Source organism: Microcebus murinus, chromosome 32 (assembly GCF_040939455.1).
Source record: "Microcebus murinus isolate Inina chromosome 32, M.murinus_Inina_mat1.0, whole genome shotgun sequence".
Classification (NCBI taxonomy): domain Eukaryota; kingdom Metazoa; phylum Chordata; class Mammalia; order Primates; family Cheirogaleidae; genus Microcebus; species Microcebus murinus.
This window is the reverse complement of record NC_134135.1, coordinates 3,241,868-3,526,826: the sequence shown is the minus strand read 5'-3', so window position 1 is coordinate 3,526,826 and position 284,959 is coordinate 3,241,868. Positions and strand designations below refer to the sequence as shown.

General features: G+C 40.5%; 4 protein-coding genes, 2 long non-coding RNA genes and 2 pseudogenes across 11 annotated transcripts; 4 read left to right on the top strand and 4 right to left on the bottom strand.

Annotated features, from left to right (window-relative positions):
* Positions 1 to 9,230: 9,230 nt before the first annotated feature.
* On the bottom strand, positions 9,231 to 37,231 carry LOC105859971 (uncharacterized). Of its 2 annotated transcripts, none has more exons than XM_075998940.1 (5): positions 37,180 to 37,231; positions 30,137 to 30,227; positions 20,836 to 20,962; positions 20,223 to 20,354; positions 9,231 to 16,557 (listed from the first exon to the last, which is right to left on the bottom strand). In XM_075998940.1, exons 2-5 carry the CDS (start codon positions 30,206 to 30,208, stop codon positions 15,095 to 15,097), a joined length of 1,794 nt encoding a protein of 597 aa, XP_075855055.1. In that variant the 5' UTR covers positions 30,209 to 30,227; positions 37,180 to 37,231; the 3' UTR covers positions 9,231 to 15,094. The 2 variants fall into 2 exon arrangements, with proteins under 2 accessions (XP_075855055.1, XP_075855056.1); XM_075998941.1 differs by having other exon boundaries at positions 20,223 to 20,351.
* A 1,924-nt stretch (positions 37,232 to 39,155) lies between these two features.
* On the top strand, positions 39,156 to 45,208 carry LOC142865751 (uncharacterized). Its single transcript, XR_012915881.1, has 2 exons — positions 39,156 to 39,200; positions 44,869 to 45,208. It is a non-coding gene; the product is annotated as an uncharacterized LOC142865751 (long non-coding RNA).
* A 9,949-nt stretch (positions 45,209 to 55,157) lies between these two features.
* Positions 55,158 to 89,931, top strand: LOC105874734 (uncharacterized). The gene is made up of 5 exons (XM_012770859.2): positions 55,158 to 55,214; positions 60,566 to 60,656; positions 68,184 to 68,310; positions 69,181 to 69,309; positions 79,773 to 89,931. Exons 2-5 carry the CDS (start codon positions 60,585 to 60,587, stop codon positions 81,290 to 81,292), a joined length of 1,848 nt encoding a protein of 615 aa, XP_012626313.1. The 5' UTR covers positions 55,158 to 55,214; positions 60,566 to 60,584; the 3' UTR covers positions 81,293 to 89,931.
* Positions 89,932 to 90,076: 145 nt separating this feature from the next.
* Positions 90,077 to 128,703, top strand: LOC105874735 (uncharacterized). 5 transcript variants are annotated; one of them, XM_020283413.2, is made up of 5 exons: positions 90,078 to 90,285; positions 94,896 to 94,986; positions 104,115 to 104,241; positions 104,723 to 104,854; positions 108,914 to 128,703. In XM_020283413.2, the coding sequence occupies exons 2-5, from the start codon at positions 94,915 to 94,917 to the stop codon at positions 110,206 to 110,208; spliced, it is 1,626 nt and encodes a 541-aa protein (XP_020139002.1). In that variant the 5' UTR covers positions 90,078 to 90,285; positions 94,896 to 94,914; the 3' UTR covers positions 110,209 to 128,703. The 5 variants fall into 5 exon arrangements, with proteins under 5 accessions (XP_012626316.2, XP_020139002.1, XP_012626315.2 ...); XM_012770861.3 differs by having other exon boundaries at positions 90,086 to 90,285; positions 104,726 to 104,854; XM_020283414.2 differs by having other exon boundaries at positions 90,093 to 90,163.
* A 21,945-nt stretch (positions 128,704 to 150,648) lies between these two features.
* LOC105874736 (uncharacterized) lies at positions 150,649 to 173,168 on the top strand. The gene is made up of 6 exons (XM_075998919.1): positions 150,649 to 150,784; positions 152,328 to 152,418; positions 157,811 to 157,901; positions 167,260 to 167,386; positions 167,799 to 167,927; positions 171,584 to 173,168. Exons 3-6 carry the CDS (start codon positions 157,830 to 157,832, stop codon positions 172,867 to 172,869), a joined length of 1,614 nt encoding a protein of 537 aa, XP_075855034.1. The 5' UTR covers positions 150,649 to 150,784; positions 152,328 to 152,418; positions 157,811 to 157,829; the 3' UTR covers positions 172,870 to 173,168.
* On the bottom strand, positions 154,287 to 239,025 carry LOC105874738 (uncharacterized). Its single transcript, XR_012915872.1, has 5 exons — positions 236,144 to 239,025; positions 235,850 to 235,940; positions 234,164 to 234,253; positions 217,800 to 217,918; positions 154,287 to 154,407 (listed from the first exon to the last, which is right to left on the bottom strand). It is a non-coding gene; the product is annotated as an uncharacterized LOC105874738 (long non-coding RNA).
* Positions 195,075 to 198,560, bottom strand: LOC109729207 (mortality factor 4-like protein 1 pseudogene; annotated as a pseudogene).
* A 42,861-nt stretch (positions 239,026 to 281,886) lies between the features above and the next one.
* LOC105874733 (small ribosomal subunit protein uS3 pseudogene) lies at positions 281,887 to 282,699 on the bottom strand (annotated as a pseudogene).
* Positions 282,700 to 284,959: the final 2,260 nt, after the last annotated feature.

Sequence of the window (284,959 nt, the reverse complement as noted above, 5' to 3'; positions counted from 1 at the left end):
CTTAATTACAATGTACTATATGAAAAATCAAATAAATACATGGCATAAAGATAAGAAGTGTTTATGTTCAGTCTTTTCACTTTCTTCGCAGGATCAGTTACCTCTTCAAGAAAAATTCACCAAGGCAAGACCAGCCCTTCAAGAAGTACTCAAAACAGTGTTACGCACGGATCAGCACAATAAACACTCAGGAAGGTCAATCTACTCAAAGCTAAAGATCAAAGCCCAGATACCACAATGGCTAAAGAGAGAAAACATAGCAACAAAGTTCAACCCAACATAATGAACAGAAATCTGCCCTACCTATCAGTTATCTCAATAAATGTGAATGGCTTGAACTCCCCACTCAAGAGACATAGGATGGACAAATGGATAAAATACACAAGCCAAGTATCTTCTGCCTTCAGGGAACACATCTAACCTGCAAGGATGCAGACAGACAAAAGGTAAAGGGGTGTAAAACAATATTTGAAGCAAACAGAAGCCAAAAGAAAGCTGGCATGGCAGTGCTGATTACAGATAACTTAGTTTTTAAGTCAACAAAAGTAATAAAAGACAAAGAAGGTCACTATATAATAGTGAAGGGTACAGTTCAACAAAAAGACATAACAATTCTAAATATATATGCACCCAACCTTGGTGCACCTAGATTCATAAATCAAACTCTTCTTGATCTAAACATATAGATAAACAACTACACCATAATAGTCGGAGACTTTAACATCCACTGAAAGCACAAGACAGATCCTCCAAACAAAAAATTAACAAAGAAATAAAGGACTTAAACAGAATGCTATAACAAATGGGCCTGATGAACATTTACAGGACATTCTACCCCAAAACCGCTGAATATACGTTCTTCTCATCAGCTCATGGGTCATTCTCTAAGATTGACCATCTCCTAGGACACAAAGCATGTCTCAAACTACTTAAAAAAATAGAAATTATACCATGTGTCTTTTCAGGCCACAAAGGAATAAATGTAGAAGTCAATCCTAACAGGAGTTCTCATTTCTACACAAAGTCATGGAAACTAAACAACCTTCTGCTGAATGATCACTTCATAAACGAGGAAATCAAGATGGAAATCAAAAGATTCTTTGAACTAAATGACAAAGCTGACACAAGTTACCAAAACCTGTGGGACACAGCTAAAGCAGTCCTGGGAGGAAGGTTTATTTCCATAAATGCCTATATCCAAAAGCCGAAAAGATCACAAATAGACAACCTAATCAATGATCTCAAAGAGCTGGAAAAAGAAGAACAGACCAACACCAAACCCAGCAGAAGAAGTGAAATCATTAAGATCGAATCAGAACTAAATGAAATTGACAATAGTGAAATTATACGGAAGATTAATAAAACAAAAAGTTGGTTCTTTGAAAAAATAAACAAACTTGACACCCCTTTGGCTAGACTAACGAAAAACTCCAATAAGCCCCATCAGGAACAATAAAGGAGAAATTACAACTGATGCCACAGAGATACAAAATATAATTTATGAATACTACAAAAATCTCTATGTGCACAAACTGGAAAATGTGGAGGAAATAGACAATTTCTTAGAAACACACCGCCTCCCTAGGCTCAACCAGGAAGAAATAGAATTCCTGAACAGACCAATATCAAGTACTGAAATTGAAACAGCAATAAAAAACCTTCCTAAAAAGAAAAGTCCTGGACCAGATGGTTTCACACCCGAATTTTACCACACCCACAAAGAAGAACTGGTGCCTATCCTGCAGAAATTATTCCACAACATCCAGAAGAATGAAAACCTCCCCAACACATTTTATGAAGCGAACATAACCTTGATACCAAAACCAGGAAAGGATGAAACAAAAAGAAATAAATAAATTAAAAAAAAGAAAACTACAGACCAATATCGCTTATGAACATAGGTGAAAAATTCTCAACAAAATCCTAGCCAATCAAATCCAGGTGCTTGTCAAGAAAATAATCCTTCACAATCAAGTGGGCTTCATCCCAGGGATGCAGGGATGGTTCAACATATGCAAATATATAAATGTAACTCACCATATAAACCAAGCAAAAACAAAGACCATATGATCCTCTCAATAGATGCAGAAAAAGCAGTTGACAAAATTAAACACCCTTTTATGATAAGAACACTGAACAAAATAGGCACAGATGGGGCTTACCTAAAAATGATACAAGCCATATATGACAAACCCACAGCCAATATCATACTGGGAAAAATTGAAAGCATTCCAACTTAGAACTGGAACTAGACAAGGTTGCCTACTATCTCCACTTCTGTTTAACATAGTGCTGGAAGTCCTTGCTACAGCAATCAGACAAGAGAGTGTAATTAAGGGTGTAAAAGGGAACAGAAGATATCAAACTCTTACTATTTGCTGATGACCTGATAGTATACCTAGAAAACCCCAAGGATTCAACCAAGAGACTCCTTAAATTGGTAAATGAATTTGGTAAAGTCTCAGGATACAAAATCAATACACAGAAACCAGAGGCATTCATATACGCCAACAACAGTACAAGTGAGAACCAAATCAAAGACTCAATTCCCTTCCAAATAGCAACAAATAAAATAAAGTACCTAGGAATATATTTAACTAAGGAGGTAAAAGACCTGTACAGGGAGAACTATGAAACACTGAAGAAGGAAATGGCAGAGGAAGTAAACAGATGGAAGAATGCACCATGCTCATGGGTTGGCAGAATCAACATTGTTAAAATGTCTATGCTACCCAAAGTGACCTACAGAGTCAATGCAATCCCTATCAAAATAGCATCATCATTTTTCACAGATATAGAAAATATAATTTTACGCTTCGTATGGAACCAGAGAAGACCCTGTATAGCAAAATCAATCCTAGGCAATAAAAACAAAATAGGAAGTATCAATTTACCAGACTTCAAACTATACTACAATGCTATAGTAATTAAAACAGCTTGGGACTGGCACAAGAACAGGGACATTGACCAGTGGAACAGAACAGAGAACCCAAATATAAAACCATCCTCCTATAGCCAACTTATCTTCAACAAAGCAGACAAAAACATACACTGGGCAAAAAGAATCCTTATTCAATAAATGGTGCTGGGAAAACTGGATAGCCACATGTAGAAAACTGAAACAAGACCCACACCTTTCACCTCTCACAGAAATGAACTCACGCTGGGTAACACACTTGAACCTTAGGTGTGAAACTATTAGAATCCTAGAGGAAAATGTTGGAAATACTCTTCTAGACATTGGCCTAGGCAAAGAATTCATGAAGAAGACCCCAAAAGCAATCTCAACAGCAACAAAAATAAACAAATGGGACCTGATCAAATTAAAAAGCTTCTGCACAGCCAAAGAAACTGTCAAGAGAGCAAACAGACAACCTACTAAATGGAAGAAAATTTTTGCAAGCTACACATCTCATAAGGGGCTGATGACAAGAATCTATTTAGAAGTCAGAAAAATCAGAAAGGAAAAATCAAACAACCCTATCAAAAAGTGGGCAAAGGTCATGAACAGAAACTTTCTAAAAGTAGACAGAATAATGGCAACAAATATGAAAAAATGCTCAACATCTCTAATCACCAGGGAAATGCAAATCAAAACCACAGTGAGATATCACTTATCTCCAGTGAGAATGGCCTTTATCTCAAAGTCCCCAAACAATAAATGCTGGTGTGGATGCAGAGAGAGGGGAACACTCCTACACTGCTGGTGGGACTGCAAACTAGTTCAACCTCTGTGGAAACAATAAGGAGATACCTCAAAGCGATACAAGTAGATCTACCATTTGATCCAGCAATTCCACTACTTGGCATCTATCCAAAAGATCGAAAGTCACTTTATGAAAAAGACACCTGCACTCGAATGTTTATAGCAGCACAATTCACGATTGCAAAGCTGTGGAAACAACCCAAGTGCCCATCAATTCATGAGTGGATTAATACATGGAGTCCTACTCAGCTTTAAGAAACAATAGTGATATAGCACCTCTTGTATATTCCTGGATAGACCTGAAACCGATTCTACAAAGTGAAGTATCTCAAGAATGGAAAATCAAGTACCACATGTACTCACCAGCAAATTGGTGTTAATGGATCAACACCTAAGTGGACATATAGGAGTAACATTTATCGGGTGTTGGGAGGGTGGAGGAAGGGATGGGTATATACAACTACAATGAGTAGTTGTGCAACATTTGGAGGACGGACACGCTTGAAGCTCTTACTTGAGGGGGTAGGGGAGCATGGGCAATATATGTAACCTTAACACTTGTACTCCCATTATATGCTAAAATAAAAAAAAAAGGAAAAAGAAAAGAAAAAAAGAAGAAAGCAGAAATAAAAAATCCAAACCTTAAAAAAAAAAGGTCATCTACTGAGAGCTCAGTCAATTCCATCTGTAGTTGTTTAGGTGCATTGGTGACACCAATTTGAGTGTGATGTCATGATCTTAAAAGTCAGTGAAGCTTTCATTGTATTCTATGATTAATAGGTCTATAACAGCTGTGTATTCTTCTAATGATTAACACACATCATCCTGCTCATCGATGACTTTTCCTAACTGGGGAAAATGTTCATCCGATATTTCCTTTGGAAGAAAAGCTTTCTATTTTCCAAAATGCTTGCATATTTTTGCCACATATCATATGTACACTTAGTTTTGCCTTGCAAAAAAAATATGCAAGTCATTTTTATTTGACATATCACACAGAAATGGTGCATTCCTGTAGAAATCTTCCTTCAATAATCCACAGTGCTGATTCCGTTCTTCATAAAATTTATCTGTTCTCACTGAGATAAAATTTTGGCTAACACCTGTCCCTCCAATAGCCAATGCACTTAAGAATGATATGGAAAATCCACACTGAATAGTTCATCCTTCAAACTTCAGCATGTTACAAAATTGACCATGCCATGCTGATTTACATGAATAATTTAAAAATACTTATAACTTATTCCAAAATGTCACTTAAAGTAGTAGATTTAGCACAGGGATTTTGTTGATACAACATACAAGTAAAAGAAATGAGAGAATCTGGATCTGTTAACACTTTTTAAAGTCTGTGCAATAAACCCGTCATGTTTTCCTGTTATTGGAGGTACACTGTCTATATATAAACTCACTAAATTTTCCAAATGCAATCCCACTTCACGACATTTATCTTGAAATTAGAAGATATCCATTTCCTGTGTTCTGTTCACAGGGGTGCTCAAAGCAAGTAACACTTTATAGCAAAGAAATTCTTCTATTATGATCCAAATGAATATAAAACCTGTGCAGAGCCAATAGTATCAGTTGATTCATCCAAAGAGATTGAATAATATATTTTTTCTTTTTGAATTGGTGCATGACATTGTTCTGTTAAGTGAAAGCCTAATACATGCTGCCAGTCAGTTATGGTTCTCCTTCAAAGAGACAGTTTGTACTTTGAAATACTAACAGTTTCTAATCATCTTAAAACTTTGACAATGCATTCTTTCAAGATTTCTACATCACTGATTGGCTTCCCTTTTTTCCTGAGTATATAAGCTACTTTATAAGTTGCTTCCGCGGCATTATTTCCAGGTCTTATTGCTGCTTGAAAGAATTGTCTTTGCTTTCATTTTTCGTCTGTTAATTTCTGCAATACAACCTTTGGCAAATCTTCAATTTCTTTAATGTTGATATTGCAGTAACGCAAAGCAAGAAAATCATCTTATCTTTAGCAGAAATAAGATAATATTGCAATTCCCAATCTTCATTTAAAATTCTTTCTTACTTCAGCAGTTTCTTGCTCTTCTTTAACATGATGAGCTAGTAAGCAGACAGACTTAAAAATACTGTCAAGATGTGCAACTATTCATAAATTCCACTCAGACAGAAATATAGTACTCATTGTCAAAGCTGGTAACAGGCTGGTTTACTGGACCTCCATAAACTCTCACCAACCAGCCTCCTTCAGTAGTGGCACCAGTAAGGCAGGGGAAGTTAGAACTAAATCATGAGATTGGCAGCTGTCAATTTAGCCCTTATCGCTTATTAATGTTGTAATTGTGCCAGTCAATCTGGGAAGATTATTTTGTTGAAACTTATTTTATTCTTGGGTATTTTAAATACGTTCATTTTAAAAATAAAATGAAGATATAAAAGGTGATCAAAAATGTATTAATAAAAATGAAAAGATTTGTTCTGTAAATTCTGGATTCAGTCAAAAGGACCTAGAAGGCCACATTTGATCTTAAGGCTAAAGGTTCCCCAGTCCTGGTCTTAGTTGGTGTGCATATGTCCTAAATTCAGGAAGAACACTGGGGTCCCTAATTGCCTCAATTACAGAATACTTTCTTGGAGGTGTTAATAAATGTAATTCACCAGGACACTAAGGAATAACATCACATTAACTCAATTTTTCGATTACATGAAAAAATATGGATGAGGGCTGTTCAAAAAGTATCCAGCCATGTAATATGTTCTCATTATATTAACAATGGCTGGATACCTTTGGGGCAGCCTTTGAGTGTATGTGTATTGTGAATATATATGTATATGTGTATACATATACATATATATGCACAAAGCAAGGTGCACCTAGGGACAGACTGCAGAGAGACCTCAGATCCACCAAATTAGAGAGAAGCAGTTTTTATGCAGAAACCACCTCCACCCCAATGCCACCTCCTGGAATTAAATTTTGCAAATTTAAATGTGAATATCAGCACATTTGCTTACTCAAAAGGCAAAACACTTTTTAGTTATTGCAAGGTGTGTTCATCATTTTATCCAAATTCAGAGGTGATGCATCTGTAGTTACAATTTACCCACAAATTCAGCTGAGTGTCTGAGACATGGACTGAATTCTTAAGAAGATAGTCACAATCATCAATAAGACTAATACATTTCACCACACTCAATACATACGAAGGCCTGTGTAGAACAGAGGAGTTAGAGAGTTTCTGCAAGAGAACATGTGGAGTGCTGATTTCCGATCTTAACATAGGGCGGGCTGTGTTGTTTTCCCTTCAAATCATACAGGGGCCACTTCAGTGAGACAGGAAAAGAGTTGAATATATATCCCCTACATTTGGGGGAGATATAACGGAGGTGTCTTATTCCCCTGACAAATCTATAGGGAAGAAGCTACCCTGATCTACATCTTTCTTCCCCCTATTTAGATCCTCTGCTATTTCCTTCTTCAGTGTTTCATAGTTCTCCCTGTAGAGGTCTTTTACCATGTAAAATATATTCCTACATACTTTATTTTCTTTGTTGCTATTGTGAATGATCTTGAGTCTTTGATTTGGCTCTCACTTTGACTGTTCTTGGCGTATATGAATGCCTCTGGTTTGTGTGTATTGATTTTGTATCCCGAGACTTTACTGAATTCATTTATCAATTAAGGGAGTCTCTTGGTTGAATCCTTGGGGTTTTCTACATATAATATCATATCATCAGCAAAGACTGAGAGTTTGATTTTTTCTGCTCCCATTTGGAAGCCCTTAATTCTGCTCCCTTATCTCATCGTTATAGCAAGGACTTCCAGCACTATGTTGAATAGAAGTGGACATAGTGGGCAACCTTCCCTTATTCCAATTCTAAGTGCAATGCTTTCAATTCTTCTCCATTCAATAAGATGATGGCTGTGGGTTTATCATATATGGCTTGTATCATTTTAGGTAAGCCCTGTCTACACGTATTTTGTCATCCATTCTTATCATAAAAGGGTGTTTAATTTTGTCAACTGCTTTTTCTGCGTCTATTGAGAGGATCATATGTTCTTTGTTTTGCCTTTTGTTTATATGGTGAATTACACTTATAAATTTGTGTATGTCGGCCGGGCGCTGTGGCTCACGCCTGTAATCCTAGCTCTTGGGAGGCCGAGGCGGGCGGATTGCTCAAGGTCAGGAGTTCAAAACCAGCCTGAGCAAGAGCGAGACCCCGTCTCTACTATAAATAGAAAGAAATTAATTGGCCAACTGATATATATATAAAAAAATTAGCCGGGCATGGTGGCGCATGCCTGTAGTCCCAGCTACCCGGGAGGCTGAGGCAGAAGGATCACTCGAGCCCAGGAGTTTGAGGTTGCTGTGAGCTAGGCTGACGCCACGGCACTCACTCTAGCCTGGGCAACAAAGCGAGACTCTGTCTCAAAAAAAAAAAAAAAAAAAAAAAAATTTGTGTATGTTGAACCTTCCTTGCATCCCTGGCGTGAAGCTCATTTGGTTGTGATGGATTACTTTCTTGATAACCAACTGGATTCGATTACCTAGAATTTTATTGAGAATTTTGGAATCCGTATTCATAAGAGATATTGGTCTGTAGTTTTGTTGTTGTTGTTGCATCCTTTCTTTGTTTTCGTATCAGAATTATGTTCACTTGATAAAATGTGTTGGGGAGGATTCCATCCTTCCTGATGTTGTGGAATAACTTCTGCAGGATAGGCACCAGTTCTTCTTTGTAGGTGTGGTAAAATTCAGGTGTGAAACCATTTGTTCCTGACTTTTCTTTTCAGGAAGGATTTTTATTGCTGTTTCAACTTCAGTAGTTGGTATTGGTCTGTTCAGGAATTCTATTTCTTCCTGGTTTAGCCTAGGGAGGCTGTGTGTTTCTAAGAAATTGTCCATTTCCTCCACATTTTCCAGTTTGTGTGCATAAAGTTTTTTGTAGTATTCATAAATTATATTTTGTATCTCTGTGGCATCAGTTGTACTTTCTCCTTTATTATTCCTGATGGAGCTTATTGGAGATTTTTCTTTTCTGCTTTTCATTAGTCTAACCAAAGGTGCATCAATTTTGTTTATTTTTTCAAAGAACCAACTTTTTGTTTTATTAATCTTCCGTGTGGTTTCCCTGTTGTCAATTTCATTTAGTTCTGATTCTATCTTAATGATTTGACTTCTTCTGCTGGGTTTGGGGTTGGTCTGTTCTTCTTTTTCCAGCTCTTTGAGACAATTCATTAGGTTGTCTATTTGTGATCTTTTCAACTTTTGAATATAGGCATTTATGGAAATAAACTTTCCTCCCAGGACTCCTTTAGCTGTGTCCCACAGGTTTTGATAACTTGTGTCAGCTTTGTCATTTAGTTCAAAGAATCTTTTGATTTCCATCTTGATTTCCTCATTTATGAAGTGATCATTCAGCAAAAGGTTGTTTAGTTTCCATGACTTTGTATATAAATGAGAGTTCCTGGTAGGGTTGATTTCTACTTTTATTCCACTGTGATCTGAAAAGACACATGGTATAATTTCTATTTTTTTAAATTGTTTGAGACATGCGTTGTGTCCTAGGAGATGGTCAATCTTAGAGAATGACCCATGAGCTGATGAGAAGAATGTATATTCAGTGGTCTTGGAGAAGAAAGTCCTGTCAACATCAGTTGGGCCCAATTATTCTAGAATTTTGTTTAAGTCCTTTATTTGTTGATTTTCTGTTTGGAGGATCTGTCCTATGCTGTTAGTGGGGTATTAAAGTCTCCAACCATTTTGGTGGTATTGTTGTGCCAAATGGCAAAGCTGTAACAATTTGAACATAAATATACATATTATCATAGTTTCTATTACAATACACAATACAAAATCAACATACATGATTTTATATGGACATGATAAATCATTGAGTAAATACATGAGAAGAGACAAATCTTTCAGATAGAAGAATGTCACATAGAACATGAATATACTTCCCTTTCCAGTAGGCAGAGATTAATTTAGCTACCCTGTATCCTTTGTGTGTGGGCTGGACTTCGTGATTCCCATCCAAACAAGGGAGGATGAAAATGGACACATCGTAACTTTATAATGGAGACCTGAAAAACATCTCAACAAATGATCAAGTATAACATCACCGGTGATGTTAATTGCATATGATCTGTGATGTGACGGAAGATGATGAGATGAGATATTCTAAAGACCCATAAACCCAGGCTAATCATGAGAAAAACATCAGACAACCCTAACTGCAGAGATAGTATAAAAACTATGGACCACTTCTCTTCAAATCTTCCAAAGTCATACAAAACTAGAAAAGACTGATAAATTTTAACAGAGAGGAGAAGAGGGAGATATGATGACTAAGTATAATGTGGTATTCTGGATTGGATCCTGGAATAGAAAAAAGACATTTGTGTTAAAACTGGCAAAATGCAAATAGTCTCAAGTTTAGCTCATAGTAACATATGCCAATGTTGGTTTCCTAGTTTTCTAAAACATACCATAGTAATGTAAGATGTTAACATCAAGAGAAACAATAATAGATATTAGATGTATGAGGACTCTTTGTTCTATCTTTGCCACATTTCTGCAGGCATAAATTTATTCCAAAATAAAAAATTGACCTTAAGAATTGCCACTATTGATAACTTAATTACATAGCGGTACCTGACATTATTCACTATGTTTGAGTTAATATGAACATTTTTCTTTACAATGTGTCCATCTGGCTCCTTTTGTGATTCTAAAAGCAATACAACTCCTCAATAAACAACAAATTCATGTCTCTGGCCTGCAAATTACTACTACTATATAGATCTAAGATTGACAAAAGATTCTCCCATAAAAATTGCTTCTTATAATTGGAAATGCAAGATAATATTCTAAAACCTATGTTTTCTGTTTTGTTTTATCAACAGAGCCAATTGGCATCAAGGTTTAATGAGAACAACCTACTTTTAAACATCACCAAAATCCATTCAATTTGATTTCAGAAAGGAAATGTCTATTTAACGCTGGATCCATACCTACCCTCTTTCTAAATATCAACTGACACATTTTTTGTTTTCCTTTGTCTCTTGCAGTTCATTATTTCAGTGTTTAATGGAAAATATTGTAATATGCTAATTCTTTCTCCATAAGCATTATTACATCTCAAATTATCATATTAGTCCTAGGATGCAAGGTATATTCCATGTTAACAACATGGCCTCAAATGTTTGTAATAAATAAAACCGTTTTCCTTCTAGCTTCACCTCCAGGTGACTCTACATTCCACCTCAGTTTTTTGAAGGGCCATATGAAATGCTATGCCATTTTTATTGAACTGTCCTTAAGACCCTGGGTATAGTTAAATCCTAGGAAACTTTAATGTTTTATATTAAATGATACAAACTAAAAGCCATTTTCAGTATTTCTACACTCCTTCAGGAATTACTTAGTGGACTCTGATTTTCTCCACAATGACTCTTATTAAGTACTATTATAAGAGTACTTATGAAAATTACATAAGATTTCCTTACTGTGGCTTTTGTTTTAATATTAGAGCAAAGTCTCTGTGTAACTCAGAACTTTATGTGCAGTGAGACTGGCTTACAAATGTGTTTAAGAATCTGAGAAGCATCAGTACATCAATCTGTGAACACAGTGAAAAATACACAATTTATATTTTTCTAATGGGATGAGGAAATTGTACATTTCTTCGAGTGCACACAAACAAGACCTTGCATACACAGGGGTCACTTCTAGAGAGAATAAAGGGACGGACAGTTGGGAAACACGCACTGATTAAGGCAGATGTCTTCACCAGCAACTTAGTAGTCTTATCAAAAAAATAAAATTAAAAGTAAATTATGGCACAGATGGTATAAAAAGAAACAAAAGTGCTACCAGGATGAGGACGCTGTCAGTGGCTCTAATCTCAGGAGAGGTGCTGGGAGTTCGTGACTCTCCCAACAAAATAGGTCTCCGACAGGAACATTGTAAGAGATTTGGAAATAATAGAGACAGACACAAAGTATAGTTTAAAGTGATGGGGAAGTCAGGGGTCCTCCAGCATTCCCATGAGCCAGGGGACACTGAGTGAAGTCCAGCATCAGTATTTATTGGTATAGCAATTAGTTGTCAGTGATTATAGATTTATGTGTACAGATCATTCATTTAGGTTTCAAGGTTTCCCAAAGGCTTCAAGAGATCCATTACCTAATTCTATTTACAAGAGGAAACGGTTACAAAACTTTTTCAAGATAAGCATTTTAAGCCCCAAATAATATACATAGCTGTGCATACAAGTCATTAATTAAACAGTAGTATAAAACAGGAGTACCGAGCCTGCATACATCTCTAATCTATTTCTCTATATAATGAGACATGTAGTCAGGTGTTAAACAGGAACTGTCCTTGAGGCTAATTGGTTTTTGCTGCAGGTGTCTCCTGGGTGGACATCCTTTGATTAGTCTCTTAGCCTTTCGCCCCATGCCAAGCTCTGCCTTGCTTAAGCTCCAGGCGCTGGCTGACAGGCCTTGAGACTGGCAACACCTTGCAGTCATCCCTAATTGGTGGAATATCTCCCTTGTTGCTAAGCAGCTTCTGGTCTGTGAACTAACATGCCCACAGATTCTTTCAAGACAGAATTCCAGAAAAACTCCAGAAAGTTTCCACGTCTCTTAACCCAATTTCCCAGCATCTACCCCTTTCTTAATAAAAGTTGATGAAGCTGGATAGGCATCACTGCAAGGCAATGGACTCCGGACTCTTGTCTTCTTTGGAGTTTTTTCCAGACTATAAGTACAAGCAAATGATTAAAATAATTCCAAAATTTATTATATCAGAACTCTCATAGATCTTAAGAGAAAGTGGGTTACCTGACTCCATTCCAGATGAAATACTATTAACAATGTGAGCCTCAGAGATTAGATCAAGTTTGTGACTAAAGATACTTAGTATTTCTTGATATAAATTTCCAATCTCTTCAGTCAGATTTCCTTGATTAAGAAGATGTTTCTTAATGTTTTCCCAAGGAAACTGAATCTCATTACATATGTGAGGTGTAACACAAAATTGATATTCGATTTGCGAGAGTCTAATTTACTTTTACAGCTTCCAACCACTTGTTGGAAGTCAACCACTTGAGTAGCCAATTTATTGATCTGCTCTAAATTATGGTCACTTGATTAATCTCTGTCTCCCTTAACCTACACTGCCCTCCTGTCAGAAGAGAACCTTGAACACAATGAGCAATATAAGTGACATCATACTTTTACATTATTCTCTGCCCCTCCCCAATACTAATTCAGATAGTATTTAATATTCAATGGCAGCATCCTTCTTCTTACAGGAACATAGATACAAGTGATCCTCACCCCTAAAGCAGGCCCTGCCATGCAATGGATTCTTTCCCACGGGTCACAATTAAAGGCTTTTGAAAAAGGCGTAATAGCAAAATTTCAAAGTTCAAGTTGAAAGTTATGAGTAGTTAAGTAGCCTTTTCAAGAATCCTCAAATAAATGACTACAATATTTTGTAACTTTGAGGTAATTGGCCATCTCTAAATGTCCTGACACTGTGATATATATCATGCCATAAGTTTTAACACATTTGGACTTAGAATTATTTTACAGTATGTAATATCAAAGGTTAACCATGGAGAATTAGAGATTGAATCATTCCTCATACAAATCCTCATTACATTTATGGCCACTGGGTAATAGCCACAACATGCATGTTACATTTGTGTGGCTTCATCAAAGATGTGTATTTTGATGCCCAGTGGGTTATGAGGAATGAAAAAAGCCTCTTCCATGTACGATTAAATGATTATACTTTAGCATAAGTTCTCCAATGTTAATACTTGAATTCATGAGGTGTCTGCCATCGTCTGCATTTGTAAGGATTCTCTTGAGAATGAATTATCCAATGTCATGCAAGGAGTGAATTGTGACTGAAGACCTAGCCACACTCATTTGTATGGTTTCTTTGAAGTATGAATTCTGTGATGCCTTGCCAGCTTTGATTATTCACTGAGGAGCCCGCCAGTCATTGCATCTATAAGGTTTCTCACCAGTACGAATTCTTTGATGATTTGCAAGTTGTGAACGTTGAGTCAAAACCTTACCATGTTCATTACATTTTTAAGGTTTCACTCCAGTATGGATTGCCCTGATTGGTAGTTAGGCCTGAAAACAATCTAAAGGCTTTTCTACATTCATTACACTTATAAGTTTTCTCTCCATAATGAACTCCTTGATGACTTGAAAGGCGTCTATTTTAAGTGAAGACCTTGCCACACTCATTACATAAGGTATTTCTCTAGTATGGTGCCGGGAGTTAGCTACTCTCCCAACAAATGGGTCCCAGGCAGGATTGTCAGAAGAGATTTTGAAATAATAGAGACAGAGACAAAGTATAGTTTAAAGTCATGGGGAACTCAGGGGCCCTCCAGCATCTCCGGTAGCCAGGAGACACTGGTTGAAGTCTCACATTAGTATCAATTGGTAGGGCAAGCAGTTGTCCTTGGTCATAGAATTATGTGTACAGATTATTCGTTTAGGTTTCAAGGCCCCCCAAAGGTATCAAGAGATAAAAGAGTAATTGGTTACAACATTTTCCCGAGATAAACATTTTAAGCCCTAAGTTTAGAATAGACATGGTTCTGTATACAAGTTAAAGTTAAATTGTTAATTAAGCAGTAACACATAAAACAGTAACACTGAGCCTGCATAGTTATCTAATCCATTTCTCTAAATAACGAGTCAGGAGTCAAGCAGCAACAGCCTTCAAGTTTATGATAGTTCCAGTGGCAGGTTGTTTGTTTTGTTGACATCCCTTGATCACATTTCTTAACTTTTAGCTCCACGCCAAGCTCTGCCTTGCACAAGCTGCAAGCACCACCTTGCAGTTTCCCCTGATCAGTGAAATTACCCCTTAATGCTAAGCAGCTTCTGTTTGTGAACTAATTCACCAACAGATTTCAAGTCAAAGCGTTGCTCAACTCCTGAAACTTTCCATGTCTCTCAACTCTACTTCCCAACAGTATCGACTGTCTGATGCACAGTGAGCAATGAATGCAGTCTAAAGGCTTTCCCACCCTCATTACGTTTGTAAGGTGTCTCTCCACTGTGAATACTTTGATTTACAAGCTGTGAATTTTGAATGAAGGCCTTGTTTCATTTATTACATTTGTAAGGTTTATCTCAAATATCCATTATCTGATGGATTTTAAGGGCTGATTTCCGTCTGAAAGCCTTGCTACACTCATCACATTTGTAAGGTTTCTCTCCAGTATGGATTACCTGATGGATTTTAAGGGCTGATTTCTGACTAAAGGCCTTGCCACACTCATTACATTTGTAAGGTTTCTCTCCAGTATGGATTGCCTGATGGATAGTCTTGAATGTACACTAAAGGCTTTGCCACACTCTTAACACTTGTAAGGTTTTTCTCTATTGTGAATACTTTGATGCCTAACAAGGTGCCCATTTTGAGTGAAGGCCTTGCCACACTCATTACATTTCAAAGGTTTTTCCCCAGTATGTGTTCTCTTGTGACATCTAAGGTGTCCACTTCGAATGAAGGCCTTGCCACACTCATGGCATCTGTAAGGTTTTTCTCCAGTGTGCCATCTCCTGTGACATGTAAGCTGTGAATTTTGAGTGAAGGCCTTGCCACACTCATTACATCTGTAAGGTTTCTCTCCAGTATGGATCATCTGATGGGTAGTTAGGCTTGAATGAAGACGAAAGGCTTTGCCACACTCATAACACTTGTACGGTTTCTCTCCATTGTGAATACTTTTATGCCTAACAAGGTGCCAACTTCCACTGAAGGTCCTGCCACACTCATTACATCTGTAAAGTGTTTCTCCAGTATGCCTTCTCCTGTGACGTGCAAGGTATTTATTTCGAGAGAAGACCTTGCCACACTCACTACATTTGTTAGGTTCTCCTCCAGTATGGATTACCTGATGGTTAGTTAGGATTGTACGAGCCCTAAAGGCTTTCCCACATTCATAACACTTGTAAGGTTTCTCACCAGTATGAATTCTTCTATGGATGACAAGGGAGCCATTACACGTGAAAGCCTTCCCACATTCGTAACATTTGTAAGGTCTTTCTCCAGTGTGCCCTCTCCTGTGACGTACAAGCTGTGAATTTGCAGCGAAGGCCTTGCCACATTCATTACATTTGTAAGGTTTTTCTCCAGTATGCCTTCTCCTGTGAAGTGTAAGGTCTACATTTCGAGTAAAGGCCTTGCCACACTCATTACATTTGTAAGGTTTTTCTCCAGTATGTGTTCTCCTGTGAACTACAAGGTCTGCATTTCGAGTAAAGGCCTTGCCACACTCATTACATTTGTAAGGTTTTTCTCCAGTATGTGTTCTCCTGTGAACTACAAGGTCTACATTTCGAGTAAAGGCCTTGCCACACTCATTACATTTGTTAGAGTTCTCTCCAGTATGGGTTGCCTGATGGACAGTTAGTCTTGAATGTACACTAAAGGTTTTGCCACACTCATAACACTTGTAAGGTATCTCTATACCGTGAATACTTTGATGGCTAACAAGTTTTGAATTTTGAGCAAAGGCCTTGCCACATTCATTACATTTGTGAGGTTTTTCTCCAGTATGTGTTCTCCTGTGACGTTCAAGGTCTACGTTTCTACCAAAGGCCCTGCCACATTCATTACATTTGTAAGGTTTTTCTCCAGTATGTGTTCTCTTGTGACGTTCAAGGTCTACATTTCTACCAAAGGCCCTGCCACACTCATTACATTTGTAAGATTTTTCTCCAGTATGCATTCTCCTGTGAAGTGCAAGGACTTCTTCTCCTGCACTGGTCTTCCCTTTTGGTGGTACATTTTGTATTACAAATTCAGGAGAGAGATCTACAAGATATAAACAACCATAAGTTTCCAATTAATTACAGCATGTAAACAAACATTCCACATTAATAAACTTAATAATACACCAAAAGTAATACTGATATTAAACATATCTATGAAACTTCAGAAAGATAAAATTCAATTTTTAGGAACACACAAGGAATAGGATTGTTTCATAAGGAAAAGATGATTTCATGTGATCCAAATTAATATTGTGGAAGTCTAGTTTCAAACAATCTATAACTAAAACACAATGTGGAAACCAATGTTTCCCTTGAAAGATGTGACCCCAAGATATATTGCATAATGCATATAGTTATATAGCATATAGCATAGTCCAACAAGTCATATGGCATAATGCATACTTAAAAACTATAATCTAAACATAGTAAAAAAAAGTAATTAGTAAAACATCCTAATAATCCATTAAAAACAAGCAGACATGGAATCAGTAACTACAAGTATAAAAAGTTATAGTTTGTGGAAAAGGGAACAATTTTCTCCTCAGAAAAATACAGGGACATCCATTTTAAACCAGTAGAGTACAAGAAGTGGAATTTGAGTTTTTAAAATTTTTATTATATATAAACAAATTATAATTTTACATATTTGTAGGGAACAAAGTAATATCATGATATACCTATATAATGTGGAATGATTAAATGAAGCTTATAACTGTAGCCATCACCATCAAAACATTACTTACTCCTGCTGTTGAACTGAAACCTTGTAACCACTGACCAACTTATTCCTCATCCTCCAGCCTCTGATAACCAACACTCTACTCCAACTGCATTCCACATATAAATGAAAATATCCAACATTTGTATTTCTGTGACTGGTTCCTTCTGTTAGCAAAATGCTCTCCATGCTCATCTACATGCAGGAAACTGAACTTCCTTCTTTCAAAAGCTAAGTAGTATTCCACTCTGTATTATACACCACATTTTCTGTATCTATTCATCTGCTAATGGACACTTATGACTATATAACTTGGCTGTGTCAATAATGCCACAGTAAACATACAGATTCCATATCTTTAGATTTAAAACCAGCAATGAGACTGTTGGATCATATAATAATACTATTTTTAGTTTTTAGAGGAAACACCATACAGGTTTCCATAATGCCTATATTAATTTACATTCCCACCACCAGTATAGAAGAGTTTCCTTTTTTTCCTATCCTCATCAACAATTCTCAGCAGTAGCTATTATTGCAGGTGTACAGTGGCATCTCATTGTGGTTAAAAGCTGTATTTTCATAATAATTACTAATGTTGAGTCTTTTTAATATATTGATTGTTCATATGCATGTATTCTTTCAAGAAATATCTTTTGAGGTCCTTTGACCATTTTTTAATTGGGTTATTTCTTTTCATGCCATTGAGTTCAGTTTCTTACACATTTTGGATACTAATTTCCTACCAGATGTACAGCTTGTAAATATTTTCTCACGATGCCAAGTTTCCCTTAATTGTTTCCTTTGTTGTGAAGAAACAGTTTTGTGTGGTGCAATCCCATTCATCTATATTTCCTTCTGTTTCCTGAGTTTTTGGGGTCAAAACTAAATAAATGATTATTGAAACCAATGTCAAGTATGTTTTTCTCTGCAATTTCTTCTAGTGGTTGATTTTTATACAAGGGCTATTGGAAACTATCCATAATACTATTTTTCAATATTACATGGCTGGATACATTATGGATCGCACTTGTACATGATCTGAGATAAGGATCCAGTTTCAATCTTCTGCATGTGGAATCATTTTTGCAGCACTATGTACTGAGCGACCGTCGTGTTTCACTTGGGTGTTCTTGGCACCTTTGTCAAAAATCCATTCACCATATGTGTATTGGTTCATTTCTCTTCTTTATTCTGCTTCACTAATTAATCTGTCTATTTTTAGGCTACTACAATCCTGTTATAAATACTACACTTTTGCAATATAGTTTGAAATCAGGTAGTATGGTACCTTTAATTTTGTTCTTTATAATAAAAATTGCCTTGAATATATGAACTGCTGATTAAATAAATTTTTTAAAAGTTCACATGTAATACATAAAAATATACAAGAGGAAAGCTGCACTGGCTTAAACAAATTATGTAGAATTAAAATATGGAGACATCATTTAACTTAATAAATTTCCTACAGAAGACGTTTCAAAACCATGCCTGTTAGAGCTGTGATTGAATGACAAAATGACAAAGTTTTTGTTGTTGAAAGAGAATAGTGACACATACAGGGGATGAAAAATGTCACATGAACAACAGATTACACATGAGGGAGTGGCCTTAAATAATATTTTCCCTAGAAGAAATTTCTACAACATTGACTGCTGGCTCAAGGGAGATGACCATTAGCATATGTGATCAGCATTGTCACAGTGACACTTTTGTGATGTTTCTCAAAAACTAGAAAAATAGGAAATACTTATCAGGCTGATTTGATACTTTTTATCTCAGGATCATGGCCCACCTATACTCAGTGGCTTCAAAGGGTATCTTCACATGTGGCAGGATGATATTCAATCACATTAGTTAGAGTGTTCTCATTCTCCTTCATCAATTTTATGTTATACACTAAACCCACTCCAAGGGATACCCCACAACAAGTTATGCATATACTAAAGGTGGATTATCCCAACAAGGCAGCCCTGAGGCTATCATCTCAGTGAAGCAATGCAGGGGTTAACTAGAGACTCAGAAGAGAAACTGCAAAGATACCTGAGCACAGATCCAGACTTCCACAGGAAATGGAAGTGTGTATGTTGTGTATGCGTATGTTGAAAGCCAGTTTCTGAAAGAAAATCATACAAATTAAGAAGAGTCAAAATCAGGCAGAGCCAAGGCTCCCTACATTCAGAGTAGTAACAGCAATGGAAAAGAGAAAAATACAATGCATGGGCATCAGATTTTGTGGTATCTTGAGAATGAATTCCATGTTCTGCCAACAGAACCCACACAAAGAGACTGAAAGAATAGGATCTGTACCCATGTAGGACAGGAGATCAAAGACAGGATGTTTCTATTGACTACATTTTCTGCTGAGTGACAATCTCAGAAGATCCAACTCACTTGCCTGTCATACACACCCATGAAGTGTGGCAAAAATGGCTTAGGGACCTGACCAGGCAGAAAGAGACTGAGAAAGCCCCAGGAAGTTTCTGGAGTCACCAATGCAAAGGAAGACCAGACAATGTTTTCCATCTCTGGACTGGGTCTTCCAAGCACATCAAATGGAATGAAACATGGAGAGGTCCAGTCATCAGGACTATGAAGACCACAGATCTGATCAATATATCTGCGAACTTAGCATGAGATGGACTCATCTACAGAAATAAAGGGCAAGGGAGAAAGCAACCCTTCTGAAACAGCCTTTCCTGTGCTACTCAGTGTCAACAACAAAAGGGTCCATGAGGTCAGATAACACAGTGTTGTCCACCATGACAGGGACTTTCCATTTGTTTTTGTTTGAGCACCACTGAAGGGTACAAGGATAAAGTGTTACATATCTGAGGAACAGAGTGAGAAGTGGAGGAAAAGAAAAATTTCCTTTCAGAGCTCACAGGACATAAACTTTTGTTTTCCCATAGAACTGTCAGATTTGCATAGAGTTTCCCAAGCACTATTTAAAGAGCAGCTTTCTCTCTATCCATCTGAGCACTTACCTGCCATCACACCTTTGATCAGTTTCCATTCATCTGATTTTCTTGCTATTTGCACTTGGCTCTCTACAGTCCAGGGCTCTTTCCCTTGCTCCAACATGGAGAAGATACTCAGGTCAAAATGAGAAATCCCTGCTTATAGAAACAAAGGAATATAAGGTACCATGGCTTTTCCAGAATCCCAGCCCTATGTTTAAGTAAGGAGAAAGGATATTGCAGATGGATATATCAAGATATATCAGAAATCAATCATCTGAATGCCTCTTCTTGAATGCTACGGGAATATTGTAACATGTAGACATTTAGTCGTCTTTGAAGAACCAAAGAATCAAAGCCCAGGGGTAAAAAACAGGAAATTGGATATTTTAAACATCTGCCACAAGGTTTTACACATATATAAGCTCTGGAACCATCCAATGATATATCATGAAATGGGAGAACATCTGAAGAAAGGGGACAGTTAAAGTCCAGATACCCCATTATAACGCTTTTCATTTCTGAATCCAGAGGGCTTTAATCTCAGTCAAGCAATGCAGGGGCTCATAGGAGACTCACAAAAGAAAATGCAAAGACACACAAGAGGACATTCTGACTTCTAAAAGAAAGTTATTCTTACCCAAGAAGACCAGGTTCCTGTAGTTCTCCAACATCACATCCCTGTATAAAGCCCTGTGACTTGGATCTAAGCATTTCCACTCTTCCGGAGAGAATTCTATGGCCACATCCCTGAATGTCAACCGTCCCTAAAATGAAAAACACATTTCACCAAGTGGCTATTAGGAGAGATCTAATGTTCATATAATATGAGGAGAGAACTCTAAGAATAGATTTGATTTAAGTGAATGGGCTCACAGATCCACGCTGTGATACTATGAAATATTGATATATGTTATCATCTATTCCCTCCTGACATACAACTCACCTGAAATCTCTGGAGGGACAGTATCGCGTCATATGTTAATGAGGTAAGTGGTAGCCTAAGGCCCCTACATACCTTCAGACTGGGGACTGGTTACTGGAAATACCCAGGCTGGATTACAGGGTCAGAACTCTTAGCTCCCACCCCCAACGTCCAATGGGAGGACACGGGCTGAAAACTCACTTGATCACCAATATCTAGTGATATATACAATCATGCTTATACAGTGATGTCTCCACAAAATCCAAAAGGATAGGGTTCAAAGGACCTTGCAGACAAGTGAAAAGGGAAAGGTTCCCAGAGGGTGATGCTTGCAAAGATGGCATGAAAGCTCTGAGCCACTTCCTTCCACACTTTGCGCAATACATCCCTTCCATCTGGCTGTTCTTCTGTGTAGTTTGGAATATCTTTTATAATTTTTTTTCAGACTCCAGTGAAACCTCTTATATTAATATAAGGATATGGAGTTCTGCTTCTTAAACTCATAAATTGTGATAACAACTAGATAAGGATGTTGACTGCAAAAAGAATATTATTTGTAAAGAGAAATAAATAAAACACTCTTTTGTGATATCATTTTCCCTGCATCCTACTATCTCTACTAGGTTGAAAACCTTTGTTCTAAAAGCAGTATGTTGATCAGATTATAGTAGTTCCCTGTTTTAACAGGGAACCTTCAATGTAATCTCTTAACTCTTTCAAAATGGATGCACGCAGTGGCATTTTCTACTAGACCCAAAGCTGAGTACTTTTACATAATTTTAATACTATTTTAGGCAACTCTTATGACAATTATACTAGCAAGTTTCCTCAAACAACCCAAGCTCATCAACTGCTGCTTCTCTAAGGTGGTGTGCACTTCACGCTAAGGTCATCACAGAGAGCGAGGCCCACACTTCTTCCCTTAGGGACTTGTGAGGGAACAGAGGAGCACAATTTGGGAGCTACCTGTGAGCTGGTGTCTCAAAACTAGAACAAGACAAGGATGCCCACTGTAACCACTTTTATTCCACATAGTGCTGCAAGTCCTACCCAGGCAAGTGAAGGAGAAGAATGGTGACCAAATGGGGAAAAAAGAGGTCAAACTATCACTCCTACTCATGATATGATCTTATATCTAGAAAACCCCAAAGATTCTGCCAAGAGACTCCAGGAATTGATAAATAAATTCATCAAAGTCTCAGGTTACAAAATAAATGTACACATATCAGTAGTATCTCTATATAGTAACATCAAGCTGAGAATCAAATAAAAAACTCAATAACTTTCACAATAAAAACAGAGAAAATGACATACCCAGGAAAATATCCAACCAAGAAGGTGAAAGATCTGTATAAGGTGAACTATGAAGGAAGGAAACTGCAGAGGATGAAAGGAAGGAAAGGAAGTTTCCTTCACTTTCCTTCACTTCCTTCACTAAGGAAGGAAACTGCAGAGGATGAAAACAACTGGAAAAACAAATCATGGTCATGGATTGGCAAAATCAACATTGTTAAAATGCCCATACTACCCAAAGTGATGTACAGATTCAATGCAACCTCCACCAATATACAAAGGTCATTTTTTTGAAGATCTAGAAAAAAATACTTCTACACTTTGTATGGAACTAGAAAAGAGCTTCAATAGCCAAATCAACCTTAAGCAAAAGGAACAAATCAGGAGGAATCACTTCACCAGACTTCAAGCTATACTACAAGGCTATAGTAAATAAAACAGCATACGACTGGCACAAAATCTGGACATAAACCAATGTAACAGAACAGAGAACGCAGATATAAAACCCTCCACACAGCCCAATGTAACAGAACAGAAGACCCAAATATAAAACCCCCCACATATAGCCATCTGATCTTTGACAAAGCAGACAAATATGCGGTGAAAAATCAGTATTCAATAAATGGTGCTGGAAAATTAGACAGCCACATGTAGAAGATTGAAACAGGATCCTTATCTCTCACCACTGACATAAATAAATTCCTGATGGATAACAGACTTAAATGTAAGACATGAAACTATAAGAAACCTAGGAGAAAATGTTGGAAAAACTCTTCTAGATGTTGGCCTAGGCAAAGAATTTAGAAGACGACCCCAATTACAATCACAACAAGAATAAAAATTAATAAATGGGACTTGGTTAAATTAAAAACCTCCTACACAGCCAATGAAACAGTAGAGGGAATAGAAAACCTACAGAATGGGAGAAAATATTTGCATGATATCCAATTGATAAAGGGCTAATCACTAGAAATTGCAAAGAACTGAAACAACCAGCAAGAAAAAAATCAAACAACCTCATTAAAAACAGGGCAAAAGACATGAACAGAGCTTTCACATAGAAAACAGACTAATGGCCAATCCACATGAAAAAATGCTCAACATCTCCAATTATTAGGGAAAGGCACATAAAAACCACTATGACATATCAACTAACTCCAGTGAGAATGGCTTTTATCAAAAAGTCTCCAAACAATAGATGCTGGTGTGGATGCAGAGAGAAACAAACACTTATACACTGTTGATGGGATTGCAAACTAGTACAGCCTCTATGGAAATTATTATGGAGATACCTCAAGGAACTAAAAGTAGACTTTCCATTTGATCCTTCAATTCCACTACTGGGTATTCACCCAAAGAAAAAAATGTCCTTTTATAAAGAAGACACTTGCACTAAGATGTTCATTGCAGCCCAATTTACATTTGCAAAAATGTGGAATCGACCCAAAACACACATTAATTCATAAGTGGATTAATAAAATGTGGTATATGTGTACCATGGAGTACTACAGAGCCATAAGAAAAAAAAAGAGGAGTTATTACCCATTGTAACACCTGGAACAACATTTTCCTAAGTGAAAGAGCACAAGAATGAAAAAACAAACACCACACATACTCATCGTTACATTAAAACTAACCGATCAGCACTCCAGTGCACATATGGAAGTAAAACTCAAAGGAAATCAAGCAGGTGAAAGGGGGAAGAAGGGGATGGGTGAAATGAAACCTAATGGATACAATGTACACTACGTGAGTCATGGACACACTTATAACCTCGACTCAAGCTGTAAAAAAAGCAATCCACGTAACCAAAACAACAGTACCCCTGTAATATTATGAAATAATAATTTAAAAAAACTTGAAAATAGTACAACATAAAAAAGTGTAGAAACATGAATTCTTTTATTTTTCCCAGCATATTATGAGGGTATAAATGTTGATGTTACGTATATTTCCCTTGTTCCCCTCCCCCGAGTCAAAGCTTCAAGCGTGTCCATCCCCCAGTTGGCGTGCATCACACTCATTACGTATGTATATATCCATTCCCTCCCCACCCCATCTGCCCGACAAGTCCCAAAACAATAAATGTTGGCGTGGGTGTGGAGAGACAGGAACTCTCCTACATTGTTGGTGGGACTGCAACCTAGTTCTATCTCTGTGGAAAGCAATATGGAGATACCTTAAAGCGAAATAAGTAGATTTATCATTTGACCCAGCAATCGCATTACTGGGCATCTACCCAAAAGAACAAATGTCACTCTGTGAAAAAGACACCTACACTCGAATGTTTAAAGCAGCACAATTCACAATTGCAAAGACGTGGAAACAACTCAAACTTGAATTCTAATGCCTATTAAATACACACATTCAAAAACATGGATACAACTTTATGCAGTTAAGTTTAGATACACAGGCATTATCAAAAAACCCATTGGAATGTATTAAAATAGATTATTCCTGTAATAAAATCATTACACAAGAAATGAAAAGTTTCAATATCATACATTACTTTAACAAATTTAGATTAGGACAGTGCACTGGCTCACATCTATAATCCCACCACTTTGGGAGGCCAAGGTGGGAGGACGGCTTAAGGCCAGGAGGTCAAGCCCAGACTGGGCTACATAATGAGAACCTGCCTCTACCAGAAAATTAAATATTAGCCAGCTGTGGAGGTGTGCACCTGTAGTCCCAGCTATTTGGGAGGCTGAGGTAGGAGGATTACTTAAACCCAGGAGTTGCAGGCTGAAGTGAGCTCTGATCATGGCTCTGTACCCTACCATGGGCAACAAAATGAGACCCTGTCTCTTAGAAATAGAAAAAAACAAAAAAACAGATATAGATTTATAAAAAATGAATCACAATACTACATACCTGAAATAATCATTAGATAGTTAAAAATCAGGCCAAAAAATAAATATGGGAAAAAACTCCCTAATAAGCAAGGATACCTCACCAAATATCATGATCCCAGTAAGCACAGGATGCATCTCATTTAATTAAGATGGAGAAAAGTGGGGTGGCCAGGGCTCCACCCCAACACCACTGCCCAGGATATCAGAACAGGGACCAATAAAGAGGAAAATAGTGGGGAAAAAAAGGGAGCGGGGAAGGAAATAAAGAGCCAGATTTGTTAAAATTAACAGACATGACTGTAACCTAGAAAAAGAATGCTGTTTAAGTATAAAAACTACTACCAATATACTGACAACCATATTCTTTCCTTAGCAGCTCTCATTAAACAGACACATACACATGGTACATCTGACATTTCCACTAGCAAATATATCATGGCACCTAATTAAAAGAAATTTCCAGGCTTATGTAAGGAAATTATAAAAGTATATTCATGAGGTGGTATCAGTAAGAGAGAGGAACAGCAAATCCCAGACACGGAGACACACACAGATAACAACACACAGAGCAACTCCCTGTGTGAAGTTTAGGAATCACTTAAGAGGTTGGAACCCCTAATGGATGCCTAATGGGAACTATTGAGACACCTTGCCAGAGGCACTACCCTGCGGTGATGTGACAACATTTTGAAGAAACCCCTAAGTCCTGATTTCTTGCAGGGGACGAAAAGTATGGGAACATCCGTCCCACATGCTGATTTTCAGGGGACTACTGGAGGGACAAGTTTCTATCTTGGGTGAACATAATCACTGAAAGTAAAAGCACACTGGGCCTGGGAGCTACTGAAAATAAAGGCCATCATTATAAACAAGTACCGCAGAAGCACGGGTAGGACACTAGGGGGAGACCCAGACCACAGTTTGCTAGAGCACCAACAAGGCTGCAGACTACCAGGCAGACAACAGAAGAGCTTCTGAGTAGAAAATGGTTGCAATGGAAAAATCTGTTCAGTTAGATTATAACCAAAAGCCTAGCGAGGACACATCCTCAGAAAGTCTTGAGAGGTCTCCAGAATGTCTAGTCGGGCTACATAAGCAGTGTCCTCTCTAAATGAAGGAAGACAAAAACAGGACACAAGTGCCTAATTTGTGAAAAGCTGAAGTCCCAACAGTAGATAATGACATATGTAAAATACAAAGGAAGGCCGGGCGTGGTGGCTCACGCCTGTAATCCTAGCACTTTGGGAGGCCGAGGCGGGTGGATTGCTCAAGGTCAGGAGTTCGAAACCAGCCTGAGCGAGACCCCGTCTCTACCAAAAATAGAAATAAATTAATTGGCCAACTAATATATATAATACAAAAAATTAGCCGGGCATGGTGGTGCATGCCTGTAGTCCCAGCTACTCGGGAGGCTGAGGCAGTAGGATCGCTGAGCCCCGGAGATTGAGGTTGCTGTGAGCCAGGCTGACGCCACGGCACTCACTCTAGCCTGGGCAACAAAGTGAGACTCTGTCTCAAAAAAAAAAATACAAAGGAAATAAAACCCATACATAGGACCAAATAAATCACCACAAACTGACACTAAAGAAATGAAGATTTTTTGAATTACCATGCAAAGAATTCAAAGTAAGCGTTACAAGGATATTCAACAAATTAAGAGAGCACATATGGACTTCACCACATCGGAAAAACAATGTATAATATGAACAAAATGAGATTATCATCAGAACTAGAACTATACAAAACAGAAGAGAAATTCTGGAACTGAAAAGTACAGTAATAACTGAATTGAAAAACATACTAGTGCGCCTTGAAAGTTGACGTGACCAGGTAGAAGAAATAAACAGGAAACAGAAAAAGGAGCAAAAGAAAAAGCAGAATGAAGAAAAATAAAGACAGCCTAAGGGAATTAGGCATTGCACGCACCACCTGCATGTCACAGTAAGAAGAAAGAGTGTAAAAGACAAGTACAGTCAAGCATATGCCAACAAATTACATAAGCTAGAAGAAATTGATCCATCTTGTAAAAATACACACAACCTATTGAGTCAAAAAGAAATAAAAAATCTATACACACCTATAAATACTATGGATATTAATCAAAATCTCCCATCCAAGAGTCTAGAACCAGATGCAAAATTCATAATCACTGCACAATTCTATCAAACTTTTAATGATAAATTAACACCAATCCTTCTCATTTCCAAATGATGGTAGAAAGGGAACACAAAAAAATTTCATTCTGTGACACCACCATGGCTCTGATACAAGCCAGGCACACATATTACAAGAAAACAAAACTACACAATGTTTCTGATGAATACTGATGAAAAAGTCCTCAAGAGGCTGAGTGTAGTGGTTCATGCCTGTACTCCCAGCATTTTAGGAGGCAGAGGAGGAAGGATGTCTTGAGCTGAGGAGTTTCAAACAACCAGGGTAACATAGCAAGACCCCATATCTCAACAAAATATTTTAAAAATTAGCTGGATGTGGTGGCATGTACTTGTAGTCCTAGCAACTTAAGAGGATGAGGCAGGATGATCACTACAGCCCAGGAATTCAAGGTTATGGTAAGCTATGATCGTGCCACTGTACTCCAGCTTGGTTGACACAATAGACAATGTCTCTAAAAAATACGAAAAAGTTTTCAAAAAAATACTAGGAAACCAAATTGTACAGTACATTAAAAGAGTCATAGGCCATGAACAAGTGTGATACACACTAGGAATGCAAGGGTGGTTCAGGAGAAGAAAGTCAGTCAATATAATACATGACATTGACACAGTGAAAGATGGACTAGGAACAGAAGGAAATTTCAGAGCATTAAATTTGGCAACGATTTCTTGCATATAACACCAAAAGCATAGGCAGAACAGCAAAAATAGAAAAAGGGGACTATCTCCAACTGGAAAACTTTTGTCCTTCAAAAGATGCAACCAAAAGAGTGAAATGGTAGGCCTGTGTTCTCTCAAAGCAGAAGCAAAGTAATTCTGAACAACAACAAAAACTCGAATCCTTTGATAAACTGCATAGAAACTTACGATATATATTATTTGAAACCTTAAATCAATTAAAGTATGTACAATATATACACAAAAATCCAAATTAATAAGACACACAAACAAAATACTAAACTACTAGATCTAAATGAATCATACCATTTTGTATCCATGTACTAAATGAGGTCTTCCAAAGCAAGATAAAACGGACACACAACAAAATTAGGGACTTGAATCACAGAAGGATTTTGTTTCATGCAAAAAAAATCTACAACTTACAGAAGGATAACAAATCATATACATTGAATTAAACCACGGGCTATAAAATAGCTCTTAATATACAAGAAAAGAAAATGGAGCAACATATAAAATCCATCCTATATATACATACCCACAGGTCATGAAAGGTCATCATAATCGTGAGTAATCAGAAAATGTAGGAGAGAAAGGGGATTGTCATTTGCCCAGAATTCAAAAATGTAAAAGGAACACAGTGGCAAGTTTTGTTTAACGAAGGGGAAATATGTTGTGTTGTTGGTGGGAGAGGGTAAACCTTTGCAGCTGAGGTGGGGATGGAATGTTGCCAGACGTAGCAAGGTAGGAAATGCACCATCCTAGAAGCAGCAATCACTCTTTCAAATGCCCAATCTGGAGGAATCCTCTGATATCTGGAGTGCATTTGACTTCTTCAGAGGCAGCCACTCTGTCATTCTTTGTAACATGGGGAGAGTTAAACCATCCACCTGTCTTCATTAGCACAATGCTCCAAAAAGAGCATAGAATCCCAGAGCAAGCTCTTCATCAATGTTTTCTAACAATAAACACATACATTTTTGAAGCTTGCAGGTGAAAATGTCATAACAAAGCATTCCCTGAAGAACTTTACCTTTTAATCTCACAATGAAGCCGACGTTTCCACAGGACTTGTGCTCTCTCCACAAAACTGACAACACTGATTCCCCACTAGCACGGGAGGGAGGGTGGAAGGCTAGACAGGATGGGTGGTGCACTATGCCTTAGCACCTAAGCTCAGCATGTTTGTTTGGAGTTTTACTATAAAATAAATATATGTCGTGGGATGTTTCAAATAAAATGGAATATTTAATAATAATTGGCAAAACAAAAATAAAGTTCCATCTTCTCTAATGGCAAAGAAGTTCTATTCCTCGGTCTGAGCAAAATTATAACCACTCTTAGCTAAAACGCCTGTCGCACAAGAGTCCCTGCAGGAACACCACGGTATCTGTGGTATGGATTGTCTGAGAATATTTAATGAAGCTCCTGCCATTTCACATCTATGTTATAGTAAAAACAGATGATGGAATGAAAGAATCCTCCATCACTGATGTCTGTGTCTAACTTTCCATTCCACTCTGTCACTAGGAGTTTGAGTCAGTGACTCACTGATTTAGATACAAATATAATATAAATGAATCAGAAAGAATTTCTCCTGATTATTCTCTTTTTAGAGCATTCAGCAGGTGTTTGTGCGCATTACCCATGACTCAAGGGCAGTTTCTCTAATCCCAGTCTATAGAGAGCTGACAGTGCATCCAGCCGTGGCCCCTAAACAGGCCCTGCTGCCCAACAGCACTGACACCACAGGGCCACACCCGTCCCCAACCCCTGCCTGGGTGAGAAGCCCTTCCCAGGACCGTGTCCAATGGAGCCTCTCCACAGGGTCCTGTCACTGGGTCACAGTGAGATGGAATCTGAGTGCAGGTGACAGGGACTGAGGGAAGGCACGGGTGAGTGTGAGCAAACACAACAGGCAGGATGCTGCAGAGTCACAGAAGATCAGCAACTCCAGTGCCCGGCATGTCAGAAAGGAGGGAGACACAGAGCCACCCACTGAGAACATCACCTTACCTGAGCCAGAGCCATTCCTGACTCCTTTCCTTTCCTCCTGCCCCGCTTCCAGGCTTCTTCCTCACCCAACATGAGTCGTTAGCAGTCAATCCTGAATGTGAAAAATAGGAGGATTAAACGTAAGAAACCACACACCCCCTTCCTGTGCTACAGCACACACAAAGACAGACCTCACCCTGCAGAGAGAGGGTCCTCTGCGACCCACTGCACCAGGAGGGATGCAAGGATAAAAACCTCCCACAGGAAGCCCAAAGAGTGAGTTTTTGACCCCTTTGTGCAGAACTTGCCCCCCTTGTGGAAGCCCACACTCACGCTGCAGCAGGGGGGAGCTGGGCTGGGCTGGGCTCCCCTCCAGAGCACAGGTGTGGCCCTGACCAAACCTGATGCAGAGCACAGCCCCCTCACCCCTGCATGGACCGCAGGCTGGTCTCTGCCCATAGAAATAAAAGAAACTGAGCCTTGACACTCGATGCTGGATAGGCACTGGAGCCACGTGGGGCACTGTAAAGATATTGAAGGAGCGTCCCAACTTGACTATGGGAGCGGGAATCTCTGCAAAGGGGGCACAGGGATGTGTCTGCAAAGCCTTAGCACCCTAACGTGCAGCCAGGCGTGAGCCTGGGGAACAAGCCCAGCACACTTCCCTCTGTTCTTGTCCCCTTGGGGACTTGGTGCCACCAGTATCCAGACAGTGAACGGCAAAGGAACAAAAGAAACACACAGAACAGGCAATATGGACCAGTGTGGGGGGTGACGGTGTGACTGGAATCTTAAATTGGGGGAAGTCGGAGAAGCTGCCACTGAGAAGGGGCTACCAGGACAATTACCTGGGGAAGGAAGGATGTTTCCACCTCCAGGAGGGAGGCCAGAGAGTTCTAGGCAGACAGACTGCCCACGTGGAAGCCCTGAGGCAGGAGCCACCTCGTGCCCAGGAAAAGGGAAGAGGCCTGCGAGGCTGGAGCAGAGCGAGGACGACACAAGCAGGAGATGAGGCCAGAGAGGTCCTGGGGGAGCAGAGCAGGGAGGGCCAGGTCTGCACACGTTTCTCTCCCACACCTCAAGAGAAGTTTGCAAACTACAGATACCCTCACCCACATCAAGTGAATGTGTGATTTTTCTTTATATTACAAACTACGACCCTTAGAAATAAGGTAATTATAAGAAATATTTAAAATACAAGCTGATAGGTTCAGACAAGCCCCAGGAAGTACAGGGTCAGTCTCACCTGAGATGTGGGGACGAAAGGGGAACACGTTTGGGGGAGTTCAGAATGTCCCTTTTGGACATGCGAAGGGGAGATGCCTGTTAGCCCAGCAGAGAGTGGAGGACACAGCTGGACGCAGGATTCTGCAGTTCGGGGCAGAGGTGTGCAAGGGAAATGCTGACATGTCAGTGGGGCTTAAACCACGAGAAGAGACGACTAGGAAAGGCAGTGCGTGTGGACTGAGATGAGAAGAGGCTCAAGGACTAGGCTGTGGGTCACGCGCACATTCAGAGAACGGCGAGTTCAGGACACACCAGAAGAGGAAAGTGTAAAGTCATCAGGAAGGTGACAAGAAAATTAAATCAAATAGACTTCTGAAGGGTCGTGGGACATCCTTATACCCAGGAAAAAAAAAAAAAACAGAGAGAGAGAGACCAGCTGTGCAATGTGTTGTGGATAGGAGAGAAAGAAAAAAGGACAGAAAATTAAATACTGGTTTAGAAATGTGGAGATCACTGGTTACTCTGAAAAAGAAACTATGAGTGGAATAGTGGAAGTAAAGCTTGATTGGATGGAGTCGAGGGAACTGAAGGCAAGAATTCAAGACAGAATACAAGCAAGTTTTTATCTTTTAAATAGAACATAGAAGAAGGGTGTTTACTAAAGATAAATATGTATTTCATAGACAATTTATGTATCAGAGACGGAAGAATGGAGAGGAAAAAAGCTTCACTGTGTGTGTGTCTCTGTGTGTGTGTGTGTGTGTGAGAGTGTGTGTGTGTGTGTTTGAGTGTGTGTGTGTGTCTTAACAGACATTACCACCATCTGGGTACTTTGATCAAAATAATTCCCTTCAAGTAAATATTGATGACACCATGGAGGGTGGCAAGCGGGGCACAATCGCAGGGCCAACAAGAGCCAGGAGCAGGGACAGACCATTCCCAGTCACCATGGAGCAGAGACCACAGGCCCTAAGGCAGGGGGCTGGGCCCATAGCAGATCTCTTTTCTGGCCTCTAAGGGCTCAAAGCAGGAAAAACAAAGGTCTTGTAGAAAACAGATAAAAGAGGAGTTGGGCTGCTGAGGGGATCAAGAGAAAACGTGTGGAACAGACAAATAGGGAAATGCAAGCAGAGGCAAGCAGGAAAGCGCAGTGAGATAGGTCAATCTGGGTGAATGTTTTCTCCAGGCTGTGATCAGCCACAGGGACAGAAACAGAGTAGGCAGAGCTGGATGGGGTGCTGATGTCAGGAGGAAGCAAGGAAGTCAGGAGTCCCAGGGGAATGATTACCTCAGTCCTTTGCATTGGGGCATTTGTCTCAGATGACTATTAGTAATTCAATAGCCCAGCCTGGGCATGATATAGTAAGACCCCATCGCTTAAAAAAAAAAATCTCTGTATCTATCTGTGTGTATGTGTGTGTGTGTGTGTGTGTAAAAACAAACAAAATAAAGTAGAGCCGTATATTTTGTTGGTTTACCATATTTATCTGTGTTGCAGGCAAAAAAGCCAGGCTCCAATGTAGTGAGTAAATGAACGAAAGGGAATGACATATAGGCACAGTGGTCCTCCCTCTGGCACAGCCTTCACTTTGAGGAGCCTGGACGTTGTCCTGAGGAAAATGGGAAGCCAGTGGAGGGTTCAGTGCCACAGATGGACGTGACCTGCGTTTAGATGTAGCTATGATAACTCTAAAGCTGAGAGGGATCTCTGAAGATGGTGTGTCTGTCTCTAAGTCAAAGCTCCTGTTTATTCCATTCTAGTGCCTTTGTTTTTAATTTGTTTTTCATTTTTGAAGGACTGGGTCCCACTTAAAGTTCTAATTGAAACTAGGGACTGCTCCCTCCCAAAAGAAAAGCCACACACAGACTCTACTCTATTTGGCCAATGACTTCAGGGGTCAATGTCAAGCACACTGAGGTTTTCTGGGATAGTCCCTCATCTCCATGTTGCAGGTGGGCTCACTGAGGCTCAGAGAAGTTTCACAAAGTTATGCTAAAAAGGTCTGGGTTGAGTGAGAAGATGTACCTGCATCCTGATACAGTGGCCTGGAAGGGCCAATGTATGGGTTTCTCTCTATCACACCTCCTCTAGAAAATTCCAGTCCATCTTTCACATGTCTCAGCAAAGAAACTTCTCTGACATCGTTCTGATGTCATTGATCCCAAACATTTAATTACTCTCCACCAGAAGATCACAGTAATATACTGAAAAAATACACAACTGTGAACACAAAGCTATGTGTGTTTAAAACAGTCAGGCCTGAGCAAATTATTTCTTCATCAATACATGGGCTCTGTTGGAAGAAGCTTCCAAGTCAATCCAAACATCCTTCTACCTTTGCAGAGAACATGATGGACCAGAGGGACTTGACGGGAACATTTATATAGGAGCTCACAGCTCACTATTTTTAATAGATGACATGAGGGAAGAAAACTGAATACCAGACTAGCTACTTCAACTAAGTTTTGATGTTAAGGTGAAAAATGGGTCATTGATATCTTTAAGAAGTACACATTGAAACATCTAAAATTACATATTAGGTCCAAAAAAATGTTTCTAATATATGATAAAGACTACCCAGATGTAGTGGCTAACACTTATAATTTCAGAGACTCTAGAGGCTAAGAGACAGCACAATAATTTGAGCTCAGGAGTTAGAGGCTGCAGTGAGCTATGATTATGTCACTTTCCAGCCTGGGGAAAAGACCCAGACCCTATGTCTTAAAAAAATAAAAATGTGGGCTTGGTGTGGTAGCTCATGCCGGTGATCATGACACTCTGAGAAGCCAAGGTGGGAGGATCACTCAAGGTCAGGAGTTGAAGACCAGCCTGAGCAAGAGTGAGACTCTATCTCTACTAAAAATAGAAAGAAATTAGCTGAACAACTAAAAATATATAGAAAAAGTTAGCCGGGCATGGTGGCGCATGCCTGTAATCCCAGCTACTCAGGAGGCTGAGGCAGGAGGATTGATTGAGCCCAGGAGTTTGAGGTTGCTGTGAGCTAGGCTGACACCACGGCACTCTAGTCCGAGACTCTGTCCTTCAAAAAAAAAAATTATATATAGATAAAAAAAAAAATGTCATCATGGAAAGAATAGAAGGAAAAAATAAATAAATAAACTGGACAAAATTTATTTCAAAGAGAAGCAATTTAGAAATTCTTAAAAAAAAACTGATGAATTCTGGGGTCAAAGAAGAAAATATGAAAATATGTAACTTTCAAAATAATGATGTAAGCTGATTATAGGATACTACCAACCCTATATCAGAAGTAATCATACGTAGAAAAATACAAATTGAATAAAGTAAAAATCATGTCAAGCTTCAAAAAACAATTAATGAAATGAAAAAGACGAAGAAAAGAAAGGAAATCCATTACAAAAAGAGCACAAAACTATTTTCAACGTTCCTTTTGAAAGGCACCATGTAGGCCATGCCTGTAATCCCAGAACTTTCAGAGGCTAATGGGGGAGAACTGCTTGAGGCCAGGAGTTCAGTCCAGCCTGGGCAACACAGCAAGATCCCTACTGCTACCCCAAAAAAATCTTTTTTCAAAGGAACATTTGTATTATATAGAAAGAAATCAACAGGTCACAACTTAACCATCATATGCAATCACCTTAACACTCATTGGTCCCAGTGTCCCCCCATTTTTCACATTACTGTGTGCATCCCTCCCTCATTCTGTCCATATGTGTCAATCTCACCTTCTTCCTCTAGCTCTTTTTTTTTCTTTTTTGTGTTTCCCCCCTGAGTTTCAGCCCCTCTCCTCTTCTGCTCTTTCTCCCCTTCTTCCCTCTCTCTATTCCTTTTCTTCTGCCTGTCCTGCTCCATTCTGCAAACTTGCTTCACCTCTGCCAGGGGAGAGTTGAGGCAGGGCCCTGAGGAGATCAGCTGCTTCTCCCCAGGGAGCCAAGTCCCTAAGACAGGGTCACCACAGAGGAGACGGAAATTGATAGGCAACAGAGAGATAAGGTATAGTTTATAGTTTTATATATATAAAAAGATCAGATATAACACAGGAGAGGGCACCTAGGAGACTGGCATATCACCATAAAAGCCAGCAAGGTTAGATTCATAGAGGTTTTTATAATCACAGACATCAATTACCAGTTGTCAGAGTAACATATTTGCATATCAGGGAATGCAGTTGCTAGGGGATACAGGTAGTGGGCTAGGGTCAAAAGTCCTCTCAAGGGGCTTCTGATCTATCTAGGTGAACAAACAGGTACAAAGTCTTTCAGGGGCTAGCTTCTAAGAGGTAGTTGTCAATTAACAAAGGTAAAACAAAAGAGGTATAGTGACTCTCTGTTTCTTTGATTAGGTATGGTGGAATTAAAAGGTAGACAGGAGAGAGCAGGAAGCCCATCTCTAATAAACAGGTTGTTTGGGGGGGGGGCGCTTCTCTGGGCAAAGTGCACTCTTTGTCTCCGGCTCCCATCTGAGGGCCATATTTGCCTTGTCTTGTTTTTCAAAACACAGGGAAGCTCACAGATTTTGAGATACCTGGAAGCCTTCCTGGAAAACATCGCTACCTGAGATTTGAGAGCTCTCCCATGAGAGCAGCCTCCAATAAGTGAACCATTGAGTCCACACATTCCTTCAGGGCAAAAACCTGCAAACTCCTGTTTCTGTCTTTAATATAGTAATATAGGGTTACACAATAAAATAATGATCTTATGGGCCACATTTCATTAATTCCTCAATCATATTTTCCCAACACACTTCTTGTTCCTTTTTCCCAAGTCTTTTCACTGTCCCCACTCTCCATATATTTCTGCCTCTTTCTTCCCTGTCTCTGCTCCCCCTCTGTTCTCCTTGGTAAAATCCCTATTCCCTGTCACGGCCCCTTGATTCCACTCTCTGCCACCCCAGGTCCCTACACTTCCTCCCTCCTGTGGTTCCCCCTATGCTCTCCTTGTCACCAGGTGGCCCCTCTTGTTGTCCCAGCACCATGCTGCTGTCTCCCCCAACTCTGTCTGCCTGTGTCTCCCCCTTGGCTGCCCCTGTCCTTCTTTTGCTGAAATTCAAGCTCTTCTCTGCATTTCTCCAGTCGCTTTTCTCCCCCTGCTACTTTCCCAGATCCTTCTTTCACTCTTACTGTCTCTTTGCAAATCCTTCACCCATCCTCGACTTTGCATTCTGTTTTGCGCATTCTCAGTTTTTCTGTTTCCTCCCAGTCTGTCTCTCCTGATCCCCTGTGCCCACAGTCAAAGGGAGGGGAACACGGTGAGATGTCCGACTCCAAGAAGGGCGGCATTTCCCAGTGGGCGTCATTTGGGACCAACAACACTGGCTGTCTCCAGAAGGGACCATGGTCACCTCCCCCAACGCGGAATCGCAGGAAGGGGTGACTGCTAAGAGTCCTGGGGAGCAGAAGGGCCCGGCCCAAGGAGGAAGGGGGGGTGAGGGGGGTCTGCAGAATCCCTGGACCAGGGAGAGGACAGGGCTCCCCAGGACTGGGCTGCGGCGCCGCCCCGCAGGGGCCCAGAAGGGCGAGGCTTGGGGACCCGAAGGGCCTGAATCCACCTGAGGGTGAGGACTTTACATGGCTCAGGGGGGAGGAGAGGTAGGAACCTGTTTCAAGCAGGAAAACGGCGCCAAAGGAGGCGTCTCGCGGCCTGAAGGCAGAAAGACTGGGGACAGGAAAAGCCTCTCAGTGATTTTCTCCAACCCAGGCGACCCCGCACCCGGGGCGACGCCTGACTTCCTTGGGGAGAAGGGAATGCTGTGAGGATTTAAGGTCTGTAAGACACTCCAGATCCCAGGTATGGAAGCGCGGGAAGTCTGAGAAGCCGAGGTTCAATCTTAACACGTTAAGATTAAGGAAACTCACGCGCAGCCACGCCACACTCCCTCCACGCGATCTGCTTCCGGGTCCACAGAATGCTGCGCGCGCAGGAGACCCAGGCCTGGGCGGGGCCGGCGAGGGTGTGGGCGGGGCCGGCGAGGGTGTGGGCGGTGGCCGGCGAGGGTGTGGGTGGGGCCTAAGTGTTGGTGGGCGGGGCCTGGAGGGCTGTGGGCGGGGCCTGAGCTTCCCTCCGCCTTGCTTTTGGACTGTCTCTGCAAGGCTTTGGAGGGGTTGGGGGACCCAACACAGGCGGAAGAAGCTCAGGGGACTGAGAGTTGGGATCACTCTGGCGGGATCCGCGTGGGTTGTTATTGCATCCAGGGAAGTTCCTTCCATTCAAATTCTTGTTAGCAATTTAATTAAACAGCCCCAGAATTGAGTGCGAAGGGGATACAATCTAGAATGTGAAATACAAATCTCTGGGTGGACAGAAGGTGCAATTTCATGCTGATGCCCTACAGAACACAATGGAAATCCTTTCCATTTCTATTCCCCATTTACTGCGGAGGCAGTCAACCCTGTGCTCAGTTCCAGAGACTTTCATAGGGACAACACCTGAGGTGCAAGGCATGGAAACCTAAATCCAGTAATAAGTTAGGTCGCCAATTGTTGCTTTTAAAAAAGCAATAACTTTTTAAAGTAGATATTAATTAGTTTTTCCTTACACTTGGTACACTTCTTATGTTATTCCACTGAAGATAAGTTAACCTGAAATACTTTAGAGGTAAACTTTGTTGACATCACAATGTTGTTATGTCAGTAATTTCCAAATACAGTGTAATTTAAAATTGACTTTATGTGCATTCTGAAAACCTTCTTTTTATTTGAAAATGGTAATGTATTTTAGGTCTTTGTTTTATCTTTCTGAATGTTTTGTTACGTATGGACAACAGAGGTATTTGCATTTATTTTCCCTAAAGAATAATTTTGCAAAAGTTTTAAGAGTATATGGCAGGTAGACTATTCTCCTTCATAAGAACCCTGGTAAAAGGAAAATTTGATTATCAAATTTTAAATACCTTCATTTCTACCGGCGTTAATGTTATGGCAGCATCTGTGAGTTAACATGTACTAAGAGTATGTTTTTCTCTAACATCAATGTGGAAAATTTCATTCATGGAGAAATGGTAATAAATTTAAATATGATCATGCACACGAGGAAACTTAGCATATTTAACATTTTATCAGCATGAAATGAGCAGAATGTCCTGGCATGGCACACAGATGAATACAAGAATCTGCATGTTTTTAATAGTTGCACTGTCCAGACTAGAATTTGGATCTTTACAAGGTAGATGGATTCTGTATTATGCAATAATGCTAAGTAACTATGTTGTCAGGAAGGAACTTTTAACCTAGACTTCCCCGATCCCAATAAAATTAATGTGTTGATTCTGAAATTTTTGGTTGAACTCAAAATAGTAGACAAGAAGCTGAGTATACCCAAAAGTCTTGAATTTATTTTGCATATGGGGAATTTTGCTGCTTCTAAAAATTTCAAGGAAGCAACATGAGCATTCTTATTAATGAGAAATAAAAAAAGGATATTTTCTCAGCCACAGAAATATTTTCACATATGGTCTCTGTAATAGCATTATAAGACAGACACAAATTACTAAGGATTTAAAATTTTTTTCTAACTAGGAACTACTTTCACCTATTGAGTATATATTATACCCTATACCATAAAAAAGAGAATGAGCAATTTTTGTTATATTTGTCTTTTCAAAGTTTAAGATTTTCTGAAGTCTAGATGGGACAAAAGACAGAATGTACATATCCTAACACAGATGGAACAATAAAATATTCATTATTGTCAAAAAATAAATTTAGACGTAGGAGAGATTTTATACAAAAGGATTATTGCAATAGGGAGAATGTGTCAACCACAGGCTCCACAAATGTCTGAGAGTCACAAAGAAAAGAACTTTTGTTTTATATGAAGTAGTACACAAGTCTACAAAGCACCAGGTGTCGGGCAGTGGATGAGCCCCTGGGACATACAGGTACTCTGGGAATATTTTGGCCTAAAATCAGCCTATTTGGGGAGGGGTTGTCCAGGAGGAGAGCTTGTTCTGATTTCCAATGACCTAGGACAGTCCAAAGTTTGGGGGCCTGGAAGGAGTGAAACTTAACTAAGGTCTCATTAAGTTAAGTAGCACTGGCCAGGTGTGGTGGCTCATGCCTATAAACTCAGCACTTTGGAAGCCAAAGGTGGAAGGATTCCTTGAGGCCAGGAGTTTGAGATCAGCCTGAGCAAGAACAAGACCTGGCCTCTACAAAAAAAAAATAATAATAATAATACAAAAATTAGCCAGCGTTCCAGTGTGAGCCTGTAGTCCTGGCTATTCTGGAGGCTGAGGCAGGCAGATTGCTTGAGCCCAGGAGTTGGAGGTTGCAGTGAGCTATGATGATGGCACTGCACTCTAGCCAGGGTGACAGAGCAAGACCCTGGCTCAAAAAACAAACAAACAAAAAACCCCAGCATTGTTCTTATTGATCAGTGGGGACAATTAGAGAATTATAAGACAAAGGGTAGGAATTTGGTTAGCCTTTGTCTAGCTTTCTCCTATATAAATAAGGGACTTAATAAAGTGCTATGGGGCAGGTGTGGCTCACGCCTGTAATCCTGGCACTCTGGGAGACCAAGGTGGGAGGATCACTCAAGGTCAGGAGTTGAAGACCAGCCTGAGCAACTAACATGAATCACCTGAGAACTAACGTGATTTCACAGGTTCAGAGCTGGAGGGTAATTTGCCTCAGGATGAATTGTTCCTTGAGTCTTAACCTATATCTGATTTACATGAGACTCTGGACATTGCACTTTTGAGTTGATCCTGGAATTAGTGAAGACATTTGGTCTAGTGAGATGGAATAAATGTATTTTGCATTTCAGAAAAACGTGAATTTGGGGGGCCAGGGATAGAATACTAGGTTGGAATTAGTTCTCCAAAGTTAATGTGTTGGAAACTTAATCCACAATGCAACAATATTGAGAGGTGGGATCTTTGAAAAATGATTCAAAGCTCTCATGAGCTAATTAATGCCATTATGATGAGTACAGGTTAATTATCATGGAATTGTGTTCCTAATAAATACATGAAGTCAGTCCCCCTCCTTTCAAGCATGCTCTTTTGCCCTACTACCTCCTGTCCTGAAATGAGGTAGCAAGAGGGGACCCTACCAGATGTTGGCACCTTCATATTGGACTTCCCAGCCTTTATATGAACCAAATGAATTTCTGTTCATTATAAATTACTCAGTCTGCAGTATTCTGTTATAGCAACATAAAATGGACAAAGACAAGCTATATTGAAAGGGAAGATGCAAATAAAAAATAATAAACTAAAATAGAAGTAAATAGCAAGAAATGTGAAATTCCCGTATGAGGAAAGCTGTTATGTTTACATATATAGATAAAATAGATTTAAAGAAATGGACATTTTAAATTATTTTCTTTGATAGAAAGATTAATCAGAATTTTTCTGGGAATATATTTTGTTACAATGTTTATATACATATATGCTCATATATTCACATATGTAATGTTTATATATATTCACATAAATAAAAGTTTACATATGTATTATCAAAATATGAAAAAAACCCTGATTCTGTATAGCCCCACCAGTAATTAAATCATATTACAAAGCCTGTGTAAGAAACACAGTGCATAGTTATGTAAATAGACTGAGTGACCATGGAAATAGAAAGTTCATAAATTAAAAAATGTAAATTGTATGATAATAACATAAAGCTTAGGAAATATATTATTATAATATGCTTATATTACATATAAAATAAGGTCACTTTAAGGTATAAAGAGATATTACATATATGAAATAAATATAATAAATATATAATAATAAGATGTTTTATGTAAACCCTTACCAAAACCTAAAATAACCAAAGAGTTATAGCTAATAATCCAACAAACAAGTTCAATAAAAGTTCACATTATTAGTTCTAAGGAGAAATATATATTGATAGTGTTAAAAGCTTAACAATAAAAAGAGGAAGGTTCCAAATGAATACTATAAGTTCTTTCCTCAAAAAACTAGGGAAAAAAACAAACAAAATAAATCCAAAGCAAGATATTAATAGTACAGATTAGGTAGCACAGAAATTGGGAACATTCAAAATAAGAAAATAACTATACATATAATATATGTATAATATATATAAAGTGCAATTTGTCATTTATTTATTTATTTAGTCTCCAAGAACATAAGCAATTGTATCTATGAGTTTCTAGTAAGGGAAAGACACAGCTGCTAATATAACTGATGAAGTGTATAAATGGAAGATCTTAAAGAACTCACCAAATTATGTATATTTCTACTACTTTAAACAGAAAAGACAAAACTGGCTTTGAGTCAGAATTTATAGTACATATTTTTCTCAGAAATTTTGTATATTTTATAATTGCATTTACTTATTTTTGAGTGCTTTTTAATGTTACAGTTTAAAATAAATTGTAAATACTTTAAGTTGACGAGATATTTTTATCTACATGTACCTAGTGAAATAATTACTACATTCAACAAAATTAATATATCCATCTCTTCATATAGGTACTTTTTTATTTGATGATAAGAAGACATCAAATCTCTCTTAGCCAAGTAGAATACAACATTATTAACTGTAGTCATTAAGCTCTATATTAGATCTCTAGAATTATTTCTCCAATATGACAATAACTGAATCTTTGTATGCTCTGTTGCATTTCTCCCCACTTCCCCCCATCCTGCCCCTGGTAACCACCATTGTTTTCTGTTTCTACGTATTTAATTTCTTTTGGATTTCACATGTGAGATAATGCAGTATTTTTCTTTCTGTGTCTAGTTTATTTTACTTAACATAATACCCTCTAGTTTCATCCAGGTTTTGGTAAAGGGCAGGATCTTCTTTTTTAAGGCTGAATAATATTCCACTGTGTACATACACCACAATTGCTCTAGCCATTCCTTCATTTATGGGCACTTTGGCTGGTTCCATATCTTAGCTACTGTGAAGACTGCTGCAGTGAACATGAGATGGAAATATCTACACAAGATGCTGATTTCATTTCCTTTTGATATATACTTAGAAGGATAATTGCAAGATCATACGGTAGATCTATTTGTAATTTTTTGAGAAACTTCCACATCATTTTCCATAATTGCTGTACTACTTCACATTGCCACTAATAGTATACAAGGGATCCCTTTACTCCACACCTTTGATGACACTTGTTATCTCTTGTCTTTTTTTATAAAAAAAGACATTATAATAGCCATTCAAGAAGTCAGCTGGGCACGGTGGCTCACGCCTGTAATCCTAGCACTCCAGGAGGCCGAGGCAGGAGGATCGCTCAATGTCAGGAGTTCAACACCAGCCTCAGCAAGAGTGAGACTCTGTCTCTACTAAATATAGAAAGGGATTAGCTGGACAACTAAAAACATATAGAAAAAATTAGCTGGAATATGGTGGCGCATGCCTGTAATCCCAGCTACTCGGGAGGCTGAGGCAGAAGGACTGCTTGAGCCCAGGAGTTTGAGGTTGCTGTGAGCTAGGCTGACGCCACGGCACTCTAGCCCAGGCAACTGAGCAAGATTCTGTCTCAATGAATAAATAAATAAATAAAAGAATTCTGATCTCCAAGCCTCAGATTCCTGCCCAAAACTGTATCTCAGGGGCAAAATCGCATCGCCTGGGATAAGCCTGACTACATCTGAGAGATAACCAAGTCTCCAGGAGCAGAGAAAACAAGGACAACAACTTGATGAAGCTGCCTGCTAATTACTCCCCAACTTCTTCGGTTTCAACTGACAATGATCACTGTTTTTTTTCTCTTTCTCTTTGTCTCTATAAAATCAGCAAGCCACTTGGCCTCACTGCTGGCATCTCCCTTGTCTTCCTTGGACCATGCCACCCCCCTGCTCTCTTTCCCCACTCTCTTTCTCTCTCTCTCTCCTCTAAGAAGATAAAATAAACTTTTTGTACCTTTATATCCTAATCTCTGCATGAGAAATCTTTCTCCACCCATGCTATGAGCACCTACTAGGCTTTCCACCCTAACACTAGCACTCTGGGAGGCTCTGGGAGGAGGATTGCTTGAGGTCAAGAGCTCTAGAACAGGTGGAGTGAGAGTCAGAGACTCCATCTCTACTAAAAATAGAAAACAAATTAACCAGGTGTGATGGTGCATGCCTATAGTCCCAGCTACTTGGGAGGTTGAGACAGGAGGATTCCTTGTGCCCAGGAGTATAAATTCAAAGAATTTGAAATCAGTATGTCTAAGATATCTGAACTTTGTGTTTACTGTGCTATTATTGAACAGCCAAGTTATAGAGTAAGACTAAGTGTCCATTAGCAGATGAATAGATACAGAAAATGTGGTGTACAATACAGAGTGGAATCTACTCAGCCTTCAAAAGAAGGAAGTTCAGTTTCCCACGTGTGGATGAACATGGAGGACATTTTGCTAACTGAAGGAACCAGGCATAAAAATACAAGTATTTGATGTTTTCACTTATATGTGGAATGCAATTGGAGTAGAGTATTGGTTATCACAGGCTGAAAGATGAGAAATAGGTTTGTCAATAGGTACAAAGTTTCAATTCAACAGCAGGAGTAAATAAGTTTTGGTGGTGATGGATACAGATATAAGCTTGAATCCATTATTCCTCATTATATAGGTATCTCATGATATTTCTTTGTTCCCCACAAATATATACAATTATAATTTGTTGATATATAATAAAAATTTTAGAAACTCATATTCCAGTTCTTGTACTCTGTACTGGTTCTAAAATGGATATCCTTGCTTTTTTCTTAAGAGAAAACTGTTCCCATATCCACAAACTATAACTTTTCATAGATGTGGTTACTAATTCTTTGACTGCTTGTTTCATAATAGGTTACTAGAATGTTTTATTAATTACTTTTTGTTTTGATTTATAGTTGATGGTTTTTAAGCATCTATTATGCAATATAACTTGTTTTCCTTTCAATTGTGAGATAGCCATATGTTTTTTGTCAATTGGTGTATATCTTAGGATTCCTCCTTTCAAGGCTAACATAGGTTTTCCTATTGTGTTTTAGTCATAGGTGGTTTCAAACTAGACTTCCACAATATTAATTGGGATCACATGTAATCACCTTTTGTTTATTAAACAATATTATTGCTTGTGTGTTTCTAAAAATTGAATTTTATCTTTGTCAAGTTTCATAGATATGTTTAATATCAGTATTACTTTTTTTTTTTTTTTTTTTTGAGACAGAGTCTCGCTTTGTTGCCCAGGCTAGAGTGAGTGCCGTGGCGTCAGCCTAGCTCACAGCAACCTCAAACTCCTGGGCTCGAGTGATCCTTCTGCCTCAGCCTCCCGAGTAGCTGGGACTACAGGCATGCGCCACCATGCCCGGCTAATTTTTTTTATATATATATCAGTTGGCCAATTAATTTCTTTCTATTTATAGTAGAGATGGAGTCTCGCTCTTGCTCAGGCTGGTTTTGAACTCCTGACCTTGAGCAATCCGCCCGCCTCGGCCTCCCAAGAGCTAGGATTACAGGCGTGAGCCACAGCGCCCGGCCTCAGTATTACTTTTGATGTAATATCAAATTTATCAATGTGAAATGTTTGTTTACATGCTGTAATTAATTGGTAACTTATATTTCTTTATATCATGTAGATCTCTCTCCTGAATTTGTAATAAAAATTGTACCACCAAAAGGGAAGACCAATGCAGGAGAAGTATTCCAAACAGTAACATTGGAAAGCCATGACATTGAAGACTTTTCCTTTCTGGATGTCCAGAAAAAGATACATGACTTTGAGTGTCAATGGGGAGATGATGAAGGAAGTTACAAAGCATTGCATATGACCCAGAAAGGAAATCTCACTGGTAGACGAGATCAATATGATAGAAGGGATGCATAGGAAGCAAGCTTATTACAAATAGGTGTGAATGAATCTTTATGTCACATGTACCTCAACTGCAGCTATTGCAAAGTAAAAGGAAAGTTGACGAATGTAATCAAGTCAGTCTATCAACAACCGTTCCTCACTTTCACCACTTCAACAAATTCCTTCCTATGTCAAAACCCATATTTCTAAAAAATATGAGAATGATGTAATGTTTTCTTCATCACTGACACAAGGACAAACAGTAAACAACGGTGGAAAACCTTACAGATGTACTGAATGTGGCAAGGTGTTCACTGAAAATTTACATGTTGCATGTCATCAGAGAATTCATACCAGAGAGAAGCCTTACAAATGTAATGAATGTGGCAAAGCCTTTAGTGTACTTCCAAATTAACTATCCACTAGGCAATCCATATTGGATGGAATCCTTACAAATGTAAGGATTTCAGTGTGGCAAGGCCTTCACTCAAAATTCACACCTTGTTAGGCATCAAAGTTTTCACAGTATAGAGAAACCTTACAAGTGTTATGAGTGTCACAAAGCCTTTAGTCTTCCTTCAATCCTAACTACACATCAGATAATCCACACTGGAGAAAAACCTTACAAAATTAATGAATGTGGCAAGGCCTCCACTCAAACTTGACACCTTGCATGTCACAGGAGAAGGCATGCTAAAGAAAAACCTTATAAATGTTACAAGTATGGTAAGGTCTTCAGGCATAATGACTCCCTGGCAATCAATAGAAGAGTTCCTCCTCGTGAGAATCTTACAAGCGTTATGTGTGTGGCAAAGCCTTCAGTGTCCGTTGACCCCTAACGACCCATAGATAATCCATACTGGAGGGAAACCTTACAAATGTAGTGAGTGTGGCAAGGCCTTCACTGAAAATTCACACCTTGTATGTCACAGGAGAAGGCATACTGGAGAGGAACCTTACGAGTGTAATGAATGTGGGAAAGCCTTTAGATTACGTTTGGGCCTCACTACCCATCAGACAATCCATACTAGAGTAAAACTTCACAAATGTAAGGCATGTGGCAAGGTTTTCACTCAATGTTCACAACTTACAAATCATCGAAGAATTCATACTGAAGAGAAACCTTACAGATGTAATGATTGTGGCAAACTCTTCAGTGAACAATCAAAGCTTGCAAGGCATCCCATAATCGACACTTGAAAGAAACCATACGAATGATTGTGGCAAGGTCTTTAGTCACAACTCACTCCTTGCATGACGTTAGAAAATTCATTCTCAAGAGAATCTTTACAAATGCAGACTATAGCAAACCCCTCATGAGTTCAAGGGTTAACACTGGAGAGCCCATGCTAAAGAAAAATCATAATTTTATGTGGAAGAGGCTTTTTTTCGTGCCTCACAACCCACTGAACATCAAAATACACATCTTTGATGAAAGCAAACAAATGTGTAAGTTGAGGCTATTGCCCAGGGGCTATAAATGTGGGTGAGGATTTGTATGAGGAACGACTCAATCTCTAATTCTCCATGATTAACCTTTGATATTACACACTGTAAAATAATTATAGATCCAAATATGTTCAAACTTATGGCATGATATATATCAAAGGTTCCAGGGCATTTGCAGATGGCCAATTACTTTGAAGTCACAAAATATTTTATTCATTTATTTGAGGATTCTTGAAAAGACTACTTTACTTCTCATAACTTTCAACTTGAACTTTGAAAACGTACTGTTATGCCTCTTTCACTGCCTTTCATTGTGGTCTGTGGGAAAGAATCCATTGCATGGCAGGGCCTGCTTTAAGGGTGAGGATCACTTCTGTCCATGTTTCTATAAGAAGAAGGATGCTGCCCTTGAATATTAAGTACCGTCTGAATTAGCATTTCGGAGGTGCAGAGAATAATGTGAAAGTATGATGTCACTCATCTTGCTCAATGTGTTCAGAATTCTCTTCTCCTGACAGGAGGGCACTGTAGGTAAAAGGAGACAAAGCTCAATCAAGTGACCATAATACAGAGCACATCAAGACCTTAAAACACTAGGGTTTCTATAGGAAGAGAAGTAGGTTATTGAGGACTGATTATATGCCAGAAATAATGCTGAGAAAACGCTAGCCACCTGTGCCATTGAATGGCAATAGCTACTGCATAGCAAAGATTGATGAAAAATTAGTCTTATTTTTGAAAATTAAGATAGAACAGTTATCAGGGTGGAAAGTTTAATCAAAAGAACCAGAGTAGCGTTCTCTGAGTAGGATTCACATCTAACTGCTGAGATTAGAACTTGCTGCTGCTTTTTTCAGAATGTATTGTAGATCTAATGTTTTATATAATGTATTCTTATTTCATACCTATGAATTCATCACATTCTTTTCCAACATAGTTTTATCCTACCTCAGTAGGGCACATCATAATAGAAAATAACAATGTACCATTAGGTTGTTAAAGTTGAATGATGCAGAACAATTTTTTTCTTGGTGGAATCAATCATGTATAATTTTTAAAACCTAGAATCATACATTGCAGTTGTTATTCTCTCCAAATGATGTCTTAAGATACTGACGCAGGTATAATGAAAATCCCATAGATATGCAATTTCAGACTCTTAAACCCCCAAAGCTTCATCACTGTTGGTGAACATGTACTGTATTGTATTTCCACTTGCCTCTTTTTGTGTGCCAAATAAGATCCATGGTATGCATCTGGATTTACATAAAGTGAAAATACAAATATAGTAAGAATATGAAAAATGTAACGAAATAAAAGAAAGTGTAGTGTATAAGGGTAAAAATACGTCTTTTTTGTCCTAGGAATGATCAGTGATGTCATTTGGAAAGATTAATGTTCATTAAATTCCTTTTAAGAATGAACATACACGACGAGAATATTCTTTCATTTTGATAAACTAGAGATTTATATATTCACCCTTGTAATATTTTGGTAATTTTAACTTGTGACAACTCCCCTGGAACTAGATTGAACCCTACCTAGCATTTGGTTTGAATAATGAGAATGATGACGCCAAACAGTGAAGTCTTACGAGAATGTTTATTACATAACGTGGCTTCCTGGGGAAAGATGGGTAGACTTCCGAGACTGGTCCAAAAATAGATTGAGAAAACAGGAATAAGTAATTAGCTTGGAATGTTATGATCACTAAATGGTGGGGTTGGGTGTGAGTCCCCCCCACCCCTGTGTTTTGAACTTCCATCTGCTGCCAAAGGAATGCACACCCAGGAACTATCAGCTGGACAGGTTGGAAAGGACAGGAAGAGGGAGTGCAGAGGTCAGTAGGGGTCAGTGGTCTAACTTCACAACTGCCAGAGCCAGCCGGCGACGTGCGGCACCTGGAGTTAGGGGGCGAGGCTGAGAAATGAAGGGACAACAAACACATGGGGACAGGAGGACGGAGTCCTTGGTGACTGCCATGCCGCGTTTATTTCAGTTGCTGTATTTATACAGATAAGAACAAAGGAGAAGTGAAATGCAATGGAACAGGTGGTCCATGTCTTCATTAAACCAGAAAACAAAACAGTTCTTGTTTCTTTCACCCTTAAGTCATTTTGATAGCCCTTTCCCTCGCTTAAGCAGTTTTCTAATCTACAACTTAACTTTCTTCTGATATCAATAAAGCTACAAATTCTCAACTATGATCACTCAGACAGTTCAAGGAAAAGAGCACCCGAGCGTGATTGACAGTCCTGGGAAAGGAGTGTGCAGGGCTTCGGGGGGCTATAAGCTACGGGGGCTGTGTGCACAGGATGACTTCAGTGACCTTCTCTAATTATCTGCGACTGCTATCTCCAGCACCCTCCGCCAGCTGGAAGACAGGCCAAGAATGTCAGAGCTCTGAGTTAAGGCGCCAGGTGCTATGTCTCAAGGACCCCAGTTTTCCAGGCAGCAACCGCACTTTAACTCTGCCGTGTCGGGGACACAATGGACACCGACTTTGCAATACAACACCGAATGTTTACGCTTGAAACTCCTGAATTCTTGGTTCAGAAGACCCCAATTTTCTTCACAGTAATCGTGTATACATTTCTTTTTCTGCTGCGCCGACACGTCTCATTATACAACATTCTTGTAGAAATGTTCCTGAATCCCATTTAGCTAAATTGCCTAAGATATTGTTACACCACTTCAATTAAAATTAATGTGTTGAAAAAGTAAATCTCAAGAAATTAAAAAAAATACAAATCATAACATGTACCTTCTCAGATCACAGTGGAATAAAAGTAGAAATCAACCCTAACAGAAACTCACATTTCTACACAAAAACGTGGAAATTAAACAACCTCCTACTAAATGATTACTTCATAAATGAAGAAATCAAGATGGAAATCAAAAAATTCTATACTCCTACACTGCTGGTGGGACTGCAAATTAGTTCAACCCCTGTGGAAAGCAATATGGAGATACCTTAAAGCGATACAAGTGAATCTACCATTTGATCCAGCAATCCCATTGCTGGGCATCTACCCAAAAGATCCAATGACACTCTACAAAAAAGACCCCTGCACTCGAATGTTTATAGCAGCACAATTCATAATTGCAAGGCTGTGGAAACAGCCCAAGTGCCCATCAATCCAAGAATGGATTAATAAAATGTGGTATATGTATATCATGGAGTACTATTCAGCTCTAAGAAACAACGGTGATATAGCACATCTTATATTTTCCTGGTTAGAGCTGGAACCCATACTATTAAGTGAAGTTTCCCAAGAATGGAAAAACAAGCACCACATATACTCACCAGCAAATTGGTATTAACTGAACAGCACCTAAGTGGTCACATAGGTACTGCAGTAATAGGGTATTGGGCAGGGGGGAGGGGGCGGGCATATACATACATAATGAGTCAGATGTGCACCATCTGGGGGATGGTCATGCTGGAGACTCAGACTTGTGGGGGGAGGGGGGGAAATGGGCATTTACTGAAACCTTAAAATCTGTGCCCCCATAATATGCCAAAATAAAAAAAATTAATGTGTTGAAAAGTTTCTTATATAATAAAGAGTACTAAGCAATTTTACTAGAAGAGTTGTTTAAAAAAAGAAAGAAACATGGGGCCTTACTTTGTTTCCCAGGCTGCAGTGCAGGGCTGTGATCATACCTCACGGAAGCCTCAAACTCCTGGGCTCAGCCAATCCTTCTGCCTCAGGCTCCCGATTAGCTTCGGATTATGGGCACCCACCACCATGTGAGTGTTTTTCCAAAGGCAATAACATGTTGTTTTCAGTTTATGATACTGAGCAATATATTCTATGGTCTATTTTTAATTGCAGTAAAATTACTTTTTGTTTTCATATATGACTTTTACTGGAGATTTTTCCCTCCTTGAATTGTAATACAGACTATAAATTTAATACATTTCTTCCTTGTGCTACTCCAGTGAAAAATATGTGGGGGGCATAAATTAGTGTGTTGTTTGGAGTTGAAATTTCGTTTAATGAAACAGCACATAAAACAATGGCAGGTACAAATTAGGTTCTGTGTAAATATAAAAATAGAATTGTCCCTGTGAGTCCTTAGTTCAGTGAAAGTACTAAGGAGATACAATATAGCAAAATGAAGTCTCTTAATACGGAACTTATGTAGGATTAGTTGTTTGGAAATCAAGTGTGTGGAGGCCTGTCAGCATGTGGACAGATATCTTAAAATATAGTTAAGGAAGGATGTAGTTCCCAAGTTTTCAACTATAGTTTGTGAGAAAAAGAGAATCTCCATTGGCAAATACCTGGAGGCCATTCTACCACTTCCTGCTGCCTGGTATTGCTATTCCCAGCCAGAGGATCTTGCAGGAAAACATGATGTTTGTGTGAATTTTACCAAGGAAACTGATACCGCGTATTTTCCCCTTAGATTTGTTCCCTGCCTAAAATGCTTAGTAAATATATTTTCATTATAGGTGATTTCTTATGTTTGCATGTGTATTTTCCTTTACCTTAATCACAGAGTAAGAATCACTGTTATTAATGTTTTATGTCTAAAAACTGCTAAAATCTTATTTCTGAAATAGGTATTGATAATGTTCTTATTTCAGCAATGAGGAAACCTAGGACATTAGTAGGCTAAAGACTCACTCAAATCTGGGCAACATAGTGAAACCTTGTCTCTACAAAAAATAAAAACACTAGCCTGTAGTCCTAGCTAATTGGGAGGCTGAGGCAGGATCACTTGAGCCCAAGAGTCAGAGGCTACAGTCAGCTCTGATCATGCTGCTGCACTACAGCCTGGGCAACAGAGTGACACTCTGTCTCTTAAAAACAAGACTCACCTAGTCACATCCCAGTGACTGAGTCAGGATTTGAATTCATGTCTGGCTGCAAAGACCAGTCTCAATTGTGATATCAAAATAACAGTGCTAGTAATTTATGTCCTTCAACTACTCAACATCTATACTTATTTGGTTAGTATCTGTTGCATTTTTAAGGGGGTTATCTTTATACATTATTGTGATTCTGATTACTTTCTGTTCCATATACACTACAATCTTTAAAATTTTTTTTTAGACAGGGTCTCACTCTGTTAGCCAGGCTGAAGTGCAGTGGCCTAATAATAGCTCACTGCCACCTTAAATGCCTCAGCTCAAGTGATCGTTTCACCTCAGCCTCCCAGGTGGCTGGGACTACAGGTGTATACCACCTTGCCTGACTCTTGTACTTTTATTTTATAGGTCAGTAGTTTCCATGAATTATGCTTAAAATAATTGGAAAAACACTCATTACCACATAATCATGCAAGAAAGACAATCCAATCTTTCAGGAGAGGTATCCAGTCCTTGACCTATTTGTGATTCTTAAATATCAGCTCATTGAAGTGCAAGGAATAATTTACCAATAGTGGCAAAGAGAATGTATATTTCCTGAACTGAGACTGTTTTGAAAATCTGTGTTCCCATTGCAATTATCAAAAACAATTACAGGTTCCTAATATGCACCAGCAAACACACCTTGGAGCATTGGTGGGAGTTCTTCCTTTTCCATCATCTCCAAAGGCAACCAGGGCTTCACATGGAGAAAGCAAAAAATGCTGAGGTCTCACACTTGGGTAGTGATGTTGGAAGTCTTTACATGTGACTCTTTGCTGTCTGTATATCTGCTTCAATAACAAGTCTCTTAATATTTTTGTCCATTTTTTAATTTGATTAATTTGGTTTTTGTAAAGTCATTCTAGAATTCTGTATGTATTACACATATCAGTTTTTTCCAGGTATATGGTAGGCAAATATTTTGTATTTGGTGGCTTTTTGTTTATCACCTTAACAAATTATTTCACATACCAAAGTTATAAATTTGATAAAATCCAGTTTATAGACTTTTTTTCTATAAGGTCTCATACTTTTGGTGCCATGTCGACTTTTGTTTTCCAGACAGTGTGTTACTCTGTCCCCTGGACTAGAGTGCAGGGCATCAGCACAGCTCACTGCAGACTGAAGCTCCTGGGGGCAGGTGATCCTCCTGCATTAGGCTCCCTAGTAGCTAGGACCACAGGTGCACGCCACCATTCCCAGCTAATTTTTCCACTTTTTTAGATACTGGGTCTCGCCCTTGCTCACGCTGCTGTCAAACTCCTGAACTCAAGCAATCATCCTGCCTCAGCCTCCTAGAGGTCTAGGATTACAGGTGTGATCCACACCTGCCCCATAGCACTTTATTAAGTCTCTTATTTACATAGGAGAAAGCTAGATAAAGGCCCTCCATATTCTCATTCTTTGTCTTATTAAGGATTCCTTAATTGTTTGTCCCGAATGATCAATAAGAACAATGCTGGGGTGTTTGTTTGTTTTTTGACCCAGTGTCTTGCTCTGTCACCCTGGCTAGAGTGCAGTGTCATCACCATAGCTCACTGCATCCTCCACCTCCTGTGCTCAAGCAATCTTCCTGCCTCAGCGTCCGGAATAGCTGCGACTACAGGCTCACACTACCACACTAGGTAATTTTTGTATTTTTTTGTAGAGGCCAGGTGTTGTTCTAGCCTAGGCTGGTCTCAAACTCCTGGCCTCTGGGAATCCTTCCACCATTTGCTTCCAAAGTGCTGAGTTTATAGGCCTGGGGGGCTCCTCCCAGGCCCCCAAACTTTGGACTGTCCCAGGTCATTGGAAATCAGTACAAGCTCTCCTCCTGGACAACCCCTCCCCCAAATAGGCTGATCTTAGGCTAAAATATTCCCAAAGTACCTGTAGGTCCCAGGGGCTCATCCATTGTCCCACACCTGGTGCCTTCTAGACTTGTTTACACTTTCATATAAAAGGAAAGCTCTTTTGTTTGTGACTCTTAGACATTTGCAGAATCTGTGGTTGACACATTCTCCCTATTGCAATTATCCTTTTAAATAAAATCTCTCCTATGTCTAAATTTATTTTTTGACAATAATGAATATTTTATTGTTCCATCTGTGTTAGGATATGTACATTCTGTCTTTTGTCCCATCTAGACTTCAGAAAATGTTAAACTTTGAAAAGACAAATATAACAAAAATTGCTCATTCTCTTTTTTATAGTATAGGGTATAATATATACACAATAGGTAAAAGTAGTTCCTAGTTAGAAAAAAAAATTAAATCCTTAGTAATTTGTGTCTCTCTTATAATATTATTACAGGGACCATATCTCAAAATTTTTCTGTGGCTGAGAAAATATCCCTGTTTTTTCCTTAAGAATAAGAATGTCCATGTTGTTTCCTTGAAATGTTTAGAAGCAGCAAAATTCCACATATGCAAAATAGATTCAAGACTTTGTGCTATACTCAGCTTCTTATCGACTGTTTTGAGTTTAACCCAAATCTCCACAATCAACACATTAATTTTTTTTGGATATTGAAGTCTAGGTTAAAAGTTCCTTCCTGGCAACATAGTTACTTAATAATATTCAATAGTACAGAAAGATCCCAAATCCTAGCGTCAACAGTGCAACTTTAAAAACATGCAGATATATCTTCTTGTATTCATCTGTGTGCCATGCCAGGACATTCTGCTCATTTCACGCCAATAAAATGTTAAATATGCTAAGTTTCCATGTGAGTATAAGCATGTTTAAATTTATTACCATTTCATGAATGAAACTTAAACAAATAATGATATTAGAGAAAAACATACTTCTCAGTACATGTTAACTCACAGATGCTGCCATAAAATTATTGCTGGTAGAAATGAAGATACTTAAAATGTAATAATCAAGTTTTCTTTTGTTCAGGGTTCTTATGAAGGAGAATAGCCTACCTGCTACATACTCTTCAAACTATTCCAAAATTATTCTCTAGGGAAAAATAAATGCAAATGCCCATGTTCTCCATACATAACAGAATATTCAGAAAGATAAAACAAAGACCTAAAATACATTACCATTTTAAAATAAAAGTAGGTTTTCAGTATACACATAAAGTCTATTTGAAATTACAGTATATTTAGAAATTACTGACATAACAATATTGTGATGTCAACAAAGACTATCTCTAAAATATTTCAGGTTAACTTATCTTCAGTGGAATAACATAATAAGTATACCAAGTGTAAGGAACAATTAACTAATATCTATTTTAAAAAGTTATTGCTTTTTTAAAAGCAACAATTGGCGACCTAACTTATTACTGGATTTAGGTTTCCATGCCTTGCACCTCAGGTGTTGTCCCTATGAAAGTCTCTGGAACTGAGCACAGGGTTGACTCCCTCCATAGTATATGGGGAATATAAACGGAAAGGATTTCCATTGTGTTCTGTTGGGCGTCAGCATGAAGTTGCACATTCTGCCCACCCAGAGATTTGCATTTCACATTCTAGCTTGTATCCCCTTCGCACTCAATTCTGGGGCTGTTTAATTAATTTGCTAACATCAATTTGAATGGAAGGAACTTCCCTGGATGCAATCACAACCCACGTGGATTCCGCCAGAGCAATCCCAGCTCTCAGTCCCCAGACCTGCTTCAGCCTCAGTGTTGAGTCCTTCAAGCCCACCAAAGCCTTGCAAAAAGAAGCGCTGAGAGCTAGGCGAGGGAAGCTCAGGCCCCGCCCACAGCCCACCAGGCCCCGCCCACAGCCCGCCAGGCCCCGCCCAGGCCTGGGTCTCCTGCGCGCGCAGCATTCCGTGGACCAGGAAGCGGATCGCGTGGAGGGAGTGTGGCGTGGCTGCGCGTGAGTTTCCTTTTATCTACGTTAAGTTTGAACCTGGGCTTCTCAGACTTCCCGGACTTCCATATCTGGGATCAGGGGGTTCGTAGAGATCTTAAATCCTCACAGCATTCCCTTCTCCCCAAGTAAATCAGGCGTCGCCCCGGGTGCGGGGTCGCCTCGGTTGGAGAAAATCACTGAGAGGCTTTTCCTGTCCCCAGTCTTTCTGCCTTCAGGCCGCGAGACGCCTCCTTTGGCGCCGTTTTCCTGCTTGAAACAGGTTCTACCTCTCCTCCCCCCTGAGCCATGTAAAGTCCTCACCCTCAGGTGGATTCAGGCCCTTCCGGTCCCCAAGCCTCGCCCTTCTGGGCCCCTGCGGGGCGGCGCCGCAGCCCAGTCCTGGGGAAGCCTTGTCCTCTCCCTGGTCCGGGGATTCTGCACACCCCCCTCATCCCCCCTTCCACCTTGGGCCGGGCCCTTCTGCCCCCCAGGACTCTTAGCAGTCACCCCTTCCTGCGATTCCGCGTTGAGGGAGGTGACCATGGTCCCTTCTGGAGACAGCCAGTGTCGTTGGTCCCAAATGACGCCCACTGGGAAATGCCGCCCTTCTTGGAGTCGGACATCTCACCGCGTTCCCCTCCCTTTGACTGTGGGCACAGGGGATCAGGAGAGACAGACTGGGAGGAAACAGAAGAACCGAGAATGGGAAGAAAAGAATGCAAAGTCGAGGATGGGTGAAGGATTTGCAAAGAGACAGTAAGAGTGAAAGAAGGATCTGGGAAAGTAGCAGGGGTAGAAAAGCGACTGGAGAAATGCAGAGAAGGGCTTGATCTCGCGAGAGATGAATTTCAGCAAAATAAGGACAGGGGCAGCCAAGGGGCAGGCACCTCAGAGAGTGGGGGGAGACAGCAGCACGGTGCTGGGACAGTAAGAGGGGCCACCTGGTGACCAGGAGAGCAGAGGGGGAACCAAGGAGGGAGGGAGTGTAGGGACCTGGGGGTGGCAGAGCCTGGGACTGAGGGATTGTGCAGGGAAGAGGCAGTTTACCAGGGAGAGCAGAGGGGGAGCAGAGACGGGGAAGAAAGAGACAGAAATACATGGAGAGTGGGGACATGAAAAGACTGGGGAGAAAGAAATAAGAGATGAAGCAAGTTTCCAGAGTGGAGCAGGACAGGCAGAAGAGAAGGAACAGAGAGAGGGAAGAAGAGGAGAAAGAGCAGAAGAGGAGAGGGTCTGAAACTCAGGGTGGAAAACACAGAAAGAAAAAAAAGAGCTAGAAGAAGAAGGTGAGATTGAGAGATAGGGGATGAATGAGGGAGGGATGCACACAGTAATGAGAAAAGTGGGGGGACACTGGGAACAGTCAAGTGGTAAGATGATTGAATATGATGATTAAGTTATGACCTGTTGATTTCACTCTATATAATTAATTTTTGTTTAAATTGTTCAGATGAGAATGAGAATTGTCAAATTCCTGTTTATAAGGTTGGTGCATTTGATATTTATGACATCAGAGGTTTGCTTCCACTTGTAATCCGTATTCAGCCAGAGGAAAGTGACTTAACTTACTCAGTTGTGGGTAATCTCTTCCCTTTTCCTGTGATGGGGTAGAGTATGGGAAGTGAAGTGGGCAAGAATGATGGGTTCCATTATCGCAGGGTGCCTTTTAAAAAAGAAATTTTTTTGATAGAGGTAGGGGTCTTGCTATGTTGTCCAAGCTGGTCTTGAACTCCTGGCTTCATGCAGTTCTTTCCCCTTAGCCTCTGAAAGTGCTGGGATTACAGGCATGAGCCTATATGGTGCCTTTCAAAAGGAACATTGAAAATGGTTTTGTGCTTTTTTTGTAACGAATTTCCTTTCTTTTCTAGTTCTTTTTCATTTTATTCATTGTTTTTTGAAGCTTGACATGATTTTTAGTTTATTCAATTTGTATTTTTCTATATATAATTACTTCTGAAATGGGGTTTGTAATATCCTATAATCAGCTTACATCATTGCTTTCAAAATTACATATTTTTTCTTTGACCACCAGAATTTAAATTTTTTAAAAAGAATTTCAAATTTATTACTCTTTAAAATAAATTGTATTCAGTTTATTTATTTAGTTTTTCTGTCTATTCTTTCATGATGACATTTTATTTTTTTAAAGACATAGGGTCTGGTTCTGTTGCTCAGGGTGGAAAGTGACATAATCATAGCTCACTGCAGCCTCCAACTTCTGCACTCACATGATGTTGCTATCTCCTAGCCTCTGAAGACTCTGAGATAATAGGTGTTAGCCACCACACCTGGCTGGTCTTTATTATATATTAGAAACATTCTTTGGGACCTAATATATAATTTTAGGTTGTTTCAATGTGTACTTCTTAAAGATACCAATGACCCATTTTTTTTTACCTTAGCATCAAAACCTAGTTGAAGTAGCTAGTCTGGTATTCAAATTTCTTCCCTCATGTTATCTGTTAAAAATAGAGAGATTTAAACTCCTAAATAGATATTCCCCTTAAGTCCCTCTGGTCCATCATGTTCTAGCAAAGGTAGAAGGAAGGGTTGGATTGACTTGGAAGCTTCTCCCAACAGAGCCCATGTATTGATGAAGAAAAAATTTGCTCACACCTGACTGTATTAAACAACCATAGCTAAGTGTTCAGAGTTGTGTATTTTTTCAGTATATTACTGTGATCTTCTGGTAGAAGAGCAATTAAATGTTTGGGATCAATGACATAGAAGTTTGACAGAGAAGTTTCTTTGCTGAGACATGTCAGTGATGGTCTGGAATTTTCTAGAGGAGGTGTGATAGAGAGAAACCCATACATTGGCCCTTCCAGGCCACCATATCAGGATCCAGGTACATGTTCTTCTGACTGAACCCAGACCTTCTCAGGATACCTTGGTGAAACTTCTCTGAGCCTCAGTGAGCCCACCTGCAACATGGAGATGAGGGACTATCCCAGAAAACCTCAGTGTGCTTGACATTGACCCCTGAAGTGATTGGCCTAATAGAGAAGTGTCTGTATGTGGCTTTTGTTTTGGGAGGGAGGAGTTCCTAGTTTTAATTAGAACTTTAAGTGGGACCCAGTCCTTCAAAAACGAAAAAACAAATTACAAACAAAGGCAGTAGAATGGAAGAAACAGGAGCTTTGACTTAGAGACAGACACACCATCTTCAGAGATCTCTCTCTGCTTTAGAGTTATCCTAGCTCCATCTAAAAAGCAGGTCAGTCCATCTGTGGCATTGAACCCTCCACTGGCTTCCCATATTCCTCAGACAACATCCAGGCTCCCCAAAGTGAAGTTTGTGTCAGAGGGTGGACCACTGTGACTATATGTCATTCCCATTCATTCATTTACATGTGGAGCCTGGCTTTTTGTCTGCAACAGGGATTAAAATGGCAAACCAACAGAAAATACTCCTGTATTTTGTTTTGGTTGTTTATACACATACACACACTCTCTCTTTCTCTCTCTCTCTCTCTCTCTCTCTGAGGCTTTTTCCCCCTTCTATTCTTTGATCTTTAAAATACCATTTCTCCACGAAATATGTATTTCTCTTTAGTAAACACCCTTCTTGTATGTTCTATTTAAGAGCTAAAAACTTGCTTGTATTCTGTCTTCAGTTCTTGGCTTCAGTTTTCTCGACTCCATCCAATCAAGCTTCCACATCCACTATTCCACTGATAGTATCTTTTTCAGAGTCACCCGTGATCTCCACATTTCTAAACCAGTATTTAATTTTCTGTCCTTTTTGCTTTTTCTCCTGTCCACAACACATTGCACAGCTGATCTCTCTGTCTCTCTCTCTCTCTCTCTCTCTCTCTCTCTCTCTCTCTCTCTCTCTCTCTCTTTCTCTCTCTCTCTCTCTCTCTTTTTCCTTGGTTTAAGGATGTCCCACGAACCTTCAGAAGTCTATTTGATTTAGTTTTCTTGTCACCTCACACTTTCCTCTTCTGGTGTGTCCTGAACTCGCCATTCTCTGAATGTGCGTGTGACCCACAGCCTAGTCCTTGAGCCTCTTCTCATCTCAGTCCACACGCACTGCCTTTCCTAGTCGTCTCTTCTCGTGGTTTAGCCCCACTGACATGTCAGCATTTCCCTTGCACACCTCTGCCCCGAACTGCAGACTCCTGCGTCCAGCTGTGTCCTCCACTCTCTGCTGGGCTAACAGGCATCTGCCCCTTCGCATGTCCAAAGGGACATTCTGAACTCCCCCAAACGTGTTCCCCTTTCGTCCCCACATACCAGGTGAGAGTGACCCTGTACTTCCCGGGGCTTGGCTGAACTGATTGGCTTGTACTTTAATATTTAAGATAATTACATTATTTGTAAAGGCTGTAGTTTGTAATATAAAGAAAAATCACACATTCACTTGATGTGGGTGAGGGTATCTGTAGTTTGCAAACTTCTCTTGAGGTGTGGGAGAGAAACGTGTGCAGACCTGGCCCTCCCTGCTCTGCTCCCCCAGGACCTCTCTGGCCTCATCTCCTGCTTGTGTCGTCCTCGCTCTGCTCCAGCCTCCCAGGCCTCTTCCCTTTTCCTGGGCACGAGGTGGCTCCTGCCTCAGGGCTTCCACGTTGGCAGTCTGTCTGCCTAGAACTCTCTGGCCTCCCTTCTGGAGGTGGAAACATCCTTCCTTGCCCAGGTCATTGTCCTGGTATCCCCTTCTCAGTGGAGGCTTCTCCAACTTCCCCCAATTTAAGATTCCAGCCACACCCTCACCCCCCACACTAGTCCATATTGCCTGTTCTGTGTGTTTCCTTTTGTTCCTTTGCCATTCACTGTCTGGATACTGGTGGCACCAAGTCCCCAAGGGGACAAGAGCAGAGGGAAGTGTGCTGGGCTTGTCCCCGAGCTCACGCCAGGCTGCACGTTAGGGTGCTAAGGCTTTGCAGATACATCCCTGTGCCCCCTTTGCAGAGATTCCCGCTCCCATAGTCACGTTGGGACCCTCCTTCAATATATTTACAGTGCCCCGCGTGGCTCCAGTGCGTATCCAGCATCGAGTGTCAAGGGTCAGTTTCTTTTATTTCTATGGGCAGAGACCAGCCTGCGGTCCATGCAGGGGTGAGGGGGCTGTGCTCTGCATCAGGTTTGGTCAGGGCCACACCTGTGCCCTGGAGGGGAGCCCAGCCCAGCCCAGCTCCCCCCTGCTGCAGCGTGAGTGTGGGCTTCCACAAGGGGGGCGAGTTCTGCACAAAGGGGTCAAAAACTTACTTGTTGGGCTTCCTGTGGGAGGTTTTTATCCTTGCATCCCTCCTGGTGCAGTGGGTCGCAGAGGACCCTCTCTCTGCAGGGTGAGGTCTGTCTTTGTGTGTGCTGTAGCACAGGAAGGGGGTGTGTGGTTTCTTATGTTTAATCCTCCTGTTTATCACATTCAGGATTGACTGCCAAAGACTCATGTTGGGTGAGGAAGAAGCCTGGAAGCGGGGCAGGAGGAAAGGAAAGGAGTCAGGAATGGCTCTGGCTCAGGTAAGGTGATGTTCTCAGTGGGTGGCTCTGTGTCTCCCTCCTTTCTGACATGCCGGGCACTGGAGTTGCTGATCTTCTGTGACTCTGCAGCGTCCTGCCTGTTGTGTTTGCTCACACTCACCCGTGCCCTCCCTCAGTCCCTTTCACCTCCACTCAGATTCCATCTCACTGTGACCCAGTGACAGGACCCTGTGGAGAGGCTCCATTGGACACGGTCCTGGGAAGGGCTTCTCACCCAGGCAGGGGTTGGAGATGGGTGTGGCCCTGTGGCGTCAGTGCTGTTGGGCAGCAGGGCCTGTTCAGGGGCCACGGCCGGATGCACTGTCAGCTCTCTGTAGACTGGGATTAGAGAAGCTGCCCTTGAGTCATGGGTAATGCGCACAGACACCTGCTGAATGCTCTAAAAAGAGAATAATCAGGAGAAATTCTTTCTGAATCATTATATTACATTTGTAGCTAAATCAGTGAGTCACTGACTCAAACTCTTAGTGACAGAGTGGAATGGAAAGTTAGACACAGACACCAATGATGGAGGATTCTTTCATTCCATCATCTGTTTTACTATAACATAGATGTCAAATGGCAGGAGCTTCATTAAACTATTCTCAGACAATCCATACCACAGATACCGTGGTGTTCCTGCAGGGACTCTTGTGCGACAGGCGTTTTAGCTAACAGTGGTTATAATTTTGCTCAGACCGAGGAATAGAACTTCTTTGCCATTAGAGAAGATGGAACTGTATTTTTGTTTTGCCAATTATTATTAAATATTCCATTTTTCTTGAAACATCCCACGGCATATATTTATTTTATAGTAAAACTCCAAACAAACATGCTGAGCTTAGGTGCTAAGGCATAGAGCACCGCCCGTCCTGTCTGGCCTTCCACCCTCCTCACGTGCTAGTGGGGAATCAGTGTTGTCAGTTTTGTGGAGAGAGCACAGGTCCTGTGGAAACGTCGGCTTCATTGTGAGATTAAAAAGCAAAGTTCTTCAGTGAATGCTTTGTTATGACATTTTAACTTCAAAAACATATATGTTTTTTGTTAGGAAACATTGACAGATAGCCTGCCCTGGAATTCTACATCCTTGTTGGAGCATTCTGCTAGTGAAGACAGGTGGATATTTTAACGTTTCCAGTGTTACAAAGCATGCCACCATGGCTGCCTCCAAACAAGCCAACTTCACTATAGATATCAGAGGATTCCTCCAGATTGGGCATTTGAAAGAGTGATTGCTGCTTCTAGGACGGTGCATTTCCTACCTTGCTACGTCTGGCAACATCCCATCTCCATCAGAGCTGCAAAGGTTTAGCTTCTCCCACCTACAACACAGGAGATTGCCCGTTTATGAAACAAAACTTGCTAGTGTGTTCCTTTTACATTTTAAAAATCTGGGCAAAATGAGAATTCCTTTTTTCTCCTACAGTTTCTGATTCCTCACGAGTCTCACAAGCTTTCATTACTTGGTGGATATGTATACATAAGTTGGATTTTGTATGTTGCTCCATTTTCTTTTCTTGTATATGAAGAGTCCGTGGTTTATTTCTTTATGTATATGACCTGTTGTCTTTCTGTAAGTTCTAGATTTTTTAGTGTGAAACAAAATCCTTCTCTGCTTCAAGGCCCCATCTTTTGTTGTATGTGTGTTTTATCTTGCTTTGGAAGACCTCACTTAGTGCATGGATACAAAATGGTATGATTCATTTAGATCTAGTAGTTTAATATTTTGTTTGTATGTCTTATTAATTTGGATTTTTTGGGTATACATTGTAGATACTTTATGATTTAAACTTTCATATAATATATATCATACATTTCTTCTCTGTAGTTCTTCAAAAGATTCTATTTTTTGGCCGGGCGCGGTGGCTCAAGCCTGTAATCCTAGCACTCTGGGAGGCCGAGGCCGGCGGATTACTCGAGGTCAGGAGTTCGAAACCAGCCTGAGCAAGAGCAAGACCCCGTCTCTACTATAAATAGAAAGAAATTAATTGGCCAACTAATATATATATATAAAATTAGCCGGGCGTGGTGGCGCATGCCTGTAGTCCCAGCTACTCGGGAGGCTGAGGCAGCAGGATTGCTTGAGCCCAGGAGTTTGAGGTTGCTGTGAGCTAGGCTGACGCCACGGCACTCACTCTAGCCTGTGCAACAAAGCGAGACTCTGTCTCAAAAAAAAAAAGATTCTATTTTTTTAATTTTTGTTCAGGATTACATTGATTCTGCTTTGAGAGAACACAGGCCTACCATTTTACTCTTTTAGTTGTATGTTTTGAAGGACAGAAATTTCCCAGTTGGAGATAGTCCCATTTGTCTATTTTTGCTGTTCTCTGCCTATGCTTTTGGTGTTATACCCAAGAAATCATTGCCAAATGTAATGTTCTGAAATTTCCTTCTGTTCCTAGTCTGTCTTTCACTGTGTCCATGTGGTGTATTACTTTGACTGAGTATCTTGTGGTGAACTACCCTTGTATTCCTTGTGTGTATCACACTTGGTTATCGTCTATAATTCTTTTAATATGCTGTGCAGTTTCTTTCCTAGCATTTTTCTGAAGACTTTTTCTTTTCTTTTTTTTTGAGACACTGTTTTTTCTGTCGCACAGGCTGGAGTAGAGTGGCACATTCATAGCTTACCATATCCTTGAATTCCTGGGCTGTAGTGATCCTCTTGCCTGATCCTCTTATGTAGCTAGGACTACAGGTATGCGCCATCACACCCAGCTAATTTTTAAAATTTTTTGTTGACATGGGGTCTTGTATATTGCCCAGGCTGTCCTCAAACTCCTGAGCTCAAGAGATCCTTCCTCCTTGGCCTCCCAAAGTGCTGGGACTACAGGCTCGAAGCACTACACTCAGCCTGTTGAGGACTTCTTCATCAGTATTCATCAGGAACATTGTATAGTTTTGTTTTCTTGTAATATGAGTGTCTGGATTGTATCAGAGTCATCATGGTGTCACAGAATGAAATTTTTTTGTGTTCCCTTTCTTCCGTTATTCATAAATGAGAAGGATTGGTGTTAATTTTTCATTAAAAGTTTGATAGAATTATGCAGTGATTATGAATTTTGCATGTAGTTCTAGACTCTTGGATGAGAGATTTTGATTACTCTCCTTACTACTTATATGCGTGTGTAGATTTTTTATTTCTTTTTGACTTAATAGGTTGTGTGTATTTCTACAGATTGATCAGTTTCTTCTAGCTTATGTAATTTGTTGGCGTATGCTTGACCACAGTTATCTTTTACACTCTTCTTACTGTGACATGCAGGTGATGCATGTGATGGTGTTCCTTAATTCCCTTAGGCTGTCTTCATTTTTCTTCCTTCTGTTTTTCTTTTTTTGCTCCTTTTTCTGTTTGCTGTTCATTTCTTCTACTTGGTCACATCAGCTTTTGAGGCCCACTAGTGTGTTTTTTGATTCAGTTATTATTGTATTTTTCAGCTCAAGAATTTTCTTCTGTTTTGTATAGTTCTAGTTCTGATGATAATCTCATTTTGTTCATATTATACATTGTTTTTCCGATGTGGTGAAGTCTGTATGTGCTCTCTTAATTCGTTGAATATCCTTGTGACTATTACTTTGATTTCTTTGCATGGTAATTCAAAAAATCTTCATTTCTTTAGTGTCAGTTTGTGGTGATTTAATTTGGTCCTATGTATGGGTTATGTTTCCTTTGTATTTTATATATGTCGTTATCTTCTGTTGGGACTTCAGCATTTCTCAAATCAGGGACTTATTTCTGGTTTTTGTTTCCCTTCATTCAGGGAGGACACTCTTCATGTAGCCTGACTAGAGGTTCTGGAGAACTGTCATTTTGAGGATGTGTCCTCTGTAGGCTTTTGGTTATCATCTAAGGATTAAAGGATTTTGCCATTGGAGCCATTTTCTACTCAGAAGCTCTCCTGTTGTCTGCCTGGTAGTCTGCAGCCTTGTTGGTGCTCTAGCAAACTGTGGTCTGGGTCTCCCCCTAGTGTCCTACCCCTGCTCCTGCAGTAATTGATTATGTCGATGGGTGTCATTTTCAGTGGCTCCCAGGCCCAGTGTGTTTTTACTTTAAGTGATTATGTTCGCCCAAGATAGAAACTTGTCTCTCCAGTAGTCCCCTGAAAATCAGAATGTTGGATGGATTTTCCCATACTTTTCCTCCCCCATAGGAAACCAGGAGTTAGGGCTTTCTTCAAAATGTTGTCATATCTAGGCACGGTAGTGCCTCAGGCAAGGTGTCTCAGGTGTTCTTGTTAGGCATCCATTAGGGTTTCCAACCTCTTAAGTGATTCCTCAACTTCTCACACAGGCAGTTGCTCTGTGTGTTGTTATCTGTGTGTGTCTCTGTGTCTGGGATTTGGGATTCCTCTCTCTTACTGATGTCACCACGTGAATACAGTTTAATAATTTCCTTACCTAAGAGTGCAGATGTCTTTTAGTTAGGTGCTGTGATGTATTTGCTAGTGGAAATGTCAAATGTACCATGTGTATGTGTCTGTTTAATGAGAGCAGCTAAGGAAAGAATATGGTTGTCAGTATATTGGTAGTAGTTTTTATACTTAAACAGCATTCTTTTTCTAGGTTGCAGTCATGTCATGTGTTAATTTGAACAATTCTAGCTCTTTACTCTCTTCCCCACTCCTTTTTTTTTTCCAATATTTTCCTCGTTATTAGTCTCTGCTCAGATATCCTGGGCAGTGGTGTTTGGCTGGAGTCCTGGCCAGCCCACTTTTCTCCATCATAATTAAAGGAGATGCATCCACTGCTTACTGGTGATCATGATATATGGTGAAGTATCTGTGCTTAACATTAGGGTTTTTTTCCCATATTTATTTTTTGGCCCGATTTTTATCTATCTAATAATTATTTCAGGTACATAGTGTTGTGATGCAGTTTTTATAAATTTACATCTGCTTTTTTTTCTCATTTTGTTAATAGACAGGGTCTCACTTTGTCACCAGGGCTAGAGTACAGAGGCATGAGCAGAGCTCACTGTAGCCTCCCAATTCTCAGCTTAAGTAATCCTCGTGCCTTATCCTCCCAAGTAGGTGGGACTGCAGGTGCGCACAACCACAGCTGGCTAATTTTTAGTTTTCTGGTAGAGGCAGGTTCTCACTATGTAGCCCAGTCTGGGCTCGACCTCTTGGCCTTAAGCCGTCCTCCCACCTTGGCCTCCCAAAGTGCTGGGATTACAGGTGTGAGCCAGCGCACTGGCCTAACCTAAATTTGTTAAAATAATGTATGATACTGAAAATTTCCATTTTTCATGTTATGAATTTATTACAGGTATAATCTATATTCATAAACTCCATTGTGCTGTTTGTTTATGCCTACACATCTAAATTTAACTGCATAAAATTGTATGTATGTTTTTGAATATATGTGTTTAATAGGCATTAGAATTCATGTTCCTACTTTTTTTATGCTGTACCATTTTTTATTTTATTTTTTAAATTATTATTTCAGAATATTATAGGGGTATAAGTATTTTGGTTACAACAGCTTGAGTCAACGTTATAAGTGTGTCCATCACTCAGAGAGTGTACATTGTAGCCATTAGGTGTGCTTTCACCCATCCCCTATCCTCCCTTTGACCTGCTTGGTTTCCTTTGAGTTTTACTTCCATATGTACACTTGAGGGCTGATCGGTTAGTTCCAATGTAACAGTGAGTACCTGTGGTGTTTGTTTTTTCATTCTTGTGCTGTTTCTCTTAGGGGAATGGTCTCCGATTCACCCAGGTTGTTACAAAGGGTATTAACTCCTCTTTTCTTCATGGCTCAGTAGTACTCCATGATATACATATACCACATTTTATTAATCCACTCATGAATTAACGTGCACTTGGGTTGATTCCACATCTTTGTGAATGTGAATTGTGCTATAATACACAGCTGAGTGCAAGTGGCTTTTTATCAAAGGACATTTTTTCCTTTGGGTAAATACCCAGTAGTGGAACTGGTGGATAAAATGGTAAGTCTATTTTTAGTTTGTTGACGTATCTTTATACTAATTTCCATAGAGGCTGGACTAGTTTGCAGTCCCACCAAGAGTGTGTAAGTGTTCCTTGCTCCGTGCGTCCACACCAGCATGTATTGTTTTGGGACTTTTTGATAAAAGCCATTCTCACTGGAGTTAGGTGATATCTCATTGTGGTTTTGATGTGCATTTCCCTGGTAATTAGAGATGCTGCGCATGTTTTCCTATGTGTATTGGCCATTAGTCTAGTGTCTATTAAAAAGCTGTGTACATGTGTTTTGCCCTCATTGTAATGGAATTATTTGATTTTTTTCTTGCTGGTTTGCTTCCAGTTTTTTGTAATTTCTAATGATTAGCCGTTTGTTAGAGGGTTAGCATGCAGATATTTTCTCCCATTCTTTAGGGTGTCTGTTTGCTCTATTGATTGTTTCCTTGACTGTGCAGAAGGTTTTTAATTTAATGAAGTCCTATTTATTAATTTTTTTCTTGTTGTGATTGCAGTTGGGGTCGTCTTCTAAATTCTTTGCCTAAGCCAATATCCAGAAGAGTTTTTCCAACATTTTCTTCTAGCATTCTTATAGTTTTATGTCTTAGTTTTAAGTCTGATATCCATCAGAAATCGATTGATATGAGTGGTAAGAGGTAAGGATCCTGTTTCAATCTTCTACATGTGGCTGTCCAATTTTCCCAGCACTAGTTATTGAATAGGAATTCTTTTCCCCATTATATTATTGTCTGCTTTGTCAAAGATCAGATAGCTATATGTGGAGGGTTTTATATGTGGGTTCTCTGTTCTATTACATTGGTCTGTGTGGAGGGTTTAATATCTGGGTTCTCTGTTCTATTACATTGGTCTGTGTCCCTATTTTGTAGCAATAGCATGCTGTTTTGGTTACTATAGCCTTGTAGTATTGCTTTAAGTCTGGTAAAGTGATGCCTCCTGATTAGTTCCTTTTGCTTAATGTTGGTTTGGCTACTGAAGCTCTTTTCCAGTTCCATAGGAAGCATAGAAGTATGTTTTCTAGATCTGCGAAAAATGACCTTGGTATATTGATGGAGATTGCATTGAATGTATACATCACTTTGGGTAGTATGGGCATTTTAACAGTGTTGATTCTGCCAATCCATGAGCATGGCATGTTTTTCCATTTGTTTCCATCCTCTGCAGTTTCCTTTCTCAGTGATTCATAGTTTTCCTGGTAGAGATGTTTCACCTCCTTTGTTTAACATGTTCCTCAGTATTTCATTTTCTTTGTTGCTATTGTGAAAGGTATTGAGTATTTTATTTGATTTTCAGCTTGATTGTTGTTGCTGATACTACCGACTTGTGTACATTGATTTTGTAACCTGAGACTTTGGTGAATTTATTTATCAATTCCTAGAGTCTGTTGGCAGACTCTGGCAGGAGGGAGCGGATTTCCACATATATCAATATTTCACAGTATCACAACGTGGATCTGTCATCCTATTCACTTCAATCAAATCTATTCTTAGAGTTCTTGCCTCATATTATATGAACATTAGAACTTTCCTAATAACCCCTTGGTGAAATGTGTTTTTCATTTTAGGGACGTTTGACATTCAGGGATGTGGCCATAGAATTCTCTCAGGAAGAGTGGAAGTGCCTGGAACCTGCTCAGAGGGCTTTATACAGGGCCGTGATGTTGGAGAACTACAGGAACCTGGTCTCCCTGGGTGAGGATAACTTTCTTTTAGAAGTCAGGATGTCCTCTTGTGTATCTTTGCATTTTCTCTTGTGAGTCTCTTGTTAGCCCCTGCATTGCTTGACTGAGATCGAAGCCCTGTTGATTCAGAAATGAAAAGCTTTATAATGTGGTGTCTGGATTTTAACTGCCCCCTTTCTTCAGATGTTATCCCCTTTGATAATATATCATTAGATGGTTCCAGAGCTTATGTGTACGTAAAACCTTGTGGCAGATGTTTAAACTATCCAATTTCGGCCGGGTGCGGTGGCTCACGCCTGGAATCCTAGCACTCTGGGAGGCTGAGGCTAGCGGATTGCTCGAGGTCAGGAGTTCGAAACCAGCCTGAGCAAGAGTGAGACCCCATCTCTACTATAAATAGAAAGAAATTAATTGGCCAACTAATATATATAGAAAAGAATTAGCCAGGCATGGTGGTGCATGCCTGTAGTCCCAGCTACTCGGGAGGCTGAGGCAGGAGGATCGCTTGAGCCTAGAAGTTTGAGGTTGCTGTGAGCTAGGCTGACGTCATGACACTCACTCTAGCCTGTGCAACAAAGCGAGACTCTGTCTCAGAAACATATAAAATAAAATAAAAAAATAAACTATCCAATTTCCCATTTTTCACTCCTGTGCTTTGATCCATTGGTTCTTCAAAGACAGCTAAATGTCTACATGTTATAATATTACCTGTTATGTTCCCTACATGTTATAATACTCCCTTCAATGGGAGGCATTCAGAGGATGGATTTCTGATATATATTTATGTATCCATCTGCAATATCCTTTCTCCTTACCTAAACATAGGGCTGGGATTCTGGAAAAGCCATGGTACCTTATATTCCTTTCTGTCTATAAGCAGGAATTTCTCATTTTGACCTGAGTATTATCTCCATGTTGGAGCAAGGAAAAGAGCCCTGGACTGTGGAGAGCCAAGTGCAAATAGCTAGAAAATCGGATGGATGGAAATGGATGAAAGGTGTGACCACAGGTAAGCGCTCAGATGGATAGAGAGAAAGCTGCTCATTAAATATTGTTTGGGAAACTCTATGCAAATATCAGGGTTCTATGGGAAAACAGAAGTTTATGTCCTGTGAGCTCTGAAAGGAAATTTTTCTTTTCCTTCACTTCTCACTCTGTTCCTCAGATATGTAACACTTTATCCTTGTACTCTCCAGTGGTGCTTCAGCTCAAACAGAAACATGGAAAGTCCTTCTCATGGTGGACAATACTGTGTTATCTGACCTCATGAACTCTTTTCTTTCAGAAGCATTGGTTTTCCCCTTGGTCTTTTTTTTGTATTTAATTCCATCTAATGCTATCTCTTCAGTCCATACTGATCAGAGCTGTGGCCTTCATAGTCCTGATGACTGGACCTCTCCATGTTCCATCCCATTTTATGTGTTCGGAAGACCCAGTCAGGAGATGGGAAACATTGTCTAGTCTTACTTTGCATCTGGGTCTCCAGACACTTCCTGGAGTTTTCTCAAGCCCTGTCTGCCTGGCGAGGTACCTCAGCCATTTTTGCCACACTTTACGGCTGTGTATGACAAGGCAGTGAGTTGGGTTCTCTGAGATTGTCACTCAGCAGAATAAAAAGTGAATAGAAAGCTGGGCGGGGTGGCTCACGCCTGTAATCCTAGCACTCTGGGAGGCCGAGGCGGGCGGATTGCTCAAGTCGGGAGTTCGAAACCAGCCTGAGCAAGACCCCGTCTCTACTATAAATAGAAAGAAATTAATTGGCCAACTAATATATATATATATATATATATATATATACAAAAAATTAGCCGGACATGGTGGTGCATGCCTATAGTCCAGGCTACTCGGGAGGCTGAGGCAGGAGGATCGCTTGAGCCCAGGAGTTGGAGGTTGCTGTGAGCTAGGCTGATGCCACGGCACTCACTCTCGCCTGGGCAACAAAAGTGAGAGTCTGTCTCAAAAAAAAAAAAAAAAAAAGTCAATAGAAACCTCTTCTCTTTGATCTCCAGTCCTACATGGATGTAGATCCTGTCTTTGAGACTCTTCGTGTGGGTTCTCTTGGCAGAACATTGAGTCCATTCTCAAGATGCCACAAAATCTGTTGCTCATGCATTGTATTTTTCTCTTTCCCATTGCTGTGACTACTCAGTGAACATAGGGAGCCTTGGCTCTGCCTGCTTTTGTATTCTCTTTGTTTGTATGATGTTCTTTCTTAACTTGGCTTTTAACATACACGATCCTGTAGAAGTCAGGATCTGCCCTCGTGTATCTTTGCAGTTTCTCTTGTGAGTCTCTTGTTAACCCCTGCATTTCTTGACTGAGATGATAGCCTGTCATGGCTGACTTGTTGTGATTATCTACCGTTAGGTTATGTATAACTTCTTGTGGAGTGTCCCATGAAGTGGGTTTAGTGTATAACATAAAATTCATGAAGGAGAACACTTTCACTAATGTGATTGAATATCATCCTGCTACATGCGAAGGTGCTGTTTAAAGCCACTGAGTAGAGCTGGCCCATGATCCTAAGATACAAATATCAAGAGAGCCTGACTGATAAGTATTTCCTATTGTTTTTCTAGCTTTTGAGGAGCATCACAAAGGTGTCACTGTGACAATGCTGATCACATATACTAATGATCATCTCCCTTGAGCCAGCAGTCAGTGATGTCATAATTTCTTCCAGGGAGAAGATTGTTTAAGGATACTGTTATTTATGTCACATTTTCATCCCCTGTATGTGTCACTATTCATTTTCAACAACAGAATCATTGTCATTTTGTCATTGGTTTATACCTATAACAGGGATGGTTTTGATACACCTTCTTTTTTTTTTATTATTATTATTATTTTTTTATTTCGGCATATTATGGGGGTACAGATTTTAAGGTTTCAATAAATGCCCATTTCCCCCCCTTCCCCCACAAGTCTGAGTCTCCATCATGACCATCCCCCAGATGGTGCACATCTCACTCATTATGTATGTATATACCCGCCCCCCTCCCCCCTCCCACCTGCCCAATATCCTATTACTGTAGTACCTATGTGACCGCTTAGGTGCTGTTCAGTTAATACCAATTTGCTGGTGAGTATATGTGGTGCTTGTTTTTCCATTCTTGGGAAACTTCACTTAATAGTATGGGTTCCAGCTCTAACCAGGAAAATATAAGATGTGCTATGTCACCATTGTTTCTTAGAGCTGAATAGTACTCCATGGTATACATATACCACATTTTATTAATCCATTCTTGGATTGATGGACACTTGGGCTGTTTCCACAGCCTTGCAATTATGAATTGTGCTGCTATAAACTTTCGAGTGCAGGTGTCTTTTTTGTAGAGTGTCATTGGATCTTTTGGGTAGATGCCTAGCAATGGGATTGCTGGATCAAATGGTAGAATCACTTGTATCACTTTAAGATATCTCCATATTGCTTTCCACAGAGGTTGAATTAGTTTGCAGTCCCACCAGCAGTGTTCCTCTCTCTCCGCAACCACGCCAGCATTTATTGTTTGGAGATTTTTTGATAAAGGCCATTCTCACTGGGGTTAAGTGGTATCTCATTGTGGTTTTGATTTGCATTTCCCTGATGATTAGAGATGTTGAGCATTTTTTCATATGTTTGTTGGCCATTCCTCTGTCTTCTTTAGAAAAGTTCCTGTTCAAGTCCTTTGCCCACTTTTTAATGGGGTTATTTGATTTTTTTCTTCCTGATTTTCGTGAGTTCTAAGTATATTCTAGTTATCAGCCCCTTATCGGATGCATTGAATGCAAAAATTTTCTCCCATTCTGTAGGTTGTCTGTTTACTTTCATGACTATTTCTTTGGCTGTGCAGAAGCTTTGTAGTTTGATCATGTCCCATTTATTTATTTTTGTTGCTTCTTTGATTGCCTTTGGGGACTTCTTCATAAACTCTTTGCCCAGGCCGATGTCTAGGAGAGTGTTTCCAACTTTTTCCTCTAGAGTTCTAATAGTTTCATATGTCAGGTTTAAGTCTGTTATCCAGCGTGAGTTGATTTTTGTGAGAGGTGAAAGGTGTGGGTCCTGTTTTAGCCTTCTACAGGTGGCTATCCAGTTTTCCCAGCACCATTTATTGAAAAGGGATTCTTTTCCCCAGCGTATGTTTTTGTCTGCTTTGTCAAAGATTAGATGGCTATATGAGGATGGTTTTATATCAGGATTCTCGCATCTGTTCCACCGGTCAATATTCCTATTTTTGTGCCAATACCATATTGATTTAATTACTACAGCTTTGTAGTATAGTTTGATATCTGGCATATTAATGCCTCCCATTTTGTTTTTGTTGCCTAGAATTGCTCTTGATATTCGGGGTCTTCTTTGGTTCCATACGAAGCGTAAAATTATTTTTTCTATATCTGTGAAGAATGCTGATGGGATTTTAATAGGTATTGCATTGAATCTGTAGATCAGTTTTGGTAGTATAGACATTTTGATGATATTGAGTCTACTGATCCACGAGCATGGTATGGATTTCCATCTGTTCACATCCTCTGCTATTTCCTTCCTCAGTGTTTCATAGTTCTCCCTGTAGAGGTCTTTTACGTCCTTGGTTAAGTATATTCCTAGGTACTTTAATTTCTTTGTTGCTATTGTGAAGGGAATTGAGTCTTTGATTTGGTTCTCAATTAGATTGTTGTTGGCGTATATGAATGCCTCTGATTTCTGTGTATTGATTTTGTATCCTGAGACTTTACTAAATTCATTGATCAGTTCCAGGAGTTTCTTGTTTGAATCTTTGGGGTTTTCTAGATACAATATCATATCATCAGCAAACAGTGAAAGTTTGATCTCTTCTGCCCCTATTTGGATACCTTTGATTCCATTTTGCTGTCTGATTGCTGTAGCCAAGACTTCCAGCACTATGTTGAACAGAAGTGGAGATAGCGGGCAGCCTTGTCTGGTTCCAGTTTTAAGTGGGAATGATTTCAGTTTTTCCCCATTCTGTATGATGTTGGCTATGGGTCTGTCACATATGGCTTGTATCATTTTTAGGTATGTCCATTCTATGCCTATTTTCTTAAGTGTTCGTATCATGAAAGGGTGTTGAATTTTGTCAAAAGCTTTTTCTGCATCTATTGAAAGAATCATGTGGTCTTTGTTTTTGCTTCTGTTTTTGTGGTGAATTGCATTTATAGATTTACGTATGTTGATCCATCCCTGCATCCCTGGGATGAAGCCCACTTGGTCGTGATGGATTATTTTTTTGATAAGCGTCTGGATTCGGTTAGCTAAGATTTTGTTGAAAATTTTTGCATCTATATTCATTAGGGATATTGGTCTGTAGTTTTCTTTTTTTGTTGCATCCTTTCCTGGTTTTGGTATCAGAGTAATATTCGCTTCATAAAAGGTGTTGGGGAGGTTTCCGGTCTTCTCGATGTTGTGGAATAGTTTCTGCAAGATATGTACTAGTTCTTCTTTGTAAGTGTGGTAAAATTCAGGTGTGAGGCCATCTGGACCGGGACTTTTCTTTTTAGGGAGATTTTTAATTGCTGTTTCTATTTCAGCTGTTGAGATTGGTCTGTTCAGGGAACCTATTTCTTCCTGGCTGAGCCTAGGGAGGCTGTGTGTTTCTAGAAATTTGTCCATTTCCTCCACATTTTCCAGTTTGTGTGCATAAAGATTTTTGTAGTATTCATAAATTGTATGTTGTATCTATTTGGGATCAGTTGTGATATCTCCTTTTTTATTCCTGATGGAGCTTATTAGAGATTTCTCTCTTCTGCTTTTCGTTAGCTTAGCCAATGGTGTGTCAATTTAGTTTATTTTTTCAAAGAACCAACTTTTTGTTTTATTAATCTCCTGAATAGCTTCCCTGTTTTCAATTTCGTTTAGTTCTGATTTGATCTTGTTGATTTCACTTCTTCTGCTGGGTTTGGGGTTGGTCTGTTCTTCTTTTTCCAGCTCTTTGAGTCGTTTCGTTAGATTGTCTATTTGTGATCTTTTTGTCTTTTGGTTATAGGCATTTATGGAGATAAACTTTCCTCTGAGAACTGCTTTAGCTATGTCCCCCCAGAGGAGTTGATAACTTGTCTCTCCATTGTCGTTTTCTTCATAGAATTTTTTTACTTCCGTGTTGATTTCTTCATTTATGAAGTAATCATTTAATAGGAGGTTGTTTAATTTCCACGTTTTTGTGTAGAAATGTGAGTTTCTGTTATGGTTGATTTCTCGTTTTATTCCACTGTGATCTCAGATGGTACATGGTACGATTTCTATTTTTTTAAATTTCTTGAGATTTACTTTGTGTCCTACGATATGGTCAATCTTAGAGAATGTCCCGTGAGCTGATGAGAAGAACGTATATTCGGTGGATTTTGGGTAGAGTGTTCTGTAAATGTCAGTCAGACCCAATTGTTCTACAGTTTTGTTTAAGTCCATTATTTCTTTATTAATTTTCTGTTTGGAGGATCTGTCTCATGCCGTCAATGGGGTGTTGAAATCTCTGGTGATTATGGAGTTGCTATTAATCCATTTGCTTAGATCCAGTAAGATTTGGTTTATGAAGCTGGGTGCACCTAAGTTGGGTGCATATATATTTAAAATTGTTATCTCTTCTTGTTGAACTGTGCCCTTCACCATTATATAATGACCCTCTTTGTCTTTCACTACTTTTGTTGATTTAAAAACTAAATCATCTGATATTAGAACTGCCACACCAGCCTTCTTTTGGCTTCTATTTGCTTGGAATATTGATCTCCACCCTTTTATTTTTAGTCTATATGCATCCTTGCAGGTTAGATGTGTTTCCTGAAGACAGCATATACTTGGCCTGTATTTTCTTATCCATTCAGCCAGCCTATGTCTCTTGAGTGGAGAGTTTAAGCCATTCACATTTATTGAGAGAACTGATAGGTAAGGTAGATTACTGTTCATTCTGTTGGGTTGGATTTTGTTGCTATGATTTCTGTCTTGAGCCATTGTAATATCTGGCCTTTAATATCTTTGGGTTTTGGTTGTTTTTATATCCGTGGGTTATTATTATCATGTTCCCTGTATAACGCTGTTTTAAGTACTTCTTGTAGGGCTGGTCTTGTCTTGGTGAATTCTCTGAGCCTTTGCTTGTCTGAGAATGTTTTATTTCTCCTTCAAAAACGAAGCTTAGTTTTGCAGGGAATAATATTCTAGGCTGGGCATTGTTTTGTTTCAAAACAGTGAGAATGGGGCCCCAGTCTCTCCTTACTTGTAAAGTCTCATTAGAGAAGTCTGATGTTATTCGAATTGGCTTTCCCTTGTATGTTACTTGCTTCTTTTGTCTTACCGCTCTTATAAGGGCCTCTTTAGTTTATACTTTTGTCAGTGTGATGACTGCATGTCGTGATGTCTTCCTGTTTGCATTGACTCTCCCAGGGGTCCTCTGAACTTCTTGAACTTGTATATCAATATTTTGAGCAAGGCCTGGGAAATTTTCCTGTATTATATCTTCAAACAGCTTGTGCAACCCTTGACTGTTGTCTTCTTCCCCTTCTGGTAACCCTATGACCCTCACATTAGGTTTCTTCACATAATCCCACAGCTCTTGTAGGCTTTGCTCTTTTCTCTTGTTTCTCTGCTCTATTTCTGTGACTGATTTATTTAATTGGAGTGTGTTATCTTCAAGCTCTGAGATTCTTTCTTCTGTTTGATCTACCCTGTTCTTGAGACTTTCCACCGTATTTTGTAGTTCCTTGAATTGATTCTTCATTATCAGGAGTTTGTTTAAATTTTCTTCATTGTGTCTATTTCTTTTTCCATATCCTGGAGGCTTTTTGTGGTTTCTCTGTGTTGGTTATCGAGTTGTTGTTGCAGCTCGGTGAGTGTTCTTATGATCCACATACGAAATTCCTCTTCCGTCATATTGGTTGCCTGGTTTTGGTTGGTGTCTGTTTCTAGGGGGCTGGTGCTCCTCTTTGGGGGTGTGTTTTCCGTTTGGTTCTTCTTATTTTCTGAGTTCTTTCGCTGATTTCTTCCCATGTCGATCAGTTGTTGTTTCTTTTCTTTAGGTTATTGTTTGGGTATTCACACACCTTGTTTAGTTTCTGAGGCGTGAGGTGGTGTCTGTGGGTGAGATTGGACCACTTCCTGTATATTGAGTCAGTGGGTGCCGTGGAAAGGCTGTGCAAGATGCCGTCCCTGTCAGTAGGTGGCGTTTGCTTGGAGGAACAGGCTATGCTGTTGATTTTGTGTCCTGTTATCAGCTGTTGTTCTGGGCGGAGCTGGGTTGGGTAAGCCTGCCCTCAGGCACCACCAATGCCGTTAGCAGGTGTCAAAGTTCTGTTCTCTTTCCAGGAAAAGCTGTCAGGGCGGGGCTGGAATGGTCCAGCTCAGCGAAGAAGTCTGAGTGTGGGGGTGGGGCTGTCTGAGACCCGCAGTCTGGAGTGGGCCTCCCTTCTTTCCATCCTTGCCAACTCCGCAGCTACTCCTGGGCCTCTGCCAGCAGGCCAGACCACAAGCCACCAGGCCTTCCCGGACTGTGATGCTGGCAGGGAGGTTCCCTGCACAGGAACGCCATCTGGGTTGGGCGCACGGCCTCCTTCTGGGAGGAGGGTTGGCCTCTAGAATGCTGATCCGCCCCTGGAGTCATACACACCTCAGTAGGCTGTTCACGTATATCCCTTCTGTGCCCCGGGCAATGCTAGCCCTTGGTGCAGGGGATCTGGTCTGCAGGTCCGACCTCTGGGTCCCAGAGTTCAAACTGTATCCCCACCAGGGAGAGGAGTTCCGGTCCTAATTCACCCACAGGGAGCCCAAGCTGGGTCTATGTCTCTCAGCCTCTGAGTAGGCACCGTTCCCCTGGGAACACCGTGCCAGCAGCGCCTGGGAGAACTGGCGGGTAGGGAGCTCACAGTCTGAGTTCCCCTGAGTCAGCTGTAGGGTCCCAAAAGAGAAGGTCCTGTTCCCTGGAGGTGCCTCTGGCTGGTGGCTGTATTGTCTCTCTGGGCAGCTGCGGGTAGGGTCGGCGGAGGGGAGGAGGAGATAATATGGTGCCTGCCATGCGGCTCGGATCTGTGCACACGTAGGTGCCCGGAGGAAGTTGGGGACCTGGTGCCACGTCTGCTACAGGCTCACCGCTGGCTGGCGGCAGCCGTCTCTGGGCTGGTGTCCGCAGGTCTCTCCACCCTCTGGGGAGCCCACCAGCAGTCCCAAATGCAGGGGAGGGGAATTAGCAAATCCACCTACCCTTGCCGCTGATCTCCGGGCTGCTCCAGTGGTCTCAGCCTCCAGTTCTCCTCCGCAGCCTCCTCCTGTGGAGTCTCCTGGGGTCTGAGGTGATATACCTTTTTGAGGGAGCTTATGAAGTTACTTGCTGTCTCCTTATTTTAATCCTACCATAATTTATTTAAGCCAGTGCAGCTTTCATCTTGTACAGGTTTATATATTATAAATGAACTTTTCAGAAATTTATTGAATCAGCAATTCATGTATCGAAGGCAATTTTGATCATAAAGAACAAACTTAGAGTTATCATACTACCTAATTTCAAACTATATTAGAAATGTGTAGTCATTAAAACAGGATTATAGTAGCCTAAAAATAGACACATTGATTATTGAAGTAGAATAGAGAAATGAACCAATACATATATGGTCAATTATTTTTGACAAAAGAGCCAAGAACACACAAGGGAAAAAGGACAGTCTCTCAGTACATAATACTACAAAAATGATTCCACATGCAGAAGAATGAAACAGATCCCTTATCTCACATCATGTACAAAGGCTGTTCAGAAAGTACCCAGCCATGTCATATGAAACATAGTATTAACAATAGCTGGATACTTTCCCACAGCCCTTGTGTAAAAATCAATTACTAGAAGAAATCGCAGGGCAAAACCTATCTGATAGTGGACTGAGCAATCATTTTGTTTTTTAGATTTGACCCCAAAAGCTCAGGAATCAGAAACAAATATACACGAATAGGATTGCACCAAACAAAACTGTTTCTTCACAGCAAAGGAAACAATTAAGAGAAACTTTGCATCATGAGAAAGTATTTCCAGGCCGTACATCTGGTAGGAAATTAATATCCAAAATGTGTAAGAAACTGAAACAAGCCATTGGGATGAAAAGAAATAACCCCCACTTAAAAAATGGTCAAAGGACCTCAATAGACATTTCTTCAAAGACTACATGCATTTGAAGAATAGATACATTAAAAAGACTCAACATTAGTAATCATTACAAAAATACAAATTTAGACCAAAATGAGATACTGCTGCACACCTGTCATAATGGCTATTGCTGATAAGTGTTGGTGAGGATATGGAGAAAAGGGAACCCTTCTATACTCTTGGTAGGAATGTAAATTAGTATAGGCATTATGGAAAACTGGAGTTTCCTCTAAAAGGTAAAAATAGTATTACTGTATGATCCAACAGTCTCACTTCTGGATAAAAATCCAAAGAATTTGGAATTCATATGTCTAAGATATCTGTACGTAGTATTTACTGTGGCATTATTCACACAGCCAACTTATATAGTCAAACAAAATGTCCATTACCAGATGGATAGATTTAGAAAATGTGGTGTAATGTACAGAGTGGAAAATTCAGCCTTCAAAAGAAGGAAGTTCAGTTTCCCACATGTGGATGAATGTGGAGGGCTTTTTGCTAACTGAAGGAACCAGGCACAGAAATATAAGTATTGGATGTTTTCATTTATATGTGGAATGCAATTGGAGTAGAACGTTGGTTATTACAGGCTGGAGGATGAGGAATAGGTTTGTCAATGGATACAAAGTTTCAATTCAACAGCAGGAGTAAGTAAGTTTTGGTGGTGATGGATACAGTTATAAGCTTGATTCCATCATTCCACATTATATAGGTATATTATGATATTACTTTGTTCCCTACAAACATATACAATTATAATTTGTTGATATATAATAAAAATTTTAGAAACTCATATTCCAGTTCTTATACTCTGTACTGGTTCTAAAATGGATGTCCTTACTTTTTTCTTAAGACAAAATTGTTCCCATTTCCACAGACTGTAACTTTTTAAACATGTGGTTGCTAATCCTTTGTCTGCTTGATTTATAGTGGATTACTAGAATGTTTTACTAATTACTTTTTGTTATGATTTATAGTTGATAGTTTTTAAGTTGTATTATGTAATATAACTTGTTTTCCTTTCAGTTGTGAGATAGCCATATGCTTTTTGTCAGTTGGTATATATCTTGGGGTCACTCCTTTCAGCGCTAACATAGGTTTGCCTATTGTGTTTTAGTTATAGGTGGTTTGAAACTAGACTTCCACAGTATTAATTTGATCACATGTGATCACATGTAATCACCTTTTATTTATTAAACAATACTATTCCTTTTGTGTTCCTAAAAATTGAATTTTATCTTTCTAAAGTTTCCTAAGTATGTTTAATATCAGTATTACTTTTGGTGTAATATTAAGTTTATCAATGTGAAATGTTTGTTTATATGCTGTAATTAATTGGAAACTTAAAGTTATTTATATCTCGTAGATCTCTCTCCTGAATTTGCAATAAAAAATATACCACCAAAAGGGAAGACCAGTGCAGGAGAAATATTCCAAACAGTGACCTTGGAAGGAACTGAAAGCCATGACATTGAAGATTTTTCCTTTAGAGAAGTCCAGAAAAATATACATGAGTTTGAGTGTCAATGGGGAGATGATGATAGAAGTTACAAAGCATTGCATATGACCCAGAAAGAAAACCTCACAGGTAGAAGAGATCAACATGATAGAAGGGATGCAGGAAACAAGCTTATTGAAAATCAGCGTGGATTAGTCTTTAAGTCATATGTGCCTCAACTGCAGATACTTCAAAATAAAAGGAAAGTTGATGAATGTAATCAAGTGAAGTCTACCATCCATGGTTCCTCAGCTTCACCACTTCCACAAATCCCTTCTAGTGTCAAATCCCACATTTCTAAAAAATATGAGAATGATTTCATGATCTCTTCATCACTCACACAAGGACAAACAGTAAATAATGGTGGAAAACCTTACAAATGTAATGAATGTGGCAAGATGTTCACTGAAAATTTACATGTTGCATGTCATCAGAGAATTCTTACTGGAGAGAAGCCTTACAAATGTAATGAGTGTAGTGAGATCTTCACTCGAAATGCACACCTTGCACGTCACAGGAGAATGCAGCCTGGAGAAAAACCTTACACATGTAGTGCATGTGGCATGACCTTCATTCGAAATGCAAACCTTGTACGTCATAGGAGAAGGCATCCTGCAGAGAAACCTTACCGATGTAAGGAGTGTGGCAAAGCCTTTAGTGTAGGTTCAAGACTGGCTATCCATCAGGCAATCCATACTGGAGAGAAACCTTACAAATGTAAAGAGTGTGGCAAAGTCTTCACTCAAATTGCATACCTTGCACGTCACACGAGGAGGCATACTGGAGAGAAACCTTACAAATGTAATGAGTGTGGGAAGTCCTTCGCTCAAAATGCACAGCTTTCAAGTCACAGGAGAGGGCATACTGGAGAGAAACCTTATAAATGTATCGAATGCGGGAAGTTCTTCAGGGAAAATGGCTCCCTTAAAATCCATCGAAGAATTCATACTGGTGAGAAACCTTACAAGTGTTGTCAGTGTGGCAAAGCCTTTAGAGTTTGTTCAAACCTAACTACTCATCAGGCAATCCATACTGGAGAGAAACCTTACAAATGTGATGAGTGTGGCAAGGTCTTCACTCAAAGTGCACACCTTGCACGTCACAGGAGAAGTCATACTGGAGAGAGACCTTACCAGTGTAATGAGTGTGGCAAAGCCTTTAGTACACGTTATAGACTAACTGTGCATCAGGCAATCCATACTGGAGAAAAACCTTACACATGTAATGAGTGTGGGAAGTCCTTTACTCAAAATTCACATCTTGTTAATCATCAGAGTATTCACAGTGGAGAGAAACCTTACAAGTGTAATGAGTGTGGGAAAGCCTTTAGACTGCGTTCATTCCTCAGTGTGCATGAGGCAATCCATACTGTTGGGAAATACAGTTAAGAGTCATGGAAAGTTTCAGGAGTTTTGCAGGGCTTTGACTTGGAAAAGTCTGTGGGCTTATTAGTTCACAAACCAGAAGCTGCTTAGAATTAAGGGGAGCATTCCACTGATCATGGGTGACTTCAAGGTGGTGCTGATCTTGAGGTCTGCAAGCCAGAACCTGGAGCTTGTGCAAGGCAGATCTCGGCATGGGGTGAAAGGGTAAGAGACTGATCAAAGAATGTCTGCCCAGCAGACTACTATAGCAAAAACCAATTACTCTCAAAGATAGTTCCTGTTTCACTCGTGACCAAATGTCTCATTATATGAAGTGATAGATTAGAGAACTATGCAGGCTCAGGGTTCCTGTTTTATGCGTTACTGCTTAAGTAACAATTTTATCTTTAACTTGTGTACTAAGCCAGGTGTATTCTTAACTTAGAGCTTAAAATGTTTATGTTGGAAAAATTTTGTAGCGAATTTACTCTTGGAGATACAATTAGGTAAGGGATCTCTTGAAACCTTTGGTGGGCCTTGAAACCTAAATGAATAATCTGTGCACATAATTCAATGACCAGGGACAACTTATTCCTGTACCAGTTAATACTGATGTGGGACTTCATTCAGTGCCTCCTGGCTCATGGGAATGCTGGAGGATCCCTGTCTTTCCCATGACTGTAAACTACACTTTGTCTATCTATAATATTCAAATCTCTTCAGAGGATCCTGTCTGGCACCCATTTGTTGGGAGAGTAGCTAACTCCTGGCACCATACTAGAGAAAAACCTTACAAATGTAATGAGTGTGGCAAGGCCTTCACTCGAAATACACACCTTGCAAGTCATCAAAGAATTCATAATGGAGAGAAACCTAACAAGTGTGATCAATGTGGGAAAGCCTTTAGATTGCAATGTTCAGGCCTAACTACTGATCAGGAAATCCATACTGGAGTAAAAATCAAGCAGAGATAATGAATGTAGCAAGGTTTTCACTCAATGTTCACAACTTACAAATCATCGAAGAATTCATACTGAAGAGAAACCCTACAGATGTAATCACTGTGGCAAGCTCTTCCTTGAACGATCAAAGCTTGCAAGGCATCACAGAATTAATACTTGAAAGAAACCGTATGAATGAGTGTGGCAAGGTCTTCAGTCACAATTCACTCCTTGCATGACATTAGAGTATTCATTCTTAAGAGAATCCTTACCAATGCAGACTATGGCAAACCCCTCATGAGTTCAAGCATTAACATTGGAGAGCCCACGCCAAAGAACAATCATGTGATTGTATTTGGAAGAGGCTTTTTTCGTGCCTCACAAGCCACTGTGCATCAAAATACATATCTTTGATAAAAGCAAACAAATGTAACGTGTAAGTTGAGGTTATTACCCAGGTGCCATAAATGCGTGTGCGGATTTATATGAGGAATGACTGGATCTCTAATTCTCCATGATTAACCTTTGATATTACACACTGGAAAATAATTCTAAGTCCAAATATGTTAAAACTTACAGCATGATATATATATATCAAAGGTGTCAGGATGTTTGGAGATGGTCATTTACCTTGAAGTTACAAAATATTTTATACATTTATTTCAGGATTCTTGAAAAGGCCACTATTCATAACTTTCAACTTGAACTTTGAAATCTTACTATTATGCCTTTTTCACAAGCCTTTCATTGTGGTCTGTGCAGAAGAATCCACTGCATGGCAGGGCCTGCTTTAAGGGTGAGGATCACATGTGTCAGTGGTCCTGTGAGAAGAAGAATGCTGCCTTTGAATATTACATGTGATCTGAATGAATATTTGGGAGGGGCAGAGAATAACATTAAAGTATGATGTCACTTACCTTGCTCATGGTGTTCAGGGTTCTCTTCTCCTGACAGGAGGGCACTGTAGGTTAAAGGAGACAAAGCTCAGTCAAGTGACCATAATACAGAGCACATCAAGACCTTAAAACACTAGGGTTTCTGTAGGAAGAGAAGTAGGTTATTGAGGACTGATTATATGCCAGAAATAATGCTGGGGAAATGGTAGCCAACTTTGCCATTGAATGGCAATAGCTACTGCATAGCAAAGATTTATTAGAAATTAGTTTTCTTTTGAAAATTAAGAACAGTTATCAGGGTGGAAAGTTTAATTAAAAGAAACAGTGTAGCGTTCTTTGAGTGGGATTCACATCTAACTGCTGAGATTAGAACTTGCTGCTGCTTGTTTCAGAATATATTGGAGATCTAATGTTGTATAAAATTTATTATTATTCGATACCGATATATTCATCACATTCTTTCCCAACATAGTTTTATCCTACCTCAGTAGGACACGTCACAATAGAAAATAACAATGCACCATTAGGTTCTTAATATGGAAGGATCTAGAACAATTTTTTTCCTGGTGGAATCCAACATTATATAATTTTGAGAAGCTAGAATCATACATTGAACTTAAGTTATTGTCTCCACACAATGTCTTAAGTATGATACTGATGCAGGTATAATGACAATCCCAAAGATGTGCAATTTAAGACTCTTCAACCCCAAAAGCTGCATCACTGTTGGTGAACATGCACTGTATTATATTTCCACTTGCCTCTTTTTTGCATGCCAAATAAGGCCCATGGCATGCATCTGGATTTATATAAAGTGAAAATACAAATATAGTAAGAATATGAAAAATATAAGGAAATAAAACAAAGTTTTGGGTATAATGATAAAAATATCTTTTTCATCATAAGAATGCTCAGTGATGTCATTTGGAAAGATTAATTTCATGAAATTCCTTTTAAGAATGAAAATACACAATGAGAATATTGTTTCATTTTGATAAACTAAAGATTTATAATTTACCTTTTTAGTATTTTTGGTAATTTTAATTTTTGACGACTCCCTGGAACTAAATTGAACCCCACCTAGTGCTTGGTTTAAATATCAAGAATGACGACGCCAAACACTGAAGTGTTTTACATAACATGGCTTCCTGGGGAAAGATGGGTAGACTTCCAAGACTGGTCTAAAAATAGAAAACAGTTATAAGTAATTAGCTTGGATTATAATGATTCTTAAATGGTGGGGTTGGGTGGGGGTACCCCCCTAATCCCCATGTTTTGAACTTCCATCTGGGCCAAAGGAGTGGGTGCCCAGGAGCTATCAGCTGGACAGGTTGGAACGAACAGGAAGAGGGAGTGCTGAGGTCAGTAGTGTCAGCAGTCTAACTTCATAATAGACACTCACTGTGCAATACGACACCGAATGTTTACGCTTGAAACTCCTGAATTCTTGATTCAGAAAATTAGGAAGACCCAAATATTCTTCGTAGTAATCGCTTACTACATTTCTTTCTCTGGTGCGCTTATAGGTCTCATTATACAACATTCTTCTTCAAATGTTTCTGAATCCCATTTAGCTAAATTGCCTAAGATATTGTTACACTAGTTCAATTAAAATCAATGTGTGGAAATGTTTATTATATAATAAATGGAACTAAGCCATTTTACTATAAGAGTTGTTTAATAAAAAGAAAGATGGAGTCTTCCTTTGTTTCCCAGGCTGCAGTGCAGGGCTGTGATCATACTTCACTGAATCCTCAAACTCCTGGACTCAACCAGTCCTTCTGCCTAGGCTTCTGAGTAGCCAGGCCACCATGTGAGTGTTTTTCCAAAGGCTGTGGACATGTTTTCAGTTTATGCTACTGAACAATGTATCCTATGGTCTATTTTGTGTGTGTGTGTGTGTGTGTGTGCGCGCTTGTGTGAGAAAAAGTCTTACTCTGTTGCCCGGACTAGAGTGCCGTGGCATCAGCCTAGCTCACAGCAACCTCAATCTCCTGGCTCAAGCAATCCTTCTGCCTCAGCCTCCCGAGTAGCTGGGACTACAGGTATATGCCACCATGCCCTAGTAATTTTTTCTATATATATATTTAGTGGGCCAATTAATTTTGTTTCTATTTATAGTAGAGACAGGGTCTTGCTCTTGCTCAGGCTGGTTTCAAACTCCCAACCTTGAGTGATTCATCCACCTTGGCCTCCTAGAGTGCTAGGATTACAGGTGTGAGACACTGCACCTGGCCTATGGTCTATTTTTAATTGTGATAAAATTACTTTTTGTATATGATTTTTACTGGAGATTTTTTCCTTCCTTGAATTGTAATACAGACTATAAATTTAATACATTTCTTCCTTGTGTTACTCCAGTGAAAAATGTAGGGGGCGCATAAATTAGTGTGTTGTTTCGAGATTAAATTTTGTGAAATGAAAAAGCACATAAAACAATGGCAGGTACAACTAGGTTCTGTATAAATATAAAAACAATTGACCCTGTGAGTCCTTACTTCAGTGAAAATGCTAGGGTGATACAGATGCTGAAATGAAGTCTCTTAATATGGATGTTGTGTAGGATTAGTTGCTTGGAAATCAAATGTGTGGAGGCCTGTCAGCATGTGGACAATATCTTAAAATACAACGATAATTTATGAGAAAAAGAGAATCTCCATTGGCAAATATCTGGAGGCTATTCTACCACTTCCTGCTGCCTGATACTCCTGTTCCCAGCCAGAGGATCTTGCAGGAAAACATGATGTTTGTGCAAATATTGCCAAGGAAAGCAACACCTAGTATTTTCCCCTTTGATTTGTTCCCTTCTAAAAATGCTTAATATATTTTCATTATAAGTGATTTCTTATTTTTGCATGTGTATTTTCCTTTACCTTAATCACAGAGTAAGAATCACTGTTATTAATGTTTTATGTCTAATAACAGCTAAAATCTTATTTCTGCAATAAGTATTGATGATATTCTTACTTCAGCAAAGAGGAAACCTAGGACATTAGCAGGTTAAAGAAGCACCCAAATGTGGGCAACATAGTGAGACCTCATCTCTACAAAAAATAAAAACACTAGCCTGTAGTCCTAGCTAATTGGGAGGCTGAGGCAGGATCACTTGAGCCCAAGAGTCGGAGGCTACAGTCAGCTCTGATCATGCTGCTGCACTACAGCCTGGGCAACAGAGTGACACTCTGTCTCTTAAAAACGAGACTCACCTAGTCACATCCCAGTGACTGAGTCAGGATTTGAATTCATGTCTGGCTACAGAGACCAGTCTGAATTGTGATATAAAAATAACAGTGCTAGTAATTTATGTCCTTCAACTACTCAACATCTATACTTACTTGGTTAGTATCTGTTGCATTTTTAAGGGGGTTATCCTTATACATTATTGTGATTCTGATTACTTTGTATTACGTATACACTATAATTTTTAAATTATTTTTAGACACGGTCTCAGGCTGTTACCCAGACTGAAGTGCAGTGGCCTGATCATAGCTCACTGCCACCTTAAATGCCTCAGCTCAAGTGATCGTTTCACCTCAGCCTCCCAGGTGGCTGGGACTACAGGTGCATACCACCTTGCCTGCCCCTTGTACTTTTATTTTATAGGTCAGTAGTTTCTATGAATTATGCTTAAGCTAGTTGGAGAAACAGTCATTACCACATAATCATGTAGGAAAGACTATCCAATCTTTCAGGGGAGGTATCCAGTCCTTGACCTATTTGTGATTCTTAAATATCAGCTCATTGAAGTGCAAGGAATAATTTACCAGTAGTGTCAATGAGAGTGTATATTTCCTGAACTGACTGTTTTGAAAACCTGTGTTCCCACTGTCAATTCTTAGAAGCAATTGCAGGCTCCTAATATGCACCAGCAAACACACCTTGGAGCATTTGGTGGGAGTTCTTCCTTTTCCATCATCTCCAAAGGCAACCAGGGCTTCAAAGGAGAAAGCAAAAAATGCTGAGGTCTCACACTTGGGTAGTGATGTTGGAAGTCTTTACATGTGACTCTTTGCTCTCTGTATAGCTGCTTCAATAACAAGTGTCTTCATAGTTTTGTCCATTTTTTAATTTGATTAATTTGGTTTTTGTAAAGTCATTCTAGAATTCTGTATGTATTACACATACCAGTTGTTTTCTCAGTTGTATGGCAGACAAATATTTTGTATTTGTTGGTTTTTCTTTTACCATCTTAACAAATTATTTCACATACCAAAGTTTTAAATTTGGTAAAATCCAGTTTATAGATTTTTTTTTTCTATAATGACTGATACTTGTGGTGCCATGTCTACTTTTTTTTTTCAGACAGTGTGTTACTCTGTGGCCTGGGCTAGAGTGCAGGGCATCAGCACAGCTCACTGCAGACTGAAGCTCCTGGGGGCAGGTGATCCTCCTGCATCATCAGGCTGCCTAGTAGCTGGGACTACAGGTGCACACAACCATGCCCACCTAATTTTTCTACTTTTTCAGAGACTGGGTCTTGCCCTTGCTCAGGCTGCAGTGGAACTCCTGAACTCAAGCAATTGTCCTGCCTCAGCCTCTTAGGGTTCTAGGATTATAGGCATGAGCCACACCTGCCCCATAGCACTTTATTAAGTCTCTTATTTACATAGGAGAAAGCTATATTCCCATTCTTTGTCTTATTAAGGATTCCTTAATTGTTTGTCCCGAATGATCAATAAGAACAATGCTGGGGTTTTGTGTTTGTTTTTTGAGCCAGTGTTTTGCTCTGTCACCCTGGCTAGAGTACGGTGCCATCACCATAGCTCACTGCATCCTCCACCTCCTGTGCTCAAGTAATCTTCCTGCCTTAGCGTCCAGAATACCTGCGACTACAGGCTCACACTACCACACTAGGTAATTTTTGTATTTTTTTGTAGAGGCCAGGTCTTGTTCTAGCCTAGGCTGGTCTCAAACTCCTGGCCTCTGGGAATCCTTCCACCTTTTGCTTCCAAAGTGCTGAGTTTATAGGCGTGAGCTGCCACACCCAGCCAGTGCTGCTTAACTTAATGAGACCTTAGTTAAGTTTTACTCCTCCCAGGCCCCCAAACTTTGGACTGTCCCAGGTCATTGGAAATCAGAACAAGCTCTCCTCCTGGACAACCCCTCCCCCAAATAGGCTGATCTTAGGCTAAAATATTCCCAGAGTACCTGTAGGTCCCAGGGCCTCATCCATTGCCCCACACCTGGTGCCTTCTAGACTTGTTTACACTTTCATATAAAAGGAAAGCTCTTTTCTTTGTGACTCTAAGACAGGTGCAGAGTCTGTGGTTGACACATCCTCCCTATTGCAATAATCCTTTTAAATAAAATCTCTCCTATGTCTAAATTTATTTTTTGACAATAATGAATATTTTATTGTTCCATCTGTGTTAGGATATGTACATTCTGTCCTTTGTCCCATTAGACTTCAGAAAATGTTAAACTTTGAAAAGACAAATATAACAAAAATTGCTCATTCTCTTTTTTATGGTATAGGCTATATAATATATACTCAATAGATGAAAGTAGCTCCTGGTTGGAAAAAATTTCTTAAATCCTTAGTAATTTGTGTCTCTCTTATAATGTTATTACAGGGAGCATATCTCAAAATTTTTCTGTGTCTGAGAAAATATCCCTTTTTTTTCTGAAGAATAAGAATGTCCATGTTGCTTCCTTGAAATTTTCAGAAGCAGCAAAATTCCACATATGCAAAATGGATTCAAGACTTTGAGCTATCCTGAGCTTCTTGTCTACTGTTTTGATAACCGAAAGCTCCACAATCAACAAGTTTGTTTGGGTTCACTGAAGTCTAGGTTAGAAGTTCCTTCCTGGCATCATAGTTACTTAATAATATTCAATAGTACAGAAAGATCCCAAATCCTAGCCTCAACAGTGCAACTTTAAAAACATGCAGAAATATCTTATATTCATCTGTGTGCCATGCCAGGACATTCTGCTCATTTCACGCCAATAAAATGTTAAATATGCTAAGTTTCCATGTGAGCATAATCATATTTAAATTTATTGGCATTTCATGAATGAAACTTTACACAAATAATGATGTTAGAGAAAAACATACTTCTCAGTACATATTAACTCACAGATGCTGATATAAAATTATTGCTGGTAGAGATGAAGACTTAAAATGTAATAATCAAGTTTTCTTTTGTTCAGGGTTCTTATGAACGAGAGTAGCCTACCTGCTACCTACTCTTTGGACTATTCCAAAATTATTCTCTAGGGGAAAATAAATGCAAATGCCCATGTTCTCCATACATAACAGAATATTCAGAAAGATAAAACAAAGACCTAAAATACATTACCATTTTAAAATAGGTTTTCAGAATGCACATAAGTCAATTTGAAATTACAGTATGTTTAGAAATTACTGACATAACAATGTTGTGATGTCAACAAAGTCTATCTCTAAAGTATTTCAGATTAACTTATCTTCAGTGGAATAACATAACAAGTATACCAAGTGTAAGGGACAACTAACTAATATCAATTTTAAAAAGCTATTGGTTTTTTAAAAGCAACAATTGGTGACATAACTTAATACTGGATTTAGGTTTCCATTCTTTTCACCTCAGGTGTTGTCCCTATGAAATTCTGTGGAACTGAGCATAGGGTTGACTGCCTCCGCAGTAAATGGGGAATAAATATGGAAAAGATTTCCATTGTGTTCTGTTGGGCATCAGCATGAAATTGCACCTTCTGTCCACCCAGAGATTTGCATTTCACATTCTAGATTGTATTCCCTTCAGGCTCAATTCTGGGGTTTTTAATTAAATTGCTAACATGAATTTGAATGGAGGGAACTTTCCTGGATGCAATCACAACCCACGCGGATCCCGCCAGAGCAATCCCAGTTCTCGGTGCCCTGAGCTGCTTCCAGCTGTGTTGGGTCCCCCAACCCCTTCAAAGCCTTGCAACAGCTAGTGCTGAGAGCGAGGCGGAGGGAAGCTCAGGCCCCGCCCACACCCTCGCCGGCCCCGCCCAGGCCTGGGTCTCCTGCGCGCGCAGCATTCTGTGGACCCGGAAGCGGATCGCGTGGAGGGAGTGTGGCGTGGCTGCGCGTGAGTTTCCTTTTATCTACGTTAAGTTTGAACCTCGGCTTCTCAGACTTCCCGCGCTTCCATACCTGGGATCTGGAGTGTCTTACAGACCTTAAATCCTCACAGCATTCCCTTCTCCCCAAGTAAGTCAGGCGTCGCCCCGGGTGCGGGGTCGCCTCGGTTGGAGAAAATCACTGAGAGGCTTTTCCTGTCCCCAGTCTTTCTGCCTTCAGGCCGCGAGACGCCTCCTTTGGCGCCGTTTTCCTGCTTGAAACAGGTTCCTACCTCTCCTCCCGCCTGAGCCATGTAAAGTCCTCACCCTCAGGTGGATTCAGGCCCTTCGGGTCCCCAAGCCTCGCCCTTCTGGGCCCCTGGGGGGCGGCGCCGCAGCCCAGTCCTGGGGAAGCCCTGTCCTCTCCCTGGTCCGGGGATTCTGCAGACCCCCCTCACCCCCCCTTCCTCCTTGGGCCGGGCCCTTCTGCTCCCCAGGACTCTTAGCAGTCACCCCTTCCTGCGATTCCGCGTTGGGGGAGGTGACCATGGTCCCTTCTGGAGACAGCCAGTGTCGTTGGTCCCAAATGACGCCCACTGGGAAATGCCGCCCTTCTTGGAGTCGGACATCTCACCGCGTTCCCCTCCCTTTGACTGTGGGCACGGGATCAGGAGAGACAGACTGGGAGGAAACAGAAAAACTGAGAATGCGCAAAACAGAATGCAAAGTCCAGGATGGGTGAAACATTTACAAAGAGACAGTAGGACTGAAAGAAGGATCTGGGAAAGTAGCAGGGGTAGAAAAGCGACAGGAGAAATGCAGAGAAGGGCTTGATCTCGCGAGAGATGAATTTCAGCAAAATAAGGACAGGGGCAGCCAAGGGGCAGGCACCTCAGACAGAAAGTGGGGGGAGACAGCAGCATGGTGCTGGGACAGTAAGAGGGGCCACCTGGTGACAAGAAGAGCAGAGGGGGAACCAAGGAGGGAGGGAGTGTAGGGACCTGGGGGTGGCAGAGCCTGGGACTGAGAGATTGTGCAGGGAAGAGGGAGTTTACCAGGGAGAGCAGAGGGGGAGCAGAGACAGGGAAGAAAGAGACAGAAATACATGGAGAGTGGGGACATGAAAAGACTGGGGAGAAAGAAACAAGAGGTGAAGCAAGTTTCCAGAGTGGAGGACAGGCAGAAGAGAAGGAATAGAGAGAGGGAAGAAGGGGAGAAAGAGCAGAAGAGGAGAGGGTCTGAAACTCAGGGGGAAAACACAGAAAGAAAAAAAAGAGCTAGAAGAAGAAGGTGAGATTGAGAGATAGGGCATGAATGAGGGAGGGATGCACACAGTAATGAGAAAAGTGGGGGTACACTGGGAGCAGTCAAGTGGTAAGATGATTGAATATGATGATTAAGTTGTGACCTGTTGATTTTTCTCTATATAATATAATAAGTTTTAGTTTAAATGAGAATGAGAATTGTCAAATTCCTGTTTATAAGGTTGGTGCATTTGATATTTATGACATCAGAGGTTTGCTTCTACTTGTAATCCATATTCAGCCAGAGGAAAGTGACTTGACTTATTCAGTTGTGGGTAATCTCTTCCCTTTTCCTCTTATGGGATAGGGTATGGGAAGTGAAGCAGGCAGGAAGTGATGGAGTCCATTCCTGCAGGATGCCTTTTAAAAGAGAAATTTTTTTGATAGAGGTAGGCTCTTGCTATGTTGTCCAGGCTGGTCTTGAATTCCTGGCCTCATGCAATTCTTTCCTGTTAGCCTCTGAAAGTGCTGGGATTACAGGCATAACCCCATATGTTGCCTTTCAAAAGGAACGTTGAAAATGGTTTTGTGCTTATTTTATAATGGATTTCCTTTCTTTTCTAGTTCTTTTTTATTTTATTAACTATTTTTTGAAGCTTGACATGATTTTTAGTTTATTCAATTTGTATTTTTTCTATATATAATTATTTCTGAAGTAGGGTTTGTAGTATATTTTCATATTTTTTTCTTTGACCCCAGAATTTATTAGTATTCTTCAAAAAGAATTTCAAAATTGTTTCTCTTTAAAATAAATTGTGTCCAGTTTGTTTGTTTATTTATTTATTCTCTCTATTCTTTCCATGATGACATTTTATTTTTTTAAATACTTAGGGTCTGGTTCTGTTGCTCAGGTTGGAAAGTGACATAATCATAGCTCACTGCAGCCTCCAACTACTGCGCTTGCATTATGTTCCTGTCTCCTAGCCTGTATAGTCTCTGAGATTACAGATGTTAGTCCCCACACCTGGCTGGTCTTTAGTATATACTAGAAACATTCTTTGGGATCTAATGTATAATTTTAGATTGTTTCATTATATGCTTCTTAAAGATACCAATGACCCATTTTTCACCTTAACATCAAAACTTAGTTGAAGTAGCTAGTCTGGTATTCAATTTTCTTTCCTCATGTCATCTGTTAAAAATAGTGAGATGTTAGCTCCTAAAACATTCACCCAGATTGACCTATCTCAATTTGCTTTCCTGCTCGCCTCTGCTTACATTTCCCTGTTTGGGTATTCCACACTTTTTCTCTTTATCCCCTCAGCAGCCCAACTCCTCTTTTATCTTTCTTCTACAAGAGCTTTTCTTGTCCTGCTTTGAGCCCCAAGAAAAGAGATCTGCTGCTGACCCAGCCCCCTGCCTCCAGGCCTGTGGTCTGTGCTCAGTAGTGACTGGGAATGGTCTGTCCCTTCTCCTGGTTCTTGCTGGCCCTGCGATTGTGTCCCGCTTGCCAGCCACACTAGCAGTCTCATGAGGGTGTGGCCTCCTTCCTCCACGGTGTCATCAATATTTACTTGAAGGGAATTATTTTCATCAGAGTACCCATATGCTGGTAATTTCCATTAAGACACACACAGACACACACACACACACACACACACACACACACACACACACACACGGAGTGAAGCTCTTTTCCCCTCCATCATTAAAATACAAATTGTCCATGAAATACGTATTTACTTTAGTAAATACCCTTCTTCTATGTTCCAGTTAAAAGCTAAAAACTTGCTTATATTCTATCTTCAATTCTTGCCTTCAGTTCCCTCGACTCCATCCAATCAAGCTTCCACATCCACTATTCCACTGATAGTTTCCTTTTCAGAGTCACCAGTGATCTCCCCATTTCTGAACCAGTATTTAATTTTCTGTCTTTTTATTTTTCTCTTGTCCGCAACACATTGCACAGCTGGTCTCCATCTCTCTTTTATTTTCCCTTTGCCTTAAGGATGTGCTACGAACCATCAGAACAGTATCTGATTTAATTTTCTTGTCACCTCCCTGATGACTTTACACTTTCCTCTTCTGGTGTGTCCTGAACTCGCCATTCCCTCAATGTGCGCGTGACCCACAGCCTAGTCCTTGAGCCTCTTCTCATCTCAGTCCACACGCACTGCCTTTCCTAGTCGTCTCTTCTCGTGGTTTAGCCCCACTGACATGTCAGCATTTCCCTTGCACACCTCTGCCCCGAACTGCAGACTCCTGCGTCCAGCTGTGTCCTCCACTCTCTGCTGGGCTAACAGGCATCTGCCCCTTCGCATGTCCAAAGGGACCTTCTGAACTCCCCCAAACGTGTTCCCCTTTCGTCCCCACATATCAGGTGAGAGTGACCCTGTACTTCCTGGGGCTTGGCTGAACCTATCAGCTTGTATTTTAAATAATTAACGTAATTACATGATTTGTAAATGTTGTAGTGTGTAATATAAAGAAAAAAAATCACATGTTCACAGGATATGGGTGAGGGTATCCGTAGTTTCTAAACTTCTGTTGCGATGTGGAAGGGAAACGTGTGCAGACCTGGCCCTCCCTGCTCTGCTCCCCCAGGACACCTCTGGCCTCATCTCCTGCTTGTGTCGTCCTCGCTCTGCTCCAGCCTCGCAGGCCTCTTCCCTTTTCCTGGGCACGAGGTGGCTCCTGCCTCAGGGCTTCCACGTGGGCAGTCTGTCTGCCCAGAACTCTCTGGACTCCGTCCTGGAGGTGGAAACATCCTTCCTTGCCCAGGTCATTGTCCTGGTATCCCCTTCTCAGTGGAGGCATCTCTGACTTCCCCCAGTTTAAGATTCCAGCCACACCCTCACCCCCCACACTGGTCCATATTGCCTGTTCTGTGTGTTTCTTTTTGTTCCTTTGCCGTTCACTGTCTGGATACTGGTGGCACCAAGTCCCCAAGGGGACAAGAGCAGAGGGAGGTGTGCTGGGCTTGTCCCCGAGCTCACGCCTGGCTGCACGTTAGGGTGCTAAGGCTTTGCAGATACATCCCTGTGCCCCCTTTGCAGAGATTCCCACTCCCATAGTCACGTTGGGACCCTCCTTCAGTATATTTACAGTGCCCCGCGTGGCTCCAGTGCGTGTCCAGCGTCGAGTGTCCAGGCTCAGTTTCTTTTATTTCTATGGGCAGAGACCAGCCTGCGGTCCATGCAGGGGTGAGGGGGCCGTGCTCTGCATCAGGTTTGGTCAGGGCCACACCTGTGCCCTGGAGGGGAGCCCAGCCCAGCCCAGCTCCCCCCTGCTGCAGCGTGAGTGTGGGCTTCCATAAGGGGGGCGAGTTCTGCACAATAGGGTCAAAAACTCACTTGTTGGGCTTCCTGTGGGAGGTTTTTATCCTTGCATCCCTCCTGGTGCAGTGGGTCGCAGAGGACCCTCTCTCTGCAGGGTGAGGTCTGTCTTTGTGTGTGCTGTAGCACAGGAAGGGGCTGTGTGGTTTCTTACGTTTAATCCTCCTATTTTTCACATTCAGGATTGACTGCTAACGACTCATGTTGGGTGAGGAAGACGCCTGGAAGCGGGCCAGGAGGAAAGGAAAGGAGTCAGGAATGGCTCTGGCTCAGGTAAGGTGATGTTCTCAGTGGGTGGCTCTGTGTCTCCCTCCTTTCTGACATGCCGGGCACTGGAGTTGCTGATCTTCTGTGACTCTGCAGCGTCCTGCCTGTTGTGTTTGCTCACACTCACCCGTGCCCTCCCTCAGTCCCTGTCACCTCCACTCAGATTCCATCTCACTGTGACCCAGTGACAGGACCCTGTGGAGAGGCTCCATTGGACACGGTCCTGGGAAGGGCTTCTCACCCAGGCAGGGGTTGGAGATGGGGTGTGGCCCTGTGGCGTCAGTGCTGTCGGGCAGCAGGGCCTGTTCAGGGGCCACGGCTGGATGCACTGTCAGCTCTCTGTAGACTGGGATTGGAGAAGCTGCCCTTGAATCATGGGTAATGCGCACAGACACCTGCTGAATGCTCTAAAAAGAGAATAATCAGGAGAAATTCTTTCTGAATCATTATATTACATTTGTATCTAAATCAGTGAGTCACTGACTCAAACTCTTAGTGACAGAGTGGAATGGAAAGTTAGACACAGACATCAGTGATGGAGGATTCTTTCATTCCATCATCTGTTTTTACTATAACATAGATGTCAAATAGCAGAAGCTTCATTAAACTATTCTCAGACAGTCCATACCACAGATACCGTGGTGTTCCTGCAGGGACTCTTGTGCGACAGGCGTTTTAGCTAAGAGTGGTTATAATTTTGCTCAGACTGAGGAACAGAACTTCTTTGCCATTAGAGAAGATGGAACTTTATTTTGTTTTGCCAATTATTATTAAATATTCCATTTTTCTTGAAACATCCCACGGCATATATTTATTTTATAGTAAAACTCCAAACAAACATGCTGAGCTTAGGTGCTAAGGCATAGAGCACCGCCCGTCCTGTCTAGCCTTCCACCCTCCTCACGTGCTAGTGGGGAATCAGTGTTGCCAGTTTTGTGGAGAGAGCACAAGTCCTGTGGAAACGTCGGCTTCATTGTGAGATTAAAAGGTAAAGTTCTTCAGGGAATGCTTTGTTATGACATTTTGACCTGCAAGCTTCAAAAATGTATGTGTTTATTGTTAGAAAACATTGATGAAGAGCTTGCTCTGGGATTCTATGCTCTTTTTGGAGCCTTCTGCTAGTGAAGACAGGTGGATATTTTAACTTTCCCAGTGTTACAAAGAATGCCACAGTGGCTGCCTCTGAACAAGCCAACTTCACTCTAGATATCAGAGGATTCCTCCAGATTGGGCATTTGAAAGAGTGATTGCTGCTTCTAGGATGGTGCATTTCCTACCTTGCTACGTCTGGCAACATTCCATCCCCACCTCAGCTGCAAAGGTTTACCCTCTCCCACCAACAACACAACATATTTCCCCTTCGTTAAACAAAACTTGCCACTGTGTTCCTTTTACATTTTTGAATTCTGGGCAAATGACAATCCCCTTTCTCTCCTACATTTTCTGATTACTCACGATTATGATGACCTTTCATGACCTGTGGGTATGTATATATAAGATGGATTTTATATATTGCTCCATTTTCTTTTCTTGTATATTAAGAGCTATTTTATAGCCCGTGGTTTAATTCAATGTATATGATTTGTTATCCTTCTGTAAGTTGTAGATTTTTTTTGCATGAAACAAAATCCTTCTGTGATTCAAGTCCCTAATTTTGTTGTGTGTCCGTTTTATCTTGCTTTGGAAGACCTCACTTGGTCCATGGATACAAAATGGTATGATTCATTTAGATCTAGTAGTTTAGTATTTTGTTTGTGTGTCTTATTAATTTGGATTTTTGTGTATATATTGTACATACTTTAATTGATTTAAGGTTTCAAATAATATATATCGTAAGTTTCCATGCAGTTTATCAAAGGATTCGAGTTTTTGTTGTTGTTCAGAATTACATTGCTTCTGCTTTGAGAGAACACAGGCCTACCATTTCACTCTTTTGGTTGCATCTTTTGAAGGACAAAAGTTTTCCAGTTGGAGATAGTCCCCTTTTTCTATGTTTGCTATTCTGCCTATGCTTTTGGTGTTATATGCAAGAAATCGTTGCCAAATTTAATGCTCTGAAATTTCCTTCTGTTCCTAGTCCATCTTTCACTGTGTCAATGTCATGTATTATATTGACTGACTTTCTTCTCCTGAACCACCCTTGCATTCCTAGTGTGTATCACACTTGCTCATGGCCTATGACTCTTTTAATGTACTGTACAATTTGGTTTCCTAGTATTTTTTTGAAAACTTTTTCGTATTTTTTAGAGACATTGTCTATTGTGTCAACCAAGCTGGAGTACAGTGGCATGATCATAGCTTACCATAACCTTGAATTCCTGGGCTGTAGTTATCATCCTGCCTCATCCTCTTAAGTTGGTAGGACAAGTACATGCCACCACATCCAGCTAATTTTTAAAATATTTTGTTGAGATATGGGGTCTTGCTATGTTACCCAGGTTGTTTGAAACTCCTCAGCTCAAGACATCCTTCCTCCTCTGCCTCCTAAAATGCTGGGAGTACAGGCATGAACCACTACACTCAGCCTCTTGAGGACTTTTTCATCAGTATTCATCAGAAACATTGTGTAGTTTTGTTTTCTTGTAATATGTGTGCCTGGCTTGTATCAGAGCTATGGTGGTGTCACAGAATGAAATTTTTTTGTGTTCCCTTTCTACCATCATTTGGAAATGAGAAGGATTGGTGTTAATTTATCATTAAAAGTTTGATAGAATTGTGCAGTGATTATGAATTTTGCATCTGGTTCTAGACTCTTGGATGGGAGATTTTTATTAATATCCATAGTATTTATAGGTGTGTATAGATTTTTTATTTCTTTTTGACTCAATAGGTTGTGTGTATTTTTACAAGATGGATCAATTTCTTCTAGCTTATGTAATTTGTTGGCATATGCTTGACTGTACTTGTCTTTTACACTCTTTCTTCTTACTGTGACATGCAGGTGGTGCGTGCAATGCCTAATTCCCTTAGGCTGTCTTTATTTTTCTTCATTCTGCTTTTTCTTTTGCTCCTTTTTCTGTTTCCTGTTTATTTCTTCTACCTGGTCACGTCAACTTTCAAGGCGCACTAGTATGTTTTTCAATTCAGTTATTACTGTACTTTTCAGTTCCAGAATTTCTCTTCTGTTTTGTATAGTTCTAGTTCTGATGATAATCTCATTTTGTTCATATTACACATTGTTTTTCCGATGTGGTGAAGTCCATATGTGCTCTCTTAATTTGTTGAATATCCTTGTAACTCTTACTTTGAATTCTTTGCATGGTAATTCAAAAAATCTTCATTTCTTTAGTGTCAGTTTGTGGTGATTTATTTGGTCCTATGTATGGGTTTTATTTCCTTTGTATTTTTTTTTTTTTTTTTTTTTTTTTTTTTTTTGAGACAGAGTCTCACTTTGTTGCCCAGGCTAGAGTGAGTGCCGTGGCGTCAGCCTGGCTCACAGCAACCTCAATCTCCGGGGCTCAGCGATCCTACTGCCTCAGCCTCCCGAGTAGCTGGGACTACAGGCATGCACCACCATGCCCGGCTAATTTTTTGTATTATATATATTAGTTGGCCAATTAATTTATTTCTATTTTTGGTAGAGACGGGGTCTCGCTCAGGCTGGTTTCGAACTCCTGACCTTGAGCAATCCACCCGCCTCGGCCTCCCAAAGTGCTAGGATTACAGGCGTGAGCCACCACGCCCGGCCTTCCTTTGTATTTTACATATGTCATTATCTACTGTTGGGACTTCAGCTTTTCACAAATTAGGCACTTGTGTCCTGTTTTTGTCTTCCTTCATTTAGAGAGGACACTGCTTATGTAGCCCGACTAGACATTCTGGAGACCTCTCAAGACTTTCTGAGGATGTGTCCTCGCTAGGCTTTTGGTTATAATCTAACTGAACAGATTTTTCCATTGCAACCATTTTCTACTCAGAAGCTCTTCTGTTGTCTGCCTGGTAGTCTGCAGCCTTGTTGGTGCTCTAGCAAACTGTGGTCTGGGTCTCCCCCTAGTGTCCTACCCGTGCTTCTGCGGTACTTGTTTATAATGATGGCCTTTATTTTCAGTAGCTCCCAGGCCCAGTGTGCTTTTACTTTCAGTGATTATGTTCATCCAAGATAGAAACTTGTCCCTCCAGTAGTCCCCTGAAAATCAGCATGTGGGACGGATGTTCCCATACTTTTCGTCCCCTGCAAGAAATCAGGACTTAGGGGTTTCTTCAAAATGTTGTCACATCACCGCAGGGTAGTGCCTCTGGCAAGGTGTCTCAATAGTTCCCATTAGGCATCCATTAGGGGTTCCAACCTCTTAAGTGATTCCTAAACTTCACACAGGCAGTTGCTCTGTATGTTGTTATCTGTGTGTGTCTCCGTGTCTGGGATTTGCTGTTCCTCTCTCTTACTGATACCACCTCATGAATATACTTTTATAATTTCCTTACATAAGCCTGGAAATTTCTTTTAATTAGGTGCCATGATATATTTGCTAGTGGAAATGTCAGATGTACCATGTGTATGTGTCTGTTTAATGAGAGCTGCTAAGGAAAGAATATGGTTGTCAGTATATTGGTATTAGTTTTTATACTTAAACAGCATTCTTTTTCTAGGTTACAGTCATGTCTGTTAATTTTAACAAATCTGAGTCTTTATTTCCTTCCCCGCTCCCTTTTTTTCCCCACTATTTTCCTCTTTATTGGTCCCTGTTCTGATATCCTGGGCAGTGGTGTTGGGGTGGAGCCCTGGCCACCCCACTTTTCTCCATCTTAATTAAATGAGATGCATCCTGTGCTTACTGGGATCATGATATTTGGTGAGGTATCCTTGCTTATTAGGGAGTTTTTTCCCATATTTATTTTTTGGCCTGATTTTTAACTATCTAATGATTATTTCAGGTATGTAGTATTGTGATTCATTTTTTATAAATCTATATCTGTTTTTTTGTTTTTTTCTATTTCTAAGAGACAGGGTCTCATTTTGTTGCCCAGGGTGGGGTACAGAGCCATGATCAGAGCTCACTTCAGCCTGCAACTCCTGAGTTTAAGTAATCCTCCTACCTCAGCCTCCCAAATAGCTGGGACTACAGGTGCACATCTCCACAGCTGGCTAATATTTAATTTTCTGGTAGAGGCAGGTTCTCATTATGTTGCCCAGTCTGGGCTTGACCTCCTGGCCTTAAGCCGTCCTCCCACCTTGGCCTCCCAAAGTGGTGGGATTACAGATGTGAGCCAGTGCACTGTCCTAATCTAAATTTGTTAAAGTAATGTATGATATTGAAACTTTTAATTTCTTGTGTAATGATTTTATTACAGGAATAATCTATTTTAATACATTCCAATGGGTTTTTTGATAATGCCTGTGTATCTAAACTTAACTGCATAAAGTTGTATCCATGTTTTTGAATGTATGTATTTAATAGGCATTAGAATTCAAGTTTGAGTTGTTTCCACGTCTTTGCAATTGTGAATTGTGCTGCTTTAAACATTCGAGTGTAGGTGTCTTTTTCACAGAGTGACATTTGTTCTTTTGGGTAGATGCCCAGTAATGGGATTGCTGGGTCAAATGATAAATCTACTTATTTCGCTTTAAGGTATCTCCATATTGCTTTCCACAGAGATAGAACTAGGTTGCAGTCCCACCAACAATGTAGGAGAGTTCCTGTCTCTCCACACCCACGCCAACATTTATTGTTTTGGGACTTGTCAGGCAGATGGGGTGGGGAGGGAATGGATATATACATACGTAATGAGTGTGATGCACGCCAACTGGGGGATGGACACGCTTGAAGCTTTGACTCGGGGGAGGGGAGCAAGGGAAATATACGTAACATCAACATTTATACCCTCATAATATGCTGGGAAAAATAAAAGAATTCATGTTTCTACACTTTTTTATGTTGTACTATTTTCAAGTTTTTTTAAATTATTATTTCATAATATTACAGGGGTACTGGTGTTTTGGTTACGTGGATTGCTTTTTTTACAGCTTGAGTCGAGGTTATAAGTGTGTCCATGACTCACGTAGTGTACATTGTATCCATTAGGTTTCATTTCACCCATCCCCTTCGTCCCCCTTTCACCTGCTTGATTTCCTTTGAGTTTTACTTCCATATGTGCACTGGAGTGCTGATCGGTTAGTTTTAATGTAACGATGAGTATGTGTGGTGTTTGTTTTTTCATTCTTGTGCTCTTTCACTTAGGAAAATATTGTTCCAGGTGTTACAATGGGTAATAACTCCTCTTTTTTTTTCTTATGGCTCTGTAGTACTCCATGGTACACATATACCACATTTTATTAATCCACTTATGAATTAATGTGTGTTTTGGGTCGATTCCACATTTTTGCAAATGTAAATTGGGCTGCAATGAACATCTTAGTGCAAGTGTCTTCTTTATAAAAGGACATTTTTTTCTTTGGGTGAATACCCAGTAGTGGAATTGAAGGATCAAATGGAAAGTCTACTTTTAGTTCCTTGAGGTATCTCCATAATAATTTCCATAGAGGCTGTACTAGTTTGCAATCCCATCAACAGTGTATAAGTGTTTGTTTCTCTCTGCATCCACACCAGCATCTATTGTTTGGAGACTTTTTGATAAAAGCCATTCTCACTGGAGTTAGTTGATATGTCATAGTGGTTTTTATGTGCCTTTCCCTAATAATTGGAGATGTTGAGCATTTTTTCATGTGGATTGGCCATTAGTCTGTTTTCTATGTGAAAGCTCTGTTCATGTCTTTTGCCCTGTTTTTAATGAGGTTGTTTGATTTTTTTCTTGGTGGTTGTTTCAGTTCTTTGCCATTTCTAGTGATTAGCCCTTTATCAATTGGATATCATGCAAATATTTTCTCCCATTCTGTAGGTTTTCTATTCCCTCTACTGTTTCATTGGCTGTGTAGGAGGTTTTTAATTTAACCAAGTCCCATTTATTAATTTTTATTCTTGTTGTGATTGTAATTGGGGTCGTCTTCTAAATTCTTTGCCTAGGCCAACATCTAGAAGAGTTTTTCCAACATTTTCTCCTAGGTTTCTTATAGTTTCATGTCTTACATTTAAGTCTGTTATCCATCAGGAATTTATTTATGTCAGTGGTGAGAGATAAGGATCCTGTTTCAATCTTCTACATGTGGCTGTCTAATTTTCCAGCACCATTTATTGAATACTGATTTTTCACCGCATATATTGTCTGCTTTGTCAAAGATCAGATGGCTATATGTGGGGGGTTTTATATTTGGGTCTTCTGTTCTGTTACATTGGGCTGTGTGGAGGGTTTTATATCTGCGTTCTCTGTTCTGTTACATTGGTTTATGTCCAGATTTTGTGCCAGTCGTATGCTGTTTTATTTACTATAGCCTTGTAGTATAGCTTGAAGTCTGGTGAAGTGATTCCTCCTGATTTGTTCCTTTTGCTTAAGGTTGATTTGGCTATTGAAGCTCTTTTCTAGTTCCATACAAAGTGTAGAAGTACTTTTTTGTAGATCTACAAAAAATGACCTTGGTATATTGGTGGAGGTTGCATTGAATCTGTGCATCACTTTGGGTAGTATGGGCATTTTAACAATGTTGATTTTGCCAATCCATGACCATGATTTGTTTTTCCAGTTGTTTTCATCCTCTGCAGTTTCCTTCCTTAGTGATTCATAGTTCACCTTATACAGATCTTTCACCTTCTTGGTTGGATATTTTCCTGGGTATTTCATTTTCTCTGTTTTTATTGTGAAATTTATTGAGTTTTTTTATTTGATTCACAGCTTGATGTTGCTATATAGAGATACTACTGATATGTGTACATTTATTTTGTAACCTGAGACTTTGATGAATTTATTTATCAATTCCTGGAGACTCTTGGCAGAATCTTTGGGGTTTTCTAGATATAAGATCATATCATGAGTAGGAGTGATAGTTTGACCTCTTTTTTCCCCATTTGGTCACCATTCTTCTCCTTCACTTGCCTGGGTAGGACTTGCAGCACTATGTGGAATAAAAGTGGTTACAGTGGACATCCTTGTCTTGTTCTAGTTTTGAAACACCAGCTCACAGGTAGCTCCCAAATTGTGCTCCTCTGTTCCCTCACAAGTCCCTAAGGGAAGAAGTGTGGGCCTCGCTCTCTGTGATGACCTCAGCGTGAAGTGCACACCACCTTAGAGAAGCAGCAGTTGATGAGCTTGGGTTGTTTGAGGAAACTTGCTAGTATAATTGTCATAAGAGTTGCCTAAAATAGTATTAAAATTATGTAAGAGTACTCAGCTTTGGGTCTAGTAGAAAATGCCACTGCGTGCATCCATTTTGAAAGAGTTAAGAGATTACATTGAAGGTTCCCTGTTAAAACAGGGAACTACTCTAATCTGATCAACATACTGCTTTTAGAACAAAGGTTTTCAACCTAGTAGAGATAGTAGGATGCAGGGAAAATGATATCACCAAAGAGTGTTTTATTTATTTCTCTTTACAAATAATATTCTTTTTGCATTCAACATCCTTATCTAGGTGTTATCACAATTTATGAGTGTAAGAAGCAGAACTCCATATCCTTATATTAATATAAGAGGTTTCACTGGAGTCTGAAAAAAATAATAAAAGATATTCCAAACTACACAGAAGAACAGCCAGATGGAAAGGATGTATTGCGCAAAGTGTGGAAGGAAGTGGCTCAGAGCTTCCATGCCATCTTTGCAAGCACCACCCTCTGGGAACCTTTCCCTTTTCACCTGTCTGCAAGGTCCTTTGAACCCTATCCTTTTGGATTTTGTGGAGACATCACTGTATAAGCATGATTGTATATATCACTAGATATTGGTGATCAAGTGAGTTTTCAGCCCGTGTCCTCCCATTGGACGTTGGGGGTGGGAGCTAAGAGTTCTGACCCTGTAATCCAGCCTGGGTATTTCCAGTAACCAGTCCCCAGTCTGAAGGTATGTAGGGGCCTTAGGCTACCACTTACCTCATTAACATATGACCCGTACTGTCCCTCCAGAGATTTCAGGTGAGTTGTATGTCAGGAGGGAGTAGATGACCACAGATATTAATATTTCATAGTATCACAGTGTGGATCTGTGAACCCATTCACTTCAATCAAATCTATTCTTAGGGTTCTCTCCTCATATTATGTGAACATTAGATCTCTCCTTAATAGCCACTTGGTGAAATGTGTTTTTCATTTTAGGGACGGTTGACATTCAGGGATGTGGCCATAGAATTCTCTCCGGAAGAGTGGAAATGCTTAGATCCAAGTCACAGGGCTTTATACAGGGATGTGATGTTGGAGAACTACAGGAACCTGGTCTTCTTGGGTAAGAATAACTTTCTTTTAGAATTCAGAATGTCCTCTTGTGTATCTTTGCATTTTCTTTTGTGAGTCTCCTATGAGCCCCTGCATTGCTTGACTGAGATTAAAGCCCTCTGGATTCAGAAATGAAAAGCGTTATAATGGGGTATCTGGACTTTAACTGCCCCCTTTCTTCACATGTTCTCCCATTTCATGATATATCATTGGATGGTTCCAGAGCTTATGTATGTGTAAAACCTTGTGGCAGATGTTTAAAATATCCAATTTCCTGTTTTTTACCCCTGGGCTTTGAGTCTTTGGTTCTTCAAAGACGACTATATGTCTACATGTTACAGTATTCCCATAGCATTCAAGAAGAGGCATTCAGATGATTGATTTCTGATATATCTTGATATATCCATCTGCAATATCCTTTCTCCTTACTTAAACATAGGGCTGGGATTCTGGAAAAGCCATGGTACCTTATATTCCTTTGTTTCTATAAGCAGGGATTTCTCATTTTGACCTGAGTATCTTCTCCATGTTGGAGCAAGGGAAAGAGCCCTGGACTGTAGAGAGCCAAGTGCAAATAGCAAGAAAATCAGATGAATGGAAACTGATCAAAGGTGTGAGGGCAGGTAAGTGCTCAGATGGATAGAGAGAAAGCTGCTCTTTAAATAGTGCTTGGAAAACTCTATGCAAATCTGACAGTTCTATGGGAAAACAAAAGTTTATATCCTGTGAGCTCTGAAAGGAAATTTTTCTTTTCCTCCACTTCTAACTCTGTTCCTCAGATATGTAACACTTTATCCTTGTACCCTTCAGTGGTGCTCAAACAAAAACAAATGGAAAGTCCCTGTCATGGTGGACAACACTGTGTTATCTGACCTCATGGACCCTTTTGTTGTTGACACTGAGCAGCACAGGAAAGGCTGTTTCAGAAAGGTTGCTTTCTCCCTTGCCCTTTCCTTCTGTAGGTGAGTCCATCTCATGCTAAGTTCGCAGATATATTGATCAGATCTGTGGTCTTCATAGTCCTGATGACTGGACCTCTCCATGTTTCATTCCATTTGATGTGCTTGGAAGACCCAGTCTAGAGATGGAAAACATTGTCTGGTCTTCCTTTGCATTGGTGACTCCAGAAACTTCCTGGGGCTTTCTCAATCTCTTTCTGCCTGGTCAGGTCCCTAAGCCATTTTTGCCACACTTCATGGGTGTGTATGACAAGCAAGTGAGTTGGATCTTCTGAGATTGTCACTCAGCAGAAAATGAAGTCAATAGAAACATCCTGTCTTTGATCTCCTGTCCTACATGGGTACAGATCCTATTCTTTCAGTCTCTTTGTGTGGGTTCTGTTGGCAGAACATGGAATTCATTCTCAAGATACCACAAAATCTGATGCCCATGCATTGTATTTTCTCTTTTCCATTGCTGTATTTTTCTCTTTTCCATTGCATCTCTTTTCCACTCTGAATGTAGGGAGCCTTGGCTCTACCTGATTTTGACTCTTCTTAATTTGTATGATTTTGTTTCAGAAACTGGCTTTCAACATACGCATACACAACATACACACTTCCATTTCCTGTGGAAGTCTGGATCTGTGCTCAGGTATCTTTGCAGTTTCTCTTCTGAGTCTCTAGTTAACCCCTGCATTGCTTGACTGAGATGATAGCCTCAGGGCTGCCTTGTTGGGATAATCCACCTTTAGGATATGCATAACTTCTTGTGGAGTATTCCTTGGAGTGGGTTTAGTGTATAACATAAAATTGATGAAGGAGAACGAGAACACTCTAACTAATGTGATTGAATATCATCCTGCTACATGTGAAGATACCCTTTGAAGCCACTGAGTATAGGTGGGCCGTGATCCTGAGATAAAAAGTATCCAATTAGCCTGACTGATGAGTATTTCCTATTGTTTTTCTAGTTTTTGAGAAACATTACAAAAGTGTCACTGTGACAATGCTGATCACATATACTAATGGTCATCTCCCTTGAGCCAGCAGTCAATGTTGTAGAAATTTCTTCTAGGGAAAATATTATTTAAGGCCACTCCCTCATGTGTAATCTGTTGTTCATGTCACACTTTTCATCCCCTGTATGTGTCACTATTCTCTTTCAAAAACAAAAACTTTGTCATTTTGTCATTGAATCACACCTGTAATAGGCATGGTTTTGAAACATCTTCTGTAGGAAATTTATTAAGTTAAATGATGTCTCCATATTTTAATTCTAGCATAATTTGTTTAAGCCAGTGCAGCTTTCCTCTTGTATAGTTTTATGTATTACATGTGAACTTTTAAAAAATTTATTTAATCAGCAGTTCATATATTCAAGGTAATTTTTATTATAAAGAACAAAATTAAAGGTATACTACCTGATTTCAAACTATATTGCAGAAGTGTAGTATTTATAACAGGATTGTAGTAGCCTAAAAATAGACACATTAATTAGTGAAGCAGAATAAAGAAGAGAAATGAACCAATACACATATGGTGAATGGATTTTTGACAAAGGTGCCAAGAACACACAAGTGAAACACGACGGTCTCTCAGTACACAGTGCTGCAAAAATGATTCCACATGCAGAAGATTGAAACTGGATCCTTATCTCAGATCCTCTACAAGTGCGGTCCATAATGTATCCAGCCATGTAATATGAAAAATAGTATTAACAGTAGCTGGATAGCCCTTTCCAATAGCCCTTGCAGCCGGGCGCGGTGGCTCACGCCTGTAATCCTAGCACTCTGGGAGGCTGAGGCGGGCGGACTGCTCGAGGTCAGGAGTTCGAAACCAGCCTGAGCAAGAGCGAGACCCCGTCTCTACTATAAATAGAAAGAAATTAATTGGCCAACTAATATATATATAAAATTAGCTGGGCATGGTGGCACATGCCTGTAGTCCCAGCTACTCAGGAGGCTGAGGCAGCAGGATTGCTTGAGCCTAGGAAATTGAGGTTGCTGTGAGTTAGGCTGACGCCACAGCACTCACTCTAGCCTGGGCAACAAGCGAGACTCTGTCTCAAAAAAAAAAAAAAAAAAAAAATAGCCCTTGTATAAAAATAAACCACTAGAAGAAATCACAGAGAAAAACATACTTGACATTGGTTTCAATAATCATTTATTTAGTTTTGACCCCAAAAGCTCAGGAAACAGAAGGAAATATAGATGAATATAGATGTGGATTGCACCACACAAAACTGTTTCTTTACAACAAAGGAAACAAGGGAAACTTGGCATCATGAGAAAATATTTACAAGCTGTACATCTGGTAAGAAATTAGTATCCAAAATGTGTAAGAAACTGAACTCAATGGCATGAAAAGAAATAACCCAATTAAAAAATGGTCAAAGGACCTCAAAAGATATTTCTTGAAAGAATACATGCATACGAACAATCAATATATTAAAAAGACTCAACATTAGTAATTATTATGAAAATACAGCTTTAAACCACAATGAGATGCCACTGTACACATGTAATAATAGCTACTGTTGAGAATTGTTGATGAGGATAGGAAATAAAGGAAACTCTTCTATACTGGTGGTGGGAATGTCAATTATTATAGGCATTATGGAAACCTGTATGGTGTTTCCTCTAAAAACTAAAAATAGTATTATTATATGATCCAACAATCTCACTGCTGGTTTTAAATCTAAAGATATGGAATCTGTATGTTTACTGTGGCATTATTAACACAGCCAAGTTATATAGTCAAAGTAAGTGTCCATAAGCAGATGAATAGATACAGAAAATGTGGTGTATAATACAGAGTGGAATACTACTCAGCTTTTGAAAGAAGGAAGTTCAGTTTCCCGCATGTGGAGGAGCATGGATAGCATTTTGCTAACAGAAGGAACCAGTCACAGAAATACAAATGTTGGATATTTTCATTTATATGTGGAATGCAGTTGGAGTAGAGTGTTGGTTATCAGAGGCTGGAGGATAAGGAATAAGTTGGTCAGTGATTACAAAGTTTCAGTTCAACAGCAGGAGTAAGTAATGTTTTGATGGTGATGGCTACAGTTATAAGCTTCATTTCATCATTCCACATTATATAGGTATATCATGATATTACTTTGTTCTCTACAAATATATAAAATTATAATTTGTTTATATATAATAAAAATTTTAAAAACTCAAATTCCAGTTCTTGTACTCTACTGGTTTAAAATGGATGTCCCTGTATATTTCTGAAGAGAAAATTGTTCCCTTTTCCACAAACTATAACTTTTTATAGATGTAGTTACTGATTCCATGTCTGCTTGTTTTTAATAGATTATTAGGATGTTTTACTAATTATTTTTTTTTTACTATGTTTAGATTATAGTTTTTAAGTATGCATTATGCCATATGACTTGTTGGACTATGCTATATGCTATATAACTATATGCATTATGCAATATATCTTGGGGTAACATCCTTCCGGGGAAACATAGGTTTGCACATTGTGTTTTAGTTATAGATCGTTTGAAACTAGACTTCCACAATATTAATTTGGATCACATGAAATCATCTTTTCTTTATGAAACAATCCTATTCCTTGTGTGTTCCTAAAAATTGAATTTTATCTTTCTGAAGTTTCATAGATATGTTTAATATCAGTATTAGTTTTGGTGTAATATTAAGTTTCTCAATGTGGAATGTTTGTTTACATGCTGTAATTAATTGGAGACCTATGGTGGTTTATATCTTGTAGATCTCTCTCCTGAATTTGTAATACAAAATGTGGCACCAAAAGGGAAGACCAGTGCAGGAGAAGAAGGCCTTGCACTTCACAGGAGAATGCATACTGGAGAAAAATCTTACAAATGTAATGAGTGTGGCAGGTCTTTTGGTAGAAATGTAGACCTTGAATGTCACAAGAGAACGCATACTGGAGATAAACCTTACAAATGTAATGAGTGTGGCAGGGCCTTTGGTAGAAACGTAGACCTTGAACGTCACAGGAGAACACATACTGGAGAAAAACCTTACAAATGTAATGAGTGTGGCAAGGCCTTTGCTCAAAATTCAAAACTTGTTAGCCATCAAAGTATTCACGGTATAGAGATACCTTACAAGTGTTATGAGTGTGGCAAAACCTTTAGTGTACATTCAAGACTAACTGTCCATCAGGCAACCCATACTGGAGAGAACTCTAACAAATGTAATGAGTGTGGCAAGGCCTTTACTCAAAATGTAGACCTTGTAGTTCACAGGAGAACACATACTGGAGAAAAACCTTACAAATGTAATGAGTGTGGCAAGGCCTTTACTCGAAATGCAGACCTTGTAGTTCACAGGAGAACACATACTGGAGAAAAACCTTACAAATGTAATGAATGTGGCAAGGCCTTCGCTGCATATTCACAGCTTGTATGTCATAAGAGAAGGCATACTGGAGAAAAACCTTACAAATGTTACGAATGTGGGAAGGTTTTCACGTGTAATGGCTCCCTTGTCATCCATGGAAGAATTCATACTGGTGAGAAACCTTACAAGTGTTATGAATGTGGGAAAGCCTTTAGGGCTCGTACAATCCTAACTAACCATCAGGTAATCCATAGTGGAGGAGAACCTAACAAATGTAGTGAGTGTGGCAAGATCTTCTCTCGAAATAAATACCTTGCACGTCACAGGAGAAGGCATACTGGAGAAACACTTTACAGATGTAATGAGTGTGGCAGGACCTTCAGTGGAAGTTGGCACCTTGTTAGGCATAAAAGTATTCACAATGGAGAGAAACCGTACAAGTGTTATGAGTGTGGCAAAGCCTTTCGTCTTCATTCAAACCTAACTACCCATCAGATGATCCATACTGGAGAGAAACCTTACAGATGTAATGAGTGTGGCAAGGCCTTCATTCGAAGTGGACACCTTAGATGTCACAAGAGAACGCATACTGGGGAAAAACCTTTGAAATGTAATGAGTGTGGCAAGGCCTTCACTCAAAATGGGCACCTTGTTAAGCATCAAAGTATTCACAGTAGAGAAAAACCTTACAAGTGTTAAGAGTGTGGCAAAGCCTTTAGTGTACATTCAAGACTATCCATCAGGCAATCCATACTGGAGAGAAACCTTACAAATGTAATGAGTGTGGCAAGGCCTTCAGTCAGAAATCAGCCCTTAAAGTCCATCAGGTAATCCATACTGGAGAGAAACCTTACAAATGTGATGAGTGTAACAAGGCTTTCAGACGGAAATCAGCCCTTAAAATCCATCAGATAATGGATATTTGAGATAAACCTTACAAATGTAATGAATGAGGCAAGGCCTTCACTCAAAATTCACAGCTTGTAAATCAAAGTATTCATAGTGGAGAGACACCTTACAAATGTAATGAGGGTGGGAAAGCCTTTAGACTGCGTTCATTGCTCATTGTGCATCAGACAGTCGATACTGTTGGGAAATAGAGTTGAGAGACATGGAAAGTTTCAGGAGTTGAGCAAGGCTTTGCCTTGAAGTAATCTGTTGGTGAATTAGTTCACAAACAGAAGCTGCTTAGCATTAAGGGGTAATTCCACTGATCAGGGGAAACTGCAAGGTGGTGCTTGCAGCTTGTACAAGGCAGAGCTTGGTGTGGGGCTAAAGGTTAAGAAATGTGATCAAGGGATGTCAACAAAACAAACAACCTGCCACTGGAACTATCATAAACTTGAAGGCTGTTGCTGCTTCACTCCTGACCATATGTCTCGTTATTTAGAGAAATGGATTAGATAACTATGCAGGCTCAGTGTTACTGTTTTATGTGTTACTGCTTAATTAACAATTTAACTTGTATACAGAGCCTTGTCTATTCTAAACTTAGGGCTTAAAATGTTTATCTTGGGAAAATGTTGTAACCAATTATTCTTTTATCTCTTTTTTTTTTTTTTTTTTGAGACAGAGTCTCGCTTTGTTGCCCAGGCTAGAGTGAGTGCCGTGGCGTCAGCCTAGCTCACAGCAACCTCAGACTCCTGGGCTTGAGTGATCCTTCTGCCTCAGCCTCCCGAGTAGCTGGGACTACAGGCATGCGCCACCATGCCCGGCTAATTTTTTATATATATATCAGTTGGCCAATTAATTTCTTTCTATTTATAGTAGAGACGGGGTCTCGCTCTTGCTCAGGCTGGTTTTGAACTCCTGACCTTGAGCAATCCGCCCGCCTCGGCCTCCCAAGAGCTAGGATTACAGGCGTGAGCCACAGCGCCCGGCCTTCTTTTATCTCTTGATACCTTTGGGGGGCCTTGAAACCTAAACGAATAATCTGTACACATAATTCTATGACCAAGGACAACTGCTTGCCCTACCAATTGATACTAATGTGAGACTTCAACCAGTGTCTCCTGGCTTCCGGAGATGCTGGAGGGCCCCTGACTTCCCCATGACTTTAAACTATACTTTGTCTCTGTCTCTATTATTTCAAAATCTCTTCTGACAATCCTTCCTGGGACCCATTTGTTGGGAGAGTAGCTAACTCCCAGCACCATACTAGAGAAATACCTTCTGTAATGAGTGTGGCAAGGTCTTCATTTAAAATATACGCATTTCAAGTCATCAAGGAGTTAATTATGGAGAGAAAACTTATAAGTGTAATGAATGTAGGAAAGCCTTTAGATTGTTTTCAGGCCTAACTACCAATCAGGGCAATCCATACTGGAGTGAAACCTTACAAATGTAATGAACATGGTAAGGTTTTGACTCAACGTTCACAACTTGCAAATCATCAAAGAATTCGTACTGGTGAGAAACCTTATAGATGCAATGACTGTGGCAGGCTCCTCAGTGAACAATCAAAGCTGGCAAGGCATCACAGAATTCATACTTCAAAGAAACCATACAAATGAGTGTGGCAAGGTCTTCAGTCACAATTCACTCCTTGCATGACATTGGATAATTCATTCTCAAGAGAATCCTTACAAATGCAGACGATGGCAGACCCCTCATGAGTTCAAGCATTAACATTGGAGAACTCACGCTAAAGTACAATCATTTAATTATATCTGGAAGAGGCTTTTTTCATTCCTCACAACCCACTGGGCATCAAAATACACATCTCCATAATTTAGAGCAGATCAACAAATTGGCTACTCAAGTGGTTGACTTCCAACAAGTGGTTGGAAGCTGTAACAGTAAATTAGACTCTCGCAAGTGGAATATCACTCAATTTTGTGTTACACCTCATATATGTAATCAGATTCAGCCACATAAATGTAACATGCATGTTGTGGCTATTACCCAGTGGCCATAAATGTAATGGGGATTTGTATGAGGAATTATTCAATCTCTATTTCTCCATGGTTAACCTTTGATACTACATACTGTAAAATAATTCTAAGTCCAAATGTGTTAAAACTTATGGCATGATATATATCACAGTGTCAGGACATTTAGAGATGGCCAATTACTTCGAAGTTACAAAATATTGTAGTCATTTATTTGAGGATTCTTGAAAATGCTGCTTAACTACTCATAACTTTCAACTTGAACTTTGAAATCTTACTATTACACCTTTTTCAAAAGTCTTTCATTGTGACCTGTGGGCAAGAATACTTTGCATGGCAGGCCCTGGTTTAGAAGTGAGGATCACTTGTATCGATGTTCCTGTAAGAAGAAGGATGCTGCCATTGAATATTAAGTACTATCTGAATTAGCATCTGGGAGGGGCAGAGAATAATGTAAAAGTATGATGTCACTTATCTTGCTCATTGTGTTCAAGGTTCACTTCTGACAGGAGGGCAGTGTAGGTTAAGGGAGACAGAGATCAATCAAGTGACCATAATTTAGAGCAGATCAACAAATTGGCTACTCAAGTGGTTGACTTCCAACAAGTGGTTGGAAGCTGTAAAAGTAAATTAGACTCGCAAGTGGAATATCACTCAATTTTGTGTTACACCTCACATATGTAATCAGATTCAGTTTCCTTGGGAAAACATTAACAAACATCTTCTTAAGGAAATCTGACTGAAGAGATTGGAAATTTATATCAAGAAATACTAAGTATCTTTAGTCACAAATTTGATCTAATCTCAGAGGCTCACATTGTTAATAGTATTTCATCTGGAATGGAGTCAGGTAACCCACTTTCTCATCTTAAGATCTATGAAGAGTTCTGATATAATTTTTGGAATTATTTTAATCATTTGCTTGTACTTATAGTCTGGAAAAAACTCCACAGAAGACAAGAGTCCGGAGTCCATTGCCTTGCAGTGATACCTATCCAGCTTCATCAACTTTAATAAAGAAAGGGGTAGATGTTGGGAAATTGGGTTAAGAGACGTGGAAACTCTGGAGTTTTGCTGGAATTCTGTCTTGAAAGAATCCGTGGGCGTCTTAGTTCACAGACCAGAAGCTGCTTAGCAACAAGGGAGATATTCCACCAATTAGGGATGACTGCAAGGTGTTGCCAGTCTCAAGGCCTGTCAGCCAGCGCCTGGAGCTTAAGCAAAGCAGATCTTGGCATGGGGCGAAAGGCTAAGAGACTAATCAAAGGATTTCCACCCAGGAGACACCTGCAGCAAAAACCAATTAGCCTCAAGGACAGTTCCTGTTTAACACCTGACTACATGTCTCATTATATAGAGAAATAGATTAGAGATGTATGCAGGCTCGGTGCTCCTGTTTTATACTACTGCTTAATTAATGACTTGTATGCACAGCTATGTATATTATTTGGGGCTTAAAATGCTTATCTTGAAAAAGTTTTGTAACCGTTTGCTCTTGTAAGTAGAATTAGGTAATGGATCTCTTGAAGCCTTTGGGAAACCTTGAAACCTAAATGAATGATCTGTACACATAAATCTATAACCACTGACAACTAATTGCTATACCAATAAATACTGATGCTGGACTTCACTCAGTGTCCCCTGGCTCATGGGAATGCTGGAGGACCCCTGACTTCCCCATCACTTTAAACTATACTTTGTGTCTGTCTCTATTATTTCCAAATCTCTTACAATGATCCTGTTGGAGACCTATTTTGTTGGGAGAGTCACGAACTCCCAGCACCTCTCCTGAGATTAGAGCCACTGACAGCGTCCTCATCCTGGTAGCACTTTTGTTTCTTTTTATACCATCAGTGCCATATTTACTTTTAATTTTAATTTTTTGATAAGACTACTAAGTTGCTGGTGAAGACATCTGCCTTCATCAGTGCGTGTTTCCCAACTGTCTGTCCCTTTATTCTCTCTAGTAGTGACCCCTGTGTATGCAAGCTCTTATTTGTGTGCACTCGAAGAAATGTACAATTTTCTCATCCCATCAGAAAAATATAAATTGTGTATTTTTCACTGTGTTCACAGATTGATGTACTGATGCTTCCCAGATTCTTAAACACATTTGTAAGCCAGTCTCACTGCACATAAAGTTCTGAGTTACACAGAGACTTTGCTCTAATATTAAATAAAACAAAAGCCACAGTAAGGAAATCTTATGTAATTTTCATAAGTACTCTTATAATAGTACTTAATAAGAGTCATTGTGGAGAAAATCAGAGTCCACTAAGTAATTCCTGAAGGAGTGTAGAAATACTGAAAATGGCTTTTAGTTTGTATCATTTAATATAAAACATTAAACTTCCCTAGGATTTAACTATACCCAGGGTCTTAAGGACAGTTCAATAAAAATGGCATAGCATTTCATATGGCCCTTCAAAAAACTGAGGTGGAATGTAGAGTCACCTGGAGGTGAAGCTAGAAGGAAAACGATTTTATTTATTACAAACATTTGAGGCCATGTTGTTAACATGGAATATACCTTGCATCCTAGGACTAATATGATAATTTGAGATGTAATAATGCTTATGGAGAAAGAATTAGCATATTAAAATATTTTCCATTAAACACGGAAATAATGAACTGCAAGAGACAAAGGAAAACAAAAAATGTGTCAGTTGATATTTAGAAAGTGTAGGTATGGATCCAGCGTTAAATAGACATTTCCTTTCTGAGATCAAATTGAATGGATTTTGGTGATGTTTACAAGTAGGTTGTTCTCATTAAACCTTGATGCCAATTGGCTCTGTTGATAAAACAGAAAACATAGGTTTTAGAATATTGTCTTGCATTTCCAATTATAAGAAGCAATTTTTATGGGAGAATCTTTTGTCAATCTTAGATCTATATAGTAGTAGAAATTTGCAGGCCAGAGACATGAATTTGTTGTTTATTGAGGAGTTGTATTGCTTTTAGAATCACAAAAGGAGCTAGATGGACACATTGTAAAGAAAAATGTTCATATTAACTCAAACATAGTGAATAATGTCAGGTACCGCTATGTAATTAAGTTATCAATAGTGGCAATTCTTAAGGTCAATTTTTATTTTGGAATAAATTTATGCCTGCAGAAATGTGGCAAAGATAGAACAAAGAGTCCTCATACATCTAATATCTATTATTGTTTCTCTTGGTGTTAACATCTTACATTACTATGGTATGTTTTACAAAACTAGGAAACCAACATTGGCATATGTTACTATGAGCTAAACTTGAGACTATTTGCATTTTGCCAGTTTTAACACAAATGTCTTTTTTCTATTCCAGGATCCAATCCAGAATACCACATTATACTTAGTCATCATATCTCCCTCTTCTCCTCTCTGTTAAAATTTATCAGTCTTCTTGGGAGGCCGAGGCGGGCGGATTGCTCAAGGTCAGGAGTTCAAAACCAGCCTGAGCAAGAGCGAGACCCCGTCTCTACTATAAATAGAAAGAAATTAATTGGCCAACTGATATATATATAAAAAATTAGCCGGGCATGGTGGCGCATGCCTGTAGTCCCAGCTACTCGGGAGGCTGAGGCAGAAGGATCGCTCAAGCCCAGGAATTTGAGGTTGCTGTGAGCTAGGCTGACGCCACGGCACTCACTCTAGCCTGGACAACAAAGCGAGACTCTGTCTCAAAAAAAAAAAAAAAAAAAAAAAATTTATCAGTCTTTTCTAGTTTTTATGACTTTGGAAGATTTGAGGAAAAGTGGTCCATACTTTTTAGACTATCTCTGCAGTTAGGGTTGTCTGATGTTTTTCTCATGATTAGCCTGGGTTTATGGGTCTTTAGAATATCTCATCTCATCATCTTCTGTCACATCACAGATCATATGCAATTAACATCACCGGTGATGTTAAACTTGATCATTTGTTGAGATGTTTTTCAGGTCTCCATTATAAAGTTACGATGTGTCCATTTTCATCCTCCCTTGTTTGGATGGGAATCACGAAGTCCAGCCCACACACAAAGGATTCAGGGTAGCTGAATTAATCTCTACCTACTGGAAAGAGAAGTATATTCATGTTCTATGTGACATTCTTCTATCTGAAAGATTTGTCTCTTCTCATATATTTATTCAATGATTTATCATGTCCATTATCAAATCATGTATGTTGATTTTGTATTGTGTATTGTAATAAAAACTATGATAATATGTATATTTATGTTCAAATTGTTACAGCTTTGCCATTTGGCACAACATCACCACCAAAATGGTCGGAGACTTTAATACACCACTAACAGCATAGGACAGATCCTCCAAACAGAAAATCAACAAATAAAGGACTTAAACAAAATTCTAGAACAATTGGGCCCGACTGAGGTTGACAGGACTTTCTACTCCAAAACCACTGAATATACATTCTTCTCATCAGCTCATGGGTCATTCTCTAAGATTGACCATCTCCTAGGACACAAAGCATGTCTCAAACAATTAAAAAAAATAGAAATTATACCATGTGTCTTTTCAGATCGCAGTGGAATAAAAGTAGAAATCAACCCTACCAGGAACTCTCATTTATATACAAAGTCATGGAAGCTAAACAACCTTTTGCTGAATGATCACTTCATAAATGAGGAAATCAAGATGGAAATCAAAAGATTCTTTGAACTAAATGACAAAGCTGACACAAGTTACCAAAACCTGTGAGACACAGCTAAAGGAGTCCTGGGAGGAACGTTTATTTCCATAAATGCCTATATTCAAAAGTTGAAAAGATCACAAATAGACAACCTAATGAATTGTCTCAGAGAACTGGAAAAAGAAGAACAGACCAACCCCAAACCCAGCAGAAGAAGTCAAATCATTAAGATAAAATCAGAACTAAATGAAATTGACAACAGGGAAACCACACGGAAGATTAATAAAACAAAAAGTTGGTTCTTTGAAAAAATAAACAAAATTGATGCACCTTTGGGTAGACTAACGAAAAGCAGAAAAGAAAAATCTCCAATAAGCTCCATCGGGAACAATAAAGGAGAAATTACAACTGATGCCACAGAGATACAAAATATAATTTATGAATACTACAAAAAACTTTATGCACACAAAATGGAAAATGTGGAGGAAATGGACAATTTCTTAGAAACACACAGCCTCCCTAGGCTCAACCAGGAAGAAATAGAATTCCTGAACAGGCCAATATCAACTACTGAAGTTGAAACAGCAATAAAAAACCTTCCTGAAAAGAAAAGTCAGGAACAAATGGTTTCACACCCAAATTTTACCACACCTACAAAGAAGAACTGGTGCCTATCCTGCAGAAGTTATTCTACAACATCAAGAAGGATGGAATCCTCCCCAACACATTTTATCAAGTGAACATAATTCTGATACCAAAACAAAGAAAGGATGCCACAACAACAACAAAACTACAGACCAATATCTCTTATGAATACGGATTCCAAAATTCTCAACAAAATCCTAGGTAATCGAATCCAGTTGCTTATCAAGAAAGTAATCCATCACAACCAAATGAGCTTCATGCCAGGGATGCAAGGAAGGTTCAACATACGCAAATTTATAAATGTAATTCACCATATAAACAGAAGCCAACACGAAGACCATATGATCCTCTCAATAGACGCAGAAAAAGCTGTTGACAAAATTCAACATCCTTTTATGATAAGAATGCATGACAAAATACGTGTAGACAGGGCTTACCTAAAATGATACAAGCCATATATGACAAACCCACAGCCACCATCTTATTGAATGGAGAAGAATTGAAAGCATTCCACTTAGAATTGGAATAAGGGAAGGTTGCCCACTATGTCCACTTCTATTCAACATAGTGCTGGAAGTCCTTGCTATAACGATGAGACAAGGGAGCAGAATTAAGGGCTTCCAAATGGGAGCAGAAAAAATCAAACTCTCAGTCTTTGCTGATGATATGATATTATATGTAGAAAACCCCAAGGATTCAACCAAGAGACTCCCTTAATTGATAAATGAATTCAGTAAAGTCTCGGGATACAAAATCAATACACACAAACCAGAGGCATTCATATACGCCAAGAACAGTCAAAGTGAGAGCCAAACCAAAGACTCAAGACCAGTCACAATAGCAACAAAGAAAATAAAGTATGTAGGAATATATTTTACATGGTAAAAGACCTCTACAGGGAGAACTATGAAACACTGAAGAAGGAAATAGAGGATCTAAATAGGGGGAAGAAAGATATAGATCAGAGTGGCTTCTTGCCCTATAGATTTGTCAGGGGAATAAAACACCTCCATTATATCTCCCCCAAATGTAGGGGACATATATTCAACTCTTTTCCTGTCTCACTGAAGTGGCCCCTGTATGATTTGAAGGGAAAACAACATAGCCCGCCCTATGTTAAGATCGGAAATCAGCACTCCACATGTTCTCTTGCAGAAACTCTCTAACTCCTCTGTTCTATACAGGCCTTCGTATGTATTGGGTGTGGTGAAATGTATTAGTCTTATTGATGATTGTGACTATCTTCTTAAGAATTGAGTCCATGTCTCAGACACTCAGATGAATTTGTGGGTAAATTGTAACTATAGATGCATCACCTCTGAATTTGGATAAAATGATGAACACACCTTGTAATAACTAAAAAGTATTTTGCCTTTTGCATAAGCAAATGTGCTGATATTCACATTTAAATTTGCAAAGTTTAATTCCAGGAGGTGGCATTGGGGTGGAGGTGGTTTCTGCATAAAAACTGCTTCTCTCTAATTTGGTGGATCTGAGGTCTCTCTGCACAGTCTGTCCCTAGGTGCACCTTGTTTTGTGCATATATATGTATATATGTATACACAAATACATATATATATACACATATACATATATATTCATAATACACACACACTCAAAGGCTCCCCCAAAGGTATCCAGCCATTGTTAATATAATGAGAACATATTACATGGCTGGATACTTTTTTGAACAGCCCTCATACATATTTTTTCATGTAATCGAAAAATTGAGTTAATGTGATGTTATTTCTTAGTATCCTGGTGAATTACATTTATTAACACCTCCAAGAAAGTGTTCTGTAATTGAGGCAATTACGGACCCCAGTGTTCTTCCTGAATTTAGGACATATGCACACCAACTAAGACCAGGACTGGGGAACCTTTAGCCTTAAGATCAAATGTGGCCTTCTAGGTCCTTTTGACTGAATCCAGAATTTACAGAACAAATCTTTTCATTTTTATTAATACATTTTTGATCACCTTTTATATCTTCATTTTATTTTTAAAATGAACGTATTTAAAATACCCAAGAATAAAATAAGTTTCAACAAAATAATCTTCCCAGATTGACTGGCACAATTAGAACATTAATAAGCGATAAGGGCTAAATTGACAGCTGCCAATCTCATGATTTAGTTCTAACTTCCCCTGCCTTACTGGTGCCACTACTGAAGGAGGCTGGTTGGTGAGAGTTTATGGAGGTCCAGTAAACCAGCCTGTTATCAGCTTTGACAATGAGTACTATATTTCTGTCTGAGTGGATTTTGTGAATAGTTGCACATCTTGACAGTATTTTTAAGTCTGTCTGCTTACTAGCTCATCATGTTAAAGAAGACCAAGAAACTGCTGAAGTAAGAAAGAATTTTAAATGAAGATTGGGAATTGCAATATTATCTTATTTCTGCTAAAGATAAGATGATTTTCTTGCTTTGTGTTACTGCAATATCAACATTAAAGAAACTGAAGATTTGCCAAAGGTTGTATTGCAGAAATTAACAGACGAAAAATGAAAGCAAAGACAATTCTTTCAAGCAGCAATAAGACCTGGAAATAATGCCACGGAAGCAACTTATAAAGTAGCTTTTATACTCAGGAAAAAAGGGAAGCCAATCAGTGATGTAGAAATCTTGAAAGAATGCATTGTCAAAGTTTTAAGATGATTAGACACTGTTAGTATTTCAAAGTACAAACTGTCTCTTTGAAGGAGAACCATAACTGACTGGCAGCATGTATTAGGCTTTCACTTAACAGAACAATGTCATGCACCAATTCAAAAAGAAAAAATATAGTATTCAAACTCTTTGGATGAATCAACTGATACTATTGGCTCCGCACAGGTTTTATATTCATTTGGATCATAATAGAAGATTTTCTTTGCTACAAAGTGTTACTTGCTTTGAGCACCCCTGTGAACAGAACACAGGAAATGGATATCTTCTAATTTCAAGATAAATGTCGTGAAGTGGGATTGCATTTGGAAAATTTAGTGAGTTTATATATAGACAGTGTACCTCCAATAACAGGAAAACATGAAGGGTTTATTGCACAGACTTTAAAAAGTGTTAACAGATCCAGATTCTCTCATTTCTTTTACTTGTATGTTGTATCAACAAAATCCCTGTGCTAAATCTGCTACTTTAAGTGGCATTTTGGAATAAGTTATAAGTATTTTTAAATTATTCATGTAAATCCGCATGGCATGGTCAATTTTGTAACATGCTAAAGTTTGAAGGATGAACTATTCAGTGTGGATTTGCCATATCATTCTTAAGTGCATTGGCTATTGGAGGGACAGGTGTTAGCCAAAATTTTATCTCTGTGAGAACAGATAAATTTTATGAAGAACGGAATCAGCACTGTGGATTATTGAAGGAAGATTTCTACAGGAATGCACCATTTCTGTGTGATATCATGTCAAATAAAAATGACTTGAATATTTTTTTTGCAAGGCAAAACTAAGTGTACATATGATATGTGGCAAAAATATGCAAGCATTTTGGAAAAAAGAAAGCTTTTCTTCCAAAGGAAATATCGGATGAACATTTTCCCCAGTTAGGAAAAGTCATCGATGAGCAGGATGATGTGTGTTAATCATTAGAAGAATACACAGCTGTTATAGACCTATTAATCATAGAATACAATGAAAGCTTCACTGACTTTTAAGATCATGACATCACACTCAAATTGGTGTCACCAATGCACCTAAACAACTACAGATGGAATTGACTGAGCTCTCAGTAGATGACATTTTTTTTAAGGTTTGGATTTTTTATTTCTACTTCTTTTTTTGTTTTCTTTTTCCTTTTTTTTTTATTTTAGCATATAATGGGAGTACAAGTGTTAAGGTTACATATATTGCCCATGCTCCCCTACCCCCTCAAGTAAGAGCTTCAAGCGTGTCCGTCCTCCAAATGTTGCACAACTACTCATTGTAGTTGTATATACCCATCCCTTCCTCCACCCTCCCAACACCCGATAAATGTTACTCCTATATGTCCACTTAGGTGTTGATCCATTAACACCAATTTGCTGGTGAGTACATGTGGTACTTGATTTTCCATTCTTGAGATACTTCACTTAGTAGAATGGGTTCCAGGTCTATCCAGGAATATACAAGAGGTGCTATATCACAATTGTTTCTTAAAGCTGAGTAGGACTCCATGTATTAATCCACTCATGAATTGATGGGCACTTGGGTTGTTTCCACAGCTTTGCAATCGTGAATTGTGCTGCTATAAATATTCAAGTGCAGGTGTCTTTTTCATAAAGTGACTTTTGACCTTTTGGATAGATGCCAAGTAGTGGAATTGCTGGATCAAATGGTAGATCTACTTGTATCGCTTTGAGGTATCTCCTTATTGCTTCCACAGAGGTTGAAATAGTTTGCAGTCCCACCAGCAGTGTAGCAGTGTTCCTATCTCTCTGCATCCATGTCAATATCTATAGTTTTGGGACTTGTTAATAAAGGCCATTCTCACTGGAGATAAGTGATATCTCATTGTGGTTTTGATTTGCCTTTCCCTGGTGATTAGAGATGTTGAGCATTTTTTCATATTTGTTGCCATTATTCTGTCTACTTTTAGAAAGTTTCTGTTCATGACCTTTGCCCACTTTTTGATAGGGTTGTTTGATTTTTCCTTTCTGATTTTTCTGAGTTCTAAATAGATTCTTGTCATCAGCCCTTTATGAGATGTGTAGCTTGCAAAAATTTTCTTCCATTTAGTAGGTTGTCTGTTTGCTCTCTTGACAGTTTCTTTGGCTGTGCAGAAGCTTTTTAATTTGATCAGGTCCCATTTGTTTATTTTTGTTGCTGTTGAGATTCCTTTTGGGGTCTTCTTCATAAATTCTTTGCCTAGGCCAATGTCTAGAAGAGTATTTCCAACATTTTCCTCTAGAATTCTAATAGTTTCACACCTAAGGTTCAAGTGTGTTACCCAGCGTGAGTTCATTTCTGTGAGAGGTGAAAGGTGTGGGTCTTGTTTCAGTTTTCTACATGTAGCTATCCAGTTTTCCCAGCACCATTTATTGAATAAGGATTCTCTTTGCCCAGTGTATGTTTTTGTCTGCTTTGTTGAAGATAAGTTGGCTATAGGAGGATGGTTTTATATTTGGATTCTCTGTTCTGTTCCACTGGTCAATGTCCCTGTTCTTGTGCCAGTCCCAAGCTGTTTTAATTACTATAGCGTTGTAGTATAGTTTGAAGTCTGGTAAATTGATACTTCCTATTTTGTTTTTATTGCCTAGGATTGATTTTGCTATACAGGGTCTTCTCTGGTTCCATACGAAGCGTATAATTATATTTTCTACATCTGTGAAAAATGATGATGCTATTTTGATAGGGATTGCATTGACTCTGTAGGTCACTTTGGGTAGTATAGACATTTTAACAATGTTGATTCTGCCGACCCACGAGCATGGTGTATTCTTCCATCTGTTTACTTCCTCTGCCATTTCCTTCTTCAGTGTTTCATAGTTCTCCCTGTACAGGTCTTTTACCTCCTTAGTTAAATATATTCCTAGGTACCTTATTTTATTTGTTGCATTTTGAAGGTAATTGAGTCTTTGATTTCATTCTCACTGTACTGTTGTTGGCATATATGAATGCCTCTGGTTTCTGTGTATTCATTTTGTATCCTGAGACTTTACCAAATTCATTTACCAATTTAAGGAGTCTCTTGGTTGAATCCTTGGGGTTTTCTAGGTATACTATTATATCATCAGCAAAGAGTGAGAGTTTGATCTCTTCTGTTCCCATTTACACCCTTAATTTCACTCTCTTGTCTGATTGCTGTAGCAAGGACTTCCAGCACTATGTTAAACAGAAGTGGAGATAGTAGGCAACCTTGTCTAGTTCCAGTTCTAAGTAGGAATGCTTTCAATTTTTCCCGGTATGATATTGGCTGTGGGTTTTTCATATATGGCTTGTATCATTTTTAGGTAAGCCCCATCTGTGCCTATTTTGTTGAGTGTTCTTATCATAAAAGGGTGTGGAATTTTGTCAACTGCTTTCTCTGCGTCTATTGAGAGGATCATATGGTCTTTGTTTTGGCTTGGTTTATATGGTGAGTTACATTTATATATTTGCATATGTTGAAGCATCCCTGCATCCCTGGGATGAAGCCCACTTGGTTGTGAAGGATTATTTTCTTCACAAGCACCTGGATTTGATTGGCTAGGATTTTGTTGAGAATTTTTCACCTGTATTCATAAGCGATATTGGTCTGTAGTTTTCTTTTTTTAAATTTATTTATTTCTTTTTGTTGCATCCTTTCCTGCTTTGGGTATCAAGGTTATGTTCACTTCATAAAATGTGTTGGGGAAGTTTTCATTCTTCTGGATGTTGTGGAATAATTTCTGCAGGATAGGCACCAGTTCTTCTTTGTAGGTGTGGTAAAATTCGGGTGTGAAACCATCTGGTCCAGGACTTTTCTTTTTAGGAAGGTTTTTTTATTGCTGTTTCAATTTCAGTACTTGATATTGGTGTGTTCAGGAATTCTATTTCTTCCTGGTTGAGCCTAGGGAGGCTGTGTGTCTCTAAGAAATTGTCTATTTCCTCCACATTTTCCAGTTTGTGCACATAGAGATTTTTGTAGTATTCATAAATTATATTTTGTATCTCTGTGGCATCAGTTGTAATTTCTCCTTTATTGTTCCCGATGGAGCTTATTGGAGATTTTTCGTTAGTCTAGCCAAAGGGGTGTCAATTTTATTTATTTTTTCAAAGAACCAACTTTTTGTTTTATTAATCTTCCGTGTGGTTTCCCTGTTGTCAATTTCATTTAGTTCTGATTCGATCTTAATGATTTCACTTCTTCTGCTGGGTTTGGGGTTGGTCTGTTCTTTTCCCAGCTTTTTGAGATGATTGATTAAGTTGTCTATTTGTGATCTTTTCGGCTTTTGGATATAGGCATTTATGGAAATAAACTTTCCTCCCAGGACTGCTTTAGCTGTGTCCCACAGGTTTTGGTAACTTGTGTCAGCTTTGTCATTTAGTTCAAAGAATCTTTTGATTTCCATCTTGATTTCCTCGTTTATGAAGTGATCATTCAGCAGAAGGTTGTTTAGTTTCCATGACTTTGTGTAGAAATGAGAACTCCTGTTAGGATTGACTTCTACATTTATTCCTTTGTGGTGTTAAAAGACACATGGTATAATTTCTATTTTTTAAAGTTGTTTGAGACGTACTTTGTGTTCTAGGAGATGGTCAATCTTAGAAAATGACCCATGAGCTGATGAGAAGAACGTATATTCAGTGGTTTTGGGGTAGAATGCCCTGTAAATATTCGTCACGCCCATTTGTTATAGCATTCTGTTTAAGTCCTTTATTTCTTTGTTGATTTTTTGTTTGGAGGATCTGTCCTGTGCTTTCGGTGGATGTTAAAATCTCCGACTATTATGGTGTAGTTGTTTATATGTTTAGATCAAGAAGAGTTTGATTTATAAATCTGGGTGCAGCAAGATTGGGTGCATATATATTTAGAATTCTTATGTCTTCTTGTTGAACTGTACCCTTCATGATTATATAGTGACCTTCTTTGTCTTTTATTACTTTTGTTGACTTAAAAACTAAGTTATCTGTAATCAGCACTGCCACGCCAGCTTTCTTTTGGCTTCTGTTTGCTTCAAATATTGTTTTACACCCCTTTACCTTTTGTCTGACTGCATCCTTGCAGGTTAGATGTGTTCCCTGAAGGCAGCAGATACTTGGCTTGTGTATTTTATCCATTTGTCCAGCCTATGTCTCTTGAGTGGGGAGTTCAAGCCATTCACATTTATTGAGGTAACTGATAGGTAGGGCAGATTTCTGTTCATTATGTTGGGTTGAACTTTGTTGCTTTGTTTTCTGTCTTTAGCCATTGTGGTATCTGGGCTTTGATCTTTAGCTTTGAGTGGCTTGACATTCGTGAGTGTTTATTGTGCTGATCCGTGTGTAACACTGTTTTGAGTACTTCTTGAAGGGCTGGTCTTGCCTTGGTGAATTTTTCTTGAAGAGGTAACTGATCCTGTGAAGAGACTGAAAAGACTGAATGTAAACACTTCTTATCTTTATGCCATGTATTTATTTGATTTTTCATATACTACATTGTAATTAAGAGTGTTATTTATTAAGGAATTCATGAGAGTATATACCTTTTGAGAGCTACTTTTCAGGTCGATGATAAAACAGAGTGAAGATTTGTGAAGGACACAGGAAGAAAGCAAATGAAAGAAAGGTGAGGTATATCCTGAATGGATCATATAAAGAGAGAGGTAAGTGAAGGGAACAGATAGAGATAGATGCCAGGAAAAGAAAGAGGAAATGAAAGAGGAGGTAAGAACCTGAAGGAGAACCAGAGAGAATGAAAGTTGATGTCATGGGCTTTAAAGAGGGAGCAACAGAGTGAGAGAAATAAGGACATAATGGAATCAGGGCGAAAAATGAGGGAGAAAATTACTCAGAGAAAGATACAAATAAGAAAAAAAGAGGAAAAATGAGATGAAAAATATGAGTGAGAATGTATAGAGTAACAAGGAAGATGGTGTGTGTATAAAAGAGAGAGAGAGAAAGATTACTAAGGAACAGAGAGGAAACAGAGAGGAGAAGTAGGGAGAAGGGGAGACAGCGGGAAGGAAAAATCAAAATTATGGAGAGTAAGATGGGGTTAAAATGGCAAAGAAATCAGACAGAAGGACAAAAAAAGACAGTAAATGGAGATGGAGTTAGAGAGGTAGGAGAATTTAAAGACAGGTTGAAACTGAGAGAAAATTTATAAGTTGACAGAGTCTTAAAGGTAAGTTGAGTTATTGATTATATTCTCACAAGTGAACATATAGTATAGAGATTCCCCTAAAACTGAAAATTCCTTGCATCCTAAGCATTTTGATTTAGGTATATTTATAGTGACTTAGTTAATTTTCTTTTTTTCATTTCAGCATGTTATGGGGGTAGAAATGTTTAGGTTACGTATGTTGCCTTCCACCCCCTCGCCACCCCCATTCAGAGCTTCAAATGTGTCCATCCCCAAGATGGTGCGCATCACACTCATTATGTACGTGTATACCCACCCCCTCCTCCCCCCTCCCATTTGCCCGACACCCAATAAATGTTATTCCTATGTGTCCACTTAGGTGTTGATCAGTGAAACCAATTTGCTGGTGAGTACTTGTGGTGCTTATTTTTCCATTCTTGGGATACTTCACTTAGTAGAATGAGTTCCGGCTCTAGCCAGGAAAATAGTAGAGGTGCTATAACACCCTTGTTTCTTAGAGCTGAATAGTACTCCATGGTATACATATACCTCATTTCATTAATCCACTGATGTGTTGATGGGCACTTGGGTTGTTTCCGCATCTTTGCAATTGTAAATTGTGATACTATAAACATTCGAGTGCAAATGTCTTTTGTATAGCATGTCTTTTGTTCTTTTGGGTAGATGCCCAGTAATGGGATTGCTGGATCAAATGGTAGATCTACTTGTACCTCTTCAAGGTATCTCCATATGGCTTTCCACAGACGTTGCACTAGTTTGCCGTCCCACCAGCAGTGTAGGAGTGTTCCTCTCTCTCCACATCCACACCAACATTTATTGTTTTGGGACTTTTTGATAAAGGCCATTCTTACTGGAGATCAGTGATATCTCATTGTGGTTTTGATTTGCATTTCCCTGATGATTAGAGATGTTGAGCATTTTTTCATAGGTTTCTTGGCCATTATTCTGTTTTCTTTAGAAAAGTTTCTGTTCATGTCCTTTGCCCACTTTTTGATAGGGTTGTTTGATTTTTTCTTGCTGATTTCCCTGAGTTCTAAATAGAGTCTAGTTATCAGCCCTTTATCAGATGTGTAGTTTGGGAATTTTTTCTCCCTTTCTGTAGGTTGTCTGTTTGCTCTCGTGACAGTTTCTTTGTCTGTGCAGAAGCTTTTTAATTTTATTGTGTCTTATTTATTTACTTTTGTTAGTATGCTTGCCTTTAGCTCTTCTTCATAAATTCTTTGCCTAGGCCAATGTCTACAAGAGAATTTCCAATATTTTTCTCTAGAATTCTAATAGTTTCACACTTTAGATCTAAGCCTGTTACCCAGCATGAGTTGATTTTTGTGAAAGGTGAAAGGTGTGGATCCTGTTTCAGTCTTCTACATGTGGTTATTTGGTTTTGCCAACACCATTTATTGAATACGGATTCTTTTCTCCAGTTTTAAAATATTTTTGAATTGATCTTTTGAGTTATTATTTGGCTTTGAGGTTTTTTCTTTTTGGTCTTGGATTATTTAAATATGAATTATTTAAATTCTCAATATTTGAGAATTTTCTTTTTATCTTTTATTTAAACTTATTGATTTGTGGAGTTACTCCACTTCATTCAGAAAATACACCATTGTAGATTTAAAATGTGCTTGCAAAATTCATCTGTTGATGGCCTAACGCAAATACTTCATAATGTGACCTTATGTGGAAATAAGGTCCTTACAGATGGAGTTAATGAAGATAGTATCAGAATGAAATAGGGCAGGCACCTAACACAAGATGCCTGGTGATCTTATAAAAAAGGAGAAATCTGGAGACAGGGACATGAACAGAGGGAAAAAGAAATGAGGAGAAAACAGCCTGATGTTGGGAACTGAGGCCTTTAAAGTTCTTAACCCAGAAATACCCTGAGCAGAAAATACCCTGAGTTGCCAAAAAGTGCTTAATGACTGTTTTAAGAAAAAACTGTAAGATATTTTAGGCTTGCTGCCTGAGGCTGTTTGTAATTGATCAACCCTAACCCCTGCTGCCCCTCCCTACTTCATTGTTTCTGTATGCTTATAAAACCAACAAAGGATCTAAGTAAAGCAGACCTTGACAACCCTTTGCTTGGTCTCGTTCCTTTCTCTCGCCCATCTCTTTCAGGCAAGGTCCCCCTTGACCCCGTGAGTAACAGAAGGTCCCGCGGGCCGGGACAAGTGGCGCCCAACGTGGGGCCTGAGGTACGGACCTTTGTCGGGTGACGCCACAGCGCTCTTCGGCCGAAGGAAACCCTACAGAGACCCTCGTTCTGCCGCTCACAGAGTCAACGGTCTGGTGAGTAAATTTTTACATTGTCACCCCATCGAGATGGGCCATTCATTGTCTAAAGAGGCCATTTTTATCAAGGATCTCAAGGCCTCACTCAGAGAGGGAGGAATTAGAGTTAAGAAAAAGGATCTAGTAAAGTTTTTTGTGTTCATTGATCGTGCTTGTCCTTGGTTTATTGTTGGTGGACCTGAGATTCACCCATGCAAATGGCAGAAGGTAGGCAGAGATTTAAACAATTTACTTCTAAATCAGGGCCCAGATGCCGTCCCTATATCCGTTTTCTCCTACTGGGGACTAATCAGAGATATTGTTGAGGGAGGAGATTCAGACCCCAATAAAAAGCAGCTGCTCTCAGTAGCAGAATTCTGCCTCCGACCCGTGTCACGGTCTGCTTCGAAAACGTCTTTAGAGGCGACCGGAGAGTCGGCTTCTCCTAATAATCCTGAGAGACCAACATGCCCTTCCCCTTGCCCCTCAGTTTGTATTAATATGCCCCCTCCAGACCCATCGGCTGAGCTCCAGACATCTAGGGACGAGCCCCCGATTAGTAGGCCAGACACCAAGACCCTCTCTCCTCCCTTACCCAAAGATACGGCCCCTCATGCATTCAATTACCCGGTATTCAAAAAACAACCCCTCCAAGAGTCCCTCGACCCCAAAGAAGAGGCAACCCTCAGAGAAGAAGCGGCCCAATATCACAATCCCAAATGGCCTCCTCCTTATGCGCCCCAGATTTGCTCACCTTCATTAATGCCTCTCCTTACAATGCCCTTACTTTTGCGTGCCAAAAAAGACTTAAGTCAAAGGGTTACGCAATTAAAAGATGTGTTACAACTTCAAAAAGAGTTTTCCCAGCTTTCCAAAGACTTGTCCTCCCTCCAAAATATGCTTAAAGATTCGGTCTTCATTAGCCACCCACATCATGAGACCGCCCAATCATATGCCACCTTAAATAAAAAATCCTTAAAGTCCTCCCATAAAGCCCTAGCATTCCCGATAGTTATTCGGTCTAATAAGCAAAAAGACCTTGCCGCCCCTTCTTCAAGCCAGTCCCCGCCCCAAGATTCATATAATGAGGATACGGAAGGGAGAGAAAGAGAAAGCGAGAGCGATGACCTCCCAGAAGAAACAGACTCAGAGCCCACTGAATTTCGCAGACTAAAATTCAAAACCTTAAAAGAACTGAATTCTGCCGTTAGGGCGTATGGGCCCAATGCACCCGTTACCTATTCCCTTCTAGAGGCAGTCTCAGGGGGCGGCTACCTGCTCCCCGGAGAATGGATCAAACTAGTCCAGGCGGTCATTTCTCGTGGGCAGTTCCTCTCTTGGAAGGCCGACTTTCTCGACCGCTGTCAGACTACGGCTGCTAATAATTTAAAAAAAACCCAATTCTGCATCTTAGACCCTTGAAAAGCTTAGCAGACAAGGGAAATTTGCCTCTGAACAGCGCCAAAGGAGACTCCCAATTGGACTTTTGTCTCAGACCGCCGCAGCCGCCTTCGGCGCTTGGCGAACACTTCCCTCTACGGGATCTGTTCTTACTCCCCTGACAAAAATCACCCAGGGAGCTCAAGAGGGCGTTAGTGAATTTGTGGGCAGGCTTTTAGAGTCTGCTGAACGAACCCTCGGACACGAGGTTGAGAATAATAGGCTTATTAAACAATTGGCCTATGAAAATGCCAACAGCACCTGTAGGGCCATCCTCAGGGGCAAACTCAAAAATAAAGACCTTAATGACATGATTAGAATGTGTAATGATGTTGACCCCTTCGCCCATAAGGTATCGCAGGCCGTGCAGCTTGCAGTTGGGGCCGCCATCCAAGGGACCTCGGCACAGAGAGACTGCTTTAAATGCGGTCAACCAGGGCACTTTGCGAGGCAGTGCCCCTTAGCTGCTTATTCTGTTACCCCTAACCTCAGTGAGCCGCCAGGCAGGCCAGCCCAGCCCCCCTCCCTCTGTCCTCGCTGTAAGAGGGGAAGCATTGGGCCAATCAGTGCCGCTCCAAGACTGATGTCCTTGGAAACCCCTTGCCCCCCCTTTTCGGGAAACGGCCTGAGGGGCCAGCCCCGGGCCCCCCGTCCTATTCAATTTCAGTCGGCCTCGGGGAACAGCCGACAAGAGAGCCCCCAGACTCTAGACTCCTCCGAGCAACCACAGGGAGCGCAGGAGTGGACTTGTGTGCCTCCTCCGACACAATATTAAGACCTGAGGATGGTGTTCAAATTTTGCCCACTGGCTCATTTGGACCCCCACCGGCTAACATGTTCTTTTTTATTCTGGGCCGAGCCTCCTCCACTCTTGCAGGGCTCATAGTCCACCCCTCCATAGTAAATAGTGACTTTACCGGGGAAATTAACATCTTAGCCAGCGCGCTTACAGGCCCTATGTATGGCTCTAAGGGACAGCGCTTAGCTCAGGCGTTACCCTTGCCCCTTAATACATCCTTCCCAGCCATCGCCTCTAACCGAGGTGCTTCCTGCCCTGGCTCTTCTGATCTCTATTGGGTCCAAGCTATCACCAAAGAATGGCCCACCCTGCGACTAAAATTAGATGGTAAACTTTTTAAAGGCCTTCTTGATTCAGGCGCCGATCCCACAGTTATTGCCCAAGACGCCTGGCCCGATTCATGGCCACTGCAGCCCTCCCTTACGCACTTGCAAGGTATAGGACAGTCTAAAAATACTCTCAGAGCTCAAAAATTTTAACATGGGAAGACCCTGAGGGAAACAGGGGTACCACTCAACCCTTCGTAGTCCCGAGCCTACCTGTTAACTTGTGGGGGCGTAATATCCTTGCACAAATGAATGTCATTCTGTGCAGCCCCAATGAGGTTATAACCAGCCAAATGCTTAAACAGGGATTCCTCCCAGGACAAGGTTTAGGCAAAAAGGGTCAAGAACTAAGAGCACCCTTGACCACCCTCCCTAAGTCAGACAGATCAGGACTAGGGTTCAAAGACCATTTTTCATAAGGGCCATTGATCCCCCTGCACTTCAGGCAGATAAAATCACTTAGAAAAGTGACTCACCTGTCTAAATCGATCAGTGGCCCCTCCCATCTAACAAGCTAGCTGCAGCTACAGCGTTGGTGCAGGAACAATTAGCTGCCGGACACATAGAGCCCTCTACTTCACCATGGAACACCCCCATTTTCGTCATTCAAAAAAGGACTGGCAAATGGCGGCTGCTACAAGACTTACGGGCCATTAACCAAACAATGGTTCCCATGGGGGCACTCCAGCCTGGTTTGCCTTTGCCCGTAGCTATCCCCAAAGGCACTATAAGATAGTCATTAACCTAAAAGACTGCTTTTTCTCCATACCATTGCACCCAGATGACTGTAAGCGCTTCGCCTTCAGTCTTCTGGTAGTAAATTGTATAGGACCCTCCCCGCATTTCCAGTGGCGAGTATTGCCTCAAGGCATGGCCAACAGCCCTACCCTTTGCCAAAAATATGTAGCTCAGACAATTGATTCCTTTAGAATTCAACATCCTCAGCTATATATAATTCATTATATGGATGACATTCTTTTTGCCGGAGCCGACGAGGCAACCTTACATCAAGTTACCATGCAGGTTGTCTCAGCCTTACAAGCTCGAGGCCTCAGCTTGTCCCATGAAAAGATTCAGGTTTGCCCCGCTCACCTGTTCCTAGGCTTTGAATTGTTCCCCAATAAGGTCCTCTCCCAAAAGGTACAAATCAGAAAAGACTCTCTTCAATGCCTTAATGATTTTCAGCGCCTTCTAGGCGACATTAATTGGCTTCGCCCATATTTGAGACTCACCACAGGACAGTTAAAACCCCTATTTGACATCCTGCAGGGAGATGCCAATCCAACCTCTCCCCGCTCCCTAACTAAAGAAGGGTAGCAAGCGCTTAATTTAGTCGAGCAGGCCATAAATGCCCAGGCCATTGGCTACTTCTCCCCCGATTCCCCCTTGTACTTTATTGTCCTCCCTACCCCCTTTTTGCCCACGGGACTCTTTTGGCAGGGCAAGCCTCTTTTTTGGGTTCACCTGTCGGCTTCCCCCCTAAAGTCCTTTCCATCTACCCTTACTTAGTAGCTAAGATTATTCGCTTGGGGCGAGAAAACTCCCTTAAGCTCTTTAGAAAGGATCCAGATATCATAATACTCCCTTACAATGCTTCCCAAATTCAGTGGCTAATACAAAATGATGATGACTAGGCAGTTAACTGTACGTCTTTCCAGGGCAAACTAGATAATCATTACCCCCCTGATAAACTAATTCAGTTCCTCTATCGGACACCTGTAATATTTCCCAAGAGAACAAGAGTCTCCCCCATTCCAGGAGCCGTCTTTTTTTTTTTTTTTTTTTTTTTGAGACAGAGTCTCGCTTGTTGCCCAGGCTAGAGTGAGTGCTGTGGCGTCAGCCTAGCTCACAGCAACCTCAAACTCCTGGGCTCAAGCAATCCTGCTGCCTCAGCCTCCTGAGTAGCTGGGACTACAGGCATGCGCAACCATGCCCGGCTAATTTTCTACATATATTACTTGGCCAATTAATTTCTTTCTATTTATAGTAGAGACAGGGTCTCGCTCTTGCTCAGGCTGGTTTCGAACTCCTGACCTCGAGCAATCCGCCCGCCTCAGCCTCCCAGAGTGCTAGGATTACAGGCGTGAGCCACCGCGCCCGGCTCCAAGAGCCGTCTTAGTCTTTACCGACGGATCCTCCTCAGGCACCGCAGCCTATAGCATTAATGGCCAGGTTTGCAGTTTTCCCACCGGGTTCTCCTCTGCTCAACTCATTGAGTTAGAAGCTTTAGTCACAGTCTTCAAAAACGTAGATCAGTCACCATTTAACTTGTATACTGATAGTTCTTATGTTGCTCATGCTGTCGCCACCTTAGAAACTGTGCCTCATATTCGGCCCTCCAACAATACCACTCAAATGTTCCAGCAACTACAAGGACTCATTCACTCCCATTCTGCCCCCTTTTTCATAGGTCATATTCGCACCCACATTGGCCTTCCTGGACCTCTAGTCACTGGAAATAATCTTGTTGATCAGGCAACCCGCATTGCAGGCGCAGTCCACACTATCACTGTTGATCCTGTTTGCGGGCACAAACAGGATCATAATTTACACCATCTCAATGCCCATACCCTCAGACTTAAATTCTCTATTACTAGAGAACAAGCCAGAAAAATCGTCCGCCAATGCAGGGCCTGTTTTACCCTTCTCCCTGAGCCACACCTAAGAGTCAACCCTCTCGGCCTGATCCCTGGGGAGCTCTGGCAAATAGATGTCACTCATTACCCCCCTTTCAGAAAGCTTAAATATGTACATGTCTCTATAGACACTTGTAGTGGATTTATCTTTGCTTCCCTACAAACAGGCAAAGCCACCCGCCACGTTATTAGTCATGTTATAGCCTGTCTCACCTCCCTCCCTCAGCCTAAAGTTATTAAGACTGACAATGGCCCGGGATATGTCAGCTCCAACTTCAAAAGCTTTTCTGCTCAGCTAGGCATTAAGCATATTACAGGCATTCCATATAACCCTCAAGGCCAAGGTATTGTAGAGAGAGCTCATCAGATGTTAAAAAATACGCTCTCCAAACTACAATTGGGAGGAGGAATTTTGTACCCTTTAACAGGTAATTCCAAAACCCTGCTTAATCATGCCCTGTTCATTTTAAATTTTCTCACCTTTGACACCGCCGGTAAAACAGCTGCCGACCGCCTTTGGCACCCATCCACCACAGATACTTATGCACAGGCCTTATGGAAAGAGCCGCTTACAGGCAAATGGCTGGGGCCTGACCCTGTCCTCATATGGGGAAAAGGACATGCCTGCATCTATGATATCCAGGCAGAAAACGGCAGATGGCTACCAGAGAGAGCGATTAAGTTATATAACCCACCCAGAGAATCCCCTGAGAAGAATTCTTAATTCTGTTCTCTTCCAGAAAAAAATGACTCCCCGAGAGAAGGCGCTGCCCCTCCTGTGCCTGGTTCTGGTCACGATCGAGAGCACCACCGCAGCTAACATCCATCAGGTCTACAATTATACGTGGCAGGTAGACGCAGCCACACAAAAATCGGTCTCCGTGTTTTACCAACGGCTAGAACTAAAAAGCTCCAGAGAAGACCCTCATGAAGAGTCTCCCAACACACCCACTAATGGTCTAAATTTCTCAGACCTTGCCTCAGACATAGAACGCAGTTGGTTCCAAAAACTGTGGAGACGCCCATGACGGGATTATCGCGATGCCGTGTACCAGATGCACAGCCCGCCAGCAGTGAGGTAACTCCATGACGGGAATATTGTAGGTCCATGCCCGGGGGCACACTTCATAATCAAAAGTGCCAGAGCTAGATGCCACCTACATAGCCTAAGACAGAGGCCTCACCTTCACATTAATCGCCCTATCTTATATTTGGGGTGCTGGGCGCAGAAGCCCATCGCGTAGCCTAAGACAGGCTCTCCACCAACCTGTATAAATCTCCCTCATATTAATAAAGAAAGGGAGAGATGTTGGGAACCGAGGCCTTTAAAGTTCTTAACCCAGAAATACCCTGAGCAGAAAATACCCTGAGTTGCCAAAAAGTGCTTAACCCAGGAAAAAACTGCAAGATATTCCAGGCTTGCTGCCTGAGGCTGTTTGTAATTGATCAACCCTAACACCCCCTCCTGCCCCTCCCTACTTCATTGTTTCTGTATGCTTATAAAACCAACAAAGGATCTAAGTAAAGCAGACCTTGACAACCCTTTGCTTGGTCTCGTTCCTTTCTCTCACCCATCTCTTTCAGGCAAGGTCCCCCTTGACCCCACGAGTAACAGAAGGTCCCGCAGGCCGGGACAGCCTTCTAACCCAGACATGTAGTAAAACAAATTCCATATGGATTAAATACACACACACCTAAAATATAAAAGTTTAGAAAAAATAAATATTGATTTCCTCGCTACATAATATGAAATTATAAGTCAAAAGGATAAAACAAACCTAAATACTCTTCCTAAATAAAGGTGTATCTATTTATAATTTGGAAGATTCTGGGATCCATCCATAAAATCCAAATACAAAAACATGTAAAAGCAATATAACAATATGTAAAACAAATGACGATATCTATATGAGATTTAAAGTACTACAGTAAAATAAGACAAATTGAAAACATAAAACAGGAAAGAGTTGCCAAATTGAATGAGACAACAGTTGAATGAAAAGTGAATTTAAATAATAATCATTTAATTGGCCTGATTTTGTCTACATATAAGAGACATAAAAATGAAACAAAAATGATGTGGTGATTTCACATATCAAATTGAAAAATGTAAGTATTTTTTAACACAGAGATGCTGTTAAAGGATTTTCTTATAAATCCTGCATGGACTGGGCATAGGAGTTCTAGAGCTACCTCCCTTTTAGAACTAAATGGGGAGGATATGAACTCATAAAAGTCTGGCTGCATCCTATAGTACACACACACACATATGAATGATTATACCTGATGTTTGTTCTCATTATAAAGAATACCATGATTGTTAGACACTCAAACCACATCAAAGGTCTAGCAGAAATTTAATATTTGACTGTAATCTTCATCCTCAACAAAACCAAGAGTTCTTCATTGTGAGTATATTTTTCAAGCTTCCTTTTTATGATCACCCAGGTTCTGTCATTTATTATCAGTGTGTCTAAAACCGTCCCTCCTGGTCATCTGGATGAATCTGAGAAGTAGCAGGTCTTTGTTCTTGCTCCCAGATCTGCCCCCTTTGCTGTATAGGGACCAAGTGCCCCAGTTCAAAGTCAGTCTGATGCATTAATGTCTCCAGCTCTCTACCTCCCTGGGAGGGGTGGGCCTCCCTCCATCCTAGGAGGAGCTTTGAGCATCTCTGTGGGCCCTGGGGACCCAGCAGTGGGGCTGGAATGAGTCAGCCCTCAGTAAGGAAGACACAGGCCACCGTGGCACGCAGATTCCATCAGAGCCCCTCAGAGCTGGGTGAGCCCCAGAGCTACCAGGTCACTTACTGTTACTGTACCTGGACTGCATCCTGACTTGGCCTCACAGGTAGCTTGCAGGAAGGATAAGAGGCTTTTCTGAAGTGGTTCAAGGTGGTAACCTGGTAGGGACAAGGACCTGTACTGCCTGAGGAGTCCATAAGGTGCCCTCCCAGATCTGCTTTGACAGGTATTGCTGTTCTCCTTGCTCTCATGGTAGTAGCCTGTGTTGGGGTCTTTTGTTTCTTTTTTTCCCTATTTAATTCAGTGCTCAAGCCTGGAGAGGTTCATATGGAGCAAGCATGTGGTTGAGAAACTCACCAAAGCATTTTCCAAGGACCCCCATTGCCGAGATCTCACCATGGTCTTCTGGTGAACCCCAACTGTTTCTTCTCCTCCTTCTAACTTCCCCAGTGTCTGTGAGGAGGGGAGACCATACCCAGCCTTGTCCCCAAATGCTCCCTGGATCATGGGTTTTCCAAACCCACTTAATCCACCCCCTGTGCAACCCCTTTCCTAGGCACTGCCCACACTTGACGAGTTATTTTCTTGCCTGCCTGTTCCTCTTGGGATAAAAAAGGGAAAAAAAGAAAGCAAGATCATAGCTGTTTTATCTACCATCTAGCTAATTTTCCTCTTCCTGGAGTTCTCCTTATTTCTGTTGCGCTCTGATTTGTAAATAAAGTAAGGGTTTGAGTTACTGTAGAGCTCTCAGCTCCCTGCTCTAGGGAGACTGAGTTACCCTATCTTCTTTCCCTCTTCAACACAGAATAGCAAAATATCACTTAATATAGCAATCTAGCTATTCCTGTCTTTAATGATAATTCCCTTGGAATTTGGCTCTTTATTTGATTTGGGCTCTGAACCTGAAGAAAAAGAGGAAATTTAGGTCGATGGCTCCCCCCCTAAGACACACAGAATCTCTATGACCCATATTTGTGGCTCATTTCCTCAAGCTAGACTGCTCAACAGGTGACCAGTATGAGAAGGAGGGATATGGTTCCAGGGAATCATGTTTGCTAAAGACTCCTCTGGACTAGAAGCCATTGGCCATAACCTTCCCCAAAATAAAGACTAAACAAATACACATAATTTGGTATCCCTAATTTCACCATTCCTTTCAGCTTCCATACAAACAGCCCAATTCCCTCTCATGCTTTTGGGTCTGGCTTACACTGGACCGGAAAGGAAGTGTTTTGCTTTTTCTTTCAAATGGTTTCTCATTCACATTGGAACCCACTTCTTTAGAGGAGCTAGGTAAGGAGGGCTGGTCAGCTGGGCTTCGGGTGGTGGAGCAGAGGGGGTCTGGGTCGTCAGTCTCATCTTTAATGCAATGGGAGGCCCTTTCTCTTACTAGTCCTGATTCAGAATGCAGGTTGGCCTAATGGATCTGCTTTTTTTTTTTTTTTTTGAGACAGAGTCTCGCTTTGTTGCCCAGGCTAGAGTGAGTGCCGTGGCGTCAGCCTAGCTCACAGCAACCTCAAACTCCTGGGCTGAAGCAATCCTCCTGCCTCAGCCTCCCGAGTAGCTGGGACTACAGGCACGCGCCACCATGCCCGGCTAATTTTATATATATATATTTGTTGGCCAATTAATTTCTTTCTATTTTTTTTTTTTATAGTAGAGACAGGGTCTCGCTCAGGCTGGGTTTGAACTCCTGACCTTGAGCAATCCGCCTGCCTCGGCCTCCCAGAGTGCTAGGATTACAAGCGTGAGCCACCACGCCCGGCCAGGATCTGCTTTTTATAAGCCCCTGAACAGGTGTGGCTCTCGCCTATTCCCTGGAAAGATTCCTGTCTCCTGCCACTCATCAGAGTATTGTGGGTTTAGATAAGCAATATTTATAGTTGTAGTGGTCCTGGAGACACAGACACAGGTAAAGCAAGACTTCTACAGGGTCCTGTTACAGTGTCAAAACAGCCTCTCAAGGCTATTCAAGCCTGTTCAAGAAAGAATACTAAGGATATGGCCAAGTGACCATTTACTAAAGAGATCGATATGGATAAGAGGAAGCCAGGTTCTAACAATCAAGATGATGGGAGAATGAACCTGAAGGCATGTCAGAGATCTTTGAGTCAAACTAGGACCCAGAGGGAAATATTTCCAGGGGAGTGCCCTTGCGAGCTCAGCATTTGCTGCCCTGCACCAACTTGGGACTCTGCCCCACCATTCTGGTGCAGTATTCCTAAGTTGCAGAAGCTATGGCTGAAGAAGGCCCAGGTGTGACATTAGGAGGTTAAAGACTTCACTCAAATCTGGGCAACATAGTGAGACCTTGTCTCTACAAAAATGAAAACACTGGCCTGTAGTCCTAGCTAATTGGGAGGCTGAGGCAGGATCACTTGAGCCCAAGAGTTGGAGGCGACAGTGAGCTCTGATCATGCTGCTACACTACAGCCTTTGCAACAGGGTGACACTCTGTCTCATACAAAAGAGACTCACCTAGTCACATCCCTGTGACTGAGTCAGAATTTGAATTCATGTCTGAGTGCAAAGACCAATCTCAACTGTGATACCACAGTAATAGTGCTGGTAATATATGTCCTTCAACTACTCAACATCTATACTTGTTTGGTTAGTATCTGTTGTCATTTTTATATGGGTTATCTTTATACATTATTGTGATTCTTGTAACTTTCTATTGTGTTTATACTATAATTTATTATATTATTTTTTTTTAGACAGGGTCTCACTCTGTGACCCAGGCTGAAGTGCAGTGGCCTGATAATAGCTCACTGCCACCTGGAATTCCTTGGCTCAAGTGAACCTTTCACCTCAGCCTCCTACGTCACTGGGACTACAGGTGCACACCACCTTGCCTGGCCCTGGTACTTTTATTTTATAGGTCGGTAGTTCCTATGAATTATGCTTAAACTAGTTGGAAAAACACTGATTACCACATAGTCTTGTAAGAAAGGGGGGATGGAGCAAGAGGTTGGGCAAGAAACACCCCCAGACAGAGTGTCTCTGCAGAAAAGGCAGGTTCTAGGAGAAATTAGAAGAAAAAAGCAAGAAGATGAGCATACATCAGAAGAGGGTCAGAAGGAGGGGTACCTGAGACCATGGGAGACAACACGGGAGGAGGTTGCCAAGGAGAACTGGAAGCAGAGACCCCCCCAGGAAGCTTGGAGACCAGGGGCAAGGATAGGTGGAGCGGTTAACTTCTCCCTCCCTTGCATCTCGGACTGCTGGTGGGCTCCCCAGCAGTTGGAGAGAAATGTGGACACCATCCCAGAGACGGCCACCCACTGAGCTGTAAGCCTATAGTGGATGTAGCACCAGGCTCCCAACTCCCTGGGGCACATCCGTGTGCAGATACCCGAGCTGTGCAACAGGTGTCATATTGTTACATTCTCCCTTCCCCCTTCCCTATCCGCACCTGCTGAGAGAGACAATATAGCCACCAGCTGGCGGCACCTCCAGGGAACAGGACCTTCCCTTTTGGGGCCCTTCACCTGACAGATGGGTACTCAGACTGTGAGCTCCCTACCTGCCAGCCCTCCCAGGTGCTGCTGGTGTGGTGATTCTAGAAAAATAGGGAAGACCCTGAGGCTGAGAGACATCGACCCAGCTTGGGCTCCACGTGGATGAATTAGGACTAGCACTCCTCTCCCTGGTGGGGTCAGGGATGGAATTCTGGGATCCAGAGGTCAGACCTGCAGACAGGATCCTGTGCACCCAGGTCTCCCATTGCGAGGGGCACAGAAGGAATATTTGTGAATAGCCTACTGAGGTGTGTGTGCCTACAGGGGCAGATCAGCATCCTTGAGGGCAACCCTCCTTCCAAAGGGGGGCCGTGCACCCAGCCCAGGCTGCAATCCTGCACAGGGAACCTCCTGGCCGGCATCACAGCAAGGGGAGGCCCAGTGGTGTGAGGTCTGGCCTGCTGGCAGAGGCCCAGGAGTAGCCGCGGAGTTGAGGAGGGTGGAAAGAAGCCAGGCCCACTCCAGACTGTGGGTCTCAGGTGGCCTGTCCCCCACACACAGACTTTCTGACTGAGCGGGGCCACTCCAGCCCATCCCTGATAGCCTATCCCAGAAGCAGAGAACAGAACTTTGACCCCAGCTAACAGCATTGGTGGTGCCTGAGGACAGGCTTACAAAACCCAGCTCCGCCCAGATTCACTCCCAGACCAGCCCTCACTGAGAGGGAGAAAAGGACACACCTGGAAGTCCCAGGACCCCACCACCACCTGAGGCACTAGAGTGCCTCTTCAGGGGAATAAGAACTGGATACAAGACCCAAAAACAACAGTGTAGCTTGTTCCTCTGAGCAAGCACCACCTACTGACAGGGAGGACATTCTGCACACCCTTTTCATGGTACCTACTGACTCATCACACAGGGTGTGGTAGAATCTCACCCACAAATACCACCTACCAGCTCAGAGACTGAACAGGACATGTCAATACCCAAACAAAAACCTAAAGTCAAGAAGCAACAACTGAGCCAGATGGGAAGAAATCAGCAAAGGAACTCCGGAAATATGAAGAACCAAACAGAAACCACACCACCAAAGAGCCCCTTAGAAATGGACACCAACTAAAATCAGGCAACCAAAATGACAGAAGAGGAATTTCAAATGTGGATCATAAGAAAATTCAACAACCTGCAAGAAGAACTGGATAACCAACACAAAGAAAACTCAAAAGGATTCCAGGACCTGGAACAAAAATTCACTAAAGAAATTGAAACAATGAAGAAAAGTTTAACCAAACTCCTGGAAATGAAGAATCAATTTGGGGAACTACAAAACACAGTGCAAAGCTTTAAGAATAAGGTGGATCAAACAAAAGAAAGAATCTCAGAGATTACAGATCACACCTTCAAATTAAATAAATCAGTCATAGAGATACAGCAGAGAAACAAGAGAAAAGAGGAAAGCCTACAAGAGATGTGAGATTATGTGAAGAAACCTAATGTGAGGGTCATACCATTACCCGAAGGGGAAGAAGAAAACACTCAAGGGCTGGACAAGCTATTTGAAGATATAATAGAGGAATATTTCCCAGGCCTTGCTAAAAATCTCAATATACAAGTTCAAGAAGCTCAAAGGACCCCTGGGAGATTCAATGGAAACAGGAAGACGTCAAGACATGCAGTCATCAGACTGACCAAAATATCAACTAAAGAGGCCCTGTAAGACGGAGGAGCAAGTAACATATGAAGGAAAGCCAACCGAATAACACCCGACTTCTGTACTGAAACTTTACAAGCAAGGAGAGACTGGGGCCCCATTCTCACTTTTCTAAAACAACAATGCCCAGCCTAGAATCTTATTCCTTGTGAAACTAAGTTTTGTATATAAAGGAGAAATCAAGACATTCTAAGAAAAGCAAAGACTGAGGGAATTCACCAAGACAAGACCAGCCCTTCAAGAAGTACTCAAAACACTGTTACCCATGGATCGGCACAATAAACACTGACAAATGTCAAACTACTAAAGCTAAAGATCAAAGCCCAGGCTGGGCACGGTGGCTTACGCCTGTAATCCTAGCACTTTGGGAGGCCGAGGCAGGTGGATTGCTCAAGGTCAGGAGTTCGAAACCAGCCTGAGTGAGACCCCGTCTCTACCAAAAACATAGAAAGAAATTAATTGACCAACTAAAAATATATATACAAAAAATTGGCCCAGCATGGTGGCACATGCCTGTAGTCCCAGCTACTCGGGAGGCTGAGGCAGGAGGATTGCTTGAGCCCAGGAGATTGAGGTTGCTGTGAGCGAGGCTGACGCCATGGCACTCACTCTAGCCTGGGCAACAAAGTGAGACTCTGTCTCAAAAAAAAAAAAAAAAAAAGACCACAGCCCATATACCACAATGGCTAAAGACAGAAAACAAAGCAACAAAGTTCAACATCAGAATGAACAGATATCTACCCAGCCTATCAGTTATCTCAATAAATGTGAATGGCTTGAACTCCCCACTCAAGAGACATAGGCTGGCCAAATGGATAAAAAAGAAAACAAGCCAAGTATCTTCTGCCTTCAGGGCACATCTCACCTGCAAGGTTGTAGTTAGACTAAAGGTAAAGGGGTGTAAAACAATATTTCAAGCAAACGGAAGCCAAAAGAAAGCTGGCGTGGCAGTGCTGTTTACAGGTAACTTAGTTTTTAAATCAACAAAAGTAATAAAAGACAAAGAAGGTCGCTATATAAATGGTGAAGGGTACAGTTCACAAGAAGACATAACAATTCTAAATATATATGCACCCAACCTTGCTGCACCCAGATTCATAAAGCAAACTCTACTTGATCTAAACATATGGATAAACAACTACACCATAATAGTTGGAGACTTTAACATCCCACTGAAAGCACAGAACATATCCTTCAAACAGAAAATCAACAAAGAAATAAAGGACTTAAACAGAATGCTATAACAGATGGGCCTGAAGAACATTTAAAGGGCATTCTATTCCAAAACCACTGAATATATGTTCTTCTCATCAGCTCATGGGTCATTCTCTAAGATTGACCAACTCCTAGGACACAAAGCACGTCTCGAACAATTTAGAAAAATAGAAATTATACCATGTGTCTTTTCAGGCCACAAAGGAATAAATGTAGATGTCAATCCTAATAGGAGTTCTCATTTCTACACAAAGTCATGGAAACTAAACAACCTTCTGCTGAATGATCACTTCATAAACGAGGAAATCAAGACGGAAATCAAAAGGTTCTTTGAACTAAATGACAAAGCTGACACAAGTTACCAAAACCTGTGGGACACAGCTAAAGCAGTCCTGAGAGGAAAGTTTATTTCCATAAATGCCTATATTCAAAAGCTGAAAAGATCACAAATAGACAACCTAATGAATTGTCTCAAAGAGCTGGAAAAAGAAGAACATACCAACCCCAAACCCAGCAAAAGAATAGAAATCATTAAGATCAAATAAGAACTAAACAAAATTGACAACAGTGAAATTATACGGAAGATTAATAAAACAAAATTTGGTTCTTTGAAAAAATAAACAAAATTGACACACATTTGGGTAGACTAATGAAAAGTAGAAAATAAAAATCTCTAATAAGGTCCATCAGTTACAATAAAGGAGAAATTACAACTGATGCCATGGAGATACAAAATATAATTTATGAATACTACAAAAACCTCTCCATGCACAAACAGGAAAATGTGGAGGAAATGGACAATTTCTTAGAAACACACAACCTCCCTAGGCTCAACCAGGAGGAAATAGAATTCCTAAACAGACCAATATCAAGTATTGAAATTGAAACAGCAATAAAAATCCTTCCTAAAAAGAAGTCCTGGACCAGATGGTTTCACACCTGAATTTTACCACACCTACAAAGAAGAACTGGTGCCTATCCTACAGAAATCATTCCAGAACATTGAGAAGAATGGAAACCTCCCCAACACATTTTATGAAGTGAACATAACCCTGCTACCAAAACCAGGAAAGGATGCAACAAAGAAAGAAAACTACAGACCAATATCCCTTATGAATATAGATGTAAAAATTCTCAACAGAATTCTAGCCAATCAAATCCAGGTGCTTGTCAAGAAAATAATCCATCACAACCAAGTGGGCTTCATCCCAGGGATGCAGGGATGGTTCAACATATGCAAATCTGTAAATGTAATTCACCATATTAACAGAAGCAAAAATAAAGACCATATGATCCTCTCATTAGACGCAGAAAAAGCATTTGACAAAATTCAACACCTTTTTTTTTTTTTTTTTTTTTTGAGACAGAGTCTCACTTTGTTGCCCAGGCTAGAGTGAGTGCCGTGGCGTCAGCCTGGCTCACAGCAACCTCAATCTCCGGGGCTCAGCGATCCTACTGCCTCAGCCTCCCGAGTAGCTGGGACTACAGGCATGCGCCACCATGCCTGGCTAATTTTTTGTATATATATTTTTAGTTGGTCAATTAATTTATTTCTATTTTTGGTAGAGACGGGGTCTCGCTCAGGCTGGTTTCGAACTCCTGACCTTGAGCAATCCGCCCGCCTTGGCCTCCCAAAGTGCTAGGATTACAGGCGTGTGCCACCGCGCCTGGCCCAACACCTTTATATGATAAGAATGCTCAACAAAATAGGCACAGATGGGGCTTACCTAAAAATGATACAAGCCATATATGACAAACCCACAGCCATTATCATACTGAATGGGGAAAAATTGAAAGCTTTCCCACTCAGAGCTAGAACTAGACAAGGTTGCCCACTATCTCCTCTTCTATTCAACATAGTGCTGGAAGTCCTGGCTACAGCAATCAGACAAGAGAGTGGAATTAAGGGCGTCCAAATGGGAGCAGAAGAGATCAAATTCTCACTTTTTGCTGACGACATGATAGTATACCTAGAAAACCCCAAGGATTCAACCAACAGACTCCTTGAATTGGTAAATGAATTTGGTAAAGTCTCAGGATACAAAATCAATACACAGAAATTAGAGGTGTTCATATATGCCAACAACAGTACAAGTGAGAACTAAATCAAAGACTCAATTCCCTTCACAATAGCAGCAAAGAAAATAAAGTAGCTAGGAATATATTTAACTGAGGAGGTAAAAGACCTCTACAGGGAGAACTATGAAACAGTAAAGAAAGAAATAGCAGGCCGGGCGTGGTGGCTCACGCCTGTAATCCTAGCACTCTGGGAGGCTGAGGCGGGCGGATTGCTCCAGGTCAGGAGTTCAAAACCAGCCTCAGCAACAGCGAGACCCCGTCTCTACTATAAATAGAAAGAAATTAATTGGCCAACTAATATATATAGAAAAAAATTAGCCAGGCATGGTGGCACACGCCTGTAATCCCAGCTCCTCGGGAGGCTGAGGCAGTAGGATTGCTTGAGCCCAGGAGATTGAGGTTGCTGTGAGTGAGGCTGACGCCACAGCACTCACTCTAGCCTGGGGGCAACAAAGCGAGACTGTGTCTCAAAAAGAAAGAAAGAAAGAAAGAAAGAAAGAAAGAAATAGCAGAGGATGTAAACAGGTGGAAGAATATACCATGCTCATGGGTTGGCAGAATCAACATTGTTAAATGTCTATACTACCCAAAGTTAGCTACAGAGTCAGCACAGTCCTTATTAAAATACCATCATCATTTTCAAAGATATAGAAAAAATAATTTTACGCTTCATATGGAACAAGAACAGACCCCGTATAGCAAAATCAATCCTAGGCAATAACAACAAAATAGGAGGTATGAATCTACCAGATTTCAAAGTATACTACAAGGCTATACTAATTAAAACAGCTTGGGACTGGCACAAGAACGGGGACATTGACCAGTGGAACAGAACAGAGAACCCAAATATAAAACCATCCTCATATACCCAACTTATCTTTGACAAAGCAGAAGGAAACATACACTGGGGAAAAGAATCCTTATTCAATAAATGGTGCTGGGAAAACTGGTTAGCCACCTGCATAAGACTCAAACAGGATGCACACCATTCACCTCTCACAAAAATGAACTCACACTGGGTAACAGACTTGAACCTTAGGTGTGAAACTATTAGAATCCTAGAGGAAAATGTTGGAAATACTCTTCTAGACATTGGCACAGAATTTATGGAGAAGATCCCAAGGGCAATCACAAAACCAACATAAATAAACAAATGGGACCTTATCAAATTAAAAAGCTTCTACGCAGCCAAAGACTGTCAAGAGAGCAAACAGACAACTCACAGAATGGAAGAAAATTTTCACAAGCTACACATCAGATAAAATGCTGATAACTAGAATCTATTTAGAACTCAGGAAAATCAGCAAGAGAAAATCAAACAACCCTGTCAAAAAGTGGGCAAAGGACATGAACAGAAATTTTTCTAAACAACACAGAATAAAGGCTAACAAACATGAAAAAATGCTCAACACCTCTAATCATCAGGGAAATGCAAGTCAAAACTACAATGAGATATCACTTATCTCCAGTAATAATGGCCTTTATCAAAAAGTCCACAAGCAATAAATGTTGGCGTGAAGTGGAGAGATATGAACACTCCTACACTGCTGCTGGGACTGCAAACTGGTTCAGCCTGTGTGGAAAACAATATGGAGATACCTTAAGGCGATACAAGTAGATCTACCATTTGATCCAGCTATCCCATTACTGGGCATCTACCCAAAAGATCAAATGACACTCTATAAATGGGACACCTGCACTTAAATGTTTATAACAGCACAGTTCACAATCGCAAAGGTGTGGAAACAACCCAGGTGCCCATCAACACATGAGTGGATTAATAAAATGTGTTATATGTATACCATGGAGTACTATTTAGCTTTAAGAAACAATGGTGATATAGCATCTCGTATATTCCTGGATAGAGCTGGAACCCATTCTACTAAGTGAAGTATCTTGAGAATGGAAAAACAAGCACCACATGTACTCACCAGCTAATTGGTATGAACGGATTAGCGCTTAAGTGGACATATAGGAATAATATTTATCAGGTGTTGGGCGGGTGGAGGGGGGGAATGGGCAATATACGTAACCTTAACATTTTACCCCCATAATATACTAAAATTAAAAAATCCACTCTTTTAGCCTGGGTGCAGTGGCTCACTCCTGTAATCTAGCACCCTGTCTGTAATCTAGCACCCTGTAATCCTCCTTGCTGAGGCAGGAGGTCATTTGAGCTTAGGAGTTCAAAACCAGCCTGAGGAAGAGTGAGACCCCATCCTTACTAAAAAATAGAAATGTTAGCCAGGAGTCATGGGGCAGGTCTGTAGTCACAGCTACTTAGGAGGCTGAGGCAGGAGGATCGCTTGAGACCAGGAGTTTGAGGTTACAGTGAGCTATGATGACACCACTGCAGTCTATCCAGAATGACAGGGAGACTCTTTCTCAAATAAATAAATATATAAAAATAAAATAAAATAAAATTCACTTTTAGCAAATTTGAAAAAAAAATCCTGTAAAAAAGACCATCCAATCTTTCAAGAGAGGTATCCAGTCTGTGGCCTATTTGTGATTCTTAAATAGCAGCTCATTGAACTTTAATGAACAATTTACCAATAGTGTCAATGAGAGTGTATACTTCCTGAGATAAGAATATTTTGAAAACCTGTGTTCCCTTTGTCAATTCTCAGAAACAATTACAGGTTCCTAATATACATCACCAAACACACCATGGAGTATTTGGTGGGAGTTCTTCCTTTTCCATCCACTCCAAAGGCAGCCAGGTCTTCACATGGAGAAAGCAAAGGATGTTGGGACTAAGGGTGCACATCACCATGCCTAGCTAATTTTTCTATATTTGAAGAGACCAAGTCTTGCTCTTGCTCAGGCTGGTCTCGAACTCTTGAACTCAAGCAATCCTCCTGCCTCAGCCTCCCAGAATTCTAGGATTAAAGGCATGATCCACACCTGCCCCATAGTACTTTATTAAGTCTTATGATAGCACCATTATTTACATAGGAAAAAGCTAGATGAAGGCTCTCCAAATTCCCACCCTTTGACTTATTAAGGATTCCCTAATTGTTTGTCCCCACTGATCAATAAGAAAACTTCTGGGTTTTTTTTTGTTTGTTTGTTTTTTGAGCCAGGGTCTTGCCCTGTCACCCTGGCTAGATTGCAGTGCCATCATCATAGCTCACTGCAACCTCCAACTCCTGGGCTCAAGCAATCTGCCTGCCTCAGCCTCCAGAGTAGCTAGGACTAGAGGCTCACACTACCATGCTGGCTAATATATATATAAATTTTTTTTTTTAGAGGCCAGGTCAGGCTGATCTCAAACTGTTGGCATCAAGGAATCCTTCCAGCTTTGGCTTCCAAAGTGCTGAGATTATAGGCGTGAGCCACCACACCTGGCCAATGCTGCTTAATTTAATGAAACCTTAATTAAGTTTCACTCCTCCCAGACCCCCAAACTTTGGACTGTCCTAGGTCATTGGAAATCAGAACAAGCTCTCCTCCTGGACAACCCCTCCCCCAAATAGGCTGATCTTAGGCTAAAATATTCCCAGAGTACCTGTAGGTCCCAGGGGCTCATCCATTGCCCTGAACCTGGTACTTTCTAGATTGTTTACTCTTTCATATAAAAGAGAAGCTATTTTTTTTGTGTGTGACTCTAACACATTTGCAGAACCTGTGGTTGACACATTCTCCCTATTGCAATAATCATTTTCAATAAAATTTCTCCTATGTGTAAACTTATTTTTTGACAATAAGAAATATTTTTATTGTTTCATCTGTGTTAGAATATGTACATTCTGTCTTTTGTCCCATCTAGACCTCATAAAAAACTTCAAATTTAAAAAGGAAAATATAACAAAAACTGCTCATTTTCTTTTTTATGGTATAGGCTATAATATATACTCAATAGGTGAAATTAGTTTCTAGTTGGAAAAAAAGTTTTAAATCCTTAGTAATTTATGTCTGTCTTATAATGCTAATACAGAGACCACATGTGAACATTTTTCTGTGGCTGAGAAAATATTCCTTTTTTATTTCTCATGAATAAGAATGTCCATGTTGCTTCCTTGAAATGTTTAGAAGCAGCAAAACTCCCCATATGCAAAATAGATTCAAGACTTTCAGGTATACTCAGCTTCTTGTCTACTATTTTGAGTTTAACCAAAAGCTGCACAATCAACTCATTTATTTGCTTGGGATCAGGGAAGCCTAGGTTAAAAGTTCCTTTCTGGCAACATAGTTATTATTATTATTATTATTATTGCATAATACAGAATCGTCTACCTTGTAAAGATCCAAATTCTAGTCTGGACAGTGCAACTTTTAATAACATGCAGATATATTTTCTTGTATTCATCTGTGTGCCATGCCAAGACATTCTGCTCATTTCAGAATGTCTTGCTGATAAAATGCTGATAAAATGTTAAATATGCTAAGTTTCCATGTGTGCATGATCACATTTAAATTTATTACCATTTCTTCGTGAATGAAACTTTCCACAAACTGATGCTAGAAAAAAAACATACTCTTAGTACATGTTAACTCACAGATACTGCCCGTAGAAATGAAGATATTTAAAATTTGATAATGAAGTTTTCCTTTTTTCAGGGTTCTTATTAAGGAGAATAGCCTACCTGCCATAGAGTCTTAAAACTATTGCAAAATTATTTCTAGGGGCATATAAACGCAAATGCCTTTGTTGTCCATACATAACAAAACAATCAGAAAGATAAAACAGTAGGTTTTCAGAATGCACATAAAGTCAATTTTAAATTACAGTGTATTTGGAAATTACTGACATAACAATATTGTGATGTCAGCAAAGTTTATCTCCAAAGTATTTCCGGTTAACCTCCCTTCAGTGGCATAACATAACAAGTGTACCAAGTGTAAGGAACTAATTAATATCTACCTTAAAAAGTTATTGCTTTTTTAAAAGAAAACAAAAAAACAAAAAAACAAAATAAAAAAAGAAAAAAAACGAAAAAAAAAAAAGTTATTGCTTTTTTAAAAGCAACAATTGGTGACCTAACTTATCACTGGATTTAGGTTTGCATGCCTTACACCTCAGGTGTTGTCCCTATGAAAGTCTCTGGAACTGAGCACAGGGTTGATTCCTTCCACAGCAAATGGGGAATATAAACGGAAAGGATTTCCACTGTGTTCTGTTGGGCATCAGCATGAAATTGCACATTCTGTCCACCCAGAGATTTGCATTTCACATTCTAGATCGTATCCCCTTCGCAGTCAATTCTGGGGCTGTTTAATTAAATTGCTAACAAGAATTTGAATGGAAGAAACTTCCCTGGATGCAATCACAACCCACGTGGATCCCGCTAGAGCAATCCCAGTTCTCACTCCCCTGAGCTGCTTCCGCCTGTGTTGGGTCCCCGAACCCCTCCAAAGCCTTGCAAAGGCTGACAGCAAGGCGGAGGGAAGCTCAGGCCCCGCCCACACCCCTCCCCCGCCCCGCCCACACCCTCTCTGGTCCCGCCCACACCCTCTCTGGTCCCGCCCACACCCTCGCCGGCCCCGCCCAGGCCTGGGTCTCCTGCGCGCGCAGCATTCTGTGGACCCGGAAGCGGATCGGGTGGAGGGAGCGTGGCGTGGCTGCGCGTGAGTTTCCTTTTATCTACGTTGTTTGAACCTCGGCTTCTCAGACTTCCGGGGCTTCCGTACATGGGATCTGGGGTGACTTACAGAACGTAAATCCTCACAGCATTCCCTTCTCTCCACGTAAGTCAGGCGTCGCCCCGGGTGCGGGGTCGCCTGGGTTGGAGAAAATCACTGAGAGGCTTTTCCTGTCCCCAGTCTTTCTGCCTTCAGGCCGCGAGACGCCTCCTTTGGCGCCGTTTTCCTGCTTGAAACCTGTCACTGACCTCTCGGCCCACCTGAGCCATGTAAAGTCCTCACCCCCAGGTGGATTCAGGCCCTTCCGGTCCCCAAGCCTCGCCCTTCTGGGCCCCTGCGGGGCGGCGCTGCAGCCCAGTCCTGGGGAAGCCCTGTCCTCTCCCTGGTCCGGGGAATCTGCAGACCCCCCTCACCCCCCCTTCCTCCTTGGGCCAGGCCCTTCTGCTCCCCAGGACTCTTAGCAGTCATCCCTTCCTGCGATTCCGCGTTGGGGGAGGTGACCACGGTCCCTTCTGGAGACAGCCAGTGTCGTTGGTCCCAAATGACGCCCACTGGGAAATGCCGCCCTTCTTGGAGTCGGACATCTCACCGCGTTCCCCTCCCTTTGACTGTGGGCACGGGATCAGGAGAGACAGACTGGGAGGAAACAGAAAAACTGAGAATGCGCAAAAAAGAATGCAAAGTCCAGGATGGGTGAAGGATTTGCGAAGAGACAGTAGGATTGAAAAAAGGATATGGGAAAGTAGCAGGGGTAGAAAAGCGACTGGAGAAATGCAGAGAAGGGCTTGATCTCGCGAGAGATGAATTTCAGCAAAATAAGGACAGGGGCAGCCAAGGGGCAGGGACCTCAGACAGAGAGTGGGGGGAGACAGCAGCATGGTGCTGGGACAGTAAGAGGGGCCACCTGGTGACAAGGAGAGCAGAGGGGGAACCAAGGAGGGAGGGAGTGTAGGGACCTGGGGGTGGCAGAGCCTGGGACTGAGGGATTGTGCAGGGAAGAGGCAGTTTACCATGGACAGCAGAGGGGGAGCAGAGACAGGGAAGAAAGAGACATAAGTACATGGAGAGTGGGGACAGTGGAAAGACTGGGGAAAAAGGAACAAGAGGTGAAGCACGTTTCCAGAGTGGAGCAGGACAGGCAGAAGAGAAGGAACAGAGAGAGGAAGAAGGGGAGAAAGCAGAAGAGGAGAGGGGCTGAAACTCAGGGGGGAAACACAGGAAAAAGAGCTAGAGGAAGAAGGTGAGATTGAGAGATAGGGGACGAATGAGGGAGGGATACACACAGTAATGAGAAAAGTGGGGGGACACTGGAACCAGATGAGTGTTAAGGTGATTGAATAGATAGTTAAGTTGTCAACTGTTCATTTCTCTGTATATAATATATATTTTTGTTTAAGTGGTTCAGAAGAGAATCAGAATTGCCAAATTCCTCTTTATAAGGTTGGTGCATTTTATAATCATGGCAGCAGAAGTTAGCTTCCACCTGAAATGCATATTCAGCTAAAAGAAACTGACTTTACTCATTTAATTGTGGGTAATCTCTTCCCTTTTCCTGGGATGGGGTAGGGTATGGGAAGTGAAGTGGGTAAGAAGTAATGGAGTCCATTACCGCAGGGTGCCTTTTAAAAAATAAATTCTTTTTGTCCAGATAGGGGTCTTGCTGTGTTGCCCAGGCTGGACTTAACTCCTGGCCTCATGCAGTTCTCCCCTGTTAGCCTCTGAAAGTGCTGGGATTACAGGTATGGCCTACATGGTGCCTTTCAAAAGCAACATTGAAAATGGTTTTGTGCTCTTTTTGTAATGGCGTTCCTTTCTTTTCTAGGTCTTTTTTTTTTTTTTTTTTTTTTTTTTTTGAGACAGAGTCTCACTTTGTTGCCCGGGCTAGAGTGAGTGCCGTGGCGTCAGCCTAGCTCACAGCAACCTCAGACTCCTGGGCTCGAGTGATCCTGCTGCCTCAGCCTCCCGGGTAGCTGGGACTACAGGCATGCGCCACCATGCCCGGCTAATTTTTTATATATATATCAGTTGGCCAATTAATTTCTTTCTATTTATAGTAGAGACGGGGTCTCGCTCTTGCTCAGGCTGGTTTTGAACTCCTGACCTTGAGCAATCCGCCCGCCTCGGCCTCCCAAGAGCTAGGATTACAGGCGTGAGCCACAGCGCCCGGCCTTTTCTAGGTCTTTTTCATTTCATTAATTGATTTTGGAAACTTGACATGATTTTTCCTTTATTCAATTTGTATTTTTCTACATATAATTACTTCTGATATAGGGTTGGTAGTATCCTATAATAAGCATACATCATTGTTTTCAAAATTACATATTTTCATATTATTTTCTTTGACCTCAGAATTCATCAGTTTTTTTTAAGAATTTCAAAATTGTTTCTCTTTAAAATAGATTCTGTCCAGTTTATTTATTTATTTTTTCCTTCTTTCTATGATCACATTATATATATATATATATCTCAATATCATGCCCAGCCCGCATTTTTTTTTTAAAGACATAGGGTCTGGTTCTTTTACCCAGGCTGGAAAGTGACATTAACATAGCTCACTGCAGCCTCTAACTCCTGGGCTCCAATTATGTTGCTGTCTCCTAGACTCTAGAGTCTCTGAGATTATAGGTGTTAGCCACCACACCTGGCTAGTCTTTATCATATATTAGAAACATTCTTTGGAACCTAATATGTAATTTTAGATTGTTTCAATGTGCACTTCTTAAAGATATCAATGACCCATTTTTCACCTTAGCATCAAAATCTAGTTGAAGTAGCTAGTCTGGTATTCAGTTTTCTTCCCTCTTGTCATCTGTTAAAACTAGTGAGCTGTGAGCTCCTAGATAGATATCGCCCTCAAGTCCCTCTGGTTCATCATGTTCTCTGCAAAGGTAAAAGCAGGGTTGGAATGACTTGGAAGTTTCTTCCAACAGAGCCCATGTGTTGAGGAAGAAAAAATTTGCTCAGACCTGACTGTTTTAAGCACACATAGGTATGTGTTCACAGTTGTGTATTTTTTCAGTATATTACTGTGATCTTCTGGTGGAGAGTAATTAAATGTTTGGGATCAATGACATCAGAACAATGACAGAGAAGTTTCTTTGCTGAGACATGTGAAAGATGGGCTGGAATTTTCTAGAGGAGGTGTGATAGAGAGAAACCCATACATTGGCCCTTCCAGGCCACCATATCAGGATCCAGGTACATGTTCTGACTGGACCCAGACCTACTCAGGATAACTTGGTGAAACTTCTCTGAGCTCCATTGAGCCCACCTGCAACATGGAGATGAGGGACTATCCCAGAAAACCTCATTGTGGTTGACATTGACCCCTGAAGTGATTGGCCAAATAGAGTAGAGTCTGTGTGTGGCTTTTCTTTTGGGAGGGAGCAGTCCCTAGTTTTTATTAGAACTTTAAGTGGGACCCAGTCCTTCAAAAACGAAAAAACAAATTAAAAACAAAGTCAGTAGAATGGAAGAAACAGGAGCTTCGACTTAGAGACAGACACACCATCTTCAGAGATCTCTCTCAGCTTTAGAGTTATCATAGCTACATCTAAACGCAGGTCACGTCCATCTGTGGCACTGAACCCTCCACTGGCTTCCCATTTTCCTCAGGACAACGTCCAGGCTCCTCAAAGTGAAGGCTGTGCCAGAGGGAGGACCACTGTGCCTATATGTCATTCCCTTTCGTTCATTTACTCACTACATGTGGAGCCTGGCTTTTTTGCCTGCAACACAGATAAAAATGGTAAACCAACAGAATTTACGGCTCTACTTTATTTTGTTTGTTTTTACACACACACACACACACACACACACGCATACACACAGATAGATATAGAGATTTTTTTTTAAGCGATGGGGTCTTACTATATCATGCCCAGGCTGGGCTATTGAATTACTAATAGTCATCTGAGACAAATGCCCCAATGCAAAGGACTGAGGTAATCATTCCCCTGGGACTCCTGACTTCCTTGCTTCCTCCTGACATCAGCACCCCATCCAGCTCTGCCTACTCTGTTTCTGTCCCTGTGGCTGATCACAGCCTGGAGAAAACATTCACCCAGATTGACCTATCTCACTGCGCTTTCCTGCTCACCTGTGCTTGCATTTCCTTACAGTGTTTCCCTGAAAATAAGACCTACCCATAAAATAAGCCCTAGCAGGATTTCTAAGCATGTGCGCAATAGAAGCCCCACCCCGAAAATAAGCCCTAGTGATGGGCGTGGCTACGCAGCATGTCTGCACAACCCAAGCATTTTGTCGCCGAGCAGGAAAGATAAACAGCCCTTCTCATCTGCCCCATTGTAACAGCTGCTATCTCAGAGGTGACCGGAAAGTGTGTACAGCCCTACCAGCAAGGTTGGCTCCCCCTGTCAGGTCCCGGCCATCCTGTGCAGGCTGCAAGCTGAGGCTTTGAGGGCACCAGTGTCCTCAGTGAAGTGAGGAACGGGACGCTCCGCTTTAGGTATTGTGTGTTCCCAGGGGGAAGAAGGAAAGCTGTGGCTGCCATTTTACTCAGCACTGTGGGCCTCTCTCAGCCCCCACAGACACCAGGGAATGTGGGAAAAGCTTCAGCAAGCAGTGTCCTGCTGAGCCCAGAGAGCTCATTTCTGCCCCACTGTGCAGATTGGACCCAGTGCTCGCTGGATCTCTGACAAATAAGCCAGCCCTGCTCATTTAATGAGAGCTCTATTGCTTGACATGAGAGATTGTGGCCAATGGTTCTAAAGGAAATAGAGTCGCAAGAAATTGAGGATGGAATTTGGGGTTTGGAGAGTTATGATGATGTTCCAGAAGAAGACAACTTAACTGTATTTGAATAAATGTAGATTGTTGCACCATAGTTTTAAAAAAATAACACATCCCCTGAAAATAAGCCCTAGGGTGTCTTTTTGAGGAAAAATAAAAATAAGACCCTGTCTTATTTTCAGGGAAACACAGTATTTGTCTATTCCACACGTTTTCTCTTGATCCCCTCAGCACCCCAACTTTTCTTTTATCTTTTTTCTCTAAGACCTTTGTTTTTCCTCCTTTGAATCCCTGGAAGCAAGAAAAGAGATCTGGTACCGACCCACCCCTGTCTCAGGGCCTGTGGTCTGTGCTCAGTAGTGGCTGTGAATGGTCTGTCCCTGCTCCTCATTGTTGCTGGCCCTGCCATTGTGCCCTGCTTGCCAGCCACACTCGCAGTCTCAGGATGGTGTGGCCTCCTTCCTCCCTGGCGTCATCAATATTTACTTTAAGGGAATTATTTTGATCTAAGTACCCAGATGGTCATAATGTGTATTAAGACACACGCGCACACACACACACACACAGTGAGGCTTTTTCCCCTCCATTCTTCCTTCTTGGAAACATAAATTTTCCATGAAATATGTATTTATCTTTAGTAAACACCCTTCTTCTAAGTTCCATTTAAAAGCTAAAAACTTGCTTATATTCTATCTTCATTCTTGCCTTCAGTTCCCTCGACTCCATCCAATCAAGCTTCCACATCCACTATTCCACTGATAGTCTCTTTTTCAGAGTCACCCGTGATCTCCCTATTTCTGAACCAGTATTTAATTTTCTGTCCTTTTTTCTTTTTCTCCTGTTAACATGTTACACAGCTGGTGTCTCTCTTTCTCTTTCTTTCTGTGTCTCTGTCTCTCTCTCTCTCTTTTTCCTTGGTGTAAGGATGTCCCACTAACCTTCAGAAGTCTATTTGATTTAGTTTTCTTGTCACCTCCCTGATGATTTTACACTTTCCTCTTTTGGTGTGTCCTGAACTCGCAGTTCTCTGAATGTGCGCGTGACCCACAGCCTAGTCCTTGAGCCTCTTCTCATCTCAGTCCACACGCACTGCCTTTCCTAGTCGTCTCTTCTCGTGGTTTAAGCCCCACTGACATGTCAGCATTTCCCTTGCACACCTCTGCCCCGAACTGCAGACTCCTGCGTCCAGCTGTGTCCTCCACTCTCTGCTGGGCTAACAGGCATCTGCCCCTTCGCATGTCCAAAAGGGACATTCTGAACTCCCCCAAACGTGTTCCCCTTTCGTCCCCCATCTCAGGTGAGAGTGACCCTGTACTTCCTGGGGCTTGTCTGAACTCATCAGCTTGTATTTTAAATATTTAGAATAATTACATGATTTGTATGTATTGTAGGATGTAATATAAAGAAAAAATCGCACATTCACTCGATATTGGTGAGGGTATCCGTAGTTTGCAAACTTCTCTTGAGATGTGGGAGAGAAACGTGTGCAGACCTGGCCCTCCCTGCTCTGCTCCGCCAGGACCTCGCAGGCCTCTTCCCTTTTCCTGGGCACGAGGTGGCTCCTGCCTCAGGGCTTCCATGTGGGCAGTCTGTCTGCCTAGAACTCTCTGCCCTCCCTCCTGGAGGTGGAAACATCCTTCCTTGCCCAGGTCATTGTCCTGCTATCCCCTTCTCAGTGGAGGCTTCTCCGACTTCCCCCAATTTAAGATTCCAGCCACACCCTCACCCCCCACACTGGTCCATATTGCCTGTTCTGTGTGTTTCTTTTTGTTCCTTTGCCGTTCACTGTCTGGATACTGGTGGCACCAAGTCCCCAAGGGGACAAGAGCAGAGGGAAGTGTGCTGGGTTTGTCCCCGAGCTCACGCCTGGCTGCACGTTAGGGTGCTAAGGCTTTGCAGACACATCCCTGTGCCCCCTTTGCAGAGATTCCCGCTCCCATAGTCACGTTGGGACGCTCCTTCAGTATATTTACAGTGCCCCGCGTGGCTCCAGTGCGTATCCAGCGTCGAGTGTCCAGGCTCAATTTCTTTTATTTCTATGGGCAGAGACCAGCCTGCGGTCCATGCAGGGGTGAGGGGGCCGTGCTCTGCATCAGGTTGGTCAGGGCCACACCTGTGCCCTGGAGGGGAGCCCAGCCCAGCTCCCCCCTGCTGCAGCGTGAGTGTGGGCTTCCACAAGGGGGGCGAGTTCTGCTCAAAGGGGTCAAAAACTCACCCTTTGGGCTTCCTGTGTGAGGTTTTTATCCTTGCATCCCTCCTGGTGCAGTGGGTCGCAGAGGACCTTTTCTCTGCAGGGTGAGGTCTGTCTTTGTATGTGCTGTAGCACAGGAAGGGGGTGTGTGGTTTCTTATGTTTAATCCTCCTATTTTTCACATTCAGGATTGACTGCCAAAGACTCATGTTGGGTGAGGAAGAAGCCTGGAAGCGGGCCAGGAGGAAAGGAAAGGAGTCAGGAATGGCTCTGGCTCAGGTAAGGTGATGTTCTCAGTGGGTGGCTCTGTGTCTCCCTCCTTTCTGACATGCCGGGCACTGGAGTCGCTGATCTTCTGCGACTCTGCAGCATCCTGCCTGTTGTGTTTGCCCACACTCACCCGTGCCTTCCCTCAGTCCCTGTCACCTCCACTCAGATTCCATCTCACTGTGACCCAGTGACAGGACCCTGTGAAGAGGCTCCATTGGACACGGTCCTGGGAAGGGCTTCTCACCCAGGCAGGGGTTGGAGACGGGTGTGGCCCTGTGGCGTCAGTGCTGTCGGGCAGCAGGGCCTGTTCAGGGGCCACGGCTGGATGCACTGTCAGCTCTCTGTAGACTGGGATTAGAGAAGCTGCCCTTGAGTCATGGGTAATGCGCACAGACACCTGCTGAATGCTCTAAAAAGAGAATAATCAGGAGATATTCTTTCTGATTCATTTATATTACATTTATAGCTAAATTAGTGAGTCACTGACTCAAACTCCTAGTGACAGAGTGGAATGGAAAGTTAGACACAGACATCAGTGATAGAGGATCCTTTCATTCCATCATCCGTTTTTACTATAACATAGATGTCAAATAGCAGGAGCTTCATTAAACTATTCTCAGACAATCCATACCACAGATACCGTTGTGTTCCTGCAGGGACTCTTGTGCGACAGGCGTTTTAGCTAAGAGTGGTTGTAATTTTGTTCAGACCGAGGAACAGAACTTCTTTGCCATTAGAGAAGATGGAACTTTATTTTTGTTTTGCCAATTATTATTAAATATTCCATTTTTCTTGAAACATCCCACGGCATATATTTAGTTTATAGTAAAACTCTAAACAAACATGCTGAGCTTAGGTGCTAAGGCGTAGAGCACCGCCCGTCCTGTCTGGCCTTCCACCCTCCTCCCGTGCTAGTGGGGAATCAGTGTTGTCAGTTTTGTGGAGAGAGCACAAGTCCTGTGGAAACGTCGGCTTCATTGTGAGATTAAAAGGTAAAGTTCTTCAGTGAATGCTTTGTTATGACATTTTGACCTGCAAGCTTCCAAAATGTATATGTTTTTTGTTAGGAAACATTGACAGATAGCTTGCTATAGAATTGTACATCCTTTTTTGTGTTTGTTTTTGTGTGACAGAGTCTTACTCTGTTTCCTGGGCTAGAGTGCCGTGACATCAGCCTAGCTCACAGCAACTTCAAACTTCTGTGCTCAAGCAATCCTCCTGCCTGAGGCTCCGGAATAGCTGGGACTACAGGCATGTACCACCATGCTCAGCTAAGTTTTTCTATATATTCTTAGTTGGTCAATTAATTTCTTTTCCCTTTTTAGTATAGACGGGGTCTCATTCTTGCTCAGGCTGGTTTCAAACTCCTGACCTTGAGCAATCTGCCCCCCTCAGCCTCCCAGAATGCTAGGATTAGAGGCATGATCCACCACACCTGGCCTTAGAATTCTACATCCTTGTTGGAGCATTCTGCTAGTGAAGACAGGTGGATGTTTTCGCTTTCCCAGTGTTACAAAGAATTCCACAGTGGCTTCCTCTGAACAAGTCAGATTCACTATAGATATCGGAGGATTCCTGCAGATTGGGCATTTGAAAGAGTGATTGCTTCTTCCAGCATGGTGCATTTCCTACCTTGCTACATCTGGCAACATTCCATCTCTCCACCTCAGCTGCAAAGGTTTACCCTCTCCCACCAACTGACGTGGCCCAATTACAGGACGGGGGATGGACATAGAACATAAAATAATGACACAGACGCACACGGACATGAAATGACTTGAGTGTCCAATACATCAGTCGCTTTATTTTTATACCCCCCGGACCCAAGGTTAGTTCCTTGTACATGAGCATCTGAACATAGTAGCAATAACTGCCAATTCCGGAGTTGTTTCAAAAGGGAACAATTTCCCATAATCTCAGACCTCAAAACGGTTACTTGAGGCGCCAGTGCCAGACATAACTCAAAACCAAGGCTGAGATAAGCAGCATTTAAGCAATGCAGCCATCAGAAGAATTTCTTGTGCTCTTTCCAAGCCAGCAGCTCTCTCCCAGCCAGTGGCCGACCGCCACGGTTGTGTCTGTCTTAGGTGGTCCTCCCCATGAGGGATCTTACCCGTCATTGACTACCAACTATCATACAGGGCCGGACGTTGGGAATGTTCTTCTTATCATTATGGCTTCCAGACTCTCACCACGGGGGCCCACCATGTGGGAGCTGGGCACCATTTGCTTATGTGCAGACACTCAGGCCTCTTGTTATGTCCCAAGGCAGTAACTGTGTCTGAAGAAAATACTGGCTACCGCTGTGTGAGGCAGCACACGTACATTACAGGCTATGGTGAATGATTAGTATAAGGCATAACACCAGAATCAGCCCCCAACAACCAACAACAAACCAGATTTCCCCTTCATTAAACAAAACTTGCCAGTATGTTCTTTTTACATTTTTAAAATATGGGCAAAATGACAATCCTCTTTCTCTCCTCCTACATTTTCTGATTACTCACGAGTCTGATGAGCTTTCATTACTTTGTGGATATGTATATATAAGATGGATTTTATATGTTGCTCCATTTTCTTTTCTTGTATATTAAGAGCTATTTTATAGCTCATGGTTTAACTCTATGTATATGACTTGTTGTCTTTCTGTAAGTTGTAGATTTTTTTGCATGAAACAAAATCCTTCTCTGATTCAAGCCCCGATCTTTTATTGTGTGTATGTTTTATCTTGCTTTGGAAGACCTCACTTAATGCATGTATACAAAATGGTGTGATTCATTTGGATCTAGTAGTTTAATATTTTGATTATATGTCTTATTAATTTGGATTTTGGGGTATACATTGTAGGTACTTTAATTGATTTAAAGTTTCAAAATACAAGTTCTTTCTATGTAGTTAATCAAAGGATTTCATTTTGTTGTTGTTCAAGGTTACATTGCTTTTGCATTGACAGAACACAGGCCTACCATTTCACTCTTTTCGGTGCATCTTTTGAAGGACAGAAGTTTTCCAGTTGGAGATAGTCCCATTTGTCTATTTTTGCTGTTCTGCTTATGCTTTTGGTGTTATATCCAAGAAATCATTGCCAAATGTAATGTTCCTTCTGTTCCTAGTCCGTCTTTCACTGTGTCAATGTCGTGTATTACGTTGACTGACTTTCTTCTCCTGAACCACCCTTGCTTTCCTAGTGTGTATCACACTTGCTCATGGCCTGTGATTCTTTTAATGTGCTGTACAATTTGGTTTCTTAGTATTTTTCTGAAGACTTTCTCTCTCTTTTTTTTTTTTTTAGAGAGAGTTTGTTCGGTTGCCCAGGCTGGAGTACAGTGGCATGATCATAGCTTACCGTAGCCTTGAATTCATGGGCTGTAGTGATCATCCTGCCTCATCCTCTTAAGTTGCTAGGACTGCAGGTACACGCCACCACACCCAGCTAATTTTTAAAATATTTTGTTGAGATGGGGCTTGCTCTGTTTCCCAGGCTGTTTGAAAAATCCTGAGCTCAAGAGATCCTTCCTCCTCAGCCTCCCAAAGTGCTGGGAGTACAGGCATGAACCACTAAACTCAGCTTGTTGAGGACTTTTTCATCAGTATTCATCTGGAACATTGTATAGTTTTGTTTGCTTGTAATGTGTGTGCCTGGCTTGTATCAGAGTCCTGGTGGTGTCACAGAATGAAATTTCTTTGCGTTCTCTTTCTACCATCATTTAGAAATGAGAAGGATTGGTGTTAATTTAAAAGTTTGATAGAATTATGCAGTGATTATGAATTTTGCATCTGGTTCTAGACTCTTGGATGGGAGATTTTGATTAATATCTATAGTACTTATAAGTGTGTGTAGATTTTTTATTTCTTTTTGACTCAGTAGGTTGTGTGTATTTCTACAGATGGATCAGTTTCCTCTAGCTTATGTAATTTGTTGGCATATGCTTGACCATACTTATCTTTTACACTCTTTCTTACTGTGACATGCAGGTGATGCGTGTGATGGTTTTCCCTAATGCCCTTAGGCTGTCTTCATTTTTCTTCATTCTGTGTTTTCTTTTGCTCCTTTTTCTGTTTGCTGTTTATATCTTCTACCTGGTCAAGTCAGCTTTTGAAGCCCACTAGTGTTTTTTTTCAATTTAGGTATCATTATATTTTTCAGCTCAAGAATTTCTCTTCTGTTTTGTATAGTTCTAGTTCTGATGATAATCTCATTTTGTTCATATTATACATTGTTTTTCCGATGTGGTGAAGTCCATATGTGCTCTCTTAATTCGTTGAATATCCTTGTAACTCTTACTTTGAATTCTTTGCATGGTAATTCAAAAAATCTTCATTTCTTTAGTGTCAGTTTGTGGTGATTTAATTTGGTCCTATGTATGGGTTTTGTTTCCTTTGTATTTTATATATGTCGTTATCTTCTGTTGGGACTTCAGCATTTCTCAAATCAGGCACTTATTTCCGGTTTTTGTTTCCCTTCATTTAGAGAGGACACTGTTTATGTAGCCCGACTAGACATTCTGGAGACATCTCAAGACTTTTTTGAGGATGTGTCCTCTCTAGGCTTTTGGTTATAATCTAACTGAACAGATTTTTCCATTTGAGCCATTTCTACTCAGAAGCTCTTCTGTTGTCTGCCTGGTAGTCTGCAGCCTTGTTGGTGCTCTAGCAAACTGTGGTCTGGGTCTCCCCCTAGTGTCCTACCCGTGCTCCTGCGGTACTTGTTTATAATGATGGCCTTTATTTTCAGTGGCTCCCAGGCCCAGTGTGCTTTTACTTTCAGTGATTATGTTCACCCAAGATAGAAATTTGTCCCTCCAGTAGTCCCCTGAAAATCAGCATGTGGGACGGATGTTCCCATACTTTTCGTCCCCTGGAAGAAATCAGGACTTAGGGGTTTCTTCAAAATGTTGTCACATCATGGCAGGGTAGTGCCTCTGGCAAAGTGTCTCAATAGTTCCCATTAGGCATCCATTAGGGGTTCCAACCTCTTAAGTGATTCCTCAACTTCACACAGACAGTTGCTCTGTGTGTTGTTATCTGTGTGTGTCTCTGTGTCTGGGGTTTGCGGTTCCTCTCTCTTACTGATACCACCTCATTAGTACACTTCTATAATTTCTTTACATAAGCCTGGAAATATCTTTTAATTAGGTGCCATGATATATTTGCTAGTGGAAATGTCATGTGCCATGTGTCTGTTTAATGAGAGCTGCTAAGGAAAGAAGATGGTTTTCAGTATATTTGTATTAATTTTTATACTTAAACGGCATTTTTTTCTAGGTTGCAGTCATGTCATCTGTTAATTTTAACAAATCTAGCTCTTTACTCTCTTCCCCACTCCCTTTTTTTTCACTATTTTCCTCTTTATTGGTCCCTGCTCAGATATCTTGGGCAGTGGTGTTTGCCTGGAGTCCTGGCCAGCCCACTTTTCTCCATCTTAATTAAATGAGATGCATCCTATGCTTACTGGGATCATGATATTTGGTGAAGTATTCTTTCTTAACATTAGGGTTGTTTTCACATATTTATATTTTGGCCTGATTTTTAACTATCTAATAATTATTTCAGGTACACAGGGTTGTGATGCATTTTTTTATAAATCTACATCTGGTTGGTTTTTTTTTCTCTTTTTTTCTTTTTTTAAGAGACAGGGTCTCACTTTCTTGCCTATGCTGGAGTACAGAGGCATGAGCAGAGCTCACTACAACCTCCAACTCCTGGGCTTAAGCAATCCTTCTGCCTCAGCCTCCGAAGTAGCTTGGACTATAGGTGTGCACCACCATAGCTGGCTAATTTTTAATTTTTTGGTGAGGTGCAGGTTCTTACTTTGTTGTTCAGTCTGGGCTTGACCTCCTGGCCTTAAGCTGTCCTCCCACCTTGGCCTCCCAAAGTGCTGGGATTACAGATGTGAGCCACTGCACTGGCCTAATCTAAATTTGTTAAAGTAATGTATGATATTGATACTTTCCATTTCTCATGTTCTGATTTTGTTACAGGAATAATCTGTTTTAATAAACTCTTTTGGGTTTTTTGGTAATGACTACATATCTAAATTTAACTACACAAAATTGTATCCATATTTTTTTAATACATGTACTTAATAGTATTAAAATTCAAGTTTCTGCATTTTTTTATATTGTACCATTTTTAAATTTTTTTAAATTATTATTTCAGAATATTACAGAGGTCCAGGTGTTTTGGTTATGTGGATTGCTTTTGTACAGCTTGAGTCAAAGTTACAAGTGTGTCCATCGCTCAGATAGTGTACATTTTATCCATTAGGTATCATTTCACTCATCCCCTTCTCCCGCCTTTCACCTGCTTGATTTCCTTTGAGTTTTACTTCCATATGTGCATTTGAGTGCTGATTGGTTAGTTCCAATGTAACGTGAGTATGTGTGGTATTTGTTTATTCTTTGTTGCACTCTTTCACTTAGGAGAATGGTCTCCAGTTTGTCCAGGTTGTGACAAAGGATATTAACTTCTCTTTTATGGCTCAGTAGTACTCCGTGTTATACATACACCACATTTTATTAATCTACTCGTGAATTAACGTGCACTTGGGTTCATTCTGCCTCTTCTCGAATGTGAATTGTGCTGCAATAAACATCTGAGTCAAGTGTCTTTTTAATAAAACGATGCTTTTTTCCTTTGGGTAAATACCCAGTATTGGAATTGAAGGATCAAATGGTAAGTATACTATTAGTTTGTTAAGGTATCTCCATACTAATTTCCATAGAGGCTGTACTAGTTTACAGTCCTACCAACAATGTATAAGTATTCCTTGCTCTTTGTATCCACACCAGCATCTATTGTTTTGAGACTTTTTGATAAAAGCCATTCTCACTAGAGTTAGGTGATATCTCCTTGTGGTTTTGATGTGCATTTCCCTGATAATTAGAGACGTTGAGTATTTTTTCATATTGTATTGGCCATTACTCAATTGTCTATCTAAAAGCTATTGTCTATCTAAAAGCTCTGTTTGTGTGTTTTGCCGTCTTTTTAAAGGGGTTGTTTGATTCTTTTCTTGCTGGTTTGCTCCAGTTCTTTGTAATTTCTAGTGATTAACCCTTTATCAACTGGATAGCATGCAAATATTTTTCTCATTCTGTAGGTTGTCTATTTGCTCTAGTGATTATTTCTTTGGCTGTGAAGAAGCTTTTTGTTTAATCAAGTCCTGTTTATTTTATTTTTTTTTTCTTGCTGTGATTGCAGTTGGGGTCATCTTCTAAATTCTTTGCCTAGGCCAATATCTAGAATACTTTTCCAACATTTTCTTCTAGCATTCTTATAGTCTCATGTGTTAGGTTTAAGTCTGTTATCCATTAGGAATTTATTTGTGTGAGTGGTGAGGTAAGGATCCTGTTTCAGTCTTCTACATGTGGCTGTCCAATTTTCTAGCACCATTTATTGAATAGGGATTTTCCTCCCAATATATTGTCTGCTTTGTCAAAGATCAGATGGCTATATGTGGAGGGTTTTATATGTGGGTTTTCTGTTCTGTTACATTGGGCTATGTAGAGGGTTTTATATCTGTGTTCTCTGTTCTGTTACATTGGTCTGTGTCCCTATTTTGTGCCAATACCATGCTGTTTTGGTTACTGTAGCCTTGTAGTATAGCTTGAAGTCTGGTAAAGTGATGCCTCCTGATTTGTTCCTTTTGTTAAAGGTTGCTTTGGCTATTGAATCTTTTTTCCATTTCCATACAAAGCATAGAAGTATTTTTTCTAGATGTGTGAAAAATGACCTTGGTATATTGATGGAGATTGCATTGAATCTGTACATCACTTTGGGTAGTATGGACATTTTAACAATGTTAATTCTGCCAATCCATGACCATGATTTATTTTTTCATTTGTTTCCAACCTCTGTAATTTCCTTCCTCAGTGATTCATAGTTCTCTATATAGAGATCTTTTACCTCCTTGGTTAGATATATTCCTGGATATTTCATTTTCTCTGTTGCTGTTGTGAAAAGTATTGAGTTTTGATTTGATTCTCAGCTTGATTGTTGTTTCTGTATAGAGATGCTACTGATTTGTGTACATTCATTTTATAACCTGAGACTTTGCTGAATTTATCAATTTCCTGGAGTCTCTTGGAAGAATCTTTGGGGTTTTCTAGATATAAAATCATAACGTGAGCAAGGAACAATTGTTTGACCTCCCATTTGGTCACTATTCAGGTCCTTCTCTTGCCTGATTGCTCTGGGTAGGACTTCCAGCACTATGTTGAATAAAATTGGTGACAGTAGGCATCCTTGTCTTGTTCCAGTTCTGAAGCACCAGTTCGCAGGTACCTCCCAAATTGTGCTCCTCTATTCCACCATAACTCCCCAAGGGAAGAGGCACAGTCCTCACTCTCTGTGAAGGCCTAAGCATGAAGTGCACACCCGCAACAGAGGAGCCTCTTGATCAACTTGGGTTGTTTGAGGAAATTTGGTATAATTGTCATAGGTATTGCCTAAAATAGTATTAAAATGATGAGAGAGTACTCAGCTTTTAGACTAGGACAAAACGCCACTGTGTGCATCCATTTTGAAAGAGTTAAGAAATTGCATTAAAGTATCCCTGTTAAAGCAAGGAATGACTATAATCTGATTGATACACTGCTTTTATAACAAAGGTTTTTAACATAGTAGTCATACTAGGATGCAGGGAAAATGATATCGCCCAAGAGTTTCTTATTTATTTCTCTTGAGAAATAATATTCTTTCTGCAGTCAACATCCTTATCTAAGTTGTTATCACAATTTATGAGTGTAAGAGGCAGAACTCCATATCCTTAAATTAATATAAGAGGTTTCACTGAAGTCTGCAAAAGAAATTATAAAAGATATTCTGAAGTATATAGATGAACAGCCAGATGGAAGGGATGTATTGCGCAAAGTGTGGAAGGAAGCGGCTCAGAACTTCCATGCCATCTTTGCAAGCACCACCCTCTGGGAACATTTACATGTTCCCCTGTCTGGAAGGTACTCTGAACCCTGTTCTTTGGGTTTTTGTGAGACGTCACTACATAAGCATAATTGTATATATCACTGGATATTGATGATCAGCCCGTGTCCTCTCAGGGGAGGTTGAGGGTTGCAGGTAAAAGTTCTGACCGTGTTATACAGCCTGGGTATTTCCAGTGACCAACCCCCAACCTGAAGTAGGGGCCTCTGGCCACCACTTACCTTATTAACATACAACACGATACTGTCCCTCCAAAGATTTCAGGTGAGTTGTATGTCAGGAGGGAGTAGATGACCACATATATTAATATTTTACAGTATCATAATGTGGATCTGTGAGCCCATTCACTTCAATCAAATCTATTCTTAGAGTTCTCTCCTCAGAACTCTCCTAATAGCCACTTGGTGAAATGTGTTTTTCATTTTAGGAACGGTTGACATTCAGGGATGTGGCCATAGAATTCTCTCCAAAGGAGTGGAAATGCTTAGACTCAACTCAGAGGGCTTTATACAGGGATGTGATGTTAGAGAACTACAGGAACCTCGTCTTCTTGGGTGAGGATAACTTTCTTTTAGAAGTCAGAATGTCCTCTTGTGTATCTTTCCATTGTCTCTTGTGAGTCTCATGTTAGCCCTGCATTGCTTGATTGAGATTGAAGCTCTCTGGATTCAGAAATGAAAAGCTTTCTAATGGGTATCTAGACTTTAACTGCCACCTTGTATCAGATGTTTAAAATGTCCAGTTTCCTTTTTATCACTCCTGTGCTTTGATTCATTGGTTCTTCAAAGACTACTAAATGTCTACATGTTACAATATTCCCGAGGCATTCAAAAAGAGGCATTCAGATGATTGATTTCTGATATATCTTTATATATCTATCTGCAATATCCTTTCTCCTTACCTAAACATAGGGTTAGGATTCTGGAAAAGCCATGGTACCTAATATTCCTTTGTTTCTATAAGCAGGAATTTCTCATTTTGACCTGAGTATTATCTCCATGTTGGAGCAAGGAAAAGAGCCCTGGACTATAGAGAGTCAAGTGCAAATAGCAAGAAAATCAGATGGATGGAAACGAATCAAACGTGTGAGGACAGGTAAGTAAGTGCTCAGATGGATAGAGAGAAAGCTGCTCATCAAATAGTGCTTGGGAAACTATGCAAATCTGATAGTTCTATGGGAAAACAAAAGTTTACATCCTGTGAGCTCTGAAAGGAAATTTTTCTTTTCCTTCACTTCTCGCTCTGTTCCTCAGATATGTAACACTTTATCCCTATGCCCTCCAGCGGTGCTTCAGCTCAAACAGAAACAAATGGAAAGTCCTTGTTATGGTGGACAACACTGTGTTATCTGACCTCAAGAACTCTTTGGTTGTTGACACTGAGCAGCACAGGAAAGGCTGTTTCAGAAGGACTGCTTTCTCCCTGCCCTTTCCTTCTGCAGTTGACTCCATCTGATGCTGTTTGCAGTCCATATTGATAAGAGTTGTTGCCTTCACAGTTCTGATGACTAGACCGATCTATATTCCATCCCATTTCATGTGCTTGGAAGACCCAATCAGGAGATGGGAAACATTGTTTGGTCTTCCTTTGCTTGTGGGTCTCCAGACACTTCCTAGACCTTTCTGAAGCCCTTTCTGCCTGGTGAGGTACCTCAGCCATTTTTGCCACACTTCACGGCTGTGTGTGACAAGGGAGTGAATTGGATCTTCTGAGATTGTCACTCTGCAGAAAAAGAAGTCAATAGAAACATCCTGTCTTTGATCTCCAGTCCGACATGGGTACAGATCCTATTCTTTTCAATCTCTTTGTGTGGGATCTGTTGGCAGAACATGGAGTCCATTCTCAAGATATCACAAAATCTGATGCCCATGCATTGTATTTTTCTGCTTTCCACCACTGTTACTACTCAGTGAATGTAGGGAGCCTTGGCTCTGCCTGCTTTTGTACTCTTCTTAGTTTGTATGATTTTTTTTTTCTGAAACTGGCGTTCAACATACACATTCCTCTGGAAATCTGGATCTGCACTCATGTATCTTTGCAGTTTCTCTTCTGAGTTTCTTGTTAACCCCTGCATTGCTTGAGTGAGATGATAGCCTCAGTGCTGACTTGTTGGGATAATCCAGCTTTAGGTTATGCATAATAATTTCTGTGGAGTATGCTGGGGTTTATTGGATAACATAAAATTGATGAAGGAGAACACTTTAACTAATATGATTGAATATCATCCTGCTACATGCAAAGATGCCCTTCAAAGCCACTCTGTAGAGCTGGCCCATGATCTTGAGATAAAACGTATCAAGTCAGTCTGACTGATAAGTATTTCTATTGTTTTTCTAGTTTTTTAGAAGCATCACAAAACTGTCACTGTGACAATGCTGATCACATATACTAATGATCATCTCCCTTGAGCCAGCAGTCAATTTTGTAGGAATTTCTTCTAGGGAAAACATTCTTTAAGGCCATTCCCTCATGTGTAAACTGTTGTTCATGTCACATTTTTCATCCCCTATATGTGTCACTATTCTCTTTCAACAACAAAAACTTTGTCATTTTGTCATTGATTCAGACCTGTAATAGGCATGGTTTTAAAACATTTTCTTTAGGGAGTTTATGAAGTTAAATGATGTCTCCATATTTTAGTTCTACCATAATATGTTTAAGCCAGTGCATCTTTCCTCTTGCATAGTTTTATGTATTATAAATGAACTTTTCAAAAATTTATTTAATCAGCAGTTCATATATTCAAGGGAATTTTTATGATAAACAACAAAATTAGAGGTATCATACTACCTAATTTCAAACTATATTGCAAAGTATAGTAATTAAAACAGGATTGTAGTAGCCTAAAAATAGACACATTGATTAGTGAAGCAGAATAAAGAAGAGAAATGAACCAATACGTATATGGTCAATGGATTTTTGACAAAGGTGTCAAGAACACACAAGTGAAAAAGGACAGTCTGTCAGTACACAGTGCTGCAAAAATGATTGCACATGCAGAAGAATGAAACTGGACTCTTATCTCACATCATATACAAGTGCTTTCCATAATGTATCCAGCCGTGTAATATGAAAAATAGTATTAACAATAGCTGGATACTTTCCAACAGCTGTTGTATAAAAATTAACCACTAGGTGAAATCACAGGGGAAAACATGTTTAGACATGGTCTGAACATTTTTTTAGATTGGCTCTCAAAAGTTCAGGCAACAGAACAAATATAGATGAATGGGATTGCACTAAAGAAAACTGTTTCTTCACAGCAGAGGAAACAATTAAGGGAAACTTCGCATTGTGAGATAATATTTCCAAGCTGTACATCTGGTAGGAAATTAGTATCCAAAATGTATTAGAAACTGAAACAACTCAATGGCATGAAAAGAAATAGCCCAATTAAAACACAGTCAAAGGACCTCAATAGATATTTCTTGAAAGAAGACATATATATGAACAATAGATATATTAAAAAGACTCAAGATCAGTAATCATTATGAAAATACAACTTTAGACCACAATGAGGTACCACTGCAGACCAGTCATAATGGCTATTGCTGAGAAGTGTTGGTGAGGATAGGAAGAAAAGGAAACCCTTCTATACTGGTGGTGGGAATGTAAATTAATATAGGCATTATGGAAACCTGTATGGAGTTTCCTCTAAAAACTAAAAATAGTATTACTATATGATCCAAAATCTCGCTTCTGGGTTTCAAACCAAAGAATCTGGAATCTGTATGTCTAAGATATTTGTACTTTGTGTTTACTGTGGCATTATTGACACAGCCAAGTTATATAGTCAAACTAAGTGTCTGTTACCAGATGAATAGACACAGAAAATGTGATGTACAATACAGAGTGGAATACTACTCAGCTTTCAAAAGAAGGAAGTTCAGTTTCCCACACATGGATGAACATGGAGGACATTTTGCTAACTGAAGGAACCAGGTACAGAAATACAAGTATTGGATATTTATTTTCATTTATATGTGCAATGCAATTGGAGTAGAGTGTTGATTATCAGAAGCTGGAAAATGAGGAATAAGTTGGTCAGTGGGTACAAAGTTTCAATTCAATTCATTTATTCAGGAGTAAATGATGTTTTGGTGGTGATGGATACAGTTATAAGCTTCATTCCATTCCACATTATAAAGGTATATCATGATATAACATTGTTGTTATATCATATTGTGATATGATTGTGAAAAAACTCATATTACAGTTCTTGTATTCTGTACTGGTTCTAAAATGGATGTTCTTGTTTTTTCCTTAAGAGAAAATTGTTCCTATTTCCACAAACTATAACTTTTTGTAGATATAGTTACTGATTTTTTTTGCTTGTTTTATAATGTATTACTAGGATGTCTTACTAATTACTTTTTGTTACTATTTTTAGATGATAATTTTTAAGTATGCATTATCCAATATAACTTGTTTTCATTTCAATTGTGAGATAGCCATATGTTTTTTGTCAAATGGTGGTCATGCCTTTCAGGGGAAACATAGTTTTGCACATCGTATTTTAGTTATAGATGGTTTGCAACTTGACTTCCACGATATTAATTTGGATCACATGAAATCATCTTTATGAAACAATCCTATTCCTTGTGTGTTCCTAAAAATTAAATTTTATCTTTCTGAAGTTTCATAGATATGTTTAATATCAGTATTACTTTTGGTGTAATATTAAGTTTATCAATGTGAAAGGTTTGTTTATATGCTGTAATTAATTGGAAACTTACGGTTCTATCTTGTAGATCTCTCTCCTGAATTTGTAATAAAAAATGTACCACCAAAAGACACGACCAATGCAGGAGAAGAAGGCCTTGCACTTCACAGGAAAACGCATACAGGAGAAAAACCTTATAAATGTAATGAGTGTGGCAGGGCCTTCAGTAGAAATGTAGACCTTCAACGTCACAGGAGAACGCATACAGGAGAAAAACCTTACAAATGTAATGAATGTGACAAGGCCTTCGCTCAAAATTCAAAGCTTGTTAGGCATCAGAGTATTCACGGTATAGAGATACCTTACAAGTGTTATGAGTGTGGCAAAGCCTTTAGTGTACCTTCAAGACTAACTGTCCATCAGGCAATCCATACTGGAGAGAACCCTAACAAATGTAATGAGTGTGGCAAGGTCTTCACGCGACATGCAGACCTTGCACTTCACAGGAGAACGCATACTGGAGAAAAACCTTACAAATGTAATGAGTGTGGCAAGGCCTTCACTCGAAATGCAGACCTTACACTTCACAGGAGAAGGCATACTGGAGAAAAACCTTACAAATGTAATGAGTGTGGCAAGGCCTTCGCTGCAACTTCACAGCTTGTATGTCACAAGAGAAGGCATACTGGAGAAAAACCTTACAAATGTTACGAATGTGGGAAGGTCTTCAGGTATAATGGCTCCTTTGCAATCCACAGAAGAATTCATACTGGTGAGAAACCTTATAAGTGTTATGAGTGTGGCAAAGCCTTTAGAGCTCATAAAATCCTAACTACCCATCAGCTAATCCATACTGGTGGAGAACCTAACAAATGTAACGAGTGTGGCAAGGTCTTCACTCAACATTCAAACCTTGCACATCACAGGAGAATTCATACTGGAGAGAAACCTTACAAATGTAGTGAGTGTGGCAAGGTCTTCTCTCGAAGTAAATACCTTGCACGTCACAGGAGAAGGCATACTGGAGAGAGACTTTACAGATGTAATGAGTGTGGCAAAGACTTCACTGAAAGTTGGCACCTTGTTAGGCATCAAAGCATTCACAATAGAGAGAAACCGTACAAGTGTTTTGAGTGTGGCAAAGCCTTTCGTCTTCATTCAAGCCTAACTACCCATCAGATGATCCATACTGGAGAGAAACCTTACAGATGTAATGAGTGTGGTAAGGCCTTCACTCAAAATTCACAACTTACATGTCACAGGAGATGGCATACTGGAGAAAAACCTTACAGATGTCATGAGTGTGGCAAGGCCTTCATTCGAAGTGGGCACCTTATACGTCACAGGAGAAGGCATACTGGAGAAAAACCTTAGAAATGTAATGAGTGTGGCAAGGCCTTCACTCAAAATGGGCACCTTGTTAGGCATCAAAGTATTCACAATAGAGAGAAACCTTACAAGTGTTAAGAGTGTGGCAAAGCCTTTAGTGTACATTCAAGGCTGTCCATCAGGTAATCCATACTGGAGAGAAACCTTACAAATGTAATGAGTGTGGCAAGGCCTTCACTCAAAATTCACAGCTCGTTGATCATCAAAATATTCACAGTGGAGAGAAACCTTACAAGTGTAATGAGGGCAGGAAAGGCTTTAGGGTGCGTTCATTGCTCATTGTGCATCAGGCAGTCCATACTGTTGGGAAATAGAGTTCAGAGACATGGAAAGTTTCAGGAGTTGTGCAAGGCTTTGCCTTGAAGAAATCTGTTGGCTTATTAGTTCACAAATCAGAAGCTGCTTAGCATTAAGTGGAGAATTCCACTGATCAGAGGCAACTACAATGTGGTGCCTGCAGCTTGTGCAAGGCAGAGCTTGGCATGGGGCTAAAGGTTAAGAAATGTGATCAAGGGATGTCAACAAAACAAACAACCTGCCACTGGAACTATCATAAACTTGAAGGCTATTCCTGCTTGACTCCTGACCATATAGAGAAATAGAGAAATATGTAGGCTCCGTGTTCCTGTTTTATGTTACTGCTTAATTAATGACTTTGTCTTTAACTTGTATGCTCAGCCATGTCTTTTCCTTAATTAGGGCTTAAAATGCTTATCTTGAAAAATTTTTGTGACCATTTGCTCTTATGGATAGAATTAGGTAATGGATCTCTTGAAGCCTTTGGGGAGCCTTAAAACCTAAACGAATGATCTGTACACATAAATCTATAACCACTGACAACTATTTGCTATACCAATAAATACTGGTGCTGGATTTCACTCGGTGTCCCCTGGCTCACAGGAATGCTGGAGGAACCCTGAATTCCCCATCACTTTAAACTAGACTTTGTCTCTGTCTCTATTATTTCCAAATCTCATTCGATGATCCTGCCTGGGACCCGTTTTGTTGGGAGAGTCGTGAACTCCCAGCACCTCTCCTGAGATTAGAGCCACCGACAGCGTCCTCATCTTGGTAGCACTTTTGTTTCTTTTTATACCCTCTCTGCCATGATTTACTTTTGATTTTATTTTTTTGATAAGACTACTCAGTGGCTGATGAAGACAGCTGCCTTAATCAGTGCGTGTTTCCCAACTGTCAGTCCCTTTATTCTCTCAAATAGTCACCCTTAGGCCGGGCACAGTGGCTCACGCCTATAATCCTAGCACTCTGGGAGGCCAAGGTGGGCGGATCGCTCAAGGTCAGGAGTTCAAAACCAGCCTGAGCGAGAGCGAGACCCCATCTCTACTAAAAATAGAAAGGAAATTAATTGGCCAACTAAAAGTATATAGAAAAAATTAGCTAGGCATGGTGGTGCATGCCTGTGGTCCCAGCTACTCAGGAGGCTGAGGCAGAAGGGTTTCTTGAGCCCAGGAGTTTGAGGTTGCTGTGAGCTAGGCTGACGCCATGGCACTCTAGCCTGGGCAACAAAGTGAGATGCTGTTTCAAAAAAAAAAAAAAAATTAGTGCCACTTGTGTATGCAAATTCTTTGTGTGCACTGGAGAAATATACAATTTCCTCATCACATCAGAAAAATATGAATTGTGATTGTGAAAAATGGTGGAAAATGGCTGACCTCTTGGCTCTCGGCTCTTGGGGTGAGAGGTGAAGAGGGTAGACAACCACGCACAAGTCATCTACACCTACTCTGGATCAGCTTCGCAAGACTGCAGACACCAGGATACAGAAATCGTGGACAATAATCAAAGGTGAACTGACGTTCTTCCACAAAACCTGGGGAATTGGAAGTGTGGTGGGGAAGGAGCGTGTCCACGCATCTACTGCCCCATGGGCTGGCCGGAGGAGGCATCCCTTCTCCCCTACACAGGGAGATGATCCCTTCCCCACTGATCCCCACTCCCATGCAGGCAGGGAACTGCCTGAAGTTGGTGGGAGGTGACAATGTGGGCAGACAAGCAGTTTGGAAAGGAGTCTGGAGCAGGCAGCATTTTGAATTCTCCACAGCACCCCGCTGAAGCAGGAAGAGTCTGAACCCAACAGCCACTTCCCAGCCCCACCCCCCCACCCCGTGGCTTGGAGATACCACGGAGGGCTGCACTGGAGGTGTTTTTTCAGGCATCCCCACTACCCTGGACCAGCTGAACTGTTTGTGCTTCTGGAGAGGGCAGATTTTTTAGCTCCCAGTGCTCTGCTGAAGCTGTAGTGGGTGGGGAAAAAGTCCGAACCCTGAAGCCACTTCCCAGTCTCGCTGCCCTGCCCTACGGCTGGAAGACGCTGCAGAGAGCTGTGCTGGAGGTGTTTTTTGGGAATCCCCACTATCCTGGGGCAGCTGAACTGTTCGTGCTTCTGGAGAAGGCAGCTTCTTGAGCTCCCAGTGCTCCACTGAAGTAGTAGTGGGTGAAGAAAAAGTCCGAACACTGCAGCCGCTTCCCAGCCCCACTGCCCCACCCCGTGGCTTGGAGATATCGCAGAGGGCAGTGCTGGAGGCATTTTTCAGGCATCCCCACTATCCTAGGACAGCTGAACTGTTCGCGCTTCTGGAGAAGGCAGCTTTTTGAGCTCCCAGTGCTCTGCTGAAGCGGTAGTGGATGGGGAAAAGGTCCAAACCCAGCAGCCACTTCCCAGTCCCACCGCCCTGTCCTGTGGCTCGGAGAAGCTGTGGAGGGCCGTGCTGGAGGCATTTATCAGGCATCCACACTACCCTAAACCAGATGAACTGTTGGAGCTTCTGGAGAAGGCATCTTTTTGAACTCCCAGAGCTCCACTGAAGCAGTAGCAGGAGGGGAAAGTGTCCAAACACTGTAGCTGCTTCCTAGCACTGCTGCACTGCACCATAGCTTGGAGACACTGTAGAGGTCAATGCTGGAAGCGTTTCCCTGGCACCCCCTCTACGCTAAACTGGCTGAACTGTTCAGACTTCTGGAGAAGGTAACTTGTTGAGCTCCCAGCACTCCGCGGAAGCAGTAGCAAGTGGGAGAGGGTCTGAACCCAGCAGCCGCTTCCCAGCTCCACAGCGCCGCTCCATAGCTTGGAAACGCTGTGGAGTGCTGCGCTGGAAGCGGCCTCAGGCATACCCTCTACCCCAAACCTGCTTATCTGATAGGGCTTCTGGGGAAGACAACCTTTTTGAGCTCCCAGCACTCAGCTGAAGCAGGTGTAAGAGCTGAACCTGCAGGTGCAGAACTCAGCAGCCGCCTTCCCATACCGCAGAAACGAGTGCTGAATTTGGCATTTTACCTCAGGACACTTCCAGGTCCAGGAAGTAGAGACTCTACCTTAAAGGAGGCTTGGCCTTTGGATACCATTGAAGCTTTGGCTGGCGCTCTGTAGACAGAGGGCAGTTCCCCACACATAAACCAATGCATCTCTGTGAGTGGGGGATTTAGGGAGTGCAGTGGTCATTTGAAGCCAGCCTGCCAAACCCAACCCAGTCTTTCGCCAAACAGGGGACCTGCAGTGTCAGTGCCGCCAAAGTGTGCCACTGCCACTCCGTAGCTTGGAAATGCTGCGGAGGCCTGCCCTGTTAGTGATTTCAGTCTTCCCCTCTGCCCTATCCCAGCAGGTGGCCTCGGAAGCTGAATTTAAAAGGGTGGAAAGGCAAGAGCTGTGTTTTCGTTCGGCGGCTATCTCACAAGTTTGAACCTGGGTGGTTTCTTACTGCATTCAGCTATTGGCAATCTGCCCAGAGAGCCGAGCCTATCTTAGCAAGGCGGAGTAGCGAAGGAGGCTGCTATTCCTGAGGACTCAAGGAACCCTTGGGAGTGGCAAGAAATTTGCTTAACACTGAGATACCTTTATATCCTATTTGGAGGCTTAGAGCGCAATACAAAGATATATTGTCTACATTGATAACTGACTCCTTCCCACAAACCACAGAGAACAAAAGTAAGCGTAAACTCAGTGCTTAACACAGTGCCTCCCACTTCAACCTAGTGGTGGAAACTGGTCTCCATCTCACTAGAGTGAATGAACCCTTGGGGGTCTAAGCAAGCGACCCAAACCCACTGAACTCTGTGCACAGAAGGTGAAGACATCAGGTCAAAGATAACCCAAGAGGCCCAAACTCCTCTTAGATGATACAGGACCAGAACACATACTCCCCAGCTCTTCCAAGGATCATTCCTTTGGAACCCAGGAACACAGCTCATACTCAAGTTCTAGCACCTCTGGTCCTCAACAAAGTATCCAGATGAGGAAGAACCAGCGAAAGACATCAGGAATCATGAAGGATCAGAGAGAAAAGTCACCTCCAAAAGAAAATACTCATTCTCCACCAACTTACATGATATGATTAAACTAACAGAGGAAGAATTCTGGATATGGAGTGTTAGAAAGCTCAACGGAATTGAAGAGAAAATAGAATCCCAACATAGAGAAACCACAAGAACAATCCAGGAAATGAATGAAAAATTCTCCAAAGATATAGAAGTAATTCAGAGAAACCAAGCAGAAATTCTGGCAGTGAAGGAAACATTCAAGGAACTCTATAATAATACAGTGGAACACCTCAAAAACAGGATAGATCATGCTGAGGAGAGAATCTCAGAGCTTGAAGATTATACCTACACACTAAACAAATCAGAGGAAGAAAGGGTGCACAGAAATAAGAGACAGGATCAAAGCTTACAGGAAGTATGGGATTATGTAAAAACAAAGTTGAATCTCAGATTTATTGGGATTCCAGAAGGGGAAGAGGAACATTCACAAGGGTTGGAAACTTATTTTACGGCATACTGGAAGAAAATATGCCAGGCCTAGCTAGAAATCTGGATATCTAAATTCAAGAAGCACACAGAACTCCTGCAAGACACAATGTGAATAGGCAATCGCCTCATCATGCGGTTATTAAGCTAACAAAAGTAAATGTGAGGCCGGGCGCGGTGGCTCACGCCTGTAATCCTAGCTCTTGGGAGGCCGAGGCGGGCGGATTGCTCAAGGTCAGGAGTTCAAAACCAGCCTGAGCAAGAGCGAGACCCCGTCTCTACTATAAATAGAAAGAAATTAATTGGCCAACTGATATATATATATAAAAAAAATTAGCCGGGCATGGTGGCTCATGCCTGTAGTCCCAGCTACTGGGGAGGCTGAGGCAGCAGGATTGCTTGAGCCCAGGAGTTTGAGGTTGCTGTGAGCTAGGCTGACGCCACGGCACTCACTCTAGCCTGGGCAACAAAGTGAGACTCTGTCTCAAAAAAAAAAAAAAAAAAGTAAATGTGAAAGAAGCAATCCTCCGTACAGCAAGGCGAAAACAAATAACCTATAAAGGAAAGCCTATCAGACTAACTGGAGACTTCTCATCTGAAACCTTACAAGCCAGGAGGGAGTGGGTGCCTATCTTTAATCTTCTAAAACAGAACAAAGCCCAACCTAGAATTCTTTATCGGGCAAAATTAAGTTTCATCTATGAGGGTGAAATAAAATCCTTCTCAGACAAGCAATCGCTGAAGGAATATGCAAAGAGCAGACCAGCCCTACAGGAAATTCTCAGACCTGCCTTCCACAGTGAACAGGGCAATAGACACTCCTCAAAATAAAATCTGCAAAGAATTAAAGTCTAGACCTCGAACTTCATGATGGCTCAAGGTCTAAGACAAAGTAACAGAACTTCACCCATCAATATGAATGGAAATCTTTCTCCAATTTCAATCCTCTCAATAAACGTAAATGGTTTAAACTGTCTTCTGAAGAGACATAGGCTGGCAGAGTGGATAAAATTCCACAAGTCTAGTATTTGCTGTCTACAGGAAACACACCTAAACCACAAAGATGCCTCCCAGCTGAAGATCATGGGATGGAAAACTATCATCCAGGCAAATGGAAATCAAAAGAAAGCAGGGATAGCCATGTTATTCACAGACATTAGATTTAAATTAGCAAAAGTAAAAAAGGATAAAGACGGCCACTTTATAATGGTGAAAGGGAAGATCTAACGATTCTTAATATTTATGCTCCCAATGCAGGAGCACCCAATTACATAAAGCAAACCTTGTCTGAGCTAAATACCACTTTAAACAATTCTGTCATAGTATCAGGGTACTTCAACACACCACTAAATGAACTGGATAGATCCTCCAAACAGAAATTAAGTAAAGAAATAAGGGACTTAAACAAAGCTATTGACCAAAAAGATCTGACAGATCTATACAGAACATTCCACCCAAATAAAGTTGAATTTACATTCTTCTCAGCAGCACATGGAACCTTCTCCAAAATTGATCACATACTAGGCCGCATACTACCAGATCTCAAAAAATTCAAGAAAATAAAAAGAATACCATGTGTCTTCTCTGACCATAGTGGTATAAAATTAGAGTTCAATTATAACACAAATACACACCACATCACTAAGTCATGGAAACTAAAGAGTCTACTGTTGAATAACTATTGTGTCAAGGAAGAAATTTCAGAGGGAAATCAAGAATTTCTTCAAACAAAACGACAATGGAGCCACATCTTACCAAAACCTATGGGATACAGCAAAAGCATATCAGAGGAAAACTAAACAATAAATGCTCACATCCAAAAAACAGGAAGATTAGACACCAACAACCTAATGAATAGACTCAAGGAATTGGAAAAAGAAGAGCAAACCAATTTCAATTCTAGCAGAAGAAAAGAGATGTCTAAGATCAAAGCTCAACTAAATGAAATGGAGAACAAGAGAATTATATGGAAGATCAATGAAACCAGAAGCTGGTTTTTTGAAAACATCAACAAAATTGACGGCCCTCTGGCTAGGCTTACAAGAACTCAAAGGGAAAGGACTCTAATAAACTCAATAAGAAATGAAAAAGGAGAGATCACAACAGACTCTACAGAAATAGAAAACATTATGTTTCACTGCTATAGAAATTTATATGCCCAAAAACTACAGAATGAAGATGAAATGGACAGATTCCTGGACTCATACAACCTCCCTAAGATCACCCAGGAGGTAACTGAGTTCTTGAAAGACCAATCACAAGCTCAGAAATTGAAGCAGTAATTAAAAACCTCCCCAAATGGAAAATCCAGATGGCTACACTTTAGAGTTCTACCAAATGTACAAAGATGAACTGATATCTACACTACAGAAACTATTCCACACCATTGAGAAGGATGGTATTCTTCCTAACTCATTCTACAAAGCCAGGAAAGGATGCAACAAAAATGAAAATTACAGACCAATTTCCCTCATGAATATAGATGTAAAAATCCTAAATAAAATTTTAGCAAATAGAATACAGAAGCACATCAAAAAAATAATTCACCATGACCAAGTGGGATTTATTCCTGGGATGCAAGGCTGGTTCAACATACGCAAGTCTATAAATGCAATTCACTTTATAAATCAATAACAAAGACCATATAACTCTGTCAATAGATGCAGAAAAAGCATTTGACAAAGTCCAACATACCTTTATGATAAAAACTCTTAACAAAATAGGCATATATGGCCCATACCTTAAATTTATGAAATCCATTTATGTCAAACCAACTGCTAGTATCATTCTACATGGGAAAAATTGAAGTCATTCCCTCTTTGAACCGGAACTAGACAAGGATGCCCACTTTCTCCCCTCCTATTCAACATAGTGCTCAAAGTCCTAGCTTTAGCAATGAGGCAAGAGAGGGGTATCAAGGGCATCCAAGTCAGAGAAGATGAGACCAAACTCTCACTCTTTGCCGATAATATGATATTATATTTAGAAAACCCCATGGATTCATCCAAAAGACTCCTAGATTTGATAAATGAATTCGGTAAAGTTTCAGGGTATAAAATCAATATATACAAATCAAAAGCATTCATATATGCCAAGAACCATCAAGCAAAAACTCAAATCAAAAATGCAAAACCCTCTACTATAGCCCCAAAGAAAATTAAATACCTAGGAGTATACTTAATGAGAGATACAAAAGATCTATACAAGGAGAACTACGTAACACTAAAATAAGAAATTGCAGATGATTTAAACAGATGGAAAAATCTACCATGTTCATGGATTGGTAGAATCAATATTGTTAAAATGTCAATATTACCCAAGGTGATCTACAGAATGAATGCAATCCCCATCAAAATACCACCAGCATTCTTTACAGATCTAGAAAAAATAATTCTTCGCTTTGTATGGAACCAGAGAAAACCACGTATAGCCAAAGCAATCTTAAGTAAAAAGAACAAACTGGGAGGCATCAGTCTTCCAGACTTCAAGCTGTACTATAAAGCAATAATAGTTAAATCTGCCTGGTACTGGCACAAGAACAGAAGCATCGATATCTGGAATAGATCTGAGATTCCAGAGATCAAACCATCTGTATACGGTAACCTAATCTTTGATAAAGCAGACAAAAATATACTATGGGGAAAAGATTCTCTCTTCAATAAATGGTGCTGGGAAAACTGGTTAGCAACATGCAGAAGAGTGAATCAGGATCCCAATCTCTCACCTCTCACAAAAATTCACTCAAGATGGATAACAGACCTAAACCTAAGGCATGAAACTTTAAGAATCCTAGAAGAAGATATTGGGAAAACCCTATCAGATATTGGTCTAGGCAAAGAATTTATAAGGAAGACCCCCAAGGCAATCACCGCTGCATCAAAAATAAACAAATGGGATCTGATCAAATTAAAAAGTTTCTGTTCCTTCACCTGTCTAGTGAAAAAATAAAAAGAGAAAAAAATTTTTTAAAGTTTCTGCACTGCAAAGGAAATGATCATTAGAGCAAAGAGACAACCCACAGAGTGGGACAAAATATTTGCTCTCTACACTTCTGATAAAGGTCTAATAACAAGAATCTAGAACTTCAAAAAATAAACAAGAAAAAATCAAACAACCCCATCAAGAAATGGGCAACGGAAATGAACAGAAACTTCTCCAAAGAAGACAGAATAATGTGCTGCAAACATATAAAAAAATGTTCAACATCTCTAATCATTAGAGAAATGCGAATCAAAACCACAATGAGGCTGGGCGCGGTGGTTCACGCCTATAATCCTAACACAGTCATGGGAACAACCCAAATGCCCGTCAATTCATGAGTGGATAACTAAAATGTGGTATATGCTCACAATGGAATATTACTCAATCCTAAGAAATGACAGTGAGCTAGCACCATTTATGCTATCCTGGATTAAATTTAAGCCCATAATACAAAGCGAAATGACACAAGATCTGGAAAATGGGCTACACATCTACTCGCCATCAAATTGTTACTGACTAAAACTATGGTGCTCAAAAAATGGTAGTGTTCAACAGGGATTTGGGGGGGTGGGGAATCCTCATCTTAAGGATGTGGCAAGCATTGTTGGGGGGGAGGGATTACCTTTAACCCTTTTTAGGGAGAGGCAAAGATATATGCTGTAACCAAAATGTCTTAAAAAAAAATCTGTTATCAGGAGGTGGGCAGGCGGAAGGGGGGAGGAGAAGAAGGGTATGTACTTACATGGTGGGTGTGGTGTGCACCACCTGGAGGCCAGGCATGCTTGAAGCTCTGGCATACCAGGTGGGGGGACAGGGGCAAGATATGTAACCCTAACAATATTTGTACCCCCATAATATGAGGTAATTAAAAAAAGAAAAATATAAATTGTGTATTTTTCACTGTGTTCACAGATTGATGTACTGATGCTTCCCAGATTCTTAAGCACATTTATAAGCCAGTCTCACTGCACATGGAGTTCTGAGTTACACAGAGACTTTGCTCAAATATTAATTAAAAAATAATAGCCACAGTAAATGAAATCTTATGTAATTTTCATAAATACTCTTATAATTGTATTTAATAAGAGTCATTGTGGAGAAAATCAGAGTCCACTAAGTAATTCCTGAAAGAATGTAGAGAACCTGAAAATGGCTTTTAGTTTGTATTATTTAATGTAATATATTAAACTTTTCTATGATTTAACTGTACCCAGGGTCTTAAAGACAGTTCAATAAAAATGACATAGCATTTCATATGGCCCCTCAAAAAACTGAGGTAGAATGTAGAGTCACCCGGAGATGAAGCTAAAAGAAAAATGGTTTTATTTATTGCAAACATTTGAGGCCATGTTGTTAATATGGAATATACCTTACATCCTAGGACAAATATGATAATTTGAGATGTGATAATGCTTATGGAGAAATATTAGCATATTAAAATATTTTCCATTAAACACTGAAATAATGAACTGCAGGAGACAAAGGAAAACAAAAAAATGTGGCAGTTGATATTTAAAAAGAGTGTAGGTAGGGATCCAGCATTAAATAGACATTTCCTTTCTGAGATCAAATTGAATGGATTTTGGTGATGTTTAGAAAGTAGGTTGTTCTCATTAAACCTTGATGCTAATTGGCTCTGTTGAAAAAAAATAGACCAGAACAGGTTTTAGGATGTTGTCTTGCATTTCCAATTATAAGAAGCAATTTTTATGGAAGAATCTTTTATCAATATTAGATCCAAAGACATGAATTTGTTTATTGAGGAGTTTTATTGCTTTTGAAATTATCAAAGGAGGCAAATGGACACATTCTAAAGAAAAATGTTCATATTAACTCAAACATAGTGAATAATGTCAGGTACTGCTATGTAATTAAATTATAAATAGTTGCAATTCTTAAGGTCAATCTTTATTTTGGAATAAATTTATGCCTGCAGAAATGTGGCAAAGATATTTAACAAAGAGTCCTCATACATCTAATATCTGTTATCATTTCTCTTGATGTTAACATCTTACATTACTATGGTATGTTTTCCGAAACTAAGAAACCAACATTGGCATACGTTACTATGAGCTAAACTTGAGACTATTTGCATTTTGCCAGTTTTAACACGAATGTCTTTTTTCTATTCCATGATCCAATACAGAATACCACATTATATTTAGTCGTCATATCTCCCTATTCTCCTCTCTGTTAAAGTTTCTCAGCCTTTTCCACTTTTTCATGACTTTGGAAGGTTTGAGGAGAAGTGGTCCATACTTTTTAGAATATCTCTGCAGTTAGGGCTGTCTGATGTTTTTCTCATGATTAGCCTGGGTTTATGGATCTTTAAAATATCTCATCATGTCGTGTCACATCAGGGATTATATACAATTAACATCACTGGTGATGTTAAACTTGATCATTTGCTTGAGGTGATATTTTTCAGGTCTCCATTATAAAGTTACAGTGTGTCCATTTTCATCCTCCTTTGTTTGGATGGGAATCACCGAAGTCTAGCCCACACACAAAGGATTCGGGGTAGCTGAATTAATCTCTACCTACTGGAAAGAGGAGTATATACATGTTCTAATTGACATTCTTCTATCTGAAAGATTTGTCTCTTCTCCCTCATGTATTTACTCAATGATTTATCATATCCATATAAAATCATGTATGTTGGTTTTATGTTGTGTATTGTAATAAAAACTGTATGTATATTTTTGCTCAAATTGTTACAGCTTTGGCTGCTCATTTGGAGCTCTATCAGACTGACTTTCCATCCCTTTGATAGTCTTGAATTTAAGAAAATCTTTCCTGCTTTCTGTTAGTGCAAAATGCTCCGAGCTCATCTAGTATTTTTTCTAGGCTAAACATAGAATCAGACAGTTCTCCAAGAAGCCTTTATTAGATGATTGTATTAGCAATCAACATATAGGTGCTGAGTGCTCATTGCTACTGAATGTCACTAGTGTTAGTCAAGAACATACACATTTGTACATACGTCTTTAATAGCTGCCTATCCATCTATCTAGATATGAGTTTATACTTGTGTCTCATTCTAATCCAGTAGTACCACAGGGTTCTTTCCCCTTGCTTATGTGTATTTGTTAAGTAATATGGCATTCGAGGCACCTACATTTTCAAAATAACCATACTTTGTATTTCTCACAGAGTTTATGAAAAATTATTAGCTGTTGAAAACTGTTGTTTTGAATTCTTAGGTGTATATGTAACATGCTGAACAAGGATGATACAGTGATACATTTGGAAAGCTAATTAATTTTCCTCTGTTCTTTGAAATCCATTTTGTGAGATACAAATTGCCAGAGGGCACTGTGAAATTCATGATTCGTTAGGCACTAGGTAAAGTTTTAATATGTGTACTATGTATTTACATTAACCTCAACCCTCAAGCTGAGTCCCTCTACTGGGCAAGTACCAATGTAATAATGTCATCCTTCTTCTCATTAATTCAAAGTTTCTCTCTGTGCCATCGTCATTCTCTCCAGAGGGTGAATACAGAAGTGATGTCAAAAGTTAACATGGGGCCGGGCGCGGTGGCTCACGCCTGTAATCCTAGCTCTCTGGGAGGCCGAGGCGGGTGGATTGCTCGAGGTCAGGAGTTCGAAACCAGCCTGAGCAAGAGTGAGACCCCGTCTCTACTATAAAAAAAAAAAAAAATTAAAAAAAAAAAAAGTTAACATGGGAACTATTTCAGTACCATCACTATTCTCTAATCTTGGTAGATATTTAAAGATGCAAAAAATTTCTCTCGTGAGACATTTTTAGGGATTTGTGATATATCATTCATCCTGAAATGTTTTGCTTTCTACAGTCTAAAGAGTTTTGCAAGACTCTGTTACCTCGTTTAATGTGGAATCTAAAATTTTAATCTAAAGATTAAATGATTTCAAAGGATGCAAGTTTCAGGATATCTCAAATATTTTGGCATAAGTATAAAAATTTTTCATCACCAATAAAAGGTGTAGATGTGTTATAGCATTATAATATAATTGCCAAAACTGGAAAAGACTGGAATGTGTGACAAGTAAAGAATGGAGGAAAAATTGTGGCACAACCATATAATAGAATGACACTCAGTAATAGGAAAGGTGAGCTAATGATACATACAACACCCTGGTAGAATATCAAAGACATTAAGCTGAGCAAGAAAAACTAGTGTCAAAACGTTACATATTGCATGATTCCATCGATATGATATTCAAAAAAACCTGAAAATATAGTGACAGAAATCAGATCAGCAGTGTCCATGGTATGAGCTGGGGGAGGATAGGGATTTCAAACAAGCAGGAGGGAAATCTTTCTGTTGATGGAAAAATCTCTGCTCCTACACCACGGTGATGGTTACACAATTGTAAACATTTGTCAAGACTCACAGAACCGTACATTTAAAAGGCTTGAATTTTACTTCATGTAAATTATACCTTTATAGACTACATTTATATAATGCCTATTATATGATTTCATATTCATAATAAAAGTTCTTTAAGAAAATTGTTACAGCTAGTTTATTAAGTTAAACATGCCTTATTTATAATTTACGTACCTATTACTTGTACCTTTCTGAATGTACTTTAGAATATACTTTGTGTGCTTCTCTTAGAGGGAATGTTGCGTCAACACAGAGACTGGCTCTGCCGGACGCAGCTCCCACCCTTAGGGCTGGAGGGAGAGGAGGGAGGATGGAGTGTTTGGAAACCTGCAGCCAGGGCCCTCACCAGGAGCAAAGACACAGCATGCGACTGAGACAGGAGCTCAGTCTGCAAGTGCCTGGAGAGTCTGAGATACACCTGTCCCCGGGTTTATTCACAGGTGAACAATGTGTGACCACAGGCAAATGATGGGCAGAGCCTCTAGGACAGGGGTCCTCAAACTCTTTAGACAGGAGGCCAGTTCACTGTCCCTCAGACCATTGGAGGGCCAGATTATAGTTTAAAAAAAACTATGAACAAATTCTTATGCACACTGCACATATCTTATTTTGAAGTAAAAAAACAAACGGGCAAAAACACCCACATGTGGCCTGCGGGCCGTAATTTGAGGACGCCTGCTTTAGGAGAAAGAAACCGTTGTCAATTAAACCCTACAGGTGAGCAGGTTAGACAAGATCTAAGACCAGTGGGAGCTCTCCAGTGTGGGTAGTCTTCGTCCATGGGAAATAGTTGTATTTGTCTGTGCTGGAAAATTCCAGGACTGCAGTTACTCTGCTCTTTCAGTCAGGGGCTGATTCAGGCAGCCTCTTGCCCTATAGATTTCTCAGGGGAATAAAATACCTCCATTATATCTCACCTAAATGCAAGGGACACATGTTCAACTCTTTTCCTGTCTTATTTAAGTGGCCCCTGTATGATTTGAAGGGAAAACAACACAGAGCCCGCCCTGTGTTAAGACAGGAAGTCACAGCACTCGGGTGTTCTCTTGTAGAAACTCTCTAACTCGTCCTCTGTTCTCCACAGGCCTTCGTATATGTTGGGTGTGGAGACATGTATTAGTCTTATACATGGTTTGTGACCGTCTTCTTAAGAATTCAGGTGCAGCAGAGACACCTGCCTGCAATGCCCGTGGTGTCTGGTCTGTCTTCTGGTCTGGAGTTGGCCTCGACCTCACGCCGAAATGGAGGCTGAGGAGCTGAGCCAGTGGCCCGGGACGCACCAGCCCGCCCAGGGTAACAGGAACCTAACGTCCATCTCGGACACGTCTCCACCTTCTGGAACCAGTGGGGTGCACACCTCTTGGAAACATGGCGTACCAGGCATTCAGCACTTTCCTCAGGGAAGAGAGGTGTCGGGGACCCCTTGGTGTCTGCCCAGGTACCAAGGCAGAATGCGGATGAAGTAGGGCTATAGTTCAATATGCCATTACCTGAGAATGGCAAGAGATGCTGCCCCCAAGCGATCCCTGGTCCTTCGCAGATGATTTACTGTCAGGGAGCGTCTCCCTCCCACCAAGAGATGCTTTACAAGGGGTCCCAGGCGATGGCCTTCGGAGAGCCCAATAATACAGGGGTAGCCATGACCTTCCCTTGGCATCCAAGGATGTACCCCAGTGGATTGCCAGACTCAGCTTCTAGTAGAATCCCTATGATGTCCCACTTCTGGGCCCCAACAATGCCTAATTTTGAACCCTTAACGGTATCTTCTAACAGAGCCTCTTCGACACCTGAGATGTTATTGGCCCCAACCATACCTTCCACCGAGGCCCACGTTATGCTTCCCTCTCTGGCTCAGATGTTGCCCCCTAAAGAGCCCCTTGACCTTGGGATGTCCCCAGATGAGTCCCAATCATTGCTGGCATTAGAATCACAGGACTCTTTGTGAGTCAGCCCGCCTTTCAGGCAGGCGTCTTCCTGCCTGAACAGCCCAGCTCTGCTCCACAGGGAGCAGACCCGAACTCCAGGGCCCAGGAAGGGCCACATGGAGGGAAACCCTTAGTTTTCAGGCCTTATGTCTGCCAGCATGAGAATTGTGGAAAAGCTTACACCAAGCACTCCCACCAGTGCAAACACACAGGTGAGAGGCTCTACAAATGCACTTGGCAAGACTGTACATGGTCTTTCTTCTGTTCCGATGAACTTGGACGACATATACGGATACACACCAGATATCGACCACATAAATGTAGCCAATGTGGGCGACGCTTCATGAGATCTGACCATCTCAAGCAACACCAAAGGACTCATCAGCATATGCCAGGACCCTGAGACCCACAAGCCAATGATGGAGAGATGGGTGGTCCTCCCCAGGATCCTGGCTGCCTCTGACCAGCTCACCTCTTTGGTGGATGGAAGCTTAGATGAAGTCTGTACAACATTATGAGGCAATGTTGAAGCCCAAATGAAGTCCTGGACCCAGTCAGAGACTCCTCAAAACCTGTCTTGGATGCCCCGACTTCTCTGTGGCCACCTACTTCTGCTGGAGTGTAGCCAGATGGGAAGATGGAGCACAGCAGAGATTAGGCTTAGCGCCCTTCAGTGACTCCTTTGCTACATAAAATCCAAGTTCTTTATCTTGGTCTTCCACAGTTTCCAGAGCCAGACATGTTCAAATCCTGGATTTACCACTAACTAGCCATGCAACCTTGGGACAGGTCTTTTATTACTATGCCTTGTTTTGTCTTCTGGAAAATGAGAAAAGAATGATTGTATTGGCCACGGCACATGTCCCATATCAGGTACTCTCTGGCACTCACTAGGCACATGCCCAGATTTCTGTCTCTTCCCACCGTGACTTCTAGACTTGGATGGAATGCCCTGCCATGGGGACATGGGATCTGGCACTGCAGTGCCCAGCCTGGTGATTACCTTGCATTACCTCCTGATCCCTCCTGCCTCACTTCCCCCTTCTCAATCTGAATACCTTGGGCTTGTACCTCCCAAATAGAACTTCAGTATTTAGTTCTTGCACCTGATATTAAGGGGCCTGTCCTGCTCTGTTGTCTTCTAGGGTTGAGGGGATAATGACTGCCTTGGACACTCAGATAGTTTAGAACTGTGTTTCTGGACTCCAGGCCATTTTACTGACCAGCAAGCTAACAGTGAAAAAAAAACAAAAAAAAACTTGGCCAGGTGATTAAGTGCAGATATATCTGCTCCAGAGGTGGCCTCTCCCTTAAGAGACGGTGCCTTCAGTAGGTGTTTCCTGAACCCAATTCATCCCAAGCATGGCCAGGTGGTGGCCACAGAGACATGAATCAGGTCTGGTTTCTATGCTCAAGGGACCTTGGTCTAGGGGCTGAGAAGTACCCCTAAGTGCAGTCGGGAAGAGAAGTTGCCAAAAGGAGAGTCAGAATGGCTTTCTGGTGGAGGCGACCCTTGAACCTAGTAACAATAACATCTCATAATCCCTCCGGCTGTTGGAATAAACTGAGCAGGTGAATGAAGAAGCAAGAGGATTCCAGGCAGAGAACACTGGATCTGACAACTGCTCGGAGGAGAGTCAGCATGCAGGATTCCATTCACTCAACCAGTGTTTTTCGGGCCCACCATGCAGAGCACGCCAAGGCTGTGCAGACCGATGGTGAGGAGCACGAAGACAACTAAAGGATGTGTCAGGGAAGACAGACCTGCCGAGGAGGTGCCTGAGTCAGACCTGAAGGACTTGTAGGGGTTAGCCATGCCTCTGAGTTCTTGGACATGGTCATGCCCTGTGCTGGACACTAAGGATTCAGAGGTGCATGCAGGCACCCTGCCTCCTGAGGAGCAGAACATTCTGAATGCTCAGTACTGCCAAGGAGAGGAGCTGGGTGTCTGGGGAAGCTCCACAGCCTTGGCCGTGCCTTCCTCTGCCCTCCCACCCCTACCCTGACCCCATCCTGCTTGGCTGCCTTGGTCTGTGTCACTAGTGGCCCCCGTGTACCAGAGGTGGACATCCAGTGCCCTCCACCCAAGCCCCAAGTGAGGGGAGGACATGATTTTAAATACACGGGCAAGGGGTTTAGACTGCACCGGTCCCTCAGCCCCCCTCCAGGAGGCTTTTGAAGCCCAAGACTTGCCGGAATTGAGGAGACAAGGTTAATCCCATTTGAAGGTGTTTTCTTAGGCTGCAGTGTAGAAATTGGATTAGAGTAGGAATTTAAGGGAAAGGAAGTGATTTTAGTGTTTTAGGTAAGACAAAGGTGGCTTGAGCCAGGGTGGAAAGAAAGGGTATTAAAAACTAATTGGATTTGGTCTGTAAGAGCATGGTCAAGGGTGACTCCTAGGTTTCATGAATTTCATTAACTTATTTTCTATTTATTGTAATATCTTTCATACATGCAAAAATATTTATATTCAATTTGAAGAATAATCAAAATAAATACTCATTTACCTCCTAGGTCAGTTGAGAAAAAGAATTTGCTAATACATTTTAAATAAATTCCCCATTTTTCTCTCCAGAGGTAACCATTATCCTGAATGTTGTTTACTATCTCCACTTTTATTCAACATAGTGCTGGAAGTCCTTGCTATAGTAATCAGACAAGAGAGTGGAGTTAAAGGCATCCAAATGGGGGCAGAAGAGATCAAACTCTCACTTTTTGCTGATGATGTGATATTATACCTAGAAAACCTTAAGGATTCAACCAAGAGACTCCTGGAATTGATAAATGAATTCAGTGAAGTCTCAGGATACAAAATCAATACACACAAAACAGAGTCATCCATATATGCAAATAATAGTCAAAGTGAGAACCAAATCAAAGACTCAATTCCCTTCACAATAGCAACAAAGAAAATAAAGTAGCTAGGAATATATTTAACTAATGAGGTAATCGACCTCTGCAGGGAGAACTATGAAACTCTGAGGAAATAGCAGAGGACATAAACAGGTGGAAGACCATACCATGCTCGTGGGTTGGCAGAATCAACATTTTTAAAATGTCTATACTACCCAAAGTGATCTACAGAGTCAATACAATCCCTATTAATAACCATCATCATTTTTCACAGATATAGAAAAAATAATTTTACACTTTGTATGGAACCAGAGAAGACCCTGTATAGCAAAAGTAATCCTAGGCAATAAAAACAAAATGAGAGGTATCAATTTACCAAACTTCAAACTATACTACAAGGCTATAGTAATTAAAACAGCTTTTGACTGGCACAAGAACAAGGACATTGACCAGTGGAACAGAACAGAGAACCCAGATCTACAACCATCCTCATATAGCCATCTAATCTTTGACAAAGCAGGCAAAAACATACACTGGGGAAAAGAATCCTTATTCAATAAATGTGCTGGGAAAACTGGATACCACATGTAGAAGACTGAAACAAGATCCACACCTTTCACGTCTCACAAAAATCAACTCATGATGGGTAACAGACTTGAACCTTAGGTGTGAAACTATTAGAATTCTAGAGGAAAACATTGGAAATACTCTTCTAGACATTGGCTTACGGAAAGAATTTATTAAGAAGATCCCAAAGGCTATCATAGCATCAACAAAAATAAACAAATGGGACCCAATCAAATTAAAAATCTTCTGCACAGCCAAAGAAACTGTCAAGAGACCAAACAAACAACCTACAGAATGAGAGAACATTTTCACAAGCTACATATCCAATAAAGGGCTGATGACTAGAATCTATTTAGAACTCAGAAAAATCAGCAAGGAAAAATCAAACAACCCTACCAAAAAGTGGGCAAAGGACATGAACAGAAACTTTCTAAAAGAAGACAGAAGAATGGCCAACAAACATATGAAAAAATGCTCAACATCTCTAACCATCAGGGAAATGCAAATCAAAACCACAATGAGATATCACTTATCTCCAGTGAGAATGGCCTTTATTAACAATTCCCAAAACAATAAATGTTGGCATGGATGTGGAGAGAGAGGAACACTCCTGCATTGCTGGTGGGACTTCAGACTAGTTCAACCTCTGTGGAAAGCAATGTGGAGATACCTTAAAGCGATACAAGGGGATCCACCATTTGATCCAGCAATCCCATTGCTGGGCATCTACCCAAAAGAACAAAAGACACTTTATAAAAAAGACACCTGGGCTGTGTGCAGTGGCTCACACCTGTAATCCTAGCACTCTGGGAGGCTGAGGCGGCCGGATTGCTTGAGGTTAGGAGTTCGAAACCAGCCTGAGCAAGAATGAGACCCCGTCTCTACTATAAATAGAAAGAAATTAATTGGCCAACTAATATATATATACAAAAAATTACCTGGGCATAGTGGCGCATGCCTGTAGTCCCAGCTACTTGGGAGGCTGAGGCAGCAGGATTGCTTGAGCCCAGGAGTGTGAGGTTGCTGTGAGCTAGGCTGATGCCACGGCACTCACTCTAGCATGGGCGACAAAGTGAGACTCTGTCTCAAAAATCAAAAAAAGACACCTGCACTTTAATGTTTATAGCAGCACAATTCACAATTACAAAGATGTGGAAACAACCGAAGTGCCCATCAATACATGAGTGGATTAATAAAATGTGGTATATGTATACCATGGAGTACTACTCAGCTCTAAGAAACAATGGTGATACAGCACCTCTTGTATTTTCCTGGCTAGAGCCGGAACACATTCTACTAAGTGAAGTATCCCAAGAATGGAAAAATAAGCACCACATGTACTCAACACCAAATTGGGTTCACTGATCAACACCTAAGTGGACATATAGGAATAACATTTATCAGTATCAGGCAGGTTGGGGGGGATGAGGGGATAGGTATACGCATACATAATGAGTGTGATATGCACCGTCTGGGGGATGGACACGATGGAATCTCAGATCCGAGGGGGGAGGGGGGACACGGGCAATATACATAACCTTAACATTTTTTTTTTTTTTTTTTTTTTTTTTTTTTTTTTTGAGACAGAGTCTCACTTTGTTGCCCAGGCTAGAGTGAGTGCCGTGGCATCAGCCTAGCTCACAGCAACCTCAAACTCCTGGGCTCAAGCAATCCTTCTGCCTCAGCCTCCCAAGTAGCTGGGACTACAGGCATGCGCCACCATGCCCGGCTAATTTTTTCTATATATATTAGTTGGCCAATTAATTTCTTTCTATTTATAGTAGAGACGGGGTCTCGCTCTTGCTCAGGCTGGTTTCGAACTCCTGACCTCGAGCAATCCGCCCGCCTCGGCCTCCCAGAGAGCTAGGATTACAGGCGTGAGCCACCGCGCCCGGCCAACCTTAACATTTTTATCCCCATAATATGCTGAAACAAAAAGAAAACAAGTTGGTCATGGTAAATTACTCTTGTGTATCTACATTTTATTAAGATTTTGAATCGCCTTCATCAGTGATATTGGTCTGTAGAATAAAACTTAGACAAAGGATAATTATCCTGATCAAACTTATAGAATTCAAATGTATATAAAGTATGACAAGGAACACAAATATTTGGATTATTCAAAGAACAGGTGAGGGAGCTAAGATAATACCACACAATGGTAACACCAATGCCATTGCAACCAGGCCTGCTTTGGTTCAAAGCCAGGCTCTGTAAATACTTAAATGTGTCATTAACATTCCTGTGGCTAAATTCTAGAGTGTAAAAGAAAAATAATAGTAGAATAATAGTCATGCTTAAATCATATTGTTAATTTTAAATTAGTTAAAATGTGTAAAACACTAATATCAGTCCATACATAGTACGTGCTAAAGAAAGAAATGCTTTAAATGTGGGAATATCTTAACAAAAGGAAATATGTTTTAGAAAGAAATTCATAGGAAAAAGGAATGGTAAATAGAGAATTTTGCATTGACTTCTCAAGAAAAATCATCTACAACTTATATTTTCATGCAGAATCCTCTATTTAAGAATTTGAATGTTGAGCCAAGTAAGCAGCAGAATGGCCTCCATGGATTTGAAAATTGGAATAACCTTCCTTTTCCACATTCCAGTTGGAGCCCTGGGAAGTTTCTCACTCTCATGTCACTGTATATACGTTTACTTCAGTGGATGCAGGTCGAGGTCTACAGATATGGTTTTCAGGCACCTGACGGTGGCCAACTCCTTGACTGTTGTCTCCAAAGGAATCCCAGAGACCATGGTAGCTCTTGGGTTGGAATATTTCCTCAGTGATTTGGGGTGCAAACTTGTTTTCTGTGCGCACAGGGAGGGCAGGGGTGTGTCCTCTGGCAGCACCTGCCTCTTGAGCATCTCCCAGGCCATCACAATCAGCCCCAGCAGCTCTAAGTGGTCAGAGTTTAAGGTAAAAGTTCCCAAATACGTGGGAACCTCCATGATCCTCTGCTGGATTCTGCACTTGCTGGGAAATACCATTTTTCCCGTGAAGGTGGCTGGCAAAGGGAAAAACACAAACATCACAAAGAAAACAGATTTTGCACACTCTTCTGCTCCAGTTGGTGAAAATGTTGTGTCTTCACCATTGATTGCAGCAATGGTACCCATCCCTGATGTCTCGTGTTTGGGCCTCATGGTCTGGGCCAGGAGCTCCGTGGTTTTCATCCTGCACAGGCAGAAGTGCCAGGGGCAACACATCCACAACAACAACCTCTCCCCAGATCCTCCCTGCCACCAGAGCCACCCACGGCATCCTTGTCTTGGGTAAGCACCTTTGTGTGTTTTTACATCCTCTCCTGCATCATCCAAGTTTGTGTAGCTGTTTTTAATAATCCTGACTGCTGGCCGGGCGCAGTGGCTCATGCCTGTAGTCCTAGCTCTCTGGGAGGCCGAGGCGGGCGGATTGCTCGAGGTCAGGAGTTCGAAACCAGCCTGAGCAAGAGCGAGACCCCGTCTCTACTATAAATGGAAAGAAATTAATTGGCCAACTAAAAATATATACAAAAAATTAGCCGGGCATGGTGGCGCATGCCTGTAGTCCCAGCTACTCGGGAGGCTGAGGCAGGAGGATCGCTTGAGCCCAGGAGTTTGAGGTTGCTGTGAGCTAGGCTGACGCCACGGCACTCACTCTAGCCTGGGCAACAGAGTGAGACTCTGTCTCAAAAAAAAATAAAAATAAAAATAATAATAATAATAATAATCCTGACTGCTTTCTGTTTACTGTGTCTGCCTAAATAAATGGGTGTTTTCCAAGTTCCTGTTCCTTTGTGCTCATGAGGGGTGAGCACAGTGTATCTAGAATCTACTGTTCCTATTTTGGAAGGAGAGCATAATCACTTTATCTCAGCATTAAAAATATGAATTTTCTCTCTTTCACTGTGTTAAGTCATTCATCGATGCACTCAACCTCTGCAATATTCCCTTAAAATGCAGGGAACACACACACACAATTCCCTACCTGCTCCTAAAAGTCTTCCCTTTCTGACTTGACTTAAAGGAATCCCTGCCATTCCCTCCCCTGCCCCCAGCACATCAGGTAACTCATTCAGAAATTCCCTAAACCCTCCTCTGGTCTTCAGTGTCACGGCCTGTAGGAGGGTACGACCGCCTCATTAGGAATTCTGTCCATGTTGTGGAGCCCCTGCTGAAGCTGCGGGGAAAGTGCTCCTGTATGGGCTTCGTGGTGGAGCTGGGAGGAATAATGAAAACACCTTCTATAATGTAGAATACACTAGAATGTAGTAACCTGGAACTGGAGGCAAAGAAGACTGCTCAATTTTGATTTTAAAACTTTGGAAAGAAAAAATTTCCAGGAGGTGGCGTTGGAGGGCCTCTGCATAGAAGCTCTTGTGGCACTTGCTGAATCTGTGGTCTTTTCACACAGTTTCTGTCTGTGCTGCCTCCACTTTTAGGGTCCAGCCTTCCGACCTCCATCTTTGGGACATGGTTCCCGAACTGAGCTGATTCCCGCGACATCTCTGTCCCTGCTCTGGGGCAGCCTCCTTCCTTTCTGAAGGGTGCTCCTGAGTGTCCCTGCATCTTCCCAGGTGTGTGCTTAGACGGAAGAGCTGGGAGTTTCACTGGAACTCCCAGCAGGACACATCTGTCCGGCCCAAGAGGGAGGTGACTCGGATGAAGCAGGCATACAGGCGGTGCCAAGGAACTGCCCTGCAGGGAGCAAGAACTCCCACAGGGCAAAGCTCAGGGATTTTTTTCAAATCTTCCTTAACTTGGATTTCATATTTATGCTTATGTCTCCTCTTCTTACATTATTTAAAATTCAATTATTTAATTTGCCAAATCATCTGATATTTGTTTTAGCTTAATTTTCTTTTGTTAATTTATTAAGATGTAACTTTAATTATTTTGGGAAGGTGTTTTTGCATAGTGTTGTTTAACATAATGAAAATATAAGTCTGTTATAAATTTTATACAATATACTGCATTACCTAGGATGAGAGATTCTGTAATAAAATGTTTTATGAATGTGAATAAAATTATGCATGTTGTATATATGGTTGCAATGTTTGGTTTTATATCATTTTTTTTTTTTTTTTGAGACAGAGTCTCGCTTTGTTGTCCAGGCTAGAGTGAGTGCCATGGCGTCAGCCTAGCTCACAGCAACCTCAAACTCCTGGGCTCCAGCGATCCTTCTGCCTCAGCCTCCCAAGTAGCTGGGACTACAGGCATGCGCCACCATGCCCGGCTAATTTTTTATATATATATCAGTTGGCCAATTAATTTCTTTCTATTTATAGTAGAGACGGGGTCTCGCTCTTGCTCAGGCTGGTTTTGAACTCCTGACCTTGAGCAATCCGCCCGCCTCGGCCTCCCAAGAGCTAGGATTACAGGCGTGAGCCACCGCGCCCGGCCGGTTTTATATAATTTTTCATATTATTTAACTTATGTCTTTACATTTCTCTAAGATGTATATTAAAATAAAAAATTGAATGTAATATTTTATTTTAGTTAATAAAAAGCAGTATTTTATACTAGTAATAAATATTGATTAAAGTATTCCACTTACAGGTGTGCATGGCTTATTGCACTTAAATTCTTTATATAATTTGTCATTTTATAAATTTATAATGCTCATTGTATTTATTTTTTTTGAAATTTAAAGAAAAAATGTATTGAAGATCTGAAAAACAATTCCTAAAAGATCAACTTTTCCAGAAAACTAGCCACACAATGCATTGCATCTATCATGTTAAAACGTGCATTAGACACAAATACAAAAACCATGAAACATGCCGCCATTCTTTAACAATTTGAGCAAAGTTAAAATGCCTAAGGAACAACATGACTTGCAAAGGATGGGCTCTTTACTTTAAGCACCATAAAAAAAAAAAAGGAGCACAAATGGGTGAGTGAGTTCAGTTATATACACTGAATTGAACCTTTGGCGCTAGGAATCAGAGCATTTTGTCACATAGCATTAGCACGTACTCTAAAAGTGCGTAGCAAAGGACTAGAACCGCCAGCGTTCAGAAGCAGCTTTGTCAACTGGGCCATAAACACTCTGCAGCATGTCTCTCTGTTGTCCATCATCGAATTCACTGGTAGCAACTTTGAAATGGAAAAAAAGAAAAAAAAAAGAAAAGAAAAAAGGAGCTATAACCCCTTTTATTTTCTCTGTTTAAAATCAAACAGAGAGCAAACATCAATCCTGTTATACACTAGCGTCTTCAAAGTGCATTGTTTGTGCAGGAGAAAGACCAGGAACAAACCGTGTTCGCGGAGTCCCAGCACGCGGGCAGGCCTGGCGCGGCGTCCCGATGGCGCTCAGGGGGCCACTCCTCGCCGCTGGCACCGAACAAAGCCGCAGAATTCCTTGCCAGGTACTTTGGGAAACCATGGAGATAATTCAGTAACAAAGCAAGGCTCTTCTCACCCAAAGGTGTGTAGGCCGACACGGCTCCGATTCGCACGAATAATCTCAGCAGGTGTGGCGCTCCAGACGTGGGCCGGGGTGCGCAGGGCACCTGCAGAATCTCGGGGTGCTGGGGGCTCCCACGCTTGCAGGGCCGCGGGGTGCCCGGCGTCGCGTTGACGTGCTCTTCCGTCCCTGCCGCCACTTCGCTGACGGCATGCCCCTGGTCATCTGTGCCTCCACGGGGTTTCTTGTGACTTGCACAGTCCTCTAGAATGGAGCCCACACTCTCCTTGGCAGGAAGATACAGCAGCTGTTCTTGCCGGGTCATTAAGTCCCAGTCGTCAACAAGCCAAGGTTTTAGCCCCTCGGGAATCTTTACTTTAACTTCAACTCTGTTCGTGAATGTTTCTTCCTTTTCAACAGCAGGATCTCCCGGGCCCTTGCTTCCGAGGGGGCCGAGGTGACTCGCCGGTACTGCCACCATGTCCACTGCCAGGTGCTTTCTGCTCGTCCTTTTTTGTTTTCACGTCAACACTTTCCTGTCGCAGACCGGATGCCGTCTTTCCCGTCTCCCCTCTGCGCACTGCTCCCGATTGGCTTTTCCAAGTTCTCGCTGTTTCTGCAGATTGGCGTCCACAGATTTGAGAACTCTGCCCTCTGGAACCCACTCATCCCAATTTTTATTCCAACCACTGTAATGTATAAAGTATTTCACTTGTTTGTCCTTTATGGCAACCTTTACACACTTTGCTTCATAAAGAAGAGGCCCATGAAAGCTCAGTGCTCGCTCACCCTCCTGGAATTTAGGCTTCGGAACCATTTATAAGTGATTCGCCGCCTCCTCCCTCTCCCACCACCCCCAAAGACCCCCCCTACTCTCCACCCCACCCGCTCATTGTATTTAGATTTTGTATAGTTTTAAATTTCATTTTTTGTTTGTTTTATACAAAACACTTTTAACATGAATTGTGTGTTGTGTGGGTGTGCATATGTGTCTATCTGTGCACATGTGTCTGTGTGCATTTGTGTGTGCACATTTACCTGGGTGTCCATTTGTATTTGTGTGTGTGCATATTTGCATGTGTGTGAACAGATGTGTGTGAACTTGTGTTTGTAGACCCGACTCTCTGCACATGGATCTTGCATTGCTCGCCTGAGAAGCATATGAGAGTTTTTCTTGAGGAGGTAACTGATCCTGCGAGGAGACTGAATGTAAACACTTCTTATCTTTTACGCCATGTATTTATTTGAATTTGCATTTACTACGTTGTAATTAGAAGTGTTATTCATTAAGGAATTCATGAGAGTATAGGCCTTTTTTTTTTTTTTTTTTTTTTTGAGACAGAGTCTCGCTTTCTTGCCTAGGCTAGAGTGAGTGCCATGGCGTCAGCCTAGCTCACAGCAACCTCAAACTCCTGGGCTCAAGCAATCCTCCTGCCTCAGCCTCCCGAGTAGCTGGGACTACAGGCACGAGCCACCATGCCCGGCTGATTTTATATTATATATATTAGTTGGCCAATTAATTTCTTTCTATTTTTATGGTAGAGACGGGGTCTCGCTCAGGCTGGTTTTGAACTCCTGACCTTGAGCAATCCGCCCGCCTCGGCCTCCCAGAGTGCTAGGATTACAGGCGTGAGCCACCGCGCCCGGCCAGAGTATAGGCCTTTTGAGAGCTATTTCTGAGGTCAATGATAAAACAGAGTGAAGATTCGTGAAGGACACAGGAAGAAAGGCAACGAAAGAAAGGTGAGTGGACCATATAAAGTCCATATAACCCGAGTGGACCATATAACCCGAGTGGACCATATATCCCGAGTGGACCATATAAAGAGAGGCAGGTAAAGGGAGGGGATAGAGAGAGAGGCCAGAGAAAGAGAGAGGAAACGAAAGAGGAGGCGAGAACCTGAAGGAGAACCGAAGAGAACGAAGCTGATGTCATAGGGTTTAAAGGGGGGGCGACGGAGGGAGACAAATAAGGCCATAATGGAATCGGAGAGAAAAGTGAGGAAGAAGGGAACTCGGAGAAAGATACAAATCAGAAGAAACAGGAAAAGGGAGATGGAAAATGTGAGTGGGGAGGTATAGAGCAGCAGGGAAGAGGGTGAGCGAGTGCGTCGGAGGGAGAAGACAGGGTGCCAGCGAACAGAGAGGAAATGAGAGAGGAGACGTCGAGAGAAGGAAGGAGAAATGCAAGTTATGGAGAGTAAGATGGGGTTAAAATGGCAGGGAAATCAGACAGAAGCGCACACACAAAAAGGATAGTAAATGGAGATGGAGTCAGAGAGGTAGGAGCATTGAAAGACAGGGAGAAAACGAGACCAAATGTAAAATTGACAGAGTGTTAAAGGGAAGTTGAGTTATTGATTATATTCTCACAAGTGGACATACAGTATAGAGACCCCCTTTAAACTGAGAGTTCCTTGCATCCGATACATTTTGATTTAGGTATGTTTATAATGACTTAGTTAAAATATTTTTGAATTGCTCTTTTGGGTTATTATTTGGCCTTGGGGCTTTTTCTTTTGGGCCTTGGATTATTTAAATATGAATTGTTTAAATTCTGAATATTTGGGAATTTTCTTTTTATCTTCTATTTAAACCTATTGATTTGTAGACTTATTCCACTGCATTCAGAAAATACACCATCATAAGTTTGTTTATTTATTTATTTATTTATTTATTTAGATACAGAGTCTCACTTTGTTGTCCAGGCTAGAGTGAGTGCCATGGCGTCAGCCTAGCTCACAGCAACCTCAATCTCCTGGGCTCAAGCATCCTCCTGCCTCAGCCTCCCGAGCAGCTGGGACTACAGGCATGCGCCACCATGCCCGGCTTATTTTTCTATATATATTAGTTGGCCAATTAATTTATTTCTATTTATAGTAGAGACGGGGTCTCGCTCTTGCTCAGGCTGGTTTCGAATTCCTGACCTTGTTTAAATTGAAAGAAATTAAACAAATCATAAATAAATGAAACGATATACTGTGTTCTTGGGTTAAAGTATTAATATTATCAAAATGTCAATGCTACTCAAAGTGCAAAGTGATCTACAGATTTAATTCGATTGAAATCATAAGTGTTTTATTTGCAAAAATAGAAAAGCCCATCCAAAAATTTACATGGAATCTCAAGAGAACACAAATAGCTCCCCCCCCCAAAAATGGAGGTTCATACTTCTTGACTTCAAAAATTATTACACAGCTAACTGTAATCTAAAGAGTATAACACTGGCATAAATATAAACATATAGCCTAATGGAATAGATTAGAGCACCTAGAAATAAACTCTCACATCTATGGTCAAATGATTTTTGATAAGGGTACCAAGAACAAATATTGGGGAAAGGACAGTCTTCCACAAACGATGCTGGTAAAACTGAATATTCACATGCAAAATAATGAATGCATACCCTTGGCTTACACCATATACAAAATTTACTCAAAATGGGTCAAAAGCCTAAATGTAAAAGCAAAAACTATAGAGTTATATGAGAAAACATAACATGAAAACTTTATAACATTGGATTTGGCAATGATTTCTTGGCTACAACGCCAAAGGCACAGACAGCAAAAGTAAAAATAAATACACTGGACTACATCAAAATTAAAACTTCTGTGCATCAAAGAACACAATTAGCAGAATGAAAAAGATGCCCATGGATGAAAGAAGGTATTTGCAAGTCATGTATCTCAGGAGGGGTTAATGTCCAATTATACGAAAAATCTCCACAGCTCAAGGAAGAGAATTGGAAGAGTACACTTCTTTTCACTGTGACTAGTCACTGTGACCCTTGTGTCCCATCTCCTGGGGGACCCTCACTCTCATTCCACAGCAGTGGAAGCAGCAAAAGCCTGGGCATGTTGGGGGAATATGGTGATGGTGTCTTCCTTCTCATGAGAACCCTGACCCCAACTGCAGAGTAGTGGGGAGTAACTGCAGCCCCGAGATTTGCCAGAGCACAGAACACGAGAATCTTTTCCATGGGATAAAAATGGACCCTACTGGAAAGAGAGAGAGAGAGAGAGCTTAAGATTGAGTCTTACACCCTGCTCAAGTCACTCGCCTGGACGGGTTAATCAGCACTAGGTTTTCCACCTTAAAAGCTCTGTCCATCATAGGCCTGGGAATGGTTAGACCCACTGCTGTCTCGCACCTGTTTCGTGAGGACAGTCGGGCGTTTTACAGACTCCACAGCCTACCGGCCTCTGGGCCAGCTCAGGCAGAGGGAGATGCTAGCAGAGCGGAGAGGAGGTCATCCTGTTTGTCCTCAGATGCCATCTCAATCAGGGGCTGTCTCTGCCCTTGATGTTGGCTTGTGGGCTCCAGTAACTCCAGCTTCCTCCACTGTGCCTCCATTCGTGGGGCTGGTAGCGGGTTCCACATGGAGCCAGTCTCTGTATTGCCACAACATTACATCTGAATAAAATACTCAAAGTGGATTTTATATTTCTCACTGGACATTGACCAAAGTGAAAGCACAAAACAAGAACTATGCACGTGATAAATACCATGTTTCCCCCAAAATAAGACAGGGTCTTATATTTCTTTTTCCTCAAGAAGACACCCTAGGGCTTATTTTCAGGGGATGTGTTATTTTTTTTTAAGTATGGTACAACAATCTACATTTATTCAAATATAGTCAAGTCGTCTTCTTCTGGAACATCATCATAACTCTCCAAACCCCGAATTCCATCCTGAATGTCTTGCGATTCTATTTCCTTTAGAACCATTGGCCCCAATCTCTCATGTCGAACCATAGAGCTCTCATGGGGCAGATGGGAAGGGCTATGAGTCTTCTTTACCGCTCCACAAGGAAATGCAAGAGTTGTGCAGATACGCTGCGGTAGCCACACCCATCACTAGGGCTTATTTTAGGGTTTATGTTGCCCAAATGCTTAGAAGTCCTGCTAGGGCTTGTTTTATGGGTAGGTCTTATTTTCGGGTAAATACAGTAATGTAATCTTAAGTTTAATAAATTTGGGTACATAAAATTATATTTCAAAATAAAAATTTGCTTTAATAATTGCAACTATTTATAATTTAATTACATAGTGTTACCTGAAATGGTTTACTATGTTTGAGTTAATATGAGCTTTTTTTTTTTTCATTCGAACATGTCCATTGGGCTCCTTTGGTGATTTCGAAAGCAATAAAACTCCTCAATAAACAATAAATTCATGTCTTTGGCCAGCTAATTGCTACTACTCTATGGCTCTAAGTTTAGTAAAAGATTCTTCCATAACATTTCTTCTTAAAATTGGAGATGCAGAAGACTACACTGAAGTCTGTTTGTTGTCACCACGACAATTGACATTGAGGCTTAAAGAGAGCAACTACTTTCTAAACATTACCAGAAACCATTCAATTTGATCTCAGAAAGGAAATGTCTATTTTATGTTTGATTCCCACCTGCATTCTTTTTAAATATCATCTGACATATTTCCTGTGTTCTCCTTTGTCTCCTGCAGTTCACAGTCTCAGTATTGAACTGAAAATACACTAATCTTTCTTTGTAAGCATTATCATGTCTGAGATGATCACATTTCTCCTAAGAGGTGAGGTATATCTCAGATTAACAACTCAGCCCCAAATATTTGTAATAAATAAACCTTACTTTTACTGCTGGTGTCACCACCAGGGCACCATATAGTCCATCTCCAGTTTCATGAAAGACCATCTGAAATGCTATGTAACTTGTATTGAAATGTCCTTAAAACCTTGTGTCCAGTTAAATCTTAGGAAATTTTAATATTTTATATGAAAAAATAAAAACTGAAGACTTTTATAGGATCTCTGCATTATTCACAACTTACTGATTGGACTTTGATTTTCTCCACAATGACCCTTAATAAATACACTTATTAATATAAGAGTACTTGTAAAAATTACGTAAGATTTTATTTACAATTGCTGTTATTTTTTTCTTTAATATTACAGCAAAGTATCTAACTCACAACTCTATTTGCAGTGAGACTGGCTTACAAATGTGCTTGAGAATCTGGGAGGCATGAGTACATCAATCTGTGAAGACAGGGAAAAAATACACAATTTATATTTTTCTGATGAGATGAGGAAATTGTACATTTCTTTCAGTGCACACAAAGAACAGCTTGCATACACAAGGGTCACTACTAGAGAGAATAAAGGGACTGACAGTTGGGAAACACGCATAGATGAAGGCAGCTGTCTTCACCAGCCACTGGGTAGTCTTATCAAAAAAATAAAAATAATGGTAAATGATAGCAGAGAGGGTATAAAAAGAGACAAAGGTGCTCACCAGGATGAGGATGCTGTGGGTGGCTCTAATCTCACCGGAGGATCTGGGTGCTCCTAGGATGTGTTGGACCCTCTGCTTGTGCCAGTGCAGGATGGAAACCATTGAGCCACTCACCCAGGTCATGAGGCCCAAACACAAAGAATCAGGAGTGGATATAAATATTGCATATGGTAAGTCTGTGCTTCCACCTATATGGCTAAAGGAAAAGTATCCAAAGTCTACAGTTATGATGTTTTCATTACTTCACCTTCGAATCACATGCATAGGAACTTTGATATTTACCAGCATGTACAGGATCTAGCACCTTATTGCAGGGGCCAATGTTCCCAGAGTTTTCCTTTAAGCCCTGCCCATCTGGAGTTCCTGGGGCTGATTATGATGGCCTGAAAGACACTCAAGAGGCAGGTGGTACTAAGAGAGACATCCCTGGCCACTCTGTGATAGAACACAAGTTTGGGCCAGTCACGGTGGCTCACGCCTGTAATCCTAGCACTCTGGGAGGCCGAGATGGGCAGATTGTTTGAGCTCAGGAATTCGAGACCAGCCTGAGCAAGAGCAACACCCTGTCTCTACTAAAAATTAGAAAGAAATTAGCTGGACAACTAAAAGTTTATAGAAAAATTAGCCAGGAATGGTGGTGCATGCCTGTAGTCCCAGCTACTGGGAGGCTGAGGCAGGAGGATCGCTTGAGCCCAGGAGTTTGAGGTTGCTGTGAGCTAGGCTGACGCCATGGCACCCTAGCCTGGGCAACAGAGTAAGACTCTGTCTTACAAAATAAAAAAAGACAAGAAAACAATTTTGCATCCAACTCACTGAGAAAACATTTCATCCCAAAAGCTGTCATGGTCTCTGGGGTTCTTCTTGAGACAATGGTCAAGGAGTTGGCCACAGTCAGGTGCCTGAGAATCAAATCTGTAGACCTTGGCTTGTGTCCACCGAAGCAAAGGAACATGTAGTGAAATGAAAGTGAGAGATTCCCCAGGATTCCAATGGCAATCTGAGCCAGAAAAATCATTCCAATATTCACACACATGGAGGCCATTCTGTTATTTTCCTGGACTCAATATTCACACTCACAAACACAGGAGTCCGAGTGGAAGTGTGAATTGTGGTCTATTATTTTTGTGGAAAACTAAATCCCAAAATCTCCATTCCGTCTAAGAATTTATTTCAAATGTTTATTTTGTTAAAAGATTTTCCAAGGTTGATATATTTATGTAGGACTTCCAATATATGGGTCATTGTTATTCATTGTTTATCCAACTTCTTTAATATTTGCAACTCTCTGACTTAGGATCTAACATTATTCTCCTGTTACAGACAAGGAAATTTTAGCTGAAATGTTATTTAAAGGACTCATCTATATATTTGTAGAGTCAGGGTTTTAGCCTGGTTGCAATGATATTGGTATTTATCATTGTACTATACAGCCACTTGTTTGTGTTATTTTTTTTTTTATTTTTATTTTTTTTGAGACAGAGTCTTGCTTTGTTGCCCAGGCTAGAGTGAGTGCCATGGCATCAGCCTAGCTCACAGCAACCTTGAACTCCTGGACTCAAGCAATCCTCCTGCCTCAGCCTCCCAAGTAGCTGGGACTACAGGCATGCGCCACCACGCCCGGCTAATTTTTCCTATATATATTAGTTGGCCAGTTAATTTCTTTCTATTATAGTAGAGATGGGTTCTCACTCTTGCTCAGGCTGGTTTTGAACTCCTGACCTCGAGCAATCCGCCCACCTCGGCCTCCCACAGTGCTAGGATTACAGGTTTGAGCCACCGCCCCCAGCCTGTTTGTGTTCTTTAAATACTCCAAATATATATCACTGACATATTTCAAACTTATTTTGTTATATGAGTTTAATTGTGCTGACTGATTTTTTTATAAACATTTCTTATATGAACCAACCACAAAAATCCCAAAGGGAATGAACATTCATAGATGCAGTAAATAATTTTCCATTTCCAAATGGGATTTACCAAACGTAGGTCAATACTGGGGCAGCACCACAATGAACTGTATCTTTTTTGGCCAACGGCGTGTACAAGAAATTATTGTATAACATTGGGCTTTACCCTAAGCAATGAGATTTGAAGGCAGGTGGGGGACATTGTTGGAGGAAGGGTCAGGTCTTACAGGAACAATTTGTGCCATCCCAGGGGCTTGGCCTTTATTTTAAAGGCAGCGAGGAGCCATTACAGGATTTTAAGTAGCAGTGTAGTGATCACATCTGAAAGCCACCCTGGTGGCACTGTAGAAAATGGATTAGATAACCAAAAGTTAGAAGACTTAGTATGAAGTGAGAGCCTATTTAAAGTATCTATAAAATATTATTGAGGGTGGAAACTAAATTAGTCTTTATTTTAGAATTTAAAAATTAAGTAACAAGTCTGCAAGATAAAACATGAAATCTTCTGGCTTGAATAAATAAAAAATGGAGAAACAAAAAGGTAAACACGATGACATTAGAATTTTATAAACTAGAGAAAATGTCCTGAATTCACTGTACTGTCTGAATCCCTCAAGTGAGAGGCTAACTTTTGCTTAAAGTTTCCTTCTTAGCTTCAACAAGAAAGATTGTCCCACCTTGATGAATATACTACGAATACTTTCAGAAGAGACATAAGTATCTTCATTAAAAACATCAAATGTGAGAGAAAAAAATAATGATACTTCAGCAAATGCCACTTAGTCACATTGTTTATGAGAGAGACGGATGTTTTAATGAGCTCTATCAAATTCATCACATTCACAGACATTTTACTGAAATAACAACACTAATTGTGAGCTGTTCTCTGTGATTTCTATAGAAATGATTAAATCAGAGATTGAATTCCAAATTACAGACTTAAGGATCATAAAAACCGGACTTCATTACTACTTAGGACAAATTTCAACAAGCATCATCAGTAAGGGTTATATCACGGAACATTAGAAACAGTTCAAGATGGAGTAGGATGTGGACCTTCAGTCTCTCTTCAAAAGCCCAGCCTACGCTTCAAAAAGTGTTCCTCCTTCCTGGGTGGGTTTTCTACTGAACAAGTGCCTACCCAAGAAAACATCCCTTTGGCCGATGTGAACACTTATCCTGAACCTGACACACTTTAGTTCCTTATATAATCTGTCTGTCAGACTGAAATAAATAAAAACTCACCCAACTAACTCCTTTCTGCCCACACTGTGAGTTTGGTGACAGTCTGGACAATTCGTGTGTGTATGTGTGCGCGCGTGCGTGTGTTTTGGAAGGACACAGCCAGAACCTAAGATATGGGTTTATGAATCTGTGACCTCAAGTCCCCACACAACTCCAGTTATCTCTTTGTCTGCACTTCCCATGATAGTAAACAATGAGGCAGTTGAGAGTAATCTTAAACAAAAACTTACTCCCAGTCCCCAACTCCCAAATGCACTTAGAAATTTCAAGGGCATCATCCAAAAAGTCATGTCGAGTGTTTGGGAGAAGTTTTTCCTGTTCTATAATAGATCTCCTGGAGACAGATAGGATCTCATGCAGTGAAGGTAGGAAAAGTTGTGTTCTAATACATGAGAGAATTGCAGTAAAGCTCATGTATGTAATTGGACCCTGTGTTTCCCTGAGAAGCTCATTGTCCTTAAAGGTAATTATCTGTTTATCCTCTGGATTCTCCATGAATGGTAAAATAAAGTTTTGAGCAGATGCAGGGAAGGGTACAAAGGGCCTGAGAAGGATTTTTCCAGGAAAGAAGAGCAAAAGGAAAATATGATACAAGGGGCACATATTAATAATCTTTAGAAATAATTTATACTACTCAGTCCAAATTAATGGAAAAGTCTGGTTGACATGGATATTTCTAGGTATGTTATATGTTTTATCAATATTGACCCAAGAAGAGGTACAAATTCTGACGTGAACAATGTCTGTAGGACAAAGAGCAATGTTTATGAGAGTTCCCTCACAAAAACAGCACTATTTGATGTGGTGTATCAGTAGCATTCTACTACTCTGAACTATCAAAAACACCGTGCTACTTAGGCCATTAAAAATTACTGAAAAGTAATGCTTCCACATAATTTTCTAAAGTCTTACAAACACTATCATGGATAATTGACAAAACTTATGTATACCTACTTCCCAAAATATTAAATATGTATTAAGAAATGTCTCCAAAAATAAAATATTACAGCATCATCAAGCACAGATTGTACCAGGAATCCAATGTGTTTATTATTCAGAAATACATTAATGTAGTTAGTCATTTGTATTGATTAAAGGAGACAGCACATGATTATGTTAATACAGCCAAACAAATCTATTTGGCTGAATTCTACATGTGATAATGACAAAGAAAGAAAACCATAACATATTTTTGGGTATGTCTTCAACTTTATTAAGCAGATGAGCTTAATAAATCTCTTACTGAGCTCTAAAGCTATTAACCTAACTTGTAAAGAAATCGTTGATTAATTGCCAATTTAGTCAGACATGAAGCTGGGAGACCTATATCACTCCTTTATTTAGTACCTTTTGGAGGCACAAATAAAGGCAATTAATGATCAAAAGTAAAGATTAGGTGGTAGTGCTCACAAGGGGTTGGGTGGGGGAGATCCACATCTTAGGGAAGTGGCGAGCATTGTGGAGGGGAAGGGCGTACCTCTAACCCTTCCTAGGGAGAGGCAAAGATATAAAATGTAACCAAAATGTCAAAAACAAAACAAAACAAAACTTTTATCGGGTGGTAGGCAGGTGGGAGAGGGGAGGAGGGGATGGGTGTGTACTTACATGAGTGTGACACACACCACCTTGAGGATGGACACCCTTGAAGCTCTGACGGGGGGGGGGGATGGCAAGGGCAGTATATGTAACCTTAATAATATTTGTGCCCCCATAATATTATGAAATAAAAAGGAAAAAAAGATTAAACATCATGTGTGTCTTCAGTATAGGAATGCATATCACAGAAGTCAAAATATCAATTAAAAATTGTTCTAGGCCGGGCGCGGTGGCTCACGCCTGTAATCCTAGCACTCTGGGAGGCCGAGGCGGGCGGATTGCTCGAGGTCAGGAGTTTGAAACCAGCCTGAGCGAGACCCCGTCTCTACTAAAAATAGAAAGAAATTAATTGACCAACTAAAAGTATATATACAAAAAATTAGCCGGGCATGGTGGCGCATGCCTGTAGTCCCAGCTACTTGGGAGGCTGAGGCAGGAGGATCGCTTGAGCCCAGGAGTTTGAGGTTGCTGTGAGCTAGGCTGATGCCATGGCACTCACTCTAGCCTGGGCAACAAAAGTGAGACTCTGTCTCCAAAAAAAAAAAAAAAAATTGTTCTAAAAATTAAAAACTATATTGAATCAATATAATAGTCTAATGGAATATAATATTAAAATATATGATGCAGGTTTTTATATAAATAAATTCTAATCAATTACACAGAAGGAAGGTTCAATTAAGAGAAGTATAAAGTAAGTTGGGAGTTAATCTATCAAGAAATATGAAGAGCCTACATAAGAAAAATTTTTAAATGTCCTTTATATATGTAATCAGTATTTTTAAAATAAAAAAATAAAACCCTATTGTTTGGTCGGAAGATAAACCATGTGTGTGTGAGTGTGCATACACATGCAGTCTGTGGCTGCATGTGTATATTTCTGAGAGTAGGGATTTTATTGACTTGGCAAAATATATAACCAGAAAAATTCTTAAACACTACTTGAGTGGACCTAGTTCTACGAGACCTTAAATTGTGTTACAAATCCCTGTAAGTAAAACTGTGTGGCACTGGAGACATAGAATGACAGATCATTGGGATGAAAATTTAGAAATAGACAAAACTTTAAAAGATAATTCAATATGAAACAAAGAAGGCAATTAAAAATATATATTTATTAATAATGGTGCTTGAATATTTGCATATTATTATTTAAAAATATAAAATATAATCCATTCCTTTCACCACATACCCAAGAAATATGCAAAGTGAAATGAAAATGTGGTTGGTTTTAAATGAGGGCAATTCGATGAAAACTGCAGCTAGGAAGCTGTAAGCCCTTGGCCCCAAAGAAAGATTAAGAGACAGCCAAGATATGGCTAAACAGCCAACATATGGGTAGATTAAACGGAGGCCATTCTGTTATTTTCCAGGACTCAATATTCACACTCACAAACACAGGAGTCCGAGTGGAAGTGTGAATTGTGGTCTATTATTTTTGTGGAAAACTAAATCCCCAAATCTCCATTCTGGCTAAGAATTTATTTCAAATGTTTAATTTATTTTGTTAAAAGATTTTCCAAGGTTGATATATTTATGTATGACTTCCAATATATGGGTCATTGTTATTCATTGTTTATCCAACTTCTTTAATATTGATATTGGTATTTATCATTGTGCTATACAGCCACTTGTTTGTGTTCTTTAAATACTCCAAATATATATCATTGATATATTTCAAATTTATTTTATTATATGAGTTTAATTGTGCTAACTCATTTTTTATAAACATTTCTTATATGGACCAACCACAAAATCACAAAGGGAATGAACATTCATAGATGTAGTAAATAATTTTCCATCTCCAAATGGGACTTACCTAAGGTAGGTCAATACTGGAGCAGCACCACAATGAATCATATCATTTATTTGGCCAACGGAATGTACAAGAAATTATTGCATAACATTGGGCTTTACCCTAAGCAATGAGATTTTAATTTAAAGTATCTATAAAATACTATTGAAGGTGGAAACTAAATTAGTCTTTATTTTAGAATTTAAAAATTAAGTAACAAGTCTGCAAGATAAAACATGAGCCATGAAATCTTCTGGATTGAATAAATAAAAAATGGAGAAACAAAAAGGTAAACACGATGATATTAGAATTTTATAAACTAGAGAAAATGTCCTGAATTCATTGTACTGTCTGAATCCCTCAAGTGAGAGGCTAACTTTTGCTTAAAGTTTCCTTCTTAGCTTCAACAAGAAAGATTGTCCCACCTTGATGAATATACTACGAATACTTTCAGAAGAGACATAAGTATCTTCATTAAAAACATCAAATGTGAGAGAAAAAAATAATGATACTTCAGCAAATGCCACTTAGTCACATTGTTTATGAGAGAGACGGATGTTTTAATGAGCTCTATCAAATTCATCACATTCACAGACATTTTACTGAAATAACAACACTAATTGTGAGCTGTTCTTGTGATTTCTATAGAAATGATTAAATCGGAGATTGAATTCCAAATTACAGACTTAAGGATCATAAAAACCGGACTTCATTACTACTTAGGACAAATTTCAACAAGCATCATCAGTAAGGGTTATATCACGGAACATTAGAAACAGTTCAAGATGGAGTAGGATGTGGACCTTCAGTCTCTCTTCAAAAGCCCAGCCTACGCTTCAAAAAGTGTTCCTCCTTCCTGGGTGGGTTTTCTACTGAACAAATGCCTACCCAAGAAAACATCCCTTTGGCCGATGTGAACACTTATCCTGAACCTGACACACTTTAGTTCCTTATATAATCTGTCTGTCAGACCGAAATAAATAAAAACTCACCCAACTAACTCCTTTCTGCCCACACTGTGAGTTTGGTGACAGTCTGGACAACTCGTGTGTGTATGTGTGCACGCGTGCGGCTGTTTTGGAGGGACACAGCCAGAACCTAAGATATGGGTTTATGAATCTGTGTGTGACCTCAAGTCCCCACACAACTCCAGTTATCTCTTTGTCTGCACTTCCCATGATAGTAAACAATGAGGCAGTTGAGAGTAATCTTAAACAAAAACTTACTCCCAGTCCCCAACTCCCAAATGCACTTAGAAATTTCAAGGGCATCATCCAAAAAGTCATGTCGAGTGTTTGGGAGAAGTTTTTCCTTTTCTATAAATAGATCTCCTGGAGACAGATAGGATCTCATGCAGTGAAGGTAGGAAAAGTTGTGTTTTAATACATGAGAGAATTGCAGTAAAGCTCATGGATTGAACTGGACCCAGTGTTTCCCTGAGAAGCTCATTGTCTTTAAAAAGTAATTATCTGTTTATCCTCTGGCTTCTCCATGCATGGCAAAATAAAGAAGGTTTTGAGTAGATACAGAAAAGTTTACAAAGGGCCTGAGAAGGATTTTTCCAGGAAAGAAGAGCAAAAGGAAAATATGATACAAGGGGCACATATTAATAATCATTAGAGGTAATTTATACTATTCAGTCCAAATTAATGGAAAAGTCTGGTTGACATGGATATTTCTAGGTATGTATGTTTTATCAATATTGACCCAAGAAGAGGTAAAAAATCCTGAAGTGAACAATGTGTATGGAAGAGAGAGCAATATTTATGAGAGCTCTCTCACAAAAACAGCACCATGTGATATGGCGTTATCAGTGGCATTCTCCTACTCTTTTTTTTTTTTTTTTTTTTTGGCATATTATGGGGGTACAGATTTTAAGGTTTCAATAAATGCCCATTTTCCCCCCTCCCCCCAAAAGTCTGAGTCTCCATCATGACCATCCCCCAGATGGTGCACATCTCACTCGTTATGTATGTATATACCCGCCCCCTCCCCCCTCCCACCTGCCCAATACCCTATTACTGTAGCACCTATGTGTCCACTTAGGTGCTACTCAGTTAATACCAGTTTGCTGGAGTCTACTACTCTTAACTACCACAAAAACCTGTGCTACTTAGGCGATAAAAAATTACTGAAGAATAATGCTGCCAAATAATTTTCCAAAGTCTTACAAACATAATCATAGATAATTGAAAAAAATTATATACACCTTTTTCAAAATTATTAAATATAATATTAAGAAATGTCTCCAAAAATAAAATACTATAGCACCATCAAGCACAGCTTGTACCAGAAATCCAATAATTTCATTATTCAGAAATACATTAATATAGTTAATCATATGTATTGATACATATGATTATTTTATTAGATATACATTAATATAATCATATGTATTAATACATGTATGTCATGTATTAATCATGACAACATATGTTCATGTTTATATATCCAAACAAATCTATTTGGCTGAATTCTATATGTGATAATGATAAAGAAAAAAACCAATAACACATTTTTGGGTATGTCTTTAACTTTATTAAGCAGACATGATTGAGCTCTAAACCTATTAACCTAATTTGTAAAGAAGTAGTTGGTTAATTCTCACTAAATTCAGATATGATAGTGGGAAACCTATATCACTTCTTTATTTAGTACCTTTGAGAGACATAAGTAAAGGCAATTAATGATCAAAAGTAAAGGGTAAATATCATCTGTTTGTTCAGCACAAGAATACATATCCCAGAAGCCTAAATATCAACTAAAAATTATTCTAAAAATTAAAACTACCTTGAATCAATATAATAGTCTAATGGAATATAATATTAAAATATAGTATCCAGGTCTTTATATAAATAAACTTTAATCAATTATACAGAAGGAAGGCTCAACTAAGAAAAGTATGAACTAACTTGGGAGTTAATTATCAAGAAATGTGAAAAGCCTACATAAGAAAAATTATGAAATGTCATTTATACATGTAATGAATATTTTTAAATTGAAAAAATAAAACTCTCTTCCTTGGTAGGAAGATAAACTATCTGTGTATGAGTGTGTGTGTGTGTTTGTGTGTGTGTTTGTGCATGTATTGCTGAGAGTAGGGATTTTATTGACTTAGCAAAATATATAACCAGAAACATCCTAAAAAATACTTGAGAGTACCTAGTTCTATGAAATTCTAAATTGTATTACAAAGACCTGTAAGTAAAACTGTGTGGCATTGGAGACATAGAATGACAGATCATTGGGAAGAAAATTCAGAAATAGATAAAACTTCAAAAGATAATTTAATATGAAACAAAGAAAGCAATTAAAATATGTATTTATTAATAACGATTGTTTGAATATTTGCATATTATTATTGGAAAAAAATAAAATATAATCCTATAATCCATTCCTCTTGTAATATACCAAAGAAAGATGCCAAGTGAATTCAAAATGTGTTTAAAAAAAAGAATGAGGGCTATTCCATAAAAACTGAAGACCAGGAAGCTTTAAGCCCTTGGCCCCAAAGAAAGATTAAGACACAGCCAAGAAATGGCTAAACAGCCAACATATGGGCAAAATAAACTTAACAGAAGCTCTGCAAAAAATAGTGAAAGGTCTACAATAACAAAGCAAATGCCCGAAAATGAAAAATCATAACAAAAAATACATTTATCAGGTGCCAGGCAGGTGTGTGTGTAGGTGGGGATGGTATATTCACACCCAGTGGGTAGGTGCACACCGTCTAAACATTGCATATAGCAAGTCTGTGCCTTCACCTTGATGCCTAAAGGAATAGCATCCAAAATCTCTGGTTGTGATGTTTTCATTCCCTCATCTTCCAATCACATGCATAGGAACTTTGATATTTACCAGCATGTACAGGATCCAGCACAGAATATTGGAGGGGCCAATGTACCCGAGAGCTTTTTCTTTAAGCCCTACTCATCTGGAGTTCCTGGGGCTGATTATGATGGGCTGAAAGATACTCAAGAGGCAGGTGGCCACAAAAGAGACATCCCTGGCTACTCTGTGAACATAGAAAACAAGTTTGCATCCAAACTCACTGAGAAAATGTTTCCACCCAAAAGCTGTCATGGTCTCTGGGATTCTTCTTGAGAGAATGGTCCAGGAGTTGGCAACAGTTGGGTGCCTGAGAATCAAATCCGTAGGCCTTGGCTTGTGTCCACTGAAGCAAAGGAACATGTAGTGAAATGAAAGTGAGAGATTCTCCAGGTGCAATGGCAATCTGAGCCAGAAAATCATCCCAATTTTCCAATCCATGGAATTCATTCTGTTATTTTCCCGGACTCCATATTGACATTGACAAACACAGGATTCTGCATGCAAATATGAGTTGTGGTCTACTATTTTTCTAGAAAATTACATCCAAAATTTTCCACTTATTATTACTTCCCCCTAAGAATTTTTTTAAATACATCATTTCTTTTGTTAAAAGATTTTCCAAGTTTCATGTATTTATATAGGATTTATAATATATGGGTCATTGCTATTAATTGTTTATTTCTAACTTATTTCACATTTACAATTCTATGTATTAGGGCCTACCATTATTTTCCTTTTTGAGATGGGGAAAATATAAGTAAAACGTTATTTAAAGGACTCACACATATGTTTTGAAGTCAGGGTTTTAACCTGCATTTCCTCATTGCAGGGATATTGGTGTTTATCATACCCACTTCTTTATGCTCTTGAAACAGTCCTAATACATGTCATTGTTATAGTTCAAATTTGTTTTATTTTATAAGTTTAATTGTGCTAACACATCATATAATAATTTTATTATATCAGATAATCACAAATTCATAATGTGAATGAACACTCAGAGGTCTTAATCAAATGTAGAATTGTTAAATAATTTACTGGATTCAAACTAGATTTACTGACAAAACATGCAGATGTGAAAAACCTCCAGCCAGAGTGTCTCTGCAAGAAAGAAAGATTTAAGATGAAAGTGAAAAAACAAACAAATCTCTGTTTGAGATTCATCGCAAACAGAAAGACACCATGACACATAGCCATCAGAGTGGCCAAAATATACATGAAAGAAGCCCTCCTATGAGCTATAAGGTAAAAGAAGTAGGTAACCTATAAAGTAAAACTTATCAGACTAACTGCAGACTTCTGAACTGAGACCTTACAAACCAGAGGAGACAAGGGCCCCATTCTCACTCTTCTCAAACAAACTAATGCCCAGCTTAGAATCTTATACCCTGCAAAACTAAGTTTCTTATACAAAGGAGAAATAAAGACTTTCTCAGACAAGCAAAGACTGAAGAATTACATCAAGGCAAGACCTGCCCTCCAGGAAGTACTCAAAATAGCATTACACATGGTTCAGCACAATAAACACTCACCAGTGTAAAATCATCCAAAGCTGGCTGGGCGCGGTGGCTCACGCCTGTAATCCTAGCACTTTGGGAGGCCAAGGCGGGTGGATTGCTCAAGGTCAGGAGTTCGAAACCAGCCTGAGCGAGACCCTGTCTCTACCAAAAATAGAAATAAATTAATTGACCAACTAAAAATATATATACAAAAAATTAGCCGGGCATGGTGGCACATGCCTGTAGTCCCAGCTACTCGGGAGGCTGAGGCAGTAGGATCACTCGAGCCCAGGAGATTGAGGTTGCTGTGAGCCAGGCTGACGCCACGGCACTCACTCTAGCCTGGGCAACAAAGTGAGAGACTCCGTCTCAAAAACAAATAAAATAAAATAAAATAAAATCATCCAAAGCTGAAAGTCAAAGGCCAGATACCACAATGGCTCAAGAGAGAAAACAAAGCAACAAAGTTCAACTCAACAGGATAAAGAGATGTGCCCCCCCCTTACCAATGCTTTCGATCAATCCTTGAACTGCCCACTAAAGAGACATATGATGGCCAAATGCATAAATATACACAAGGCAATTATCTGCTGTCTTCAGGAAACACATTTAACCATTGTCGCAGAGATTGAAGGAATATAAATGAGTATTAATAAAAGAGGTCTGGAGATATCACCATTCTTTCATATATGAACACAACATCAAGACATACATGTGGGCCGGGCACGGTGCCTCATGCCTGTAATCCTAGCACTCTGGGAGGCCAAGGCAGGCGGATTGCTCGAGGTTAGGAGTTCAAAACCAGCCTGAGCAAGAGCGAGATCCCGTCTCTACTATAAATAGAAAGAAATTAATTGGCCAACTAATATAGATAGAAAAAATTAGCCGGGCATGGTGGCGCATGCCTGTAGTCCCAGCTACTTGCGAGGCTGAGGCAGAAGGATCGCTTGAGCCCAGGAGTTTGAGGTTGCTGTGAGCTAGGCTGACGCCACGGCACTCACTCTAGCCTGGGCAACAAAGTGAGACTCTGTCTCAAAAAAAAAAAAAAAAGACATACATGTGAATGATGACTGTGTGTTTGATTTTTTTAAATGAGAGTGAGACTGAATTTGTCTATGTTATGTTGCATGTGTATGGATATGACTGTGCATTTTTATTAATATGTAATGAGTCTGTGGATGAAGGTGAGTTAGTGGGAAGTTTGAGAAAGGATATGTGTAAGTATGTGAGTGTATGTGACTGCATATTTGTGTGTATGTGCATGCATGTGTATGTGTTTGCCTCTCTGTGTAAGTGTGTAATTGTGTGTGTGTGTGTGTGTGTGTGTGTGTGCAGTAGGAAGGGCTGTCCACCATTAAGACTCTAATATCTGACTTGGAAACTGAGAGACATTGAATAATAGACCTGGAACAAATGTAGATTTTTGGTATTAAAAAGAAATATTTAATTTTAACTCATGTCTTATATTTTTTATTTAATTAAGAAAGTAACCAGTGTTCATTACTGAAAATTCAGCAAAAAAAAAAAAAAAAGTATATCTGACTGTGGCAACCATTCAATGCTCTTGATCTGAGTGAGTAGTAGTGGCTTAGCTGATATTTAAAAGGAATGGCCTTTTAAACCATCAGATGCTGTGCTTTCAGTTGTGCATGATTCCTATCAACTTCTCCCATTGTATGGTTGTTGCTTTATTTAGCACTTCCCTCATTACTGAGTATTCAATATCAAGAAAGTTGATTTTCCTACAAAATTTCCATGTCATCTAGACATCCAAATTAACTGTCAAGTAATATTTGGGTTCATGTTCTTCCTTTTCCTGTATGTCTTTGAGAATCCTTATCAAGTACTTTCCATTTCCTTGTTCATAATTCATTGTGTGGCTTAGTGCCATGAAGACTAGAAAAGAACTCACCTTTGGGTAGAGAAACTTCTCGGGGAAGCAGAGCATTCAGTGAGGCACAGTGATTCACTGCCAGTCCCTCATGTGTCAGAACTCAGCATTTTCTGCTCCCTCCATGGGAGACTTTGCTTCTAGAATGACAGAGAGAAAAGAACTTTTCTCAAACACTGCAATGGTCTCTTTGAGATGCTAATTAGAAATTTGTGATTGGATTTAGGAATTAGCAACCAGGAAAGAGTTTTTCAGAGTGTTCTCAGCTCCCAAGCCACAAATGTCATTGCTGCTACACATGAAATAACTGAACCTCAATGGGGAGGTGAAGTCACAGAATCATAAACCTTCATCTCAGGGCCTGGCTGCCTCCCTCTCATACATACGCCAACCGTCACAACTACCACACTGAGCTCACCCTGCAGAGAGCAGGAGTGGGTAAGGTGAGTATTTTTTACTTCGTCTGAGAGGCATAGTGTGTAAGAGGAGATCTATCAGACAGGTTAGCGATCATATTGGAAAATGGGATTCTTTTGGATTTGAAATGGTTCCAGTGCTAAAACCACACAGGAAGGACAAATAGTTTCTAAAGCATGAGGTGAACTAGTAAGGTGAACCAGGGTTCCTAGACATTCTAAACCACTCTCAAATGACTACAAATGTGATTTATTGTAATCCTCCTTCACACTGATTGGTGATGTTTAATATAAGTGGTAGTATAATGTGATTTTTTAAAAAGTACTTAAGAACTGTAGTTCTGAAATCAATCTGTTGTTCAGCCTACTTTACAGGAATCATAGATAAAGTTTCCAAAGTTACTAGAGGTGTGTCTCTAATACTTCTTTTCTTGTAATAAAGAGTAGGGTGAATCCACAAAAATCATCAAAACCACTGCAGAAATAGTGTGTTTGAATGGTAATTGCTAGAGTAGAAATGTCTTTTTCAACGCTGGCTTAATGGGGACATTATTTGTGTCTCTACTGAAAATATCCACTGTCTGGTGATATTGATGAAACTGTTTTCCCTTGTTAAGGAAGCAGCATTTAAGAAAAGGTTCACTATAATTGTGCATTGAAGACTGAAGCTGTCACTTTCAAATATGTCTTGTGATTGATTCTCTTATTTAAAAATATTCAAATATGAATCCCCAAATCTAAAATTTGAGTTTACAAAACGCACAAAAGTATATCCCTTACATCCTTTATTTTGCATGTGAGTCTTAACATCTTAATATGTTTCACATGTCTCACCCCATTGGTAATAGTTTTACTTAAGTAAGATGTTAATGCACACATAATTGTATGATCTGAAATTACCAAAAGCATAGTTTCCAATATTAAATGATAATATTAATATTTTATTCTGTATTTGTATTTCATATCCCATAGTTTCCAGCAATACATGATATTGTTCAATAATTCCCCTGACAGATGCCTTTGTACTTTTCTTCCTAGCATAAAAGCAAACAAATCATTCTGTTGTCATCCTAATCTTGAGCAATTCTTGAAGCCATTCAATCAGACTCAATCCTAGAGCAGGTTCCTGCATACACTGCAATCAGTGCGTCTTCATTTTACTAAGTCCCTAAATCTCCATTCATAATTGAAATTAGCCTATAGAATAAATCTTTATATATGGATTGAAACTTGTACGTTTACATTCTAAGAATAACACACCAACAATCCGAAATAAAATGACAAGGCAGAAAAACAAAACTAAATATACTGTATAAATGAATCATTCCAAGAATGCAGCCAATTAGCTTTGCCAGTGTAGCAGGATGATAATGCTTTGTCTTTGAAACAAGCACAATCACATTAAATTTCCCATTTTGCCCCTAAATCGGATGTGAATTTAAAAAAAAAAAATACTTAACCTCTCGGTGTGTATATTCTCCTCATCTTTACAGGGAAGTAATAATGGTTGCCTTATGGATTTGTGACAAAAAGAAAACATCACCACATACACAGCCTTCATAACAGTTGTCAATAAATTATAAGTGCTCTTAAAGGTTACATATGTAATTCTTGAAAACATGTTATTAAAAGAAAGATTATGAAGATTTCTAAAGGAGAACTAACGGTAAGTGGAGAATATGATATCTAAGTTTACATTGTAAATGTGGCCATTGCATCATATTCTCATGCAGGGTCCTCTGGCTCTGAAGACAAATAAATACCAGTCACTGCAAACTGGCAGAATGGCCTCCAGGGATGTGGCAATAGGAATGATCTGGTTATCACAGAGTGCATTTGGGATCCGTGGGATTTGCACTCTTCTATATCATTGCCTCTTCCTTTACTTCACTGGGCATAGGTTAAGATCCATGGATTTGATTCTCAAACACTTGCTTGTAGCCAATTCTTCAGCCCTCCTCTTCAGAGGAGTCCTCGAGACAATGACAGCTTTTGGATTGAGAGATTTTCCCAAGATACTGCACGCAAACCTGTTTTCTATCTTCACAGAGTGGGCAGGGGTGTGTCCATCTGCACCACTTGCCTCTTGAGTGTTTTCCAAGCCATCGAGATCAGCCTCAGGAACTGCAGGTGGGCAGAACTGAAAATGAAAGCTCCCAAGTACACTGGCTCCTCTATATTATTATGTCGGATCCTGCAAATGCTGGTAAATGTAACTTACACTCCGTACGTGACTAGCAAATAGAGAATACTAGAAACACAAACACCGCAGTGAAAAAGGATTTGGGATTCCGTTCTGGGGAACATAGTGATGAAATCACACTATCACTGCTCACAGTGTTGTTATTATTCCCTGATGTTTCGTGTTTGGTGCTCATGCTCTGGGCCAGCAGCTCCATGGTTTCCTCCTACACAGGCACGACCAGCAGGTGCGACACATCCACAGGGCTAACATCTGTCCCAGATTCTCCCCTGACTCTAAAGAATCCTTGTTCTGGTGAACACCTTTGTATCACTTTACACCTTCTCCTCCATCTAGCAAGTCTGTATTTCTTATTCTCCTCATCCCACTTGGTTGCTGGGGAACACCTCCGCCCTAATCTCTGTGTGTTTCCCAACTACCTGCCCCTTTGTTCTCATGAGCTGTGACTTCAGTGTATCCAGGCCCTTCTTTATCTGGTTAAGGAATGCAGTATCTGCTAATCTTATCAGAAATACATAAAATGTGTGTTTTTGCACCATTCTCACTTCTTTGTTTATTCATTTCCAAAGATTGTAAGTACAATTAGGAAGCAGTCACATTATAAGAGAACAGTGAGTAAGATAGCTTCTGACCAATAATAAACCACAAACAGTAACAGCAATTGTATCAAATAAATGACATAATCATGTAATTACTTGTAATCATGTAATCATGTAATTACTTGTAATCATGTAATGACATAATCATTATGTAAATACTTATATAATTTAAATTGTATTCATGGTAATCCTAGCACCCTGGGAGGCTGAGGTGGGCGGATCGCTCAAGGTCAGGAGTTCGAAACCAGCCTGAGCAAGAGCGAGACCCCATCTCTACTATAAAAATAGAAAGAAATTAATTGGCCAACTAAATATATATATATATCATTAGCTGGGCATGGTGGAACATGCCTGTAGTCCCAGCTACTCAGGAGGCTGAGGCAGCAGGATTGCTTGAGCCTAGGAGTTTGAGGTTGCTGTGAGCGAGGCTGACGCCACGTCACTGTACCCTGGGTAACAGAGTGAGACTCTGTCTCAAAAAAAATAAAAAATAAAAATAAATTGTATTCATGTTTGCAGTGGAGTAGTTCAGAGTCTATGAAATAATAAAACAGTAGGTCCTAAAACAATCTGGAGATTATGGCAATGTCTTTGAATGTGTAACTTTCATTCTGACATAATAAGTTTATTCCACAATTAACTAAACATGGAATTTCTGGAAAAGTTCCATGAGAAAGAAACAGCAAGCAATGTGAGATGATCATTCAAGAAACTGGAGAAATGATTGTTCTCAAGGAATAATGAAGCAGTATGAGCTAACGGTGGAACAGAAATCAGTTTCAGGTAGTAGGTTTATTGGGGGCAAAATAATTAAAGATTTATGTTACGTCCTCATAAAGCTGGTGATCATTTGAAATATGATACTATGGAGACAGGTAAGCATATTCAAAACATCTTCATGTAGAAACCAGATTTAACGGGAGTGGGAAAAAGGAGAACCCAAACATGTTTTAGATGATTTTATAAAAACAGCAATATATGTAACCTAAATGGCTATACCCCTGTAATATTCTGAAATTAAAAAAAATGTATTAAAAATATTAGCTAAGTGTTGACAATTTAAAAAGACAGGATGTCTGGGATAAAACAGCATGGGTTGTAGCATCTATAGAAGACAAAATTTTTTGTAAAACATGATGATGCCAGTTGGCCATGTTGGAAAGATATTTGGCGAAAAAAAAATCTCCTATCTCTTAGGTGAGGAGTTAAACTTAGAGCAACAGAGGAACAGCCATCAGAGGGGAAAGTTACGAAACATATTTGTTTAGGTAAAGTTTGTGGCACATGTACTTCCACAGGAGCAAAATAGATATTTCTAAAGTACAGGTGATGTTTTATATAGCTATCTCTGTATTTACATTATAAAGCTCATGCAGAATATTAAGAAGTACCTAGGCCAGGCGCGGTGGCTCATGCCTGTAATCCTAGCACTTTGGGAGGCTGAGGCGGGCGGATTGCTCAAGGTCAGGAGTTCGAAACCAGCCTGAGCAAGACCCCGTCTCTACCAAAAATAGAAATAAATTAATTGACCAACTAAAAATATATATACAAAAAATTAGCCGGGCATGGTGGCGAATGCCTGTAGTCCCAGCTACTCGGGAGGCTGAGGCAGGAGGATCGCTGAGCCCCGGAGATTGAGGTTGCTGTGAGCCAGGCTGACGCCACGGCACTCACTCTAGCCTGGGCAACAAAGTGAGACTCTGCCTCAAAACAAAAACAAAAACAAAAAAAAGAAGTACCTAATCAGAAAAGTAAAAGAATTAGTTTGTCATAATATATATGTTTGTGTTTATATAGATAGATGCATATTTAACCTTGTGGCACAAAAATAGAGAAACATGTATTTTAGCTAACAAAAGACACAAATACTTATACTAATTAGGGGGGACTACTAATGTAATTGCACATTTCAAAATAACTAAATTTCACATCTCATCATGAAAAAGATACATAAATGAGGTGATATTTAATTAACTTGATTGAATCATTGCACATTATGTACATATATCAAAACATTCCATTGTAACCCATAATGCATACAATAATTTGTAAGTTGAAATAATATTGAGAAAAATATACAAATGAAAAATTTTCCTATAATTTCTTTATGGCAGATTGAAAGTTGCATTAATTTCCAAATTAGAATTCTACATGTCATTAAAAAAAATAAATTTTATTACGGCTTGGACCTAACTAACATCAACAATCATCATAAGTTACATTAAAATTTATTATAAACTATTAGGCTTAAGTATAGATTCTCCAGTTTCCATCAAGCTCTGCCCATGCATCAAGATTTAGTCCTCTTTCCATGTGGCTTTGACACTAAATTGATTTCTACCCCAGAATAATGCCATTTCTAGACAAAATCACCTACCACGAATCCTGTTGCACCACTTTCCTTAAAGATTCTGCCTTCTCTGACTGAAAGAGAAAATGCTCACCCATCTCATTCCCACTGCCAGAATGGGGACTTCTGGGTGACAGACATATCAGCAATTGTGTGACCTCACTTCCCTACAGAACTGAAACTATCAATTCACATGGAGTGTCGGTGGAAGGGTCAGAGTTACGAGTACATCTGAAAAACTTTTTCCCACTTCCAAATTCCCAGAAACAGGTAAAAGTTTCTAGTTTACAGTTAGCATCTCCAAAGAGACAGATGGAGTGTTTAGCAGAGAAGCTGCCTCCTTCCCTGGAGGAAGAAGGGTCTTACAAGGAGGAAGCAGGGAAAGTTGAAGTCTGAGCTTTGAGGGACTGACAGTGAAGCACATGTATCCCATTAGGTCCCACGCTTCTGGAAGAGGTTATTTGTCCTACAATTCTTTTTTTTTTTTGACACAGAGTCTCACTTTGTTGCCCAGGCTAGAGTGAGTGCCATGGCGTCAGCCTAGCTCACAGCAACCTCAAACTCCTGGGCTCAAGCGATCCTCCTGCCTCAGCCTCCCGAGTAGCTGGGACTACAGGCATGCACCACCATGCCCGGATAATTTTTTCTACATATATTTTTAGTTGGTCAATTAATTTCTTTCTATTTTTAGTAGAGACGGGGTCTCACTCAGGCTGGTTTCGAACTCCTGACCTTGAGCAATCCACCTGCTTCGGCCTCCCAGAGTGCTAAGATTACAGGCGTGAGCCACCGTACCTGGCCTGTCCTACAATTCTTTTTCTTTGTTTTTCCTCTGGAAAAATTATTTTTGAAGTCTTAAGATGCAATGTTGCACACCCTATTGTGTTTTAGACTTACTTAGGACCAGTTACTTCTTTCTTCCTGTCATTTCCCTTTTTTGGAACAAGAATGTCTATCCTATGCCTATCCCACTATTTTATTTTGGAAGTAGAGAATTAATGTGATTTCACAGGTTCACGGCTGGAGGGTAATTTGCCTCAGGATGAATTGTGCCTTGAGTCTTAACCTATATCTGATTTACATGAGACTGTGGACATTGCACTTTTGAGTTGATGCTGGAATTAGTGAAGACGTTCGGTCTATTGAGATGGAATAAATGTATTTTGCATTTGAGAAAAATGTGAATTTGGGGGGCCAGGGACAGAATGCTAGGTTGGAATTAGGTCTCCAAAGTTTATGTGTTGGAAACTTAATCCCCAATGCAACAATATTGAGAGGTGGGATCTTTGAGAAATGATTCAAGCCCTCATGAGCTAATTAATGCCATTATGACGAGTACAGGTTAATTATCATGGAATTGTGTTCCTAATAAATACCTGAGTTCAGTCTCCCTCCTTTCAAGCATGCTCTTTTGCCCTTCTACATTCTGTCATGAAATGAGGTAGCAAGAGGGGGCCTTACCAGATGCTGGCACCTTCGTATTGGACTTCCCAGCCTCCAGAACCATGAACCAAATGAACCAAATTTCTGTTCATTAAAAATTACTCAGTCTGGCCGGGCGCGGTGGCTCACACCTGTAATCCTAGCTCTGTGGGAGGCCAAGGTGGGTGGATTGCTCGAGGTCAGGAGTTCGAAACCAGCCTGAGCAAGAGCGAGACCCCATCTCTAATATAAATAGAAAGAAATTAATTGGCTAACTAATACATATAGAAAAAATTAGCTGGGCATGCCTGTAGTCCCAGCTACTTGGGAGGCTGAGACAGGAGGATCACTTGAGCCCAGGAGTTTGAGGTTGCTGTGAGCTAGGCTGACGCCATGGCACTCACTCTAGCCTGGGCAACAAAGCAAGACTCTGTCTCAAAAAAAAAAAAAAAATTACTCAGTCTGTTGTATTCTGTTAGAGCAACATAAAAGGGTCTAAGATAAGCTATATTGAAAGGGAAGATGCAAATAAAAAATAATAGAATAAAATAGAAGTAAATGGCAAGAAATGTGAAATTCCTGTATGAGGAAAGCTATGAAGCTTACATATATAGATAAAATAGATTTAAAGAAATGGAAAAATTAAATAATTTTTTTGGTAGAAAGATTAATCAGAATTTTCCAGGAATATATTTTGTTACAATGTTTATATACGTACATGCTTATATAGTCACATATGTAATGCTTATATATATTCACATATATAAAAGTTTACATATGTATTATCAAAATATGAAAAAAAACTTGATTCTGGATAGCCCCATCAGTGACTAGATCATATTACAAAGCATGTGTAAGAAACACAGTGTATACTTACATAAATAGACTGAGAGACCATTGAAATAGAAAATTCATGAATTAAAAAAAGTAAATTGTATGATAACATAAAGCTCAGAAAATATATTATTATAACATGCTTATATTACATATAAAATAAGGTCACTTTAAAGTAGAAGGAGAGGCCGGGTGCGGTGGCTCACGCCTATAATCCTAGCACTCTGGGAGGCCAAGGTGGGCAGATTGCTCGAGGTCAAGAGTTCAAAACCAGCCTGAGCAAGAGTGAGACCCTGTCTCTACTATAAATAGAAAGAAATTAATTGGCCAACTAATATATATAGAAAAAATTAGCCAGGCATGGTGGCACATGCCTGTAGTCCCAGCTACTCAGGAGGCTGAGGCAGAAGGATCGCTTGAGCCCAGGAGTTTGAGGTTGCTGTGAGCTAGGCTGACGCCACGGCACTCACTGAAGCCTGGGCAACAAAGTGAGACTCTTTCTCAAAAAAAAAAAAAATATTTAACTAAAATTTTATTTTTTAAAAGAATTCTGATCTCCAAGCCTCAGTTTCCCACCCAAAACCATACCTCAGGGGCAAAATCACATCCCCTGGAAAAAGCCTGACTACATCTCAGAGATAACCAAGTCTCCAGGAGCAGAGAAAATAAGAAAGAATGACAACAACCTGATGAAGCTGCCTGCTAATTACTCCACAGCTGCTTTAGTTTCAACTGACAATGCTCACTGGGTGTTTTTTTTTTTTTTTCCTTTCTTTCTTTTTGTCCTCATAAAATCAGCAAGCCACTTGGCCTCACTGCTGGCATCTCCCTTGTCCTTTTTGGGCCATGCCACCCCCCTTCTCTCTTTCCCCACTCTCTTTCACTCTCTCTCTCTGTCCTCCAAGAAGATAAAATAAACTTTTGTACCTTTAGATCCAAATCTCTGCATGAGAAATCTTTCTCCACCTATGCCGTGAGCACCTACTAGGCTTTCCACCCTAACACTAGCACTCTGGGAGGCTGAGGCAGGAGGATCACTTGAGCCCAGGAGTTTGAGGTTGCTGTGAGCTAGGCTGACACCATGGCACTCTAGCCAAGACAACACAGTGGGAGTCTGTATCAAAAAAAAAAGAAAGAGAGAGAGAAACACTTACCAACTACTCTCTCTGAGGATTGCAACCTGTGAGGTTTCAGCTACATAACAAGACCATCTTTGCTAACTAACCATCCTCTTCTTCCTCTCCCATAACCTGCCTTCCCACTAAAGCCTGACTTACCACTGTAACCTTGAGCATGCTCTGAGCCCACATTCTTCTGTGACCTCAAGATGGCATATACCATACCCCCTTAGGTGGTTGGGTCTTCATTCTGAAGGCTCCTGTTCCATGAAGCACTACGATAAAATAAATTAGTATGCCTTTTCTCTAATTAATCTGCCTTTTGTGAGTTGATTTTTCAGTGAAACTTCAGAGGGCAAAGGATAAGTTTTCCCTTGGCCCCTACAAATCCATGCTGTATGATTCCATAAAAAGTGTCAAAATGATAAAAGAGATGTCTGTCATTAGTGGTCACCCTTTAGGATAGTGACTGGGTGAGGCTATGAGGAAGCATCTATTAGGTTTATGAACTAAAATAAAATCTTAAGGCCACTCCCCACCAGCTGACTGAATGGACCCCCCCTCTTGGCCAAAGGGATACCCTAAAACTGAGTTGCCGGCCATGAGAAGGGAGGTCACACATGCCTCATCACGCGTTGGTCCCTCTTGTAGCTATCCTCTGTAACTGATGAACAGGCCTGAGGCTGTGCAAGACAAACCTGCAGGTCCTCAATTTATACAACACATATATGGCCGTAGCTTATCTCTGATTAACAGACTTTTTCATCTTAAAACATTCCAAGCCTTTAGACAAAGCTTCATTTTTTTAACTAATTACAAGCCAAAGAGTTTTTAAACCCACCTATAACCTGTAAGCCCCCACTTTAGGATGTCCCATCTTTTCAGGCCAAACTAATATATGCCCCCCACGTATTGACTTATGACGTTACCTGTAACCCCTGTCTCCCTAATATGTATAAAACCCAACTGTAACCCAATCACAATGAGTCCACTTGCTCAAGGCTTCTTGGCCATGGCTCCAAGCTGCGGTCCTCAAATCTAGCTCAGAATATATATGTCTTTAAATTATTTTACAGAGTTTGACTTCTTTTCTATTGACAGGCGAACAATGTTCTTGTTTTTTAATATAAAAGCTGCATACAGAGATGTATCTTGTTTATGAAACTTTCTTGAACTATGCACTTATGATCTGTGTATGCATTAATGTATTCTTTTTATTATTTTTTTTTTTTGAGACAGAGTCTCTCTCTTGTTGTTCTGGCTAGAGTGCCATGGCATCACCAAGCTCACAGCAACCTCAAACTCCTGGGCTCAAACGATCCTCCCGCCTCAGCCTCCCAGAGTGCTAGGATTATAGGCGTGAGCCACCGCACCCAGACTAATGTATTAATTTTTTAAAAAAATACATATAAAAAAAATTTTAAGGTTTGAAGAATGTAAATAGATTTGTGGCATGACTCCCTCATATTGTCAAAATAGAAGTCTTAAATACCTTTACTGTGATTACTTTTTAAGGTTGCCCCAATATTTAAGCAAAATTTAAGAGATTCTATATATACAGCTAGCACAAAAAGGGTAAAATACAGAATTATTTAAACAACAGAAAAGCTAAGGCAAAAAAATTAAGAAAATAAGGCAGTTGTCATGAAGAGCACATTATAAGTCAATAAACTGAATGCCAAACATATCCAATATTATTTTAAATCCAAATAGACTAATTGCTCCTATTAAAGTGAAACATTAATGACAATATTAAATTAGACATTTTTTGAGAGATATAGCCAAAACATTAAAGCAGAAAAATTTTTAAAAATATATCTTATGTAGGCTGGGCACAGTGGCTCACACCTGTAATCCTAGCACTCTGGGAGGCTGAGGTGGGCAGATCACTTGAGATCAGGAGTTCGAGACCAGTCTGAGCAAAAGTGAGACCCTGTCTCTGCCAAAAATAGAAAAAATTAGCCGGGCATGGTGGCGCATGCCTGTAGTCCCAGCTACTCAGGAGGCTGAGGCAGGAGGATCACTTGAGCCCAGGAGTTTGAGGTTGCTGTGAGCTAGGCTGACACCACGGCACTCTATCCCAGGCAACAGAGTGAGACTCTCTCTCTCTCTCTCTCTATATATATATATATATATACACACACACACACACACATACATATCTTATGTAATTTAAGCAATTAATCAAGTAGGATGGCCATAAAAAATCAAATAAAATGGCCTTTAAGCTTAAAGCAGTTTGTAATTGATGTAATTAGTATTATTTTATATTTTTAATATATACTTTCCAATATCATTTGATGAATGATAAATATAATTTGATTTATAGATACACATTTATAGACATACAAATACGCATTTTTGTGCATATACCACCATTCTCACTGTTACATAACTATGCTTACAATTCCACAAATCTGTGGTAAATGAGTAAATTAACAACTGAATATTGTGAAAAAACATAAAATTTATATTTTTCTGATAATATTAGGGGATTTTCGGTTTCTTATCCAGGCAAAACAGAGCCTAGATACACTAGAGTCCTGGCTCATGAAAATAAAAGGACTGAGAGTTGGGAAACATGCATCAGTTAGTGCAGAGATGTTCACCACCAACCAACCAGAATTATTTGAAAGAGACAAGCAAGGCTGAAAGATAGAGGAGAGGGTATAAAAACACACTAAGGTGCTCACCAGGACAAGGATGCTTTTGGTAGCTCTGGTGTAGGGGATTTTTGTAAATTTTTCTAGTTTAAGAATTAAATTTAGTGATTAATGTACGTGTTCTGCCCAGAGCGTTTAAAAGCAATGTGCTCCAGACAAGGTCTGTTGCTTAGAGGCATAACAAAGGAAGTGAGCAGCAAGTAAGCAAGAGCTGCCCAGCCCCACGGCAATGGGGGGTTTGGAGGCCACACAATAAACACATTGTTCCTGTGATTGCTGCTCAAACCCCATAAGATGGCTGGTTAGTCAAGGACGGGTAAGACTCCACAAGAAGAGGGGAGACCTAAGCCATGCACAGCTGCCGGGGGTCAGCCTACAACCTTAGGGGTTCACCCTAAGAGAAGCTGGGGATGAGAAATGCCCCCTGTGGCTTGCCTTGCCCATCCTTGCTAATCTCTGTCTGTGATCTATGCCTAGCCCCTGGAGCAACCACCTGGAAATTCTGAGCCAGAGGCTATCTGCTTCCCTAAGGCTATGCATTCTGGAATTTATGGCCATTGTTGAAATGCCTGGGTGGGCACGTATAAAGAACTAACTTTGATTTTTGGGGTATAAAAATAAAACAACTGGTGCGTTCCGCACTGCAGTCTTGTAACCGTCTTTGTGTGTGTCTGTGTGTCTTTTTCTGTTCTGTGTCCATCTTCTGTCCTGCAAACGGGCCACGACACTCTGGATTCAGGGGAGGATCTGGGAAAAACATTAGTCTTCCGAATGTGTCGCACCTGCTGCTTGTGCCTGTGCAGGATGAAAACCATGGAGCTGCTGGCCCAGATCATGAGTCCCAGACACAAAACGTCTGTGAATAGTAATAACGTTGAATATAGTGAGTCTATAATTGTGTCATTAACTATACTATAATAGTAACCATGGCCTTTCTTCTTGGTAATGTTTCTGTTGATCCATTTGCCAACACCGTAAAGAGGAAAAACGGTATTTATCAGCATGTTCAGGATCCAGCACAGGATGGTGAGTAAGCCTATGCATTTGAGAGTGTTCACTTTAAGCTCTGCCCACCAGGAGTCCCAGGGGATCATGATGATGGCCTGAAAGACACTCAACAGACAGGTGGTGCCAATGGACACACCCCTGCCCAGTCTTTGAACATAGAAAAGAAGTTTGCATCCAAAATCACTGGAAAGATGTTTCAAGCCCAAAGCTGCCATTTGTCTGTGGGAGTCCCCTAGAGAGGAGACATGAGGAGTTGGCTACCATCAGATGCTTCAGAAGCAAACCTGTGGGCCTTAATATGCACCCAGACAAGGAAAGGGAGAAATGATGATAAATAAGAGAGAAGTTCCCCAGGATCCCAGTACACTCTGTGATAAGAAGACTGTTCCTATGGCCAAATCTCTGGAGGCCATTCCATCAGTTTTCAATGACTGATATTTGTCTTCAGAGCCAGAAGATCCTTCATGGATTTAGCATGCAAAAGCTACATTTATCATGTGAACTGAAATCCAATAGTATCTGCATACTATCAGTTCCTTCTTAGATATGTTCCAAATTTTTCTTTTTAAGTGTTATTAAGAGATTTCCAAGAGTTGAAAATACAACCTTTAGAGGAAATTTACAAAGTATACATCACTGCTATAAAGAGTGTACATAAGATAACTTTTTTTTTCTTCAAAATCTCAGCCGGGTGTGGTGGCCCAGGGCTATAATCCTAGCACTCTGGGAGGCCGAGGCAGGTGGATCATTTGCGCTCAGGAGTTCGAGACCAGCCTGAGCAAGAGCAAGACCCTGTCTCTGCCAAAAATATAAAAAATTAGCTGGGCATGGTGGCATATGCCTGTAGTCCCAGCTACTCGGGAGGCTGAGGCAGAAGGATCGCTTGAGCCCAGGAGTTTGAGGTTGCTGTGAGCTAGGCTGACTCCACAGCACTCTAGCCCAGGCAACAGAGTGAGACTCTGTCTCATAAATAAATAAATAAATAAATAAATAAATAAATAAATAAATAAATAAATAAATAATAAAAAAATATATGAGGCACACAGTACATACTACTATTAGGAGAGCAATAGAAAGATGCATATGTTTTTATGCCATAAGCAAAAGTACACCTATCACAGGAACTACTAAACAATAGGAGCTCATGCCCTAAATTATAGGACATAAAACAAGACTTCATAATAAAATAGTATATGGTAGAAATTATCATTCAATTCAAATCATATACTTACACACTTAGTAACTGAGTTAAGTGAAATTATGAGCGATGAAGCAACAATTGTGAAAGATATTAAAATATAAGAAACACATATCTACAAAATTGGATCTTCAAGGTGCATAGCTTGTACATTTTATGAATTGAAATAGATATCTTAAAATTAATATTAGGGCTGGGAATGTTGGCCGGTGCCTGTAATCCTAGCACTTTCGGAGGCCAAGGCAGGACGATTGCTTGAGCCCAGGAGTTCAAGATCAGCTTGAGCAAGAGCAAGACCCCATCTCTATAAAAAAAAATACAAAAATTAGCCAGGTGCCTGTTGTCTCCGCTACTCAGGAGGCTGAGGTGGGAGGATTGCTTGAGCCCTGGCGTTTGAGGTTGCCGTGAGCTATGATGATGCCACTGCACTCTAGGTGACAGAGTGAGACCTTGGCTCAAAGAATAATAATATTAAAATATTTTAAACAAGTAGAGAAAATATCACAAGATACATTTCCTGCTGACCACTGCTGTCTGAAACACATAGTTATCTTTTTCTGAAATGCTGTTTGCGTAACTCCAAGAGGAAAATAGACCATAATCAACCACCAGAGATGTTTTCAATAGAGACACAATTACTGTCTCTATTCATCGCATCATACAACCAAAGTTAAAGGAAACATTTCTATCTAAGTAACTGCCATTTGGACACACTGCACAGGATTGTGATACCCCTGTATACTCCTTCTACAAGTACCATTCATGACAAGCATGACAGTTACAGGTATACATCTGGTAAACCTACACATTTAGTCTGTGATTCCTGTAGAGTGGGCTGAACAGCAGATGGATCTCAGGACTACTGTCTTTAAGCACATGAAAGATCAGGTTTCACGGTCACTTGGATCAAGCACCAACAATCACTGTCATTGTGGGCCACACTAAATTACATTAGGAATCATCAGAGATTTGCGTAGGATGTCGGACCCCACCTCTCTTTACTAGTCTCTCTTTATTAGCTCATGCCAACATAATTAGTAAAGTGGGAAGAGGAACAGACAAAGTCGGGCTATGCTTGGGGCTATGTCTAGGGGTCTCTTACCTTAGCCATGTCTTTGATTTACTCAAATATTGATATAGATTCATCTCTAGGTGATAGAAAAACAGAAAGAGAAGCTCCAGCTCACTCCGAAAGTATAACATGAAATCAGTACTCCATAGAGTCCAGCTTAAGCTCAGCCTTGGGTTACTAAGTCTCCTCAGGCAAAAGTGATAGTTCTCCAACGTCTGAAGCAACTGTGACCCTGGACAGCTGGGCACTGAGTGCACACTCCGCACGAGAATCTCACACCTACATCATAGAGTGATGGAACAGTCCCACAGGATTCTTAAGGGTGCTGTGGCAACCAAACTAAGAAGATGAACCCACAGTCCCTGCCATACCATTTGCTTAACTGATACGAACACAGTCCTGGCCCAACATGATTTCCAGACTCTCCTCTGGGCCTCGCAGGGGTGATTCAGAAAGACAGAGGTTATTAATGCCCCTCCATTACCCATAGCTCCTGGAATCTAAGCTGATTCCTCCCCAGGTTTCAGGATGTCCCTCTCCCTCTACAGAATCAGTCCCGTTCTCATACTATAATCTCACCTTCTTTTTTTTTTTTTTTTTTTTTTTTGAGACAGAGTCTCACTCTGTTGCCTGGGCTAGAGTGCCATGGCATGAGCCTAGCTCACAGCAACCTCAATCTCCTGGGCTCAAGCGATCCCCCTGATATGGAAAATGTCAGGCGCCTGGACGTGGCCGCTTGTCACCTCCTCATCGCTCTGCATCTCTGCGGGCCAGCACTGTGCATGGCCAGTTGGAGGACACGCTGCTGAGGCCAGGCCCCCCGGCAGAGAGCCGCCCGGCCCGCATGCCATCCGTGCCACTGCCTGTTTCCAGCCATGCTGCTTGTGTGATCCTGATTGGGTAATTTTTGAATCCCACTGTTTTTGATTGGATGTTAAAGCTTGTTGTTGATTGGATGTTAAAGCTTGTAGTTGATTGGACGCTTTTTGAGCCCTACCAAGGGTATAAAAGCAGGAGGAGCACAAGGAAGAGGGTCAGAAGATCGGAAGACAGGAAGAGAGCTGTAACACTAGGTGTGCTGAGCCTGGTGGGAAGGAATAAAGGCTATTCTCTGATTCTTCGTGTGCCGCTCCGTTCTTTCCCCAGTCAGGAGCTGTAACACTAGCTGTACACTTGCTGCAACACTCCTGCCTCAGCCTCTCAAGTAGCTGGGACTACAGGCATGCACCACCATGCCCGGCTAACTTTTTCTATTTATATATTTTAGCTGTTCTATTAACTTCTCTCTATTTTTTGGTAGAGACGGGGTCTCGCTCTTGCTCAGGCTGGTCTCGAACTCCTGAGCTCAAACGATCCGCCCGCCTCAGCCTCCCTGAGTGCTAGGATTATAGGCGTGAGCCACCACGCCCGCCCATAATTTCACCTTATTCTTGCCATTCCCTACTTTCCCATAGACATTTTATCCATAACAGCCAGGTGAAAGAGGGACATTTAAAACTTACCCAGAACTAAGTCTGAATCCCATAAACTCGCTTTTGGCAGGGCTGCCACTCAGATGGTCAGTATATACAAATCAGGCTGGCCGGGGGTTGCTGTTAGGAAAAAGACAGACACACCTTGCCCAGTAATGGTCAGAGTGAAAAATCTCAAATTTAGGAAATAGATTCACATAGTTCCCAACCATTTCATTCTTATCCTAGAGGCAGTCAAAAAGAGATAAGCCCTTTTGGGGACAGCCTCATTCAATCAACAAATTACTTAACCAAAATGTGTGGATCAAAATGACTACAAATGGGACACCTGCACTCGAATGTTTATAGCAGCACAATTCACAATCACAAAGGTGTGGAAACAACCCAAGTGCCCATCAATACATGAGTAGATTAATAAAATGTGGTATATGTATACCATGGAGTACTACTCAGCTTTAAGAAACAATGGTGATATAGCACATCTTATATTTTCCTGGATAGAGCTGGAACCCATTCTACTAAGTGAAGTATCTCAAGAATGGAAAAACAAGCACCACATGTACTCACCAGCAAATTGGCATTAACAGATCAACACCTAAGTGGACATATAGGAGTAACATTTATTGGGTGTCAGGCGGGTGGGAGGGGGAGGAGGGAATGGGTATATACAACCACAATGAGTGAGATGTGCAGCGTTTGGGGGATGATCATGCCAAAAGCTCTGACTCGAGGGGGGAGGGGGAGGGGGAATAAGGGCAATATACGTAACCTTAACATTTGTACCCCCATAATATGCTGAAATAATAAAAATAAATAAAATAAATAAAATAAAAACACAAAATGTGTGGATCAGGAGGAGGAAAAGGAAATGAAATCAGACAGCCTATTTTTAATAGATTTAGTGATGAAAGACACAGCATGTCAGAGTCCATGACTTTTTCCCAAAAGTCTTAAAGGTAACATGAATTATTAATAGTTTCAAGGGACACAGCGTTTGGCTAGAGTCAGCTGATGTTACAGTGATTATGCACATACATATATACACATACAATATACATACACACTGATATTTATACAAACGTGTGTGTATCACCACTTCCTTATAGTGTGACTATTTCTTAACAGTGTTTTCAGGTCTATGGAGATAAGTGAATGAACTGAATGTTGTACAAATACATACGATTCACATATTTCTGATAATATTAGGGGATTTTTTTTTTTTTTGAGACAGAGTCTCACTCTGCTGCCCAGGCTAGAGTGCTGTGGTGTCGGCCTAGCTCACAGCAACCTCAAACTCCTAGGCTCAAGCGATCCTCCTGCCTCAGTCTCCCAAGTAGCTGGGATTACAGGCATGCGCCACCATGCCTGGCTAATTTTTTTGTACGTATTTTTAGTTGTCCAGCTAATTTCTTTCTATTTTTAGTAGAGATGGGGTCTCGCTCTTGCTCAGGCTGGTCTCGAACTCCTGAGCTCAAACAATCCACCCACCTTGGCCTCCCAGAGTCGCCCAGCCAGAATTTTTTTATTATTTATCCAGGCAATGCAAAGCCTGGACACATTGGAGTCCCCGCTCATGAGAACAAAGGGGCTGACAGTTGGGAAACATGCATTGATTATTGCAGAGATGTTCACTATCAATTGACTGGGATTATTAAAAAGTGCCAAACACGCTTGTAACATAATAGAGAGAGCATAAAAAGATACAAAGGTGCTCACCAGAAGAAGGATGGTTTTTGTAGCTCTGGACTCAGGGGAGGATCTGAGGGAGACATTAGTCCTGTGGATGTGTTGGACACGCTGCTTGTGCCTGTGCAGGATGAAAACCATGGAGCTGCTGGCCCAGGTCATAATCCCCAAACATAAAACATCAGAGTATGATAACAAGGCAACATATAGTGACTCTCTGGCTTTGTCATGGTGAACAGCAGAACAATATCCAAAATCTTTTGTCTTTGTGATATTTTTTGTGTTCCACTTGCCAGTCATATACATAAGAAAAATGATATTTACCAGAATGTGGAGAATCCAACATAGCAATATGGAGGTACCAATATACTTGGGAGCTTTCCATTTAAGCTCTGCCCACCACCTGGAGTTCGTAGGGCTGATTGTGATGGCCTGGATGACACTCAAGAGGCAGGTGTTGCCAGTGGACACACCCCTGCCCACTCTGTGAAGATAGAAAACAAGTTTGCATCCAAAGTCATTGAGGACATGTCTAAACCCTAAAGCGTGCATTGTCTGAGGAACTCCTCTAAAGAGGAGAAATAAGGAGTTGCCTACAACCAGGTGTATGAGAATCAAATCTGTGGACCTTAATCTGTACCCAGAGCAGTAAAGGAAGAGAAGATGGTAAAGAAGGGAGAAGTTCCCCAGGATTCCAAGTGCAGTCTGTGATAAGAAGGTCATTACTGTAGACAAATCTAAGGCAGCCATTCTGTCGGTTCCCACAGACCAATATTCATCTTCAGAGCCAGAGGATCCTGCATAGGAATATGAGGCATGGGCTACATTTACAATGTCCACTGAAATCCGATTTCTCCATTTGGAAATATTTCCTTAAAGTTTTTTCCTATTATTAAGAGTTTGCCGATACGTGAATGCATACTCTTTAAAGTGTACTTGCAACGTATTAATCCTTGCTGTGAAGAACAGACATGCGGTAACTTCTTTATTCCCCCTGAATCTGTGAGACAGGCACTACCATTATAAAGATAAGGAGGACTTAAGCACAGAGAGGTTATGTATGTGATTTGTCTAAATTTACACACTGGTTGGGGTAGATGGGAACTTGATGTTGTCTGGGATCATTTCAAAGAGTGTGTTTTAACACCATGTTCTACAATCAAAGCAAGTTAGCTGAGTTCTTCCAATAATTCAGATATATAATTTTTATTTTATGCCTTGTCTTTATATTTTACATCAGTGATATTTAGTTTTATAATTTTGTTTCAAATTTCAATTGGTAGTATAAAAAATTACCCCATAGGCCAATGTCAATTATGAATGAACTTTTAAAGGTCTTGATAAAATTAGATGCACTGATTGTAGTATAATAATACAGAAATATGCCCCATGGTTTAGTTGGATTTAATGAATACAAGATTAGCCAGCCCATGTGAAAGTGAGACTCCATATTTACAAAAAATAAAGAGAACTTTACCTGGCTTGGTGGCTTGTACCTATAGTCCCAGCTACTTGGGAGGCTGAGGCAGGAGGATCATTTGAGTCAGAAGTTTGAGATTATAATGAGCTATGATCACACCACTGCACTCTAACCTGGACAACAAAGAGAGACCCTGTCTCAAAAAAAAAAAAAAATTAGTCCCCATTTCAGGATAGCCACAGAGAGACTCATTTTCTTTTAGGCCAGGAACAAAAGTACACTGCCACCTACTATAGGAATTATTGAACAATCTGATATCATGAACTAATTATGGGACATGGAACACTAGTGTATGATCAAATAGAGTAAGGTGGAAACTTAATTATTACTATTTTCAGTTCACATACTCATTGATTAATATATAAGTAAAACAATTAGCATTGTGATGAGATTGTGAAAGATATTAACATAGGACACATATGGAAAATTAAGTCTGTAAGATGTGGAATCTTATGCATTTTATAAATTGAAATGGTAGATTTGGGGATAGTAGATTTGTTTATTTATCTATTTTTAATTGACCAATAATAATTATATATATTTATGAGACACAATGTAATGTTTTGATCTATTGTAGAAATAGTCAAGCTAACTATCATATCCATCATATCCATATGATGGACCCATATCATATCCATAAACATATCCATAGTTTAAACCAGAGAAAATCATCACAAGGTAATTCAATACTGGCAACTGCTATCTGAAACTGATTATAAGGTTACCTGTTCCTTAAATGTTGCTTAACTTCATGACTGAAAACAGGCTCAGCATAAGCAACAGATCACTTATGTTTTCAGTAGAGACACAATTACTGTCTCCATTTAGCACTTCATACATGACTGTTTCAGAAAACATTTCTATTTCAGCAATCGTCATTTGGATACACTGTTTCTGCATAGGATTAGATAATTCTTATAGATTTATCCAACTCTTTATTATAAGCATGGAACTGATTGATATAGGTGCACCTCTCATTATCCTTAAAATTTTATCTATAATTTGTATAAAGTAGACTGAACAAGACATAGATTTTAGAATTATAGTCTTCAAGCACCTTAAAACTGAAGTTTCATTATCGTGTAAACACCAAAAGTCATCATCATCGATGATTATAAGAGTGGTGTAGGGTCGACAACCTCCAACACTCTATACCAGCTCAGCTCAGGATGTAGGATTATCACTCCCTCCTGTGCGCCTGTGGCACTGTGCCAGTTTTAGACCCATAAGGGTCCCCTTTTTATATATAATCACCTACCCGGACTCCTGACATATGTCCTTTCCTTACAGACACTACCTGTTAAACTGAAATATAAAATACTCACCTAACTTTATGCTTCTGTCTGGGTGAGGGGGGCGGGGCTCAGTGCAGTGGCCACGCCAGTCAGTATTATGTGGGAGGGAGGCAGCCAGACCTCAAGATATAGATTTATGGTGTCATGACCTCACCTTCTCTCAGAACTGCAATTATCATTTTACCTGTCACCGCAATGACAGTGCAGTCCCAAGATGTTGAGAATATATTTTTAAAACTCTTTTTCCCTTGTTGTAATTACAAAAAAAATAATTTACTAGCTCCTAGCTAGCATCTCCATAGAGACTTTGGTGTGTTTAGGGAGGCTCTTTTTTTTCCCTTGATCTTTGGAGGCTGACAGGGTCTCATGTGGAAGAAAACAGGAGATACTGTGGTCTGACATATGTCTCAGTGGAGTCTCTGCATACCAGAGAAGTCTTTCTACCCAAAACAAAGTTCTTTTTTTTTTTGAGACAGAGTCTCGCTTTGTTGCCCAGGCTAGAGTGAGTGCCGTGGCGTCAGCCTAGCTCACAGCAACCTCAAACTCCTGGGCTCAAGCAATCCTTCTGCCTCAGCCTCCCAAGTAGCTGGGACTACAGGCATGCGCCACCATGTCCGGCTAATTTTTTCTATATATATTAGTTGACCAATTAATTTCTTTCTATTTATAGTAGAGACAGGGTCTCGCTCTTGCTCAGGCTGGTTTCAAACTCCTGACCTCGAGCAATCCGCCCGCCTTGGCTTCCCAAGAGAGCTAGGATTACAGACGTGAGCCACCGTGCCTGGCCAAAACAAAGTTCTTTATAATCTTCAGACCTCTGAGCTGCACATGATTTTTAAGTCAAGTGCAGAGAAATGGAATTAGACAAAATATCTAAGAAGGATTTTCAAAGGGGTGAAAGGAAGAATATGATGCCAGTAGTTTATATTATAAATCATTATTTCATGAGCACAACTCAACACCAAATAATATGGAAAATTTGGAGAAAAATATAGTTTACTAATATTAAAATATATAGTACTATATAACTATATTAATATAATATGTATTATATAAATATATAAAATATAGCATGACCAACATAGTTTAGCAATATGCCAATTTCTCTTAACAGAAATATCCCAAGTGGTAAAAGTTTTCTGGCTAAATTGACAATGAAATGTTTTTTCATTGCAAAAAAATTCACTGGTCTTATAATGTCACAGCCAGTTCTCCCTCCAACTCCTGGTGCTATTCCTGTGTTTATGTCATTGTATGTTGCATGCCATAAGAGACTTTATGTATGTAGTTAAGGTTACTAGTTATTTGATCTTAAACTAGGGAGATTATCCTGGATTATCCGAGTGGGACCAATGTGTCCTTGAAACTGAGAAGTAAGTCAGAGAGATGTGACAGAAGAGTAAGTTAGTGCTTAGAAACAGGAGGGTGATTTCACACGCTGTAGCTGACAATGACTATGTGGGAACCATGAGAAGGAAATGAATTCTGACAACAACCTGAATGACCTTAGACGTGGCTTCTCCCCCAGAGACACAAGAATACAGCCCATACCTCCCATCTTGATTTTGGCCTTGTGCACCCACCAAAGCCTGACAGATTTCTCCTCTGTGAACTGTGAGAAAATAAATGGGTGCTGTGCTAAACAGCTGGTTAGACTGTAGTAATTTATACACATCTGAACAAATTTAATGACATAATATTTAGGTAAAATTTTAAATACCCATTAGTTGCCCCATGACCAACAGTAGATTGATATCCAGACATAACTTTTATCAGTTTTAAGTGTATCCTTCTGCATTTACAATTTCATATATATCTAAAATTACATCTGAAATTGCATAAAAATATATGTATATACACTCCCCATGAAGAAATTTTGCTCTTGTTTCAGTATTTAAATACATATTTGCAGAGTTAGATTACTATGCAATTAAATAGCTTTCCTTAATTAGTGATGTTTTCATACCAGTTAAACAGATCTATGCATTCCTCGAAATGCCACATAATATTCCATCATGATTATGAATAAGCCATCTTCACTGAAACACTCCCTGTTTACACACTAACAGAGCTGAATGTGTCCATCTGTCCCCTGCTATCACACATGTCATGGTATGTGAATCACACTGATTAAGCACATATGGGTTATCTGAGTGGTCCTTATATTTAGTATCATTGTACCATTGTGAGTGTATATTTTCCCTGCAGGCATGAACCAGTTAACAGATCTTGCAAATATTTGTAAGATGTCATATGTCAACAATTGTGTACCCATATACCTCCAGTCCCCCTTTCCACCTCCCTCTCTTCCATCTCTATTTAGAAAACATAACATACAAGACTTTTTTTATGATCAATAATAAGGAAACAGAAGACATTCTAAATTCTCCTGGGTCAGATAGGCCAAATAATACCCAAGTAGCAGGGAATTAGGAGGATCGATTCACTTAATGGGTGTAGATCCAAGCACAGTGCCCTGCAAATAGTGCACCCTAACATATGTGTGAGCACATAGTAGAGGCTCAGTAAGCACAGCTTCAACAAATGAATGCATTCTATTTCCCCAACATAGCCTAGATCAAACAGTACTGCTTTCTCTGGACTCCTCTCATCTGGCAAAAGGCCAGAAAATATTATGATTTTCAGGGAATTCTTGGGTAGTTTTCACTGGGAACCAGCAATATGTGGAGGAAAATGAGACCTGCTCTCTATGGGCTTTTTAGGGTGGGTCAGTGCACACTATATTCTCACTGCTGTAGAAAAATTTGAAAGCATCTCTGGGAAAGCACCTGTAGACAGAGGAGGTATCATTTTTCTTACATTTTAAAATTTTAAATTATTCCTATCAAAATTTGAATGGCATTTTTTTTTTACAGAAATAGAAAAAAATTCTAAAGTTCATATGAAGCACAAAGGAACTCAAATAGCCAAAACAATCTTGAGAGAGAAGAGCAAAGCTGGAGGCATCACATTTTCTTATCTCAAAGCATATTACAAAGCTACAATAATCAAAAGAGTATGGCACTGGCATAAAAACTGACATATCGATCAAAGGAAGAAAATAGAGATCCCAGAAGTAAACACAAATGTATACAGTCAATGTATCTTTGACAAGGGAGCAAAGACCACACAGCAGGGAAAGGATAGTCAACATCTCTTCAACAAATAGTGTTGGAAAACATTGATGAAATAGAATAATATTGGACCCTTATACTGTATACAAAAATCAATTTGAAATGGATTAAAGATTTAAGTGTAAGACCAGAAGCTCTAAAACAGTGAGAATAAAACATAGGAGAAAAGCTTCACAACACTGGACTTGGCAAGGATTTGTATGTTGAAGTCCTAACACCCAGTATGATGGTCTTAGAGGTGGACTGTATGGGAAGTAACTTGGGTTCAATTCCACCATAAAGTTGGGCCCCTCATGATGACATAAGTTCCTTTAAAAGAAGAGACACCAGAGAACTTGCTGTCCCTCTCTGACATATGACAACAAGAACACAGCAAGAAGGTTGCCATCTGCAAGACAGGAAGAGAGCCCTCACAAGGAACTAAATTAGCTAGAATGATCTTGGTCTTCCCAGATGCCAGAACTGTGAGAAACAAACTTTTGTTTAAGCCACCTAGTCTATGGTATTCTGTTATGTCAACCTGAGCAGATTCTCTAACCAAGGAAATGTTTGCTTTGCTGTTTGTTGTTTTCTTTTAAATCTGCATTATCTCTATAAGGAATGCTTTATAATTTTCCTCATCTAAGCTTTTCATTCATATATATATACATATATGTGTGTGTGTGTGTGTGTGTATACACACACACTTTGTAATTGTAGCCTCCTTTCCATAGTATCTTGTAACTGATTAAAATATATATAGATGAAGGCTTAAGTACTATATACTCATGTTACATTCTATTAGATTATTTTATTATTTTTTATTGATTCTTTTGGCTTTCAGATATATATCCATATGCTCTGCAAATAGATATGATTTTGCTGATTTATTTCCCATGGTTAATTGCCTTTACTAACACTTCAAATAAAGTGCCAAATAATTTAGAAGATATGGGTCTCATAGTGTTCTTTCTGACTTCAGGGGGAATTAATCTACTATTTCTCTATAGGTGAGATAGCACTGATGCTCAGTGACATTTCTTTTTCAAGCTGAGTAACATGCACTAATATCTTATTGTCTTATTTTTTATCATTATTACCTGTAGAATTCGGCCACATTAGTTTGTTTGCATCTGTCAAGATGACTGTATATCTTTCTGCTTATCTTTGTAAAGTGATAAATTACACTAATATATTATTATTTCCTAACAGTGATAACTATTGTAGTCTTGGTATAAGATTTACTTGAGGCCGGGCATGGTGGCTCACACTTGTAATCCTAGCACTCTTGGAGGCCAAAGCGGGTGGATCATTTGAGCTCAGGAGTCCGAGACCAGCCTGAGCAAGGGTGAGACTCCATCTCTACTAAAAAATAGAAAAAATTAGCCAGGCATGGTGGCACATACCTGTAGTCCCAGCTACTTGGGAGGCTGAGGCAGGAGTAACACTTGAACCCAGGAGTTTGAGGTTGCTGTGAGCTAGGCTGACAGCACAGCACTCTAACCCAGACAACAGAATGAGACTCTGTCTCAAAAAAAAAAAATATTTACTTGATTTTGCTATAATCTTTTAATATTGCCAATACTTGCTAATACTGTTTTCAATAATTTAGAATTCCAAAGCATACTAGAGATTTATTAAATATATTGGTGATTATATTTATAAAAGCTTCTGCACAGCCAAAGAAATAGTCGTGAAAGTAAACAGACAACCTACAGAATGGGAGAAAATTTTCACATCCTACACATCTGATAAGGGGCTGATAACTAGAATCTATTTAGAACTCATAAAAATCAACAAGAAAAAAATCAAACAACCCTATCAAAAAGTGTGCAAAGGACATGAACAGAAACTTTTCCAAAGAAGACAGAATAATGGCTAACAAACATGAAAAAATGCTCAACATCTCTAATCATCAGGGGAATGCAAATCAAAACTACAATGAGATATCATTTATTTCCAGTAAGAATGGCCTTTATCAAGACGTCCCAAAACAATAGATGTTGGCGTGGATGCAGAGAGATAGGAACACTCTTACACTGCTAGTGGGACTGCAAACTAGTTCAACCTCTGTGGAAAGCAATATGGAGATACCTTAAAGCGATACAAGTGGATCTACCATTTGATACAGCAATTCCATTACTGGGGATCTACCCAAAAGATCCAATGACACTCTACAAAAAAAGACACCTGCACTCAAATGTTTATAGCAGCACAGTTCATAATTGCAAAGCTGTGGAAACAACCCGAGTGCCCATCAATTCATGAGTGGATTAATAAAATTTAGTATATGTATACCATGGAGTACTATTCAGCTCTAAGAAACAACGGTGATATAGCACATCTTGTATTTTCCTGGATACAGCTGGAACCCATACTACTAAGTGAAGTATTCCAAGAATGGAAAAACAAGCACCACATATACTCATTAGCAAACTGGTATTAACTAAACAGCACCTAAGTGGACACATAGGAACTACATTAATTGGGCAGGGGGGAGGGAGAAGGGGGTGGGTATATACATACATAATGAGTGAGATGTGCACCGTCTGTGGGATGGTCACACTTGAAGCTCAGACTTGTGGGGGGTGGGAGGAAGCAAGGGCATTATTTGAAACCTTAAAATTTGTATCCCCATAATATGCTGAAATAAAAAACAATAATAAAAAAATAAAATATGATTTTTCAGTGAAAATAAATAAAATAAAATTTTGGTAAAACAATTGAAAGCATTATTCTTCAATACCTAATAACAATCAAGCTGAGAGTCAAATCAAAAACTCAGTACCATTTACAACAGCTGAAAAGAAAAGAAAATACCTAGGAATATACTTAACCAAGGAGGTGAAAGATCTCTACGAGGAGAACTACAAAACACTGATGAAAGAAATCATAGATAATACAAACAAATGGGAAAACATCTCATGCTTAAGGATTGGAATAATCAAACATTATTAAAATGTCCTTGTTACCCAAAGTGATCTACAGATTCAATATAATTTCCATCAAAATACGAATGTTGTTTTTCACAGATGTAGAAAAAATAATCCTAGATTTCATATGAAACCAAAAAAGAGCCCAAATAGACAAAGCAATCTTATGCAAATAGAACAAATCTGGAGGCATCACATTATTTGACTTCAAATTATACTACAAGGCTATAGTAACCAAAACAGCATAATATTGGTATAAAAATAGTCACAGAGACTAGTGGAACAAAATAGAGGATGCATAAATAAGACCATGTAGCCATGATCAACTGGTTTTTGACAGAGCAGACAAAAACATACACTTTGGAAAGCTTATTCAATAAATGGTGCTTGGATAGCCACATTCAGAAGAATGAAGCAGGATCCCTATCTCTCATTATATATAATAATTAACTCAAAATGGATTAAAGACTTAAGTGTAAGACCTGAAACCATAAAATAAAAATTCTAGAAGAAAATGTAGGAGAAACTCTTCTAGACATTAGGCTAGGCAAATAATTAATGACTAAGACCCCAAAGGCAAATACAGCAAGAACAAAAATAAATAAAAGAGACTTAATTTTAAAAAGGAAAATAAACAACAGAGTAAATAGACAACCTACAGAATGAGAGAAAATATTAGCAAACTATACAACCAACAAAGAACTAATATCCAGAATCTACAAGGAACTCAAACAAATCGGCAAGAAAAAAATAAGTAACCCCATTAAAAAGTGTGCAAAAGACATGAACTGAGTTCTTTCAAAAGAAGATAGACAGATGGCCAACAAACATATGAAAGATGCTCAACATCACTAATTATCAGGGAAATGCTTGTTAAAGCTAAAATGAGATACCACCTTACCTCTAATGAGATACCACTTTACCTCTATCAGAATGGCTAGTATTAAAAAATCAAAAAACAATAGATGTTGATGTGGATGTCGTAAAAAAAAAAAAAAGGAACATTTATATACTGCTGGCAGCACTGTAAATTAGCACAACTTCTATGGAAAACAGTATGAAGATTCCTCAAAGAAATAAAAGTAGACCTACCATTCAATCCAGCAATCCCATTACTGGATATCTACCCAAAGGAAAAGAATCCATTTTATGAAAAAGATACCTGTACCCAAATGTTTATTGCAGCACAATTCACAATTGAAAAGATATGGAATTAACCTAAATGCTCATCATTGATGAGCAAATAAAGAAAATGTGAGATACACACACACATACACACACACACACACACACACACACACACACACACACACACCATGGAGTACTACTCAGCCATATAAAGGAATGAAATAATGTCTTTTGCAGCATCTTGGATGGAACTGGAGAACATTATCCTAAATGAAGTATCTCAGGAATGGAAAAACAAGCACCATATGATTTCACTAATAAGTGGGCACTAAATTATGGGTACACATGGTCATAAAGTGGTATAAAGGACATTGGAAGCTAAAATCTAGCTATCAGGAATGATATACACTATTCTGGTGATGGGTACACTGAAAGCCCTGACTTTAGCCTTATACAGTTTACCCATAAAATAAAAACTTATACTCCCTTAATATTTTGAAATATAAAAATCTAAAAGAAAATATAAAAGGATTGGGAGAAATAAGCAGCTTCATACAATTTACTGAAGCAAACCAGACAAAATTTCACTACCATCAGGAAAACACACAAAAGTATAAAATTCATTGGTACAGCAGATACACAAATGAGAAAGAGAAAGGAGACAAACATTATTACTAGGAAAAAAACATGAAATTGAAAAGATAAGCAACAAATGATAAAGAAAGGAAAATAGGATATACACAGCAATTAGAAACAATTAACAGACCTATGAGGAAAAAGTCCTCACCTATCAATAACAACCTTGTATGTAAATGAATTAAATTCTCCAATTAAAAGACTGGATGAATGCACTAAAAAAAAAAAAAAATGACCCAATTATTTTCTGCCTAGAAGACATTCATTTCACCCGTAAAGACAGTCTGAAAGTGAAGGGATGGAAAAAAAATCCACATAAATGGAAACCAAAAGCATACAAGAGTAGTTATCCTTGTATCACATAAAACAGACTGTAAGCCAAAAGACACAAAAAGATTGGGAATGATAGTAAGAGTAGTTTAAAAAAAACACAAAAAGAGATAAAGAAGATTATTATATAATGATAAAGACACCAATTCAGCAAAAAAACACACAATTGTAAGTATATGCATCCAACACTGGAGCACCCAGATATATAAAGCAAACATTATGAGAGCTAAAACAGAGAGATAGATCACACACAATAATAGTTGGGGACATTAACACATCACTTTCTGCACTGGACAGATCATCTAAACAGAAAATCAGCAAAGAAATATCATATAATGTGCACTTTAGACCAAATGGACCTAATAGACACTTACAGAATATTTCATCCAACAGCTGTAGAATACACATTCTTCTCATCAGCAAATGGAACATTCTCTAGGATAGACCACAGTTGAGTCACAAAACAAGTCTCAACAAATTCAAAACAACTCAAAATCATATGAAGTATATACTCAGACCATGACGGAATAAAACAATAATAAGAGGAACTTTGGAAACTGTACAAATACATGGAAACTACATAACATGTTCCTCAACAACTATGGGCCAATGAGAAAAGTAAGAAGGAAATCAAAAGTAAGAAGGAAATCATTTATTTCTTGAAATAAATGAAAAGTGAAACACAACATACCAAAATCTATTGGATACAATAAAAACAGTGCTAGGAGAACATTTTATAAAAATAAATGCCTAAATCAAAAAAATTAGAAAGATTACAAATGAAAAACTTAATGATGCACCTCAAGGAACTAGAAAATCAAGAAAAAAACAAACCCAATATAAATAGAAAAAAAGAATTAATAAAGGTCAGAGAAGAATTAATAAACAAAACAGAGACTAAAAGACTCTACAAAGAGTCAACAAAGCAAAAAATTGAGTTTTCAAAAAGATAAACAAAATTGATCAATGACCTAGTGTTGAGGACTGACATTATACTTTCCTGGTTTAAGAATTAAATTTAGTGAGTAATGTACGTGCTCTGCCCAGAGCGTTTGAGAGTAATGTGTTCTGGACAGGTCCTTGTGACAAACAAGGTTGCTGCCTAGAGGCATAACAAAGGGCCTGAGTTTCTGCAAGTAAGCAAGACTGCCCAGCCCCGCGGCAGTAGGGGTCTGGAGGCCACGTGATAAACACATTATTCCTAGGATTGCTGCTTAGCCCCATAAGATGGCTGGTTAGTCAATGACGGGTAAGATTCCTCAGGGAGGAACAACCTAAGACATGCACAGCCACTGGGGGCCAGCCTAGAGGAACTGGGGACGGAAAATGCCCCCCGTGGCTGCCTTTCCTAACCTTGCTAATCTCAGTCTGTAATCTATGCCTGGCGCCTAGAGCAACCACCTGGAAACCTTGAGTCAGGGGACATCTGTGTCCTTAGGCTACATGTTCCAGAATTTATGGCCATTGCTGAAATGTCTGAGTGGCACATATAAGGAACTAACTTTGATTTCTTTGGATTATAAAAATAAACTGACCAATGCATTGGGCACTCGAGTCTTGTAACTGTCTTTGTGTGCCTGTCTATGTCTTTCTTTTATGTTTTATGTTCATCCCTCATCCTGCAAATGGGCCAGGGCAACCTAGGCTAACCACACACACAAAAAAGATGAAACAAAATGGACAAAGACATTACAACCGATACCATAGAAATACAAAGATCATTAGAAACTATTATGATACCTAAATCATACTTTAAAAAAATTTTTTATTTCAAAATATTAAGGGGTAAAGGAGCCATCCCTGGGTCAGATTGGTCAAGACCCAAAGTCAGCAGAACGAGAGCACATTGCTTGTTCCCACAATTAGCAAGACGTGACTTGTTGACCAGAAGAAAGAACTGTTCTTCCGGGCAAATGGCCAAGGATCTGTGGTTTTGCATGCAAGCCAAGGTTGTCTGTTATCCGCACTTGGTACCAGACGGTAAAGGATAGAATGCAAACATCTTCCTCTCTTGTGCTATGCAACCAAGCCAGGCGTCTTGTTATCTGCAAACGGTATAAGACGTTGAAGGGCATCTCTTGTGCTATGTCTAGAAGAACAGGTGCTGTTGATCCGTAGGAAGTCACATACTAGAAAGTAGCTGCAGGACGCTTGCCAAATTTAACAGTATAAAAATAAAACAACTGGTGCTTTAAGCACTGCAGTCTTGTACCGTCTTTTGTGTCTGTGTGGTTTTTTTGTCTCTCTTTCTGTGTTCATCCCCCGTACTGCAATCGGCTGCGACAAGGGGAGTACAAGTGTTATTGGTACATACATGGATGCTGAAGTCAGGGCTTATATTGTGACCATCACCAGAGTAGTGTACAATGTACCCAATGGGTATGTATCCCTCACTCCCTCCCACTCTCCCCTCTTCTTAGTTTTCAATGTCCTTTACACCACTATATAACTGTGTATAACCATTTGCTATCACTCCTTGTTCTCATATGCTCCAGATTTTCTGGTAGAAATAACACTGGGAAAAAGGGAGGGGAAGTGGAGGGGAGGGGAGAGAAGGGAAGGGATTAACTATTATGTGTCATGGCCCGATTACAGAACAGGGGATGACATACACAGAACATATACATAAGACGCAGACAGACAGAATTGGCTGCAGTCCCGGAAGAAAAAAGGACACAGAGACAAGAGACGATTTCAGACTGCAGCACTGGAAAAGTGCTCGTCATATATACAGTTTAATTGGGCAAGCTCCCACAGCTATTTTCTCATGCCAGCTACTTTCCCAGCTACTTTTTGGTACGTGACTTCCTATGGTCAACAATACCTGCTTTTCCAGTCAAAGCAAAAAGCATGGCCTTCTACAAGAGATCTCTTTGATGTTTTGTACCGCTTTCGGATAACAAACAATCTTGGCTCGAGTGCAAGACCTTGAATCCTTGACTGTCTTGCAGCGCCTAGCACTGCATGCTGGTTATCAGATAACCTTGGCTCGCACGCGAGGCCACAGGTTCTTGGCCGTTTGCCTGGAGAAACAGTTTCTTCAGCTGGTCAACAAGCCACGTCCTGCTAATTGTGGGAACAAGCAATGGGCTCCCATTCTGCTGACTTGGGATCTCAGCCAATCTGACCCTGGGATGGCTTGCTTCAGCTCATTTCAATTATGAATAACTATATGCTAACAAATTGGAAAATCTAGAGGAAATTATTAATTCCTAAACACACACGACCTACAAAGATTGAACCAGGAAGAAATAGGAAACCTGGACAGACCAATAATGAGTAATGAGATTGAGTCAGTAATAAAACAATGAGTAATGAGATTGAATCGGTAACAAAAAGTCTCCCAACAAAGAAAAGCACAGGACAAGATGACTTTACTGCTGAATTCTACCAAACTTTTAAAGAAAACCTAACACCAATTCTCAAACTATTCCCAAAAATTGAGGAGAAGGCAATTCTTCCAAACTCATTGTATGAGGCCAGTACTATTGTGGTACCAAAACCAGACAAGCACAAACAAAAAGAGAGAGAGAGAGAGAGAGAGACAGAGAGACAGAGAGAGAGAGACAGAGAAGAAAACTTTTGGCCAATATCACTGATGAACATAGATGTAAAAATTCTCAACAAAATACTAGCCAACAAAATCCAACATACATCAAAAAGATAAGCCACCACGATCAAGTGGAATTTAGGCTGAGGAAACAAGGATGGCTCAAATATATGTAAATCAACAAATGTGATGCATCACATCAACAGACTGAAGGACAAAAAGCCATATGATCATTTCCATAGATGCTTAAAAAGCATCTGACAAAATTTAACATCCCTTAATGATAAAAGCTATCAACAAATTAGGTATAGAAAGAACATACGTCAACATAATAAAGGCCATATATGACAAACCCACAGCTAACATCATACTGAAAGCTGAAAGCCTTTCCTCTAAGAACTGGAACAAGACAAGGATGCCCACGTCACCACTCATTTAACATAGTACTGGAAGTCTTAACCAGAGCAACTGGGCAACAGAAAGAAATAAAAGGGGTACCCAAATTGGAAAAGAAGTCCAAAACAGAGGAAGTCATATGAATTCCAAGAAGTTGCACAATACAAAATTAATATACAGAAATTGGTAGCATTTCATCTGGGGGGTGGGTAGGCTTGAAGCTCTGACTGGGGGGGGGGGAAGGGAGGAAGGCAAAACACATAATCTCAGCATTTGTAGCCCCATAATATGCTGAAATAAAAAATGTTAAAAGAAAACAAAACAAAACAAAACAAAAAATTGGTAGCATTTTAATACACCAATAACTTTCTGAAAAAGAAATCAAGGAAGTAATTACATTTATAACAGCTATAAAAAAGAAAATACCTAGGAATAAATTTAATCAAGGATGTGAAATATCTCTGCAATAAAAACTACAAAACACTGATCAAAGAAATTATAGAGGACACAACCAAATGGGAAAACATCTCATGACCACAGATCAGAAGAGTAAATATTGTTAAAAGAACCATAGTACCCAAATCAATCTGTCAATTTTACGTAATCTCTATCAAAATATAAATCACATTCTTCACAGAAATACAAAAACCAATCCTACAATAAAATTCATATGGAACCATGAAAGACCCTGAATAACCAAAGCAGTACTGAGCAAAAAGAACAAAGCTGGAGGCATCACATTACTTAACTTCAAATTGTACTACAAAGCTTGGTAACTAAAACAGCATGTTATCAGTATAAAAAAGAAGCACATTTGGCCAGGCACGGTGGCTCACACCTGTAATCCTAATAATCTGGGAGGCCAAGGAGGGAGGATGGCTCAAGGTCAGGAGTTCGAAACCAGTCTGACCCTATCTCTACTAAATATAGAAAGAAATTAATTGGTCAACTAAAAATATATTAAAAAAATTATCTGGGCATGGTGGCTCATGCCTGTGGTCCCAGCTACTCGGGAGGCTGAGGCAGGAAGATCGCTTGAGCCCAGGAGTTTGAAGTTGCTGTGAGCTAGGCTGACACCATGGCACTCTAGCTGGGGCAACAGAGTGAGATTCTTGTTTCAAAAAAAAAAAAGAAACACATTCAACTGGGTGTGGTGTCACATGCTTATAATCCTAGCTATTCAGGAGGCTAAAATAGAAGGATCACTTGAGCCTAGGAGTTTAAGATCAGCCACCATGCCCAGCTAATTTTTTTTCTATATATTCTTAGTTGTCCAGCTAATTTCTTCTTTTTTTTAGTAGAGACGGGGTCTCTCTCTTGCTCAGGCTGGCCTCAAACTCCTGAGAGCAAACGATCCGCCCACCTCGGCCTCCCAGAGTGCTAGGATGACAGGCGTGAGCCACAACTGTAAAATAATTTTAAAGAGATTTACTCTGAGCCAAATTTGAGGACCATAACCTGGAGCCACACTCAAGAAGCCTTGAGCAAGTGGACTGGCCCTGGCTGGGTTACAGTTTGGTTTTATAGATTTCAGGGAGACGGGGGTTACAAGTAAAGTCATAAATCAATATGTGGGAGGCATACATTGGTTTGGCTGGAAAAGGTGGGCCATCTCCAAGGGTGGGGGGGCTTACAGGTTATAGGTGGGTTTAAAGATTCTTTGGTTTGTAATTGATTAAATCCATGAAGCTTTGTCTAAAGGCTTGGAATGTTTCAACATAAGGAGCTATATATCAGAGATAAGCCACCAGACATAGATTTGTTGTGTAAATCGAGGGCCTGCAGGTTTGTCTTGCATACCCTTAGGCCTGTTAATGGGTTACAAATGAAAGGGGGGGTGTGCATGATGAGGCATGTCTGACCTCCCTCCTCCTGGCAGACAATTTAGTTTTAAGATATTCCTTCAGTGACCAGGGGGTCTATTCAGTCAGCCAGTGGGGGGTGGGAAGGGAGCCTCAAAATTTTATTTTAGTTCACAATTCCATGCACAGTCAAAAATCTAGTCACAGTCACCAATCGTTCTCTTCCAACAACTGTGTATATTTTCGTGGACAAAGCATCTCATGCCCAAGGAAACAGAATCTCACAGACAGAAACCACACCACAAATAGAAACAACCTTAGGCAACGTCTCGGGCACAAAATCGGTCTCAAGGTAACACTGGCAGAGCCATTCAACGAGACACAGTGCTCTAAGGGATTCCGGCAGCGTCATGGAACAAAACAAAGTACGGACCTTCCAGAGAGAGGCTTGTGACACACCCGGTGACCCCCGGGTTCTGCCCCGTGGAACCTACACAGGATACCCCACACCAGCCTGGAGCTCTGGAATCTACTTGTGCGGGAAGAAACTCCCTAAAAATCTCGAGGCACCGTGAGCAAACTTTGCGTTCTCTGAACACCCTAGCTTACATTTCCTAAAGACCTTTTCGGCCCCCGACTGTATTTCCAAGAACCGTCTGGAGGCACAGCTCGTTCAGAAGCAGGCCCGTGTGGCACGCTGGGAAAATTTCGAACTGTCCCAAATTTATGGTGGGGTCCAAAGTGCAAGTTGGGAGCAATCGGGCTATTGGCTCCCTGACCCTGAACTAAATTTCCCAGAAGAATGTGTGGGCGTGTCCTAAGCAGTAGGCCAAGTTTCAAGCTGAGAGAAATCTGAAGGGCCAACAGGGCTTCCAGTATTTAAACATTCTCCCACCCTGAAATACGTTTCCACAGAAGGCTGTGGGGACCAGCTGCTTCCGCAGCAGGAGGAGGTGCACATGGAGGGCACCTCCGACGCCAAGAATTCCCGCGACGTGGACCACATTTCCCAGAGGTCTGTGAGGCACGGCTCCATTAGGGCAGTGTAGAGTTGCATGCTGGGAAACACTGCCGGGCGCTCTTCCAGCTCCGCGGATTCCCGTGTGGTGGACTACATTTCCCAGAGGCCTCTGGGGCACAGTCCAACGAGGAACGTGACGAGATTCCCGCTGAGGGGCGTGTTTCCTGCTCGCGGGATTTTTAAAAATGGTTTCGTGGGGATATCGCCCCAAGTACACTCGAACCATGCTTCTCCTCCCGACGTCCTGTATGTTGTTCGGCCCTGGGACGGGCGTTGTTCGCTTCCCAGGAGGAAGCCAGCGCGAGGTGTCTCGGGGAATGGCGGTGAGGGAGCTACCCGGATGAGAAGACCCTAAACGAAGCCTCCGCCTGAGGCTTTGGGAGAAGCCGAGGAGGGTAGTGCGAGTGAGTGTGGTGTGGTTTGGTGTGGTGTGGTGTGGTGTGGTGTGGTGTGGTGTGGTGTGGTGTGGTGTGGTGTGGTGTGGTGTGTGTGGTGTGGTGTGGTGTGGTGTGGTGTGGTGTGGTGTGTGTGGTGTGGTGTGTGTGGTGTGTGTGTGCTTGCGTGTGTGTGCCTGCGTGAGAGCTAGAATCTGCCTGACGGGGTTCCGCCGTGTCCCCGCGCCCGAGATATGGGCATGTGAGCGTCTGTGGGGGTAACGAGGCTCCCGGTCTTATTGGCTGAGATACACTTAGGTGTACTTCTGTGTGCGGGGTTGGCGCGGCCAGTTCTGTCCCTATAATTGTGACACAGGTGTGTGTGAATGTGTATGAGGGCGATGGGGCTGGGCTGTGTGAGCATCTGTAGGAATGATACAGCTGGGCTGTGTCTCCACAACTCTGCTTTATGTGAGGTAAGTGCTTGTGGGCTCTGCCGGGGTGGCACGGCCAGGATGTGTGTCCGTGGCAGTGAAATGTCCCTTTGCACTTATGTCGAGTTGGCAGCCAAGGGCAGTGTCTCTCTGGTGTGGCCGTCAGTGGGTATGAAAGGGCCTGCGGCGATTGTGAGGGTGGGACTGGTGAGAGATTGTGCTTGGCTACGTGGCTTATTGAGTGAGCACAGGTGTATATGAAAGTGTGACCTGTATTTCCAGAGTCTCTGCTGCTTCCTCTGCCTTCACCTTCCAACCATGTGGTACCTGCTTGGGAATTGTGATCCCAAAGTGACATGAGAGCCTGGATGCTGTCATGAAATAGACCAAAAAGAAGAGCACAGAAATAGTCATGAGTTGACAATTTTAGAGCCAGAAGTGCTTTCCATGCAGACCACCTGAACAACAAGCAGAGGCAGCCTCAAGAATAGAATTCCTGGGGGGAAGTGACAGTTCAGCAGCTAGGAAGGACTTTTTGAGGTTGGCATACCTATCAAGGACAGTAACTCCCATGGCTTCCAGTGCTTTGTTGAAACCTCAAATTCATGGCCTCCTGGCCAAGAGTCTACAGTTTCATATGGTTGGAGCATTGTTTGTATTTGCTGTGGATGAACCAAGAAAGAAAGTATATGCAGATTTCTACAGAAATTGTGATTCCATGAAAGATTTTGAGGAGATGAGGAAGACTGGTATCTATTAGAGTGCAAAGTGATTTTGGAATATAAAGAATTTCTTTGGGTTGAATTACAAAGAAGTTTGTCATTGACCTGTGTTCCTGAGCTATGAATGTGTGAACTTGCCATGGGAGGCTGTGAGAGGGGCAACTACATGTTTCAGAATCCCAGTTCCTAGAGCCTAGTCCTCAGGAATCTCTGAAACAGTAAGATTCCAAGGCCCTCTTATTTCTAATTGGTTTTATATATAGCCTGGGGGCAGGTATTTTCTAATGTGGCATGATCTAGAAAGGACCTAGTGCTTCATTCTTATCCTTCTCTTCCCCCCAGACCAGCATCCTTCAGAAAAGACATCTGAGGAGGAAGCAGAATTGTTACACTTCTTAAAATCAAGTTTCAGGGCCAGGCGTGGTGTCTCACGCCTGTAATCCTAGCACTCTGTGAGGCAGAGGCGGGCGGATTGTTTGAGCTCAGGAATTCAAGACCAGGCTGAGCAAGAGCAAGACCCTGTCTCTACTAAAAATAGAAATTAATTGGCCAACTAAAAAAATATATATAGAAAAAATTAGCTGGGCATGGTGGCGCATGCCTGTAGTCCCAGCTACTTGGGAGGCTGAAGCAGGAGGATTGCTTGAGCTCAGGAGTTTGAGGTTGGCTGTGAGCTAGGCTGATGCCACCGCATTCTAGCCTGGGCAACAGAGTGAGACTCTGTCTCAAAAAAAAAAAAAATTAAAAAATCAAGGTTCAGGTCAGTTTTGTTCATTAAATGATTTGTGTTTATACAACTTAGGACTCTTTGCTTTCCTTGGCCTTAAATGTCCTCCCTGATAGCAACCTATACCAATATTTCCATCCCAAGTGGTGTTACACGGCCATTCAAGTGTATCCCTCAGTGTACTCCCTGTTGACTAGCCCTCTTCTTTGAGTATTCATGTACCCATTTGGCAAATTGTTCAAATCCTCCTCAGTTCTCTGCTTTCTAAGAATCTTAGGGGTCCTCAAACTACAGCCTGCCGGGTGTTTTTGCCGCTGCTGCCTGTCCTGCTTAGCAGCTGACTTGTCCTGGGCCCACAATGTGCACTCTCCAACGGTCTGAGGGACAGTGAACTGGCCCCCTGTTTAAAAAGTTTGAGGACCACTGGACCTCCTGAAGGTTAATGTTAGTGCTTTATTTTAGAGTGTGGTTTGATAAGGAAGGGGTAGGGGATTCGTTAGCTGACATCAAACAGCAGATATCTTTGGTCTTTTTCATGGGCCTGATTTTCAGAACACAGCAAGAAAGATGATTTGGTTGTGTTAGTCAATAAATGACAAAGTTGTCAGCTTTGTGGGGCCTTTAAGAGTGAGATCTGAGCATAAGGCAGGTATTTTTTTTTCCCAGTGATAAATAAAGAGAAATTTATTCTAATAACCAAGTCTTCCTTGAGGCAGACAGCCTCAGATTTTTTCAGTTGCTTCCTTGTGTGAACTCTGAGAAATGGTTTGATGTTGGGTATTAAGTCTGTATCTAGGACAGGGCAAGTTTTTCTGTAAAGGGTCAGGTAGGTAGTAAATGTTTTATACTTCATACACCACATATACTTGCATATTCTTATTCTTTTTAAATAGTTTTTTTAAAGTTTTAGATTTACAGAAAAATTGTGAAGATGGTACACAGAGACCCTTGTACCCAGTTTTCTCTATTAACTTCTTAGTATGGGACATTTGTTACAATTAATGAACCATTTTTAATGTATTAACTTAAATCTATGCTTTATGCTGTTCCCATTAGTTTTTACTTAATTTTATTCATCTGTTCCAGGATCCCATCAAGGATACCATATTACATTTTGTTGTAATGTCTTCTTAAATTCCTTTTGGCTGTGACAGTTTCTCAAACTTTCCTTGCTTTTGATGACCTTGACAGTTTGAGAGGTTATTTTGTAGGATGCCCCTCTATTGCAATTTGTCTGATAATTTTCTCATGATTACACTAGGTCTATATAAGGTTGAGAGATGATGATCACAGAGGTAAATTACCACTTTCACAACATCATGAAAAAGACACATTGTTAACATGATTTATGACCTCTGTCACCTAGTTGAGGTAGTGTTTGTCAGTTTTCTTCACTGTAAAATTGCTCCTTTTTTCCTCCTCTCCATACTATACTCTTTGGCAGAAAGTGACAATGCTAGTTCACAATTAAGGAGTAGGGAGTTATGCTCCCTCCTCCTCCTTTGTTTCTTGGGATTTTTTTTAATCATTTATAAAACTCTTTAAAAATGTAAAAAATATTCTTAGCTCTTTGGCATACAAAACAGGCTTCAGGCTGGGTTTGGCCTGTGGGCAGTGGTTTGCTGAGCCTGATCTGCAGGATCAGGATTTCGATCCTGTTTCTGCCTCTTCCTAGCTTTTTTTACTTTCTGAAAATAGGGTATAATGAAGATAAAATGTGTTAATATATCTACACCCCCACAGAACAGTCCACAGAGCATTCATGCTCAGTAAATACAAACTGTTATTGTTATGTGATAAGTCTGGATGTTTATAAAGGTATTTATGATGAGTACTTAGAGGTTTACAAAATGAACTAGTGCCTCAAATGGTCTACAACTGTGGTCTCCAACCTGCTTGTTAGGAACCAGACCACATCACTGCCTGAGCTCTGCTGCACCCTGCTCCACCCACTTACCTCCCGCCCCACCATCAGTGGAAAAATTATCTTCCATGAAAGTGGTCACCAGTGCCAAAAAGGTTGGGGACTGCTGGTCTACAACAGGAATGCTTGACCTCAGGCCTTTCTTTTAAGTTCGTTTATAACTTTCCAAGGGAAACTTTATACACTTATTGTATATGTTTGTAAAAGCAGTGGGGTTTTTTGCAGGGGACGAAGTCTATAATTTCATGGCATTAGTAAAAATGTGCATGTCCCTAAGAGATTTAGACCCATTGGTGTAGAATCAAAGACTGTTAACCTTGACTGCAGTTAGTGTTTAGGATGATGGAAATGCATACCACATTTGTGTTATGGAATACTATGCAGCTACAAAAAAGTATGTTTAGACATGGTCTTGAGAATGAAACATGCATGTAGCATGATATTAAGTAATACTAATAGTTATAAAACATGCATGAAAAATTTAAATTGCCTAAAATCTCATTGTAATACGATATTTGAAAATATGATGTCCAATGTGATATTTTAATTTATTATTCAGTGAAATAGAAGAGGAGGCTAGCTACATATATTAGACACCTGTGTATTAAACTCCCTCCTCTCTGCTTTGCACACACGCCCTGATTCACTCTACACAGGCAACTTAGCTGCATTATTGTGCTCAGGGTCTGATTTTATTGCTGAGACACAGTGAAAGGATGTTCAAGATCAGGAAGGAGATAATTTGTTTCAGTCACACTGTTTTTCAATATTAGGCCTTGTATTAGTTACCATATGCTCCTATAATAAATAAGCAGAGATTTGGTGGATTAAAACAACACAAGTTTAGTATCTTACAGTCCTAGAGGTCAACAGTCTGAAGTGGGGCTCACTGGGCTAAAACCAAGCTGTTGGAGGCTGTAGGAGGCATTCTATTCCCTGTCTTTCCCAGCTTATAGAGATAGCCCATATTTCTTGACTCATCAATCTTTCTTCCACCTTAAAAATTAGGAAAATCGAGTCAAATCCTACTCACATCACCTCATTTGACCCTGTTTCTGTCATCACATCTTTCTCGTAAGAGCCATCTCATCTACTTTTTTTTTTAATTAGCCAAAACAGTAGTATATTTATGTGTACAACATCTCCCCAAGCCTTCTCTTACGGACCCATGCAATTATATTGGGCCCACCTGGATAATTCAGAATACTCTCCTTATCTTAAGGTTAGCTGATTAGCAACTTAAGTCTATCTGCAACCTAAGTACTCTTTACTTTGTAACATAACGTATTCGCAAGTTCGTGAATTAGGATATGGACATTTTTGAGGTACAGTTATGACAACTAGTCCTCTACTGTCCCATTAAATGTGTGTGTGTTTTTGTTTCTGGAATATTAAATCCTGCTAATGGATCATGTAAATGAGTTAAAGACTCTTCAAATCTTAGTTGTAAAAGGAATCCAACCAAGCCATGAGTCATATCACACTTTTGCACGTGTGGGGAGGGAAGAGACATGCCAATGATCTTTCTCATGCTTTGAAAAATCTCACGTGTTTACACCTTGTAGAATTAGAGATACACTGTTTGAAATGAATCCGATGGCAGCAAATTATCAAGACAGCATTTCAGAATTAGATTGTCTATAAATTTAATGTTTCTTTCACAGAAAAGGATAATAATCACTGATGTTTGATGCCTTACAAATATTTACTATACAAATGACATTTCTATGATTATATACAAGTAACAAATACCCACTGCGTAACTAACAAATCCAAGATATATGAAAAGTGACTCAGCGATAATTTAAAATATTCACATAAATTCCCCATACCACATAAAACATACAATTCAGCCTCTTGCTAATAGTCTCAATTTCTCAGATTTAGATTCTTTTTTTTTTTTTTTTTTTTTTTGAGACAGAGTCTTGCTTTGTTGCCCAGGCTAGAGTGAGTGCCGTGGCGTCAGCCTAGCTCACAGCAACCTCAAACTCCTGGGCTCAAGCGATCCTTCTGCCTCAGCCTTCCGAGTAGCTGGGACTACAGGCATGCGCCACCAGCGCCCGGCTAATTTTTATATATATATATCAGTTGGCCAATTAGTTTCTTTCTATTTATAGTAGAGACGGGGTCTCGCTCTTGCTCAGGCTGGTTTTGAACTCCTGACCTTGAGCAATCCGCCCACCTCGGCCTCCCAGAGAGCTAGGATTACAGGCGTGAGCCACCGCGCCCGGCCATCAGATTTAGATTCTTAATAGCTGAGACAGTCATATCTTGTGGTATTTTTATTCCGATTTTACCAGTGAGGACAGACACTGTGAGGTCAGACCTCAGGTACACATCCTGAAACTCCACAGAGCTTGTGTTCTTAATTTCACCAAAACATCTCTGCCTAAATTATACAAACCTTAAACCTGCCGCCTTCACTTGGTATTTCATTATAAATTCTTTCTCAATTAATATGAATCAGGATCATTATTAGTAAATGTTTTCTATGTCATTACATAGCAGAACATAATTTATTTAATCTGTCCTTTACTGTGAGATATTTCTATTTTATTTTTTAAAAATTATTATCTAGAGAATTTGGATAATATCAGTGGATTATATTTGTGTCAGTGTCCTACCGTAGTTTTGCAGTGATCATCGTTGCAGTAAATCAAGTAAAGGGTAAAACACCATCTCTCTATATTATTTCTTACAACCACATGTGAATCTATAACTCAATTTTTTAAAAAAAATTCACTAAAAATATATTCTCTGAATATTCTTGCACAAATATTCATGTATTGCTATAGCTAGGTCCTTTAGATAAATTCTGAAAAGTGAAATTTTGAGTCAAAATCAGACTTGTGTGTTAAATGCCTGCAATATATGAAACTCTATGATATTAGTGCTTAGGATGAAAGAATTAAATAAAAAGACATAGCTGCTGCCTGTACATTATTTATAATCCAGCAAGGAAGAGAAAATGAAAAGAAGTAGCTCAAGGCAGCCTGCAATGAAGGCCTGTGGAGAATTCCAAGTGATGTGCCCTAAGTGATGCTAGGAAGGGGACATCATTCTGATAACACCCACTGATGTCAGGTCATAACCAAATAATTCTAAATTTACAAGTTATTTGTGGAGATAAATGGAATTTATTTTCTAAGTTTCATACCTTGTATTTTTCTAATAATGTTTGATGCAAAGTGAAGACTAGTAGATAGGGTGAATTAGCTAGTACTTGTCTGCAGGCCATCAAGGCTTGAAGAACAGGTTCACAAGTAAAATTCACACTTTTATCAAAAAATAAAAGGAAGCAGCCCCAAGACAGCTGTCAGTATCTACAGGGCATCGCTTGGAATTTTAGCCATTTTTGTCCGTCAGTGCTCCAACATATGTGGGCTTATGTGTCTCTGTGAAGGCGCACTCCATCTGTTTCATGGGTCCAGGGCTGTCCCAGGACCAAGATGTGTACACAGGCACATTAGCGTCCACAGGGGTAACAGGGACCGGGCATGTATGTGGCACACTTGCATGGGAGTGTGTGGGCTTGACACAGCTGCCTCTGTCCCTGTAACTGACACAAGTGTTTGAGTGTTTTGGGGGACGATGGAGGCCATATGGGTTGAACATCAGTATGAGAGAGGAAGGACATACATGTTCTAGAACCCCAGATAACAAAGGCTAGACCCCAGGAACCTCTGAAACATGCAGATCCCAGCACCCTCTTATCTCTGAATATTATGGATATGGCGGCAGGGGGCAAGTGTGCCTTGGGAGGTATTTTCTAATGTGGCCTGTACTCCTGAAAGACCTTAATATTTCATTATCTTCCTCTTTCCCCCAGGCCAGTTGTCCTTCAGAAAAGCATCCCTGAAATAGAAGAACCATTTCACGTCTAAAAGTCAAGGTGTGGGTGAGTTACCTTTCTGTTCATTAAATAATTTGTCTTGGTCTATCTACTAGATTTTTTCTTTGTGGTTGCCATGGGACTTATGTAAAGCATCTTGCAGTTACACTCTAAGCTAATAAAAACTTAACTTTGAATACTTTGTCTTTTTTAACTTTCTTGCTAAGAGTTTACAGTGATTAACACACCACCATTACAGTATTATAAATTTGACACTATAGTTACCATTACTAGTGAATTTTATGCCCTTCTATAATTTTATGTTACTTAACGAGCCTTTATTTCCACTCAAGGAACTTGCTTTAGCATTTTTGGTAATGAGGATTACATGGTAATAAACTCCTTCACTTTGTCCTGGAATATATTTTTCTCCTTACTTTGTGAAGGACAGCTTTGCCTAGTGTATTGATCTTGGTTGACAGTTTTTCTTTCACTATTTTGAATATATTATCTCACTCCATTCTGGCTTAAAAGGTTTCTGTTGAGAAGTCTGCTGAGAGCCTTAAGGACATTTTCTTATATGTGACAAGTCTCTTACCATTGCTGATTTCAAGATTTTCTCTTTGTCTTTGACTTTTTTATTTTTTTATTTTTTTTTTATTTTTTTTTTATTTATTTTTTTTTTTGAGACAGAGTCTCGCTTTGTTGCCCAGGCTAGTGTGAGTGCCGTGGCGTCAGCCTAGCTCACAGCAACCTCAAACTCCTAGGCTCGAGCGATCCTTCTGTCTCAGCCTCCCGAGTAGCTGGGACTACAGGCATGCGCCACCATGCCTGGCTAATTTTATATATATATATCAGTTGGCCAATTAGTTTCTTTCTATTTATAGTAGAGACGGGGTCTCGCTCTTGCTCAGGCTGGTTTTGAACTCCTGACCTTGAGCAATCCGCCCGCCTCGGCCTCCCAGAGAGCTAGGATTACAGGCGTGAGCCACCGCGCCCGGCTGTCTTTGACTTTTGATGATTTCATTATGAGTCTCAGATTCATATCTTTCTTTGCATTGATCTTGCTTAGAGGCCTTTCAGCTTCATGGACTGGACATCCAAATCCCTGCCGAAATTTGAGAATTTTTTACCCAGTATTTCTTTGAATAGCTTTCTGCCCCCATTCTCCCTCTCTTCTTCCTCTTCAACCCCCATAATGCATATATTCATATGCTTTCTATGGTATACTATAGGTCCATTATGCTTTCTTCACTCTTTTACCATCTGTTTTTCTTTTTGTTCTTTGAATTGGCTAATTTCAAATGACCTGCCTTCAAATTCACTAATTCTTTCTTCTGCATGATCAAATCTGCCATTGATGCTCTCTTGGATTTTTGAGTTCATCATTGCATTCTTCATCTCTGGGATTTCTTTTTGCTTCTTCTTTATAGTTTCTGTTTTTATTTCTTAGATGTCCATTTCTTTGAGATCAGTTCCTGGAGCTTTAATACTTTACTTTGATAATGTCATGTTTGCCTCATCCTTTGTTACACATGTAGCCTTGTGTTGGTGTCTGTGCATTTGAGGGAGCAAATACCTCTTCTAGTCCTTACTGCTTGATTTGGCACATTGATGCTTGTTCCCATTAGGTCCCCAGGCTGATAGGATTGCCTCTAAGATTGCAGTTGAGTTGAGTTGGAGGTGGGTCAGGTGGCTGCTGTTGGGTCCACAGTGTGTAGCACGGTTGCCAGGCCTTGTTACCAGGGACTCTACAGGATGTGAATCTTCTCTTGTCCCTGAACAGACTCTACTGTGTCCATAAACTTGGTCCATAGGGCTGGCGCTGGGATGTGGGTCCACTTCAAGGTCCGTAAGCAGCAAGTCTGTTACCAGGTATGCAGACTGGCATGGCCTCCTCCAGATCCCTAGGTGGGCTCCCATTAGATCATTAGGCAAGAAATACTGCCAGGGTGTATGGCTGAGAGAGGCTTGAACCAAGTCACGGGGCTACTTTACTGTCCACAGCAGAGACCAAAGTATTCAAGACTGTCTCTGAGGAACAAACAGGCATTTCTCTTGATGGATTCCTGGGCTAGAAGCCCTACTCACACTGCAGTTGATAGTGGCTGGAGCTGATTTCTACTGCTAATTTAAGTACCACAGTGGGACTGCATTCAGCAAGTCAGCCTACAGGGGCACTGACAGGTGTGCCTCTGTCCAGTTCCCCAGACAGGCAGCACTGTTCCCTGACACAACAGAGTGGCATTAGGACAGAGATTCAAGGCTATGTCGGAATCTGCTGTGCTGTTAAGTTTGGCAAGCCTATTATGGTTGCCCAAATGGGCACTGCCCAGAAGGTCCCATAGCAGGCAGAGTTGCTCCAGGAGACCAGCCATGAAGGGCTTGGTCTGAGATACAGGACTACTTCCGGCTTTGCTGTGGGATTGAGGCCAGGGAGCCTGCTCCTGAGACTTAGTTGGGCATGTTTTCCTCTGGGTACTTGTACACACAGGACTAGTCTAGGACTACAGTTGAGGTGGGTGGATCTGAATTACTGGGCGATTTTAAGGTCCACAGTTAAGACTGTGAGGCACTAGAGCGTGTGATTTCTTCTGGGATTCTTGGTAGATGGTTTTGGCAGCAGAATCAAAGCCAAACTGTGCTGTAGCAAGCCCCTGGGGCAACAGGGGTGTTTCTGAGTCTGGAGTCAAGACAATGATCAGTGAGTTTCCCATCTGGGTGCAGATCAGCCCTCTTAAAACAACCTTCCTGTGTCTTGGGTTCCACCATGGTTTCACAAACTCCTAAGTCCCTAGGTTCCCACAGGGCACTTTTGTCTATGGATGGATGGCTGTGAAATAAATATTACTATAGGGAAATACATGCAGAGGTCCTTGGATGCCACCATCCTGCTGATGTCACTCCTCTCATACTTTTTAAATGAAAATTTTTTCAAAAAAGTTTTAGATTTACAGAAAATTTGCAAAGATAGTACAGAGAATTCCCACGTACTCTGTACCCAGTTTTCACTATTAACATAATAGATTAGTGTGGGACATTTGGTACAATTAATGAACCGCTTTTTATGTATTATTTAATTAGCTAAACTAGATGCTTTATTCAGGTTTTCTCATTTTTTATATAATATTCTTCATCTGTTCCAGGAGTCCATCCAGGACACCACATTACATTTCTTATCATTAGACGACTCTTGGCTATGATAGTTTCTTAGATTTCCCTTATTTTTGATGATATTGACAGTTTTGAGTAGTGAAGTATTTTGTAGGCTGCCCCTCTATTGAAAATATTTTGGTATTTTTCTCATGATTAAACTGGAGTTATGGAATTGGAAGAGGATGATTACAGAGATAAATACCACTTTCATCCTACTGTAGGAAGGGCACATACTGTCAACATGATTAATGACTTTTAGGGCTGACTTGATCTTCACCTGGCTGAGGTAGTATTTGTCAATTTTCTCCACTATGAAATTACTCCTTTTTTCTTCCTTTCCATACTGTACTCTTTGGGAGGAAGTCAGTATGCACAGTTTACACTTAGGGAGTGGGGAGGTATGGTCCCTCCTTATAGCCCTTTGGAATATAGAAATCATTCTTAGCTCTTTATCCATACAGAACAGGGTGTGGGCCACATTTGACCTACAGGCAGGAGTTTGCCGAGCCCAATCTAAAGTATCAGGGTCTCAATCCTGTTTTTACCTCTTGGCTTTTGGATCTTCATGAACCTAGAGTTGTGATAAGCATGAAACTTGTTAATATACATAAAGCCTATAGAACAGCACCCTGTTCCTCTAAGCATAAAAGCTCAGTAAATACTAACTATAGTTATCTTGTGATAACTCTGGATGTTTATAAATCAGGAGCAACGTACATACTAAGGTAATTAATGATGGATACTTGCAAGTTCACAAAATGAACTGGCACCTCCAATGGTCTAGAACAGAAATCCTTAACCTAAGGTTCTTCTTTTGACTCCATTTAGAACTTTCCAAGGGAAATTGTACACACACACCTATTGTATGTGTTTTTAATATGGGATTAATATGGGATTTAATATGGGATCATGGCATTAAGAAGGATATTCATACCCTAAAGAGATTTAGACCTATTGGTCTAAAATCAAAGATTATGTTACCTTGACCACAATTAGTGTTCTGGATGATGGAAATGGTTAAATCACATAACATTCATCTTATGGAATACTATTGCAATGGTCTAAATGCTGATGTCCTAAGTTCAGATGTTGAAGCTTAATCCCCAAAGTAATGGTATTAAGATATGGCGTCTTTAGGATGTGGAGTCATAAACTCATAGTTTATGACTGTGATGGCCTCATGACTGAGATTAGTACCATTATAAAAGAGGCTTGAAGGGAGTATGTTTGCCCCTTCCACAATTTGATTTTTGTCTCTTCTACAACGTTAGGATGTAGGAAGAAGGTGCCATTATGAAGAACAAGCCCTCAGCATACACCAAATCTGTAGGCACTTTGATCTTGGGCTTCCTAACCTCTAGAATTGTAAACTAAATTTATATATAAATTACCTAGTCTAAGTTATTTTGTTATAGCAGCCCAACTATGTGGCTACAAAGAGGTATGTATAGAGATAGTCATAAATCAGGAAAAATGCATGTGGTATAATATTAAGCAATGCTCATAGTTATAAGTGATAATATGTGTGAAAATGTTAAATTATCTCACAAACCCCATTTAATATGATACTTTATAAGTAACATATCCAAGCATGACATTTAATTGATTATTCAGTGAAGGAAGAGAGGAGCATGACCACATTTATTAAACATAGTCTCTATATCAAATACTTTTCTGTCTGCTTTGCATACATACTCTGATTCACTCTGCACAGGCAACTTAGCTGCATTATTGTGCTCAGGATCTGATTGTATTGCTGAGACACAATGAAAGGATATTCAAGATTAGGGAGGTGACGTTTGGTTCAGTCACACTGTTTTTTTGGTATTATGTCTCATGTCAGTTTCCTTTTGCTGCTGTAACAAATTAATCTATCATAGATATGCTAGCTTAACACACCACAAATTTATTATCTCAAGTCCTGGAGTCAGAAGTCTAACGTGATTCTCAGTGCGCTAAAACTAAGGTGTTAAAGGCTGTGTTCCCTTTAGGGGTTCTAGGAGTCATTCTATTTACTTGTCTTTCTAAAGGCTGCCCATGCTCCTGACTCCTTCCTCCATCTTTAAACTATACAAAAACAAGTAAATCTCTTCTCACATCACCTCATTCCATAGTTGCTTCTGTCATCACATCCTTCTGTCTGTTCTTCCAACCTCCCTTATCTACTTTTAAGAAACTTTGTAATTATACTGGGCCCACAGGGATAATTCAGGAAAATTTCCCGATTTTAAGGTCGGCTAATTAGTAACTTAAGTCCAACCTTCTCTCTTTTATTTTTTTCTCAAGGGAATTCTGTGTACCAGAATTCTCTTGCCTTATAACATAACTTATTCCCAAGTACCAGAATTAGGACATGGACATCCTTGAGACTCAGTTATTCTGCCTGCCACAGGCCTATCCATCAAACTTTCCTAAATAACTAAAATGTAGGCCGGGCGCTGTGGCTCACGCCTGTAATCCTAGCTCTTGGGAGGCCGAGGCGGGCGGATTGCTCAAGGTCAGGAGTTCAAAACCAGCCTGAGCAAGAGCGAGACCCCGTCTCTACTATAAATAGAAAGAAATTAATTGGCCAACTGATATATATATAAAAAATTAGCCGGGCATGGTGGTGCATGCCTGTAGTCCCAGCTACTCGGGAGGCTGAGGCAGGAGGATCGCTTGAGCCCAGGAGTTTGAGGTTGCTGTGAGCTAGGCTGACGCCACGGCACTCACTCTAGCCTGGACAACAAAGTGAGACTCTGTCTCAAAAAAAAAAAAAAAAAAAAAAAAAAAAAAAAAAACTAAAATGTACCCCACTCTTTGATAAGCTATAAGTCCTTTTTCTTTCTTTGTCTTTTTATTTTTTCCGGCTCCCTAAAGTTATGTATTATATAATGGGATTAATATAGGCCTGTCAAAAAAACTTTATTCCCCTAAGAATCACATAAAGAAGAAATTCAAAATTATCCATATTTATACCATCCAGAAATATTACTATTAACATTTCACATGTATGTTTACATCCTCCCCTCTGCCTTTAAGCTTGTATATGTTTTCTTTCTTGAGCACTGAATCCTATTAATTAATAATGTAAATGAGCCAAAGACTTTTTAAATCATAGTTTGTAAAAGGAATCCAGCCCAACCATGGATCACGTTATACCTGTCTCTATATGGGGAGAGGAGGGCATGCCAGTCAGGTTCCCTTGCTTTGAAAAATCTCTCACATATTTATGCCTTAAGGAATACAGATAAGACATTTGAAACTAATTCCACGGTAACAAATTATCAGGAAAGGCATCCTGTCAGAATTAGATTTTCTAGGAATTTAATGTCTCTTTCAGAGATGATGACATTAATCATCGAAGAACATTTAAAAAATCAGTGGGTACCTTACAAATATAGACTGTACAAATAACTTTTCCAAGGTTAAATATACAAGAAAAAAATACGGACTTTAACATTTATGAATAACATTTCAAAGTTATATGAAATAGGCCAGGCGCAGTGGCGCAGGCCTGTAATTCTAGCACTCTGGGAGGCTGAGGCAGGAGGATGCCTCAAGGTCAGGAGTTTGAGATCAGCCTGAGCAAGAGTGAGATCCTTTCTATTCTAAAAATAGAAAGAAATTAGCAGAACAACTCAAAATATATAGAAAAAATTAGCTGGGCCTGGTGTCTCATACCTGTAGTCACAGCTACGTGGGAGGCTGAGGCAGGAGGATCACTTGAGCCCAGGAGTCTGAGGTTGCTGTGAGCTAGGCTGATGCCACGGCATTCTAGCCCGGGCAACAGAGTGAGACTCTATTTCAAAAAAAAAAGAATATATATGAAATAGATTAAGATTGCCATAGTTAAAAATATTAACTTATATCTCCCATTATCGCAAAGAAGACAAGTTTTAGGCTCACACTAATGTTCTCAATTGGCATCTTCTCAGACTAGATTCTTTCTTTCTTCCTTTGTGTGTGCGTGTGTGCGTGCGTGTGTGTGTTTCAGACAGAATCTTGCTGTATTGCCTAGGCTCTATACAGTGGCATCATCATACCTTACTGCAATCTCAAACTCCTGGGCTCAAGCGATCCTCCTGCCTCATGCCTCAGCCTCTTGAGTAACTGGAACTACAGGCATGCACCATCACATGCAGCTAATTTTTCTATTTTTGGTAGAGATGGGGTCTCACTCTTGCTCAGGCTGGTCTGGAACTCCTGACCTCAAGTAACCATCCCATCTTGGCCTCCCAGGGTGCTAGGATTACAGGTGTGAGCCATCATGCCGGGTCCAGACTAGATTCTTTAAGCCAGATTTTCTATGCAGAATCATGTCTCTGTCCCCATAGTTGCTGACAGAGAGGGAAGGTTTCCCGTTTATATGTCTTAGAATCTCTTTTACTAATGCAGTTAAACAAAAAGAATTTCATGGGAAATTAAGGAAATCCCAGACTTTAATTACTTTTATAAAACTGGATTAAGGGATATGTCATGTTACTGATTTTCAATAATAACAGCTAGCTTATATTAAATTAACTGCTGCATGTTTTATGTAGATTATTTTTATGTAGATTATCATACTTGTTGAGAGAGTTGTAGCATTATTCCAAAATATTCCATTATTTTACCAGTGAAGAAACACATGGTGAGGTTAATAATTGTCAGAGCTCAAAATCACATCCTGAAAGGCCCACCACAGAGCCTTCACCAAATAGCTCTGTCCTTAATATATGTACCTTTTAAATATACCTTCGTTAGATGGTAACCCATCCTAAATTCTTTCTCAATATGAGTCTTTATCATTCTGAGTAAATGTATTCTATGCCATAATATTATCAGACCACAATTTATTTAATTTGTCCTGCATTGTATAATTTTCCTCTGTCCTCTAAGATACTCATTTTTAAAATTTATTCCCTGGAAATTCTGTATAATGTCAATGGATTATATCATTGTGAAGGATATACAGTTGTGATATTATACTATAATCACCCATTAGAGTAACCAGCTGAAAAATACACAGGATCTCTCAGTAAATATGAATTTTACTTCTTACAAGTAAATATGAATCTTTGGTTCTATCAATTTAAAAGCGAAAAACTTTCAAAGAAAAATGTTCTGTGAACATACTTGGGCATACATTTACGTACTCCATGGAAATCTCCTTCATACAAGTTCCAAAAAGTGGAATTCTGAGTCAAAAATCAGACATTTATTACGTGCCGACCTATGCCGAGCGCTGTGAAATTAGCACTTAGAATGAATGACTCACCGGCCGTAGCCGCTCCCTGTAGGTCGCTGTAGGGCAGCAAGGAGGGACACCGGACGGAGGCAGCTCCGGGCGCCCGTGAGCGAGGCCCGAAGGGAGTCCGAGCCGGCGCCCAGAGCTGCTGGGAAGGGGCAGCATCCTGAGGGCCGCCACGTCTGGACCGGAGCACCCGGTCCGGAGGCCACACGAGTTCCGAGCTGGGCGACTCGGCCCCTCTTCTCAGAGCAAGGGCTGTCTCCAGGGGGCAGGACGTGCTCAGAGTGACACCGTCCGCCCTGACAGCCCTGTCGGGTCCGCTGTCAGACCCGCGCCGGAGAATGTTCTGGACTCCATTTCCCAGAGGTCTGTGTGGCCAGGCGGGGTGGGGGGCGCTGAGTTGCATGCTGGGACACGTAGGGACATGTAGGCGCCGGTTTCCCGGGAAACCGTCCGGGGGCCCTCCCCGCCCCCTGCGCCCCTGCCTGGGTCCCGCGGGGGTTGGGCCCTGGTGGGGAATGTTCGCTTCCCTGGAAGAAGCCGGAACCCAGGGTTGGGTGGGGACCGCGGTGAGGGAGCCGCCCTGCCGAGAGGGCGCGAAACAGCCGCAACCTGTGGCCTGGAGGTGGGGCGCGCATGCGTGCGTGTTTGTGCGCGCGTATATGATGTGCGTGTGACAGCGTATGTGCATGTGCTCGCGCACACGTGTGTATATGTGCGGGCAGGAACATGCACTCGCTAGTGTGTGCGCCCGCACGTCAGTGTGCATGTATGTGCGTGCGTGCGTATGGCCGGTTCTGTGCGCGAGCGCGCATCCATGCCGAGATGCCCGCGTGAGGGCGCACCGTATCTATGTCCGCGTGAGCGCGCATCCGTGCCGAGATGCTCACGTGAGCGCGCACCGGCCGCTTGGGAGGCCGAGGCCAGACCCTGCGACTGGGATGTGCGCGCATGCGCATTCGTGTCGGCCGGCAGACAGGGACAGAGCGCGTGTGACGCACTTGCGTGGGCGTGTGCGGGCTTGACGAGGCTGGCTCTGTCCTCGTAATTGTGACACAGGTGTGCGTGCGAGCGTCACTGGGGGCCTTGGGGACCGTGCCGCGGGAGCATCTGCATCGGTGACGCAGCTGCCGTCTGGCGCCAGTGCGTGCAGAGAGATGTACGTGCGTATGCGCTGCGGGGGTGACGGGCACAGGACGTGTGGCTGAGTGACGCATTTGCCAGAGGGAGTGGGGGGCGGACGCGGCGCGGCCCTCTCTCCATATCTGTGACGCAGGGTGTTCTAGAAGCTCGGGCGGCGGAGCCCGGGCGGTGAGCATCTGTGGGGCGGGGAGCGGCCGGCGGCGCCTCCGGACCCCGCGCCGTGAGGTACGTTTTCGCGGGCTTGGGGCGGCACGGCCGGGATGTGTCTCCGTCGCGGGCGCACGTATGTCTTTTCACATACGTGCGGTTGGCAGGGCAGGCGTGTGTTCGTGGCATTGTGTGTTTTCGCGAGGCCGTGAGGGGCGCAGGTTTGTGCTTGGGTGACCGAGCGACTAGGCGGACGGGCTTTTGTGTGAGCTCGGCTGTCTGCGGAGCTACAACCTGTGGCTCGAAAGTCTCTGCCGGTTTCTGTCCTCGCCTCGCGACCGCGCGGTACCTGCCTGAGACGAGTGGCTGCAAAGGGACGTGAGAGCCTGAATCCGGTGGTGAAAACGGTCAACAAGAAAGATACAGACATAGTCACCAGGGGACACTGTTACAGCCATGGAGCCACCTGCGTGACAGGAGGAAGTGGCCTCGGGTGGAATCCCTTTTGTAGGGAGAGAGGCCCCTGCGATGGGGGAGGTGGGAAGAAGGGGCAGCTACGCCTGTCGCAACCTCAGTTTCAGAGCTTAGTCTTCAGGAATCTCTCAGAGATTCGGGTCTTGTGGCCCTCTGACTTCTGATCTGGTTTAGATATGGCCTGGGGGCCAGTGTGGCTTAGAAGATATTCTAAGACTGCCTGTACTCCAGAAAGGCCCTATTGCATCATTTTTTATCTTCCTCTTTCCCTTAGGTCTGCATTCTTCAGAATAGGCACCTCTGCAGGGGAAGAATTGCTATACATCTTAAAATAGAGATACAGGTGAGGTTCCTTTTTTGTGTGTGTGATTTGTGTATAGGACTTAACCCAGACTCATGATGTAAATTACCAGGATTTCATTCCTATCTCTGCTTCTCGCTAGCTAATTGCACTCCCTGAAGAAGGGATTCAGATGTGAATGAAATGCATTACTAAATGTAAAACTCTTATAGAACAGTGCCCTGTAGCATAAGTGCTCAGTAAATGTTAGCTGTGGTTGTTAATGTCGCAAATCTGGATGCGTATACAGGAACAGCATACACATAAAGGTAGTTGTGATGGATATTTGCAAATTCACAAAATGAAGCCGAGCCTCATAGGTCTACAACAGGAATATTTAACCCGAGGTCCTTTCTTTAACTCCAATTGTTATTTTCCAGGGGGAAAATGTACAGCACTTAATGTATATGTTTCTCAAGATGTCTTTTTTTCCTGAGGAGATACTTTATAATTACATGGCATTAAGAATGGTGTACACCATCTGGGGGATGGTCAAGCTGGAAACTCAGACTTGGGGGGGGGGAGAAGGGCATTTATTGAAACCTTAAAATCTGTACCCCCATAATATGCCGAAATAAAAAATAAATAAATAAATTGTATTAAAAAAAAAAAGAATGGTGTACATACCCCAAAGACTTTAAAACCCATTGGTCTAGTCTAGAATCAAAGACTGTTACCTTGATCACAGTTAATGTTCAGGATTGGGGAAATCTTTAAGTAATCATACCACATTCATTTTATGGAATAACATGCAGGTACAAAGAAGTGTGTTTAGAGATAGTCATACAAAATAAAAGCACATGTGATATAATATTAGGCACTAATAGTTATTAACATGTGTACAAAGTCCTTTAATTACCTAGAAATCTCATATAAGATGACACTTTGTAAATATTGTATCCAACATGACAATTTCATTGATTATTCAATGAAAGAAGGGAGGCGTGTGGCCATGTTTATTGAGCACATTCTCTTTACGAGACTCTTCTGTCTATATGGCACATACTCATTAATTTATTCTAGTCTTAGTGCTGCTATAACGAAATACCATCAACTGGGTGGCTGAAAGAACAAACATTTATTTCTCATAGTTCAAGATCAGGGTGCTAGCATGGTCAGGTTATGGTGAGGACCCTCTTCCATGTTACACACAGCCACATTCGTGGCTGTCTTCACATGGTGGAAAGGGAGCTCAGAGTTCTCTGGGATCCTTTTTATAAAGCATTAATCCCATTCACAAGGACTCTGCCCTCTGATCTAATCACTTTTCAAAAACCCTGTTCCTAATACTATCACATTGGGGGATAGCATTTCAAAATAGGAATTGGGTGGGAAACAAAACATTCATTTCACTGGGAATCTGCAGAGGTACTTTAGCTACATTATTGTGTTTAGGGTTGGATTTTGTTACTGAGACAGGGTGAAAGGAGGTTTCAGCAGGGGAAGGTTATACCTATTTCAGACACTGTTTTTTCACTATTAGGCCTTGTATCAGTTTCCTTTTGATGCTGTAATAAATCACCACAGATTTATTGGCATAGTCCTAGAAGTCATAAACCTGAAGTGGGTTTCACTGGGCTAAAAACCAAGGTGCTAGTAGGGCTCTAGAAGGTGTTCCTGGCCGGGAGTGATGGCTCACGCCTGTAATCCTAACACTCTGGGAGGCCAAGGCAGGCAGATCGCTCAAGGTAAGGAGTTTGAAACCAAACTCCTGAGCAAAAGTGAGACCCTGTCTCTACTAAAAATAGAAAGAAATTAATTGGCCAACTAAAAATATATAGAAAAACTTAGCCCGGGCATGGTGGCACATGCCTGTAGTCCCAGCTACTTGGGAGGCTGAGGCAAAAGGATTGCTTGAGCCCAGGAGTTTGAGGTTGCTGTGAGCTAGGCTGACGCCACAGCACTCTAGCCCAGGCAACAGAGTGAGACTCTGTCTCAGAAAAAGAAGAAGAAGGTGTTCTTGCTTAGAGATTCTCAGAAACATCCTATTTCCTTGCCTTTCCCAGTTTATAGGCACCTTGGCTCATAACCCCTTCTTCCATCATCAAGCCAACAAAGACAAGTCCTTTTTCTTTCACATCACATCCCTCTAATTCTGAAGACAGAACACATTGTCTTCAAATCTTTCTCTTCTCCTGAGCCTCTTCTAATTTTAAGGACCCTGGTGATTACATTGGGCCCAATGGGATAATTCAGGATAATCTTCCCTATCTTAAAGTTAGCTGATTAGCAATTTTGAGTCCATCTGCAACCTTAATTCCCCTTTGCCATATAAGGTCCCATATTCACGGGTGCGAGAATTACCATATGGCCATATTTGAGAGGCAATGATTTTGGCTACCACAGGCCTAGCCATTCAGAGTTTCCTAAATGACGACCATATACCTCCTCCCCCATAACTATGGTCCTTTTTGTTTGTTAATTATTTAATTTTGGACTCTCTTGTTCTTATAATAGAATTAATTTAGCCCTGTGTGAGGGTGGGAATCAGTCCCTAAAGAGCTCGTAGAGAAGAATCTCTAAATTACCCATAATTATACCATCCAGAGATAATTACTGTTAACATTTGGTATGTATGTTTCCAGTCTTCCTCTTTGCCTCTAAGCATGTGTATGTTTTGTTTCTGGAGCATTGAGTCTTGCAAATTATCATGTGAAAAAACCAAAGATTCTCCAAATCTTAGTTTATTCAAGGAATCCAACCTAGCCACGGGTCACATTGTATCTGTGTGCATGTTGGGAGGGGAAGGGCATGCCAGTGATCTTTGTCTTGCTTTGAAATATCTCTCAAATATTTCTACCTTACAGGATTAAAGGTACCACGATTGAATCTAATCCATGGCAACCAATTATCAAGAAAGACAGCCTTGGCTGGGCATGGTGGCTCACGCCTGTAATCCTAGCACTCTGGGAGGCCAAGGCGGGAGGATCCTTTGAGCTCAGGAGTTCAAGACCAGCCTGAGCAAGAGCGAGACCCTGTCACTACTAAAAAAATAGAAAGAAATTAGCTGGACAACTAAAAATATATAGAAAAAAATTAGCCAGGCATGGTGGCTCATGCCTGTAGTCCCAGCTACCCAGGAGGCTGAGGCAGTAGGATTGCTTTAGCCCAGGAATCTGAGGTTGCTGTGAGCTAGGCTGATGCCACGGCACTCCAGCCCGGGCAACAGAGTGAGACTCTGTCTCAGAAAAAAAACAAGACAGCATTTTAGAATTAGAGATACTAGGATTTTAACGTTTGTTTCACAGGACATGGCAGTAATCACTGATGAACACTACAGTAATCACTGGGTGCCTTACAAGTATGGACTTTCCAAATAACATTAGCAAGGTTATATATAAAAGTAACATATGGGCCGGGCGCGGTGGCTCACGCCTGTAATCCTAGCACTCTGGGAGGCCGAGGCGGTCGGATTACTCGAGGTCAGGAGTTCAAAACCAGCCTGAGCAAGAGCGAGACCCCATCTCTACGATAAATAGAAAGAAATTAATTGGCCAACTAATATATATATATATATATAAATTAGCCGGGTATGGTGGCACATGCCTATAGTCCCAGCTACTCGGAAGGCTGAGGCATAAGGATTGCTTGAGCCCAGGAGTTTGAGGTTGCTGTGAGCTCTGACGCCACGGCACTCACTCTAGCCTGGGCAACAAGCGAGACTGTCTCAAAAAAAAAAAAAAAGTAACATATGGACTATATAAACAACATTTCCAAGATATAAGAAAAAGAATAAGATGGCAGTAGTTTAAAATGTTCACAAATATCTCCCATTTCACGTAGAACATATGACTCAGCCTCTTGCTAATGTTCTCAAATTGGCATTTTCTCCGGTTAGATTCGTTAAGTTAGATTTCTTATGCAGAATCATGTCTCTCTTTCCCTAGTTGCTGGTAGAGAGGGAACATTTCCTCCTTATGTGTCTTAGCATCTTTTTTGCTAATGTGGTTAAACAAATTTAATTCTTTATATCAGGGTCTGAGAATTTTTTTGGTTAATATTGATTATACAGACAACAGGTTCAAGAAGCACATATGTTAATGAATAGATAAATAACAAAATAAAAAATTAGACTGAGTGCAGTAGCTCATGCCTATAAATCCCAGCACTTTGGGAGAATTGTTTAAGCACATGAGGTCTAGACCAGCCAGAGCAACCTAGTGAGATCCCCATCTCCATAAAAAATAAAAATAAAATTAGCCGAGTGTGGTGGCTAGCTCCTGTAGTCATAGCTACTCTGGAGGCTGAGGTAGGAGAATCACTTGGACCCAGGAGATCAAGGTTGCAGTGAGCTTGATTATGCCACTGCACTCCAGCCTGGATGACAGAGTGAGACCCTGTGTCAGGAAAAAAGAGAAAATTAGAAGCTGGCCACATTGGCTCATTTCTGTAATCCCAGCTACTTGGAAAGCTGAATCAGGAGAATCACTTGAGCCCTGGAGTTCCAGATTAGCCTGTGCAACATTGCAAGACCCTATCTCTAAAAGCATAATAATAGTTTTAAAAAGAAGCACATGTTTTACCACAAGAAAAAAAAAAGCAATTGACAGACTTGAGTTTATCTTCAATAATAATAAGTAGCTTATATTAAACAATTGTTACATATTATTTCATGTTTTGCATAGATTCTCTTACTTGCTAGTTGAAACAGTTGTACTTTATAGTACTTTTATTCTGTTTCTACCAGTGAGAACACAGATACTGTGAGGTTAGTAACTGAGAGAGTCCAGAGTTACACCTTGAAAGTCAGACCACAGAATAATCTGTGTTCTTAATTTTACCAGAATGTCTCTGCTCAGATTATATATACCTTTTTAATCTACCCTCTCCATTGGTTATTCTGCATAAATTTTTTCTCAATAAAAATCAGGTGTGGTAGCTCATGCCTATAATATGAGTTCTTTGGGAGAAGGAGATGGGGGGATCACTTGAGACCAGGAGGCTGAGGTTGCAGTGAGCTATGATGATGCTACTGCACACCTGCCTGGACAACAGAGTGAGACCCTGTCTCAAAGAAAATAAAAATAAAATAAGTGTCATGGCTGAATGTGGTGGCTCATGCCTGTAGTGCTAGCATTCTGGAAGGCCAAGGCAGAAGGATCACTTGAAGCCAGGAGTTGGAGACCAGCCTGAGCAAGAGCAAAACCCTGTTGCTACAAAAAATAGAAAAATTAGCCAGGCTTGGTGGCACGTGCCTGTAGTCCCAGCTACTCAGGAGGCTGAAGCAGGAGAAGCACTTGAGCCCAGGAGTGTGAAATTGCAGTGAGTTATGATGACACCAGTGCACTCTAGCCTTGGAGACAGAGCAAAGACCCTGTCTCAAAAAAAAAAAAAAAAAGAATCAGTATCACTGTTGGCATTCCATACCATTATATAGCAGACCATAATGTATTTAACTGTCCTCAACTGTGTGATATATTTGTTCCATTTTTTCATTCTTAAACATTATTCTCAGGAAATTGTGGATAAGATCTGTTATTGCAATCTATGTCCATGTCCTGGTTGTGATATTGTATAATTTTTAAGTATCTGCACTGTGCCAGACCCTATGATATTAGTACTTAGAATGAATGACTAAGGGATATAGCTGCCACCTGTACATTGTTTATAATCCAACAAGGAAGCGAAACTGAATCGAAGAAGCTCAATGCAGCCTGTAAGCAAGGCCTATGGAGAATCCCAGCTGCCTTGCCCGAGAAGTGCTAGGAAAGGGGCATCATCCTGGGGATAGCCACGTCTTGACTAGATCACCCCTGATCCAGAGGCCACATGAGGTCTGAGTTGGGATGATGCAGCCTCTCCTCACACAGGAAGGGCTGTCTCCAGGGAGCAGAATGTGCTCAACGTGACACTGTCCACTCTGACAGCCCTTTCAGGTCCATTCTCAGGCCCCCACCAGGAGAATGTTCTGGACTCCATTTCCCAGAGGTCTCCAAGGCCTAGCCCCACAAGGGGGTGCTGAATTGTATGCTGGGACATGCGGGGACTTTCAGGCTCTACTTTCCTAGGACACCATCCGGGGTCCTCCTCAACCCTTGCACCCTGTCTGGACATCCCAGTGGTGGCTGGGCCTGAAGGGGGGGGGGGTGTTTGTTCGCTTCTAGTAACGAACCCAGAATCCAGGAATGTGGTGGGGATGGCAATGAGGGAGCCACCCCCTTGAAATAGAGCCTTGACCTGTGGCTTCCAGACGTGGGAGGATTTGTGTATGTTTGTGTGTCAGTGAGTCTGTGCATAAGAGGGACTGCATGACAGGGATGAGCCCTATCCCCTGGTCTGTGACACACTTGTGTGTTAGTATGTGTGTGGGGTGATGCTTCCAGGCTTTGTCACATTAACTGTGACACCTGTGTGTGAATGTCCTTGGGGTGATGGGGGTGGTTCTGGCTGAAGGGGTCTATACCAATGACACAGCTGGGTATATCTCTCTGACTCTTTGCAGGGTGAGATAGGTATGTGTGGGCTCTGTGGAGTGACACAGAGACAGGGCATTCAATTATGCAATGCACTTGCTTAGGAATGTGGGGGGAACAAGTGAGAGGGGCAGTGTTTGTCTTTAGAGCTGTAACACAAGTGTTTTCAAGTGTCTTTGCTGGCAAAGGGGCTGATCGTTTTAGGTGTGACACTGCTCTGTTGCTCTGTGAGGTGCATGCCTACAGGATGGATGGAGGTGGCACAACCAGGATGTATCTTTGCACTTCTGTCAGATTGACAGGGATGGGCAGGGACTCTCTGGCCTGCCAGTCAGTAGGTGTGACAAGGCCTGGGATTGGGAGTCAGTGAATGGTTTAGGGTGGTGTTTGGATGATTAGGGGGCATGGCTACTGAGTGGGCGTGGCTATGTACGACACTGTAATCTGTATCTCCAGTGTCCCTTCTGCTTCCTCTGCTTTCATCTTCCAACCATGTGGTACCTGCATGGGAGCAGTGGCCCCAGTGGGATGTGAGAGCCAGGACCTTGTCATGAATGTCGTCAACAAAAAGGGCACAGACATAGCCATGAGATAACTTTAGAGCGGGAAGCGTCTTCCATGCAGACTCCTGTATGACAGGAGCAGAAAGCGTCATGAATGAGATTCCTATTTGGGAGGGGAGAAGTACCTAGCTAGGTACATGAGGGGAGTGGGCATCTCCATGTTTTAGAACCCCAGGTAAAATACAGCTTAGTCCCAAATATCTCTAAAATTCTTGAATGCCAGTGCCCTCTTACTTCTCACTGGTTTTAGCTGTGGCCTGAGGGCAGGTGTGCCCTGGAAGGTATTTTCTAATGTGGTCTGTACTCCAGGAAGACTCTGGTGCTCATTCTTACCCTCTTCTTCTAGGCCACCTGTCCTTCAGAAAAAGCATCCTGAGGAGGAATAAGAATTGTTACATATCTTAAAATCAGCTTTATTAAATGTTCATTAAATTTGTGTTTATATAGTTTAGGACTAATTGCTTTTCATGGCCCTAAATGTCCTCCCTGTTAGCAATTTATCCAAGTAATTCCTACCAGAGAGGTGTGACAAGTGTATCTTGTATGTACTCCTATTGACCAACCCTCTCTATTGAGTATTCACATACCCCCTTGTCAAATTGTTCAAGTCCCCCTTATCAAATTGCTGTGGTGTTCTAAGAATCTGATGGTATAGAAAAATACCTTATAGTGGTTTGAACTTTATTTTACAGTGTGGCTTCATAAGGAGGTGTTTGGTTTCCATGTAGACTCAAATACCAGATAACTTTGGTCTTTTCCCTGGGACAGGTTTTCAAAACACAGCAAAAGGGGAGAAGGTTTGATTGTTTAGTCAGTACATGACAAAAATGTCACCCTTATGAGGCTTTTTTTATTATTATTTTATTTTTTCTAGAAACCAGGTCTTAGGATATTGCCCAGGCTGGTCTCAAACTCCTGGCCTCAAGTGATCCTCCCACCTCTGCCTCCCAAAACACTGGGATTACAGGGATGAGCTACTGAGCCCAGCCTGTGAGGCTTTTAAAAGTGGAGTTTCACCAAATTTCTGTGTCATCAAAGACAAGAATGTTTTTCAATTAATCAGTAAATCAAAATTTGTTCCATTATCCAGGACTTCTTTGAACTGACAGCTTGTTTTTTCTCAGTTGCTGCTTTGCGTCAACTGTGATAAACCATATGGTTTGATGTTTAGTATGAGTTCTGGATCTAGGGCAGGGGTTGGCAGACGTGTTCTATAAAAACTTAGGTAGCAAATATTTTATGTTTTGTGGGTCACACATATGGTTGCATATAATTTCGTCTCCTTTTTATTTGTCTTTTTGGATTATTGTAAGGTTTTTCCTTTGACCTTAATTTTTTATTTTTATTTAATTAATAGTGACAATCTGTATATATTTATGGTGTACAACTGAGGTGAAATGATTAAATCAAGCTGATTAACATAAATCTCACCTCACTAATAATTATATATATAATGAGAACATTTAAATCTACTCAGTTGGGATTTTTAAAGTTTACTATACAATATTATTCATTCTGTTTGGTCGCTATACTGTACAACAGATCTCCAGAACTTTTTTCTCTTCTCTAGCTGAAGCTTTGTCCCTTTTTATCTCCTCATTCCCCATCCTGCCTTCCAGTCCCTGGTAACCACCTCTCTGTGTCTATGAATTCAACTTTTTTATACTCCACAAATAAGTTAGCTCACGCAGGTGTCTGACATATGTCACTTAATAGTGTCCTCCATGTTCATCCATGTTGTCTCAAAAACTCTATTTCTAAAACAAAAAAAAGGAAAAAAAACAAGAAAATATTTTTTTTCCAGATGTTTGTTTTACATTTTCTTTTTTTTTTTTTTGAGACAGAGTCTCACTTTGTTGCCCAGGCTAGAGTGAGTGCCGTGGCGTCAGCCTGGCTCGCAGCAACCTCAAACTCCTGGGCTCAAGCGATCCTGCTGCCTCAGCCTCCCAAGTAGCTGGGACTACAGGCATGCGCCACTATGCCCGGCTAATTTTTTTTTCTATATATATTAGTTGGCCAATTAATTTTCTTTATATTTATAGTAGAGACGGGGTCTCACTCTTGCTCAGGCTGGTTTCGAACTCCTGACCATGAGCAATCCGCCCGCCTCGGCCTCCCAGAGTGCTAGGATTACAGGCGTGAGCCACTGCGCCCGGCCTGTTTTACATTTTCATAACATTTCCTTTAACATTTAATGGAAACTAATACAATAAATTTTTACTGTGTCTTACATAAGACAGCCACCACAGAAATTTACACAGGTTAGAAGCAAGATGGGTAATTAAGAAGGGCCCAGTCCTGTGGGCTATTTTCTCAGAGGATAAAAGTCAGAGTTTACTGGGGAAAGGGTTGGATAAACAGACATTAGGGCCATCAATATCTCAAGGGCACCACTAGAGCCAGCTCCCACCTCACCACCTGTATGGATTCCTATCCATGACTTAGGAAATCCCATTACAAAGATGTCTCTTTCTCCGTAGGCATAGTCCCAAATACTCAGTCCCAGAAGCTTTGACAAGAATTACCACTTTCTTTGTGGCTCAAAGTGGGAAAAAAACCCACAACTTTTGAAAATTATTGGTCCATTCTCTCAAAATTTGGTTTTATGTTTAACTATAGCATTCAATCCAGAAGAAAAACAAGGTAGTCCGAGTTGCCCCTATTTAGTGAGAAATGATCAGAGAAATACTTGTTTGCAGAATGAGAAATTTAAATTCACCAAAGTCAAATGGATCCCCAAACATACTATCAACTGATAGAAGGGGGTTCTGGCTTCTCATTTGCAGTAGCCAATCCACTTTGAGGCAGTGGTGCAGAGGCTTTCTCAGAATTTCGAGATCCCTGGAATCTGTACCCATCTCCAGCCATCTGCATCTGGCTGACATCCACAGTCTGAATCCTGGGTATACACTATAGTCAGCCCGCCTTGTGTCTTTGTACAAGACTTTATTAAATGTCTTTACAGAGGAACATCCAGACTCCAGATACAGCTGCCAAGGAGACCCTGTTATGCCATGGGGACTGGCTGGGGCATGGCAGGCGGCTCTGGCTTCCTACCCTTCTGTTCTGAGATGGGAGTGGTAGGCAGTATCTCGTCTTTGGGTTCCACGATGCTCACGTGGTCAGGCAAAGGTTTCTCAGGGCCAGTCTTACCAGTAGGGTCCCAGGGTAGCATGATCTTCACCTTGATGCCCAGCACACCCTGTCTGAGCAGCACATGGCGCATGGCAGTGTCAATGTAATAGTTAACAGGGTCCCCACTGTGAATCATCAGGCCATCCACAAACTTCATGGACTTAGCCCTCTGTCCTCGGAGTTTCCCAGACACCACGACCTCACAGCCCTGGGCTGCACTCTCCATGATGAACCGCAGCACACCATAGCAAGCTCTCTGCACAGCAAGCCCTCCAAGGAATTTGTAACACAGAGATTCTGCCTGAGCAGTGGCACACAGACCTCTCGTGGCTACCCTTTCAGCATAAAGCTCTTCCTCTGGGAAGCCAAATCTCTTCTGAACTACTGTGGTCAATTCCCAAATGTGCTGGCTCTTCTCACCAAGAACATTCTGTGCTCTGGTGACGAAGATAATGATTTCTGTCCTGGTTGGTGTAACTCGGACCTCAACTTCAGAGTAGCCACCATCTTCAGCCAGCTCCCGATAAGAAACTCATTCAGTCCAGCTTTGAAGATGCCATCAGCGACAGACTTCCTCTTTTTGGAGATCTGTACCACCATCTTGCCACCACGCACTGCCAAAAAGAAAGGGGGATTGCATTGAATCTGTAGATCACTTTGGATAGTATACACATTTTAACAATGTTGATTCTGCCCATCCATGAGCATGGTATGGTTTACTATCTGTTTACATTCCCTGCTATTTCTTTCCTCAGCATTTCATACTTCTCCCTATAGAAGTCTTTCACCTCCTTTGTGAAATATATTCCTAGGTATTTTATTTTCTTTGTTGCTATTGTGTAAGGCATTGAGTCTTTGATTTGGTTCTCAGTTTGACTGTTGGTGTATATGAGTGCTACTGATTTGTGTACATTGATTTTGTAACCTGACACTTTGCTGAATTTATCAATTCCAGTAGTCTCATGGCAGGATCTTTGGGGTTTTCTAGATATAAGATCATATCATCAGCAAAGAGCAACAGTTTGACCTCTTCTGCCCCATTTGGATGCCTTTCATTTCCTTTTCTTGTCTGATTGCTCTGGCTAGGATTTCCAGCACTATGTTTAATAGAAGTGATGATTGAGGGCAACCTTGTCTGGTACAAGTTCTAAGCAGGAATGCTTTCATTTTTTTTCCCCATTCAGTATGATGTTGGCTCTGGGTTTGTCACATATGGCTTTTATCATTTTGAGGTAAGTACCTTCTATGCCTATTTTGTTAAGCGTTTTTTATCATAAAAGGGTACTGATTTTCTTGAATGCTTTTTTTGCATCTATTGAAAGGATCATATGTTCTTTGTTTTTACTTCTGTTTATCTGGTGAATTACATTTATAGATTTGCATATATTTTGTGTATGTTGAACCATCCCTGCATCTCTGGGATGAAGCCCACGTGGTCATGATTGATTTTTTTTTTTTTTTAGAAGCACCTGAATTCAGTTTGCTAGGATTTTATTGAGAGTATTTGCATCTATATTCATAGAGGATATTGGTCTGTAGTTTTGTTGTTGTTGTTGAATCCTTTCTAGGCTTTAGTATCAGGGTGATATTGGCTTGGCAATAAGTGTTTGGGAGGAATCCTTCCTTGTCAATGTTGTGGAATAATTTCTACAGGATAGGCACCAGTTCTTCTCTGTAGGTCTGCTAGAATTCAGGTGTGAAACTGTCAGATACAGGACTTTTTTTTTAAGAAAGGGTTTTTATTGCTGCTTCAATTTCTATATTTGATATTGGTCTTTTCAGGAATTCTATTTCTTTCTGATTGAGCCTAAGGAGCCTGTGTGTTTATAAGAATTTGTCCATTTCCTTCACATTTTCAAGTTAATGTGCAGAGAGATTTTTATAGTATTCATAGATAATATTTTGTATTTCCATGGTATCAGTTGTAATTTCTCCTTTTTCATTCCCGATTGAGCTATTAGAGTCCTTTCTTTTCTGCTTCTGGTTAATCTAGCAAGAGGCATGTCAATTTTGTTTATCTTTTCAAAAAACCAACTTTTTCTTTTATTAAACTTCTGTATAGTTTTTTTGTTTTTTATTTCATTTAGTTCTGCTGTGATCTTGATTATTTCTTTTCTTCTTCTGGGTTTGGGATTGGTTTGCTCATCCTTTTCTAGTTCCTTGAGATGATTCATTAGATTGTTGATTTGTGATCTTTCTGTCTTTTAGATGTAGGCATTTAAGGCTATAAATTTTCTCTCAGGACTGCTTTACCTGTGTCCCACAGATTTTGATAATTTGTGCCCCCTTTATCATTTAATTCAAAGAATCTTTTGATGTCCATCTTAATTTCCTTTTCCCAACTATCATTCAGCAGTACATTGTTTAGTTTCCATGACTTTGTGTAGAGATGAGTCTTTCTGTTGAAGTTGATTTCTAATTTTATTCCACTGTGGTCTGAGAAGATGCATGGTATAATTTCTACTTTTTAAATTTGTTAAGACATGCTTTCTGGATATGGATATGGTCGGTCTTAGAGAGTGTCCCATGAGCTGATGAGGAACACATATATTCAGTGGTTTTTGGGTAAAATGTTCTGTAAATGTTTGTCAGACCCATTTGTTCTAAAGTCCTGTTTAAGTCCATTGTTTCTTTATTTCCTGTTTGGAGGATCTGTCCTTTCTGTCAGAGGGGTGTTGAAGTCCCCTGTTATTACAGTGCTGCTCTTTATCATTTTGTTTTGCTCAAGTAGGATTTGCTTTATGAATCTGGGTGTACCTGTGTTAGGTGTATAGCTGTTTAGAATTGTTATGTCATCTTATTGAATTGTTCCCTTTACCATTATATGATGACCATATTTATCTTTCATTACTTTTGTTGG

Excerpts from the sequence above, each read along its gene's own strand:
- LOC105874735 (XM_020283413.2), top strand. The coding sequence starts at position 94,915 with ATGTTGGGTGAGGAAGACGCCTGGAAGCGGGCCAGGAGGAAAGGAAAG. Across the intron at positions 104,242-104,722 it reads CAGGAACCTGGTCTTCTTGG|CAGGGATTTCTCATTTTGAC; the intron begins GTAAGAATAACT and ends TGTTTCTATAAG. Across the intron at positions 104,855-108,913 it reads GATCAAAGGTGTGAGGGCAG|ATCTCTCTCCTGAATTTGTA; the intron begins GTAAGTGCTCAG and ends TATATCTTGTAG.
- LOC105874734 (XM_012770859.2), top strand. The coding sequence starts at position 60,585 with ATGTTGGGTGAGGAAGAAGCCTGGAAGCGGGGCAGGAGGAAAGGAAAG. Across the intron at positions 60,657-68,183 it reads CAGGAATGGCTCTGGCTCAG|GGACGTTTGACATTCAGGGA; the intron begins GTAAGGTGATGT and ends TTTTCATTTTAG. Across the intron at positions 69,310-79,772 it reads GATGAAAGGTGTGACCACAG|ATCTCTCTCCTGAATTTGCA; the intron begins GTAAGCGCTCAG and ends TATATCTCGTAG.
- LOC105874736 (XM_075998919.1), top strand. The coding sequence starts at position 157,830 with ATGTTGGGTGAGGAAGAAGCCTGGAAGCGGGCCAGGAGGAAAGGAAAG. Across the intron at positions 157,902-167,259 it reads CAGGAATGGCTCTGGCTCAG|GAACGGTTGACATTCAGGGA; the intron begins GTAAGGTGATGT and ends TTTTCATTTTAG. Across the intron at positions 167,928-171,583 it reads AATCAAACGTGTGAGGACAG|ATCTCTCTCCTGAATTTGTA; the intron begins GTAAGTAAGTGC and ends TCTATCTTGTAG.
- LOC105859971 (XM_075998940.1), bottom strand. The coding sequence starts at position 30,208 with ATGTTGGGTGAGGAAGAAGCCTGGAAGCGGGGCAGGAGGAAAGGAAAG. Across the intron at positions 20,963-30,136 it reads CAGGAATGGCTCTGGCTCAG|GGACGGTTGACATTCAGGGA; the intron begins GTAAGGTGATGT and ends TTTTCATTTTAG. Across the intron at positions 16,558-20,222 it reads GATCAAAGGTGTGATGGCAG|ATCTCTCTCCTGAATTTGTA; the intron begins GTAAGTGCTCAG and ends TATATCTTGTAG.